This window comes from Macaca nemestrina, chromosome 3 (assembly GCF_043159975.1).
Source record: "Macaca nemestrina isolate mMacNem1 chromosome 3, mMacNem.hap1, whole genome shotgun sequence".
In the NCBI taxonomy this organism is placed as follows: domain Eukaryota; kingdom Metazoa; phylum Chordata; class Mammalia; order Primates; family Cercopithecidae; genus Macaca; species Macaca nemestrina.
Window position 1 is genome coordinate 147,084,996 of NC_092127.1, and position 288,358 is coordinate 147,373,353.

Below are 288,358 nucleotides of genomic sequence, written 5' to 3' on the forward strand. Positions count from 1 at the left end.
TGATATGGTTTGGCTCTGTCCCCACCCAAATCTCATCTTGAACTCCTGCATGTGGGAGGGACTTGCTGGGAGATCATTGAATCATGGGGGCAAGTCTTTCCCATGCTGTTCTCTTGATAATGAATAAGTTTCATGAGATATGATGGTTTTAAAAACAGGAGTTCCCCTGTACAAACTCTCTCTCTTTGCCTGTTGCCATCCATGAAAGATGTGACTTGGTCTTCCTTGCCTTCTACTATGATTGTGGGGCTTCCCCAGCCACGTGGAACTGTAAGACCAATTAAACCTCTTTCTTTTGTAAATTGCCCAGTCTTGGGTATCCCTTTATCAGCAGCATAAAAACAGACTAATACAACCTTTCAGGATTGAACTAGAAAGAAATAGAAATCTTGAGCAGACCAATAATGAGAAACAAAATTGAATCAGTTAAAAAAGTCTTTCAACCCAGGACTAGACAAATACACAGCCAAATCTTAGCAGACATACAAAAAGAGCTGGTACCAATCTAAATGAAACTATTACAAAAGATTGACCAGGAGGGATTTCTCCCTAACTCATTGTATGAAACCAGTATTACCCTGATATAAAAATCAGGCAGGAACACAACAACAACAAAAAATGAAAACTGCAGGCTAATACCCCTAATGAATATAGATGTGAAACTCCTGAACAAAATACTAGCAAACTAATCCAATTGCACATTAAAAAGACAGTCCATCATGAGAAGTAGGTCTGCAAGAATGTAAGGATAGGTCAACATTTGCAAAAAATGGGATTGATCACTGTTTTAGTAGGTTATCATGCTGTTAATACAGACACACCTGAAACTGGATACAATATAAAGCAAAGAGGCTTAATTGACTTGCAGTTCAGCATGGCTGGGGAGGCCTCAGGAAATTTACAATCATGGCAGAAAGGGAAGCAAACACTTTTTTCTTCACATGGTGGCAGCAAAAAGAAGTGCAGAGCAAATGGAGAGAAAAGCCCTTTATAAAACCATCAGATATCATGAGAACCCACTCACTATCATGAGAACAGCATAGTGGTAACTGTCACCATGATTCAATTTCCTCCTACTGGGTCCCTCCCATGGCACGTGGGGATTGCCAGAACTACAATTCAAGATGAGATTTGGGTGGGGACACAGCCAAACCATATCAATCACATTAACAGAATTAAAAACAAAAAACACAAGCTTATCACAATAGATACAAAAAAACATTTGATAAAATCTGACATTTCTTCATGATAAAAACCCTCAACAAACTAGGTATTGAATGAACATACCTCAAGATAATAAAAGCCATATATGACAAACCCACAGTCAACATTACACTGAATAGGAAGGAGTTGAAAGTATTCCCTCTAAGAACTGGAAAAACAAGGATTTTACTCTCACCACTCCTATTCAACACAGTACTAGAAGTCCTAGTTAAAGTAATCATGCATGAGAAAGACATAAAAGGCATCCAAATTAAAAAAAAGAAGTAAAATTAGCTCTGTTCATTGATGATTGAAAACCCTAAACACTCCTCCAAAAGACTTCTAGACTTGATAAATGACTTCAGTAAAATTTCAAGATACAAAATTAATGTACAAAAATCAGTAGCATATCTATAAACCAATAATGCCCAAGCTGAGAACCAAATCAAAAACTCAATTTTATTTACAATAGCTACAAAAAGAAAAAGTTACCTAGGAACACAGTTAACCAAAGAAGTAAACGACCTCTACAAGGAGAACTACAAAACACTGATGAAAATTCATAGATAACAGAAACAATTTTTTTAAAATCCCATGTTTATGGATAAGAAGTGTCCATATTATTAAAATGACCATACTACCCAAATCAATCTACAGATTCAACGCAATTCCTATCAAATTACCATCATTCACCACAGAATTAGAGAAAACAATTCTAAATTTCATATGAAACAAAAAAGAACCCAAATATCCAAAGCAATCCCAAGCAAAAAGAACAAAGCCAGAGGTATCACATTATCTGACTTCAAATTATATTACAAGCCTATAGTAACTAAGACAACATGGTACTAGTACAAAAATGACACATAGATCAGTGGAACAGAATAGAGAATCCAAAAATCAAGCCACATACCTACAACCAACTGATGATCTTTGACAAATTTGAGAAAAATAAACAATGGGAAAAGGACACTCTATTTAATAAATGATTTTGGGAAAATTGGCTAGACAGATGAAGAAAAATGAAACCTGACTCCTGTCTCTCACCATATGCAAAAATTAATTCAAAATGGATTAAAGACTTTAATGTAAGACCTGAAACTATAAAAATCATAGAAGAAAACCTAGAAAAAAACCTCTTTTGGACATAGGTCTTAGCAAATAATTTATGACTGAGACCTCAAAAGCAAATGCAATACAAACATCAAAAATAGACAAATGAGACTTAATTAAACAAGCTACTGCATAGCAAAAGAAACAATCAATAGAGTAAACAGACAACCTACAGAATGGGAGAAAATGTTTGCCAATTATACCTCTGACAAAGGACTAATATCCAGAATCTACCATGAATTCAAACAACTCAACAAGGAAAAGAAACAATCCCATTAAAAAGTGGGTAAAGGACATGAACAGACATTTCTTAAAAGAACACATACAAGTGACCAACAAACAAAAAAAGTCTCAGTATCACTAATCATCAGAGTTATGCAAAGTAAAGCCACAAGGAGATATTATCTTACACCAGTTAGAATGGCTATTACTAAAAAGTCAAAAACCAACAGATGCTGGCATGGATGTGATAAAAAGAGAACCCTTATATATGGTTGGTGAAAATGTAAAGTAGTACAACCTCTATGGAAAACACAGGAGGAGATTTCTCAAAGAACTAAAAATGGAACTACTACTCAACCCAGAAATCCCACTACTAGGCATGTACCCAAAGGAAAAGAAATCATTATATTAAAAAGAAACCTGCATTGATGTGTTTATTGCAGCACTATTCACAATAGCAAAGTCATGGAATCAACCTAAGTTTCCATCAAGGCTTGATTCAATAAAGGGAATTTTGTATATACACATCATGAAATCACTATGCAGCCAAAAAACAAAAACAAAAGCAAAATGAAATCATGTCCTTTGTAGCAACATGGATGGAACTGGAGTCCTTTATAAGTGATATAACTCATAAACAGAAAATCAAATACCAAATATTCTCTCCCATTATAAGTGAGAGCTAAATAATGGGTACATATGGGCATAAAAATGGAAAATATATATACTGGGCACCCCAAAATGGGGGAGGATGGGAGAGCAGTGAGGGTTTTAAAAATTACCTATTGGGTAAAATGTTCACTATTTGAATGATGGATATACTAGAAGCCCAAACCTCAACATTATGTGACATATCCATGTAACAAACCTGGATGTGGCCCCCCTGAATCTAAATTTTTTAAGTCTTCCTGTCTTCTTTCTCCTCTACACTTTCTCTTGAAATTACATTTTTGTGCTTTGTGATTATTTATTTTTACTATTATGTGCCTTTTAAAAATCATTTCTAATTATCAGGCTCATACTAAAATGTCCTAGGACTATTAAAAGGTGTGTAGCCAAGAACAGAAAACCAAACACCACATGTTCTCACTCATAAGCAGGAGTTGAACAATGAGAACACATGGACACAGGGAGGAGAACATCACACACCAGGGCCCCTTGTGGGGCAGGGGACTAGGGGAGGGAGAGCATTAGGAGAAATACCTAATGTAGATGACAGGTTGATGGGTGCAGCAAACCACCGTGGCACAAGTATACCTATGTGACAAACCTGCACGTTCTGCACATGTATCCCAGAACTTAAAGTATAATAAAAACAAAAAATAAAAGGTGTATCGCCAGTGTTTTACCCAGACAAGCTCTCAATAAAACCATGAGCTGCTTTCAAATCCAAATTGTCCTTTTCTCAGTCAGTTGGAAGAGGTAGGTTATTAATAATTCTAAATTAAATCAAGAACTCAAATACAGTGAAAATTGGTGTTGAAAATAGATACATTTTCTCAAACAACCAGATTCAAGATAATCACCTTAACATATCTTCTCCATATTCAAGTGGCTCTATGAAATGTTTTATTCACTGGTAGACTTGATTGAAGATCCATCTCCTCATTTGTATCAGAGATTATTTTGGGAAGGAGATTTTGCATAGGTGTGTTTGAGAGGGTCTCAGAAGGCACAGAAATGTGAAACAGTCATAAATCCAGGGAAGCTGTAGATGTCTCCATTGATAGAGGAAAAAATGCCAGACTGTTGTGGGGAACACCACCAGCCACAGAGATCTTTGAAAGAGAACAGAACCAGGATGGGAGTAGCTTGGGTCTTGTTAGGAAAATAAGAAATCAAGTAGGAAATAATCGCATCAGTGAAACTTTATAACCTTAAATGAACTTACAATGTTATTATCACTCCATAAGGACCAGCAAACTCTCCTCACAACTGCTATCAATATCTCCTACACTCTGATCTTAATCATATGTTTTTCTGAATTATTCCTTAATTTGACTCCTGGTTTGTTTACTAGACATTTGTTGATAGCTCACCATGTGCCAGGAACCATCCTAAGCACTTGAGATACAATGATGAGCACCATAAAACACAATGCTACCCAAAGAGAGCTCAGAGTTTGTTAGGAGACAAAGGCTATATAGCTCAAACAAACAGTCAATCACGTAGCAAAACCCAAAGCTGTGATATGTGACATGACTGAGAAGGAAATGGTATTCTGAGAGCATATAACAGGGTTTTGGCAGATCAGTGAAGACTTCTCAGGGGAAATAAGCCTTGAACTTAAAAATGAAGGAAGAATGGATGTTAAGTGGGTGAAAATGGGGGCAGGGAGCAGGTGACCTTATGTACTAAAGGAACAGGATGTGCAAATGCTCTGTGGCAGGGGAGATTACATGGAGTACCAGGAACTAAAAGAAGGCCAGGTTCACCAGAGTCAAGAGAGAAACAAGGAATGGTGTGTGTGATGAGGCAAAAGAGATGTGTAGGGAGGGACCAGACTGTTCAGGGCCCTGTGAGTCTTGTTAAGGAATTTTTACTCTATTCTAAGAGCTATGGGAAGACTTTGAAGGGTGATATTGTATTATACCTCCACTACATGATTTTACCAGTATTCCAGCTGCCACCCCATGCACTTAATGCAATGTAAAATTGGACTAACTGTGAGAAACATAGTAGAAAAGCAACTAGGGAGATCTGAACAAATTGCAGTTGGAGATTAACAAGTGAGATTCCCGTAGACAATAAGAAAGCATGGGAATGAACCTGAAGCTTAAGGCAAAACTCTGTGAGTCAAAACAACCTGGATGTTATCCCTGAATAAAATTCATAGAGTTCCCATAAATTGCACCTCCAGACTTCCCTCCTCTCCGTCCTTCAGCCATCTGAGGATTTCCTAATGTTCTGGCCCTTCGAATGTCCATCACAATTGCAAAGGTAAAATGAATGGTAATAAGAAATTGATTTAAGGTCTGCCCTAGGGTAAAATAATGATTCATTGACGTTTGCAGCATTTTATTGTAAGTGTGGTGGAAATGAGTATTACCTTTAATGGTTAACTGAGTAATTGATTATTGATAAATGAGTACTCTATTCAAGCCAGGATCCATCTTACATCACCTGGAAAAGGATGATGTTCCTACTCTTTTAATGACCATTAAGTGGTAAATAAGGAAGTGGAAATGTTTCATAACTTACATATTAAGTATCTTTGGTCATTTAACCACCTCTACAATGAGAGCAATAAGGCAGCTGGGGGTAGGTAACCGACATAAGGAAAGATCAATGACTGTTTTTCAGAGTTTTATTGAAAGTGCATTATAGATTGTCTTGCTTTTAACATTATTACTTCATTGAATAACGATATATGAGTAGGCTAAGGGGAAAAATTAGAATCTAGCTATGCAAGGCTATCTGTGTGATAGGATGGGAATTACATAGTAAAATGGCCTCCAGAGAACATTTCAATCTCACTCCCACTCCCTCTATACAGTGCAAATAGATTGGAAGTTGGAAAAACAAAATGAACGAAGTTTGTCTTTGTGCCCCACTTATCTCCTTTTTATTGCACCCCTGTCTACCTTCTGATGTCCCTTCATAGTTATTCACTGAACCCCTGTGCTGCTCTCCTACTATCCAAAGTCCACTCCCACTCACAACTGCTGCATGTCACTGAGATGCATAATTCACATAAATTTTCCCAAGTGCCATAAATATGTCTCCTGCAATCACATAACTCCCATTTCTTCAGTATTTTGATCTCAGTCAAGCCTTAGAAAGAAAGCAACCTAATTTAACCAATTTATACTATGTCCCATTAACCTGCATTGAGGTGAATTCATTTTAGTAAAGAATGCCAATTATATATTTAATACATTTCTAATGAGAGGACTTTCAAGTGGCTTAACAAAGTGCCATGCAGTTTTACAGAACTCTTGTGTTGAGGCAAGTGATACCTTTGCCAAGGGTGGCTGTCAGAGGCAGGGTAAATGGTTAGAAAGGGCACAGACTCTACAACAAAATTGAGTTCAAATCCTGGCTCTCCTTCTGTTAGATAGACTAACCCCTGAGAATCAAATTCATCTGTAAAGTGGACGCTACTGTCTCATGAGATTAGAGTAAGGATTAGATAAAAATAATACATGCCTGGTGCCTAGTACAGCAGCAGGCACATAGATAGTAAAAACAATCCAATTGTCATTATTATACTTATAGGGGCAAGTGAGTGGTTAAGACATTCTAACCAAGAACCAATGGGAACCACTGAAAATCATCTTTTTTTTTTTTTTCCTGATACTTTCAAGGAAGAAATGACTGGGCTGATCAAGAACTTAGGAAGAAAGGAAAGAGGGGAGCATCTGAGCATCATGGTCCACAGAATAATGATCCCTGACTCCAGGTTTAATTTGAAACTTACTTTGAGAACCATAAACTTTTAAAAGGCATTCCCTTTGCTTTGGCCTTAGCTTCTAAAGCACAGCTTTAATACTAGCCTATTAACAACTTCAATATAATTTGAGAGGTCATTCATGTCTTCTCATGGATATTGATGTCCACCATAGAATTGTTTTAGGTGAAGTAGCATAGTTTCACTTTTCACAGGTCATGATGGTTACAATCACCAAGAGAGCAGTTTCTTTTAAATATTTTATCTTATATCATATTCTGCATATTTCTGCCTATCGCTGTCTTCTAATACTTTTAAAGATTGACAATATTTTCTAACCATGTACCTAGGCCCTGTAAAGTTAAAAATTTTACCTCCTCCTGTCCTTTCTTTCCCTGGATCCTAAACAGAGTACCAGTGGTTATAGCTTTGGTCTATTCTTTACCCTAAGTCCTCCCTTCAATCACTCCTGAGGCCATGGCAAATAATAAGAATAGTTTGATTGAGTTTGGAAAATATCAATCTAGTATATCTTCTCTAAAACCATTTCTGGAAGAAAACTATTTATAATTTAATGTTTCAAATATACCATCTCTTTTTAAAGTAAGAGGAGGCAGAATCTAGCCGTAAATTCATTACTTGTAACCCTTGACCCCAGAGCTTCAAGCCATCTATATATCATACAGTAGAGAGTCAAAGTTCAGAGTCCCTGTAAATCATACAAAGCAGTTACTCCTCTAACAGTCTATTGAAAAGAGCCACCAATCTAGTTTGAATGAAAAAGAAAGAAGTCTTTACTTACCACAGCCCCATGGCCATGCAGACTTCTGCACTGAAGGCATAGTGAGAGGCAGTGGGAGAAATATGGAGTTAGTGAGAATGTTGTCAGTTGCAGGGAGAGCAGATAAGGGCATTGCATTAAGGTAATTGTATAATATTCCACTTCCTCCATAGTATTTACTCAAGGCAGTGGTATTCCAATTTTATCCTATCTAGCCTAAGGATTCTGTAGAGTGCCTAGCACAAGGTTCAGGAAAAGACTAAGCAGGTATAGTGAGGGATATCCTACAACCAGGACAGTTCTATATACATCACCTGGCATCCATCTATACACGTATATATACGATCATACTAGAAAAAAATAGTAAGAGTTATAGTTCTAAAAAATTTTTGAAACTCATTGATATAAGGTTCTGGAGGACTAGTTACATGCCTCAGTAGCCAAAAGATAAAGAGAGAGAAAATATATAATGGTCTCTGAGGCATCTTTAAAAATTACTGTTCTTTGGCCCCTGTCAAACTGGAAATGATAAACACCATGTAAGAATAGCTGACATGTATCAAGTGCATATCATGATCCCTGTACTTTGTTAAGGGTTTTGCATTGATACATCTCATCATATCACAGAGACAGGTTACGTTACAAACCCCATTTTCAAGTAGGAAAACAGAGGTTCAGGTGGCTAAACTGTATCCAAAGTTTCACAGCTAGAAGAAGACAGAAGTTTGTCTTATTCACATATCAATTCAATGAAGCTGTTTAGTAGATGGTCTGCCACTAGTTAATTCATGAACACAGTTTTTGTTTTTTTTTTTTTTAATTCTGCAGCTCTTTTCCTAGAGCTTCAGAGGCCTTGACTGGATTTCTGCATCTGATGATAAGGTTCCGGACAGCAGAAAGATAGGAGATAGTAGAGGATTGCATAGGAGGTTTTTAAGCACCAGACCTGGAATGAGATGCATATGCATCATTGCTGCCCACGTTTCATTGGCCAGAACTCAGTCATGTGGATGTGTCCAACTCTAAAAACGTTTGGGAAATGTATTCTAGCTATGTGCCCAGGAAGAAAGGGAAAATGGTTATTTGCCAGTCTCTACTGCAATAGAGGATTCAAACTCAAGGAACTTTAAATCCTCCAGAGGCCACCACACTGCAGAATTAGCTTCTCTTCAGAAATAAAAGAAACATTAAGAACTGTCATCTCTAGGATCACCATTGCAAATTCTGAAGAATCCCTAAGAACATGGCAGATGTAGATTCATTCATTTATTCATGCAATATTTATTGAACATCTACTATAAGCCATGCATTTATTCAGCATTTACTGAGCACTCACTGTGTGCCAGGCCTATAATGGGAGCTGCAGCAATAAACAAGACAGAAACAGTCCCTGCCAACATGGAACTCACATCTCACAAACTGGAATTATATTTTCTCACACAAGGCACTTTACTACTATCTACAAAGTCATGTACCACTTTGGCTCTTTCAGCTTCTGTTATTTAGCTTGAATATATATGGAAATGTAGGAAAACACACATTTTCTATACTGAGTTCCTTTTAAAAGGAAAAGCTCTTACAATGTTTGTCTTTGTGTCTTCAGTACCTAACATAGTATCTGGAATATGCACAAATTCTCATGTCATGGAAAAAGGACTAGACTAGGAATCACACAGTTTTTATTTTGTTCTTATTACGTCATTCAGTTCCCATACAATTCAAGCATGTTTCCTCACTGCAAAGTAAAACATTCTGAATAAGCCAATTTTGCAGATATTTCCATCTTTAAAACATAAACTTAACATTTTGAATGCAATTAGTCTAGCAGAAACAACATTGAATCAGGGTCAGCAGATGTGGACTATTGCCTTAATTCTCCAGTTCCTTGAGGAAATCACCAAAAATCTTTATTTTTTTTATTTTTTTCACCCAAAATCTTTAATCCTCAGTCTATTCACTGGCAAACAAAAAAAAATTGAGCATTAAAAGTATCCCTTGAATATCTAATATTCTATTAGTATTTATGATACTAATATTGGGTACCAAAAGATCAGATGCCTGCCATAGAGTTTAATTTCCTACAGCCAAATCCTAAAAAAGGACCCCTGAAAATCTGAGAGAGGCAGAACACCTTCTGTGTGTAGCAGGAGTAATTTTCTGTCTCTACCTGATCATTTTCAATATTTTTTCTTTTCTCCAAAATTCACAACCATTCTTGCTTTATCTAGGTGGGTTGGTATTGAATAACTTCGTATTTCAGCACAGTTTGCTCTGTTAATTCATTACTTACTAGTGTATTAAATACTGGGGTCTACTTGAGGACAGAGGGTGGGAAAAGGGAGAGGATCAGAAAGTATAACTATCATGTACTAGGCTTAGTACCTGGGGGATGAAATAATCTGTGCTACAAACCCCCATGACACGAGTTTAGCTATCTAACAATCCTGCACATGTACCCCGAGCCTATAATATAAGCTTAAAAAAAAAGTTGTATTACTCTGGATTCTCGTCTTTCCTTCCCCCAAATTAGAAACTGTGTCAGAGCAAGGTGACTCATAACAGCCTAAACAATGAGGCTGTCTCTCCCTGTCTTTAAATATATATATATATATAGACAGCAGTTTATTAACTACATATTATCACAATCCAGGGGGAAGGGAGACTGTTTCTCAGAATATTTCCATTTATCATCATGTTATATTTATTTAAGATCTTAATTAAAATGATAAGAAATATGGTCTTCATCACAAGGGAAAAAATTTACTATCTCTGGAAATCAAGAGATTATGAAATATTAAGATTCATAAAATGTCTAGCTCTGTACTGAAAGTTAACAAAAACAGTTGTTAGCGAGACTAGTTCTATTTGTAATGTTGGTTAATTAAATAATATTTGTAGTGCATATGAGGGCCTTGAAAGAAATGTTTTAGTTGACATAAGATATGACTGTTGTTATTATACCAATACAGAGAAGATGTAAGCATTTGTCTGAAAATGTCCACAATTAGGACAACAAAAATCACCAAACGAGGGTTCAGTGTTTCTAACCCTGTGTAGAGAGGATTCCTTTTTAAAATACAATTAAGCCTAAGTCAGAGTTAGACTGCTTGCAGAGTCTATCCATTGGCATCACTAGAACATGGATTTTGATTTGGGTTGGGGAAGGGGGCTAGAAACATTCTTCAGTAAGGAATGAAGAATTAAAAGTCTCAGAGCCAAAGGTTTGTGATACCTTCACTCATTAGTTAAAAACAAATCTCTTGGAAATGAAAGGCTGCAATTCAAGCATTATTTGGTGCCATCCTAATATTCTCCAGGTCCACTTTGCTGGCTACGTGGGAGCCTGAATGATGTTAGTATTCTCTGCCCAGCAGCGGCTGCGTTGGCCCCGAGGTCCTGAGAGAAATGGGTAAGTCAACAGTAGTAAGCACACTCCACATGTGTAGTTTTTTCTGTAAATACATAAATCCTGCAGAAACCAGTACCTACTCTTGCACCTTCAAAACCATACTGAAAAGAGCCTTATTCTATAAAACCTGATAGGAAGACTTGGATAACTCGTTTCTAAACCACTGGTTTCCAAAGTGTGAGAACACGAAATGATTGACTAGGCTACAGAAAGAAGATGCTTAAGTGAGAGCTAGATATTGAGTTCACATGGACACAAAGAAGGGAACAACAGAAACTGGGACTTGCTTGAGGGTGGCAGGTGGGATGAGGAAAAGAATCAAACAACTCTCTGTCAGGTACAATATTTATTACCTGGGTGATGAAATAATCTGCACAACAAATCTCCATGACATGCAATTTACCTATATAATGAACCTGCACGTGTACCCCTGAACCTAAAACATACTTTTAAAAAGGACAAAAATAAACTTCATCCCCTCCAAAAAAGAAGAAAAATTGAGTTTTACTAGTATCCCACATGGGGATGGCAACTAGAACATATATATATATATATATATATATAATGTATATATCTAATATAATGCTATAGATATATCTAAATTATGCATGTATTGGAGGGATATCAGTCAGGTTCTCAGCAACAAAAAGAAGGTATCTTCAGATTGAATAAACCAAGGCAAGTTTAATATAGGAACAATTGACAAAAGTTTGGAGCACCAAAATATAGTAAAAACAACAAGAGACAGGGCATACAGGATAAGTAACAGCAGGGAGGGGCATAAGGAGGGAGTGGACACCCAAACCAAAGACAGAGTTACAGAGAGGGCCATCTAACAGGACCTGTGGCCTTTGGTAAGAGACCCAGATAAGCCAGGGAAAAAAGTACCCCGGCCTCACTCTCTCCTATCCTCCAGTTTCCTGCCAAACCCAACTGGAATTCAGAGGACATAAGAGCCCCACTGATGCAGTCCATGTGGGTCAGTCTCCACATGTAGCATACAGGGGTACACAGAGCTATCCATCAAAGATGTGCCCCCCCAGTTATTGTTCCTAATAAAGTTACTCCTTATTATAATTTTACGATGCTAAGATACCACTGTCCTAAATAACTTCACAAGATATTATGACTGTGCTAGTAAAAAGCTAAGTTCAAAGGCTTAGACTGCCTAGATCTAGACTCAGTGGCCTATTCCAATTAGGCCTTTTCTAATGGGAAAAGTCTGTTCTCCATACAGAAAGAAAGAGTATACCACTTGGGTCATATGTTTGCTATTTCTGCTTTGAATTATAAGGCTAATGTTCACTCACTGGATTTTATTTATTCATTTACGCTTTCATTCATGTTTTTATTCGTTATGTCAGGCTATGTATAGGTGCTGAGAATAAAAAGATGAATTAGATATAATCTCTGACCTCAAGATTCTATAATTTGTGAAAGGAGACAGATATAATCAATATGTGCAGTTGTATTGTAATTATGCTGAGAGATTAGAGCTGGATACACTAGGTTTACAAAGAAAAAAATGGTCAGTTATACTGAAGATTGAGAGATGGTAAAGAATCATTTTATGTAAACAAAATAAATAAGTCTAGAGATCTGCTGTACAACATTTTACCTATAGTCGACAATACTGTATTGTACATTTAGAAGTTTAAGATAATATATCTTATGCAATTGTCTTACCACAATAAAGCAAAATTAATAATAATAAAAGGAATTGTTTCATATAGGCATTGGTTTGGGAACCCTGAAGGATAAGACAGACAAAATATTCTAGGCAAAGAGAATGTATACAGCAAAATGACTTGATAAATTTGGAGAACTAGAAGTATTTTGGCACAGTAAAAATGGGGGAAAGAACATAATCAAATTGAAAAGGTAACCAGGCCAAGATTGTAGAAAAGCCTTATTAACTAATCTAAAAGTAGAACTTTTATCTATACTTCTCTATTGGATCCTAAGCTTGGGTAACTGTAACTCATTTTACTTGAATCTGGTACTTCTGCTGGGAAATAAGAACTACTAATCATATGCCATCACATAGAATAGTGGAAAAACTCATTCTGAACCACAGTATTAACAGCTATCCCTATTTTATGCTGAAGGAACCAATATTAAACAGCACTTTTCCTAAGGTCCGTTTTGGATGCTGTGGAATGGCATGTTTTTTCAAGGATTTCTAGGCTACTTCAGGTAACTATGTGACTAAAATAATGTGGTTTTATCATCAGAATTAAAATTAATATATCAACTAGCCATGCCACAGATTATCAAATAAAGCCTAATTATGACATGGCATCAAATATCTCTTTCCTTATGTGTTTCCTAGTTACTGAAATGCACTCCTACCAAAAAGCTCTCAGTCCCACCACAAAAAGAGCAGAGCCTGGAAATTTTCATGGACATCCGTTATTTTCATAGTAGTACAGTCCTGATGATTCAACAATTCCCCGGTTAGCTGACCTATACAGGTATGGGAACATTGGCTTTAGCAAGTTTTATTTCTGAAAATGCCATAGGCTAATTAATTTGCCTTATATGTACCAACCTTGATTTTCATCCTGCCCCAATCGAAAAAATATCTATTAATTGTATAGAGCAGTTTAGAGAGTGCACTGGCTATTTGACAACTCAAATGCATAAAGAAATTCAATAAGGATGGTTTGCAAGGAACAATGGAGTGAAGAATAAATTCTGAGAGCACTGCAAGTCAAAGTTGACCTCTTAAAGGAGTACATCAAATGAATGAACAATAAATTTTCCATAAGGCAAACCAAAGCATATTTTATAAAGCAAGAATTGTCTCTCCTGAATACTCAACAAGGCCCCTAATGGGCCCAATTCTTCGCCAATATAACTCTCACAGATGGGATTTGCTCTTTCTGCAACACATTCCCTGGCACTAATATTTCATTAGGCTATTCCCGATCAATATTCCTGCCATGATTGTCTAAAGGCACCACTAAGAAGGAAGTATCTGGAAGCCTTTTCAGCAGTTGCATCCTTCTGAGGACAAAGTGAAGTGTTATATTGCCACTTAAGAATTCAAAGGTAAATAAAGCAAGATACTTTCTACCTCTAGTTACTCTCTTTGTGACAAACCAGAGGAACTTGTCATTACAGACAAAATTCTTAACCACAAATTTCTGAGGGGTTTTCATAATGTCATATTCTGACCCTTTCAAGCTAGAGTTGCTTCTAAAGGTCAAAATAATTATGTCCAGTCCCCAGCCCAAGTATCAGTGGTTAGAGTTGCTGGACCGCTCTGAGCCAACAGGAATACAGTGGGAGGTGTGGCAAATAGGTAAGGAACAGCTTCTGTCAATGAGATCAAATCTGTCTTCTCAAGAAACAAGGAAGAGCCAGGAAGAGCCGGTGTCATAGTAGGCCTCCTAAAATTGTTACTGCCTTCTCTCAACTTCATCCAGGCTCCATCACAAAGAGAGGTGCATGTAAAATCAGACCGTCAGAGTCTCTCCATGGCCTTCTGATTCTTTGCTCTCAGCTTATTGTTGGTTGTAATCTATGAAATCAGTGAAACTGAAGAAGTTGCAGATGAATTGCTTGTGAACTGATTTATGATCTTTATTGCACCAGAGAAGTAATTGTATGCATACAACTTCCTTTTACAATTACCTCCACATGATTTCAAAGCAATTCACTGCTTATGGGAGGAGGCCATCAATAAGTGACACTTGCATATTCATTCATTTCAACATGAGATTTTTTTTTTAAGGCTTAGGGGAATAGTTCAGTGCTATTGAAAATTACTTTTCTTCCATCAGGATTTTTCCAATTGTTTTTGTTTTTGTTTTCTTAGAGAGAAAAAAACATGGTGCTATCAAAATCTGGTTTTATTTAACTTTATTTTTACTCTTATTTTATTTTAAATAGATTATATTTAAGAGGGTTAAAATGAGAGGCTGCATTTATGAGATGCCAACTACATGCCAAAAACAGTGCCAACCTGTAAATCTATGTTAATCCTTGTATTCTTGCCAATACCATAATTACTTTGCCTTTATTTAGTTAGTTATTTAGTTATCTATTTCAACAGGTTTTTGGGGAACAGGTGGTGTTTGGTTACATGAATAAGTTCTTTAGTGGAGATTTCTGAGATTTAGGTTCAGCCATCACCCAAGCAGTGTGCACTGTATCAAGTGTGTAGTCTTTTATCCCTCACTCCCCTCCCACCCTTTCCCCTGAATCCTCAAAGTTCATTGTATCATTCTTATGCCTTTGTGTCCTCATAGTTTAGCTTCCACTTACGAGTGAGAATATACGATGTCTGGTTTTCCACTCCTGAGTTACTTCACTTAGAATAATGGTCTTCATTTCCATCCAGGTTGCTGCAAACATTTAACTAGTGAAGAAACTCAAAGAAGCATAAGTATTTGCCCAAGGTCAAGGAGCAAATAAGTGACAGACAATGTAGTGTTTGAACTCACATCTAACTACAAAATCCATCCTCTTTCCATGACTTCACCCTGCACTGCACTCAGTTTCTTAGGATAAAATTCCATCTGTTTTATATTTCTCAGACTGTGGAAAGGTTTTTCAACTTTCTTGAAATTACCTGAGACTGTTTACTATACCCCAAAAGTCTTGTGTAGCATTTATTCTCTAAGCTTTTCTTTTCTTTTTCTTTTTTTTTTTTAACATGACTTACATGGGGAACCCCTAGTGCCCATCAGAATGGGTAGACCATGTATTCACGATCTTGCTTGACCCTAACAATTCTCTCAAGTCAGTTCTACTTCAGGGGAGGAGGCAATAAAATCAGTAAACTTCGTCACAAGATATTGTGTTGACCAGTTTTTTTTTTCCAAACTTCAGTGATTGCATAACATCTACATCATTTTTGCTATATCCGAATGGTACTATACACTATTTTTTACTTAATATGTTTTAATCAATTTTAACCTGACTTCATTTTTCACTTAGTATTGTTCTAAACAATAAAACACGAGTTTAGTGTTTTTACCAACATTTTTCTTATGCATGTTAAAATACATGAATAACTAATAAAATAAAAAATGATTGTCCATGCACCTTCGAAAGTCACACTTTGGGAAGCACTAATGTCAAATAATTGGCTGTGCTTTTCCACTTGTATCCATTTGTGTATGTGTCATTTGTTCATGGTCTCAGTTCACATATTCACTCATTCATTCATTCAAAAAACATTTATTGAGTGCCAACTCTTGTGTTAGACACTGTTCTGGACACTGACAGCATGTGGAGAATGGTTTAGGCCAGGGAGAGAAGAAAAACGTGGAGCCCACGCAAGGGCTGCTGGATTATTAAAGTAATGCAGGAAGAGAGGAAAGGGACTGAATGCACTCAGTAATAATAAGAAGAAAAGGATTCATTTAAGAGACATTTCAGAAGTAGAATCAATAGAACTCCATGTTAACTTCAATTCACAATGTGGTTTAGGAAAAAGGAGGTAGAAAAATGGCTGTAAGGCCATTCAAATATTTTAACTGCATTAAGTTATAATACTTTCTGACTTCTTCAATAATCCTGAACGCAACTGTAAATGCATAAGTAATGGAGAAACATAAGGAGGGGTAATCTTACTTAAAGCCAGATATAGTATTTAATATATTTAGCATTTATGTGGTATTGGCCACAGAACAATTGGAATAGATACGAGAAGGTCCTGCCGGCCTCTGGCTGAGCTAGGAGCAGTGGAGGTTTGGAAAAGGGTTAGGAGTAGGAGGCTCAGGGTCTAGCTATTTATTCAGCAGTATGGAAACATTTCAATATTCTACCAATGGTTGCAAACCTCTGGATTATTAGCCTTGCTTAAGTCCATTCATGGCCCTCATCTCTCTCAGAACGTGGTCCAAAACTTGTCCTCGTGCCCAAGGTCTAGACTGTGTACCACACCTGCCTCATCCCAGCTCCCAACCCTCATCTTACCACTGCTTCCTTCCACCTGAAATTCCAAGCCCTTAAATATATCCTGCCTTCCACTGCAAGGCCTTCACACAAGTGTGTCTGTCCTAAAGTCTGGCACATTTTCCGGACCCTTCTTCTGGCACACTCCTAGTCATCCTTCTGGCTCCATCTTGGATGTGGTATCCTCATGGAGGTTTCTCCTGACCTTCAATATTGAGACAGGTTTCCTCTTTACATGTGGTCACAGTACGCTGTCATTACTTGTTTCATGTCGGTTTTCTGTAACAGGCTCACTAAGCTCCATGAGGGCAGGAACTAGGCCAGCCTTGCTCACCATCCCTCCCCAAAGCTTCACCTACAACTTGCCGTATCAAAGGAACTGAAAAGTACCTATCCAAAAAGTTTTTCCTCTGCAGGAAGAGAGAGAACAGTGCTTACTCATTTATTATTGTTGATTAGGGGGAGCTTGGGAGCATTTAGATGAAAATAGAAGTAATATTATACGCCAGATACTGACCTCAGAACTTATTTTTATCCTATTTAAGCTTTACTATAACTCTGAAGAGTAGGCATTATTATTCCTAATGTTTTAGATGAGGATGCTGAGGCTTGAAGAAGTAAAGAAACTGGCTCAAAATGACTCAGCAACTAAGCAGCTCAGTGAGGATAAAAAGTTCTGCCCCATTACTGCTTCCCAAGCCTGGTTATTAAACTCTCCCTGGCACATGACAGCACCACAATTGCCAGCAGATCGCAGATAACAAGACAGCTGAGGAATTTTGCTAGATGCCCTTACAGTAAGAAGGGACAGCCAGTACCATGGCATGAAATGAGAATACCCAAATCAGCCAGTCAGGGACAAGGCTACTACAGTAACAGATGCCCAATAAATAGTGATCCTGACCCAACAAAAAAGATTCATTTATCTTTGAGAAACTCTGTTTAATAAGCAAGTATGTGTATATTTTAGAAGATTTTCATTAAAATCAGCTAACTTTTTAACAGTGCTTCAGCTATCTGGCCAATTTGTCTCTTCTGAGCACTTTCTTCTCTATCCAGATCAATAAGGCATTTCAGTGCTTCAGACTAGACTGCAGTTTGGCTAAAAATGTTTAGTCTCCTTCCAAAGCTAAAGGAGACAAAGATTCAGCAAGATAGAATCCATTGATAACCAATCTGATTAGGATGCCTTTTTTTTTTTTTTTTTTTTTTTTTTTTTTGGTGAAACTGATGGGTATTGATTCATTTACAACCAATTAGAAGCCTTTTGCCTGGGAAAAATCACCCTTATTCTGGCAGAAATGAACCTCATAAAACAGGTGGAAACAAATGTTGTAAATTGTGTGACTGGTCTCCACAATAATTAAGAAAATGCCTCATGATTCTAATTTCTGCCCTGGCATTTCTTGTTTTTTGCAGCTATACCTTCACTCACTTAGTAGTTTTTCCTAAGCCCCATATTTCTGGTGAGCACCTTGTCTCATGAACAAAAAATGTTGCTTTTACAATACAGCTATATCATAAACTTCAAACAATCATCATTGTCTTCTAATTGTCTGTGAGAATACGTTAAGAAAAGTTTTATGGCCAAATGCGGTGGCTCACACCTGAAAGCCTGGCACTTTGGGAGGTCAAGGTGAGTGGATCACCTGAGATCAGCTGTTCAAGACAAGCCTGGCCAACATGGTGGAACCCTGTCTCTACTAGAAATGCAAAAATTAGCTGGGTATGGTAGTGCACCCCTGTAATCCCAGCTACTTGGGAGACTGAGACACGAGAATTGCTTGAACCTGGGAGGCGGAGGTTGCAGTGAGCTGAGATTGCGCCACTGCACTCCAGCCTGGGCAACAGAGCAAGATGGTCTCAAAAAAATAAAAAGAAAAGAAAAGAAAAGTTGTATGATGTATTATTAAAATGTCTGCTATTATAATAAGGTGAATGTGTCCAGTGACCAATAGTTGTAAGGTCAGGATTTATACAGAATATAAAAATGATTTATCTATTATCACCCATCCCATGCTCTCATCTGCAGATACAGCCTGGCGAATGTGTGCCCTCTCAAAGCTTCATATATGATCTTCTCAAAACAGGGGAAAAATCACCTTATTTAGGTATCTCTTTACAGTATCTCAGATAGAAGGAATTATTTCAATTACTTTTTTTTGAAGAACTGATTATTTTTATAAAGAAATCGCTTTACCTCATAACTACTTCAATCAATGCTAGTTCATAGAAGATATCTAACTGAATTAATAAGAAACTTTTAAAAAAAAATTAAAATTTTAGCACAATTTGTCACTGTTCTTGGGGGATGACCTCCTGACTGCAAGCGTTGGATGTTGCTGCAAATAAGCCTTTTTAAAAACTGCTAAACACACACACACACATACACACACACACACACACACACAGAGTGAATGACTTCGTTGCATGCAGAGATCATGTTTATGAAACTGTGGCTTAGTATAGAATTTCCAGGGGGAGCATATAATATACATGCACTTCAAAAAATACGTAAATCAAACAATGCAGATGAGAGAAAAAATTACATGCTCTGGCAAACTGTGATAACAACTATTAAAGTGGCTCTCATGATGGCAAAGACACCAATGGCAAATATGTTTATAAAAAGCATGACCAATATTGTTTTATGAAATGTGAAAGTGAACAAAATATTATTTCCACATTAGCATTGTTTATATGATGCACTGCAAATGTTATCATAAATACATAAATACCATGAATAGACAACTGGCTTTCTTCTCTATTAGCCCAAAAGTTTATATATATATTCAATTTACTTCCCATACTGGTATCTTTTCATTGGTAAAATGAATGATCATCTTTTTTTTTTTTTTTGAGAGCAGTGTATTTATCATTTTTCTTTAACTATTGTATTTCCACTGTGTAATGGACTGCCTGGAAGATAACAATTGCTTAAAAAATATTTAATTAATATACAAAATAATGAGACACCATTAGTACATAAAAAGCAGGGGTACTAGACATATCCCCAAATCCACAAACATGTTAAGTTAAAACATCCTTGTTAACAAATCCACTTTGAGATTCCTGAAACTAGTAAAATATATAGACTATTTTGAACCAATATTAGAGGTCATCTAATCCAATCTCTTCATTTTACAGATGAGGAAATCACAGTTAGAACAATTAAATGCATTTCTTCAAGACAGCTGGGATTAGAACCTTGAGCTTTCCATTAGATAGTATTATTGAGTTGCTTTATTTGTGAGGTTCATCCCAGCCTCTGATTTACACTTCACGATGAAAGCAAGCAGCGTCTCTTGCCTGAGAACAGTTTCTGTTAAGCAAGGTAAACACACATTAATTGAGCCTGAATAGCTGATGGACTGAGAGAGAAATGCAGAGTTTGTGATACAAAATCCAAGCAGATGCCCTTTCTGAGTTTTCGTTATTTGTTAAAGAAGTTGGGCACCTAATCCCATAGAAATGTATTTACCGTTTTGATTTTGATAAGCTCTCAATCATCATGGGTCTTGGTTCAGCTGACAGCCCTAGACACTGTGAGGCAGAAAAACACTCCAGAGGTGCAGCAATGCTGTTTTAGACCTTCACACAGCAAACCATGCATTTGTACCCGAGAAAAAATCAGTATAAGGGTCTCTCTTTCCTTGCATGATGTATTCTTTTATTAAAATAATCACTGCGTATCTCCAATAGAGATTCATGAACAGAAATCTTTATGTCACACTAACAATCCAAGAAGAAAAATCCTAATGGTTGAGTTTTTTTTTTTAATCCATTTGAATGCTGCTAACTTATTATTAAAATACACAAAAATTTTCCCCATTCTTGCTGCTTTTCATTTTGTCTGTTATTTTCCTCACTCATACTAAAATCCTCAGTGTAACTTAAACCCTCCTAGATTAATTAACTGTGTTAAATTTTCAAACAGTCCTCAGGGTAGATCATGTATAAGTACCTAGGCTACCATATACACGAAGCACACACATACCTTTACAATCCTTTAAGGAAGGATTCCATGATTTCTAATACACTACCAATAACTTACATGCTTCACTTACTAAGTACCAGATATTCTTCCAAACACTTATATCAACTTTTATAATCTTCCTAACAACCTGGTACTATTATCATTTCCTTTGTGCAGATAAGGAAATTGGAGCTCAGAGATATTAACTTACTAAGAATCAAATACAACAAGTAAGTGGTGGAGCTAAGATTTAAACACAGGTAGTCTGGCTCCAGAGTTTGTGCTGTTAAATATTTTGCTATCCTTCTATAGTTTGGTTTTAAATTGCTGTTTTTACTCATATTGTGGACTGTTCATCCTTTGCTCTTTCTTTCCTTAACAAAGCATTTTCTCAGTATTCTAATCTTGTAATTAAGGTGATTGTTTATATTTTATGTAAGTTATTTCTATTATTAAGTAAAATAATCTGTGTGCTATAGAAAACATCAAGATTCAGATTGAATTCCCATCCAAGGGGCTCATGATATAGACAAATGAGGAATTTCTTTAGATCCCCATGGAGTTTGTGGCATGATGAGTTTGTGGACTGTTTGAACACCAAAGGCTTTTTCTTTTTTCAAGTATCAAGGATGAATTAAATAATAAAAGATGACCTGGCATGAATTACAGTATCTGAATTCATTTCTCTAACTCGTGTGTTTGTGGGCCCAAGGTTGAAAGCAATTAGGTGTGAATTATTACACCATCTTCCATGCCCTGACGGTTTTATGATGAATATAAAATTTTATTATTAATGGTTCACTGTTTTTGGAGGAGTTGTTAATTTAAACGTATATATTTATATTGTTAATTAATGAATAGGACAAAAATAGTTGGGTAAAATCTTTCCGAAGAGCAGAAGCTATCTAAGAGTGGAGAAGACCTCACTGACAGCAGGGGCTGTGGCTGAATCCTGACCCCAGGGAGAGGCAGCATGCTGCAGTTCCACCAGGGATACCCGGGTTATTAGAGTGGTGTGATGCCTTACAGACTACCTTGTTCAATTTCTTTGTCTTAAATGTCAGAAAAAATAAGTGACTTGCCTGGGATCACACCATAAGTTAATAGCAGAGCCAAGTTGGCTCAGTCAAAGACACTTGGATCCTGACTCTCAGTGTGCAATGCTTCTCATTTTAAACAATTTAGAAAGATGTCATTGAATACTTAGGAAGAAATAAATAAAATTGTTAGAAACAGGAAGACAAAAATCATAAAAAGGAAAACAATAGTTACTATTTAATTGGGCTACTCTAAATGTCAAAATATGGCTTGATTGTGAAATACTTTCCTAAGAATGCATTTTCTAGTGCGTTCTTGTGTTGGAACCACATTCATGTGTTGGAACCACAACTAGACAAGCCAGCTGATTCCAGACACCATGTGTGTAATGACTAGCAGGAGCTCAGGTAATAGCCACACATAATTTCCACCTGTGGGCCTCCTCTTGCCATGATTTTCAACTCCTCTCCATCCCTCATCCCCAAATTCTCTCTTCCTCTTGCTCACTGAAGGGTAAAGATATTTTCTTGGACAACTTCAGTCAAAAAGGAGTAATTGAAAACCAATTGAATTTTTCCCTGGGTTAGGCAAGAGAGAGGAAGTGTAGTGCTTGGTAACTAAGTTTGTTATCAAATAAATTGGTGCTGGAAGCAACCATGTAGAACTGCTGGTACATTGAGCAGAAGTCTATCTTTCTAACTAGTAAAGCTGAGTCTCATCTCTGTTGGGATTCTCCAGGGGGTCGTAAGCAAGTGGCCAAAATGAATTTTACTTTGAGAACATAGGTGTATGAGTGTCTATTTTTTCCTTCTCTTAAGGACTCTAAATGTGTGCCAGGTGAAGCCATGCCAACAGTCATGATCAGTTTGACCTAACTGAGCAGTGATTGACAGTACCCTCCAATTCAGCTTTTACTTGTTTCTGATTGAGTTATTGCTGGAGCTCCTGGAAGCCTAACCTGAATCTTCTCAGCTTACTATTACAGTCTCTTAATCAGAGACAGAAACAGCTCATAAGAGAATAAAAGCATTTTCTAAAAATGAACATACTTTACTTCAAGTTCTGCATTGTACTCTGTTGCTATTGGAAATAAGTTCACTCACTTGGACAATGGCATCATCCAAATCCCTTCTTTCTAGAAGGCCAAGGGCTCTCTCTAGCCCATCTAAATCCAGTGTAATATTATTTCTGTAACATTAGATTGCTTTATGTGGGTTCTATAAATACCATGGATAATTACAAAACTGAGCAAATCACTCTATTAGGCAATGCCCTCCCTCAAATAATTCTATAAAAGAAGCAATGTTTTGTGATGTCTCTCTTTCTTCTCTCTAGCACCCATTCCTATGCTGAGTTGGGGGAATGACTATTGAATTATGACTGAGTTTCAAAACCTGAAACTCTTGTATCATGTCAAATATTCCAAAGATGTCTCTACTCACTCCATCAAATAAAACTCCAATACTTCATATTCCCAATACACAAAATTGCCAATAATCGGTGGCTGGCAAGATGGCCAAATAGGAACAGCTCCAGTCTGCAGTTTCCAGCAAGGTCAATGCAGGGGGTGGGTGATTTCTGCATTTCCAACTGAGGTACCCGGCTCATCTCACTGGGACTGGTTAGACAGTGGGTGCAGCCCATGGAGTCTGAGTCAAAGCAGGGTGGGGTGTCACTTCACCCAGGAAGTGCAAGGGGTCAGGGAATGCCCTCACCGAGCCAAGGGAAGCCATGAGGGGCTGTGCTGTAAGGAATGGTGCACTCCAGCCCAGACACTACACTTCCTCCATGGTCTTCACAACCCATGGACCAAGATATTACCTCTGGTGCCTATGCCACTAGGGCCCTGGGTTTCAAACACAAAACTGGGTGGCTATTTGGGCAGACACTGAGCTAGCTGCAGGAGTTGTTTTTTCATATCCCAGTGTCACCTGAAACGCCGGCAAGACAGAACCGTTCATTCCTCTGGAAAGGGGCTGAAGCCAGGGAGCCTACTGGTTTAGCTCAGCAGATCCCACCCCCATGGAGCCCAGCAAGCTAAGATCCACTGGCTTGAAATTCTCACTGCCAGCACAGCAGTCTGAAGTTGACCTGGGATGCTGGATCTTGGTGGGAGGAGGGGTGTCTACCATTACTGAGGCCTGATTATGTGGTTTTCTCTTAACAGTGTAAACAAAGCCACCAGGAAGTTCAAAGTAGGTGGAGCCAATGGCAGCTGGCAAAGACGCTGTAGACAGACTGCCTCTCTAAATTCCTCCTCTCTGGGCAGGGCATCTCTGAAGGAAAGTCAGCAGCTCCAGTCAGGGGGTTATAGGTAAAACTCCCATCTCCCTGGGACAGAGCACCTGGGGGAAGAGGCAACTGTGAGCACAGCTTCAGCAGACTTCAACATTCCTGTCTGCTAGTTCTGAAGAGAGCAGTGGACCTCCCAGGACAGTGCTCGAGTTCTGCTAGATGACAGATTGCCTCCTCAAGTGGACCCCTGACCCCTGTGCCTCCTGACTGGGAAACACCTCCTAGGAGCAGTTAATGGACACCTCATACAGGAGAGCTCTGGCTGGCATCTGGCAGGTGGCCCCCTGGGATGAAGCTTCCAGAGGAAGGAACAGGCAGCAATCTTTGCTGTTCTGCAGCCTCCACTGGTGATACCCAGGCAAATGGGGTCTGGAGTGGACCTCCAGAAAACTCCAGCAGACCTGCAGCAGAGGGTCCTGACTGTCAGAAGGAAAACTAACAAACAGAAAGGAATAGCATCAACATCAAGAAAAAGGATGTCCCCACAAAAACCCCATCCAAAGGTCACCAGTATCAAAGACCAAAGGTAGATAAATCCATGAAGATGAGGAAAAGCCAGTGCAAAAAGGCTAAAAATTCCAAAAACCAGAATGCTTCCTCTCCTCCAAAAAATCACAGCTACTCACCAGCAATGAAACAAAACTAGATGGATAATGAGTCTGATGAATTGACAGGCTTTAGAAGGTGGATAATAAAAACTTCTCTGAGCTAAAGGAGCATGTTCTACCCCAATGTAAGGAAGCTGAGAACCTGGAAAAAATGTTAAAGGAATTGCTAACTAGAATAACCAGTTTAGAGAAGAACATAAATGACCTGATGGAGCTGAAAAACACAGCACAAGAACTTCGTAGAGCATACACAAGTATCGATAGCCAAATTAATCAAGCAGAAGAAAAGATGTCAGAGATTGAAGGTCAACTTAATGAAATAAAGTGTGAAGACAAGATTAGAGAAATAAGAATGAAAAGGAATGAACAAAGCCTCCAAGAAATATGGGACCACGTGAAAAGGCCACACCTATGTTTGATTGGTGCACCTGAAAGTGACAGAAAGAATGGAACCAAGTTGGAAAACACTCTTCAGGATATTATCTGGGAGAGCTTCCCCAACCTAGGTGGACAGACCAACATTCAAATTCAGGAAACACAGAGAACACCACAAAGATATTCCTCAGGAAGAGCTACCCAAAGACACATAATTGTCAGATTCTCCAAGGTTGAAATGAAGGAAAAAATATTAAGGGCAGCTGGAGAGAAAGGTTGGGTTACCCAGGAAGGGAAGTCCATCAGACTAACAATGGATCTCTCTGCAGAAACCCTACAAGCCAGAAGAGAGTAGAAGTCAATATTTGACACTCTTAAGAAAAAGAATTTTCAACCCAGAATTCCATATCCACCCAAACTAAGCTTCATAAGCAAAGGAGAAATAAAATCCTTTACAGACAAGCAAATGCTGAGAGATTATGTCATCACCAGGCCTGCCTTACAAGAGCTCCTAAAGGAAGCCCTAAATATGGAAAGGGAAAACTGGTACCAGCCACTGAAAAAAACATACTAAATTATAAAGACCATCAACACTGTGAAGAAACTGCATCAACTAACAGGCAAAATAACCAGCTAGCATTATAATGACAGGATCAAATTCATACATCATAATATTAACCTTAAATGTAAATGGGCTAAATACCCCAGTTAAAAGACACGGATTGGCAGATTGGATAAAGAATGAAGACCCATCAGTGTGCTGTATTCAGGAGACCAATCTCAAGTGCAAAGACACACATAGGCTCAAAATAAAGGAATGGAGGAATGTTCATCAAGCAAATGTAAAGCAAAAAAAAAAAAAAAAAAAAAGGCAGGGATTGTAAACCTAGTCTCTGATAAGACTTTAAAGCAACAAAGATCAAAAAAGACAAAGAAGAGCATGACATAATGGTAAAGGGATCAATGCAAAAAGAAGAGCTAACTATCCTAAATATATATGCACCCAATACAGGAGCACTCAGATTCATAAAGCAATTTCTTAGAGAGCTAAAAAGAGACTTAGACTCCCATACAATAATAGTGGGAGACTTTAACATCCCACTTTCAATATTAGACAAATCAATGGACAGAAAATTAACAAGGATATTCAGGACTTGAACTCAGCTCTGGACCAAGTGGACCTCATAAAATAGGTGGAAACAAAAGTTTTAAATTGTGTGACTGGTCTCCATGATAATTAATAAAATGCCTCATGGTTCTAATTTCTGCCCTGGCATTTATTTCTTGTTTTGTCCAGCTACAAATTCACTCACTTAGAAGCTTCTCCTAAACCCCAGATTTCTGGTGAGCACCTTGTCTCATGAATAAAAAAATGTTGCTTTTACAATACTGATATATTATAAACTTCAAACAATCATCATTGTCTTCTAATTGTGAGAATACAGCATTAAGAAAAGTTGCAGGCTGGGCGCGGTGGCTCAAGCCTGTAATCCCAGCACTTTGGGAGGCCGAGATGGGCGGATCACGAGGTCAGGAGATCGAGACCATCCTGGTGAACACGGTGAAACCCCGTCTCTACTAAAAAGTACAAAAAAAACTAGCTGGGCGAGGTGGCGGGCGCCTGTAGTCCCAGCTACTCGGGAGGCTGAGGCAGGAGAATGGCGTAAACCCGGGAGGCAGAGCTTGCAGTGAGCTGAGATCCAGCCACTGCACTCCCGCCTGGGCGACAGAGTGAGACTCCGTCTCAAAAAAAAAAAAAAAAGAAAAGAAAAGTTGCATGGCCAGGTGCGGTGGCTCATGCCTGTAATCTGGGCACTTTGGGAGGTCAGTGCGGGTGGACTGCCTGAGGTCAGGATTCAAGACCAGCCTGGCCAACATGGTGAAATCCTATCTCTACTGAAAATACAAAAATTATCTGCGTGTGGTAGTGAACACCTGTAATCAGGAGGCTGAGACACGAGAATTGCTAATGAACATCTACAGAACTCTCCACCCCAAATCAACAGAATATACATTCTTCTCAGCAACACATCACACTTATTCTAAATTTGACCACATAATTGGAAGTAAAACACTACTCAGCAAATGCAAAAGAACAGAAATCATAATAAACAGTCCCTCAGACCACAGTGCAATCAAATTAGAACTCAGGATTAAGAAACTCACTCAATACTGCACAACTACATGGAAACTGAACAACCTGCTCCTGAATGACTATTACTGGGCATATAAAGAAATAAAGGCAGAAATAAATGAGTTCTTTGAAAACAATGAGAAAACAGACACAATGTACCAGAATCTGTGTGACACAGCTAAAGCAGTGTTTAGAGGCAAATTTATAGCACTAAAATGTCCACAGGAGAAAGTGGGAAAGATCTAAAATCAACACCCTAACATCACAATTAAAAGAACTAGAGAAGCAAGAGAAAACAAATTCAAAAGCTAGCAAAAGACAAGAAATAACTAAGATCAGAGCAGAACTGAAGGAGATAGAGACACGAAAAACCTTTTGAAAAATCAGTGAATCCAGGAGCTGGTTTTTTTGAAAAGATTAGCAAAATAGATAGACTGCTAGGCAGACTAATAAAGAAGAAAAGAGAGAAGAATCAAATAGACACAATAAAAAATGATAAAGAGGATATCACCACTGATCCCACAGAAATACAAACTACCATCAGAGAATACGATAAACACCTCTACACAAACAAACTAGAAAATCTAGGAGAGATGGATAAATTCCTGTACACATAAACTTTCCCAAGACTAAACCAGGAAGAAGTTGAATCCCTGAATAGACCCATACAAGTTCTGAAATTGAGGCAGTAATTAACAACCTGTCAATGAAGAAAAGCCCGGGACCAGGTGGATTCACAGCCTAATTCTACAAGAAGTACAAAGAGGAGCTGGTACCATTCCTTCTGAAAGTATTCCAAACAATAGAAAAAGAGGGACTCCTCCCTAACTCATTTTATGAGGCCAGCATCATCCTGACACCAACACCTGGCAGAGACACAACCAAAAAAGAAAATTTCAGGCCAATTCCCCTGATGAACACCGATGCAAAAATCCTAAATAAAATACTGGCTAACAAATTCCAGCAGCACATCAAAAAGCTTATCCACCACAACCAAGTTGGCTTCATCCCTGGGATGCAAGACTGGTTCATCACAGGCAAATCAATAAATGTAATCCATCACATAAACAGAACCAATGACAAAAATCACACGATTATCTCAACAGATGCAGAAAAGGCCTTTGATAAAATTCACCATCCATTCATGCTAAAAAATCTCAATAAACTAGGTATTGATGGAACACATCTCAAAATAATAAGAGCTATTTATGACAAACCCGCAGCCAATATAGTGAATGGGCAAAAGCTGGAAGCATTCCCTTTGAAAACTGGCACAGGACAAGGATGCCCTCTCTCACCACTCCTGTTCAACACAGCATTGGAAGTTCTGGCCAGGGCAATCAAGCAAGAGAAAGAAATAAAGTGTATTCAAATAGGAAGAGAGGAAGTCGAATTGTCTCTGTTTACAGATGACATGATTCTAAATTTAGAAAACACCATCATCTCAGCCCAAAATCTCCTTAAGCTGATAAGCAAATTCAGCAAAGTCTCAGGGTACAACATCAATGTGTAAAAATCACAAGCATTCCTATACACCAATAATAGATGAACAGAGAGCCAAATCATGAGTGAAGTCCCATTCACAATTGCTACAAAGAGAATAAAATTCCTAGGAGTACAGGTTACAAGGGATGCAAAGGAACTCTTCAAGGAGAACTACAAACCAATGCTCAAGGAAATAAGAGAGGACACAAACAAATGGCAAAACAGTCATGCTCATGGATAGGAAGAATCAATATCATGAAAATGGCCATACTGCCCAAAGTAATTTATAGATTCAATGCTACCCCTATCAAGCTACTGTTGACTTCCTTTACAGAATTAGAAAAAACTACTTTAAATTTCATATGAAACCAGAAAAAAAAAAAAGCATATAATCAAGACAATCCTAAGCAAAAAGAACAAAGCTGGAGGCATCATGCTACCTGACTTCAAACCATACTACAAGGCTACAGTAACCAAAACAGCATGGTACTGCTACCAAAACAGATATATAGACCAATGGAACAGAATAGAGGCCTCAGAAATAACACCACACATCTACAACCATCTGATCTTTGAAAAACCTTACAAAAGCAAGCAACAGAGAATGGATTCCCTATTTAATAAATGGTGTTGGGAAAACTGGCTAGCCATATGCAGAAAACTGAAACTGGACCCCTTCCTTACAACTTATACAAAAACTAACTCAAGATGGATTAAAGACTTAAATGGAAGGCCTAAAACCATAAAAAACCTGAAGAAAACCTAGGCAATACCATTCAGGAAATAGGCATGGGCAAAGACTTCACGACTAAAACACCAAAAGCAATGACAACAAAAGCTAAAATTGACAAATGGGATCTAATTAAACTAAAGAGCTTCTGCACAGCAAAAGAAACTACCATCATAGTGAACAGGGAACCTGTTGGGAGAAAATTTTTTCAATCTATCCGTCTGACAAAGGGTTAGTATCCAGAATCTACAAAGAACTTAAACAAATTTAGAAGAAAAAAACAGATAACCCTATCAAAAAGTGGGCAAAAGATATGAACAGAAACTTCTCAGAAGAAGAGATTTATGCAGCCAAGAAACATATGAACAAAAGCTCATCATCACTGGTCATTAGAGTAATGCAAATCAAAAACACAAAGAGATACCATCTCACCCCAGTTAGAATGGTGATCATTAAAAAGTCAGGAAACAACAAATGCTGGAAAGGATGTGGAGAAATAGGAACACTTTTACACTGTTGGTGGGGGTGTAAATTAGTTCAACCATTGTGGAAGACAGTGTGGCAATTCCACAAGGGTCTAGAACCAGAAATGCCATTTGACCCAGCAATCCCATTACTGGGTATATACCCAAAAGAGTATAAATCATTCTGTTAAAAAGACACATGCACATGTATGTTTATTGCAGCACTATTCACAATAGCAAAGATGGGAATCAACCCAAATGCCCATCGATGATAGACTAGATAAAGAAAATGTGGCACATATACACCATGGAATACCATGCAGACATAAAAAATAATGAGATCTTGTCCTTTGCAGGGACATGTATAAACCTGGAAGTCATCATCCTCAGCAAGCTAACACAGGAACAGAAAACCAAACACTACATGTTCTCACTCATAAGTGGGAGTTGAACAATGAGAACACATGGACACAGGGAGGGGAACATCACACACAGGGACCTGTCAGGGGACGGTGGACTGGGGGAGGTATAGCATTAGGAGAAATAACCTAATGTAGATGAGAGGTTGACGGGTGCAACAAACCACCATGGCACGTGTATACCTATGTAACAAACCTGCACGTTCTGCACATGTATCCTAGAACTTAAAGTATAATACAAAACAAAGTATAAAAGTTAAAACTGGAAAAAAAATAGCCAATAATCCAGTAACCTTAGTTTTCTGTGTTTTATGTTAGTGTTGTCTTTCATTTTTAATAACAAAGGCTGAAACCATCTCCCAATGGAACAAAACTAGATTCATCCTACTAAAGAAGTCTTTTTCTCTGAATTCTAATCACTGGAGCTTAATGCTGCTAGCTGTTTTCCATTTGTGCCTTGACCTAGAATAACCTCCTTACCTCTGTCCTCAGTCTATTTGTTGAACTTAGATGTTGTAAAAGCATACTTCAAACAAAAGATAAAATTTACTACAGGGTGAAATGTAAATACCATAGTTAGAAATGAATTATTCCATAAAGTGGAAAATACTACAGGCAATGCAGAAATGTAATTGTATTAGAGAGTTATATATAAAATATGCTATACATTAGTATAAATCCTTAGGAAAAAGGCACAGTCAGTACAACAGGGGAAGGCCTGTGAGCCTGTGTTAACTGCCACCACCTGAAAATTTGCACATTGCCTATCTCCTCTCCACTTGAAGTTCCAATTCTTGAAAAATGTTTTGTTTAAACTTTTCCCCAAAATATAAATGATCATTTCCCAAAAATCCTTTCCGTAAACAATCTGACCTAATCCCCAAACCAAATTTTCCATATACAGATGTTTGTTTTTATATGAAGCTTCAGGAAAAAAGTGTTAAGACAGCATGTTCTATTTCATTAATGATAATACCCAACCTAAATCTGACTTGAAAGTTGCTAAATACTATTGAGTTTTTTTGTGTTTTTTTGTTTTGTTTTGTTTTGTTTTTGAGACAGAGTCTCACTCTATCATTCAGGCTGGAGTGTAGTGGCCGGATCTCAGCTCACTGCAACCTCCGCTCCCAGGTTCAAGCGAATCTCCTGCCTCAGCCTCCCAAGTAGCTGGGATCACAGGCAGGCATCACCACGCCCGGCTAACTTTTGTACTTTTTAGTAGAGACAGGACTTCACCATGTTGGCCAGGCTGGTCTCAAACTCCTGACCTCAAGTGATCTGCCCGCCTCAGCCTTGCAAAGTGCTAAGATTGCAGGCGTGAGCCACCGCACCTGTCCCTGAATTAAATGTGCTGTTGAGGCATTTGACATTATCCAGTAACTGTTAGTGAATTATATAAGGTTGTTATATACATTATAGATTTTTAAAAATGGTATGAAGAGGCATTTTCCCCCATATTACAGATGAGAAATCTAGAACTTACAGATGTTAAGTAACTTGCCCCAATTCACAAAGCTGCTAGTGACAGGGATTCAAAGATTACCTGATCCTGGAGTTGGTGTTCCTAACCACTCCATTGAGTTGCCATTGCAGCAGTCCTAAACTGGATGTAACTGTAGTCAGGATGCCAAAAACATTGCTTGCCCTCTTCATTTCTTGACTCCAGACCACTACTGAAAGCAAAGGAAAATAAAAAATTTTATCCTGAAAGATAATTGTGGCAAAAACATTAAGATTAATATTGGCGTTCTGGTAAAATTACCAGCTAACCAACCAAGCAACCTTGTGATTTTAGAAAATCATTTTGCCTCTGGGAAACTCAATGATACCTCTCATCTAGGATTGTGATGACTAAAAAAAAAACCAGGCATACTAAAAGCACTCTGTAAATTGTTCTGTAGTATAAAAATGTATATCATGATTATTGTTAGTAAGAGTTAGTAGTGTTTCTTTAAAGGAAAGTATGCCTTTCCTCTTTTCTGGAAAAATCTACAACTTTTTGGCTGAAGGAGGACCTGATGCTTATTAATAACTCTCTTCACCTAAAGGTAAAAGGTCCAATAAAGCTGAGTGTATTTTGGTTCCATGCTATAAAATTAATCTTTACACATCACAATAAGCTGAACAAAATAACTAATATCATATATTTGTACTATGAAGTTTCAGGCCAGCTCAGCATGCAGGGATGGCAGTGTTGTGTGGATAAAGACAGGAATTCAAGTTAAATCAAGCTGCTGTTAATTCAGATTTGGAAATGAAATCCATAAATCTCTTAGGATTCACCATAATAAACAAACATTTCTAGTGATTACAGAAGTTCCAGGGACTAGGGCTCCATGAATCATTAAAACCTCATATTGAGATCAAGATTTCTTGAGTGTTTTTCAACATTCTTATCTTCTTTTTTATCGCCTAAGAATGTGTACTTTCAAAGAGAAAAAGAGCATTGTATTCACTTTGTAAGTCTTTGCTGACATTACCCTTTTGGCTGAGAAACTTTACTTTGGTTTTCTTTTTCCAAGGAAAAGAAGAGTATACTTGGTTTGTCCTACCTAAATCTCAGCTTGCCCTTCCACTCATTCAGAATCTATTGGCTTACTAGGGCTGCCATACAAAGTACCATAGGCTGGGTGGCTTAAGCAACAGAAATTTATTTTCTCAGCATTTTAGAGGCTAGAAATCTAAGATTAAATTGTTGACAGGGTTAATTTCCTCTGAGGCCTCTCTCTTTGGCTTGTAAATGGCTGTCTTGTCCCTGTGCCTTCAACACTGTCTTCCCTCTGTGTGTGTCTGTGTTCTAACCTCCTCTCCTTATAAAGATCCAGCTAAATTGGATTAAGGCCCATCCTGATGACCTCATTTTTACTTAATTGCTACTTTAGAGCCTTATCTCTAAATATAGTCACATTCTGAGGTATTGGAAATTAGGACTTCAACTTCATGAATTTGCAGGGGACACTCTTCAGCCCATAACAAAGCAGAACAGAAACTACCTTTACTTACATTCAGTAACCTGCTTTTTAAAAATTGTGCTTGAGAATTTCTACCTGGTGTACTCATTGGAAAGCTCAAGGGTTTGGAGGCAAAGAGCAAAGACAGTGCAACTCAGAGAAGTCATATAGTAACATTTGAATGAGGAGGGGCTAGGGAGCAAAATGTCATCTAAATTTTTTTAAATTTCAATAGCGTTTAGAGTACAAGCGTTTTTTTGTTACATGGATAAATTATAAAATGGTGAATTCTGAGATTTTAGTGCACACGCCACCTGAGGAGTATACATTGCACCTTACATGTAGTTTTTTTATCCCTAGCCCCACCTCTCATCCTCCCTCTTCTGAATTTCTGAAGTCCATTATGTCACTCTGTACACCTTTGCATACTACAGCTAAGCTCCTACTTATAAGTGACAACATACAGTTTTTGCTTTTCTATTCCTGTGTTCCTTCACTTAAAATAATGACCGCTAGCTCCATCTAAGTTGCTGCCAAATACACTATTTCATTCCTTTTAATGGCTGAATAGTACTCCATGGTGTATATACATCACATTTTCTTTATCCACTCATTGTTGATGGGTACTTACTTTGGTTCCACATCTTTGTAAATATGAATTTTGCTGCTATAAACATATGTGTGCAAGTGTCTTTTTCATATAATGACTTGTTTTCCTTTGGATAGATACCCAGTAGTGGGATTGCTTGATCAAATGGCAGATCTGCTTTTAGTTCTTTAGGCGATCTTCCACGGAGGTTGTACTAATTTACATTCCTACCAGCAGCATGCACGTGTTCCCTTTTCCCCACATCCAAGACAATATCTATTGTTTTTTGATTTTAATAATGGCCATTCTTGCAGGAATAAGATGGTATCTCATTGTAATTTTAATTTGCCTTTCCCTGATGATTAGTGATGCTGAGCAGTTTTTCATGTTTGCTGACCATTTGTATATTTTCTTTTGGAAAGGTCTATTCATATCCTTTGCCTACTTTTTGATGGTGTTAGAAAATGTCATTTTGAGGCAAAACATTCAGGATAAAGGTATTCTTAAACTCTGAACAATTACATGGCACTGTAAGAAAAGAAGGAAGTTTCAAAAACTTTGATGGAAAAAGAACAAACTCTTGCTAGAGTTTGTACTGACCTAATATATTAATAATGCCATTTATCGAGTTGTGGCTCTCCCTTAAACATAATGCAAAATTAGTTATTTAAAGTAACCCAGGTTACAAAAGAAATACAATACATTTTAATGCTAAAGAAGAGGAATATAGATGTTGAAACATGTAAGATTTTAAGAGATCCAGAGAATGTGAAATAGCCAGACCAGGAAAAAAATCATTTATTCAGTATCAACAGAACATTTTGAAGAGAATGAAAGAAATTTAACTCAGAAATTATGAAAAATTATCAAACTATGATATCTTTTGATTAATGATTATATTTCACATCCATAAAAATTATCAAATATTTGATAAGAGAAAAAGTTGTTATAGACTAAAAGTAATATTTACCACCTACTAAATTAAGATTATCTAAATTCTATTACCTTTTTTTTTTTTTTTTGAGACACAGTCTCACTCTTTCACCCAAGGTGGAGTGCAGTGGCGCAATCTCAGCTCACTGCAAGCTCCGCCTCCTGGGTTCACACCATTCTCCTGCCTCAGCCTCCCAAGTAGCTGGGACTACAGGTGCCTGCCACCATGCCTGGCTAATTTTTTGTATTTTTAGTAGAGACAGGATTTCACAGTGTTAGCCAGGATGGTCTCGATCTCCTGACCATGTTATCCGCCCACCTTGGCCACCCAAAGTGCTGGGATTACAGGCATGAGCCACCATGCCCGGCCTAAATTCTATTACCTTATGCTGGTAATAGTGCAATGAGATGGACCCTTTCCTTCACTTCTACCGGTTCACATCAATGGGAGTTTAAATTGGTTCTACCTTCTCAAATGTATGAGAGGTTTAAAGTATTGACATACTTTGAGAGAAAACACATAAATAAGGAAGATGAAGGACTCAAATGTTGCCACTACATAAAACCATTAAACCACAATGATAAACAATATAAAAGAAAGAAAGAAAGGCTATACAAAAGAACTAAAAATAAAATAGCAAAATGATAGGACAAGTCCTCATATATCAATAATAGTCTTTAATGTAAATGGATTAAACTATTCACTTAAAATATATAGACTTGTTCAATGGATTTTTTTAAAGAATCCAACTGTATGCTGCCTACAAGAAATTAACCTGTAAATATGCACATGAACTGAAAAATAAAGAGCTGGAAAAAATATTCCATGCAAACAGAAACCAAAATTGAATAGGAGTAGCTATACTTATATCAGGCAAAACAGACTTTAAATAAAAAACAGTAAAAAGAGACAAAGAAGCTCATTATAGAATGACAAAGGGATCAATTCAGCAAGAAGACATCATAATTCTAAGCATATATTAACCCAACACTGGAGCACCCAGATATACAAAGTAAATATTATTAGATCAAAAGGGAAAGATTGACTCCAATATGACCATAGCTGGGGTCCTCAACACCCCACTCTCACTATTAGGCAGATTGTCCAGACAGAAATTATCAAGGAAATGTTGGGTTTAAGCTGCAATTAATAGCAAATGAACCTAAGAGACAGTTACAGAACATTTCATCCAACAGCTACAGAATGCACACTCTTCTTATCACCACATGGAACATTCTTCAGGATAGACCATATGTTACGACACAAAACCAGTCTCAACAAATGTTTTAATTGAATCAAGTGTTTTCTCAAACCAAAATGGAATCAATCTAGAAATCAATAACAAGAAAAACTTTAGAAACTGTAAAAATACATGGAAATTAAATAAGACATTCCTGAATGACCATTGGGTCAAGGAAGAAATTAAGGAGAAAAGTTAAAAAAAAAATGTCTTGGAGCAAATAAACAACAAAATGCAGCATATTAAAACATATTGGACATAGCAAATGCAGTGCTAAGAGAGAAGTATATAGCAATAAACACTTCCATCAAAAAGTAGAAAGATTTCAAATAATCTAATGATGCACTTTAAAAAACTAGAAAAGCAAGAACAAACTAAATCTAAATTAGTGGAAGGAAAGAAATAATAAAGATCACAGCAGAGCTAAACCAAATATAAACTAAAAAGAATACAAGAGATCAACAAAATAAGTTGGTTTTTTAAAAGGTAAACGAAATTGGTAAACCACTAGATAGACTAACCAAGAAAAAGAGAAGCTGCAAATACACAAAATCAGAAATGAAAAAAGAATATATTACAACTGATACCACAGAAATGCAAAAGATCATCAGAAACTATTAGGAACAACTATACATTAACAAACTGGAAAATCGAGAGGAATTGGATAAATTCCTGGATACATACAACCTACCAAGATTGAAACAAGAAGAAACAGAAAAACTGAAAAGACCAATAAGAAGTAATAAGATTGAATCTGTAATTAAATGTCTCCCAAAAAGAAAAGCTTAGGACCAGATGACTTTACTACAGAATTCTACCAAACTTACAAAGAAGAACTAACACCACTTCCTCTCAAAATATTTTTTTAAATTGAGGAGAAAATAATTCTCCCTAACTCATTATAAGAGGTTAGCATCATCCTCAACCCAAAACCAAATAAGGACACACACACACAAAAGAAAATTATACATCAGTATGCCTGATGAACATAGATGCAAAAATTCTTACCAAAATACTAGCAAACTGAATTCAACAGCACATTTTTAAAAAAAAACATGATTAAATAGGATTTATTCCAGGGATGGAAAAATGGTTCAACATATGCAAATCAATAAATGTGACACACTGCATCAACAGAATGAAGTACAAAAACCATATGATCATCTCAACAGATGCAGAAAAAGCATTTGACAAAATTCAGTATCTCCTCATGATAAAAACTCTCAACAAACTAGGCATAGAAGAAACATAACTAGACATAATAAAGACCATATAAAACAAACTCAAAGCTAACATCATACTAAATGGGGAAAAGCCAAAAGCCTTTCCTCTAAGAGCTACAACAAGACAAGGATGCCCAGTTTCAGCATTTCTATTCAACATAGTACTGGAAGTTTTAGCTAGAGCAATCAGGCAAGAAAAAGAAAGGCATTCAAATTCGAAAAGAGAAAGTCAAATTATCCCTCTTTGAAGATGATGTGACCTTATATATAGGAAAACCTAAAGACGCCATTAAAAACTCTAAGATCTCATAAATAAATTCAATAAAAAGTTGCTGAATACAAAATCAATATACAAAACTCAGTAGAGATTTGTACATCAGTAACGAACTAGCTGAGAAAGAAATCAAGAAGGCAACCCCATTTACAATAGCTACAGACAAATAAAATAAAATACCTAGGAATAAATTTAGCCAAGGATGTGAAAGACCTCTACAAGGAAAACTAAGCAACACTGATGAAAGAAATTAAAGAGGACACAAACAAAGGGAAAGACATTAACTACTAATGCATTGGAAGAATTAATATTGTCAAAATGACTATTCTATCCAAAGTGATCTACAGATTCAACACAATCCCTATCAAAATACCAGTGTCATTTTTCACAGAAATTTTAAAAATCCTGAAGTTTGTATGCAGCCATAAGAGTCTGAATATCCAAAGCAATCCTAAGGAAAAAGAATAAAGCTGGAAGCATCACACTACCTGACTCCACAATATATTACAAGGCTATAGTAACCAAAGAGCATGGTATCTGTATAAAAAAGACACATGGAAGAATGGAACAGAATAAAAAGCCCAGAAGGAAACCCATATCCATGTATCTATAGCTAACTGATTTTTGACAAAGACACCAGGAACATACATCAGGGAAAAGATGCTCTCTTAATAAATGGTGCTAGGAAAATTATCTATATACAGAAAAATGAAACTGGACCCCTACCTTAGCACATACAAAAATTAATTCATGATGGATTAAAGACTTAAATGTTAGACACAAAATTATAAAACTACTAGAAGAAAACGTAGGGAAAACACTTCAGGACATTGGTCTAGTCAAAGACATTGTGACTAAAACCTCAAAAGCATAGGCATTAAAAACAAAAATAGACAAATTGAACTATATTACATTAAAAAGTTTATGCACAGCAAGGGAAACAACCAATAGAGTGAAGGACATGTTGAATGGAAGAAAATATTTGCAAACTATTCATACAAGAAGAGATGAATATCCAAAATATACAAAGAACTCAACTCAACAGCAAAATAAAATACAATAATTTCATTAAAAAATGGTCAAAGGACATGAACATATCTCAAAGGAATACATACAAATGTTAAACAGATATATGAAAAATGCTTAACATCACAAAGCATCAGAAAAATGCAAATCAAAACAATAATGAAATATCATCTTACCCCAGTGAGAATGTATATCATAAAAAAAAAAAAATAAGTGCTGGTAAAGTTGGAATAAAAAGGGAAATCTTATACAATGTTGATGGGAATGTAAATTAGCACAGCCACTATGGAACACAGCATGGAAATTTCTCAAAAAAATTAAACTAGAACTACCATATGATCTAGCAATAACATTACTGGGTATTTATCCAAAGGAAAAGAAATCAGTACATCAAAGTAATACTTGCACTCTTGTGTTTATTGCAGCACTATTCACAATAGCAAAGATATGAGATAAATTTGTATCCATTAATGAATACATGAATGAAATGAAGTATATATATACAAGAAAAGAATACTATTTGGCCATAAAAATGAATGAAATCATGTCATTTGTAGCAACATTGATGGAACTGTAAGCCATTATATTAAATAAAATAAACCAGACATGGAAAGACAAATAGCACATGTTCTCACTCATATGTGGGAGCTGAGAAAGTGGATCTCATGAAAGTAGAGAATAGAATTACAGATACTAGAAGATGGGAATGGCATGTAAGTTGGAAAGCGGGGGGGATGAAGAGAGGTGGATTAATAGATACAAATGTACAGTTAGAGTAAGCTCTAATGTGCAGCAGCAGAGTAGGGTAACTATATTTAGCAAAGATGTATTGCATATTTCAAAATAACTAGAAGAAAGGAACTGAAATGTTCTCAATACACAGAAATGATAAATACTCGAGGTTATGGATACCCTAAAAATCCTTACTTGATCATTACACATTGTATAATGTAACAAAATATTTCATGGATTTCATAATAAATACATACAAATATTGTACACAAATATCAATATAAATAAAATGTTCACATAGTTTGATCTAGTAACTCAATTTCTATAAATATATCCTAAGGAACTAATCACAAATCCTATCAAATATTTGAATAGGAAAATATTTCATTGTGAAAATATAAGATTAAACAAAAAATAGTAATTATGAATTTTATAGGGTGTTAATTATATCTCAGTAAAGCTGTTAATTAAAAAGTAGGAATCAAAATTATCTGTTCAGTAGGATAGCAACTATGTAAAATGCCATGGAAAGGGGTCAGAGTAACTGCTAACAATGTGGATAGTGGTTATCTCTGAGCTATTGGCTTACAATTGACTGTTGAATTCTTACTATCAGCTGCCTAGATGTAAATTTCTTTTTACTTATCTTGCTTGGACTTTGCTGGATCACTTGAATTTATGGACAAACAACAAGCATAATTTTTGAAAAATTACTGGATATTTTGGTCCATATAGTGCTTTGATATCACACTACATTCCTTCTGGAATGCCAACGAAATATTAGAGTTTCTCCTAGTGTCCTCTATGATGTTTACTTTTTCCTCTGTTTATCCTTCTGCCTTTCCATGCTTCATTGTGTATATTTTCTTCTAGGTACACTAATTCTTTTATTGGAATTGATTAATCTGCTATTAAACCAATCCACTGAGATCATAATTTAGGTTGCTTGTCAATTTTAGAATTTCCATTTGGTTCTTTTTCTAAACTGTTATAAGTTTGTTTTTATTGTTTATAGTTCACTGTGAAATTTTCAGTTATGTCATTTATCTATTTGAGCTTAGTAAGCACAAGTTATTTTAAAGTCAGTGTCTGATAATTCCAGTATCTGAACTATCTCTATGTCTGATTGTTTTTTTTCTAAGGATTCTTGCTTTATTTACTTATCTCCTTTTTTGCCTGATTATCCTTGATTGTGGGCTGGTCATTGCATTTTTAAAATTGCTTATACAAATACTTTGAGGTTTAGGATAATGCTAACTTTTTTCAGAGAGGATTTTCATTTGTTCCTGTAATGTATATGTGGACATTAGCCATCTCAGTTCATATAAATGCAATTTCAGGCACAGATATTTTTCTAGGCCAATAGGATAATTTGATCTGAGTCAACATCCATGTGAATGTTGATTTCCTTCCAGTTCACCCTTTGAGTTCTAACCCAAGGATAGAGTTTACCTAGACCCTTCCTTCTTAGCCATGTATTCCATCTTATGTGGTCTTAATCCCACAAGGCTGTCAAAAACACTTTCAGTCTCTTAGCCAATTTTATTAGATTGACAATCACCCTTAGGGGAAAGATACCCCAAAACTGAGCTCACTTTTGTAGACATTGGTCTCTTCCTATATATGAGATCAATAATCCTTCACTACTATGTCAGCTCTGCAATGCCTTTCAGTAAGATTTTTATCCAACTTGTCTATATATCCCCATTGGAAGAGTTTGTGCATCTGACCGGGGTCACCATTACAGTTACAATTTAAAGTTTTTTCTTATTTCTAAAATTCCAACCACGAACATGAATTGCTTGTATCATCAGGCCATGAAAAGTTTGTTCATTCATTTGTTGTTTTCAAGTAGTATGTGAGCCTTTATATGATAGTAAATTAAAAATATTTTCTGTGCTTTTATAGGTGAGAGACCATGCTTTTATACTGAGTAACACGCAGTTGAGAAAAAAGTATGCAGTGGGCTCTTGTTGCAAGAAAAATGTAATCTGTGACTCGTCTCTATATTCACTCCTCTAGAGTAATTCAGCTGTATGAAATGCTGAGTTATTGATCATTAAAGAACTACTCACTGTCTACTCCATTTTATTCTCTGTTCTTCAGCCAGAGTAAATATTCTAAAATTAAAATCTAGGCCAGGCGCAGTGGCTCACGCCTGTAATCCCAACACTTTGGGAGGCTGAGGTGGGCAGATCACAGGGTCAAGAGTTTGAGACTAGTCTGGCCAACATGGTAAAACACTGTCTCTACTAAAAATACAAAAATTAGCCTGGTGTGGTGGTGCACACCTGTAGTCCCAGGTACTCAGAAGACTGAGGCGGGAGAATTGCTTGAACCCGGGGGGCGGAAGTTGCAGTGTGCCAAGATTGCACTACTGCACTCCAGCCTGGGCAACAGAATGAGGCTCCATCTCGAAGAGGGGGGAAAATATATATATATATATACACACACACACACACATATATATAAAATGTATGTGTGTATGTATATATTTATGTGTGTACACACACACACACAGAGTAACTGGGCGTGGTGGCACACACCTGTAATCCCATCTACTCTGGAGGCTGAGGCACAAGAAGCGCTTGAACCTGGGGGTGTGGAGGTTGCAGTGAGCCAAGATCATGCCACTGCACGCCAACCTGGGTGACAGGGTAAGACTCTGTCTCAAAAAAATAAAAAATAAATAAAAATAAAGTTAAAATTTAAATCTAATTGGGTTGTTGTCCTGCCTGAAACCTTACAAAGTTTTCCTGTCACTCTCAGTGAAAAAATGCAAATTTCTGAGTGCAGCATATATGGCCCCTCTGCTCTTGCTCTACTCTCACTCTGTGTCAGTTCTCTTCACTGAGGAACTACAAGTCTCCCCAACTTGTTACTCTCTCTTGTCTCTAGTCCTTTCCCCACTCCTGCTGGCAGGAAGATGGCTGCAATAGGAGCAGCCCTCTTGGACCTGGAGGTGTAAGGCACTTGATGAGAAAGCTGCATCCCCCTAAGCCTCTTGCCTTAAAATTTTCATGGCGGTAAATCCACTTCTAGCTAGTTTAAACCACTGTATTTGTGGTCTCTTTGTTACAAATCTAAGCCTAAATCCTAACTAATTCCAATTTTTTCCATACCTTCTCCTTCCTCAAGTCCCCAGTGAAATGGTCTTTTTCCAATGAGTCTGTCTCTGTCTCCTCATAACAGGCTTAGGTGCCCCTCCTCAGTAACTTCATCCCAAGCCATAGCACTGTATTGATATTACCTGCTTCCTTGTCCATCTCCAACACTAACCTGAAATCTCTGAGGTCAGAGATTGTGCCTTATTCATCTTTGCATCCCAGTGCCAATCACTGGGTCTGGCACATAGCTGACATTCAACAAATGTTTTGAATTACTGTATGAACAAGAAAGGATTGCAATGCCTAACTTCACATTATAAGGAGTCTATGAAAAGTGATTATAGGATAAGCACTTTTCATAATAGGAAAATTCCTATTTTTATTTGTAAACAAATGTAGATGGAGTTTTGGGGTGAATTATACTTCCTTGATCACAGTTTAAAACTAGATACATGTATCATAAACAACACAGTTTCACATACAATATGACAGTTTCTCCATTCTTCCTTCATCACACACCCAAATATCTCAGCCCCTGGAACAAACTGAGATTTACTACCATTAGATTCATTTATTTGAGCTAAGTAAGATAGGGTTTCTCTGAAAAGATTGCCAAAACCCAAATATGCAAAAAGGCAGCAAACTTCTGGCACACATATGCACTTCCATAGGGATTAAATTATTAGAATGAATAGAAGATACAAGGAATATAAGGAAATGAGACCAAGAACTGAGCAAAGTTGATAGGAAGAAGAGATTAAGAAAAGTGACATTGAAGCGGGGTCTGCACCACATCTGCACTAAGGTCTGCACTAAAAGTTAAAAGAGGGCACAGAGCATCAGGTAACATCATCAACTAAAACGAACAATAAAATACCTAGAAGAGGCCGGGCGCAGTGGCTCACGCCTGTAATCCCAGCACTTTGGGAGGCCGAGGCGGGTGGATCACAAGGTCAGGAGATCGAGACCATCCTGGTTAACTCGGTGAAACCCCGTCTCTACTAAAAATACAAAACATTAGCCGGGCGTGGTGCCGGGCGTGGTGCCGGGCGCCTGTAGTCCCAGCTACTCAGGAGGCTGAGGCAGGAGAATGGTATGAACCCAGGAGGCAGAGCTTGCAGTGAGCCGAGATCGCGCCACTGCACTCCAGCCCGGGCGACAGAGCGAGACTCCCATCTCAAAAAAATAAAATAAAATAAAATAAAATAAAAGTACCTAGAAGAGAGGCTGGAAGCTAATAAACCAATTTGGTATGTTGTATTATTTGCTCTGATAGAGAATATAATGCATGTAGGTTTCTGCTGTTGCTTTCCTTGGGTGGAGTTACCCAAGAGGCAGTGGTTGGTTTATATTCACACAGCCAGTCTTTCATGCTTCTTAGAAAAGTAGTTTGTCTTGAAAGAGAATCTTTATTTTCATGTCCAAGTAGGTATAATCTACTGGCCTCTTGGGATCAAATGGAGAAATCACTCAAGTCCTTAGTTAAGGAGAGCAACCCAGGTGCATGTTATGATATATTCTAAGGAATCCTCTGAGGACATCTCCTGATTCTGCTTTCCCATGAATGTGCTTTCAACAAGAACAGAAACTCACGCCAAACTTAATGCATTTTTATGACCAGAATTGAAAGAAGAGTGCCAAAAGTCCCTCATTCTTTTACGCTGGGTCATGACTGTAATCTCATGGTCTGCTCAGATGTCAACCTATTGACTGGAGGGACAGGTAGACGATACAAGAGTTCATTCTTGTTCCATCTCCAATTTGTTCACCACAAAGTGAAGAGGGGTGTCTCCATCATAAAACAAGGCATGCACCTTTCATTTTGCATTTGACTGCTAGTGTGTGCAGTCAGATAGACAAGGTCAAGCTCCCCACATTTTAATCTCTTTGTCAAGTTATTTCCAGAGCTTTGGGTTCTGTGGTGTGGATGCATACATGCAAACACACATACACACGTGCATGCATGCACACACACACGCACACACACACACTAACAACAACCACAAGCATATTCAGACATTAGGTATGCTTTTTGTCAGATGCAAGTCTCCAGAGACTTAAAGCAAACAGCATTTCCACAGCCTCGCTTATTCTGAACAGTTCGCTAAGAAGAAATTTACCTAAATAAATTTGTTATTGATGCCAGACATCACATGTCAGATTTTACTTTTCTGAGAACAAAAGATTATGTAAGTCTACAGAATTGATTAATATTTTCTTATTTCATGTACACTGACACAGATGTATTATACTTATTTGGGGTAAATGGCTACAGCACCAGTGTTCTTAACTTTTCACTGTCTCAAAACCACTTTAGATCCATGGATAGCTTCTCTGAAAAATATACACATACCCAAATAATGTTTTATATTATATCAGGGACTTTATTGACTCCAATAATCTCTATTCTACTAATAATCATGTATTTTCTAAAGATTGTAATATCACTCTAGCTCAAATTCTGTTAACAATGACTTTCCAGTTCAGTTTGAGTTACTTCTTTTATCTGAGATTTTACTGTTCTGGATATTGTTTGAAATAATTCAGAAATGACCATTTTCTTGATATAAAAATGCTTAGCATATAATTGTGAATAGATGAATAGAACAATGAATGAAAGAATAAATAAGGGATCTTAATCTGTTTTATCATTTGTTGCTAGATCACTGTCTGAATATAAATGTAACTATAAGGAGAATAATCACTTTTTTCAAGTATGTTTTTGTGTTCTGAGTCAATGAGTTTCTTAGAGTGCTCAGGAAACTGCTAGTATCTTTTCCTGAAAGGTTCTGATCCATTTCATTAGAAACATTTCAGATTCCTGGGCTATAGTCCAAGGACCTGCTATCACACGACTCATGTCCTTTTCCGGGAACACAGCATGAAGAGAGACTACCCCATTGCTAAACCCAGGGTCCCAAGCTTTCCATTACTCAGACATGCAAGTCTCACCTCATATCAAGAAACAGAAGACAAAAATACATGATGTCACATCATGAGCAAAATGTCATATGCCCTCAAGAGCGTTGAAAACAAAAAGGTTACCTAACCAAGATCTCTGGGCCTTCTTCCTTATTAACTGCACCAAGATTTACAGAGCACCTCTTCAGCTTTTGGTCCTAAACTAGAGTCTTTATGCCATGTACACTTCTGCAGATCCAAGCAGAATTCCCTGGTGAGCTCAATCTGGTTGACATCAGATGGAAATTACAGCCAAGTGAATTCTCCATATTGTAACCCTATTATCTCTCTCTCCCTTCATCTATCTCTCCTGTGCTGTGTGTGGTTGGGCCTTATGGAAAGTTATCATTTGGATGCAAAACAATTATCCTAAAACAGTTAGCCAGAGTGGTCTGGACACACAGATTTATCTTCCCTCTTCTTCAGTGAAGAACATCTATCTTCCATGACCTCTTGATTACTGAAGCCTTCAGAATATATTCTTTGGTCTGTGACACTGCGCACAGTGCCGGGCTGAGCATTAAATATCACCCTCTATGATTAATTGGAAGTTAATTAAATCTATCACTGAAACAATGGGAAGGCAATGAGCTATGTAATCATTGCAATAGTAAATGAAATGATGTACAGGTCTCTCCATCTCGCTTATTGACAATGATGGAGGGGTGGCCGGCCTCGGATGCCTGGCGAGGCTTGCTGCCTGACCTCACAGGCCAGCTCTAACTGTCCACAGAGCCCAGGGACAACGCAACTAGAAGTGTATTCTGATCATTTCTGTTGACAGAGGGAGCCTCTCTTCCAGAGGCCTCTGGAGTGTGCTTTTCAAGGTTTTTCTGTCTTGAATAATCAGTAGATTAAGGTATGGGAATGGCTGAATGAACCATGAAAATGCTGGTTGCTACCATTTCTAAGCAGCTCCAGTGAAGGCCTGGCTTCAAATGTCAGGAGCCCTCTAAACTCGATGAATAGAATGCATGTCTATGAATACTTAATATTTTTGCCTTTATTTAAAACTTCAATATTTTCAAAGTTTTTACTTAGATCTAATGACATTTGGCCCTCATAAACCCTCATTCAATGGGAGAACTGAGAGAGAGGCTAAGTAGCCTGACTGAATTTACATAGCTTATTAGTGACAGAGGTAAGTAAAGCTAATTAGAAACTAAAATGGCTAAGCAGACATAGCTAAATCCTTGGTTCCTGTTTCCAAACGTTATTTAATTTGGAGATGTGAGTACACAGAAACCCATGAGATTTGGAATGGTAATCCTAAATTGCCAGATTGCCAAGAACCCCCAGGATCCAGATTAGAGTACTCCAACATTGGGTGTAAATATTAATTTGGATCACAGGGTAGCTATCTAGGTATTAATTTGTCTTAGTCTTCTAAGGCTACAGCAACAGTATTTCACAGATTGGCTGGCTTAAACGACAGAAATTTATTTTCTCACAGTTCTGGAGACTGAAAGTCCAAGATCAGGGTTCTAGCATGGTTGGGTTTTTGTAAGGGCTCTCTTCCTGGCTTGCAGACAGCCACTTTCTCACTGTGTCCTCACATTGTTCAGCATTCTCTTTTCATAAATCCATAGACCTATCGGACTAGGGTCCCATCCTTATGACTTCATTTAAACTTAGTTACTTCCTAAAGACTCTATCTCCAGATATAGTCATATTGCAGGTCAGGGCTATAACATATGAATTTGGTGGAAGTGGGGGATATAATTCAGTGCATAGAATAATTCAAAAGCAGATCCTTAAAAATTGTCACTCAATAAGAGTTAGAAATTAGGGTAAAAATTTTAAACTGTAGTCACCCAGTATTTTTAATTTCCTTTTTTTTTTTTTCTAGATGTCACTCAGAAGAAGAGCATTTTCAGATCTAAGAATTGACTTAAGATCCATCTTCTATTTCCTCCCCTTTCTGAGGGGATAAGCCCAAGTTCTGATGGCATGTCTCTTCTGTTTGAAGAGGCTTGGCCCTGATGAGAAGCCTTTTCTTACCTTCGCAGATATTCACTGGACAAATGCGTGTACTGAGTGTTGGGGAGAGAAGGTAGCTATCAATGTGTCATGGCTGCTCGTGGTCCCAAGGGAGCTTTAAAAAATCTAACGCACTCTGTGGGGATCAGTTGTAAACAAATTAATTGAATAAACATTCCTTGTCACAATCTTGAAGTTTAATACTGTTTAGAGACAAGACATTCAGGTGAACTTCTTATTTCTGGTGGCCAGAGGAGATATTCATTCCCCCTAGGCATTTTTCTTTCTCTTCCTCTCTCTCCTGCTGACACACAATCAGGCCCATCTGCCCAACATCACGAACTAAATATCAAGGGCTTTAGGAAATATCACAGTGGATCTGACTTCAAAATTTGGTCCTGCTCCAGTTCCTCTCAGGAGACTGCTGGATCATATACAGTGCAGTGACTATGAAGTATACAAACGCCCAGCTCAGGGGCTGTTCAAAAAGCAGTTCTGGAGAAGCAATGGATGAATGCACTCTGCCTCAGGGTCTTTGCACTTGTTCGCTCTGCATGGAGCACTCTTCCCTTAAATACCTGTAAATCTAGTGTCCCTACCTCCTCAGGTCTTCAAGTTAGGTTTCCTCTGATGTAGAGAAATCTTTCTCTCAGTCTGTCACTTTCTAACATCTTACTCTATTTTTTCTTCAGAATACTTACTAGTCAGTACTTAACACATTCATTTATTTTTCATTCTCCTTGTCTAGAATGTCAATTCCATGAAGTCAGGGGGGTTGTCTGCTCTCATCTATATTCCTAAACTTTGCATACTACATAGCACTTAATAGGTGCTTTGATGAATGAATGAATGAATGAACAGATTTAAGGGGCAGCACCAAGACTAAGCCAGCCATGGAAGCAGAGAACGTGACAGAAGTATCTGAGTTTCTTTAGCAAGATGTATACCTCAGAATACGAAACCTCCCTGGACCACAGTTTATTTATCTATATAAGATGCAGTTTGAAATACCTGTTTGCTTCCAGCTTTAACATTCTGTGAGATATGCTTTGAATACTTTGAATTTAAAGATAATGATACAACATGCTGCCAATTTCAGGAGTCCGGATCCTGAGTCAGCCAGAAGGGGCAAGGTAGGGAGAGATGGAATAGCTATATCATGACTTTATTTTGAGTTCCAGAGTTCTTAAAGTTTAAGGACTAACTTCAAGCTACCCCAATTCCCTCAGTACAATGGTAACTAAAATTTGATGTTACTATCTTTCTTCTGAGCCTAATCCTGGGTTTTCCCCCTATTCACTGTCTTAGTCTTTTATAAAAATAACAACAACAAAAATTATTGTATCATAAATTAAGCAAATAAGTTCAATCTAAAATTATATTTGTGAAAAATGAACAGGATTAAAGAGAGAAAATAAATCTGAATAAAGAACTTCCCTGGAAATACTTTACATGGTAAAAAGGGCATTAAAGAGATAAATATGGGTGGCAGATTTTTAGCTCAAAGAATACCTTGGGCTAATATAAAAGTATAATTATGCTGCTGATGTCACTTCTTGTCATAATGACTTGAAGTATAGCCAAGAGAATGTTATTAAAATGATTGGAAAAGTTTTTATTTACTTATTTAAGCTTACTGACTTAAAGACTCTGGGCAAATGTACAAAATACTCATTTGAATTGCAAATTGAATCCATCAGCTAAAATTACGTATTTTTAAAGTCAAATTTGAACTCCCAAGCCATTAATTCATAGTCTTCTGTAGAGTATATGAATTAGCCTATCACAAAGATAATAATATAACATTATTGAACAACATAAAATAACTTCCTTTTATTTTCCCATAATGTCTGAGTTCCAGGTTTCCTGGCTCTCTCATAATGCCTGATGGTGCCAGAGGGCAAATACGTGTGAATTGCAGTTGCAATATGAAAAGTGACTCTGGAAAAGGCGTGTTGGGACTTTCAAGCTGCTTCCTGTCGGTAGCCTCTATATCAAACCGCCTCGGAGTTTAGATCAAGCAATGCTTTTCACAGATGCTGGCACTGTCAGGTCAACACAAGATCTAAACACTGAGATGCATGTACTCTGTCTCTTAAATCAGCCCCAATAACAATAATCCTCCAAGGCAGGGTGGTGGTGAGGGGGGAACTGATCTGATTTTGCTTCATCATAAGTGTGTAGGATCCTGACTGCCTTTTACAGCAGAGAAGTGAAATACATGAGGATTGATTCTATGACCATCCTAGCTACATAGAAAGTTACCATTTCCAGTCTGCCCAACCTTTTGGTTCTATGATAAGAGTCAAATGAGTTTGAGCTGACAAACACTGGTGAAGTAGTTATTATGTAAGAAAGCATGACTACTTCAAAGATAACTAGAAGGAAAATAAAGCTGTTTGCCTATTTCCAAGAGAAATCTTGCAGCCCTGAGAGGTGAAGCTGACTTTAGTAGTCTCTATACTCAGTTCAGCTGAAACAAAATTGTCAAGGTATTTGACACTGTGCAGCCTCTGACTTAAATAAAGGGAGATGGATTATGATTCTCACATTCAGTAGCGTAAGTAAGCATGGTATATTCAGAGTAGAAATCCAGAACAGTTTCCATTATCAGTTTTATAGTGTATTTGTTTTGTGATCTCGATTCTTTGTCTAGGATTGAGTCCTTTATGCCAGAATAACCAATTGAAAAGCTGAAATTTGAGTTAATCAACATTTTTTTCTGTTTGATGCCAAACAATTAATGTGACTGGATATTTGACTGAATTGACACAGGCATTTACTGTCATATTGACATAGTCATTATCCCCTATTCTGATTTATCTATTAGGAAAATAAAGATAACAAATGATGTCCAAGCTTTTGCTCAGCTACGTAACATCTATGATTAACATCCATCCCTTTCACAGGCATTAATTTTCTCAGAGATTGAAAGACAACAGAAAGTGGTTGAGGGAAAGGGCCATGAAGTCAGCCAGACCTGAATTCAGATACTGGCTCTGCTACTAATTACATATAGTGAGCAAGCTACTTACCCTATTGAAGCCTCAGTTTTCTCATTTCTATTATGGTATGATACTATAGCTGCATCATAGGATTGTGGTGAGAAATAAATAAAATAATGAACAGAAGGCACTTAGTATGGTACTAGGAACATAATGAAGGTTAACTATTTTAATTAAACAAAAGTTATTTAAAAATCACAAAATTGGCTGAGCACAGCGGCTCATGCCTGTAATCCCAGCACTTTGAGAGGCTGAGACCTCTCTGAGACCTGAGGGTGGATCACCTTGGGTCAGGAGTTCAAGGGAAGCCTGGCCGAACCCAGTCTCTATTGAAAATACAAAACTTAGCTGGACATGGTGGCGGTTGCCTGTAATCCCAGTTGCTCAGGAAGCTGAGACAGGAGAATCACTTGAACCCAGGAGGCAGAGGTTGCCCGAGATGCACCACTGCACTGCCAGCCTGGATGACAGAGCAGGACTCCGTCTCAAAAAAAAAAAAAAATCACAAAATCAAAGTAAAAAATATCATCTTCAAGTATTAGTTCATAAGTTTACATTTTAATAAAAAAATTCAAAGAAACTTACACTGAATATATAAGTAGACTCTCATGGAATGTTAATATTTTCATGAAATGAAAGACTGAAGATCTATAAAATTTGCCTTCTGTGAAAACATCAGAAAGTTTCCCCAGCCTGTCACTCTTCAATCTCAGGAAAAAAATTTAAATTCTCAACTATGGCAAGTACTGAAGGGGTAAATATTCTTATTCCCTGGGAAGCTAAGACCGTTAAAATTACTTCATTCAGGACTCTCCTCCCAAGGGCTAACTGAGCAGCACTTCTAGGTCCTGCCAACAGAATGATGCCAAGCTGACGTCGCAACACAATAACTCTAGGTACATGAAGTGGGTAGTCGTAGTTTTCTGCTGTTTTGTTTTCTTAGATTGTTTTGCTTTCCAGTGTGATGAGAAAATGTGGATCAAATATGATCCTGCTGGGAACTGTTAAAGTTCTCCACTGTCCAAGTTAGGAAGGCTCCTGGAATATGCTGCCTCCCGCCAAGCCCACCAGCTTTTAACCCATTTGTGTCAGAAGTTACAGGTTGGTGGTGCTCCAGGCAGGCTCAGTGAGCAAGAGGGAGAGCTGGGTCACAGCTGAGAGCACTCATAGGGGCTCTCTTCCTGTGGCTGTTTCCTGCAATGTTTGGAGTCAAAAAAGAGAATGCTTGAGTCGACAAACCCCTGACTTTATGGGGCATATAGAAAAATTCTAACCCTCTCACTTTGCTTCTTAAACAAAGCAGTCAATTGTGATACGACTCTCCATACACTGTGGTGAGTCACAAGGTTAGAGTCAGAAGACCTAGGTTCAAATCCTGACTCTGGCCACTCTCCAGCTATAAACACTAGGCATATGATTTACCGCTCTCTCTGAGCCTCAGTTTCCTGAGATAACACATATAAGTGTTTAACATAGTATACAGTTATAGCAAACATTATTTGTTTCTGTTACCATTACTATTACTACTATTCCATCTAAGAAGAAAAAAAGAATATTTTTTTCTGGCCCATTCACAAAGGTAGTGCCAAGCAAGCTTTCATGAGGCTCATTTTTTTTTCAGGTCCGTCTTAATTAAAAAGGTTCTCATCATGGAGATAGTACTCAGAGACTGGCATAAGGAAGAACCACAGAGATTTACTCTCAAATACATCTTTATAGCTTCATCACCGTAATACCTAGGCATTCATGTGGACAACATCATTTCATCATAAATGAGAAGGTCGTCCTATTGAACTGTAATCCATTCATTGATTTATCGTCCCAAGTTCCTCCAAGGATTTTCACAAATGCCTGTGACGATTCCTAGTGCTGGACTTTGCATTTGGATCTGTGATTTAGATGACAGATGTGTGAAATCATATGTAGCCAGACAAATCCCTGGTGATAACACATTTGAGGAGGCTCAAGCAGTGATGGATTAAGGCCCAATCAACCAGATCAGCTAATCTGAGCCCTCTTCAGTGACATTGGCCTTGATGGTTTAAAGGGGCACCCCAAACAAATTACTTTCCAGAAATAATACTTTCTGTTCTGCATCTCACCCTATCATAACTTCCTTTTCCACAATAAACCCAGATACCATTAAAGAAGCCCTGTCTAATTCTAGAGAATATATTGTTATGTCTGGGATTAACATTTGCCACAGTTGACTGGTTAACATTACTTTTAAAATCTCATATTCCAAGTAGTAATTGGATTATTAATATGGTCCATTTGACTGGCAGTAACCATTTAGAAAGTCTGACAATGTAGAATTTACAAGGCCAAAGACTTGATAACAGCTTCTTAGATGCTAAAGAGTTCATTTCAAAGAAGCTCAGCAGCACACAGTCAGAAGATACCAAAAATCAAGTCTTCTTCCAGGAAGAAAGTAGAGTAACATAAGAACTAGACTCTGAAGCCTTACCTAAGGGTAAACCTTTTGATGCCATATATAGCATTACTTTCAGAATAGATTATCTCACATACATTTTTATGGAAACAAGAAGGAAGTAAGAAAAATCATACTTTAGCATAGGTGTAAAGGAATACAACACAAGCCAAAGAGCTATAATAAAAGAAAAAGCAAAGAATGTTCTGAACTTCTCTACAAAGATCTCTTTAATGCTTTGCAACTCCTGTACCACCTCATGGTACTCTCATTTAATTTCTTCAAAGGAAGGTTTGAATGCTTTACTATTCTGTCCTTTCTCTGAGCCTCTCTTTATTTTATTTTATTTTATTTTACTTTCATACAATATTGTTAATAATTTTTTCCTTCTTATAATTGCAACTTTTATTTTAGATTAGAGGGTACATGTACATGTTTGTTACATGGGTATATTATGTGACATTGAGGTTTGGAGTACAAAAGATTCTATCATCCAGACAGTAAGCATACTTCGTAGGTAGTTTTAGCCTTTGTCCTCCTCCCTCTCTCCTCACTCTGGTAGTCCCTAATGTCTATCAATCCCATCTTTATGTCCAAGTGTACCCAATGCTTAGTTTCCACTTATAAATAAGAGCATGTGGTATTTGATTTTCCATTCCTGTATTAATTCACTTAGGATAATGGCCTCCAGCTGCATCCATGTTGCTGCAAAGGACAAAATTTTGTTCTTTTTTATGGCTGCATAGTATTCCATGGCGTATATGTAATACATTTCTTCTTTATGCAATCCACTGCTGATGGGCAATTAGGTTGATTCCATGTCTTTGCTATTGTGAATACTGTTGCAATGAATCAATGAGTGCATGTATCTTTTTGGTAGAATGATTTATATTCCTTTGGGTATATACCCAGTAATGAGATTGCTGTGTTGAATGGTAGTTCTGCTTTAAGTTTTTTGATAAATCTCCAAACTGCTTTCCACAGTGGTTGAACTAATTTGCATTCCCACTGACAGTGTATAAGTGTTCCCTTTTTTCCACAGCCTTTTTACTAATAGCCATTCTGACTAGTGTGAGATGATATCTCACTGTGGTTTTGATTTGCATTTCTCTGACAATTAGTGATGTTGAGCATTTTTTCATATTTTTGTTGACCTCTTGTATGTCTTTTTTTTAAGAAGTGTCTGTTCATGTCTTTTGCCCACTTTTCAATGAAGTTATTTGGTTTTTGTTTGTTGAATTGTTTAAGTTCCTTACAGATGCTGGATGTTAGACCTTTGTTGGATGCGTAGTTTATGAATATTTTCTTTCTTTCTATAGGTTGTCTGTTTACTCTGTTGATAGCTTCTTTTGCTGCACAGAAGCTCTTTAGTTTAAGTAGGTCCCACTTGTCAATTTTTATTTTGTTGCAATTGCTTTTGAGGACTTAGTCATAAATTCTTTCCTAGGTCAATGTCCAGAATGGTGTTTCCTAGGTTTTCTTCTAGGATTCTTAGAATTTGAGGTCTTGCATTTAAATATTTAATCCATCTTGAGTTTAATCCACTTGCACACCCAATACTTTTATAAACTTTGAATAATTTCATAATAAAACTCACCTACCTGTTTTATATGGCAAAAATGTGTCTGTGTGTGTATGTGTTTTTGTATATGGTGAAAAGTAGGAGTTCAATTTCATTCTTCTGCATATGGTTAATTAGTTATCCCAGCATAATTTATTGAATAGAGAGTCCTTTCCCCATTTCTTACTTTTGTCAAATATCAGATGACTGTAGGTGTGTGTGAGCCTCTTTTTAAAGTCTTGCTTTCAGCATCAACTTTAAACAAGTTTTTTTTTTCCTTTTCCATTGTTGAAGTGCTATTGAAAACAGCTTCTGGCACTTACCAATGTATGCCAGAGGTGGGCCTCTAAGCATGCTTTGGATAATTGAGAACTTATTTGTAATAAGGATCTGTTTACCAATTGAACCTCCTTTAAAAACAGTCCTGCCTTATAGAGAATTATTTTTTCTGCAGAATAGCATTAAAACAAGCTTTTAGCATGATGTTTCCAACAGCAGAACCTAACTTCAATAGCTGCATGGTACCCCTCTTTCGTCATCCCATTCCTGATACCAAAAATAAAAAACAGCCAATAGTGCAGCTATGAAACTGAATGCTGGCCCACATACCCAAAAGCAGTCAGAATGAACTATACAGAAATCAGGCAGTGGCAAGGAGAATATAATGCACTCTCACTCCTCTTTGTCCTTTTGCAAGAACCTCTCTGGGCTTCTTCAAGTTTGTAGGAAGGCAATAGATATCTGTATTCTAATGACAAGACAATATAAAAAACAAAAAAGCATTGACTGGAAGCAAGAGTAGAAATGTGAAGGAAAAAAAGTAAAATTTACAAATCAAGTAGCATTGTCTCAGATTAATTTTTTTAATAGCATGACCTAATCCAGGGGTCTGCAAACTACAGCCCAAAGGCCAAATCCAGTCTGCCACCTCTTCAGCGACCATTGGTTTACTTATTGTCTACAGCTGCTTTTGTCCTACAGTTGCAGAATTGAGAAGTTATGACAGACACAATATGGCACAGAAAGCCGGAAGTACTTACTATCTGGCCCTTTATAGAAAGATTCTGTCAACCTCTTATCTAATCTTCAGAAGAGAACTCAGAGTATTTAGAAATTAACTTACACTTGCACACCCAATACTTTTATAACCTTTGAATAATTTCATAATGAAACTCACCTACCTATGTTTTATATGGAAAAAATGTGTCTATGTGTATGTGTGTGTATGTGTGTTGTGTATATGAACACAAATTTGAGGGATACCTTAAAATAGAATATAAAAGACACTTGCTATGAGACCTTCCTGAATAATTGGAGGTTTGGCATATGCAGAGTCAGCTGTAGTATAATAATTGAAAGATTCAACTCAAAACCAAGAGATTAAAAAAAAAAAAATAGAGATGTGACCCAGTTAGACCACCATGGACAAGTCATTTAGCTCCCATTTCCTTACCTCTAAGATGGGAACCCTGATGCCTCCCGTTCAAACTTGTGTAAATCAAGTGAATTATCTATGTGCAAATCCTTTGTTAAGCCATAAATTACACAAATATATGTTGTGGTTATTATGCAGCACCCTGAATGCTTTCCATAAAAATGGCATTCTAAGCAAGAATATCAGAGTCAGCTGAGGCATTTGGTTGCCATCCTCCCTACTCCATGTGAGCTCTCCATGTTGCATCAAACTACTGTTGCAAAGATAGCATCATTTAGAATTAAGAAGTCTGAGACCAAGAGTCAGCACATAAAATGCTCTGGTTCAGGTCTACATCTGGAGTAATTCCAACATAATCATCATAGAAGTTTGCCATTTTCTCCTACCTATCATTTGTGGTTCATCTGATGGCATTTCTATACCTCACATTTCCTCCCCTAGCTGTTTGCAGCTTCGTTTGTACCTGTCTTCCTTGACTCCTCTCTCTCTCTCTCTCTCTCTACTGTCCCCTTTCATCTGCATCCCAGGCCCCTTTAATCCTTTTCTCATTTCTAATTCTGAAGGCCCTTTGAGAAAGGGGGAGGGGAGGAAAACAAAAGGTTAATTTTCTCCAGCCTGCCCAGGCCGACTTAATGTAACAGAAGGCAGCAAATTGTATTGATTTAGTGACATGCAACTGTCCAGAAAGAGCTATTTATACATTATTCAGGACAAACACTGTCATAATGGACAAACAGCAGCAGCATCTGGGATGTTAATGTCTACAAATAAGATTATTCTTTGAAAGGATTAGGATGAAGCATTTTGTGTAATTAGATTTCTCCGTTTCAGGAATGAATTGCCTTTTAGCAGTAAAAGCTGTCACTGAGGGAGCCATTAGCTCCTTATAACTGAATTAAATGCATAATTAGTGACATGATCACATTAGGATTTGTTTCATTTTTAACTAATCGGGATGGGAGGAGGGGCCGAGGGAGAGTTGGGGAGCAGAGGCGGTGCCATTTCCAGGTCACTGCGGCCTTCCTCAGCTGGGATAGGCCTCAGCTGGCGTGCTGAAGTTGGTAAAAGTCAGGCGTGTGTGAATCAGAGCCCGGGCCTCGCCACGGCGACGGCCAGGCTATTCATCACTGGGTGGTGGGTGACAGTGACTGATGGGCTAGGCCCGGGCCTGGCACTTCACCAGTGCAAGAATCATACGAGCCAGGGAGCAGAATGACAGCTGGAGCGCTGTGTCAAGTGGTGGAGAGACCAGAGCTATTAATAATGTGTGCCACATGATCTCAGCCACGAGAAAACAATGATTTAGACATTGGTGAGAATAAAGATTTTACATTTAGTCCGGGAGTGACTCTTCTCCTTGGCACTTGTAGAATAAATCGCTATGCAATCAGCATGGATGAAAATCAAGCAATGCATATATTAGAGCCTAGCTCATGAGGAAGGGGAGCATGGGTGGGGATTTTTAAATCCTTGCATTGACTATATGTGCTGTTCATCCTATCCTCCTGACATTTCTGCAAATGCCTTGAGGTAGAAGGAAAGAATAAGAAAACAATGAGGAGGGCTTTTGCATTCATTCACACACTTGATCATTCAGCACTTACTTATTCAAGATCCACTCCCCTTCTTGGGTGCCAAAAGGTAAATGAAGAGGTGTAGAGCACTGTCTTTACCCTCAAGTAGCTTATCAGAACTGAAAGGCAGCTAGGACACCAACTGTGTGTTGTTGAATCCACTGACATTTGCTTTACTTTGAGGGGCCTTTAATTTTGTTTCGTGGCCTGAAATTTAGACTAAGAAACAGGACCTTATGAAACAGGAGCATGTCCCAAAGAAAGCCAGGCAGGGATGCTTCCATTTGAATTACTCCAAGTTAAGCAAGACCTATACCAGCAGAGGCAGCACTAGTGAATGGTAACCTGGGAGGCGACTGGGTAATTGAGCTTTTTGGAAAAGGAGTTTCCTCCTGGGTTGGCCTGAGCATTCTGTTACTATGGAAACTAGCAGGTTTTGGAGATTAGGTTCTAGATGGTTTGCAGTTTCCAGCAATAGTGATGGGGACTTCTCTACAAAACAGAGGAATGAAGAGCAATTAAAATATTCCACTCCCTGAAAGCCTCATCCCTTCTTCTCCACCATAGGATCCTACAGAATAAAATAATTTAGAGATTCATGTTGATCAGGGCTTACTGGCCCAGGATCATATTTTCATACAGTGTAGCTTAAAGTCAGGAAAAAAATTAGAACCTAATGATTAGATGAATACCCTTGCAAACTTAAAATCTTAGGACTCTGTGATTAAGATGTGTTGTTACAGAAAGAAAGATTGTCATGATTGACAAAGATAGTCAAGAGAAAATGTCACTGGTAGCCATGATGACTTGGGAAGATATTCTTTGTGCTCTCCTAAGGGATGGCTTGAGTTCTATTAAACTCCTGTTAACCTTTGCTGTACCACAATCAGACCATATCAAATTCTCTTAACTAATGGCTCAGCAAAAATCAACAATAGAGAAGACAGTAGAAATTCTTATTCCTTAAAGCTGCTATTTGTATGGAACTTAAACTTTTAAAATAGACTTTTGTGCATTGCTTGAGAAAATACAGCACTTTCATAATGTTATGCCAGGAAAATGTATGTAAAAATTCACATATAACCTTTATATATTGGTGAGCATTAAGATTTCCTATTCTTTGAGGCAAATATTGACCTTGACTTCACCTCGGTCAATATTTACCTCTCAGGTCAATAGATCTTGATGTTCACCTCAACAGAAGTCAATATCTACTTATTATCTCATTTCTATCTGTCAGGTACCAGTGTGTAATCAGTAATGTGAATTTTCTTCCCTTATGCATTTCCTGAGGTTAAGATGAGATTAATTTTGGACCTTATACTTTCCGTTTGTTAAATACCTTCTCCCCACAGGAGTTAAAGATAGTTTCATACAGAATGTTAATTATGTATTATCATCTTATTCCATTCCTTCCACTCATCCCAAATTAAGCTAACACATGGGTAACATAAAGTATTTTAAAATGAAAACTTCATTTATTTATTCAACAAATATTTATTGTTCAGCATATATCTGGCACCAGGCTTCATGCTGCGGATGCAGTAGAGATATAGGTAGACATGGTCCCTGCCCTCATGAAACTTGCCGTCAGGCACAGCACTTCCTGAATGACAAGATGGTTGCAATTGCATCACTAGAAGAGTGTTTGGGTTTTTTGTGGGGGAGGGGTTGGGGTGGAGGGTATAATTTTTATAAAGAGCACCCAAATACTCAATGGTTAGCTGCTGAATAGGCTCTTGGGGAAGGTAAGCCCTAATTTGTTGCATTTGCTGACTTCTATGGTGTATTTATGCCCAGCATGGCCAATTTTAAGCTGCCAATGTGAAGTCACTGACAAGGAGTTGGGAAGAGATGCAGAAAATAATGACTCAATTCATGCCAGCTGTAGCCCAGCACTGCTACCCTTTACCTAGGTTTACCTACTGTTGGCATTTTATCCTATTTGATTTATTACTTGTGCTTCATTCCCCTTCACTTTTCTTCCTTTTCATTTTTTCTTCTCTTTTCCTCTCTTTTTTCTGCATGGCTTTTTAGGGGGAGGGGTTTTTTAAACATACAGATTCCAAGACCCCAGATTAGTGATCTACAGTGAGATTCAGGATGTGTTAAAAATTTTACAAGTGCTATTAATGCATCACCAACCTAAGGAACACTGGTCTAGTCTTGTAGACCTCATATGGCATTACCAAGACTTTGAAATTCAGAACCTCATAGACTCCACCTTGATCTTTATCTAAGGAAGAACCAGATGACCTCCCCTGGAATCTTTCATCAGTGCCATGGCATTCCGCCTTCTAATCCACCTGGTTTTAATGTTTCATTTGCATGACCTATTCTTCACCTAGCCATTTTCTGTTAAATCTGATTTGCACTTTTTCCTCTTCATTTTGGGCAGGTAGAAAGATTACTTCAAGAGGTTTTGTCTACATTTGGTGTAATAGGAATCTAACCATAAACTGCAAGTGGTACATAAGGAAATAAAATATATTATGCCATTTAAATGATCAACAAATGCCTTTCAGGCCATTGATAAAAACTTTAGATGAACTGACATGTTTAATGCATGATAAGTTGCTCCCAGGACTGTTTTTGTAGCTTATGGATAAATTTAACTATTAAGCTCTGTCTTAGTTTATACAGTTTCAGTGACAGATCTATTTACAAGACAACTTAAACTATAACTTTTGGTAAAAAAAAATCAATTGTAGACATTGTCCATGAGAGCACTCAACCCTATCCTAGTGATGTATATACTGCTATGATGAAGCCCCTGGAACGTGGAGCAATGATGATCTGTAAGCATTGTTACCCTGCTAGGTAGACACATCCTTCAAATGCCAGAACTAGACCATAATGGGTACTTAAACTGCCTTGCAGGTATACCTAGGAGAAGCACAGTTTTGAGAAAGAGCAGAGCTTTATTACTACAAAAGACTGGTTTGGGAATCTACTTAGAAGTTGTGTCACCTCAAACAAGTTAATTAACATATTTAAATTCCTATTTCTTCATCAGCAACATGGGAATAATAATATACACCTTATGTTTTTGTTGTAAAGTGACACATAATAAATAAATCACTTACCAAGAGTCTGATGTATAAAAGGAACATGATAGATCTTATTTCCCTACTACAATCACCATAAGTTGATCACAGTGATGGCAGTATTTTGTACATATTTTAATGTGTCACACATATATTCACACACACAGATATACACATATACACAAATATCTTCTATGAAGTAGGGACTCAAAAATTAGATGTGATGAAGAAATGATGGCGATGATGATGATTATAAAGAAGGAGGAGAAAGAAGAGCATGAATAGAAAGGGAGTCACTGCACCAAAATGTCATAATTTGTAGTTGGCAGAATAGTTTCACCTCTTGGATAAAATGTGTTGAAAAGTTGTCACAGTGGCTTATAATTGGAAAACTATAGAAAATAGAACTCAAAGTCTTAAGAAAAGTAATGAGTTCAATTTTTTCACTTTCAAAAACCAGGGAGATATATACTTTCCCTGGATAAAGATCGGTTTTAAGAACATTTAAATCTCTAGGAAACAACCCCAAAAATTTTCTCAAGTGGCTAGACAAAGAATAATCAGTTTTGAAAACCAATTGATTGAAGAGATATCAAGTCTTTTTCACTCTGGCACTTCCCAAGAGGAAGGACTAACATAAAAATGCACTACCTATCAATGAAATTTAGGTTCATTTTGAAACACTATAACATTACTTACACTTTCCAGAAGTGGTCTAATATGCATATGTATTCACTGTCATATTTGTTTAATGTTCAATATTAAACTCCAAGCCAAATTCTGCGAAGAACCTCTCAAAAACCCACAACTCTCAGAGATATCTCTCCCATGCCCTGAGAAAGTTCTTTCTACAAACCCTCAACAACTGGATCAGCTGATGTGTTTACCAAAATTGTTTCAGCTCCATAGACTGACCTGATCATGACTTAGGTGAATTGTCTCCACTCAGGGAAGACTCAGGTTTTGTAGGCACTTCGGCAAATGAACTGTTTTTCCTTCCTGGCCTGCATCATTTACCTGTAGGGGTAAATAACACCTGCCATAGAATTTCCCAGCTGCTTTTCACTGTCTTATTACTTTATTTTCCACCTAAGATGTACAATATAAAATTCAGTCAAAAGAAAAACAGCTTCCAGTGGCTACGATACTCATTTCCAATAGATCTGTTCAGTCTGACACGTTAAAATGGTGATCATTTCAGTTTTAAACTGACTGTGACAAAAATCAATAGATCTCTTTCACCTCTGAAAAACTGGGTTCAGATCTGAATTTGCTCTCAAGTGAAATCAATTTTGTGGCCTCTTAACCCAGTGTCTGAGAACCACTGGTCCCCATCACACAATCACCCTGTTGCTTTTATTCAGCCTGGTTGCTTTTATTCCCGAGAGTCGAGGGATCATAGGTGACAGAAAAGCCAAGATGGGGTTGAGAATGAAAGTTGACTTAGGGGAAATCTGACAACCACCACAGGTGACAGTATTTCTTGGGGGTTTTGATGGGAAGAGGAAGAAGGACAATAGTGTCCATAAATTGATGTCAGGATTCATATCTTTATAGGCAGCTTTTCCAGTTCACTGCTAACTCCGGGTATGTTGCCCATTCCATTTCTCTTTTGAAATTGAAATGAAATTTACACTTAAAATTCACAAAAAAAGTAAAACTAGGTATTGAAAAGTAAAAATTTTCAAGATCTATCTATATTATTTGAAACGTTAACTCTTAGAGAACTAAAAAATTAAAACATACCCCAAATCCAAATTTCAGCCAGGTTTTTGTGTGATAAAAATGTTCTGACTTGGTTCCTTTATTGCTGATGAGCAATTTTTCAGAAAAGATGGAAAAATATGTATATGTATACATATACATATTATATATGAAAGAGAGAGCAAGTCAGATAATTCCTTTCTTTTAACAAAGTTATCAGCCACTATCATCAATGATAGCTTACCTAGCCAATACCTATTTTTTCTTTAGTCTTCTAAGTGTATAATTCAATGATGTTTAGCAAATTTAGGCAACTTACTAAATTGTGTAATCATCACAAAAATCCAGCTTTAAAACATTCTGATCATCCCCAAAAGATCCCTCATACCAGTATGCAGTCAATACCCATTCTCCCTCCCAGCACCACGTAATCAATAATCTACTTGTCTGTCATTGCCTTTTCTAAATATTTCATACAAATAGAATCATATAATATGTGCTTTTTCGTGTCTGACTTCTTCCTCAGAGCATAGTATTTTTGAAATGTATCTGTGTCATAGCATATATCAATATTTGGTTCCTTTTTATTACTAAATATCTACTTATGTACCACTTTTGCTCATGCATTCACCAGTTGTTGAACATTTGGATTGCTTCCAAATGGGCTATTATAAATAATGCTGCTATGAATATTCATGTAAAAGTCTTTATGTGGATATATGTTTTCAAAAATTTCTCTTGGGTAGATACCTAAGAGTAGAATTGTGGATCATATGATAAATTTATGTTTAAATTTTCAAGAAACCATCCAACTGTTTTACAAAGTGGCTGTGCCATTATAAATTCCCACCAGCAATGCAGAAAGCTTCCAATTTCTCCACATCCTCACCAACACTTGTTATTATCTCTCTTTTTAATTATAGTCATTCTAGTGGATGTGAAGTAGTATCTCATTATAGTTTTAATTTCCATTTCTATAATGACTACAGATCTTAAGCATCTTTTCATATGCTTATTGGCATTTGTATACTTTTTTAGTGAAATAGCTATTCTAATATTTTGCTTCTTTTTTGTCTTCTGATTATTGTTGTAAGAGTAATTTGTGTGCTCTAGATATGAATGTCCTTTATCAAATTAATGCTTTGCAAAAATTTTTTCCTAGTTTGTGTTGTCTTTGCATTTTCTTAGTGGTTCCTTTTTGAAGCACAAAAGATTTTGATGAAACCAAATTTGATGATGAAATCCAATGTATCAACTTTTATCTTTTATAAATTACACTTTGGTGCTGTATCTAAGAACTCTTTGCCCAACCCAAGATCACGAGGATTTTCTCCTATGTCTTCATTATAAGTTTTATAGTTTTATTTCATACATTTAAGTTTATGATCCAGTTTGAGTTGATTTTATTTTGTATGGTACATTGAACTTATGATTCCAAATTCATCTTTTTGCATGTAGATATCCAATTATTTCACAGTCATTTGTTGAAAGACTATCCTTTCCTCCACTAACTTGGCCTGACTCCTTTGTCACAAATCAATTTGCCATTAATATAAGCATTTATTTCTGGACTGTCAAATCTGTTCCATAGATCTAGAGGTCTATACTCATGCCAATACCACACTATGTTGGTTACTATATAGTAAACTTTGAAATTGGGAAGTGTAAAATCTTCCACCTTTTTTTTTTCCAAATTATTTTGGCTTTTCTGGGTCTTTGTACTTCAAATAAATTTTAGAATCAACTTGCCACTTTCTGTAAAAAGACCTGATAAGATTTTGATAGCTACTGCACTGAATTTATAGATCAATGAAAGAAGAATTACCTTATTAACAATATTGAGTTTTCCTATCCATAAACATAGAATAACTGATCATTTATTTGGATCTTTTTAAATTTGTTCAAACAATATTTTCTAGTTTTCAGGGTGCACATCTTGCACTTTTTATATTTCATTTATCTTTATTTTGTTCTTTTTAATATTATTTTTAATAGAATTGTTTTCTTAATTTCATTTTTGGAGGGTTCATTGCTACTACATAAAAATACAATTGATTTTTCTATATTGACATTATATCCAGCAGTCTTCCTGAACTCATTTATTAGTTGTAGTAGTTTCTGAGGAGTCTGATTTCAGGCCAAAATCCTACGTGTGATTCCTCAAGCCTGACTATAAGCAATTAGAATACTGCCTGGCAGACATCATGAAGGGAAGCTTCCCTTCCCATTCCAGACTTGGTGCACAGCCAGTGCATTGCAGTTTTCTAAATCTTACAGTCAAGGACTCAATTCCCCTAATGTGGACCATCCATGCTCATATGCATATCTGAATTCCTAGCCAAGTCATCTCAATTCAAAGTCTTTCTTATCAGGTGCCTTGGAGAAAAACGGAGCACTGGGAGACAGTGCCTTTTTTTGCCTCTTGCTTGCTCTGTCACCATTGTTACTGTTTGTCACATTGTCCTAATTGATCACCTCCACCTGGTTGCTAGGTTCTTTGAGGATTTCACAGGATTTTCAAACTATAGGATCATTCATTTCTGAATAAAGACAGCTTTACTTCTTTCTTTCCAATTGAGGTGCTTTTGGTAGTTTTTTTCTTGTCTGATTTAGCTATACAATTTTGAGTAGAAGTGGTGAGATCAGACATGCTGATCTTGTTTCTGATCTTAGGGGGAAAGCATTTAGCCTTTCATCATTAAGTATGATGTTAACTGTAGGGTTTTCATGAATGCTCTTTATCAGATTGAGGAAGTTCCCTTCTATTCCTAGTTTCTTGAAAATTTTTATCATGAATGTGTGCTTATTTTTTCAAATTATTTTTGGGTACTTATTTAGATAATTGTGTCTCTTTTGTCCATTATTCTATTAATATGGTATATTACACAAGTTGATTTTTATTATTTATTTATTTATTTATTTATTTATTTATTTATTTATTTTTGAGACCAATTCTTGTTCTGTTGCCAAGGCTGGAGTGCAATGGCATGATATTGGCTCACTGCAACATTTGCCTCCTGGGTTCAAGCAATTCTCATGCCTCAGTCACCCGAGTAGCTGGGATTATAGGCCTGTGTCACCATACTCAGCTAATTTTGGTACTTTTAATAGAGATGGGGTTTGGCCGTGTTGGCCAGGCTGGTCTTGAACTCCTGACCTCAAATGATTCACCTACCTAGGCCTTCCAAAGTGCTGGAATTACAGGCGTGAGACACTGTGTTCAGCCACAAGTTGATTTTAGATGTGAAAACAGCATTGTATTCCTGGAATAAATTCCATTTGTCACTGTGCATAGTTGTTTATATCTGTAGTTGTATTCACTTTGCTATTATGTTGAGAATTTTTGTGCCTACATTCATGAAGGATAATGATCTATAGGTTTTTTTTTTTTTTAATAATTTTTTATCTGGCTTTGATGTCAGAGAATGAATTAAGAAGTGTTCCCTCTCCTTCTATTTTCTTGAAGAGTTTGTGAAGAATTGGTATTATTTATTCTTTCTACATTCAATAAAATGTAACTGTGAGGCCAACTGGGCCTGAAGTTTCCTCTGTGGGAATAGTTTTAATTTAATTTAATTCCTTTATTTTTTATAGGTCTTTTTAAAGTTTCTATTTTTTCTTTAGTCAGTTTTGGACATTTGCATTTATCTGCAAATTGGTTAATTTCATCTGAGTTTTCTAATATATTGATATAAAGTTGTTCATATGATTCCCTTCTAATCTTTTTCATTTCTGTAACAATAGTAGTAATGCCCCCTCTTTTATTCCTAACTTCCTGATCTTTTCTTTTTTTTTTTTCTTGCTGAATCTAGCTAAAAGTTTGCCAATTTTTAAAATGTTTTCAAGAATCAACTCTTGGTTTCATTGGTTCCTTTCATTGTTTTTCTGTTTTCTATTTTATTGATATCTATTATATTTCCTTCTTTTAACTTGTGTTGGGCTTAGTTGGCTTTTCTATATCTACTTCCTTAAGGTTGAAACTCAGGTTATCTTTTTTTTAATTTTATTTTATTTTACTATCTATTTTATTTTATTTTACTAATATAGGTGTTTAAAGCCATAAATATCCCCCTGCACAATGTTTTAGCTTATCTAGTAAATTTTAATATATTAATTTTCCATTTTTATTTAATTCAAATTATTTTCTAATTTTCCTTGTGATTTCTCCTTTGACCAATAATTTAGATGTTAAATTTTGATAGATTTGTAGACTTCAATATTTCTTTCTGTTGTCAATTTCTAACAACACCATTGTGATCAAGAAACATACATTGCATGATTTCAATCCTTCAATCCTTACAATCCTTTTAAATATACTAATATTTGTTTTGTGGCTCAGTGTATTAGGCCATTATTGCATTGCTATAAAGAAATACCTGAGACTGGGTAATTTATAAACAGAAGAGGTTTCATTGACTCAGGGTTCTGCAGGCTGTACAGGCATGTGACCTTATTTCTGGGCTTTCCATTCTGTTCCATTGGTCCATGTGTCTGTTTTTGTACCAGTAATATGCTCTTTTAGTTACTGTAGCCCTGTAGTGTAGTTTGAAGTTGGGTTATGTTATGCCTCAAGCTTTGTTCTTTTTGCTTAGGCTTCCTGTAGTCATTCAGGCTTTTTTCTTGGTCCCATACAAATTTTAGAATAGTTTCGTTTTAATTCTGTGAAAAATGATCTTTCTTGTTTCATGGAAATAGCATTAAAACTGTAAATTGCGATAGTTTGCTAAGAATGATGGTTTCCAGCTGCATCCATGTCCCTACAAAGGACACAAACTCATCCTTTTTGATGGCTGCATAGTATTCCATGGTGTATATGTGCCACATTTTCTTAATCCAATCTGTCACTGATGGACAACCAAACACCGCATGTTCTCACTCATAGGTGGGAACTGAACAATGAGATCACTTGGACTCAGGAAGGGGAACATCACACACCGGGGCCTATCATGGGGAGGGGGGAGGGATTGCATTGGGAGTTATACCTGATGTAAATGACGAGTTGATGGATGTAGCACACCAACATGGCACAAGTATACATATGTAACAAACCTGCACGTTATGCACATGTACCCTACAACTTAAAGTATAATAATAATAAATAAATTAAAAAAATAAAATAAAACCAATAATAGCCAAAAAAATTACAATGCAAAAAAAAAAAATCAAAAAACTGTAAATTGCTTTGTGCAGTGTGGCCATTTTAACAATATTGAGTCTTCCTATCCATGAGCATGGAATGTTTTTCTATTTGTTTCCATTGTCTCATATCTTTCAGCAGTGTTTTGTAATTCTTGTAGTAGAGATCTTTCAACTTCCTGGTTAGTTGTATTCCTGGGTATTTTACTCTTTTTGTGGCTGTTGTGAATGGAATTGTGTTCTTGATTCAGCTCTCAGTTTGGATGTCATTGGTGTATAGAAATGCCTTGGATTTCTGTACATTGATTTTGTAGCCTGAAATTTTACTAAAATTGTTTATTAGTTCCAGAAGCCCTTGGGCAGAGACTATGGGGTTTTCTAAGTGTAAACATTATGTCATCAGTGAACAGAGATAATTTTACTTCTTCTTTTTCAATTTGATGCATTTTATTTCCTTCTCTTTCTTGATTGCTCTGGCTAGGAGTTCCAGTATTATGTCGAATGGGAGTGGTGAGAGTAGACATCCTTGTCTTGTTTCAATTCTCAGGGGGAATGCTTCCAGCTTTTGCCCACTCAGGATGATGTTGGCTATGAGTGTGTGATAGATAGTTCTTACTATTTTGAGGTATGCTCCTTTGATGCCTAGTTTGTTGACGGTTTTTTATCATAAAGAGATGTTGAATTTTATAGAAGACTTTTTTCTGGGACTATGCAGATGATCACATAGTTTTTGTCTTAATTCCGCTTTTGTGGTGAATCACATTTATTGATTTGTGTATGTTGATCAAACCTTGCCTCCCAGGAATTAAGCCTACTTGATTGTCATGAATTAACTTATTGATGTGCTGCTGCATTCAGTTTGCTAGTATTTTGAGGATTTTTGCATCTATGTTCATCAGGGATGTTGGTCAGAGGTTTTCTTTTTTGTTGTGTCTCTGCAATATTTGGTATCAGAATGATGCTGGCTTTATAGAATGAGTAGGGAGGAGTCCCTTCTCCTCAGTTTTTTGGAATAATTTCAGCAGGATTGATACCAGCTCTTCTTTGTATGTCTGGTAGAATTTGGCTATGAATCCATCTGGTCCAGGCCTTTTTCTGGGTGGTAGGATTTTTATTACTAATTCAGTTTTTGAACTCGTTACTGGCCTGCTCCGGATTTCATTTTTCCATGGTTCAATCTTAGAAGGTTGTATGTTTCTAGGAACTTATCCATTTCTTCCAGGATTTCTAGTTTGTGTGCATAGAGATGTTCATAATGTCTCTGAGGAATTTTTGTATTTCTGTGTGGTCAGTGGTAATGCCATCTTTGTCATTTCTGATTATGTGTATTTGGATGGTCTCTCTTTTTATCATGATTAATTTAGCTAGCAGTCTATCAATCTTATTTATTATTTGAAAAAAAACACAACTCCTGGTTTTATTAATCTGGTTTCATTAATCTGGTTTCATTGAATTTTTGCATCTCAATTTCATTCAGTTCTGCTCTGATTTTTGTTATTTCTTTTATTCTTCTAGCTTTGGGGTCAGTTTACTCTTGTTTTTCTGGTTCCTCTAGGTGTGATATCAGGTTGTTAATTTGAGATCTTTCTAATTTCTTGATGTAGGTGTTTAGTGCTATAAACTTTTCCCTAAATACTGCTTTAGCTGTGTCCCAGACATTCTGGTAAATTGTATCTTTGATTTTATTCGTTTCAAAGAATTTTTTTTTATTTCTGCCTGCATTTTTTATTCTTTACTCAGCAGGCATTCAAGAGTAGGTTGTTTAGTTTTCATGTGATTGTATAGTTTTAAGAGATCTTCTTGGTATTTATCTTTTTATTATGCTATAGTCTGAGAGTGTGGTTGGTATAATTTTGGTTTTTTTGAATTTGTCAATAATTGCTTTATGGCCAAGTATGTGGTAGATCTTACAGTATGTGCCATGTGGATATGAGAAGAATGTATATTTTCTCATTGTTGGGTGGGTTATTCTTTAGATGTCTGTTAGGTCCATTTGATCAAGTGTCGAGCTCAGGTTCCAAATATCTTTGTTAGTTTTCTGCTTCAATGATCTAACATTGTCAGTGGGGTGTTGGAGTCTCCCACCATTATTGTGCTGTTATCTAAGTCTCTTTGTAGGTTTCTAAGAACTTGTTTTAAGAATCTGGGTGATCCAGTGTTACATACATATATACTTACAATAGTTAAGTCTTCTTGTTGAATTTAACCCTTTATCATTACGTAATGCCCTTCTTTGTCCTTTTTGATCATTGTAGGTTTAAAGATGGTTTTATCTGAAAAAAAGAATAGCACTTCTTCTTCTTTTTTGGTTTTCATTTGCTTGATAGATCTTTCTCTATCCCTTTACTTTGAGCCTATGGTTGTCATTGCATGTGAGATGGGTCTCTTAATGACAGCATATAGTTGGGTCTTGCTTCTTTATCCAACTTGACACTTTGTGTCCTTAAGTGGGGCATTTAGCCTATTTACATTCAAGGTTAATATATGAGGATCTGATTCTGTCCTGTTGTTAGCTGGTTGTTATGTAGACTTGCTTATAATTGCTTTAGTGCCTGTGGGCTATGTACTTAAGTGTGTTAACATTGGGTCAGATAAGGAGCCTTTCATTTCTATGTTTAGTGCTCCCTGAAGGACCTTTTGTAAGGCAGATTTGATGGTAACAAATTCTCTTAGCATTTGCTTGTCTGGAAAGGATTTTATTTCTCCTTCACTTATGAAGCTTAGTTTGACTGGATTTGAAATTCTTGGTTGGAATTTATTTTCTATAGGGATGCTGAATATAGGCCTCCAATCTCTTCCGGCTTATAAGGTTTCTGTTGAAGGGCCCACTGTTAACCTGATGGAATTCCTTTTGGACATGACCTGACCCTCCTCTCTAGCTGCCTTGAAGGTTTTTTTGGTTGCTATGACTTTGGAAAAACTGATGACTATGTGTCTTTCAGATGGTCATCTTGTCTAGTATCTCACAGGGGTTTTCCAAATTTCCTGCATTTGTGTGTTAACCTTTTTAATGAGGTAAGGAAAATTTTTGTGGACCATATCCACAAATATGTTTTCCAAGTTGCTTGCTCTCTCTACATCTCTTTCAGAAGTGCCAATGAGTCATATGTTTGGTCGCTTTACTTAATTCCATATATTTGGAGGGTTTGTTCATTTTTACATTTTTTTTCTGCTTGCATTAATTTGAATGAACAGTCTCTGAGCTCTGAGAGTCTTTCCTCAACTTGGTCTATTCTGTTATTAATGTTTCCAGTTGCATTCTGAAATTCCTGTAGTGAATTTTTCATTTCCAGAAGTGCAGTTTGTGTTTTCCTTAAAATGGCTATGCTGTCTTTCAACTCTTAGACCATTTTACTGTTTCCCTTTGATTGGATTTCAACCTTTTCCTATATCTCAGTGAGCTTCCTTGACATTCAGATTTTAAATTCTATGCCTGTTATTTCAGCCATTTTAGTCTGGTTAACAATCATTGCTGGGGAGTTAGTGTGATCACTTGAAGGCAAGAAGACACTCTGGCTTTTAGAGTTGCCAGAGTTCTTGGTTTTTCTCATCTGTGTGGCCTGATGTTCCTTTAATCTTTGAAGTTCCTGTTTTTTAGATAGGGATTTTTACTTTTATATTCTTTGATGCCCTTGAGGGTTTGAGTGTGGTATAAATTGGGTTTAGTCAAGTGGCTCCATTTCTGGATGCTTCAAGGAAACCAAGACTCAGCTCCACACTCATGGGTTGCATGCTCTAACCCTGGGGGGTTGGGACCAGGCCTGTGTCTTTGTTCTCTGACCCTTCAAGATTAAGTACCTGCTGCAATGGAGAAGCTAAGATGTTCCCAGTCTATTGGTAGCAACACTCTGATGAAGGCTTCTGGCAGCCACACCCAGCAGGGCAGCAGTGGGCCTCCGCATGCATGTGCACCAGCAGGGCAGCAGGGGTCCCTCCATGCATGCATGCTGGTAGGGTGGTGGCAGGTCTGTGCACACATGCATGCTGGTGGGGTGGTGGAAGGGGAGGCTTTGGGCAAGTGCATGCAGGCAGGGAAGTCTATAGGCAGGTGCATGCTGGTAAGGGGAGGCTGCAAGCAGGTGAATGCTGCTGAGGGTTCATCTGCAAAAACATTCTGAGGGGTAGGCAGGGTCTACTGGCAAAAGAGCTGTGACAGTGGCCACTAGTAAGCTGAAGCTACACTGCAAGTGGGTGCAGCCAGGCAGGAGCCCTGGAAGAGGCTGGCAGATAAGGGGTACTCAGATAAGTGGGGACTCATCCCACAGAGAAGCAAGAAAGTCCTTCTCTGTCCAGGTCCAGAAGCTATCAAAGGCTGAAGCAGCCTAGAGAAGTATGGTAAGTCGTGGGAGATGGGTGGCCCTGGCTGTAGTCCACTGCAGCCATTCCTGGGCCAAAACTTCTGGGCTTCAGAGGCTGGAGTTTTGTCTCTGCCAACTCTCTGAGTAGTTTTCCCTGCTAGCTGAGATGTCCACGAGGCTCATGAGGTCTCCTGGAGCTAGGATCCCTGATGTCTGTGGTGAGTGGGCCACTCTATACCTACTTCACTCACTCTTTCCCTAGGAGCAGCTCAGAGCCAGAAACAAGTCGTGTTACTCAGTAACCTTGTACAGGTTTCCCAACTTCTTCCCCTTTCAGCCTGGGGTCCATGTCCTCCCCCTGTCCACTCTCAATGTTTTCTTTCTGAGGGAAGATCTGTTTAGTGTGTCAGTCTACTTGATGATCCAGAGTCTCTGTCAATGAGCAAACCTCTTCCTGGCTGCATCTAGTCAGCCATTTTGATTCTGCTGTTTGTTTTCAATATTGCACATCTTTTTTGTTCTCCTGTTCCTCTTTTACAGCTTCTTTTGTGTTAAATAGATACATTTAGTGTACCATTTTAATTCCTTTAAACTATATTTTTTTAGTTATTGTCTTAATGGTTCCCACAGGGATTGCAATATCACAATCTACCTCAGATTAGCAGTAACTTAAATCCCATAAAATATAAAAAATTTGATCCCTTATAGCTCCATTTCCCCCCTCATTTGTACTATTATTGTAATATCAATTATATCTTCACACATATCTTCTGCTTTATGCAATTATGTTTTAAAGCGGATAAGAGGAGAAAAAAGAAAATATGTGTTTATACTGTCTTTTGCATTTACCTACTGAATTATTTTTACTACCGCTCTTTATTTCTTCATGTAGATTCAAATTTCTGGATATAGAATCTTGGTTCTGAAAGGACACAAAGATACAAAAATGCGTACCCTCCCTTCCTCCCCCCAATATTGCTAAACTCTTTGTTCTGCTTTCTAATCTCTGCACGTACCAGAGGTTTCGTAAGTTCTGTAAGTACATGTCTTTCTTTCTGAGGCCAGGTCACAAGGAATGTTTAAGTAAGATAGCCAGGTCACAAGGTGTGTTTAAGCAAGATAGCCATAAACTGGTTGTGCAACCTGACGCAATATAATTAACTGCCTTTGTGTAAAACTGCTCTTCCGCCTCAAGGGTTGTACTGAAATATCAGAAATGGCGGGAACCAATCATAGTTTGCCAAATCGCTTTGTTCAAACTCCAGCCAATCATACCTCTAATTTGTATAATGATTCTATGCCTACTTTCCTTAGACTATATAACATTGTTCGGAGCTCAGTGGGGGAGCTCTCCTGCCCGTCTCGTTTCACGAGCAAGTGAGAGCTCCAGGTTCGAACCTGTAATAAAGATCCTTGCTGTTTAGCTTTGACTCTGGACTCTGGTGGTCTTCTTCGGGGAATAAACGGTCTGGGCATAACAAATGGGGGCTCGTCCGGGATTTCCCCCAAGCCCACCAGACCCCCAAGTCAACGGATCTTAATCTGTAGGTAAGCCGGCTTTGTCACTGTCTCTGTCTTTGTCTCTGTCTGTCTCCCTGAAATTTCACGAAATCCGTAATCTGTAATCTGTATTGGTCTGTTCTGTAAGTGGCACGGTCTTGGCGGACGCGCTAGAAGACAGCCACTCGGGACTGGTGGGAGACGTTCCCCAGTGCCCATCTGGGGGCCTCCATCCTTGGTTGCCCCGTCTGACTCAGGTCGGAAGTCCGACACGCGCTCGCGAATGCTCATCGTTATCACTGTCTGTCCGTTATTGTTAAGTGTTAAGTGTAAGCCCAAAACGAAACATAAAACCTTTTCTTCCCCTTCCAGGACCGGACCTGTCGGATACTCCCCTCTGCTTCACACTCATTTTCGTCCCCCCTTCTCTTTGTAGGAGCAGTCCAAAGATGGGCAACAACCAGAGTACGCCGCTCTCACTCCTTGTTACCAATTTTAAGGATGTGAAGGCTCGGGGGCATAACTTAAGTGTAGAGCTAAAGAAAGGAAAGCTAGTTACTTTCTGCCGTTCGGAATGGCCCTCTTTCGGCGTAGGGTGGCCCTCCGAAGGAACTTTCTGTCTCTCTATTATTACTAAGGTAAAAACTAAGATTTTCCTGCCAGGGCAGTCAGGACATCCTGATCAAATTCCTTATATTCTAGTGTGGCAAAATCTTGTGGAAGACCCACCGCCCTGGATAACTCCATTCATCCTTGAGCCTTGCAAGGTCCTAGTAACACGACCTACAAGACAAAGGACTCCCTCTGCTTCCTCGGCCCCTGTGCTGCCAGACAGCCAGGACCCCCTAACGTTAGAACCCACATTTCCCCCACCATATCCGCACCTTATCCCGCAGGACCCAGTCCCCCAGGGTGGTGCTTCCGTAGAGGGAAACCGAGAAGCGGAAGCAGCCGAGAGCAAAAGTAACCTGGGGGGGGCTGGACGGCCGAACACGAGGCCGCGTACAGCGGGACCAAGCTTCCCGACTCCCTGACTCCACTGTAGCCCTGCCTCTCAGAGAAATAGGATCGCTCAATGATACCGGGCTCTCCCGTCTCATGTATTGGCCTTTTTCCACCAGTGATTTATACAATTGGAAGTCCCAAAATGCTCGGTTCTCAGATAATCCCAAAGATCTAACCTCGTTGTTAGACAGTGTCATGTTTACTCACCAGCCGACCTGGGATGACTGTCAACAGCTCCTCCGAATCCTGTTCACAATGGAGGAGCGGGAAAGAATCCAAGTTGAGGCCAGAAAGCTGGTTCCAGGAGATGACGGCCAGCCAACTGCAAATCCTGACCTCATTAACACGGCTTTTCCTTTGACCCGGCCCAGATGGGACTACAACACGGCAGAAGGTAGGGGACGACTGCTCATTTATCGCCAGACTCTAATGGCAGGTCTCCGGGCTGCAGCTCGCAAGCCCACCAATTTGGCTAAAGTATATTCTGTGTTACAAGGTAAGACAGAAAGCCCCGCTGTGTATTTAGAGAAATTAATGGAAGCCTTCAGACAGTTTACCCCTATGGACCCGGAAGCACCGGAAAATCAGGCAGCGGTAGTAATGTCCTTTGTAAACCAGGCAACACCAGATATTAAAAGAAAACTCCAGAAATTAGAAGGTTTAGAGGGAAAGCAGATTCAGGACCTCCTTCAGATGGCCCAGTGAGTTTATAATAATAGGGATACTCCAGAAGAAAAACAGTTCAAGGCAACCAAAGAAATGACCAAAGTCTTAGTAGCAGCTTTCCCCCAGGCAGGAAATGGCCAAAACAGAAAGCAGAAAAAGCAAGGCCCTAGGCAAGGATTAGAAAAAGATCAATGTGCTTATTGCAAGGAACGTGGCCACTGGATTAAAGATTGCCCAAAGAAATGGAGACCAGCTAACCCTACCTCCGTACTCGTTACCCAGGACACTGACTAGGGAGGATGGTGTTCGTACCCCCTCCCCGAACCCAGGGTAACTTTGCAAGTGGAGGGGTCCCCAGTTCGCTTTTTGGTCGATACTGGGGCGGAACGCTCAGTCCTAACCAAACCAATTGGAAAAATGTCTAAGAAAACATCCTGGGTGCACGGGGCCACAGGCATTAAAAAATACCCCTGGACAACCCAGAGGACTCTAGACTTAGGAATGGGAAAAGTCTCCCATTCCTTCCTAGTCATCCCAGAGAGCCCCTGCCCTCTACTAGGGAGGGACTTGCTGACAAAGATGGGGGCCCAAATCCACTTTGAGCCAGAAGGGCCCAAGATAACTGATTCCCAAAACAGGCCAATATCTATCCTGACTGTCACCTTAGAAGATGAGTACCGACTCCATCAAGAGCAAAAGCCCCCCGATCAGGAAATTGACTCTTGGCTCCAGCGTTTCCCTGAAGCGTGGGCAGAAACTGGGGGCTTGGGGCTAGCTAAACATCCACCTGCCATATTTGTGGAAGTTAAGCCAGGGACGGACCCGGTTCGGGTTCGGCAATATCCTATGCCCCTGGAGGCAAGAGAAGGAATTACGCCCCATATCCGCTGACTCCTAGACCAGGGAGTCCTACGGGCTTGCCACTCATCCTGGAATACTCCACTGTTACCTGTTCGTAAACCCAACAGTACGGACTACAGGCCAGTACAGGATTTAAGAGAAGTTAATAAAAGGGTCATGGACATACATCCCACTGTGCCCAATCCATACACCCTTCTGAGTGCCTTACATCCCGAAAAACAGTGGTATACCGTTCTTGATCTAAAAGACGCTTTCTTCAGCCTTCCTCTGGCTCCCAAAAGTCAAGAACTCTTTGCATTTCAATGGACGGATCCTGAGAGGGGCATCAACGGTCAGCTAACATGGACCAGACTGCCACAAGGGTTCAAGAACTCGCCAACCCTGTTCGATGAAGCCCTTCATGAAGATCTGGGTGAGTACCGGCAGCAACACCCTGAAATAACTCTTTTGCAATATGTTGATGATCTCTTAATAGCGGCCAGGTCCCCGGAAACTTGTGTTCAAGGGACTGAGGACCTCCTGAAGACTCTGGGGGAGCTAGGCTACCGAGCCTCAACAACAAAGGCTCAGATCTGCAAGTCGGAGGTAACTTATCTGGGGTACCTATTAAAAGGGGGGCAACGCTGGCTAACCAAAGCCCGAAAGGAAACAGTCCTACGCATCCCTAGACCCCAGTCAACACGGCAAGTGAGAGAATTCCTGGGGTCGGCAGGGTTCTGTAGGTTATGGATACCCGGATTTGCTGAGTTAGCCAAGCCCCTATACCAGGCAACAAAGGAACGGCAGCCCTTCAATTGGACGGAAGAGGCTGAGCTGGCCTTTCAGCAAATCAAAACTGCCTTGTTATCAGCCCCCGCGCTGGGGCTCCCTGATGTCTCCAAGCCCTTCCACTTATACGTGGATGAAAGTAAGGGTGTTGCAAAAGCCGTATTAACACAGTACCTAGGCCCCTGGCAGAGGCCAGTTGCCTATTTGTCAAAAAAATTAGATTCAGTGGCTGCTGGCTGGCCACCCTGCCTCCGGATAATCGCAGCGACCGCCCTAATGGTCCGAGACGCTGATAAACTTATCATGGGGCAAGAGTTGCGCGTTATAACCCCGCATGCCATTGAAGGCGTCCTCCGGCAGCCGCCGGACTGATGGATGAGTAACGCCCGGCTCACCCACTATCAAGGACTGCTGTTAAACCCCCTCAGAATAACTTTTCTGCCCCCAACCTCTTTAAACCCTGCTTCACTGCTGCCAAATCCAGACTTGGACGCCCCGTCCCATGAGTGCACTGAGATACTGGCTCAGGTGCATGGGGTGCGGAAGGACCTGCAAGATCGTCCGCTCCCCGACACAGAACTCATCTGGTTCACTGATGGCAGCAGCTACGTCCACCAAGGCCAGCGGTATGCAGGAGCAGCTGTAACGTCAGAGACTGAGGTAATCTGGGCGGAACCCTTGCCTCCAGGGACATCGGCCCAAAGGGCCGAGTTGATAGCACTCACACAGGCCCTCACCCTAGGGGCAGAGAAAAAACTAACAGTATACACGGATAGCCGCTATGCTTTCGCTACTGCGCACATACATGGGGCCATCTACAGAGAGAGGGGACTATTAACAGCTGAAGGCAAAGAAATAAAAAACAAGCAAGAGATCCTAGCTCTATTAACTGCTTTGTGGAAACCAAAGAAATTGGCTATTGTACATTGCCCTGGGCATCAGAAACCAACTACGCCAATTGCTCTAGGCAACTTCTTAGCCGACCAAACTGCAAAGAGCATAGCAAAAGCTCCCAGTCAGCTCCTCATGCTCCAGCTCCCTGATCCTGGCCCGTGAAATTTGCCATGTTTTCCCGACTATACCGAACAGGATCGCGAATGGATGGACACGCTTCCCCTAAAACAGGTTCAAAATGGATGGTGGACTGATATAAATGACCAAACCATCCTACCAGAAAAATTAGGACGGCAGGTGTTGGAACATATCCACCGGACAACCCACCTGGGTGCCTGGCGAATGATATATTTAATCAGGCACTCCAAGTTCAGAATCAGACGCATAGCTGAACTGGCCAGTGATGTCACAACAAATTGCAAAGCCTGCCAACTGAACAACGCTTGCCCCCAAACCCAGACCACTGCAGGAATCAGGTGTTGAGGAACTAGGACTGGTATCTATTGGGAAATAGACTTTACTGAGATAAAGCCTGGAAAATATGGGTATCAGTACTTACTTGTCTTTGTAGATACTTTTTCAGGATGGACAGAAGCGTTCCCAACTAAGAGAGAAACTGCTCAGGTTGTAGCAAAGAAAATTTTGGAAGAAATCCTCCCCAGGTATGGCTTTCCCATCCAAATAGGGTCAGACAATGGACCAGCCTTCGTTGCTAAGGTAAGTCAGGATTTGGCTTCCATTCTTGGGGCAAATTGGAAATTACATTGTGCTTATAGGCCCCAAAGCTCAGGACAGGTAGAAAGGATGAATCGGACTCTAAAGGAGACCTTAACTAAATTGACCATGGAGACTGGCGCTAATTGGGTAGTACTTCTCCCCTACACTCTGTTCCAGGCCCGAAATACCCCTTACAGACTGGGCCTCACACCATATGAAATCATGTATAGCAGACCCCCACCCCTGGTCCCCAGTCTAAAAGATGACTTACTCAAACCTGAAACTGAAAATGTCTCTGAGCTCTTGTTCTCCTTACAAGCCTTACAGAAAATTCACCAGGAAATTTGGCCCAGACTACGAAACTGTACGAGGCAGGACCTCCGCCGACGCCTCATCCGTTCCAGCCGGGAGACTGGGTCCTAGTCAAGCGCCACCGGCAAGAAACTCTTCAACCCAGGTGGAAAGGACCACTGCAAGTACTCCTGACTACTCCCACCGCTCTCAAGGTAGAAGGCATCGCTTCGTGGATCCACTACACACACGTCAAACCAGTGGACCCAGCATCCGACCTTCTCGGGCCGTCTGGAGCACCGGTTACATGGACTGTAGACAAAGCTAAGAACAATCCCTTAAAGCTAACCCTGCGCCGTCATCCCCATAACCGTAACCATGTCTAGCTTACCTATGCTTTTATGCCTTATGCATCTGACTCTTCTCACTGCTGCGCCGTCTAATCCCTATGTCTGGAGGTTCTGGCTCTATAAGAACAAAACTCACCCCGGGAAAACCCCCCAAGCGGGTAAACTGCTAGCTAGCGCAGACTGCCCCCCCTCAGGGTGTAATACTATAGTTTACCTCAATTTCACTAGGTTCCAGATTGCCCAACCAGCAATACCCATGATCTGTTTTGAATATGATCAAACTGAATATAATTGTAAAAATTATTGGTGGCACCAGAGTGCAGGTTGCCCATATAGCTACTGTAAGACGCACTCTGTCCGATACTGGAGAGAACAACAAGGGTGGTATTTTTACAAAACTGAGTCTCCCATCACTTACACTTGGATAATTAGAGACCCATGGGACTCTCGGTGGACAACCCCACAACATGGGGGAGTATATTACTCATCAACTAGTACCTGGCCCAGTAGCCATTTATATCTGTGGAGAAGTCTAGTCCAGATTCAACCCTTAATCCATACACAAATCCACAGGCAAGAAACCAAGCTATCACAAGACTTGCAGCCCTTCTCCTGGCTAACCCTACTACAGGAAGGGCTAGCATTCGCCAACCTCACCAGTTTAGGTGACCTGTCCTCTTGCTTTATGTGTGCAACCCTAGGAAGACCACCATTAACGGCTGTTCCTCTATCCTCCCCTCCCACAAACTATACAGGTTTTAACTCATCAATAGTCACCATACCCGATGTGGCCCTGTACCGTGACCCATACCAAGAGAAATACCCCTATTGTTATTCGGCATTTAGCAACAGCCTCTGTAACCAATCGGCTACATACCCTAATAGTACCATATATGCTCCCCCTGGTGTGTTCTTCTGGTGTAATATGACTCTGTTAAAAACTCTGTCCAAAAGCATCTCTGACGGACAGTTGTGTATCCCTGTTACCCTAGTTCCCCGACTGACACTGCTAACCCCGGCAGAGTTCATAGGCTGGGCAGGGACCGCCCCAACTAAAACTGCGCAACATAGACGAGCAGTTTTTCTACCACTAATTGCCGGAATATCCTTAACCACCTCTGTCGTCGCAGCGGGGTTAGCAGGAGGGGCCCTACAACACTCCATGATAGAAAACGACAAGCTGTTACAACAATTCTCTGTTGCTATGGAAGACTCCGCCTATTCCCTAGCCTCCCTTCAGCGGCAGCTCACCTCCCTAGCACAGGTCACCCTTCAAAACCGCAGAGCCTTAGACTTACTCACAGCTGAGAAAGGAGGTACCTGTATGTTCCTCAAAGAAGAATGCTGTTTCTATATAAATGAGTCAGGGTTAGTTGAGGAAAGGGTCCAACACCTACACAAACTAAGCTTAGAAATGAAAAAGCAACAATTCACTACAGCCGCTAACAATTGGTGGAGCTCTTCAATGTTTTCCCTTCTGGCACCCCTTTTAGGCCCCCTAATGTCTTTACTACTTCTATTCACTATAGGCCCCTGTGTGGTAAATAAAATTTTACAATTTGTCAGAGAAAGGTTTGATACCATCCAACTAATGGTCCTCCGTAGCCATCACCAGCCTCTCCTGCACCCAGAAAGTGAGGCTACATTATAAGACTCTGGAAATCCAAGATTGGACATCCAGTTACTTATGGGAGGGGGAAATGAAAGGACACAAAGATACAAAAATGCGTACCCTCCCTTCCTCCCCCCAATATTGCTAAACTCTTTGTTCTGCTTTCTGATCTCTGCACGTACCAGAGGTTTCGTAAGTTCTGTAAGTACATGTCTTTCTTTCTGAGGCCAGGTCACAAGGAATGTTTAAGTAAGATAGCCAGGTCACAAGGTGTGTTTAAGCAAGATAGCCATAAACTGGTTGTGCAACCTGACGCAATATAATTAACTGCCTTTGTGTAAAACTGCTCTTCCGCCTCAAGGGTTGTACTGAAATATCAGAAATGGCGGGAACCAATCATAGTTTGCCAAATCGCTTTGTTCAAACTCCAGCCAATCATACCTCTAATTTGTATAATGATTCTATGCCTACTTTCCTTAGACTATATAACATTGTTCGGAGCTCAGTGGGGGAGCTCTCCTGCCCGTCTCGTTTCACGAGCAAGTGAGAGCTCCAGGTTCGAACCTGTAATAAAGATCCTTGCTGTTTAGCTTTGACTCTGGACTCTGGTGGTCTTCTTCGGGGAATAAACGGTCTGGGCACAACAGTTCAAAATTTTTTTCTTTTTCTTTCAGCACTCTGAATATGTCATCCCACTGCCTTGTGACCTGCATTGTTTCATATAAGTCAGTTGTTAGTTTTATTATGGTTTCTGTATATGTGATGGGTTGTTTTTTCTAGTTGCTTTCAATATTTTTTTCTTTGGCTTCCAACAGTTCAACTCTGTTGTGTCTGGGTAGGCCTCTTTGTATTAATCTCACAGTTTATTGAGGTTCTTCATGGTGTAAATTAATGTTTTATTCAAATTTTTATCAAATTTTTCCCCTTTTCTCTCTCCTCCCCTCTGGCATTCTTACTGTGTGTGTGTTGGTGTATTTGATGGTATTACATGGGCCTTTGAAGCTCTGTTCACTTTTCTTTATATTCATTTATCCCTTATAGTTTTTATTGATTTATCTTCAAGTTTTCTGATTCTGTCTTCCAGCTTTAAATTTTTCAGTTGATCCTTTTTATAATTTCTATCTTTTTTGATATTCTTCATTTAATGAGTTATTGTTGTCATGCTTTCCTTTAATTCTTTAAACATTAATTTTCTTTACTTCTTTAAGTATATTTACATTTTTACAATACCTGTTTTGAGGCCTTTCTTTACTCAATCCAATACCTGGGACCTCTCAGAGACAGTTTCTATTCACTGCTTTTTTTTCTCCCTGTGTAAGTTAGACTTTGCTGTTCTTATACATATTTTATCGTTTTTTATTAAAAACTAGTCATTTTAGATGATGTAGCAACTTTAGATTTTGATCTCCTTCTCTCCCCAGGAAGTTATTGTTTATTTGGTGTTTGACAGACTATAGAATCTTCCCCCCTTACAGTGCTTAGCTGCTGATGTTTATGCTGAGTTTGTTGTTTTTAAATTATTGTTCTCATAGTTAAGCCTGTCTTCCTAAGAGTTGTCTGTCGCTTAGCATAGCTTAGTCATCAGTGAAAGACTGGTGAAAAGTTGTGCTTAATCATCTTTAGCCAATAGAGTTTGAACACATTCAAAATTCAAAGCAAGGCCAAGATGACTGACTAGAAACAGCTGCAGTTGGAGGTTCCCACCGGTAACTGATGTATCCAAGTTCTATCATCAGGACTGACTAGATGGTTGCCATGACCCAAGGAGACCAAGGAAAAGCAGGGTGGTGTGTTAGCCCACCTGAGAGCCGCATGGGGCAAGGAGAACCCCCAGGTCCCAGCCAAAAGAGGTGGTGAGTGAGCATGTTACTCAGCCTAGTAAACCATGCTTTTTTCCACAGACCTCTGCAACTTGTAGATCAGGAGATCCCACTCGTGAGCCCACGCCACCAGGACCTTGGGTCCTAACAACAGAGCTGTGCAGATTCTCAAAAGCCACTTTGCTAAAGTTGCCTAAGACTAGCAGATTCCCAGGGGGAGGGGTGTCCATCATCACTGTGGCTGCCTAAGAAAACTCAGCCCCCTGTGGGAGGGGATGGCAGCCATCAATGCAGCTGCCAGCTGCCTAAAATGCTGAACTCCCAGAGGAGAAGGGCAGCAGCCATCACTACTGCTCCAGGCAGCCTTTTTTCCCCTGCTGGTACAAGGGAGACTGGACAGCGTGGACTCAAGCACTATTCCCCACAGTGCAGCACACTGGCTGTGGCAAATTGTGGCCAGACTGCCTCTTTAGGCCAAACCCTGACCCATCGCTCCTCACTAGGTGGGGCCTCCCTACAGGAACTTCAGCAACTCTAGCCAAGTGCTTAGGGACAGAACTCTGATCTCCCTGGGCCTGAACCCCTAGGGGAAGGGGTGATCATGGTCTCCATTGACCAGCACATTTAGTCCTTCCCCCTGCTAGCTCTGCAAAATCTGGGCAGACCAGACAAGTGGGTTTCCCCACAGCGCAGCACACCCCCTCCACCAACGGACAGCCAGAATGCTTCATTAAGTGGATCCCAGATCCCATGCCCCCCAGCTGAGTGAGACCACCCGCAATGGGGGTTGCTAGACACCTTGTACAGGAGCATTCCTACTAGCATCAGGTTGGTGCCCCTGGGGGACAGAGATCTCAGAGGAACGAGCAGGCACCCATCTCTGCTGTTCTTCAGTTTCCTTGGGTGACGTCTCCAAGTGGAGGAGGGACCCAGGTGAAGAGGGCCTAAAGTGAAACCCCAGAAAACTTCAGCAGCCCTACAGAAGAGAGGTCTGACTGTTAAAAGAAAAACAAACAGGAAACAACAATAGCAGCAACAACAGAAAAGTCCCCAGAAAACCCATCCAAAGGTCAGCAGCCTCAAAGATTGAAACTAAGCAAACTCATAAAGATGAGAAAGAATCAATGAAAAAACACTGGAAACTTGAAAGGCCAGAGTGGCTTTTCTCCTCCAAATGATGGCAACACCTCTCCAACAAGGGCACAGAATGGAGCAGAGACTGAGATGGATGAATTGACAAAAGCCGGCTTCAGAAGGTGGGTAATAACAATAGTCACTGAGCTAAAAGCACATATTCTAACCCAAAGCAAAGAAGCGGATAAAAGTTTGCAGCAGCTGCTAACTAGAATAGCCAGTTTTGAGAGGAACATGAATGACCCAATAAAACTGAAAAACATAGCACAAGAACTTCCTGATGCAAACACAAGTATCAATAGCCGAATCAATCAAGTGGAATAAAGATATCAGAGCTTGAAGACTCTCTTGCTGAAATAAGGCAGGCAGACAAGACTGGAGAAAAAAGAATGAAAAGGAACAAACAAAACCTCTGAGGACTATGGAACTATGTAAAAAGACTGAATCTACGACTGATTGGAATACCTTAAAGAGACAGGGAGAATGGAACCAAGTTGGAAAACATTGTAGAATATCATCCAGGAGAACTTCCTCAACCTAGCAAGACAGGCCAACATTCAAAATCAGGAAATTCAGAGAACCCCAGTAAGATATTCCATGAGAAGATCAGCCCCAAGACACATAATCATCAGATTTTCTAAGGTCAAAATGAAGGAAAAAATGTTAAGGGTAGCCAGAGAGGAAGTCCAGGTCATCTTCAAAGGGGAGCCCATCAGACTAACAGTGAACCTCTCAGCAGAAACCCTACAATCCAGAAGAGAGTGGGGGCCAATATTCAACATTCTTAAAGAAAATAATTTCCATCCCAGAATTTCACATCGAACTAAGCTAAGCTTCATAAATGAAGAAGAAATACGATCCTTTTCAGATAAGCAAATACTGAGGGAATTTGTCACCACCAGGCCTGCCTTACAAGAGCTCCTGAAGGAAGCACTAAAAATGAGAAGGAAAAATTGGTACCAGCCACTGAAAAAACACACTAAAGTAAAAGAACAATGACATTATGAAGAAACTGCATCAACTACTCTGCAAAATAGTCACATGTAACATTAACCTTAAATGTAAATGGGCTAAATGCCCCAATTAAAAGACACAGACTGGCAAATTGAATAAAGAGTCAAGCAAATTGGTGTGCTGTATTCAAGAGACATATCTCACATGCAAAGGCACATATACGCTCAAAACAAAGGGATGGAGGAAAACTTACCAAGCAAAGTAAAGCAGAAAAAAGCAGAGGTTGCAATCCTAGTTTCTGACAAAACAAACTTTAAACCAACAAAGATCAAAAAAGACAAAGAAGGGCATTACATAATGGTAAAGGGATCAATTCAACAAGAAGATCTAACAATCCTAAATACAAATGCATCCAATAAAGGAGTACTCAGATTCATAAAACAAGTTGTTAGAGACCTACAAAGAGACTTAGACTCCCACACAATAATAGTGGGAGACTTTAACACCCCACCGTCAATATTAGACAGGTCATTAAGACAGAAAATTAACAAGGATATTCAGGACTTGAACTCAGCTCTGGATCAGGTGGACCTGAGAGATATCTACCCAATTCTCCACCCCAAACCCACAGAATATGCATTCTTCTCAGTGCCACATGGCACTTACTCTAAAATTGATCACATAGTTGGAAGTAAAACACTCCTTAGCAAATACAAAAGAAGAGAAATCATAACAAACAGTCTCTCAGATAACAGTGCAATCAAATTAGAACTGAAGATTAAGAAACTCACTCAAGGCCGGGCACGGTGGCGCATGCCTGTAATCCCAGCACTTTGGGAGGCTGAGGCGGGTGGATCATGAGGTCAGGAGATCAAGATCATCCTGGCTAACATGGTGAAATTCCATCTCTACTAAAAATACAAAAAAATTAGCCAAGCGTGGTGGCGGGCGCCTGTAGTCCCAGCTACCCGAGAGGCTGAGGCAGGAGAATGGCATGATCCCGGGAGGCAGAGCTTGCAGTGAGCCGAGATTGCACCACTGCACTCCAGCCTGGGCAACTGAGCAAGACCCTGTCTCAAAAAAAAAAGAAAGAAAGAAAGAAAGAAACTCACTCAAAATCACACAAGTACATGGAAATTGAACAACCTGCTCCTGAAAGACTCCTGGGTAAATAATAAAATTATGGCAAAAATCAAGAAGTTCTCTAAAACCAATGAGAACACAGAGACAATTTACCAGAATCTCTGGGATGCAGCTAAAGCAGTGTACAGAGGAAAATTTACAGCACTAAATGCCCACATCAGAAATCCAGAAAGATCTAAAATCGACACCCTAACATCACAACTAGAGAACTAGAGGAGCAAGAGCAACAAATCCAAAAGCTAGCAGAAGACAATAAATAACAATGAGAATGAGACTGAAGAACACAAAGACATGAAAAATCCTTGAAAAAAATCAATGAATCCAGGAGGTGTTTTTTTGAAAAAATAAAAATAAAACAGACCACTAGCTGGACTAATAAAGAAGAAAAGAGAGAAGAATCAAATAGACACAATAAAAACTGATAAAGGTGATATCACCACTGACCTGCAGAAATACAAACAACTATCAGAGAATACTATAAACACTTCTATGCAAATAAACTAGAAAATCTAGAAGAAATGGATAAATTCCTGGACACACACACCCTCCCAAGGCTAAACCAGAAAGAAGTAGAATCCTTGAATAGACCAATAACAAGTTCAGAAATTGAGGCAGCAATAAATAGCCTACCAATAACAACAAAAAAAGCCCAGGACCAGATGGATTTACAGCCAAATTCCACCAGAGGTACAAAGAGGAGCTGGTACCATTCCTTCTGAAACTATTCCAGACAATTGAAAAGGAAGGACTTCTCCCTAACTCATTTTATGAGGCCAGCATCATTGTGATACCAAAACTTGGCAGAGATACAACAATAACAACAAAAAAACTTCAGGTCAATATTCCTGATGAACATTGATGCAAAAATCTTCAATAAAATATTGGCAAACTGATTCCATCAGCACACCAAAAAGCTTATGCACCACAATCAAGTCGGCTTCATCCCTGGGATGCAAGGCTGGTTCAACATATGCAAATCAATAAACATAATTCATCACATAAACAGAACCAGTGACAAAAACCACATCATTATCTCAATAGACACAGAAAAGGCCTTCGATAAAATTTAACACCCTTCATGTTAAAAACTCTCAATAAACTAGGTATTGATAGAACATATCTCAAAATAATAAGAGCCGTTTATAACAAACCCACAGCCAATATCACACTGAATAGGCAAAAGCCAGAAGCATTCCCTTTGAAAACTGGCACAGGACAAGGATGCCCTCTCTCACCACTCCTATTCAAAGTAGCATTTGAAGTTTTGGCCATCAGGCAAGAGAAAGAAATAAAGGGTATTCAAACAGGAAGAGAGGAAGTCAAATTGTCTCTGCAGACGACATGATCCTGTGTATAGAAAACTCCAGTCTCAGTGCAAAAGCTGATAAGCAACTTCAGCAAAGTCTCAGGATACAAAATCAATGTGCAAAAATCACAAGCATTCCTATACACAAACAATAGACAAGCAGAATGCAAAGTCATGAATGTATTCCCATTCACAGTTGCTAAAAAGAAAATAAAATACCTATGAATACAGCTAACAAGGGATGTGAAGGACCTTTTCAAGGAGAACTATAAAAACTGCCCAAGGTAATATGAGAGGACACAAACAACTGGAAAAACATTGCATGCTCATGAATAGGAAGAGTCAGTATAATGAAAATGGCCGTATTGCCCAAAGTAATTTATAGATTCAATGATATTCCGATTAAACTACCATTGACATTCTTCACAGAATTAGAAAAAAACTACCTTAAAATTCATATAGAACCAAAAAAGAGCCCAGATAGCAAACACAATCCTAAGCAAAAAGAACAAAGCTAGATGCACCATGCTACCTGATTTCAAACTATACTACAAGGCTACAGTAACCAAAACAGCATGGTTCGGGTACCAAGACAGACACATAGAGTAGTGAAACAGAATAGAGATCTCAGAAATAAGACCACACATCTACAACCACCTGATCTTTGACGAACCTGACAAAAACAAGCAATGGGGAAAGGATTCTCTATTTAATAAATGGTTCTGGGAAAACTGGCTAGCCATATGCAGAAAATTGAAACTGGACCCCTTCCTTATACCTTATACAAAAATTGTCAAGATAGATTAAAAGCTTAAATGTAAAACCCAAAATGATAAAAATCCTAAAAGAAAATCTGGGCAATACCATTCAGCACATAGGCAAAGAAAAAGATTTCATGGTCAAAACATCAAAAGCAATTGCAACAAAAGCAAAAATTGATAAATGTGACCTAATTCAACTAAGGAGCTTCTGCACAGTAAATGAAACTATCATCAGAGTAAACAGACAACCTACGGAATGGGAGAAAATTTTTGTAATGTATCCATCTGACAAACGTCTACTATCGAGAATGTACAAGGAACTTAAACAAATTTACAAGAAAAAAACAACCCTATCATGTCAAAGGACATGAACAAATACTTCTCAAAAGAAGACATTTATGTGGCCAACAATATATGAAAAAATAGCTCAACATCACTGATCATTAGAGAAATGCAAATCAAAGCCACAATGAGATACCATCTCATGCCAGTCAGAATTGCAATTATTACAAAGTCAAGAAACAACAGATGCTGGTGAGGATATGGAGAAATAGGAATTCTTTTATACAGTTGATGGGAATGTAAGTTAGTTCAACCATTGTGGAAGACAGCATAGTGATTCCACAAGGATCTAGAACCAGAAATATCATTTGACCCAGCAATCCCACTTACTGGGTATATACCCAAAAGAATGTAAATCATTCTGTTATAAAGACACGTGCACATGTATGCTTATTGCAGCACTATTTACAATAGCAATGACATGGAATCAACCCAAATGCCCACTGATGGTAGACTGGATAAAGAAAATGCAGCACATATACACCATGGAATACAATGCAGCCATAAAAAAGAATGAGATCTTGTCCTTTGCAGGGACATGGATAAACCTGGAAGCCATCACCCTCAGCAAACTAATACAGGAACAGAAAACCAAACACCACATGTCTTCATTCATAAGTTCAGGCATCTTAAAATGCTGTTCTACTTCTGGTTTTTGCTAGGTCTTTTCATGTTGTCTTGAACCATGTTTAGAGAGGAGGGTGACTCGATTTAAAGCAGTTGCCTCACACTCATCCAGAGAGTGGTAGATAGCTATGACCTCTCCAGTCTCTCTTGAGCATGTGTATAACCTTTTACAGGTGTGCATCCTTCCAAACCACCATGAGCATGTGGGAGCTTATTCAGACTCACTATGGCCACCTCATTTTCTTTGTTAAATTTCTAGTCTAATCTACTAGAAACTAGCTAGTCTACTAGTCTGTTGCTTACCCCAACCTAATGGCAACCTCAAGCTAGCTGTGAAGCTGGCCTTTTCTGATTGTTTGCCACTGAGATTGCTACTGTTTGCAATGCCACTGACTTGCACTTGCTCTAAATCAAAACATTCCCCTCAAGTAGCTCCTATAGCTTGCCCTACCCTGATAGAATTTCCACACCAATAGAGCTGAAGAGCTAAAATGCCACAGACTCCCACTTTTACTTGAATTTCAGTTGTTTTACTTGAATAAATACTTCTAAATTTGTTGTATGCCTTTGATCAATTTCTAGAGTACTTACATGGTTCTTTTTGATAGCTCTATCTAGCTCTATCATTGATTTTTGAGGAGAGAAAAATAACTACCTTCTTAGTCTGCTATTCCAGAAGTTTCCTTCTGAACCTACCAGTTTTATTTTTTATCCAACACTACTTCCTTTGGGTATCCTTTAGATATCACTTCCTAACCCTAAATTAAATTCCTCTATGATGCCTTGACATAGGACCCTGTACTGATTTCAAATAATTTTTTACATTTCCTGTAACTCTTTGCTTACTTGTCTGACTCCCTCACTAGACTATAAGCTCACAGAGAACAAAGTCTTTGTCTCCTCTGTTCACTGATGTATCTTATGCAGCTAGAGCAGCATTTGACACATGGTAGACACTCAATGAAAACAGTGAATTTACTTGAATTAATTGAATGGAATTTAAATGCAGAGTCATGTATCCAGAGTAGCAATTGTGGTTGCCAATATAAAGACAGAACTGAGGTCACTGGACAATTTTTAACCATAGTCTTTTGCTCAAGTCAAGTACACAAAATGTCAGGCGTATGTCAACGAATGACGTTATTTTAAAAAAAATTCTATTTCTCAAAGCTTAACAGCCAACAAAACATTACAAGACATTGCTTTTTCCAATAGAAGGGTCTTCTGGATTATAAGCCACAGGGAAAGAGAAATTGTAGTTATCAACACTTGATTCATGAAATTTGGTAACAATAATTTATTTGGACTAACACGTTTCAACACACCTTTTAACATTAGGAAGCCAAGATGTAGTTGTGGTAAATTTCAATACAAACACAAAAACATTGTCCTAAAATATGCAAATATCTAGTTCAGCATATTTCATAATAATGCAAAGATCTATCAAAGATTTTTAATCTTTTATTTAGTTTTTAGGTAAGTAAGCAAGACAGATGCCAGTGACATCCTTATTTTACGGCCTTTCAAAGACATGCCTTCTATTTATTATCAGAAGGAGACTGGGCAGGGGAAAGAAATAACAGAACTTTATCAGATACTATGTGATTGTACATAGGGAGGGCACAGTGAATGCCGCTTGGACAACATTTATTGAACACTTCATGTTTTATGACATCAATTTTCAAACTGTACTTCATGAATCCCCATAGAAGTGCCTTGGTAATATATTTAAGGACTGGGAAGACCAAGTGAACAGGTTTTTTACCCCTTCTATCTTTTCAACCCTGCTTTCATATGTTTTATATATTGGGTTTGGTCATAATTTTTTAATGAATCGATTACCCCCCAAAAAAGATTTGGAAATGACTGTGCTAATACTATGTAAGGTAAACACAGTTGCTTGATCTATTTTTAAAAATATGTTTCTCACTAGATTATTGTGAGTGCTAAATGAAGTGATGTATATGAAAATACCCTGCTGTCTTAATCTATTCAAGCTTCTATAACAATATCATACACTGGATAGTTAAAAAGAACAGAAATTTATTTCTCACAGTTCTGGAGATTGAGAAGTCCAAGATCAAGGTACCTGCAGATTTAGTGTCTGGTTACAGACCGCTTTCTGGTCCAATAATGGTGCCTTCTCACTGTGTCCCACATGGTGGAAAGGACTAGCTAGTTTTCTGGAGTCTCTTTTATAAGAGCATTGATCCCAAACATGAGAGTTCCCCTTAATGATAGAGTCACCTCCTGTCTTAGCCCATTTTCTATTGCCATAACAGAACACCACAGACTGGATAATTTATAAGAAAAGTATGTTTATTTAAATCATGGTTCTCAAGACTAGGAAGTCCAAGAGCATGGAACTGGCATCTGGGGAAGGCCTTCTTGGTGAGTCATAGCATGGAGAGGGCATCACATGGTGAGAGGCCAAGAACATGCCAAGTTCTCTCAAGTCTCTCTTCTTCTTCTTATAAAGCCACCAGCTTTCATGGTTGGCCCATGCTGATGATCGTATCTAAGTCTAATTACCTCCTGAAGGCTCCACCTCCAAATGCCATCAATGTATGAATTTGGGGATTAAGTTTCCAACACATGAAATTTGGGGAACACGTTCAAACCATTATACTTCCCAAAGGTCCTACCTCCTAATCTCCTCACCTAGAGAGATAGGATTTCAACATATGAACTAGGGGGAGAAGAGAACATAAGCACTTGGTCCATTGCATTTGCAAACTGTAAAATGCTTATCAAATGGAATATTATATACTGTTGCTGCCCTTCAGAAACCTGTGGCCAGATAGGCTACCAAAAGCAACACATTCATATCACACATACATTTCAAGCTCTTTGCCATTTATCTAAATTTTTATTTTTACAAAACTGTTTTTTCTTTTACAAACGTTCACTGAATCCACTGAAGTTGGTCCATGATTGATACTAATCAGCTTCCTCTCCTAAATGTCTTGGTTTCCCGGAAAAACAGACTCCAGGAACAGAGTTCTATAACCTAAGATGTTATCACAAAATAATCCCCCTATAAACAAAATGGAAGAGGTTGAAATTTTTAAATTAAAATGTTATGATTTCATTCTGTTTTTCAGGCTGCAATGGCACGAGTTATGGAGGGGCAATGCCCTGTTTAAATCTGGTTTTATCTCACTCCCCAGTGCCTTAAGAGAAGAAAAACAAGCATCTCTGGTCTTCATTATTCTGATTGTAAAGAATGTTCTCTTAATCTCCTATTGTTATGTACAAGATTTAGTGCTTACCCTTTAATTTCAGTGTCAGAATGTGAACTGTAATTAATTTTCATAAAATGAAAAGCAATAAAGTCAGATATATTAAATGCTGGCTGTAGAGGTTGAAATTGTATAATTTACAATTAGGGATGGTGGGGGAAGAAACAGCCTACACATTAAATGAGTGATAACTCATTTTGGCTTCAGCTTCAGAGATCATGAAAGTGGTCAACAAAACTGCTCAAACCAAAGCCCCCACTCTATGGGGTATTGGAACCTTCTCAAGAAGGTCTATCAAATTTGGTGTCATCTCTCCCTATTCCAACATTTGGATTGTTTTTATTACCATTAATTAACAATAATAATATGCAAGAACCTAAATTACCACCTAATGAATCACCTAAAACCTTTCCTAGGCATTATTTGTAACAAACTATAGATAGTAGACCATAGTTCTATATCAACCATTTAAAAATGCAGACTGCCAACTGATTTAAAATGCAGGTTCCCTTTATCTTGCCATCAGAATTTCCATAAAGGAAGTATGTTTAAAATTGGGGAATATTTGTGTGGTGGTTATTTATAAATTTTAAGCTATATTCTAAACCAAAGGAAGCTATATACAAAATTATGTATAAACTTCACTATATGAAAGAAGTGTTTTCATGTTGGAGGCATTAAAATGAGTACGTGTTCTATACCCTGTCTCATTTGGTTCAGGACATGCTTCTTAAGAAATTATAGTCTGGAAGTGATCATCAAAAGAACAGATAGAAGTGGTGATTTCTCAAGTAAATGGAAGCTTGTCCTAGAAATGAGTGGTACAAGCTTTACAATTTACAAAGCTCCTTCACACACATTATCTCAATGTAATTTCACATTGCCCCTATGCGGAGAACAGAGCAACCTCTGATATCTTGTGTTTCAAGGAAGGCACTAAGAAGTGAAGTGGTCTGTCCAAGTTTACACCATCAGTAAATGACTGACCCAGAAATTGAATCTATGTTTAGGACCCTCTAAATTTAGTCCTTGGGTCAACATAGGTAAGAATAGCTAAGAAATTCAAAAAATAGTTCATTAATTGGTATGGAGCATACTCACAAGAACTGGCCTGAAGTGTGGTTACAAATATAGAGAGAAAGAAGGCAGGGTACCCAGGCCTTAAAAGGGGGACAAATACAGCAACCTCAGGCATCATTTGAAAATAAGGAAGAACATTTAGGGAAGGGAAGAGTAACTGAACTGCAATCATTTCCAACCTATTAGATTTTACACCACAGCTTAGAAGCTGTTAGGTTCATGCATAATGACACAAGAACTAAAGGGATCTTAGCTTTAGGTTCAGTTAGATACCCACATTTTATCTACCCCATACAAAGGAATGCATGCTCAGTGCCCTCCAGACCCCACTGCTGGGAGATAGAACGTATGTAATTAGTTAACTGACAGTTACCATGGAGATAGGAAAGAGCCCCACCTTGGAGCAGTGAAAGATTACAAACTAATAAGTGATTATTTTTATATCCACATAGAAAAATTATTGTATGCTTGAGAAAAAATCTAGAAGAAAATTATATCATATGTAAATTTCAAGTTTACTCTGAGAGATGGACTTACAGGAAATAGTCATCATTTTACCTTAAGGAAAATAGTCATATTTATTTACTAAAAATTACTCAGTTATTTTATAATGAACAGGTATTACCTTTACAAAGAGCAACTAAACATGAACATTGTATTTTGTAAAAAACCTAAATTGTAGTCTGTATACCTTACTGCATGAAATGGATCAGTCGAGTTGAGGACATTGCTTAGATTTGCTGTCAATCATGGCCTATGTTCCAGTCTCAGATGAAATAGCTCTTCCTCCAGGAGGTCTTGCCTGATGTACACAGCCCATTACCACCCCCTTTAAACTGGGATCTTGTACGTACTCCCTCCTAGCCCTCAGCCCTCTGTTTTCTTCCTTCATGACACTTATCATGGCTTGTAACTATACAAGTATGTGTAAGATTATTGGCAACCTGACCTAAATCCAGGCAAGAAGGGTTTTGTCCTGGGTCTCTTGCTTTAGAGAACCACACATATCACGAACATTAAAATGCACATAATTTTTTTTCAGTCTCAAAAGAAAGACTTTTGACAGTTCAGTTTATTTTTTAGTGAATTATGCAAGAGGGATGCACTGAGCAAATCAAATCATGCAGGCCAGAGCATGGCGGGCTGAGAACAAGAGAGCAGATGTCAGGGAGAAGACAAGCTCAGCCTCTGCCCTAAGAAATGAGACAGTGAGAGGCCATTTAAAGTTGTCTGCCCCAGAATACCCAAAGCAGACAGGATTTCCCAGTAAGTTGTACACCATCCCTTTCATCCCTTCTAGTGGAGAGATATTAATACTTAGAACCACCTAACAAAAGGGTGTGAGACAGTGATATATGAGGGATGCGACCTCCCTATTCCAGTTCCCTGGACACTTGAACAATGCGTTCCTAGGCCAGTTTCGGGTGAGTTTAGTCCCAAGGACTGAACCTCCAGCCCACCTTCTCCCTTGCCTTGTGCCAGCAGCTCCTGTTGCCACTCAGGGTCAAGATGGCAAGACTGACCTTGGGGAGACAGGTCTCCTTTAACCTCCAGATCACAGGGGTAATCCCTGGGCTGTGAGCATCAAGGCTCTGAACAGGAGCATGAACTGAAACATAGCGTAACTTAATTGATCACTTTAAAATCTTTAAATATTTGATATGTGGCTTCCATTGTTACTGTGGACCCGGGCCCCACAAACATTAAAGTCAGACCTGATTATTAGTGTAATAATTGTCTTCCTTGCTAACGACATATTCCATAAAGTGTAAGATTGTATTTATTTTATTTAAAATACTAGTCCCCCACTAGTACAGAGCCTGACATATGTTAGGCATACTGTATTTGTAGAATTAATAAATGACTAAAAACAAAGTGCTGCTACACAATATAGGCCTGTGCTTACCCCTAAAAGCACTTGTGATGAAAGCAAATCTGAGAGGAAGATACCATTTTGTATCAGGCAAGCACCTAGTGCTGACAGCCTTTGACAATAGAAGTCAGTGTACCATGGCATAAAACCATTGATTCCCACTTACCATTAACACAGTCCAAAGAGTTTTCCATTAACAAGTCACACCAATAATTTCTGATGAATGGTAAAGAGTTAAAGAATATGGTACAAAAATAAAAATAAAAATACAAGCCCAAGCCCTCCACTTCAACCAAGAATCCCCAACCTCCACCTCCACACCAAAGTTTGGTTCATTGTCATTTTATTCTATGTAGATTTAATTTTTCAAAGTTTATGTTCTTTTTAAGCAAGAAAAAAATGGAGATACAAAATGAAATAAAATTATCTTTGAAAAAACTATACTGTTTTTACAATGACTTTAAGGTTTAAGTGAAAGGGCACAGTTACAGGTTTAAAAGCAGGTAGATTACAATGTGCATTGAACCTATAATTGCAACAAGTAATTCCTACATTCTAGGTCAGGGATTACATTTATTATATGTTCTCATCAGAATCTACCATTCTGTAGGCCCTCAATAACTGTAAAATGATCATTTCAACTCTGTCAACAGCTGACCTAAGGTTAAGTCATTTTCTTATGTGTGGCTATCAATGGGCAAATGAATGCCTCATAAGAGTTCAGCAGGTTTTTATTAATAAGCATTTCCTTTCCATAAATATCTAATTTCAAAATGGTACCATTTTTTATGTTAAGGGGCTTGTGGATGTAAGAAAGAAGGAGAAAAACATTAGCAATATGTAGTAAGGGAAAGACGTGACTCTCTTGGAAAGAAAATATGCTAAGGGCACCACCTACTTTTACCATCTTCAATTTCTGTCTTAAGGCTTTGAAAAACTAATTAAGCAGCATCAAAACAAATATTGACAGAACACAGGAAAATATGGGAAAATGTTAGGAATAGTCTGACTCAGACTAACTTATCTACTCTATACTATTTTGTGGTTTACGAAAAGCTTTCACACCATGGTGTCATATAACCTCACATATACTCTCTGAGGTAATATACTGCCCCATTTAATAGTAAAAAAGTCAAATTGGACTTTAACTAGAATCTCGGTTGCCTCTCTAATATCTATCGCTTCTTTCTTCCTTCCCAAAAGAACCCTGAGCTGTCCACACTTCTATTCTTGTCCATATTGTCTTACATGCTGCTGAAGATTGGCCCTAACTTCAGCCCAGCGAATGGTTTTGATTAAGCTATGCCAACCATGGTGATCCTTTTCCCCTGGTCAGTGGCTGGCTTACACAGTGTCATGTTATGCAATTATAGCCAATGAACATGAGGATAAGTATGATAAAGTTTGTTCTCTCTTAGAGACAAAGCAAAGATGACTCTTTTCTGCTTATAGTATTCTGGATGGATACAAGAAACTGCCATAGCCATCTTACAAACTGCCAGTGACTCCAGTTCCAACCCATCCATTATACTTCAGTTCTGTATATCCAGTTACCTGCTTGATAGTTCTATTTGGATACTGAATTGGTAAGTCAAACTTTGAATAAGGACTACTTACTTCCCTACCTTTTACTAGTCTTCCGCATCTCATTAAATGGCACCAACACTCATGCAAAATCCAAATCTATTAATAAGTTCTGTCAACTCTCACTCCAAAGAATACCCCATGTTTGTTCATTTATATGTATTTCCACTGTTACCATCACTTCAATGAAGTCCAATGCCTCTTGCCTGCATTACTGCAACTGCCTGTTTCTGCTCTAGCCCTTTTCAAAATATAGTCTCCACACAGCAGCCATAGCCAACTTTAAAATGGGTAGATCAGTTAATATCACTCTCTGCTGAAAACCCTCAATTGTCTTCTCACTGTATTCAGAATAAAACCCAAACTCCTTAGAATATATGGAGCCATTAGCCTATATGGGCCTGTAAGACCTTAACCTCCAAGTGGGAGGTCTTGGTCCTTGAACATACCAAGCTCATTGCTACTTGGAGTCTTTGCACCACAGCTTCCTCTGCATGGTACACCCTCTCACCAGATCTTAGAGTGGCCAGCTTCATCCTGACAGTGTCAGTTCAAATGTCATCTTTTCAAAAGAGTTTACCAATCTAAAATATCTCCCACTATAATCTCCATCACATCATCCAGTTGTATTTTCTTCATAGTTGTATCATTATCAGAAATGGTCTCATTCATTGATAATGTGTTTAATTATGTCTCCCTCACCTATAATACAAACTCTATGAAAACACAAACTTTTTTTTCTTGTTTTTCAGTTTTAGCAGGACCTAAAACAATGGCTAACATAAAGTTGGCACTCAATAAATATCTGTTAAATAAATTAACATAGCCAACAACTTTGCTGAATGGTAGAAATATAATAGTAAACATATCTTATTTCTTCTATGAGCTCTACGTTCAGTAACTCATTTGAGATTTTTGCTAGAGGTATTGCACACAGAAGCTAGAGAGGGAAATAAGAGATCTACTTAACAAAGAAAACCTCCATTAAATTATTGTGTGAGTTAAAAATCCACTAAAATTTGGGGGTTGTTTATAATCACTCATAATACACTACACAAGAAATGTAAGAAATTTGGAGGGCTTTTTGTAGCAGTTGGATCTATCCTGCCTAAGAGAGAAGAGGAATAAGCAAAGGGAAGGTAGAGAAGCTTAAAGTAAGGGCTTAAGGTAATAGGAACTGGCAAGATTTGGGAATGGGTGATTGTTGACCAGAGAAACAAGAAATAATATGATTGAGTAGAGGTGACTAGACTTCCACAATTAATAGGTGGCTTAAAATCATAACTTGAGCAAGTTTATGACATTCGCACATGTATTTATCAGGCCCCTTCATCTGGACTTCTCTATAAATACAGATTAATGTTGCATGAGCATGTTTTTGCAACTAGGTAAACTTGTCTTCTTCACATAAACTATTGCCAGGCAAAGTTTACCTCAATATTATATTTAATTAGCATACTTTTCCAGAACATTAAGTATGTAAATACTTCTACTGATGCCTGCACATTATCTTCTTGATGCTTTCAGTCCAACATTCTGATCTAAAGAAAAGGTTTCGAATCTACCTAATCTATCAGCTAGCTTACCCAATTTGGGGAGCACCTACAAATTTGCCAAGCTTCTGTATTTAACTTTAATCTATTGATTAAAAAATTAGGCATAGCCATTGAAAAACTATATTAGAATCGGTCTCTTTATCATTTGTTGTAAATGTTCGATCGGATGTAAGTTCACCTGACAATATTCTCACTTATCCCACATGTCTCTTTCATGTCCACAAGGATATTATAAAAACTATCAGTTTACTAAGTATAGGATATCTGATGCCTAGAGCAGCTTTCCCCAAAGTTTGTTCCACGTAACACTAATCCTGGTTAAATATTGCGGGAAGAAACAACAATGCCTAAGTCATGAAGCACATTATTCTAAACTATAGTGGTTCTAAATTGTTTCTTTTTTTAATCTTATAATTAAAAAACTCACTGATATGATTTGGCTGTGTCCCCACTCAAATCTCACCTTGAATTGTAATAATCCCCACGTGTCATGGATGAGTCCAGGTGGAGATAATTGAATCATGGGGGCAGTTTCTCCCATACTATTCTCATGATAATGAACAAATCTCACGAGATCTGATGGTTTTATAAATGGGAGTTCCCATGCACAAGCTCTCTCTTGCCTGCCCCCATGTAAGACGTGACTTTGCTCCTCATTCGCCTTCCACCATGATTGTGAGGCCTTCCCAGCCATATGGAACTGTGAGTCAATTAAACCTCTTTCCTTTATAAATTACTATCTCAAGTATGTCTTTATTAGCATGAGAACAGACTAATACACTCATCAATTTTTTTTAAATATAATCGACCATGGGATTCTTTTATTTTTCTCCATTCTAAGCTTATTATTGCCTTCCCATGAAATTGCTGTGATTTGAAGGTAATATAGATACAGTTGCTAATGGATTGAATGTTGGGTGTGGACAGAGTCAAAAACTTCAAATTTTTGAGCCTAAGAAACTAGCAAATATGGTTGTCATTCACTGAGATGTGTCAGACTGAAGACAGGTAGTTTGGGAAAGAAACAATGGAAATGCTGATTTGGTATTGGACTTGTTAGTTTTGAGATGCATATTAGACATGCAAGTAGCAATCTCTAGTTAAGGATCAGTTCTCTTTGTAACAGACATCCTCTACCACTTAAGCATTCAAATTATTAGCAAAATGAGTCCATATTTACTCTCATGCTCACCTTTTAGCAGAATAATTCACCCATCCTTATTGTATTTTGCCTGTGTCAAGAATGCATAATCTAAGTCACCTGTGACTAGGCAGTTTCTAGTAACTTCCAACAACAAAAGCAATTCTCTTTATTTCTTTTTGTCTTCTCACAGGTGTTCTTCACACTTCAAGTTTATAGCTCTCTCTATTTTTCTACTCAATTGCATATTTCTTCCCAGTTACCTATTGCTATATGTGATCAACTACCCCAAAGTTTAGTGGCTTAAAACAGCAGCCTTGTTATTGTTGGTGTTGGTGGCGGTGTTGGTGGTGTCATCATTGTCATTTTTCAGTTTCTCACAGTTTAATAGGTTGGGGATTCTGGAGTCATCTGGGAGTTTCTTTTGTTTCACATTGCATTTACTGAGGATGCTTGGTGGTACCCAGCTAGCAGATGGACTAGACTGAATGGCTAGACAAGATGGTTTCACTCACATGTCTGGTGTCTTAGTGGGGGTGGCTGGAAGGCTGGGGCACGGCTGGGATCTCACCTGGAGCACTTATGAGAAGCCTCTCAAGCATGCCAGTCTCAGGGCAGTCTGACTTTTTATACAGTAGCTCAGGTATCCTAACGAGAAAAGAAGTAAAAGCAGCCAATCTTTAAATCCTGAGCCCCAAATTGTCACAATATCACCTCTTCTACATTCAATTAATCTAAGAGGTTATAAGGATAGGGTTAGGATTAGGGGACCCAAATTCCAGGGGAAAGGGGCATAGATCCCACCTCTAGATATGAGGAATGTCAAAGAATTTGTGAACTCCTTTAACCTGTCACACAATATCATAATGGTCAAGAACTCCTGCTCTGAAACTGGATTCCAAAACTTACTCCCCACCACTCGCTGGTCATATATCTAAGCTAACTATTCAACCTTTCTCTGCCTTAGTTTCCTTGTCTGTAAAATGAGGATAATAAATGTATTCATTCAACAAATATACATTGAGCATTTGGTAAGGAGCAGATGGCTGGGACCAGAAACAGAAATAAGCTGGCCTGGGCTTTCAAGTTGCATACAGTCTAGAATAATGGGGGAAAAGATATGTATTCATTTATTCTTTCAGTAAATATTTAATAAGTACTTACAAAGCACCAATAGAAGCATTTGTGCTAATCCCTGCTGTGGAACAGAAGAGAGTTAAAGTTATAGTGGTAAGGTCTTTCTCAAGCTGGATTTTTATTAAATGGGATCTTAAAATCATGTATTTCCAAATTTTAGTTGGTGAATGAAGAGACTTGACAGCATTTTTCTTTCAACTGGCGTTTAGACAAGAACACCAGTTTCTTTTTTGTGCCCCCTCATCTTTGTCATGTTGAAGAACTATAAAATCACGATCCACACAACCATTTAACAGAGAGTAGAAGACTCCATTGCTGTTTTCTTTTCTTTTCTTTTTTTTTTTTTTTTAAGATGGAGTTTCGCTCTTGTCTCCCAGGCTGGAGTGCAGTGGCACAATCTCGGCTCACTGCAACCTCTACCTCCCAGGTCCAAGCAATTCTCCTACCTCAGTCTCCCGAGTAGCTGGGATTACAAGCACTAAACACCACGTCTGGCTAATTTTTTTGTATTTTTACCAAAGACGGGGTTTCACCATGTTGGCCAGACTGGTCTCAAATTCCTGACCTCAGGTGATCCGCCCATCCCGACCTCCCAAAGTACTGGGATTACAGGCGTGAGCCACCACGCCCAGCCCATTCCTGTTTTCTTTATGAAAATTTAAAGTAATTTTTTCATGCAAGTTGAATTGTTTATACTGAATCTGGATGTTGGATGAGGTGAAGGAACATAGAGAGGCCACTGATCGAGGAGCTTAGCAGGAATGACATGCGTGCACTATGTGAAATTTCCCATCTATACTGAAAGTCACTTTCTTGTTACAGAGTCAACTTAGTGTTTCATGACACAGCCTACCTAGAAGATTTCAGTGTTAGTTTAGTTTGGGCATTTCAACTACTAATAATCTTTACTCTAAACCTTTTTAAGTGAACTTTAAAAGAATAATCAAAGAATAATACGTTTTTGAGTCGCTGCTTTGTTGATTAAGAAGATAGTAAAAAAACACATTTTCAACTTGCTGAAATAATTTGGTGAAATTCGGCTGGGCACGGTGGTTCACCTCTGTAATCCCAGCACTTCGTTAGACTGAGGTGGGTGAATCACCTGAGGTCAGGATTTCGAGACCAGCCTGGCCAACATGGTGAAACCCTGTCTCCACTAAAAATACAAAAAATTAGGCAGGCATGGTGGCAGGTGCCTATAACCCCAGCTAATTAGGAGGCTGAGGCAGGAGAATCATTTGAACCCAGGAGGCAGAGGTTGCAGTGAACCAAGATCATGCCATTGCACTCCAGCCTGGGTGACAAGAGCGAAACTCTGTCTCAAAAAATAAATAAATAAATAAATAAATAAATAAATAAATAAATAAAATAGAATAAACAACAACAATAATAAAAATAATTTGGTGAAATTCTTCAACAGACTTGGCTAACTGAAACTGGTATATGAAGTTACCAATATTTATGTCTGTAACCATCTGCAGTTTATACACTTGACAAGACATATAAAGATTTGGTCACATTGTATATTTCACCATAGGCCCTTCCTAAGATTTATTTCTTAATTGGAACCTTGCCTGTGGTTATATATGCGTTGTTTTTTTTAATCACATAGTAGATATCCAACAAATAAGTATTAAACAAACAAATACATTCTTATTTGTAGGCCAGGCAGAACAAATCGGCATAGTAAAATGGTTGCAAATATGGCTTTGAAGTCTAACAGGACTGAGTTTAAATCCGAACTCTGCCAACTATTAAAATAATAGAAGTTTCTTAGTCTCTCTAAGCTCAGACTCCATGTATAAAATGGCGAAAATAAGAGTAGAAACTGCAGAGAGTAGGTGGAAGAATTGAATCATCATTGAAAGCATCTGATCATTTAAAGATAAATGATCATTTGGCACAGTGCTTTGACATTGTATGTTCCCGATAAATGACAGGTGTAATTTTGTTGTCACCACCACTGTTGTTATTTAGAAATGGACTTCAGGGATGCACAAAATATTGCAGCAAAATGTCTCAATATTCTTGTTCTTTGGGCGTACTCCCAACCCTCACTGGTTTTTGTGACATCAGATCTGAACAACAGCAAAGGAAGAGGTTAAAGAATGAAGTATCTCTCAAGATAGACTCAAAGATCCTTGACAGTACAGCTCTGTCCTGTGACTATTTAGCCCAGTTTTTTTGCACATGGAGGGACTCACTACACGTTTTTGATAACAAGAATATTGAGGTTCTTAATTATGTAAAAAAGTATTCAACATATTTAAAAGCTACTAAATGGTAAACTAATAACTTTTTGCAAAAGGAAACTAATACTTTGTTGAAAATCCTTATGAAACAAGTTGTATTTCACTAGATTGCACAGAAGCAAAATATTAAACTCCATTATTAACATGACAAATTTCTTATTTCCTTTACAATTTCTTATCTGATGACTATCCTCCCCAGTCTTTTCAAAGTACGACTGGCCCTTGACCTACTGGCCAAGCCCTGCCTCCTGGAGCCCTGTGACCTGAGCTGTTTGAGTTATGCTTCTGACCCTGGAGAACCATATGTCAGAGTGAGGCAAATACTGGTCCACACGATAAGGCCTTTGTTAAGTTAGGCATAAAGTAGTTGTAAATGGCTAGGAAAGGCCAGGCACAGTGGCCCACACCTGTAACCCCAGAACCTTAGGAGGCCAAGGTGGGAGGATCACTGAGGCCAGGATTTTAGACAAGCCTGGGCAACAAAGCGAGATCCTAACTCTATGAAAACTTTAAAAATTAGCTGGATGTGGTGGCACAAGCTTGTAGTCCCAGCTACTCGGGGGGCTGAGGTGGTGGCACAAGCTTGTAGTCCCAGCTACTCAGGGGAGGAGGGCTTGAGCCCAGGAGTTGAAGGCTGCAGTGAGGTGTGATTGCCCTGCACTACAGCGTGGGCAATGCTGGTATATAAAACACTTCTTCATGAGAATTATCTGGTAGAAAGGGATAAGGACATCTGTAGGGGGCTGTGTTTTCCTTTTATACACCTCACATCTCACAAACAAAAGGGCAGAAAATCTCCATCACCCACACAACCCAAGTTATTCATTTTGCCCTTTAACATGTCCTAGCGACTCTTCGTGGTAAAATACAATTCAGACTGGAAACCGAGTCCTGGTTCCTCATCTGGCAATTCTTTTGGTTGCTATTACATATATGTGTTGTGGTGAAGGAGAAACATCTCCTCTATACAAAGAAAAACAAACACCCACTCCCCACCCACACACTTTTCTTCTGCAGGTGTTTTTTTTCATTTCTGAAAAAGCACATTCACCTTCTTGAGACTGTGGAAGAGCAAGGTTGTTAATGCCGGAAGAGTGAATTCACAGACACCCCAGCCATGGCTCCAAGTACTAGACAGTACAAGAAACCAAGCCAAGAACTTCTAGGGGTAGCAGCCACATCTCAAGAGCTCCAGAATCTGTTGGACAATGCAAAGCCCTCTCTATTACATGTAAAATTCCAGAAAGCCCGCTTGATGAAAATAAGATTGCATTTCACTGTTAAGGCCGTTTCATTGCCCTGTGTGTTTAAAACGTATTTGGAAGTACAATGTGTGGTTTGAGAATGCAGGCTGTGGTATGTTCCCATCCCTCGTTCATCCTTTACTTGATGGACAGCCCTTCAACAGATTTTTTGGCTCCCAGGGCTGATGAGAGAGAGGTGAGGGAGTGAGCAGCAAGGGGGTGGGGGAGAGCTGGCACTTCAGGAAGCAACTTCTAGTTGCTTTCTTTCTTCAGAAATTCAGAAACCACTCTCATGAGCCCAGTCCTCCCCAATAAAACCAGTCGCCTCTCACATCCTGGCTGCTCCATATTAAATTGGCACAGAAGCACTTAACCTGCTAGATCGCCTTTCTCCAGACACCTGCCCAAGCAGCAGACTAAACAAACAGGGATTCTCCACTGCGCAAAAGTTGGCTTCTTTCACTAGGTCTCCCATCTGTTAAAAAGCCATTGTCTGAGAAAGTGTTCAGCTAGCTGGGGAGCGAGAGCGATTGCATACTGAACTGCCCCCTTTTCCCCATAAAAAGTCCTCTTTAGCATTTTCTTTTCTCCCCGGTTTTCATGGCCTGATTTATTCATTGGTTTCACCTCTTCTCCCCTCCCCCTTGGTTCGGGAGGAGAGCCTCCTTGTCTTCGGTTTCTCAGGGGTCATGTCTTTTCAGTCACTAGGACAATACCCGCTGCTGGCATCTGCTTCCAGATCCAATCAGCCATATTGTGAACACATCCTGCCAGAGAATTGTTCCTCCTTTTGCTCGGCTTTGTTGCCAATTTCATGCCATGTATTGCTCCATGTTTTGTGCTTCATGAAGCTGTCACGGGTATAAAAGTGGTCTGACCAGGGTCGTAGTAAAAGGGGTGGGAATGAAACATCCACCAAAATGTTGAGCAGGCCACCCACAGTCCACACATACACACACACACCACATGCTCACACACCCACACCCATATGCAGCCCACACACACACTCATACACAATCCACACTCACCCAGTCCTCACACTCACACCCACCACACATACACACACAGTACACACACTCCCAGAATCCACACACAAACACACATACTCCGCACATCCACAAAGTATACACAATCCACATACACTCACAATTCACACACACAATACACAGTCCCTCCCAGCTCACACACACAATTTGCACAAACTTATAACATATACACAAATTCACACACATTTGGGGCCTTCACCCATTTTCTTTTCTTTCCCCCAAGATTTCATTGGTACCCTTGTGAGATACTTTATGTTCCCCAAGGGGAATAAACAGTTTTACAAGGAGTCAAAGAGTTTGGCTCCCTTAATAATGATAAGGAATATATTAAGTTGAGGGAAGAGGTGTCTTGAAAGTTAAAGAAAGAGTTCAGAGGTTTTTTTTTTTTTTTTCTCAGAGATGTTTCTCATTACATGTAAAATAGTAATAATCCCTTAGTGCACAATCTTAAAAACATACCACAAAATACTTTAAAAGGCAAAATAAATTACTCCAGATTTAAAGAACATGATAAAAATCATATTCATCAATCCTCCTTTTGGGGACATTAACCTCTCTCATAAAGAACAACAGTATACAATTATAGGAAAACATGTCAACAAAAATGTGAAAACTATCCTCTTGGATTTGGGAGAAGGTGCTTATGACTCTCCTCCTCTCCAAGTTGTGATTCCTGGGTACAGGAGCATCACAATTTATCAAGAGGCTCTTTGTAAACTCTGGATTCCCTTGCCAGAGCACAGAAGACTAAACTCCCTTGCAAAGCATTTCTGAAACACAGGTTTCAGGAAGAAGGGGAGCTGGGGTTACTGGTCCCATCACCCAGAGTCTGCTGACTGAATTGGGTCTGACTGCTGGCTGCCAGCCAGCCTGAAGGGAAGTTGCATTTTTCCTTCATGTCATAAGTTAAGGGGAAAAAGGGAGGGAAAATGGATATCAAAAACTCAGAATCCTCACAGTGGCTATTTCATGGACATTTTCTCATTTTATTTCCATGGCGAGTATTTGCTTATTTGTTCCAAAAAGTTCTAGAGATTCTGAATGTAGCTTCTGTATAGCATATTATATCTCTACTTATATTTTTCCATGTTTCTATCCCAGCACCATGAGTAGGTCCTCTTGCCTGTTTTTAGAAGAGCAATTTTGGTTGTTATTGAATGTCAAAGAGAAGGGTCGTGTAAGCACACAGACAGGGTAATGGCAACCTCCTCATGCAAGAAGTCTTGGAATGAAATCTAACTTGGTGACACATTTGTCTTGAACTTCCAGACTCCGGAACTGTGAGAAATAAATTTCTGTTGTTTAAGCCACCCTGTCTGTAGTATTTTGTCATGGCAGCCCGAGGTGACTAATACACACCCCAAGATGTGGTAAATGACTGAAAGATTTGAGAGAGAAAGAGTAAAACAAGCACTGTGTACCACTGTCAAAAATGGGGTGCTACAATTTGGGGGGCCGAGGCAGGAAGATCATATAAGGCCAGGAGTTCGAGACCAGCCTCGTCAATATGGTGAAACCCCATCTCTACTAAAAATACAAAAATTAGCTGGGCGTGGTGGTACACATCTGTAATCCCAGCTACTCAGGAGGCTGAGGCATGAGAATCGCTTGAATGCAGGAGGTGGAAGTTGCAGTGAGCCGAGATCACACCACTACATTCCAGCCTGGGCAACAGAGGGAGACTCTGTCTTCACAAACGGCCAGGGATAGAACTGATCGACGTTGAGACTTATCTCCAACCCAACCCACCATGCTCTTTACCAACTTCTTGTCCCTTTTAATCCCTTTACTTCTGAAAAGTAATTCATCAGGGTTTCCGAGAAAATAGAGCATGTCACTGCCAAAAAGTAATGTATAAAACCAAGACACAGGAAGCCTCACTCAAAGGAACTACTGGAAGTGTGCATTCACCCACCTACCCTGGCAGGCTTGATCTTCTCTCGGTCGACCTTGATGTCCACTATACATTGGTTGAGCATCTACTTTATGTTAGCTACTATTTTGACCCTGATACAATGATGAGTAAGTCACAGCCTCAGCACTCAAAGAGCTTTGAATCTGGTAAGGGAGACAGGCACTTACATCAAAACTCACAATGCGATATGACATAAAAATTGTTCTACAAAAATAGAAAGTGAGTAGGAAAAGTATTTTCCTTCTGCAAAAGTCAAAAAGATCAAGGGAGCTGGCATGTAGACTGAAGAAGGTGGATGAACAATGGAGTCAAAATATAAGATACACAGTACTTAAAATAAATGGGAGCATTAGAGAGATGTCAAGGTATAAAACAGATGAGAGACCGCATTAAGAAATCGCTTTCCATGGCACACAGGACTGAAGACTGACGGGAGGAGACACAATAATGCTTTGGTGATATCAGTTCAGAGGGAAAAGAAGATGACCTCAAATACCCAATTTCCTAACATAACCCCCAAACACATCAGTTCTTTGCTTTTCTCATGACTTCATTATTTCTAACTTTTTCAAGAGCCTTTTGAAATTCTAAATGCATCCAATGTAACCACAGTCCAAAATGTGCCCTCTTTTTGGTTGTTTCATGAATTTTTCTTTCTTTCCTAGCCCTATAGTTTTTATTTATGTTTAATAAGGACATTGAGCCAGCAAGACTCATAAGGGGGCCAGAGCCAGCTTTGTGCTCTGTGTGAGCGTGTATGTGTGTGTTAAACAATTTCATGGACATCTGTCATGCACAGTTAACTTTGCATTGCTGCATTTTAAGTGGTGGGCCCAGGCTTGGCCGGCAGTGATAAAGTAGCTGGCAGTTTTCAAAAAGCCACAGGATAACTGAGCATGAATCATAAAACACACTACTGTGTAGCAATATCCAAGTTCATTCAATGCAATGAAACCATGCAGAGGCCCTTTATCCCCAGCTAATTATGTGGAAACGTCTAAGACAATAAAGCATCTGGTGGTCTTTCTTCCCCATTTCAATTTTTCTCAATATTGTGACAGGGGAAAGTATTGTGCCTTTCCCAGGGTAGTTGCAGTGAAGAGGAGTAAAAGCAAGGGTCAGGGAAGAGCAAATAGATGAATTTATAACTTTCTTTTTATTTATTCCTTCCCCATTGTTTCTCTGGAAGTCTTCCTAAAGGGCTGTATTTTGGGATCACTATTCTCATTGCACCCTGCTTGAATCCTCTTTTCTCCCCCTTTAAAAAAATACCACCCAAACTGCTAGACCTTCTATGATTCCCTGTTGCTGGTGAGGCTTTCTCCTCCATGGGCATCCAGGAGTACAAGTCTAAGATTTATAATTATTCTCCAGACTCAGGTGAAAGGAAGGGTTCACACTTCCAGAATGAAAGCTAATATGTGATTTCCTTTCTAGAAAAAGGTGATGAGAATGGTCACTATGATTAAAGTTTTCCCAGAGAGGATTCCCCATAATTGCCTTGCACATGGTTCTTTCTGCCATTCTCTTGAAAACACACACAAATGCCATGCGCTGTACTCCTGGGGGTTTTGATGAAAGCCCCTTTATAGCTATGTACTGCGCAATGAGACCCAAGCCAGAGTCTGATGAGGTGACTAATTGGTACCACTGGCTTAAAAAGCTAATAAGTTAATTAGATTAACTTTGTTCGTGTTTGCACAGGGCTTTGAAGAGGAAAACACCACAGGAGCCTTAAGCTTCACTGAATCAAGATCCGATACAGCTCCATGCTGGATAAAAGCTTTCCTTTGTAGCAGCATGAGCCTATTGTGGTTATATTCTATTTTGTTTTGCTCTGGTATTTAATTCCTCAGCCATCTCCCCATTATTCTCAAAAGCCAAATTAAAGTGACATAATATGCCTTTAGTATCTTCCAGTGCAACACTTTTAGTCATAAATCTAAATTCCATTTAAAACTATTATAGAGTGTTTTAATTTCCCCACTATATCTGGGCATTACTGTGTCATAACATCCAAGTCATTTTTATGCTAACTTAAGAATCCAGCCAGATTTTTTTTTTCTATCCCAAAATAGAAATAATGGCAGGAAAATTACCTGAGTGCTATGAGCACTCTCTTTGGTTTGTTTAATTTTCCCACACCTTAAAAATGCAGTGAAGCCCAGAGTCGCAGTATTATAATTATTCTGAAATTTTAGCATTAAGTACATTTTTAATGCATTGTTGGTGCCCCCTTTATCAATCAATCAATCGACTGATCTACCTACCTATCCATCCATCTATCCATCAATCTATCTCGTGTATTAGGCAAACATTGAGCAATACACTTAAGTAATGCCCAGAAGATACAAAGATGATGGAGACAAGAGTACAGCCCTCAACGAACCTTTAATCTAGAACACATAATATCTCTTCTGGGTTAAGTACCTAAGAGCAGAGCCAGGAAAGAGACGACTGAGCTAGAGGACCCAGGGGAGGTTTCAATGACAAGGTGGATTTTGAGCTGAACCTTAAAGAGTTTTGACTAGTGGAGATGCAGGAAAGGGCATTCCCTGGGTGAAAGAGCATAAACAAAGGTTCTGACAAAGGAGAGAGCACATGGCATATCCAGTCAGCCAAAAATTACCCAGTATGGCTGGGGGTACACTCACAGTGGGAAGTGAGGGATGGGGTGGAAAAAGCAGGATGGAATCAGATCACAGATTATCTTTCTCAGGTTTTTGTTTTTGTTTGTTTGAGCAGGGAAGTAACATGAAACAGTCAAGGAGAGACAATGGAAAGATCAATAAAGGCATTTTTAAGTTGTCCTATAAAAAGCAATAAAGATCCACACCAATGTGGTGGCAAAGGCTAACGAAAGAGAAAGAGAAGAAAAAATATACATCAAATAGTCATGAGCTTTTTAAGTAAAAAAGTGAAAATAAAATGTAGATAACAATCAAAATGAATAGAAAAATTGGATAAAATTATATTTTTTATTTGCAAAATTTTGTTATCTCTGTTGGTATTTAAAATGTGTTGGGTTAGGACTTTCATTACTTACTTATTTTTCTCAATAATAGATATACATCATTAGTAAAATAAAATATTTTAAATTTTGTCAACCGGTGTTAAGACAATAGTATCCCTAAGGTCTAAACTCAAAAAGTAATTCAGATAGAGTGGTTGCTTTGCTGAAACAAAAAAAGTATTAAGACTCAGGATGGTACAGTAGAAGAGTATGCATAGGAGTTAAAGGTGAGACAACTTGAGTTTTTATTTCAGCTTCACAATATAACTAAGCATAATTTTAGGCAAGTTACTTAACTTCTCCAACCCTCGATTTTCTCATATATAAAATGAGGCAATAGTAGTACTCACCTTACAGAGTTCTTGTTAGGACTAAATGAGATGACTTGTATAAAGTACCTAAGAAGTGATAGAAACATGATTACTAAACGTAATGTGGTATTCTGGATTGGATGGTAGCCTGGAACAGAAAAAAGACACTAATGGAAAATTTTAAAAATATAAATAAACTATAGGTGTTAGTTAAAAATAATGTATCAATATTGGTTCATTAATCATAGCAAATATATCCTAATGAAAGATAACAATAGGGGAAGCTGTGTGGAGTGTATGAGAACTCTCTGAACTATCTTTTCAATTTTTTTGTAAATCTAAAATTGTTTTTGAAAATAAAGCTTATTTTAAAATATATTACTGAAAAAATTCAACTGGGCTCATTCCCATTAAGCAATGGTATAAATTTAAAAGAAGCTAATGAGAGTAGGGATTTTTTTTTTGATGGGGGGAGGGGGCTGTTTAATCTATTAATGTAATCTTAGAGCTTATCATAGCATACAGATGGAACTCCATAAATATTTGCTCAATGAATTAAAACAAAAATAATCAAAAACTTTTTAAGGAACATAAAGGGACTCAAGGTTTCTGCTATTCTCTGCCTTTCTATTTTCTCCATTTGTTTGTTCTACTTGTTTTGTTTTTTGTTTGTTTGTTTTGGATGCTTTCCATTGGAGAAACAAATTTCCTTGAGTAAGATGCTATTGGGCATTTTGAACCCTTCTCGGTGCTTCAACCAGTTTATTAATTAATGACTCCATGTGCAGAACGTTGTGTGTGTGTGTAGGCACATCTCTTTTCCACCCAACGCTCTTACAGACATTAGGATAGAATTAATGACTCCATGTGCAGAACGTTGTGTGTGTGTGTAGGCACATCTCTTTTCCACCCAACGCTCTTACAGACATTAGGATAGAATTCACACTAGAAGTACTTCAGGTCCGTGCTAACTAAGACTTTCCAAGGAACAAGTCACCTAGATTCACGCAACTCTACATAATGTCAAAAAGCTGATGGTTCAGTAGGACTTCCAGATATTCACAAATCACTAGAGGTATCTGATTACAATGTTTAAATCTTTCTATTTGTGGTAGTCTCCTTAGTGATTGATAATTTTCTGTTTAAAAGATCAGTTGCTTTGTTAGTATGTTTAGAGATGAATAAAACCTTATATTCTAATTTGTAACCCAATTTTTTTTTTTTTTTTTTTTTGAGACGGAATCTCGCTCTGTCTCCCAGGCTGGAGTGCAGTGGCCGGATCTCAGCTCACTGCAAGCTCCGCCTCCAGAGTTCACGCCATTCTCCTACCTCAGCCCCCGGAGCAGCTGGGACTACAGGCGCCCGCCACCTCGCCCGGCTAGTTTTTTGTATTTTTTAGTAGAGACAGGGTTTCACCGTGTTCGCCAGGATGGTCTCGATCTCCTGACCTCGTGATCCGCCCGCCTCGGCCTCCCAAAGTGCTGGAATTACAGGCTTGAGCCACCGCGCCCGACCTGTAACCCAATTTTTTAAAACTTAAGGTTAAAGGGTATACTTTCAAGGTTCAATTCTTCCAGCTGAATAAACTCATCCTTTTGACTGAGACTCTGAGGAAGTTTAAATCTAAGCAATTGAAAAAGAAAGAAAAGAAGGCAAACTGTTGAAATGAAGAAAATCTAGAAGATGAGACTCTGAGATATTTTCTTTTTTAAAAAATAATTTTGACTTTTAGATTTGGGGGGTACAAGTGCAGGTTTGTTACATGGGTATATTGTGTGATGCTGAGGTTTGAGGTATATAGATGATCCTGTCACCCAAGTAATGAGCATAGTACCCAATAAGTAGTTTTTCGACCCTTACTCGTCTCCCATCCTCCACCCTCCACTAGACCCCAGTGTTTTTAACTTTATGTCTATGAGTACTCAATGTTTATCTCCCATTCAAAAGTGAGAATATGCAGTATTTGGTTTTCTATTTCTAAGTTAGTTCAGTTAGGATAATGGCTTCCAGCTGCATCCATGTTGCTGCAAAGGGAATGATTTCATTCTTTTTTATGGCTGCGTAGTATGCCATGGTGTATAGATATCACATTTTCTTTATCCAGTTCACCACTGAGGGGCACCTAAGTTTTTTCTGTGTTTTTGCTGTTGTGAATAGCACTGCAATGAACACACACGTGCATATACAACGTGAGATGTCTGAATTACTGGGCTAAAGTGGTGTTAAAAATCGTTTCCCATGTCATGAAGGAGGAAATATTTAAGAGTGATCATTAGCTGTCTAACTTTGGTGATTTCTATGAGTTAAAAGAAGATCAGAGCATCCTAAAATGTTAGATGGGACTTAATCATTTAGTTCTTGGAAGATAAGGAACTAGTCCAGATACAATAAATAACTTGCCCAAATAGTTTGTTAGCAACAGTGTAAACAGGTACCCCAGTAAGAACTACTATGAATCTGCTGTATGCACTTCTCATGTTGTCACAAGCTACAGTCTACTAAATTAAGTATTACTTATTAAGCATAGTCTATAACTGCAAGGAATATATTCTCTTTTCAGATCTGCTTTTCTATCTTTTGCTAAATTAATCTTTTTTTAAGGATAACCTCAACATTGTGCATTATCGAATACTAGGAACACACATGAATATGTGTATGTATATAAACATAAATATGTCTACATCAGTATAGGAAATGTCTGCACTTCCTGCTTCGACTTTTCTACTTTTCTCATTTTTTTCAATAATCCTCTGAGTTTTGCTTCCACCTCTACCATTCTGCATTCTCTGAGGTCATTACTAGCTTCCTAGGTAACAAATCTCTAGGCTTTTCTCCATCTACATTCCTTCCAGCTCTTCTCATTCGTCACTGTTGATCGTTTCTTCCTTTTTGAAATGCCTAGTTTCTGGTCATAATACTAAACTCTCTAGAATTTTTTTCTGCTTTATCTCTACTCTTTCTCACTCTCCACAACTGCTTCTCTTCCTCAGTTCTTTAAATGTTAGTGTTCCATTTTTAGTCCTTCCCAGATTCATTTTTCCACAACAGGATCTTTACCTATTAAACCCTCTTAACAGCAACCCCTTCAAACATACAAACAGCATGTAGTGGCTTTCTTTCTTCCTTCACTAAAACTCTACTTTTTTCTCAAGACTCAGATAAAACACTATGAAACTGTCTCTTTTATTGATATTACAAACCCTGCTTTGTACTCCAATAGCATGAACTCTTGTTATGTGCTAATGAAACACAGAGAAGGCTGTCTACAGTAGTGGATGAGTAAGGGATCGGGAGTCAGACTGCCTACTTTTAAATCTTGCTCTTCCATGATTGTGTCTCAGCTTCCTCATCTGTGAAATAGGGATAACAACAGTATTGATCTCCTATATTTAGTGAGGATTAAATGAATTAATATACCTAAGAAATATAGAACAATGCCTGGGACATACTTAGTTCTCAATAAATGTTAACAAGAGTTATTGTAGCATGTTATCATAATAAATTAAAATTATTTATGTGTCTAACTTTGTTACTAACATACGATAACTTTGAGGACAGAAGCAAGTCTCAATCAACATTCTATACCCAACTCTTACCACAGAGCAAATAACAGGTGTGTAAACTGTTTGTTGATTGAGTATAGCACTTACCTGAGAATAAATGGAGAATGAAATAAAAGTGATATTGATCTGGAAGTATACTGCAGTTCTCCTATCCAGGCAGAAAGTATACAATGCTTCTACAATAAGGATTGCAAAGCTACCAAAAAGGAAAAATGAAAACGTCATAAGAGACTTCAGCTACCTGAAGAGCTGCCGGAGAATACACATGCTGAGAGCAGGGTATCAGACAGGAAGTGCCTTGCCTGAAACACAGAGGAGAAAGAAAGAAATGAGAACTACAAGTGTAATTTAGACTGACAAGAAAGAACCATTTGGAAATATAAAATAACCAGAATTTGAGATGAATTAAAATTGGCAAAGATATATTTTGCAACTATCACGAACTCCCAAATACTGTATTTTCCTCTCTTTTGTCACCTATCTCTTTCTACTTTTCTTTGTAATTAAATTACCTTCTAATTTTTTTACTTTTACTTTCTACTTTTCCTTTTAATTAATTATAATTTGTAACTAATAAATGAAACTTCTTTTGAATTGTTACTATTTAAAGGGAAATACCATACCTCCCACATCTTCCCTTCTCTCACAGCCTGTAAGCCAGTACCTTTCACCCAGGAATCAGTTAACTTTTACTGACTGACTAAATAAGAGGAAATAGATGGTGAAATACACATGGAAAAGAAGGGGGCATGTGAGTGTCAATTTGCTGGTGAAATCTGAAGAATCTGATGATTTTTTTAGATATACTATGGTAAAGAGGAGAAAATAATTTTAAAAGACCAAGAATTCTGGTCTTGGTGATTAGGAGAATCGGGCACTTTTTATAGGAATCAGATGTCATTTCAAGGCATTGGTTTCAGAAGCAAGGAGATAAATGTGGCTCACTCTTGCTGATTGTGGGTGTTTGGTGAAATATACAACAGGAAAAATCCAGGCCATGGCTGACTGGATGATTCTAAAGCCCAGAGAAAGATTGCAACTAGATCTTCGAGAAGAAGCAGCTAGAGATGAAGGAAGAGTTGGTATTGTGAGTATCACATAGGGAGTCAGGGAGAGACAGAAATATCTTGAAGTACAAGGTCAACCAGGTCAAATGCACCAGCCTCAGAGGAAGCTGAGAAAAGATGAAAAAAAGTCATTCACTCATAGAGAGAAAGTTCAGGACCTTCAAAGAAGCATTGTACCATTAAGAAAGGCTAAGGCACTCAGAAGCCTTAAGAAGATAAAGACGGTTGGTATGGACTACTTTAAAAAACAGGAACTGAAGAGAAAGGACCTAACACCTGTTTGTGGTATGAATGGATGAAAAAGGGAAGTGATAAAATGAATGGCTCCACTCAGGTGTGGATTAGAGCCACAAAACAGAAAAGACTCAGATGAACTATCAAATAGTCTACCTAGCAGGGACCTTCTAGACAGCATCAAGTTCAACTCTCCAACATTAGGTAGGAGGAAACCCTGAATAGTTAAGTAGCTAGTTCAAGGTCATCCAGCAAGTTAGTGTCAGGATCAAGATTCAAATGAAGGTCTCCAATCTCCTAGCTGGGTAATCTCTCCACTATACTGCCTTTGCAACATGAACAGGATGGCTTGAAAATAAGAAACAGAAATAAAAGAAACACTTTATAATTTCTCTTGTTCCTTCCAGTTACTTCTTTTTAGCCAATCTCTAAGCCCTCGTGCAGATACAATGCTCTTCTTTTCCCAACTGGTCTGTAGTGAACTATTGCTTTTCAAGGGAAAATGACTTTCCAATGTTTCCCAGGTTCTTGAATGTAGATCTGACATTTTTCCCTATCAAATTGACATAAACCTTGTCACGAATACACAAGGCCCCAAGGGGCCAAGTTTACATTTTAAGAGAAAAGTTAGCAGTAACAGCATTAGTAGAGAAACAGCTTTTCCTTTTAGTTGCACACAGGCAGAATCTGCACAGCTAAAGTGGCCTAAAAGGAAAAACGGAGTGATAATCTGGCAAACCCAGGCAGTGTAAATACCCAATCCAGCAATTTAGGCCTTGGGGCAAAGAAAACCATTTTCCCTGTGCCTGCCAAGCTCTCTTCTTATGTTTGAAAACTGCTCTCGGACCTAGCCTGAGGGACTCAAGTATCTCAGACAGTGGCATTGCCAAGTTGGCATGGAATTAAGTGAGGCCTCTGTCCAATAGCATATTGGGCTCCATTCTCCCCCCGCCTTAGTCCTCCATGGTACTAAAAGGGTATTTAGGAAGAAATGCTCCCTCTGTGCAGACACTATGGTACGATTCAGTACACTACATTACTACTGCAGTGTCTGGAGTCTAGTTAAGGTAGATTCACTGGCAAAGGGTCTAGATGCTATGACGATAGGTGATTTAGCAAGGCATGGTTAACTACAATGCCGTATTTATTACTTCATGTGTTGGCTTTGTTTACTGACTAGCTCCAACCATCTCTAGTGGTAGAAGATATTTCTTATCAGTAAGTCGTTTTATGCTTTCCTTGGTTTGCCTCTTCTAAGAATCTGAGTTCAGACTTTTAAATTAAAATGAATTCAGTTTTTCCTCCATATAAAAAAGAACCTGGAGTATTATGCATTGTGGTCTCTTTTCTCCATGTCTAAGCCATTGGGTAGATAACTGACAATTTAACTGCTTCAGGCCAGGAGGAAACTTGAAAATTCAGAATCACCTATTTAAAATACGTACCTTCTTGAGTTTCTTTGGCCTTCCTCCACCCAGCTACACCTGCTTCAGCTGGGAGCATGGAAATTCTGTCAGAGATACACTCATTCAATCTACTCCCGCAGAAATGACGTCTAAAGGGGCTGCTAATACATACCCAGCAGCAAGAGCCGATTATACCCAAGTATTTATTCTTGTCCTCCTTTTTACCCTGTCCATCTCACCCTGCAAAATAATAATAATAATAATAATAATAATAATAACAATATTAGAGGCAATCTAGGAACTTCTGCCTCTTTGCAAGGCTGACTCAAACCATGTTGGAATAATAATGTATTCAGCAGCCACCTAGTCAGCAATGCAAAATGGTCCCTGGGTTCAAGGCTATGATACATTAGAATATAATTTGGCTGGAGTTTCTCTCTCTATTATGGAGAACAAATGCATTTTTGAATGACTTGAAGAACAGGTCGTGCCATTACTTATGATGGGTAAACTCAAAAAGGGTCACAGAAGAAACATAGTTCAGATAAGCCCCTGGAAACTATAGATGCTCTTTCAAATCTAATCTCATTTTTTAGGTCTCTCTCTTCACTTTCAGGGCAGGAAACTTGGCTGGCACTAGGGCTCTATTTTCAACTTGTTGTGAGATTTCAGACAACTGCTGAAACTCTTGTCCCCCTAGTTACTCCATCTATGGCATATGGCAAATGCTACCTACCTCAGGCTGTAGGGTACAGTGAAAAGTTGTTGTGATGGTGGTTATTTCTCAAAAGACTGGGATCTGGCCAATTTCCAGGAGCTTTGAAATAGGTGGGCAACAATGGGTTTTCTTCCTAAGCATCCAGTGTTATTCTGATTCCTGTGTGCTTAAACCATTGTCATCTTTTCAGTCCCTCTCCTGTCTGTTTTATATACAGGCTCTTGTCAACAAGAGAACCAATTCAGGTTCTTCACTGAGGATCTCAAGTTCCCACTTCTCACAACCAATTAAGCAGTATATTTAGAGAGAAGACAAATATGAGTTAGATATTCTTAACCAAATCCTACAAAGGAAATTACTGAGCACACATTCTATTTGCCATCTACCCTTTCCTAATTAAACTGGGTAAAAGGATTGGAAAATTTGTATAATTACATGGAAAATCAATCTCACCTATTTTGACAGGCTTTGAGTACATTGTGAAAAATCATGACTGAAAGTCAACTTTTTGTGTGTGTTCACATGTTTTTGTACATGTGCTATAGGCTGAGACAGCTTCCAAGTCCAGGTCACGGCAATCCTTGCTGGCATTTATTGGCAGAGACCTGGCAATACTACATGAGGGCCACACTCAGCCCTCTCCATGAACAGCCTCATAGTCCTCAGAGCAAGTCTTGGCTGTACACCCTTCAGCCTGCACCAAGTTTCTTTTACTTGAGAAATAGTCACAGTCCATGTGCTGTGCAAATACACAAATATAAAACCATCACCCGTTTCATTAGGAATTAGTCCCCACCAGGATACAGCAGCCCTTTCACCTTTGAGATGAGGAATGAATGTTGTAATTGTAGATGAAGGCCCTGAATGAAGGCTTTCCTGGGCAACAAATGGAGTCTGCTTTGGTTCCAGGAAGCCATAGGTGCCTCAGCAAGTTCTGTACCCAATGCCAACATGACAAATGCCAGTTCTTAGCCTACTGTCTGTTACACCGTCAGCTACCTGTCTTTTGTAGCATTGGGTGCTCACATTCGGGAAAGAGAACTAAAGATGAGAGTGGATGTCAGATCACTAATCACTTCCAAATACTCAGCACATCTGTACCAGTCCCCAGCAACTAAACTGTCCCTCTGCGTATTTATTCCTCATGGCTAATGTTTTCACATTTAGTTTGTAAACTATAAACTTCCTCAACCTGACTTTGCAGAATTTTGCATTGTTCCTAATTTTTAAATAATGATCCAGTATTACTTCTATAACTAGGGGGGAAAAATAGAATGTTCTGACATTTGACATGACTTTCCTCCAGGCTTCGACATAACAGAAGGGATTGAAGAACAAAATTTAAAACCTGAGTCTGACATATATACATAGATATCTCTAAAGAATAGAGATTGTCTCCGGGAAGACAATTGGAGACAGAGATGTCTTTAAAATGTCCACCACTGATGGTAGAGGAAGACGAGGAGGAAAAGGAGTCAGGTACTGTCATTTTCAGAGAGATACCCACTGTGCTTTACATGGAAAACAAAGGCGCACCTCTAATCCCAGACATAGGCAAAACTTCCCTATTTGCACTTTAAAAAAATCAATTTCCACTGTGAGGGCTATTGGGAAAGGTACATTCTAATAGCCTAGAATGCAGATTTTTAAATGTGTCATCCACCTAGTTTATTTTCTCCTTCTCTGACATCGTCTTTAACAGCCTTCTCCTCTGTTGGACACATCCATAGAAAAGACAGAAGGTCACACACTTAACATTGTTTATTATCTAAATGGGATTTGTTCTTTCACCCCTGTCACTCCTCATTTAAGTATGTATTCTCTTTCATAACTTTCTCTATCCTTCTGAGGGTTTTCACTCATGTAATGTATCTATGTTTCCTTTCTTCTCTAATAACATTTATTGAATACTAACTATGTTCTCTCTTTTTTTCATTTATTCTTTATTAGATGCCAGGCAGCAAACCCTTCATGTGCAGTATTTTATGTAGTCTTCAGAACAACCTTATAAAGTGCCATTATTATCTTCATTTTGCAAATAAGAAAGCCAAATATTAAACAGGTAAAGTAACTTGCCCAACATCATACAGCTGACCCAGATCTAACCACGAAGAACCCCAAGGTTCAGGATATAAAAGTGATATTCTTACTCGCTCCTTAATTTTTTTATACCCTTGCATTTTTTCTTCAAATTCTGTTTACTATCTAATGCCCTCATATTATTTACCTCTTTTTCTTTTCATCAGTTTTCCATTGTTTTCCCCTGTCCCTGTGGTGCCACCTTTAGTTTTCTTTGCTCAGGTTCAAGGTACAAGTAAAGAATTAATTTTAGGGCCTTCTTTCCTACTACTTAGAGCCATCCTGAATAACCATGGACTACGTAATTGGAAGAGAGTTGATTTCCTACTGATTTCCAATTGTATGTACTTGAAAATGGTGCTTATCCCAAAGACCAGGAAACTGTTATCCAGTATCTTCACAAGGTAGTGGGAAGATAGAAAATGTATTAAGCTACATGTTAATGTCTAGCTAGTGTTAGTGAGTTAGTAGAATGCATACTTTTTTCCACAAAATGTAACTTTTATACTTGAGGGACATGCAAACAAGATCCTTTTGTGAAGAGATGTTTTTATTTTTAGCTCCGAAATACCAATTTTGCAAAAATGTTAAGCATGAAACAGCATTCCATTATTGAGTTGCTTTGGTTATACTTACATCACTATATTTTTGAGAGAGTTGTTACTGTTATCAACATCATCATCATTAAATAACAGATGAAGAAGAAGGAGAACTTGAAGGAAGAAAATCAAGGTTCCAAAATTCAAATCTATATGTAAGCCTTGCCCTAACTCTCACACCTCATGAAGTAAGAAAGAAAACAGGTAGCCCCAGAACAAAAGAAAAGCATACGTAGCTAGAATTCACATTTGAAAGGCTAAAGGGAGGATAAATATTTCTGTGTCTAGATAAATAAATATGCATGTGGACACACACACACATACACACACACACACACACGCATACCTCCTTTGCGTCAGAAGCCTTGCCCAGCAGAGCCTATGGTAGTGACTTAATTGCATGACATCACTGCGTCTCAGATAATATGTGGTAATGAATTCATCGCATAGGATCTATGACCAGAAATTCATCCCCGGCCCTTCCCCTGCCCACCCTGTTCGCAACAGCAAGCCAAGTTTGTGTGGCTCTGTGCTGCTCAGCCTGTGTGCTTAACGCATTCATTAAACACGGAGACTGGTGATGGTTTCCTATGTTTCTCATTATTTAAAAGAACAAGTTAATCTCCCCTTTGGGGGGCAGCAGGGGAACTGAAAACCACACGATCCTCTTAAATAGTTCCTTGCCCAGCCCTCCCTTGTTGACAGGTCTGCTTTCATAATTTTATTGTCATGGCTTTGGAGCAAATTTTAGAGAGGTAGAGTTAGTTGATGGAAGGGTGGAAATGAGAAGGAAGATGAGGCTGGGAAAATCCTAGGGGGGTGAGGGAAAGAAATCAAGCCATCTGATGGATGGCAAGTCTTTTATCAGATATATCTCCTTGCCTTTTCGAGTGCCTATCATATCACACAAACTGCTCCTGAAGAGCCCTCCATTTACCCTCTCCCCTAATTAAATGTGCACTTCATTAATGTAAATTGGGGGTTTAATGCTCTTGTTGAAATTCTGAAGAAAGTGCTATGGCCTTGCGAAATGCTTAAGCATCATTGCAAATTAGATTAGGGACCAAGAAAGGCAGTAAAATTAGAATGATAATGGCTGATGTGGCTTCCTGACAGGCATGACTATTCAGGGATCAATGGAATGGAGAACAGTTTCCCGAGCCCAAAGTGAAAGGCAGGGACAAACGTCAGCCTACAGATGTGGCTTTTGGAAGCACTTTCAATTAGTTTAATTTGGTAAATGGTGGGGATTTAGAGGCTCTCAGCCAGTCATACAAGACAAGAATACATTGAAATGTTTTTCACTTTTTAACATAAAATAGGATTGGCTTTAGATTTGCATTTCTCGAACAAGAAGATGGAGTGTGGTGGGGGGAATGGGGGTGCAGGGAAAGTTTCCAAAGTGTTTTACCAACTCTGCTTTTGAAAATGGAAATGACTTTTATAAGCTTGGACTGAAACCTTCCAAAGAGTGGGAAAGGAGAGAGTAAATGTACTCCTTCTGGTTCTCAGGGAGGCCTTAAATCCTGAACACATCAAGAGCCCAATGTGTGCTAAAACATGTTGTCAAGACTCGGGAGAGGGGGTGAAGGGGCAGAGGCGAGGGTGGTGGGAGAGGGAGGAGCAGGCAGTGAAATATACTCAAACTTATCCATCATTTCTTACGATAAACTTGTTTTTCATGGTTAAAAAAATAAATGTTATTTCTCAGCTAGAGCAAAAAAAAATTAATTACAATTTTAAATGTGTCACACAAAAGAAATATTCATAGCCTGATCGCACAAATATTCCCCCAAGCACATGTGCTCGGGGTTCTACTTAGGAGACATCAGCACACGCACATCAGCAGACACTCAGTGGACGTTCATTTGGCCGTTACTTCAGAGCAGGGCTCTCATTTGGTTAGTGCTAAGTACGCCTTTTCCTTTTTGTTCCCCCCTGCAAACTCCACCCCACCCCCAGACCCCTGGTGTCTTCACTGGAAAATAAATTGGCACTAATCTGGTGACTGGGGACATTTACAGGCAGGACAGCTTCTGTGCACAAAGGCCTCCTTCAGATTTGTACATTTTGACTACAGGTCCCTCCTTGTGTTCAGAACGCTTGTGTTCAGAACGCTGTCAAGCTCGACTGGGACCTCCTCCCTGAAGGCGTCTGCATCTTTCATGAGTGAAGAGGAAGGAGATGATGCGTCAGAAACTGCAGTAAATATTACCAAATCCCCAGTGGCTCCCAAAGCCCGTTCAACCTCATGAACCAGAGTGGTGATTCACCCCCTAAATCCTTTTACCAATTCACCAAAAGTGTGCTAATAGGCTCACCTCTCACTCTTGTTAAGTTAATATCACAAGTCGGCAACAAAGCATGGAAATACACAAAACTCATTCTGAAAGGAGAGAGACACGTGCCTAGAAGGGAGAAGAATGATCTCAGGCAGTGAAAACAAACCAGGGCAAAAGTAAGCTCAGAACATAGTTTGCCCTGTTAATAATTTGGTGGCTAGGAGTTCTCAGTGTCATCATGAGGATGGCAACAGGTCATTGGTGTCACCGGCAATTCCACCATTGATGGGCTTCATAATGCCTCTTCATAAGGGCAACTTGTCTCCCACAAAACACCCGGATGAGAAGTAGAAAAAAAATCCAAGTAAATTATTCCAATTAAATTAACAGTAATAAGGTCTAATATTTGTGTATTACTTTGATGGTTTCTAAAAACAGGTACATATCCAATAACTCATTTGATCTCTAGCAAAATCTTCAGAGATAGAAAAGAAATGAATACTTATTTTATACATGAGGAAAATAAAGTTCAGAGGTGTCCAGTTACTTCCCCAAAGACACAAAAGTTAACAAGTGGCGGTGGAGGAATTAAAACAAGAGTTCTTCTTTTTCTAGTAGCTAGTGTTGTTGTAAAATTTATAGATGATTAGTGTGAAAAAATTTCAAGTAACACAGCAATGTACAAAGAATAAAGTCAAGTGCATAACAATGATTACTGGAAATATTTTGTGAACATTCCTTCATATATCTTTCTGTGCATGTAGATAATATTAATAGTCTGTGCATTTACTCCTCGGAACAACCCTCTGAGTTAGATACAGCTTACAAATGAGGAAAGTGAGGCTTGAAGAAGTTAATTATTGATAATTTGTCCAAATTCACACAACTATGCATATACCTTACAAAAATATGATCATAGTGCTCTTGTTAGTAGGTAACTTGCTTTTTCACACAGCAATATATCACAAATATCTTTTCATGTATCTTCCACATCATGTTTAGTGCTTTTAATTTTTTTTCCTAAACAATGCTATGATGAAAATTCTGAGCATACTTTCTTTCAGATTTAGCTGGTGATCTCCTCAGGGTTAATTCTAGACAGGAGATACAGAGCAAAACTCTCTAGGCACTCAGAGAATTGCCTGTAGCTGTAGCCCAGGTCCCCCAGCGGTAATGACATGCAGGGACTATGAGATGAGACAGAACTAGTCCTTTCCTTCCTTCCCATCACTCTGCAAACATCTGATTGGATACTATGAATAAAAAGCCCAATAAGATAGATTCTGGGTCCCCAAGAAGCACGCAGACATGCGAGAGACACAGAAAAGTAGAGGCCATTCAGGACATAGGCATGGGCAAAGACTTCATGTCTAAAACACCAAAAGCAACGGCAGCAAAAGCCAAAATTGACAAATGGGATCTAATTAAACTAAAGAGCTTCTGCACAGCAAAAGAAACTACCATCAGAGTGAACAGGCAACCTACAGAATGGGAGAAAATTTTTGCAATCTACTCATCTGACAAAGGGATAATATCCAGAACCTACAAAGAACTCAAACAAATTTACAAGAAAAAAACAAACAACCCCATCAAAAAGTGGGCAAAGGATATGAACAGACATCTCTCAAAAGAAGACATTCACACAGCCAACAGACACATGAAAAAATGCTCATCATCACTGGCCATCAGAGAAATGCAAATCAAAACCACAATGAGATACCATCTCACACCAGTTAGAATGGCGATCATTAAAAAGTCAGGAAACAACAGGTGCTGGAGAGGATGTGGAGAAATAGGAACACTTTTACACTGTTGGTGGGATTGTAAACTAGTTCAACCATTATGGAAAACAGTATGGCGATTCCTCAAGGATCTAGAACTAGATGTACCATATGACCCAGCCATCCCATTACTGGGTATATACCCAAAGGATTATAAATTATGCTGCTATAAAGACACATGCACACGTATGTTTATTGCAGCACTATTCACAATAGCAAAGACTTGGAATCAACCCAAATGTCCATCAGTGACAGATTGGATTAAGAAAATGTGGCACATATACACCATGGAATACTATGCAGCCATAAAAAAGGATGAGTTTGTGTCCTTTGTAGGGACATGGATGCAGCTGGAAACCATCATTCTTAGCAAACTATCACAAGAACAGAAAACCAAACACCGCATGTTCTCACTCATAGGTGGGAACTGAACAATGAAATCACTTGGACTCAGGAAGGGGAACATCACACACCGGGGCCTATCATGGGGAGGGGGGAGGGGGGAGGGGGGAGGGATTGCATTGGGAGTTATACCTGATGTAAATGACGAGTTGATGGGTGCAGCACACCAACAAGGCACAAGTATACATATGTAACAAACCTGCACGTTATGCACATGTACCCTACAACTTAAAGTATAATAATAATAAATAAATTTAAAAAAAAAAAAAAGAAAAGTAGAGGCAATTATTATATAAAACAGTGTGATTTGTGCTAGGATAGGAAGATTCACATATTTCTTATATTGACAACTAAACTCTGCACTCAGCCCAGACTGGTGAGCTCAGGGAAGGCTCTCCCAGCAGAGAAGATACCTGGAGGAATCCTAAAGGAGGAACTAAGGTTGTTCAGGCAAAGGAGGATGGGTGGATGCTGGATGTTGCAATCTTCAGTTCTCATCAGGGAGCCCTCCTTATGTAGCTGCTTTCTCCAGAGCCTCCTATACCTCTTCTCCCCCTTGTCCCTTCAAGTCAAAGAGTGGGTGATAATGGTTTCCCATTTACTAACTTCAAGATACTAGACTATCCCCATTTTATTTTTGAAAACGCTGTGTAGCCATTTGTAAATAGCCCATTATTAAACTCTCTCCAGATTACCCAGCTTGAGTGTGAGACCTGTTTCCTGCGAGGACCTTGACTGACTCAACACATATACAGAAGAGATTGAGCACAGTTCTACAGATCTCACAGCCCTCCCTGCCTTACCCCTATCCCAAAGCACACTGAGAAGCAGAAATAAGGCTCCTAGCTACAGAAGAAATGTGTAGCACTTGAGATTGGCCCCATTCCCTTGTTGGCACAATGATCTCCACGGAACATCTCTTTTCTGGCTCCAGTTAGAAATGTTCAATTCCATTTCACTTTAATTTGCAATAAATGTGCCTAATTTTATTTTTAATTTCCTAAATAGATTGATTTGGCAAAGCTACTTCACCAGCTCAAAGGTTAAATTCCTGATTGAAAATGCTAATGTCGAATTCATTTTCTCAAACGCTGATTCTCTAATTTTGTGAAATGACTCTTTTTCAGATAAGAATCAGAGAACTGTAGGGATGGAAGATTTGGTAGACATCAACCCAATAGGTACAACAAGGCTAAAGGTCTTGCCCAGCAAGACACAGCTTGCTAATAACATCTTTTCACTCCACTAGAACCTGCAGTTCCTGAATGGAGGCAGCTGTTGTTTGTCCTGGAAAAGTATTGTCTGCCACAGAATGCTGGGAAGAATAGAGAGTGATTCTTCCCAGTTTGTGAGACTCTCCCTCCTTTAGCATTTAAACACTTTTAGATATGGTCTCAGTTTTACTTACTACATCCTGGAAGGCTGTTTCAAAAATAAATAAATAAAAAAGGGTAACACAAGAAACCAGTAACAGTAGTTGTTTCCTGAACGAAAAATGAGGGACGGGGAGAAGGGGCGGGAAGAAGAATTACTTTTTATGAGTTAATTTGTAACTTGTGACATTTCTAACATTTGAATGTATTACCTATTTTAAAAATAAATTAGCTTATTTGGAAGGCAGGAAGAAAAAGTATTGTTTGAATTCTGTTTAACAAACAGATATTGCTTGCCTTCCACACAATCTGGAACATCCTAGGCACTGGAGGGGATATCAAGGCACAGTTCCAGACTTCAAAGGATTTGCTATCTTCTAAAGGAGACAAAAATGTACAGAAACAATGATAATCCATCAAGGAATGTGTGAAGCCACAGAATAAAGGGTAATCGCAGAAGAGAGATGGAAAGATAGTCATTTCAACTGGGTGTATGTGAGTTGCATATTCACAGATGGTTAGAACTGGGGAAGGATGAGCCAAGTGGAAGGAATTGTGTCAGCAAAGGCTTGATGGGAAAAATTAAGGGGGATGTGAACAGCTTGCTTCTGCTCACTCTACAGCAAGTGGGGATAAGCAATAACCCTATGTCCCTTCCTATGTCTAGTCATAAGGATACCCTCCATCTTTCATGGAAGTCCTATTTGTAATAAGTATGTCTTACATAAGTATTACATTTTAGTATTTTTAAATTTTATTTTAGTTTACTTTAAGTTCCAGGATACATGTGCAGGACATGTAGGTTTGCTACATAGGTAAACATGCATAATGGTGGTTTGCTGCACCTATCAACCCATCACTGAGGTATTAAGTCCTGCATGCATTAGGTATTCATCCTGATGCTCTCCCTCCTGCAGGGCCCCCTGCCCTGTGTGTTGTTCCCCTCCCTGTGTCCATGTGTTCTCATTGTTCAGCCCCCACTTATAAATGAGAACATGCGGTGTCTGGTTATCTGTTCCTGCGTTAGTTTGCTAGGGGTAAAACGTCTTTTTAAAGAAACTCCTTAAACTTCACAGTAACATACCTCTACTACATAGTTGAAGAAACCAGCTGAGAGAGGCCAGCAGAGTTGGATGGGATTTTAAAGGTAACCGGTCATTTTACTAATAAGGAAATGGAGGCTAATGGAGGCGATGTGACATTTAGTTAGGAACCGACCCAGAAACTTCTGAGACGTGTTTGCCTCACAGATAGAGGGAACAAAACCAAATGTGCCCTCTACTAAGTGTTGACCCCATTGGAATGGAATAATTTGGAGGGCACAATAAATTGGCATTTGGCTTGTATTAACTTATTTTCTGCCTAATGCAGAAATGAAGTCTGTACAATTCAAATGTCCTTATGCTAGCCACCACCCGAAAATGTGTTAGGAAAAAAAAAGATGCTTTTATGACTACCACTACCATGACCAAGTTGGTCTTTCGTCCTACATCTACTGTTATTCACTCAGAAACTCCACGCCTCTGGTGTGACTGTGTCCCTAAGTACAGATGTAGACTGGAAAGGAGAAGGGCATCCTCACAAGCAGGAAGTCAGAGGTTTGTCTTGTTACTGTGTTGTCTACCACTGATTCAGAGGATACTGTGATTGAAGGGCTATGAAATATTCATAGGTATTGTTTTTTAAAAGAGAAAAATTAAATACATATTAGAAGATAATTGATTATATAAGGTCCAGGTCTAGGGCAGTCTTCGCTGCCATATATAGCCAGCAGCATGTAAAACATATGAAAAGAAAAAAGCCCCATGGACATTTAGTCTTGAGTTTCCTGTATAAAAGTGATCTCACCTTTTACCCCTCATTAAATGTGTGCCCATCTCCCCTCTTCAAACACATACTATCTGCCTCTTTTGCCTTTTTGAGATGCTCCCCTGTGTCCCAGCTGGACCTGAATGATTAGGTGTGGCCCTATAGCTCACTCTCACTTATTCAGCTGTTAAAGCAGCTTAAACCCTCATAAGAACATTAACATTTGGGTGCCAATAACAGATTGACCTTTATTCATAAAGTGCAAATAGTTGGAAGTTGAACAGATTGGTTGCCAGCGATTGCCTTTTATGTGCAGTTTAAGGCTTTGATTTCTCTTCCCTTTCTTCCTTTAATCTGACATCACTGGCTTGAATAGGGTTTGCACTCTAAGTAAACAGGGCCAGGGGAGGCCTTTGCTTTTGTAGCACAGTTTGCTTGGAAAGGGAAGGAGACAGGAGGGTGACATTAAAAGATTTGCCTTTGGAATTAAACAATTTAAGAATGGATTGGAAACCCCAAAACTGAGTGGAGCTGCTGGTAGGCTCCAAACTGAACTCACACAAGAGCCTTTTGCATATGGGACTATTTATCCACAATCATTCATGTAGATGGTGAATGAGAATGTAAGGATTTATATTAACTCTCTTGAAAGTTTACTCTATGTCATACACAAAAGGGAAACTCAGAAACCCACAGAGCCTATGGATTTGAAATGAGACCACACTGCACTGCTTTGTTACCCACTTCTAGCCAGCTGTGAGCATTTTGATGCTTAAGATTGCAGAGGGTGGCTGAAGCCCTTTAAACAACTAGTATTTCTTTAAAGCATTCCAAGGGAATACCTCTTAAGCATAGGCTTTTAAAGATACTCTCCAACAGAGCATTTGGTTCTGAGGGATTTTCCCTGATTTATCTTGGCAGTACCTTACTTTCAACAGCACAGTCTACACTTTGTACTCAATGGTGAATCTTTACAGCATTTTCATAGATAGCATGAGCACATGCAAGGCTTCCTCGCAATCCATTGTGCCCATTTAGAAATAATAAAGTGAGTCAACAGAACACACACAGGAAATGGAAGATATGAAGCTCTCATTATTGGCCACAAGTAAAAGGCAATTTTATGTGAATATTTGTTCTGCCAGAGCTTTTGATTCTGTTTTTAAAAAATCTTAAATGCCTGTATTTTAGGACTATAGGGATATTTCTTTTTGATCTAGATAATTTACATCGCATTGTCTATTAACAACTTTGGCTTTAGAATGAGGCAGACCCAGATTTGTGTCCCAGCCCTTACTAGAAGCTTGTTAACTGTGTAACTCGGACATAGAACTGGTCTTAAAGCCTCATTTCCTCTGCAATCTGTGAGTCACTGTAGTGCCAATCTCAGAGGGATGAGCATCTCTATGAAGCTCTTAATGCAGCTCCTAGCCCTTAGTAAGTACTCAGTAAAAGTTATTTTTTTATCAAAATTCAGTTTTATATCACATTGCTCTCCTAGGTCTGTATGGAGAATACAACAAAAACAATAGAGAGTGCTTAGCAATGGACCCATCTCACAACTAACTTCGATAAATAGAAACTGCTATTATTACTGTCATTTTAGTCTATACTGTCTTGTAACAGATTGTTTCACTAACTCAAACTACAGTATGGCTGTCTTGTGGCAGAAAACAGGGCTTTCATTTTTTTGTGTGCCCCCTGATGCCTGAGCACAACATTAATGTAGAGTGAACACTTAATAAATTACTTATTAGTTAACTCTTCTTCTCCTTGATTGGGAACTGCTTTCTCCAAAGTTAAAAACAGAAGCATCATCTTTCACTCCTTCTCCTTCAGTCCCTCCATCTAATCTAATACTGAGGCCAATCATTTCTGGCTTTAAAAATTAGCTCTCCTGTTTTCCATTCATGTTGTCACTAAGCTAATCCAGGTTTGCAACAGCCTTCTAAAGGAGAACTCACAAGACAGGCGCTGTGTCCTCACCACCACTCTCCACTGCTTTCAGTCATTCTGCAAACTGACACCAGCAAATATTCTCCAAGATTCTTTATGTCCCTACCCAGCTCTTCATGCCACACCTCCCCTCTCTTCCAGACTTTCCTTAATAGTGGCATGGGAAGTGCACGGATGAGAAGAATTTAAGAAAGAAATAAGAATATTATCCACAGTGCTTTGATTTGGTGGCTTTTCCTGAACTCATAACATTATAAGGAGGACAAGGCCTCACCACATTTGATAACTAGTTAACTGTCTTGCCAGCATGGATCTGTCTTCAAACCATAAAAGGGATCATCTTAGAGACCATGGATGGATCAGAGATACTACTGAGGGAAAGGCAAAAACCCTTCAAAACTTGCTATCACCTTGTAAGTAGAAAAAGAGTCTTTTCTCCAAAATTTCAGACTCCCAATGTCAAACTTTAGAACAATAACAGTAACTTTAAAACTTTGTTTTGGAATCTCAAAACTAAAGGCAGAAAACAAAGGAAAAGTTAAAAATTACACACAGGTGTACAAACACGCATAAACACAGTCACAAAGATGGGTAAAAAGAGAAAATGAGGAAGAGCAAATTGAGACGTTAAATTTCAGATTCCCCAGACCAGTTCCTACTCTTCCAAGTCCTTGGAATTACTCCAAGAAGGACACAAGAGCCAGGGGCAAGAATACCCATCCTTTCTCCGGGTCTCATGCCCTCCCTCCCCAAGTTCAATACTCACCCAAGGCAGGGCAAAGTGTTTATTCTCAGTGGCAACCCCTTTCTATGTCATTGTTTTTTCTCACAGCTTTTTCTCCTATCCTCAGAGACTGAAATGCTAGCTAGGTCTCAAGCCAAGGCATTTTAATGAGGGAAAGATTTCAAAAAGATTATGGATGGGATTTTAAATGTCTACTGAAATACACACAGAAAAGTCTTCATTGTAAAGGAGAAAATGCTTTTAAAAGTATATTTAAATAAATCCTCAATAACAGAGACTTGGCAGACCCAGGGCTGCTCCCCGGCCATCCCTGGGAAAGTGGGCTTTTTATGGATTCCGATCTAAGTGTGAGGGCTGACAGGAGCTCCTAATCTATAGTATTGTTCGGTGCTTGTGAGAGTCTCATTAATTAGTAGCTGATGAGCTACAAAAGGAGTAAATTTTGTTTCAATTTGATGATGACCTTCATCTTAATTCCATTTCCTCTGTGAAAACCTGGAAATTATATGACAATTCCCAAACAGAAGAGTTTTTAAATTCTCCTCTAGTCAGGCAAATTGTGTCAATTTCTTGCCTCCTTACTAAATGCAGAGCTACAGTAAACATAATGTACTTCTAGAAAAAGAACTGACAGAAGAAAATTTAGGTTTTTGGATGGTTGGGGAAATTTTGGCTGGAGATAGGAAAAACGAGAGGTTTCGGTTTGCATCTATGACAAAAACAAATCACAAAAAAACTCTGAAGATGACAAAAATAAACTGTTATGTCATCCAAACTAAAAGAATTTAATGCTCCTAGGAGACCTTAAGTTACCTAGAGATCAATGCCTGTCAGAGTATATGCTTAGTAAATTTTGGTTGAATCAATGAGTGAATGAATGAATTCTCTTGAGATCATCTTGTGTTCAGTAAATGCTGATATTGTCAGCGTAACTTTTGTAAATTCAGTAAAACAGTGGATTCAGTACACTGCTGCTGCTAAAAAAAATGTAGAACAACTAGTTGTGAAAACAGCCCTTGACCACCCAGCAAGAAATAAGCTCTCAGTTGCACTTAGTGAATAAGTCAGAAGACGCAAAGGCAAGTTGAATCGGCACCTGCCTGCTTCTCCACCACTATGGCTTCTCAGATGGCAGACCCCAGCATCAGGGCTTCTCCAGCAACAGGCTACAGGGTGGGGGAGGGGGCGACCCAAGGATGCTTCTGGAAGCAGTGGGAGCAGGGGACATTTCCATCCGGCTTTTTAGACACAGTCATTTTAATAAAGGAAAGGGAGTAGCGGTATTTTCTTTTCATTCTTCCTCTTTTTATTATCAAATAATCTTTGTAAGAGACACTATTCAGCATCACATCATTCTTGACCCTATCTTCAGAGATGGCATGAGACCTGGGGATGTGTTCTGACTCAAACATTATTAGCAGTTTTCCAGAACTGAAAGTTAAATGACTTGAGGGCCAAGCCAAAGCATGCTGTTTTCCACAGTGACCCCTCTACTATCCTTGTCCACACACATGTGCACACCTACCAGACTACTTATGGAATGACTGAATGAGTGTTTGCTATATTGAATGGTAATCAGGGATGGAATGCATATAACGACTAGACTTAGTATCCACCTAAGCCAGTATTTCTAGAGTCAGATGGTGGGTCATGGGAGAAGGCAGCTGAATAGAACAAGATATGATTTGATTCCTAAATTCTTTTTTTTTTTTTTTTTCAGATGGAGCCACACTCTTGGTGCCCAGGCTGGAGTGCAGTGGCACAATCCCAGCTCACTGCAACCTCTGTCTCCCAGATTCTCTTGCCTCAGCCTCCCAAGTAGCTGGGACTATAAGTGTGTGTGCCACCACGCCCAGCTATTTTTTTTTTTTTTTTGGATCTTTAGTAGAGACGGGACTTCACCATGTTGGCCAGGCTGGTCTCGAACTCCTGACCTCAGGTGATCCACAGTCTCAGCCTCCCAAAGTGCTGGGATTACAGGCGTGAGCCACCATACCAGGCCTGATTCCTAAATTCTCTTGAAGATTTTACATCTAAATCTCAGAGGCACCAACCTGCCCAACTCCCCAGCTGAGAGAATCAAAGGTGCTCACAACCCAGATGGGTTAAACATTCAGGCTACTTTGGGGCTATCCTGTCCCCTCTTCACTGTAGGAGAGAGGAACAGATGGGGGTGGCCATGGTTACACTGAAGCAGAACCAACTTAACATCATCCCCCTCTGGGGACTGGAAGCCACAACTCCTATTACTTCTCATTCCAATGCCATTTCTCATCTCTCTTAATAATGGATCCAGAATTATTCCAAGGTGTTTCAGGGCAGATGACTCTTCTGCCCAATTTCAGTTCTACGAACCCTAAATTATTCTACTCATGTTCCCATTTTCTCTTGAAGGATCTGTCTTGCAAACAGAAATAAATAGGAACAAAGAGCCTCACCGTGTGATTTAAGAAAAAGAGTCTTTTCCTACTGCCTGGCTCAGTTCAGAAGTAAGAGACTCATTTGCATTAACAAGTAAGCATCACTGGGAAGAGTGAGATAGGTCTATCAATCATTCACACTCTAGTGCAAATTACTAAAATTCAATTGCTTTCCTCTCTTATATCTATCTGAAACTTCTGGGGGAAGTTTCTCATGGGTGAGCTCTGGATGCATACCTGTGTAGCTATTCTCACTAAGCAGCATCTGTGTATAGAGATTATGTATGTGGTGCAGAGCCCATACAAAATAAGTTTGGCAGAAACTCTGTTTGCTAAACCTATGGGAAACTGTAATTAATAACATAAGCACATAAAATACTCTTACAGCTTCTTCTCTTGTATCACTTTGGTTAACATTCACATAACTCTATGAGATTGTATTATCACCATGCCATTTTATAGATGAGAGAAAGAAATTAAACATCTTGCCTAAGAAGAAGGAGATCCTAAGTTTGAAACCAGAGAGAAAGATCCCAAACCTGGGTGTCGTTTTACTATGGGAAGGGCATTTCCTTTGGAGTGTTTTGAGGCATCTGCTACCACCACATTACAAAATTTAGAAAATAGCAGAGGTATTGGCAATGGCAGGAGTCCAAAAGCAAGAAATAAAACTAGAAGAGAAGAGTGGTTTCAAATGTCAGCACATCCTCTCACCTTCCTTTTCGTACTTTCCTTTAAGTCTTCCATGGTAAGTGCAATCTGGCTTCATGCCTCTTCCTTCATCTAGGTCATTTTAACAGCTCTTTTACTTTAGTCCGGGGTGAAATTCTGTCTCAAAGCTATCTTGGATTAGCCTAAGTGGGGCAACTTGCCCTGATTTGATAAAGCTTTTAAATGGTCATGAATTAGCTGAGCATGGTGGCTCATGCCTATAGTCCTAGCTACTTGGGAGGCTGAGGCAGGAGGATCACTTGAATCCAGAAGTTTGAGACCAGCCTGGACAACACTGTGGGAGGCATTGTGAGATTCCCCCATCTCAAAAGACAAACAAACAAACAAAAACCTCGTGAACTAGTAGGCAGCAGACCGAAGGGTAAAGCAGTGCCGGGTGGCTGATAGCAGGGGAGTGCACACATGCAGGGTGTCCAGCTGTGTTCTGTGCCCCTCTTCATGAGACAGGGCCCACCTCGAGCATTCCTTAGGGGGTTAGGGAGGGGCAGGAACTCACATCAGGTACCCTAAAAAGTAGTCATAGAGCTGACAATTAAGGCCTCACAAATTCTTCCACAGCTCTATAAGGTAGTGCATTCACCAATATTCCCATTTTCAGGTTTGAAAAATGAGACACGAAGAGGGTAAGTAATTTTGCTGAGATCACTCACTGCTAAATGACAGAGCAGGGATTTTCACCTAAGCATCCTGATCCCAGAGCCTGAGTCCTTAGAAGAAAACTGTAATACATGTGGTTTTCACAGAAAAATACCCCCACCTTTGCAATGTGCTCGAGGTGGACCCTGTCTCAGGAAAAGGGGCACAGAATAGAGCTTGACACCCTTCAGGTGTGCACTCCCCCATGCTATGCTACCTGGCACTGCAGCTTACTGGTTCATGAGATTACACCTGGATGTGTTTATTCTGGGTAATCTAAGACATGGAGGTATATGGCAGCCTCATGCATAAAACAGGAATCACACAGATGGGAAAGTGGATGCAGAACTAGGGTCAAAGAGTAGAAGTTACAAGCAGATTTCAAGTGAATATGACTTTCAACTTTCTAAACACATATGTCTGCATTGGTTGGATGCTTTTAGTTTCAGCAATAAAAAAAAATTCAAAAATGTCTTAATCAAAAAGGAAAAAAACTTTCCATGTAACTGGAAATTGTGAGGGTTAGTAGGCATGGCAAGATCCAGGTATTAAGATGATGTCATCAGAAATCTGTCCTTTTTTCTTCATCTCTTGACTCAACTTTCCTACCTGTTCTATTGTTTTCAGGCAGAATCTCCACTGTTGAGCAGAAATGTCACCAGCAGTTCTAGGTTTATCTCATCCTCACAGTTTCAATCCCTTTGGAAACGCACAGAAGTTGGCAGTTAGTTCTGCCTGTGGCCATGGGGTGAGGAAATCTGGGTGGACTTTACAGAGGAGGTGACATGTACTTGGATCTTAATCATGTGTAGGAGTTTCCCAGGCAAAGGAGGATGGGAAAGGATGGGCTTTCCTATATTTGAGGGACAGTTCAAGCATCCTGGAACATGCAAAACAGCACAGAGAGATGAGAACAGCTGCCCAATTCACTGAAAGCCATTTTACCAAATGACCAATATGAAAGGTAACCAATTCGTTGAAAAAAAATCAATTTGTCAAATGTTCAATTCATAAGTTATCAAGTTTACTGATCAAAAAAATAACCTTTTTGACTATTTATTTAAAGTTTACAGCAATCTGTGCTGGATCTGTGGCCTTGGTTGACCAACTTTGATTCTGTCTCTAGAACAGTATTTTAAGGGATATTCAGTTTATTAAGACCTAATATTATAGGGCAATTTAGTCTGCTTAGGTCTATATTTAATATTTTTTAAAGTATTATTTTAATCAGTGACCAAATGTCAATGCTTCATGTGGGAGTTTTTCAGTTTCTACTGATATCTTTCGACCCTTTCTCATATTCCTGAACATTTCACCATGTCTTGCCAAATCTTATTAAAGACCTTTCTCTCTGGAGAAAGTTTTTACTTCTCTGCTTAGACCTCATAGTTCTAACACTTTAGACCTTGCCGTTTAATGTGATAGCCAATATCCAAATTTAAATTAACTGACATCAAATAAAATTAAAATTTTATTTCCTCAGTGGCACTGGCCACATTTTGAGAGATCCCAGCCACAGGTTGACAGTCAGTGGCTACCATAATGGACAGCACACGGAGAACATTTTCATCATCACAGAAAGTTCTACTAGGTAGCATTGTTTTAAATCAGCCTGGTAAGTTCTGAGCCCACCGTTTCCCTAGGATTCTGTCTTTGATTCCCTCAGCTCCAAGTCCCACAGCAGCTAAGGAGCCAGACTCCATTCCTGCCTCTTGTCTCACCTCCCCAGGGCCTTATTTGCCCCAGGGAATTTAGAAAGCAAGTTCATGGTTGATCATCATTTCCTTTTTGTTTATTTTCTAGTCTAGCCTAGGAATAGGGTGAGTTGTTCAAATATTTTAAGGGCTCCTGTGCAAAATTTCCTAGGGAATGGGCTACTTTAATTAAATACAAATAAATGCTGTTCTATTCTCCAATAGTTTTGTTCCTGAAACTCCACTGCCTCCAGAGAGGAAGAGGGAGGGTGGGAAGAAGAGAAGGAGGGAGGAAGGAAGGAAGGAAGAGAGAGAGGGAGGTGTTGGGAGAGAGAGAGAGATCCTCTTGTCAGCAAACTCCTTACTAAAAATATTAATTCCACTAAAAGCATCGAAAGGACCTTTTTTTCCTTAGAATGAAAAAAAAAATACAGCTGCATAGCAAAATGGAAGGCTTGAATGAACATTTCAAGTCCTACCTGTCACAAGCCATTAGTTGAATTGCCTAAAGAAATCCCTTGACAAGTATAAGTGCTGTTTTTATGTTAGAGCGCTTCATAATGTTGCCCACAAGAAGAAATTTCTCCACAAAAGCTCCTTCTGTTTAATAAAGTGATTTGTTCCAGTAACAGTGATAATAAAATTGCTGAACTGAAATAGGATTGTTCAATGAAGACCTGAATCCAATTTGCTGGACTAGTATGATTACGCTTTTATCTCTATGTTTACTCATTTGTAGAATTGCTACCAGTCTTTTGATACACAATTAATAGGATTAATGGTTTTCAGGACCAGAAGGCAGTAACAGGGAAGAAAACCCATTTTTATGTGGCACAGTATCTATGTGTTGACCCATTAAGGCCTGTGCACCTTGTCGACTGTGCTACAGAACGATAGGTTGATTGCCTTTCCCTGTCTTTTAAAATGGGATTTCTTTTTCCAAAGAAAGTTATTTTGAATAATTATCTCTATGTTAATTTAGGTACCTCCTCTCTGTGAGCTCTGCAGGCAGACGGTGGAGCCTCATGGACCAGGAAAAAGAAGTAAGGACAGCAACAATTCCCTAAAATTTAATTTTTGGAGTGATCTATCTTCTCTATCTGGTCTCATACAAATAATTCTTATTATCATTATTAGTGGCTTTAATAGCAGAATGAAACATTTTGACAAACCATTTCATTCATTACCTGGAAATCTTTGGAGGCTCAGATGTACTCATATTTAAGTTATTTTTATGATAGCTTATATGTGCTTATACTTTCTCTAATCAACATTGCCTTTGGGATAGTGCCATCTTAAACCCTCAAAAGGGATTAGCATTAACCATATGGCATACAAAGTAGGATTTATTAAATAAATATTGCATTTTTTGTGTGGAGGTATTTGTTTTGTCTGTTGGGTTTTAGGGGGTTTTTTATAACAGATTAAGAAACTAGTAAAAATATAACTAGTAATGACATAAGCCAGTGTCCTTATAGGCTACCAGAGTGTTTTAAAACTAGCCCTTGATTATGTTTAGCAGACACTGATATCTTTGCTTGGGTTCCTAGAAAAAAGGGCATAAGGCAAATCTCAATGTCAATGCTTTATTGAGGGAATCCTAGGAAAGCAAGCATAGGAGGTGAATCTAGGCAGGGAAAGAGGGAAAGCAGACACAAGGTCATATGTTCCCAAGTTGACACCGCATCCCTGGTAGCTTAGTCATGCTGGATATTTCCAGCGAGGCTAAAGAAAACCACTGCGTCTTAGAATAGCCTGTCAGAGAGAAGAAGGGCAAGCAAGTGTCCCCTGGCTCCTTTCTGTCTCTGTCTTTTATTGGTCAGAGTTCCTTGCTGGGGTGTTAGCTCCCCTATGTTTACCAGTCATGTGTTCTAGTCCCCCCAGGGCAGCCACTGGGGAAGTCAGAGCCCCACACACAAGTTAGGTCAGAAATTGGCACCTTCACAGCTGCATTTCCCCACAGGCTCAATGAAGACCATGCTGGAGCCTGGCCCTCATCCACAGGAGAGGCTAGAACAGCCACAAGCATTAGAAAATGAGACTGGGGCAATGGGGGCTTTACAATCACAGGAACAGTGTGAGCTGTCCCTGGAGTGGATCTGTCAGGGAAGCAGGGAAATGGACAGGGGCTGAGGGAAGGAGACAGGCAGATGGGGCAAGGCAGATCTGGAGTGATGTATAAAATGGGTCTAATACAACTGGCAAGCTGAATCTATTCTGACGAACTCTCTCCACAAATAAAGAGGAACATTTTCCCCAGGATTTAGTCATATGCAAAAATTATCAAAGTCTTTGTTGAATCTTCCAAAATGGCATCTCCTAAACAACTCTCTGCATTAAGTGAAGAATTTATGTAATTGTAGCTGGGGTTTGCCTGCTATTATTTCAAATATATGATCCATGTGATCAAGACACCCTCACAAGAAAAAAAAGAGATAACCGAGTTATTCAGCTATGACCTCGGGGCTTTGAATGTGGTAGAAACTATTGGTAGAAATTATTGGTTGAATGAATGACAGTGACTAGTCAGCCAATTAGCCCAAGGCATCTATTTCATCAGCCATACCCTCATCCCAGCTCTGCCTGGCTTTACTGAATATGATGAAGACATTATGGAGATAACTTCATCCTGAAAAGAATATTCCACAGTTTAACAGTGGCATTTCTAGTCTCACACTGTAGGGCAGATAGAGTCCGATATTTCCAGTGGGACTCAGGTTACCTCCCTAGTCCCTTGGCAAAGTTGTTTTTTTAATTGCCACATCTTGAATAGTAATTGTGGCATCAGAATACTAGTAGGGAAACATTTTTTATATATAGGCTAAGTAGTCTTTACCTGAAGTGCTCGGGACCAGAAGTGTTTCAAATTTTGGACTTTTTGGATGTTGGAATATTTGTATATACTTAATGAGACATCTTAGGGAAGGGACCCAAGTCTAAACATAGAATTCATTTATGTCTCATTATATACCTAATACACATAGCCAGAAGGCAATTTTATACAGTATTTTTAGTGATTGCATGCATGAAGCAAAGTTTTGGATTTATTTTGACTATGACCTGTTATAAGTGGTCAGGTATAGAATTTTCTACTTGTGGCATCATATTGGCACTCAAAAAGTTTCAGATTTTAAGCATTTCAGATTTCAGATATTTTGATTAGGGATGCTCAACCTGCATTATACACCTTTCTATAGAGTCTCTACAGTGCCATGTAATCGACTTTCATCAACCACTGAACAATTTCAAAACTTTTTTTTTCAGGATATTTTCTCAGTGTCTTTTCTGGTTTGTGAAGTCTTTTACTACAGCTTGGCATAGGAAATGAAGCGTAAATATTGATCGTAGTTTCCAATTTAAAGTGATAGTATCTGAAAATATTAATTATATGGGCACCGTTTTTATCTTTTTTGTTTGTTTGTTTACCATTTCCTGTTTCTTTTTTAAAAAACAGACTAAAAGTTGGCATAGTTACTTGGCAAAGGATAATTAATTCTAATACTTAATTAGAGATGAGGCATTCCAGTAGGTAACCTCTTCCTCATATTATATTCCCTGGTATGTCTCTCTGTTTTTTGTTTTTTATTATTATTATTATACTTTCAGTCCTAGCATACATGTGCACAACATGCAGGTTTGTTACATAGGTATACATGTGCCATGTTGGTTTGCTGAACCCATCCACTTGTCATTTACAATAGGTATTTCTCCTAATTCTATCCCTCCCCTAGACCTCCACCCCCTGACAGGCCCCAGTGTCTGATGTTCCCCACCCTGTGTCCAAGTGTTCTCATTGTTCAACTCCCACCTATGAGTGAGAACATGTGGTGTTTGGTTTTCTGCCCTTGTGATACTTTGCTTAGAATGATGGTTTCCAGCTTCGTCCATGTCCCTGCAAAGGACATGAACTCATCCTTTTTTATGACTGCATAGTATTCCATGGTATATAGGTATGGGCACCTTTTTTAATATGCCAGCAGTCCTCACTTTGTATGGTAGTTTGAGACCACAAAAAAAGATCTTACAAGCTCAAATCATGCAAAGCAATCTTAATAATGAAGAAGAAAAAATATGATGGTCCCATGACACATGAAAATTTCTGTCAAAATGTTAAAAACTCCCTTACTGTAAGCCATAAATGTATAATAAAGTGAAAAATAGTAAAACTAATATTTACCTCGTATACCATAATGAAAAACATTAGAAATATTAACGTGTTTTATTCCTTTGTAAAAATCTCATTATGATATAACAGTACTTGCCTTCTTCTCACATACACATAAGCATCTTTTCTATGGCTTGATAAATTACCCCGCCTAAGTATAGAGCAGCTTCCAACATTTCTAAATGATAGCTTCCTATCTCTTGAGATGCCGATGTTGTGAAGTACCTCTGAAAGTTCTTTTAATGTAAAATTTTTTCTAATGTCACTTTGTGGGGACATGCTTATCCTTTTCATCACAACCACTTCCCTCATTGATGTCAATGAGTTTGCTTTCACTAAGTTCCCCTGGCTGCATACTTAAAGTCTCTTGAACAGTAACAGTGTCAACAGTCTCTCAGTCAGTTATTTATTCTATAACTCCACTTAAGTTCGATTTGAATTTCATGTCCAAGATGACCACTTTTCATTTCTCTGCTGCAATTTTATCTTTGTTGGCTGATTCCCTCTTTTCATTATCTATTTTTGTAAAATGTCACATGGGTTCATCAGTCTCCCAAACCATGCATCTGCCCCTCTGAGAGTGTCTTGTTCACGTCTTTATGTCTGGCACCCAGCATGGTGAGTATACAATAAATACTTGGTGAGGGAAAAGAAAAAAGACAAGGAGGCGATGCAACTACACACTTTACTGTCTGCGCATGAGCTGAATAACAGATCCTCTAAGACAAATCACGGACAGATTTTGAAAGAAATGATATGATTGGTCACTGATCATAATGCATACCTGTTATTTACATAGTGATTGGTGGACTAAAAAGCCGGCCTCAAAGCTTATACTTTACGAGATTATTGACAGTTAATATGCCATAGTGAATGAAATTTGAACTATATTTTTGGGAGGCTGCTGTTGATTAAGTAAGCCACAGTAACTGAAACTTAATAGAATCTTGCAAAGTAGGGACTGCCTATATTTGATATCCAGTGGTTTCTGGACTTGGTATGAGAACCTAGCTAACCAATATAAGATGAAAGGAATCTGTGACCATCTTGGCCAAGGGATACCCGAATGAGAACATATGTGATTTCTTATACATATAATGTGTATATCCACCTCCTAGGGACTATGCCTAAACTCATGGATTACAACGGTTAAGTGTATATCTTTTGAAATCTGATTGAACTGAGTTCAAATGTTATTTAATCTCTCACAAACTCAATTTCCTCACATGTAAAAGCCTATCTCAAATAATTGTTGTGAGTACTGAGAGATAATATAAGTAATAATACAAGTGTAATATTATTAGCACTGTGCCTGGCTCACAGTAGAGTCATTAAATGGTGTTTATAGTAGTAGAAGTGCTGGTGGTAGTCATGCCATGGTGATGCAGTGTTGGATACCCAAACGAGGAATGGACTACTGAACTTCAAAAAATAATAGAACTGGAGTAATAATTGAAATCCTTGAGTTTCCCAGAAAGTTATTATAGCACAGATTTATAATAAACTCATAGAACATTGACTCTGAAAATCTAGAACTTTAAATAGGTTTAAATGCCTCTAGTTCAGGGAAAAATGAGCAAATAAGCTTTGATATCTATCCATGCCAAGTCATGGTGCCAAAAAGCATTTACGTCTCCATTGTGAGCTTTATCCAACATCCATTTACTAATTCCTGGTTTGCAAATCCAATTGCTCTAGAATAGCAATTTGAACATCAAAATTGGCAATATTTTACGCTTGATACATTAGAGCTGCCAGCATGATAGCACAATTGTAGGAAAGAGTTCAGCTTGCCCATTGCAAAAGCTTGCTGTGAATTTACGTTTGAGCAGTTTGACTTTTGTTAACCATCTCGATGCCATATACATTTGGGAAATTTGAAGGGACAATATCCTAATTAGGGACAGGTTAAATTTACTTACAGTGAATTACAAAAAAGACTAGTGTTAATCAAAACAACTGAAAAGTATTTTCTTACCTTTACAAGTGTATTTCCTAAATTGTGTTCTGTGGAGCATCAGTACTCCTTGTGATAGTAATATATATTCCACACAAAAAAAGAGGGGAAGGAGTTTCATCATCATGAATCTAGAGATTCAAAATGTTCATTAGCAAGCTAAAGACAGCATTTCTGCAGTAAAAAAAAAAAAAAAAAAAAAAAAAAATTCAAATTTGGCTAATTACATTTTCCAAGTATATTGAGCCTGAAGTACTAAAGCCAAAACAAAACAAAAACTATTACTTTCTCACAGAATACAGTATTGCTTGTAACAGTTTTGAAAAGCCTCAGAAAAAGTATAAATGAAATAGGGGTTCACATCATTACCAAATTCACGTCTTGAGACATAGAGGATATTTTAATATTATTTCTGCACTATGTCCTTAACCATCTACACATTTTGGAAATTATGTTCAGGTAGCTTTCAGCAGCACTCACAAAATTATTCACAAATTTGCCTAAAATGGCTTATTCTGACACAAATTCTCAGTCCCTCCATTCCACTGCATTCCCCACACTAGACCATGCTATTTTCCTAGAGAACCACTTTTCTCATTGGATAGAGTTCCTTGCTCAGTCATCTCAACTGGTCCCCTAATTCAGTTTGTCAAGAACAACAACAACAATGGCAAAACGCTTTTCAATTCTTCTGATAAACTCCTAGTTCTGTGTTGAGAGGAATGCAAATGATACATAAGCTCTGGTACTTGGCCTCAACGGCCTTACAGTTTAGCAGAAGCAGCAAAATTGACAAATGTAAAGCAGTTAAAAATAACTCCAGAAGTTTTCAAACAGGGGAAAAAGTCAACATGGACTGGGATAACTGGAGAAGCCCTGGTGGAGAAGATGGACTTGAGCATATGAATAGGATTTTAAAAAGTGTGGAGGAAGAGGGGAGATTTCAAAGAAGTAAACACCAGCAAAGTCAAATGGCAGGAAGAAGTGTTTGGATTTGGGAGGATATAGAGGGAAAAAAAGGTATACAAATCTGACTGGAGTGGAACATTGATGGTGCGTGTGGAAAGAAATAAGATAGGCTAAATACAATGGGCTCTCCACAGTGGACGATCCTGACTGTCACATTAAGGGGTTGGATTTGTTTTGTTAAGTAGGAGGACATGGTGATTAAGGATGAGATACAAATTTGAGCCTGGTCATACAATACTCAAATGAATCTTCTAGAAAGATTAGTCTTGAATCTCACATAGAGAGGTTGAAGACAGACAGAAAGATGCCAAAGGCCAGGATGGAAGTTACAATGCTTCTGAGGTACTCCATGTGTTAAGGCTCTTGACTGGGAGGAATAAACAGGAATAAAGAAGGAAATGTAAATCCAAAAATTTGAACGCACACATGAGAAGATTTTGTGCAAGAAAAAGGTAGAGTTGGACACAACCCCAAAGTTTTTAGTCTAAGACATGAGTGATTCTAAGAACCAAGTTTTGGGAGAAGAAAATAAACGTATTAAATAGTGAATAAAAATGATTTTTTCCATGGCTTTCTAGTCTATTCATCCATAATTTACTTCCAATCTACATATCCTACGTTATTTTCCACTACCTATTTATTAATTCAACAATGACTTCATAAATTGTATGCCAAGCAATATTCTAGGCACTGGAGAAATAAAAACGTGTAGTACAGTTTGAGGCAAAAATTGGAGATGCATAATGGGTATGTAAATGAACAGTTACAAAATTTGAAATTTCTCTGTATGTTTCCTACATTCCTATTTTCAGATTAGAGGGGATAGATGCTAATATGAATTGAGCTCTTACTATACACCAGGACTTTGTAAAGTCATCTAATTTAATTTCTATACTAACACAAGGAAGTAGATATTGTTATTCTCATTTTTCTTCATCAAAATCACCACCTATTAGCTTCCCACTGTACAGAACCCCTGAGGATGCCCACAATGTCAAAGAATCCAAACCCCTGAAAAATATTGCTTTCTATCTTGACGTAACTACCAAGGCTCCTGGACTGATGGCAGGGGCCCTTCACTGTGAAAAAAACAAGACTTGTCAAGCCCTTTAAAGCTTCAAAGATTCTATCCCAGTTCCAAGACCGACTGACCAGATTTTATGGATTTTAACACTATATATATATATATATATATATATATATATATATATATATATATATATATATCTCAACATCTTGAAACTGGAATGCATCTTAGAGTCAAAAAGATATCCTATTCCTCTGGCAAAGAAGGTGCCTTTCATCCATCCAGGTGCCACTGGTATCTGTGTCTAGAGAAAAAGCAATGTCTTGCATCATGGAAACTGTTAATTTTGTGCTAAGCTTTTTGTGCTGTTTTCCCATCATGGAGGTTGCTATCTGTACCCAAAATGAGTCGTTTCATAAATTATTTTTTAAAATCACCTATAAAACAACACTGGAGGATTTCATTTCCAATCCACATTTTATTATCGTCTTTAATTTATTAAGTGCAAGCAAGAAAATTATTTCCTTAACAAGTGAGAATTATTCTGCAAATATTAAATATTACTTTTGGAAAAGTATTATAATTATTGTGTCATTCTTTTTTTGTTACTTTTATAGTGTATTTCTTTACCATGATTTGCTCATAAAGTTAATGAAAAGGTAGACATCTGTAATTAGATCTTCTCTCCAGATATAAAATAAAATCAGTACATTGTGACCAAAACCAATTTAACCCCAAAAGTTTCATTTCAAACAAAGTGAGAAATAAATATTAGCAATTCTTGACTCTGGGAAGTGTCAGACTATAATGAGCCTAAGACTGGAGTAGCAGCTTGACACATGTACATTTTACAACAGGTAGCCAACTCAGCTCTTTAGGTTTTGTCATGCTGCCAGTGCTTTTGCTTGGCATGACTTCAAGGGCCTTATGTGTCCAACCCAAGGCAGCCCCCTTCAGGATACATGAGCCAAGCTAACTGCATGCAAACCAGGCTGGGTCCTGGAATCAGTTTACATGGGCACGTTGTCAGAGAAAGATGTTTATGTGTTTGAGAGTCTTAAAGGGCTGAATAGAAAGATCAGAAGCAAGGTTAAGCAGAATGGGGCTGGGAAGAATTCCACATGTCCTTAGAGGACAGGCAGAGGATAAAAGAAGGTACAGTAGGGAGGCAAAAACAGAAGTGCATTCTTCACAGTCTGGCTGGCAAGCCCCGCAACAGTGCCATTCTTCAAACAAAACCTCCCTTGGCCTCAGATTCTCCACTGGTCATGCCAGCTCTATTGATTTACACAAAGCCTTCAAGGCTTTGATCAGCTACCAAATTGCAAACATTTTAAGCGATGCTCCAAACATGTAAAAGTTTAAAACAGTCCATTAACAATCTCATGTAGAAATGTGTATACATATATGATCATCCATGCATGGTTCTATGCACAAGAATATTTTTACACAGTCTATTAACAATGTCACATATTTATCACACATACTCACTTCAAGTCCAAGGAAACGTCATTTCCAAATGTAAAGTCAAAACTACAAAACTAAAGTCTTCTCTCATTGAACCTCACACGCACCCCCACCCAGAGAGTGAAAAAAGAAATTATACTCTACCCACCCATCAGACATGAAAAGGGTGATTTATAGTTGTGTTTATTCAGACCATAAATTATTTCACAAAGTAGGATTTTAGGATGTGAATTAATCACATAATTTTAGAGGCTGCAAACATTCAAATGATCATTTCCAACTTTTTACTTCTTGTTGACTGTTCTATACTTTTAGAGGCCTCAAACATTCAAATGACATTTCAAAATTTTTTACTTTTGTTGACTGTCCCAGTGCTTGTCAATCTGATAAATGCCTGGTATATTATAATAATCAAATGGCCTATAAAAATAATGCCCCATTATACACATCAAATGCCAACCTCTGCGGACCTCTGGCTGCACACTGAGAGTCTCCTGAACAGTAACAGTGTGAACAGTCTCTCAGTCAGTTATTTCTTCTAAAACTCCACTTAAGTTTGATTTGACTTTTATGTCTCAGATGACCACTTTTCATTTCTCTGCTCAATTTTATCTTTGTTGGCTGAGTCCCTTTTTTCATTATCTATTTTTGTAAAATGCCACGTGGGTGGACTCTGAGATCTTGCTCAGCCTGAAACATTGACTCAATATGCTAGCTTTAGAGAGCATCTGGCAAGATTTCTACCTATGAAATAGGCAGTCAGGAGGTTTAACGGTATGGCTCCTGTACTTTAAAGAATTACTAAATAATATTTGTCTGTCTGAGTCATTTGGATTCTATTTCTGGATTTTGTGAGTATGAAGAGATCCATTTTATAAAAATATGCACTTCATCCATTCTAATAGAATAAGAATTCTGGCTCCAAACTACTACTTTAGAAAACAAACAAACAAACCAAAACCATTAACTCACAGGTCTAGAGATAAGTTTCCCTTAACAAAGTCATTATGAATATACAAGCTATCACAGGTTACAATCGTGACCAAAAGTGGTCACCTGACTTTCAGCTAAAACTTCTTCTAGCTAGAAAGTCAGGCAGCAGGACAGCAACTTCCTAAGTTACAGTGGTACACGAGCCTGAGGAGACAGCAGAACTGCCTGAGGCAAGAGGCAGCAGAATTTCAGTTCTTTAGTCCCCAAAAGAATTCCAAACACTGTTCTATCTCAGTAATTTCTAGCCTTTAAATTCTGATTGATCCTGAGCCCAGTGTTTTCTACACTGAAGTTCAAGGCTGTAGAGGTGCTAAGAAATTTTAAAACACATAACATCTCTGGGCTACAAATAAAGCAGGCCTTTCCCAACTCTACTGAATAAAATCCTTCTAGAATAAGTCAAGCCCTTTCTGAAACCCACATGAAAGAGAAGTATCCTCCAGATTCATAAACACTAAAGGTTCAACCATGGTCTCCCCTTTGTGGGTTCAAATTCCCCTAGCCTGATTGGCCAAACAAGGCTCCCCACTCACTCTCTTCCTCCCATCTCAGCAAACTTCTTCAAAGCTACCTTCCTTTTATTTGGTATCTTCTTATGCTATTACCAATGTTGAGGAGAAAAGTAAAGTTCACAATGTGTGCCACCCCAGCCCCCACCGCCCACTTCATTTTACAAAGCCTTCCCATACTAAGTTTAAATGAAGTATAACGAAGTACTGTGTTCCTCTATTTAATCAACAATTTATCCAAGCCCTCTTAAAAATATATGAACAGAGAGAGCCATGGAGAAAGGCAGTGCTATATAGGGGCTGAAGATGCCAGTCCTGGAGTCAGGAAAATCTGGGTTAACTGCAGTTTGGCTCCTACCAGCTGTGGGGGCTCTAGGCAAGCACTGTCTGCTCAAGCTCCTGTGTTTTCATCTACAAAATGTGCAGGAAGTAACTTGCAGAATTGGGGCAGAGTAAATGAAACGCAGTGTGTAAAGAAGGAGTCTAGCCCATGTCCCTTCTCATGATTGTGGAACACAGAAACTTTGAAATTGCCTCAAGTAGATGAATATGTGTAAGATGTGAGGTTACCCACAGTTGTTTAGTTAAGTTGCCTGGGTTTGAATCACAACTCTGTCACTTATAATCTGGAAGACCTCTATATTCCTCAACTTCTTCATCTTCCTCGTCTCCAAAATGTAGCTGGTCATAGTACCCACCTTATAAAGTGGTTCAGAGAATGGAATGAGAGAGTGCTGGGAAAATGCTTAAACAAGTACTACCACATTGTTGTGGTCATCGGTCCATGTAAATAGGGTGACTTTAAAAATATTAACTGAATTTCTTTATTGCAGAAAGGCTGGAAGTTACTGAGACAGAAGCGTGTTTGGAATTCTTTTGCGGACTAAACAACTGAAGACTAAAAGCATGAACACAGAGCACAACTGGTCACTAAGGTATTTACGGCCTAATGAAAAGGTGTTGGAGCAGGGGAAACAGCACTATCAGCCTCAGGTACCAAGAGTTGCAAGTGAAGTGTTCATTGGGCAATCTCCCTTAGGTTAATAAGTTAATGTCTGTCTATGTGTATAGGGTGACTTTAAAAATACTAACTGAATTTCTTTCTGTTTTCTCCAATGGAGATTCACTCTTGTCACTTATTCTTCCCAGAAGATATTTAAAATAATCTTAAATGAGAATGTAATTCATCTCTACATTTTTTAAAAGTACATCTGAGTCCTACACTGACTACAGCTTGATGCAGTCAGGGACTGGACACCATTGGAGCTATGGAAAAGAATCCTGTCCAGCTGATTTGCCAAGTCCTCTGCCATCACCAGCCTTACTTATTTGGCCACAGCAGTTACAGTTCCGAAACATAGCTGATTCCTGTGCCCAAATTCTTGTAATTTTAATAACCTTAACAACTAATCTTATTACAATGTCGGGTATGACACAAAAGATAGCATGCAAATTTTGAAGTTTTAAAACTGTCCCCAGTCACTGTGGCTGGCTCCTGTAATCCCAGCACTTTGGGAGGCCAACATGGGAGGATTACTTAAGGCCAGGAGTTCAAGACCAGCCTGGGCAATATAGCAAGACCCTATCTCTACAAAAAATTTAAAAATCTGCTGAGTGTGTTGGTGCATGTCTGTAGTCCCAGCTACTCAGTTTGATGAGGCAGGATGATCACTTGAGCCCAGGAGTTCAAGGTTGCAGTGAGCTGTGATTGCACCACTACACTCCAGCTTGGGCAACAGAGCAAAACGTTGTCTCAATAAATAGATAAGTAAAATAAAACTCTCCCAAAAATATGCAAAATGAGTTTATATCTAATCCCATTTCTAATCTGCAGCAAATACTGTGACCTTATTCAAGTCTTTCCATCTCTGATCATTACTTTTCTCTTACAAGAAATGAATGAGTAGACTTTTAGACCTAAGCTTTGAAATACTATTGTGCACAATTCCATTCTCCCTAATCCCAGAAACCAAGAAAGAAGGCACACATTTCTGATTTGGATTTGACCTCCTTGTGTCCTGCTTAGTCTTGAAAAGGCAGTACAGGCACACCTCAAAGATATCACGGGTTTGGTTCCAGACCACCACAATAAAACGAATATCGCAATAAAACAAGTCACACAATTTTTTTGGTTTCCCAGTGTCTGTAAAGTTATGTTGACAATATACTATAGTCTGTTAAGTGTGAAATATCATGATGTCTAAAAAACAAAGTGCATACCTTCATTTTAAAATACTTTATTGCTAAATTTGTAAAAAGCACCACAACTGTGAAGCATGATAAAGTGAAGTTCAATAAAACAAGTTATGCCTGTATAGCACAGTGTGTGGCACATCGCTCTCGTGCTAGGCTGCCCAGGTTTGAGTCTGAGTTCTGCTCCTGCTCTCTCCACCTGCAAGCTCAGCAGGATCCAGCAGTCAGACAGAGAAGCCAGGTGCTAGAGATGGGAAGTGGTAAGGGTAGTGGGGGTAAGAAGGGTGAGTGCAGAGGGCAGAGGATTGGACACACAGAGTCGTGCTACATACCTCGTGGGGTTGGTGTGAGAATAAAATAAGTCAATATACAAAGGGGATAGAGTAGTGCCTGGCACAAACTGAGGGCTACTTAAGTTTTAGTTATTATTATTGTGACATATCACAGGCACTCAATAAATGTTCACTGTGCTGAAATGAACATCACCTATGAGCCAGGGACTTAACATGTGTTGTGCATTTAATTCTCACAACCCTGAGAAGAAGAAATTATTCCCATTTTATACATACTAAATCAGAAAATAGACTCAGGGAAGTATAATAATAGATTGAAGAGGAAGAATAAACTGGCATTGAATGCTAAGATGCATGCTAAAATGCAGCATTGTCTGATAATAAAATACATATTAAATACTTTTTCTATATAATAAACAATATAGAGAAAATAAATCCTTTCACATTCACTTTCACTCTAATATGGGGCATCACTTCAGGAAACTGTGAATAAAGTTGGTTTACCTATTTTTATGTGAACCTTGAAGTCTCCAAGAATATCCTCATGAATCTACTGGGAATAGGAATCTAGGCTAATATGATCACTTTAATTAAGTCTTATTCCATCATAGAATTAAATCAACATTATTATCTTGTGATCAAAGTTCCTTGGGTTAAAGTAATAGAAACACCAAAGTTGCTCAAGCGAAAAAGGAGGATTTATTATAAGAAAACAGAGTCAGAGAGCCCCAGGGAGAGAATGTGGCCAGGTCTCAGAGGACTAGACGCAGAGCCTGGAATGCTGGTAAGAAGGCGGCTACCACTCTCAGGCTCTCTCTCCTATAGGGCATTACGGTCTCCACCCCTGCTTCTCTCTGCTTCATCCGTCTTTACTGACCAACTTTCTCTGCACCTCCATGCTCCTTCTATCTTCATCCACAGCTCCTTACTCAGAGCATTCATACAACTGACCCAGGCTGAGATTAGCATCTGTCAGTCCCAATTCAGAGTTCTCAAAGTAACTATATAGAGTAGGCATACCAAGATCTCCCTTTCTCTCTCTCTCTATCTCTCTCTCTCTCTCTATCTCTCTATCTCTCTCTCTCTCTCTCTCTCTCTCACACACACACACACACACACACACAGACACACACACAGACAACCTAGACAGCATCCTCAGCCTCTAGCAAAATGAATTGCTGCTATTTTGTTACAGCTCTACCCATTCTGTCATCAGAATACTCAGGAAAGTCTGAGCGTACTTGAAGGACAGTCCAGTTCTCAGGCATGTACAGCCAATAGAGAAATTGGGGGGAGATTTTGAAATTGGACGCATTTGAGCTGCCAGAAAATTGCCTAGAAGCAGCAGCTGAGCAGCGGCTGAGAGTGGGCCTTGATGTGATGCTTAATCAGATGATGATGAGGGAGGGGCCCTGCCAGCCAACAAACCAGCCGCCTGCCAGGAGCCCCGGGAATAGGGAGCAGTCTGCTGTAGAATTCTCTCACAATGGCCTGGCAGAAATGGATGGTCCACCCAGGGAAGGATCAATTGTAAAAAGTGGAATTAGTCATTCTAAATCATGCAGCTGTGGTCGAAGGGAGCTCTTCTAAAAATCATTAAACAATCATGTATTCCTATTGATTTATTCAAAATATCTTGAGGGAAAGCAGATTAAACACAAGGTAAAAGTAAGCTAATGCAGATTAAATGGATGAAGGATGGGCCGAGAGTTCCCTAGGTAGTTTTTGTACTAATGAGAGGAAAATTATATGTACACTATTACCAGGATAAAAGGGTCTATTAGAGGTCTTTTGCTTGACATATTTATGTATTTCAAATACTAAGTAGCATAGTGAATTAGGTTTACTCTGGACATTTGTTATTTTTATTGCATCTCCAAAGTGATAAACAGAGTTCTCTGTTGAGGCAGCATGCTGCCTCACTCCAGGAAGCCCTGCCTGAATAGACAAATCCTGATGCCAGAGCTGTTCCCTGGATGTCATTTATTAACAAATCCAGTGCAATTGGACTGCAAAGACCAGGCCTTTAAAGTCCAAGAGCAACACGCATAACCCAGAGGTAGGAAGAAGCCGCAGTGCTTATGGTGTCTTTTCCCAAGGCCACATTTACAGACAGCCTTTCTTCTTCTAGTGGAGTCTATCCAAATACCTATCACATAAGGAAACCAGAAATGTGATGACTATGTTATCCACATATTCTGGCATGTGTGGTAATTACAGCAAGTGTTATGATCCTCAGAGAAAGAGATGGAAGCAGAGAAATCATAAGTGAGGAGCCCAAGGGCACACAACTAGTGAGAATTGGAATCAACACCACAAACATTTCTGTTCCCTTGTTCAGGGGCTTCCTGCTACACTGTTTACTAGTGAAATTTGCATTCGTGGGCTACTATCTTACAAAAAGTCCTATTGTCACTCAATTCCTTGGATGTTCAAAACCGGACTCATTGCTCTCCCCAGACCAATTCCATCCTCCACACTCCTCACTCCCACTACCATCCCCACTTCAGTCAACTGGGAAATTACATCATTCTCCCATCATCCCTCTAGACCAAAGCAATAAAATTCCAGCTGATGTTCTGACTCTCATTCTTAGCTCCCTGATAGCCATTCTGCACCCAAATTCCAGCCTAGTCTTTCTAAAATATTGCTTTCATCATACTAATCCTTATCCATAAAATCTACAGAAGTAAGGTGGCAAGCATCCACGTTTCTCTTTTACCTGGTTTGGAAAGGTGTCATGGAAGGCTGAGATTTGAGCTGGTTTTAAGAGAGATTACTTATAAAGGAGGCACTTCTGGTTGATAGAGCCTGCAATGGCCTCAATTATCAGTGAGTGGATTAAAAGGAATGCCAAGAAGGTTGCAAGCTTAGAGCAGAAACTGGAAGCTCAGGAGGAAAGGCAGATTAACCAGATGGTATGCAAGCTGAAAAGAATGTAAGAGTGAAGACCTCAGTGTTAATGAAGACTCATGCAATGTGGGTGACATTGGCAAAATCCAGCTACAACCAACAGAAACATTAACCTCACTGCATTCCACAGTAATGACTTTAGTCAGTAACTATAAAGACACAGCCATGGCTCTCAATTGTACAAATACTCAAACCTCTACATCAAAAATCTCCAGGAGAGGGATCCATGGATGTGTAGTTTTATAAAGTGCCACACATTTTGATGTGTAACCAGATTGAAAGCATCTATATACTGCATTAAACCTCATCTATTAGCCATCTATATTTGGAAGGATTGCTTTACTATTTGACAAAACTCAATATTCCAGCTAAATCTTATAACTCCTTATGGACCCTCTATATGTCTTCAAGTGGCTGTTCTTATCTACAGAACAGATATCATAATCATATGCCTGTGCACAGTCTGACCAGAAAACTAGAGAAATTGTCTGTCTATTCTTGCTGCAGGGATAAATTTAATCATTTCTTGCCACCTGATTATGTTCTTTACATCTTCTACATGTTAGAGCTAAAAAGAAAAAAAAAAAAAAGACCTGCAATCTAAAACGTGAATGACATCTTCCATTTTCATAGTACTTAAATTCCACAAATACACTCATTCATTTGGTCACATTTGGTCATCACTTCAGCCTATGGGAGAGGCAAGGGGTTATAATCATTTCCAATTTGCTAGGGGAAACAGATTCTGCAATACTGAAAGACTTACTTAAAGTCATGTAAGTAGGTGGTACCAGAACCTAGACTAGTACCCTTTCTTTGGAATTTTGTCATCTGATGTTATTTTGCATTACAACATTGTCACTCTTTAACAAGCTGGACACAAGTCTGGAGGAAAAGACCCTAAACAATGATAAATGTTTTTAAGTATCCACATCCAGACTTCATCAAAAATGTAACACATTTTTGTTACAGATTAACAGAAATAGGATTTGCCCTTCAATATAATAGTTTGGTAAAGTATTAAAAAGGGTTAAAATCACAGGGTGCATGTATGTAGTAAGAACTGGTGATATTATCCCTTTACTCATTTCCATCTCTGCTCTGTGCTTTTCAGATATCAGCAGCACTCACAGGCACGTGCACAAACACACATGCACACATGCACAATGGCCATTGTGCTAAAATTATCCTGGACAAATCCAAATAGCACAAGCAAAGGTCTAAGAAATGTCTGTTTTGTTAGAACTGCTTAAATACCACAGAACTCACAGGAAGAAAGCAGAAATACTGTCCACATGTATATCATCAATGCTGGAAAATATAAATTGTAGTCCATTCTGGTCTGTTTCAGATAACATCCTATTGTCAAAATTACTAGATCATAATCTATCTGCAGTCTAATCAAAAGAACAAATATGACTTTCTTTACCATTGTGCATTTGGGGATGAGCTTCCAAATGGCCCACTTTAAGAAGAGGCATCAAAGACCAAGATTCTTTGCTCAGGAAGCCCTCTCCAGTGTCTTTTGTCCTCCTTTTGGGGGCCGTGGAGTGGGGGAAGTATCATTATGGTCATGTAGGTCCAGGACAGGAAAAGTCTTTCTGCTTATTGAAAATGAGTCCTATTCACAACTGTGCTTTTCCAGAGTTTGGCTGTTCCCATTTTCTTGGACGCTGTTAGAGTTATAAAATAAACACTTCCAAGATTGTTTTCTTAAAAGTCAGTCCAACATAAAATAAAATGAAAGAACTTTTCTGAGTCTTCAGTTCAACATGGGTGCATTTAACCAGGAACATACCTTTTTCTTCCTCTCTTTGAACTTCTTCAGACTGATCTTTGTTTTTCAAAGTCTCAACACTGGCTCATTCCACTAGAGACCTCTGTTTGATGACTGGCTCCCTCCTAAACTCTGGGGCCACATTTGGATATCAGTTATTTATTTAAGATCTGAATTCAGGCAAATACCGAGACAGGTGTTTAGGAACTTGAGCAGTAGTTGAGTAATTACAGAGCTTAAACCTAGAAGGACCAGGGGCATATGATCTAATCAGCAACTTTCAAGCAGATAATGTACTATTGTCCCACTTTACAACTGAGGCACCTGAGGTGTAGAAGAATTCAGTCATTTGCTAATGGATACACAGTTAAATAAGAGGAGAGAAAGGAGAATGAGGTGAAGGAGAAGTGGATCCCAAATTGCCTACTGCTTTTCTGTTGCACATAGAACAACTCGGGTCACCAACTGCTGGTTTAATCAGTTTATAGCAAAGTGGTTAACAACTTGAATTCTAATGTAATCGTATGGGCCTAAGTTTGAACCCTGTTTCTTCTCTCTACTGGGCTTGAGAAAATTACTTTTTAGAAATAGAAAAGAATTAAGTAGGATGCTACATATACAGTGCTTATCCCAGAGTCTAACATATGGTAAATGCTTTACAATATTAGCTATTGTTTTAAATCAATCATTATAATCTGCCTGCCAAGGCTCCCTTTATAGTGATACTTGAAATCTTTTGATAATTTCAAGACAAGAAAAACAGACTGCCTTTAAACAGTCAAAAAGCAAAGGGAAAGAATATATTTTTTTATACAAGTGAGCATGAGCCCCCAATAAAATGAACCCACAGAGGTCCTGGCAGAGGGTCCAACAAGGTTTTGCTTGATTTAAGGAGTGGCATGACCATAGGTGGATTTAACATGCAACTCATAAAGTTTATTTGCAGAGTCTCTCAATAGCATGGGCTTCTTCCAAAGCCTTGCCAGGGCCCCTACCAATATGTTCAAGGGATACTTTGAAATTTTCTTTTAAAGAATACCCACTGAATTATATAAGGTTTAGGCCCCCTAAAGTTTGAATTTGCTCCTGCAAATGCTGATGTTTGCAACTCCTTGAAAACCAAACAAAGCCAAAGATGATGTAATTGTGAGAAATATCTTATTCATTTGGCTTCTCTGTTTTCAGGTGCCTTAACACCAGCCCTTAAGTCCAGGAGAAAAGGGCCAAGTTACTGGTTAACACTACCATAAACTAGATGGTTCCTTCCAAGAGTATTAAAACCCATAGACTAGGCACAGGTCCAGAGGACCCTTCTGAGTTGTAGATGAGGTACCTCAAACAATGATCTGAAGAATACAAATTTCAAAATCCACCCAGAGACTTGAGGATGTGCCACTGGTTCACTTAGTGACTCCTATTGAGAAACTAAAATGGGACATCATGTGGAGCTTGATCACAAAAGATGCTCCTTCTTGAATGCAAAGTGATTTTAGATTCCTCAAAAGAAAGCAACCTCATGGCACTGAATACACAAGGCTTATCCGGGTGGAACTACACCCAGACTTCTTGTTTCATCTTATATTCCTTCTTGTTGCCCAACTCCCTGACATCGTGGCTTGATCATCATTTTCCAAGAAAGAACATAGAGGAGAAAGGGAAGAACTAAATATTTTTCCGAATTTTTCCAATGTGAGCAAGTATTATGGTAGCACTTAATATATCATGTCATTTCATCATCACAATAACCCTCTGAAATACTTCTGCATTTCACAGACGAAGAAACAGAAGCTAAGAGAAACAGGAAAAGACAATGAGTGATGGAACCCAATCAGGTCTGCCACTGTGAGGTGGAGGAAGGCAAGAAGGTAAGAAAAAGGGGGAAGAGGAATAAAATAAGAAAAGAAAGGAAAGAAGAAGAAGATAGGATGTGATGAAATTTCAAGAACGGTTTGCACCTCACTAGATCAGTGGAATCCTGAGATCTAGAACTAATTTAGTAAGCTACTAAATTTCACTCAAAAAGTGTGGTGGATTCTCTAAATTGGTTAGACCTGAATACAAACTCTGGTTCCACCTGCATAGTCTTGGGCAAGTTACCTCTCTAAGCTTCAACTCTCTTATATGTAAATGGTATTAAAATAGTGCCTATGCATACAGTTGTTGAAGGATTAAATGTGTTCATACATATAAAACAGTGCTTGTAACATAGTAAATATTAAGCGTTAGCAATTATAATATTATAGAGAAATTCACATCTTCACCGTCTTTCCTTTTATCAATAATATTGCATATAAAAACTGATATAGGCTGGGCACGGTGACTCACGCCTATAATCCCGGTGCTTTGGGAGGCTGAAGCGGAAGGATCAGTTGAGGCCAGGAATTCAAGACCAGCCTGCCTAACGTTGTCAAACCCCGTCCCTACTAAAAATACAAAAATTAGCAAGGCATGGAGGCGCATACCTGTAATACCAGCTGCTCACCGGTTGAGGCACAAGAATCACTTAAACCTGGGAGGCAGAGGCTGCAATGAGCTGAGATTGTGCTACTACACTCCAGCCGTTATTACAGAGTAAGACTCTGTCTCAAAAAAAAAAAAAAAAAATGAGTACTCTCTTTTTTTCTTTTTTCTCTCTGCTTGCATATAATGCAAGTATTCCTGCATTAATTCAGTCATCCTACAAATTTTCATAAGCACATGCTAAGTGCTGGGAAGACAGCATGAAGAGGGCAGACTCAGTCCGTCCCTGCCTCCTCAGAACTCACAGTCTAAAGCAGTCTTTATTCCATCTAAAATGCAAAAAAAAAAATAGACTAACTCTATTTTCTTTTTTTTAGTGTCATTCCAAATGGACTTCTTATGACTTTAATTGCTTGTAAAGCACCTAGTAGATCTCTGCCCACTTCAAAAGGATCCTTGATAAGTATGCATAAGATAGCTCAGCAGGGTGCAAGCTGCATGCAATTATTTCTGAGTTAATCCCTTTACAGATGAGTCTACTTGTGAAGTGTCAGGATAGAGTACCTAACATGGGGGAAGAAAAGCCTCCATTCTTATTGGTTCATGTGTTTCATATTGCCTGGTGAGCCTCTGCTCTTCATTTTCAGGAAAGTGTCATTGAACAGACATCTTTGTGTCATCTAACATGTGTTTAGTGATTACTTTATCTGTAAGTGGTGAAGATCATACTAAAAGATTGCTCCCTCTGTCTAGTTAAAGCTGACAGTGTTGTCACTACTTCAGTGATGGATTCAATACCCCAGCTTCTTTTCATGAGTGTGTCTTATTCTATAGCCAAGAAATACAGATGGTTTGAGAATGGACAAAGCCCTCCATAGCCAATGGATTCAATATCATCTTCTTAGAGTTAATATCAGACAAGGAAGGTTTATTTAAAGTTTGTTTTTCCTCTATCCTATACCCCAGACCTTATTCTCTGCTTTCAATGTTGAAATGGTTAGTTGGGTCAACTACTTAATGCTAATTTTTTGAAGTTGTTTTCATGGAAGACGATTTGTCTTTCTCTCCTCCCTAATTCTTCTACCCTTTCCTGACAACACATGTATATTCCAGTAATGGCATCTAGGGTAAATATTCCTACCTTAATGTGTAAGAATGATTCTAATGGTGGGAATTTCTAGCCAGGATAGATAGGAAATCTAATCATCAAGGAAATTATTTGGATAAATGGAGACTAAAAGAATTTCTTAAGTAACTAGGTGTATAGCCAGAGCTACTGATGATAACAGCAAAGGAAATGCTTAAAAATATTTGAAAGAGATATTGTTTTTATTCTATACACCCCCTTTTGTCTGGAATTATTCGGAATCAAAGTGTTCTTCCTCAAAGACATTTTAATGGCCCATACTATTTGAAGGTAAGGACAATGCTCAATTTCTGATATAAGCTAGCCTATCACACAGTCACACAGTTCCTTTTGGTTACTGAAAGGGCAATTCTTGACACTAGCATTCATTGATTTTGATTTTTCTGCTAAGCTTTCATTCCATCATTTAGTTCCCATCTTGAAAAAAAAAATCCTGAACTACAGTAAGATGAACAAGATCTTGGCAAATAAACGTGCTAGAAAAAAGCCAGGACCTTAGTAGAATTATGTACCTGGTACTAAGAGGGAAGGAGACACGGAGGTTGCTGAAGCAGTTGGAATAGAGAATAGGAATGGTCAGTCAACCAATCAGCAATGAACAATGAAAAGGTCAGGCTACTTTTGAACATTACCATGTCTTTCACAGGCTAAAGTGAGCATTAAAATTCTGAAGTCTTTCTTGCTTCCCAAAGTTTAGCAAGAAAAGAAAATGGCACACCAAGACTGTACAATATTTAGAAATGGTTTGAACATCTGGTGGCAAATATGAGGTCACCTTTGGAGCACTGCCGTCAACCTGGTCACGCTCGCCATTCCCACCCCACCCTAGTCCTTGCGTCTCACTTCATGCATATCCATGGGGCAGCTGCCTGATTGGCAAATCAGACAGAATTCTTCAAAAGGCACCAGGGGTGCTGACAATCACAATAAATATTACAAGTTTGTCCTCACACAGACCTTTCTTCGGGAGGCCTTCCAGGCTAGCCAGTTTAATTGTTATGGCCACTCTTTTTTCTCTCATGTGGGATTGATGAAGCGCAGTGGCTTCCCTGAGGTCACCCAGCAGGATGGGTTCACTACCAGAAGTTCCTATACTGCTTAGAGAATCAATGATGTTGCATAATAGAGTTCTGTAGTAGCCAACAAAAATATGTCAGTGAGTTTTACAAAGGACTTTTTAATAAAACAGTGAAATCTACTTCTGTTGCAGGTCATTTCAGTGGGCTGTGCTATGTTATTTCAGTGGACTTCCCCAACACCAAAGTCAACCACATGGGAGCTAAATTTTGTAGTATTTGGTAGTATGAATAATCCCAAGTGGAGATTTAAATACATCAAATTTTCTACATTTTAAAGACCGATTTTTTCAAACAAGATCCACTGTACCATTTATGTTCTTTTTGAGTCAATAACAATCAATCTATATTTTCCTAACATAGTGGTTCTAAATGGGGGTCAATTTTGCCTGCCAAGAGGCATTGGACAATGTCTAGAGACATTCGTACTTGTCAAAACTTGTGCGGAGGTTGCTACTGAATCTAGGCCACAACTGTGCTAAACATTCTACAGTGCACAGGAAGGTACCCTACAACAAAGAATTATCTGGTCCAGTATGTCAACAGTGCCAGAACTGAGATACCAAAAGCCTGGAAGCAGAGGTGAGAATTGGAACCGAAAAGTCGTGTATGCAGTTTTTGGACCTTGATTCCCCAAATGTAGACATCAGGCAACTACTCCACTGCGACTCCCACCTTTGTAGTGAACCCTCCAATTTCTATTATTATACCTCTATTTGTATTTCTAAACAGTAGGTACATATATTTTTTGTTTTTAACCATGATAGAAAGGGAATCGTGCTATATGTAATCTTTGGGGGTTTGCTTTTTGCTGCAAATTATATTGGTAAAATTTACATATTTTTTGTGTGCAGCTTTATTTAGTTTATTCATTTTTGCTGCTGTATAACATTCCATTGTATGAAAGAACTACATTTTACCTTGACAGTTATTCAAGTTGCCTGCAGGTGCTTGCTAATCATGAATCATCCTACAAACATCTTGCATAAAACCCAAAGTGTACATACATAGTTTTCTTTTTTCATATGTATAAAAATACAAAATATATGTAATATAATAGAATTATGTACACCTAGACATTATTATAATGATTAGCTCTATGTTGTAGGATTACTAATTTTTTTCTTCTTTGTATTTTCTATTTTTTCTACAATAAATATATATCTTTTTTGCAATAAGAAAAAAATGCTTTCTATAAAGCTGGGAAATTGGCATCATTGTTTTAAAATATAAGAGCATCCAAACATGCATAAATATCGGTAAATTTGTATGAGATGCTATTGTAAATTGCCTCATTAAAGTTTAATTTACTCCAATCTACAGACTATTCATAATTTTTTTGTTTCACTTAGCTTAAAACTAGACTTTACTTGGGCACATCTAGATAAACCCAATTTATGAATTTGCTCACACAATACTCAAAGTCAAAAGTAGACCTAAACTACATACAAACTAAAACCTAACAAATGGTGAATAATACCAAAATAGGTGTCCAAAAGCCAAAGAAGAATAGCTGTCTGCTCATTGAAGTCTTTATATATAATGAAAACTTAATTTTTAGCAACATAAAGCATTTAGGAAAACTTGCTTATTAACTGGAAACCTTACAATTTATACCATAATGTATTCTAGGTGAATTAGACATTAACTATAAAAATAAAATTATAAAGCCTAGAAAGAAATGTAATTCTTATTTTCACTCCTTCCCCCGAAAAAATCCACCAGAAACACTGTATAATTCTCAATTTGCAGCCTGACCATTCACAATTAAATCTGTTGATTATAAATTATAATCTATTGCCAGCCTATGTCAACAAAACCAAAAACATCACCGGTGAACAACAAAACGTCACCTGTGAACAGGTGATGGGCCGAGGGGTAATGCAGTCACCATTTTTTAGTTGTAATGTAGAGGAAATCCCTTCTTTTGCCTTGTTGCTGCTTCCTATCCACAGACGAAGCAACAACTGACCTCAAAAGTAGAAACCTGGGAATGGAGGCTGTGTCCTCAAATATTAACCAAGAGAGACAATACAGAAAAGGTTCCAGCTATTCAAGTCCGTCTCCTCACTCCCATAAAAAGAAATATCACTGTTTTCTAAGTTTGTCCAAAAACATACTGGTGGAAACCTGAATTAACTGTATTTTTTTCCTTTAATTTTCTGCATCATTTTTCCTGAGCAGAGATAATTTGAAAGCTTACCTTTCAATGCCAAAGGACATTTTCTTTTCTTTCTATGCTACAGAGCAAGCATCTCCTCCTGTGAACAGCAGTTGGAATTGTGTGATCTGAAAGTTGAATAAGAAATGTCATAGAATGAAATATTTTTTTAAAAAAAAGAGGTATGCGGGGATGCAGAAAGGAAGAGAGGAGAATAGCAATGCAACAAACAATGGCAACAATTAATCTCTTAACCCAAGAAGTTCTCCTTCAAAGAAAATGCCAGTCCCACTGGACACCAGAAACTAGAGTGTAAGCTACTGTCAGTGTGCCTTTTTTATTTTTTTAATTTTAATTTTTTTGTGTGTGTCACTGGAGAGAAAAACAGGCAGGTGGCAGGGTTCCTGCCCATGCTTCTGCATGACGTGGCCCCACTGCGCACACAGTCACATGCACAAAGGCAGACTCACAGCCTGAAGAGATACTGTGGGGCAGGGCAGCTCATGCTGTTTGCCAGAGGTCTTAAGGGGATCTTCTATTTCATTCCCTAGTAATGCCCTTTTTGTTGACAAAAGTAAATTGATGATAGTCAAGAGGGAAGCATTTGGTGGAAAAAATTCTGTTGACCCTTCTCAGATTGAATTTGACCACAGAACAGGATACCAGCAGTTGCAGAAATGATGGATTATTGTAATGACTGCCAGAATGGCCTTTTGGCATGTTTAAATGGCAATAAATTTCACCAGGAAGAAGGCAATTTGACTACTTTAGAGCAGAAAGGAAACACGGTGTTTAAGGTGTAAATAAATCGTGGGTCCTTAACAGCAAGCGTATTCTGTCCATGGTGCAATTCTCAATCAGTGGCTATTCATATTTAATTTAATTATGTGAATTTACTTAGCCAATTATGCTTTTTTGTTCCAGGTCACAGACTTCTCAGGCTGACAATTTTGCTCTCTTCCTGTCTCCCTTATGTCTATAAACACAGTCCTAGTTTTTCCCTCGTTTTTCCTTCCACAGGTACATAAATACCATCGGGGAAGTGCAGTGATACTAGCTCACTGAATAGCCTACTGAGATTATTAAATTAGAGACTGATGTGCTATGTGGTCTTTGTCTTGGCTTCAAAATCCCCTCTGTCCCTCGCTCATTAATCTGGCTCAGTCCTTCACTGAACTCTGCCATTAAAGGAGGAGGCGGGAGAAAGAGGTGTGCAATGAAGTTTGACATTTTCTCAAAAATGATTGTATTAAAACCCACTTACATTTATAGCTCCATCTCATTTGAGAATGTTAATCAGTTGCAGTTTCATCAAGGTAAAGGTATTGGGATCTAATCAAGTCAAAGACTTGCTCACATTGGTATGGATCGCACTTCCGAGGCATCACTTCAAAAGGTCATTTTTAAATACACTAAAGGTGATAATTAGCAAAGTTCCTTCATAATAACAATCTGCTTATGGACAGTTTAAAACATCTGGGCTCCATCTACTGTACTAGTTTCAGGCCAAAGGCAACTCACTTCAAGCTTGTGTTAGCTCTGACCAGAGTTACAAAATTCAGGAGACATACTCCAAATCAGGCAGGTCAATAATGCTTTCCAGAACCCAATTAGTGCTGAACTTGGGTTGGCCAAACAAGCACAATCTCTCCAAAAGCCTAAATCTCATTTTATACTAAGCAAAGTATGGAATGTCCTTCCCTAGTCTCACTGAAAGGATAGTCTGAGTGATTAGTCCCAAGCCTCACTTAAGGGCAGGCACGTATATTTCTTTCTGTTTGCTTCATGTTTCCTGGAATGTTTTTCCTAAGACCATACTGAAAAGCTTTTCTGTTTCTATAATTCTGTAAAGTGCCGGGAACACACCAGTAGCCCCAACCAACTTTAGGCCAAAAACATCATCTTGTTTATCTCAGATCAACCCTAGGAACTAATGAAACTCTGGGGGGCTAGTGGAAGGCACACAAGATATGGGGGGCGCTCACACATTGAATTATCACCTATTTCAGAGTTCGTGTGCTTGGCATCCCAGATGGAGATAGGAGAGGCAATACAGAAAGATACTAAATAAAGACAACCACCAGAGGAAGTAGCAAAATTTGAGGAATTACGTTGAATATTTAAGGCATTTATAGCAAGAGAAAAGAATCACTCATGTAAGAGTTGGACGATTTCAGCAAATGATCTATTGACTGTCTCATTTTACAGATGAACAAGTAGAAACACCAAAAATCTGAGTGAATTTCTCCAGGTTGACAGAATTTGTTGACAAACTAGGACTAGAACAAAGTCTTCTGACTCCTAATTCTGCTACTCCAACAAGCAGCATTCCAGGACGGACAAGCCACTGAGAGTGGAAAGCCAAACTGCTGGAGCACTCTGCAGACCTGAGGAGCAGCTACCATTTGGGGCAGCAGAAACCTGAGAAAACCTGCAAGTGTCCTCACCTCACCCCTTCTCACTAAGGTCCTGGGCTGTGGTCACAATTCTTGAAAACAAACGTTCAGTGTGTTTGGGTTCCAAGGGTGGGAATGCCCAGTTTTCCAAGTCTACACATCGTTTTCAAGGCCCAGGCTCATCTTTGTCATGACAGCCAGAGAGATAAAAAGAATACTGGGAAGGGCAGGGTATTTTTGGACTACAGGGCAAGGTTATCTGGCTCTGGCTGAGATAAATGGGAAGGGTCAGAACCTTGCCAGTTTTCACTGCAGTCAATCAAGTTGACCACATGTGAGGAAGATAGAATTTTTATAGAAGCTATGGACATTTAAAAGCACATGGTCACACGTAGTGATAAGTCAAGGCTCCTGTGTTTTTAATGGGCTTGCCTACCAGCCTTACTTTTCCAAATGGTGATAGCTTTATCTCTTAGTGTATAGTTAACTCTCCAGCTAGATCTATTCACAGTCAGGCAGACCAACAGAAAGTGTGTCCCTGGGCTCCTTCTGTGTTTACCATCTCCTGCTGAGTTAATTCTAGATGAGCAAAAATGTCCCTGCACTGGGGGTAATCATGATGACAGGGAAGGTAATGTTGGTGACATGATGATGATGCTGATGCCAGCATATGAGGGTAGAGGTGAGCAGCTTTCTCTATCTACTAATGAAAGCCAAACTCTTAAAGCAAATAGCCACAGATAGGATATAAATGAAGGAACTTGGGTCAATAAATGACTGTTTACTTCACATCGTGAGTAAATATGGTGGCCTTCTGACCAAAAAAAAAAAATCATTTTCTTTCTGTTTGATTTCTACTTGGTTGGCTTTATGATTTGCTTATTTTGTCAGGTTGATCAGGCACAATTAGCATGTCTTTCTAACAAAGATTAATAACTCTTGAGCTCAAAAAAGGGCAATTAGATGTGGGCTATATTACCCCACTACAGTGTGAAGGGAACTTATTTATTTGTTCTTGTGCTGTTAGTCATATGCTTGGTGTCACAGATACCCACCTACACTACAGCAGAGAGGGGAAGAAAACAGTTCATAAAAGTGTAGGGAAGAGATCCTTCAGTTTAGCACCAATGCCCTTTTATACAATGTTTCGGCAAAATGGTTGTTTGGAATCATCTCTGATAACGTAACGTTTTCTGAGCAATTAATACATGCTAGACCCTATGCCAAGTATTTTATGTGCAATTTTATTTTAATCCTTATATGAAACCTATGAAATGGGTATGGAAGGAATTATTTCTTGCTCACCCACAATAGCCATTCTCCCTTTTTTCCTCAGTATTAGAACCCTAAGTTTATTTATGATGGCAATATTGCTAACTTTAAAGGACTACATTGCTCAGCTTCCTTCACAAGTGGGAATGGCCATATAAAAAATTTCTAACCAATGAGATTTATGCAGAAGTATTGTTTGGAATTTCAGAGATCGTTCCTTAAAGAAAGTTACCATTGCTTTTGCCCTTCCCCACCTCCTCCTTCCGTCTGAAGAGTAGATATGATGGCTGAAGTTCCAGCAGCCATCTTGGACCTGGCATTAGGATGATAAAAGAGAAAGACAGAAGGAGCCTAAAATGTTCTGATGACACTTCTTACAGACAGAAAATGTAAGGTTACACATTTCTTAAGCTACTGATCTTTTAGATTTTTTATTATATGTAACCCAACCTAATCCTACTAAAATAGTCAATATTTTTATCTTCCCCATTATAAAGATTGGGAAATTAAGGCTAATAAATGGCAGAGATGCAATTTGAACTCAGGTTGTCTGATTCTAGAGCCTGTATTGTTAATGCTATGTTGCTTGTAAGAGCCATCGCAATGACACCCTCCACTATTATCCTTCATACTCTTCAGTACGGTACAGCCATTGAGGATTAATTTTAAATTTTCAAACCAACCTGGCTTTGCTCTATCTATCTTATCTCAGACAATCATGTGTGTCGTTTCCTTTTACTGGAATGCACTTCTTTCTGTTCTTTGAATAGCACCTACTTAGATTTCAACTTCATTTAGGCATAATTTCCTCTGAAAAAATTTATCTGATCTTTCTAATATAGTTAAGTTTCCTTCCAATATACTCCCATAGTTCTGTTATCACTCAGCATTAATTAACTTCCAATAGACTATGAGGGAAGATACTGTGTCTATCTTGTTTACTATTAGAGGGAACAGTAGCCAGTGTCCACACAGTGCCAGGAATAGGGTTTGTCTTCACCAGCCAGAACAGAAAACCTAAAAATTCCTGCATTGGGTAGAGTACTCAGAAGCATCGTTAGCCCCAGACTAGGCATGGCTCTGTTCCTCCTAACAAATCATGAAAACAAGACTCAAAAAGATCTAAACTGTGTCTCAGAATAAAGTTTAACAATGTGTTTATATCTGTCATCCAACCAAAGATAACCAGGCCTACAAAGAAGCAGAAAAACATGACTTATAATGAAGAGAAAAATTAATCAATTGAAACAAACTCAGAACTGACACAGATCTTAGAATTTACAGGTGAGGGAATTAAAACAATTTTTATAATTATATTTCATATATCCAAAATCTAAGTAGACACAAATGAGATATTTTTTAAAGACCCAAGTTCAGCTTCTAGAGATTAAAACTACAATGTATGAGATAAAAATATCATAGATGGAATTAACAGTAGATTAGATATTACCAAAGAAAATATTGGTGAATTTAAAGACATAGCAACATTGATTACTCAGAAAGAAATACAAAGAGAAAAAGAATTCTTAAAAATGAAAGACTGTCAGTGAACTGTGAAATAACTTCAAGCAGTTTAACATATGTGTTATTCAAGGCCCCAGAAGAGGAGAAAGAGAACAAAAACTAATTTAAATAAATAATGGCTTAATTTTTCCAAATTTGGTGAAATCTGTAAACCCAGAGATACAAGAAGCTCAATGAACTCCCTAGCACATGAAACATGAAGAAAATACCAACTCATGTCATAGTTAAGTTACACAAAACTTGTCACAAAGAGTCTTAAAGGCATCCAGAGGAAAATATGTCACCTTACATTCACAGGAACACAGATAAGGGTAACAGTGATTTTTTTCCAGAAGCAATACAATGAAGAAGACAGCAATATCTGTACAGCACTGAAAGGAGAAAAAAGAAAAGCTTTTAATCTAGAATTCTATTCCCAGCAAAAAATATATATATTTCAAAAATGAAGGTGAAACATGTTTCATACATACAAACGCTGAAAAAAAAACATCATTAGCAAAGTCACACTAAAGGAGATGTTAAGCAAAGTCCTTCAGATAGAAAGAAAATGATTCAGTTAGAAATATGGATCTACACAAAGGAATAAAGTACACCAGAAATTTTAACTACATGTGTAGATATGTAAAACTTTTTTCTTATTATATAAATCTCTTTAAAAGACTGTTGTTTAAACAAACATAATAGCAATGTGTTATGGGGTTATGAGTAAAAGGTCTAGCAACAATAGCATAAACAAGGGGAGAAATGGAAGTACTATCATAAGATTCTTATACTATATGTGAAGTGGTATAATATAAAGGTGGACTGTGATAAAAGAAAGGCATATACCACAAATCCTGAAGCAACCATTAATATAACAAAACAAAGAATTACACCTAATAAACCAATAAAGGAGATAAAATGGAATCATTTAAAAAACTCAATCCAAAAGTAGTTCAAAAGAAGAACAAAAAGGAGCAAAGAGCAGAATACAAAAAACACAGTGAGATGATAGACTCAAACCTAATTATGTCAATAATCGCATTAAATGTAAATGTTTAAAGACTGTAGACATTATCAAATTGAACTTCTTTTAAAAAGGGCAACACCCAATTATATCCCACCTATAAGAAACAAACTTTAAAAATACAAATAGTTTAAAAGAAAAAAATACCATGCTTATACTAATCAAAAGAAGTTGTATTGGCTATATTAATATCAGACAAACTAGATTTCAGACAAAAATAATATTAGCAGAAATAAAGAAGTCTATATCATAATAAAGAGGTCATCAAGAGGACATAACAATCCTAAATGTTTATGCACCTAATAACATAGCTTCAAAATGCATGAAGCAAAAACTGATAGAACTATAAAAATAAATAAACAAATCCACAATTATACTTGAAGATATCAATACCCCTCTGCCAATAATTGATCAATCTAGTGGACAGAAAATAAGTGAGAATACAGACCACCAAACAACATTATCAACCAACTTGACCTAACTGACAATTATAAAACAATCCACTCAGCAATAGCCAAGTAACATAATGCACTCAGGTCTTTTCAAGTACTCACAGAACAGTTGCCAATTTATATGGTACAGGGATGGTAGAATTTAAAAGGGCACAAGGAAACTTCTGGTTGTGATGAATATATAACCCTATGTTCACTATCTGGATCATGATGATGGTTTCATGAGTGAATATATATGTCAACACCAATTAAGTTGTACATTTTAAATATGTGCAGCTTATTGTTGCTTATTATAGCTCAATAAATCTTTATATATACTACTTTTTTATTAACACTTCCCATATAATATTGCTATAGAATTTATCTTACAAATCTCACACAGAAATTAGCTTTATAATTTTTTTGCCCTAAAAATGGCAAAAGCTGTAATAACTTTAAAAACTAATATCATGTATAATTCTATATATGCACATATATGTATGTATGTGTGTGTGTATAAAATTATCTGCCCTACTTCTTTCTCTATGCCCCTTGAGAGCTGGGACAGGGTCTTATTTCTTCTCTGTATCCCATCATCTAAGATAGTGCTTGACACAAAGAAGGTGCTCAATAAATAATTACCAAATTTAATTGAATTGACTATTTTTTGCTGCTGTTACTTTTATGTTCTTAGCGAAATCAGATATTAGAAAGTGGAACACTAAATATCCATGAATTTTGACACCGCTCTTCAGTGAGCTATAAGTAATAGGTATAATTTTGAAATCTGAATGAATAATTATCAGAAATCCTAAGTGAAAGGAGAAGTATATCCAGCAGAAATAAATTATTGCTCCAACTTCAAAATTTAAAAAAATATATATATTTTTCCTTTCTTTCCAAAAATTTACTTAAAATTCTAAACTTAAATAATCCATTAATTATATCAAACTTTATCCCATCCCCCTCATTTCTCACACCACCCTAACTCCAATATTCTATTGTTTTTAAGAAAGAAAGAAAACAGCCTCATACCAGTCAGAGACAGCATCCTGTTGATGACCTGTTGGAGTGTCTCATCAGCTAGAGTATCTCCTTTCTTTTTCTGAAGGGTACGGTGCGCACCTAGAGACAATAGATTCATGTTTAACCCCTACACACCCTTCCCTGAACTGAATCCTACACTTCTCAGTGGTAGGGGGTTAAAAGCACTGATTCTGGAGCTGGGTTGCCTAGGTGTGAATTCTAGACCTACCATATAATAGCTGCGTAGGCTTGGACAAGTTACTTAACCTCTCTATTTCTGTTTCTTTGTAATAATGGTACTTGCCTTATAAGGTTGTTGAGAACATTAAATTGATCTAATACATGTAAAGCACACAGAAACTGTCCAGTGCACAGTAAGTAGCCAATGGGTGTTAAATATTATAATAGGCACTCAATAAACATGCCTTAAATAAATGGGTGACAGCTTTCCAATAAGAGAAACAACAAGTTTTCTAAAACTATAGTTTAAGTAAGTCCTATATGATTGACTAGAGGGAGTCAGTAGATTTTCCTGCCCAACCAAAAAATATTTCACAACTCCCAAAATTCCACCATTAAAAATCATTATTTTTAATAAGGTCGTTTAACCATTAGGTCTTGTTCAACTATTAGGAGTAACATATCATCATCACCATCATTTTTAAAATCATTATTGCTACATTATATCAATTAACCCTCAAAACCATTCTTTGAGTTCAGGCCTCTTATTATTCCCTTTTTATACATAAGGCAAATAGGGCACCAGAGGAAACTTTGCACAAGGACACAACACAACAAAATGGTAGCACTAGGATTTGAACCCAGGTAATATGACCCCTGAACCTACAATCAGAGGAATCATGTCTACCATTCATTAATCATGAAATAAATAAATATTTATTGAGTACCTTCCATGTACCAGAATCCATGCCAGGCTCTAAACATGAGATCAGTGAGCACCCATGCTGGAGGCAGAGTTCACCCTAAAAAAAAAAAGCATGGAAGCCTGTAATCCCAGCACTTTGGGAGGCCGAGGCGGGTGGATCACGAGGTCAGGAGATCGAGACCATCCTGGCTAACATGATGAAACCCCGTCTCTACTAAAAATACAAAAAACTAGCCGGGAGTGGTGGCGGGCGCCTGTAGTCCCAGCTACTCGGAGGCTGAGGCGGGAGAATGGCGTGAACCCGGGAGGTGGAGCTTGCAGTGAGCCGATATCGCGCCACTGCACTCCAGCCTGGGCGACAGAGCGAGACTCCGTCTCAAAAAAAAAAAAAAAAAAAAAAAAAAAAAAAAAAAAAGCATGGGAAAAAGCAGAAGAGGGAGGTGGTTAGGATGTGTGGAATAAAAGAAATGAAAGAATAGAATTCTATCTTTACTTACCATATGTTTACTAGTCACAAAACTTGTAACTCCCCACAGGATTTGGTTTCTGCTTTAACCACCAGTCTTACTTCTTTCAGGATAGCCTCTGAGCATGGGTTCGGGAGACTATTCACCCAACTAAAGGCTGACTCCATCAGTTATGACCTGGAGCAATTATCCATTAGTCTCCCAGAGTTTCACTGCTGAAACAGGGATGTTAACTCTTACAGGCTGCCTCATCAAACTGGTAGTTAAGTTTGATGAGTACAGTAAATTAAGTAAATGAGTACTAGGTAGAGTACCAGAAATTTTCTTTTTTCTCCAAACAGCTTCTTCTAGAAAATTTGATTCTGACAGTCCATTCGGTTAATGATCTGGAAGCCTTCACCCAATCAGGCTGCTTCCAAGACTGAAAAAGAAAAAGAAAAAAAAATCCCTCCTACTATATCCTTGAGAAAAAGGAATAATGTGCAGTTCCTAAAAGACTTCTTAAAAGACAGATAAAAATGTTTGAGCAGCGGATGATATTTTACAAAGTGGAAACATCTGGACATCTCATGCCCCTGGTCTAAACCCGTCCTCATGCCAGATTTCTTCCCTAGGTAGCTATTTGGAATTACAGTAATAGTTATCTTTGGTTGACTGAACCAAGCAGCTAGGAGCCATAGCACATTCATTTAAAATTAAAAGGAAATTAAAAAAAAAAAAACTAAAATCTGAACTACTGGCTCTGAAAGACTTCTTAAACTCAAAATCAAAGTCAATTAAATTTCATATCAAGTTCCTTTCCATCTGAGCCTTAAACTTATGCTTTATTCATTTATTATTAATATCAATAATTATTTTTATATTCGCTATTTTTATTTCTATTTATTGTTTATTTATAGCTCACTCATCATGTAATATTAACCAGGCAATAACAGAGGCCCTGATGGAAAGGTGGACTCCTTTTTCATTTATCTTTATAAATATTTCAAAATGGTAACCAAAATGCACAATTCCTCCATTTTTATATAAGCTCTTTGATGTGCTAGGCTATGAATTACTACAAATTCTTCACCATGAGTCTCAAAGGAAGTGTTTATTAGAACTTCCCCAAACTTCTCTGCATTTAACAAGATGCTCAAACATAGAAATGATATGTCATTGATTATACTGCAACAAAGAACAGGCTTCCCCAAGTTATGTGGAGGGCATATATATACATAGGGCATATATAGAGAAAAAGAGAAAACCACAGAGTCACAGACCAAATAGAGAAAGTGACAGCCATGTTTATTTAGAAAATTGGTTTATATCTATTTCTGTACTGACTCTAAATCAGGTTTACATAAGATCATCTCAATAGATGCAGAGAAAACATTTGCATCCATTCATGATAAAAACCAATTCAGCATCCATTCATGATAAAAACCCTCAACAAACTAGGCATTGAAGGAACGTACCTCAAAATTGTAATAGCCATATAGGACAAACCCACAGCCAACATCATACTGAATGGGGAAAAGTTGAAAGCATTCTCCCCAAAAACTGGAATGAGACAAAGATGTCCACTTCCACCCCTTCTGTTCAACATGGTACTTACTGGAAGTTCTAGCCAGGGCAGCAAGGCAAAGAAAGAAATAAAAGACATCTAAATTGGAAAAGAGGAGGTCAAATTATCTCTGTTCACTGATGATATGTTCTTATACCTAGAAAACGCAGAAGTCTACTCCAAAAGACTCCAAGATTTGATAAATAACTTCAGTAAAGTTTCAGGATACAAAATCATTGCACAAAAATCAGTAGCAGTTCTACATACCAATAACACCCAAGCTGTGAACCAAATGAAGACCTCAATCCCATTTACAATAGCTACAAAAAGAAAAAAATACCTACGAATACATTTAATCAAGTAAGTGAAAGACCTCTACAACAAGAATTGCAAAACACTGATGAAATAAATAGTAGATGACACAAACGAATGGGAAAACATCCCATGTTCGTTGATTGAGTAAGTCAATATTATTAAAATGATCATACTGTCCAAAGCAATCTATAGATTCAATGCAATTCCTGTCAAATTACCAATGTCATTCTTCACCAAACTAGAGGAAATAATCCTAAAATTTATATAGAACCAAAAAAGAACCCAAATAGCCAAAGTAATCCTAAGCAGAAAGAACAAAGAGGCATCAATGTTATCTAACTTCAAATTATAATTCAAAGCTATAGTAGCCAAAACAACATGGCATTGGTATAAAACTAGACATATGATAAAATGGAATTTGGGGAGTCGGGGGAAAGGGTGGGAGGGGGTGAGGGATAAAACACTATACATTGGGTACAGTGTACACTGCTTGGTGATGGGTGCACCAAAATCTCAGAAATTGCCACTAAAGAACTTATTCAGGTAACCAAATATCACCTGTTCCACAAAACCATATTAAAATTTTAAAAAATGTGAAAAGCATAGAGCAATGGAACAGAATAGAGAACCCAAAAATAAAGCCAAATACTTACAACCAACTCATCTTCAACAAAGACAACAAAGATATATACTGGGAAAAGGACACTATTCAATAAATGGTGCTGGAGTAATGGGAGAACCACATGCAAAAGAGTGAAACTGGATTTATATTTCTTATCATATACAAAAATTAGCTCGAAGTGAATTAAAGATTTAAATATACGATCTGAAACTATTAAAATCCTAGAAGAAAACCTAAGAAAAACTCTTCAGGACATTGGACTAGGCAAAGAATTGATGGCTTTTGCAGCAATGTGGATGGAACTAGAGGCCATTATCTTAAACAAAATAACTCAGAAACAGAAAGTCAAACACCACATGCTCTCACTTATAAGTAGGAGCTGAATAACGTCTACACACAGACATACATGTGGAATAGTGGACGTTGGAGACTCCTAAGTGTAGGAGGGATGAGAAATTACTTAATGAATGCAATGTATTCTGTTTGGAAAGTGGGTACACTAAAAGCCCAGACTTAACCACTACACAATATATCCATGTGACAAAACTGTACTTTACCTCCTAAATCTATTTTTTTAATTTAAATAAATAAGTAAATCTATTTTAACATTGTACTCAATCCAAGCCACTATACAGTACCACTATAGAGACAGTAAATACCATTCATTTCAGAAACAAAGGATTATTTAATATTATATTATATTATACTTCATAATTGCATGAAAACTGTGCATTTGTCTCCATTCCTGGAATGTGAGGTTCCTTAACACGTAGAATATGCATGGCTTTCTGAATGAATGAGTTTAGTAGCTAACCAAAGACCCAGTCACTAACAGCAGAGTTGTATGTGTGAAAAAATATCTTGAGGGTGGATTGGAACTATACAAAGATTTATTCTACTCAAAACTATAGAACCTATCTATCCTTCAATTACAATTGCCTTAAGACCCTACACTTGATCATTCTGTAATAACAGTATCAAAGCTAATTTGATGACAACTTAGGATGGACAAGGCCTATTGCCAAGTACAATGCATGTTCAGAAATATGTTGCCATTAAAACATCACAAGATCCCTGTGAAGTAGATTTTCCCCATTTTTTCACATAAGGAAACCACATCTTGCTTTCCAAATGTTACTTTTCTTTCTAAAATATTTTTGTTTTTAATAAATAAGCAGTATAAAAGACATCTTAAGATTACAAGTAATTCATGTAAGTTATATATATTATTTACCTTGTTCCCTGGAGAAATTACAAAATAGTATTTGCATTTGGGGGTCTAAATCTGTTAAAGGCAAGATTTTCACAACGCATTGTGTTTTTGGTCTGCATAGAGTGAGACTTATTCTTCCTATAAGCACTCTCTCCTTCTTTCTCTGTAATAGATCTCTTGTTTAACTATCTCCTTTTCACCCAACTTTTGACCCTCTTTGACTTTTTCATTGGAGAACAACAGGTAAATAGGGAAAAATCTAGCCCCATAATTATCCTTTTCAGATATTTTTCACTGAGTTTCACATTAGTCTCATACTCTTGTTGAACTGTTTGGAACACACCTGGCTCATTTTGACACCAAAAAAGTCTACGCTAGCTGGCATATTCAGTAACTAGAACTGTGTCATGTACTATCCTAAAAATAATTCTGTTTGTTTAAAGCCACCTGTATGCAATTTAGCCAGAAATTTAGAAAGGAAGCTTTAATAATAACTATGAATTGATTATTATCCTGGATAACCAGTACCTGGCACAGTACCTGACAGATAAGCACTTGGTAAATGTTTTTGAATGAATGAATATTCTATTACCTGTGATTCTAAATATTCCTTGCCAAGGCAGTCTTCTCTTATACTGCTAATCAGGACAAATTCCAATCACAGTACTATTACATGGCACTTGAATTAGCGAGTGTGTGTAAACAAACAGAAAGTATGTCATTGCTTAAAGGATAAAAGGGGCTGGTCAACAAGGCACATCACATGAGCCATAGTAGGGTGAGTGTTCACAGGATCACAAATAGCTTACCCTTTTGGATGAGAATAGAGAAAAGAGGTTAGGAAATGTATCCCCATTTCATGGGTATGTGATCCAGTAATTTTTTGCCACAAATCCCTGAGGACAAGCATTAATTAAAAAGGTCATTGCAGAAAAGCTTTCCAGAAAGAACATTAAAAGTAGCTACAGGGAGCAAGCATTTCCAAGCCTTTTGTATTATTTGACCCAAAATGAATATTCCTCTTATTGTAACATTAAACGTACCAAAAAGCCAAAGGATGGTGCTAAGGACAAGATGGTGTATAAAATTTTATTCTGTATTTATCTTTAACAATGTCTCTTAAAATTAATACTTCAAATTACTGGTATTTAAAGAAATTATAGCATGATGTCTTTCCTTCAAGCTGTAACTTCTTAATAATTGGCCTTCCTTATTGATAGCCAGATATGAAGGAGAATAGCAGGCATGATATTATTTGCAAAGCACCCAACTATGATATGCTTAGTCACAATCAAAACATTTCAAAGAGAAGATTCCATTTCTAAGTTAAGAAAAAAAAAAAAACATCTACACCTATAAATACTGATTCATTCTCTTCTCTCTGATGACAAAAACTAGTCTAAAAATTATGAGTATTGCATTTGTAGAGTACCCCCATATTCTAACTACTCCACCTCCTTAATCAATTTGCCATTCCAAAGTGGAAAATGATTTAGGAAAAGCTGTCAAACAGAAGAGAAAGAAAATCTAATCTGGGCAAGTTATCAAGAAATCTGCTTCTTTGAATCTTTAAAATTTAAACTGTCCGTATAGATTTAGAAATGAGGTGAGGGCAGGGTGGGGTGGAGGCTTGGGGCACAGGGTGCGGGCTGCAAAGAGAGACTAACTGCATCCCCTAGAGCACCGGAGTACCGTCTAGCTTGGAAGAAAAATGGGAAGTTATACGTTGAGAGATAGAGAAAGAAACAGAGACAGGTGGCAAAAAGAACAAGTATGAGACAGGCATGAATACAGGTGGAAGACAAAGAAGAACATGAAAAGTGGAGGAAAAGACAATGAGAAGTAGAGAAGGGGTCATGAGAGGAGAGAGGGGGAACCGAGGGAGCCCGCGGGAAAGAATGAAAAGAAGGGAAACTGAGAGAAAAAAGAACAGCTCCTCCATCATCGGTGCTGCCTTCTTCATCTTCGTCTCTTTTTTTTCAGATGGCACACTGACAGAAGATTAATTCAAGTCAGCTGCTGAAAATAATTATTGCATTATGGGAGCAGTAATCATTATTTAGAACATGATTAAATATGTCTGCACCTATTGACTCTGCCTATGATTTATGTATTTGTTTAGTCAATAGTCTAATGTAAATGATGTAATTAATTATAGATGGTGGTGTCAGGTCATTGGTGAAAACAATCTGAGGAGAACAAGGGCTCTGTTTTTTTCATGACAGATGCAGGGGGGGTGGGGGGCTGAGTTGAGGGAATTCCAGGGGAACTTTTTCACGTGTGAATGGCGGCTGGGATCTCAATTTGCATGTTGTCTTTCTCTTGTTCAGCCTTCGTTTAGAAATTGAAATAACTTGTTAAGCAAAGGGGAAGGGAGCACATGGTTGCCAGGAGGACACCTGGGACTTGGGCGGGTGAGTAGGTAAAGAACCAGCTGCTCCCTAACACAGGGGAGCGTGGCACCATCATTTACCGCTTCATAAAATTAAATGTTTTCCAAATTAAATCAGTAGGCAGTGTGCAGGAGGCCTACTATCTCTAATAACAATTTTTCAATCAATATGAGGGGCCTTGCCGATGTGAAATCTGAGCTGAGGAAGTTAGGATGGGCTGGGGAGGGAGTGTTGGAGGATGGCACAGGCGAGGAGGTGGAAACAGGGTTTGAGTACCGAAGCTTTCAATCAAACCAAAGGTTTAAAAAATATAGATATATATGCATGGTGGATTCGCCATCACTGTGAGTCTATTCCCTGTAGATTTTTCTCTTAACTGATAATTCGGTCAGTCACATTCCTCAGAGGGGGGTCATAGGTCACCCCAGCCCCTGTCAGGCCTCAGAGAAACCATTTCCATTTTAATGCCACAGCTATAATCTATCAAAGATGTGATGTACAAGATACAATGAATTTAAGTGGTCTTCATATATCACTGAGCTTTCATGCCTTCACCTGGGTAATAGTCTGAATTACTCTCCCTACCTCACAATCTGTCACCCCCAGTAAAATAACTGCCACGCCAGTGTTAATGACAGATTTGTCCAAATTGGGGCCACAGTAGCCAAAGTCATTCTACATCATAAACTTTAGCATTCAGTGCTTAGCCTGGAAAGGGCCCATAGCTTAAAATACTTCTGTAAATAATTCTGTGGAGAGGCTCTACTCATGTTTTTATTTATAAGAGCTAAAATAAATCTAGCTGGGGCTGCACACAACCTGCCTTCTCCATTTCTCTGTATCTAGACCTCTCTCTCAAAGCCATCTAATCCAGCCTGTCACATTCCCCTGAAAGGAGTCTAATAGACACAGGTCTCTTCCTTAGACAATAAACATAGCAGAGTTCAGAAGACTCAGCTTATAGTTAGTGACCTTCTCTGCAACTCAACTATTAACGCTTCTTATTTTACCAGTAAGTAGTAAAAGTCCTATATTGCCAACACATATATCTCCACCTAAACTATCTCTGGCTGTAAGACAAGTGCACTGCAGAAACCTCCAGGAATATAGGTCTCCATGCCCCACTTTATTCAGTAGGTTCATACATCCGTCTCTGTTTCCAGTCCTTTCCCCAGTTCCAACATCCAATCTGTTTTATTTACAACCTTTGAATCAAGAGGTAAAAATGAGTAATTAATTAAAAATACGAGATGAAGGGGTAGAAGGCTAGGTTTGGACCCAAGGTCTGAGATTTGGCAAAAGCATTATACAGGAATGATATTTGTTCCGATCCGGGCAACATTTGCCATGCTACCAGTGGATCCATCTAATAGAAAAGATTGCATACTGATTGATCATTCAGGTACTAAAACCCCTTGGATGAGACCAAGAAAGATTCAGACAGCAGATTGGTGCCCACAAGCATTCATTGCACTGAAGTTCCTGCATAAACATCTTATATTGGTGTATTGCCTATGTCTAAGAAACTCAAAGTACTCAGACAATATTGAGAGAGGACCTTGGTTTTTGTGCATCAGGCTAATATGACAGGGATATGGATTCTAAAGAAATCTCGTAATACATTCTCTCAAGGAAAGAGCAGTCTTATTTTGTTCATAGGTCACCTAGTACTAAAGTCACCCAATGCTTATAATTAATAATCACAGATAAACATATAAAGAGTGTTAGTTTCTCAGAAAACTCTCTGCTTTGAAGTAGTTTATAACTTCTCTGTACCTCATCCTTTATATATGAACATTGGGGGCCATTAGGACTTACAGACATTTTGACTCTCAAGGCTATGATAAGGATTAATGAAGTAAGGTTTATAAAATATCTTGAACCACTCGCTCTTTCCACAGCCTATGGATTTTTAGAAATGGAGGAAAAGCTGTCTAGAAAGTTGATGGCTTGGTTAAAAGGCCAAAAAAGTCAATAGAATTGAAATTATTTAGGAAAGCTTCAGACAGAACATGCAGCAGCAAATATTCCTTTAGGTTTCAGACCACTTCTGTTTAACAATAACAAGAGTCTAGTCCTCCTCTCTCTGATAATGCTTTCATTAAGGTAAACAGTATATTATTAATGCTGAGGGTTTCTCCAGCAGGCTCTGTTTGCTTCCACTTTATCTGCTGCTTTGCAGTGAATTATAAACTCAGGAGATGTAAGTTAGAAATATGCTCCCAGACAGTCAAAATCAATGAAAACCCTTAACTTCAGCTGGAAAGAGACTACAGTAAAATGAAGTTGAAAGAAAGAGTGTTCTTTCTATCTATGCTCTTGGGCTCACAATGGATCAGACTTTACCAGACCCTCCAATATGTTAATGCAGTGTGTTTTTAAGCACGTACATATAGCATGTATGGTGAAAAGATGCTCTCACTCCTACAGACACACTTCAGCAGCCCCTTGAAAATAAAGCACATCCCATGGCCATAGATATCTCAGGGTATCACTTTTTCATAATTCTGCATGTCTTCTGGCCTGAAAGAGACTTTGCACTGTTACAGTATAAAAATGATTCAACCTGATTCTCCTCTAAAAGACACTAGAACTTGTGCAAAGAATTCCAAAAAGCTTTACTTTCAAAGGGGTAGTCTAAATTTACCAAGTAGTTATCTTTGCTTTCCTAAAGTGTGTAGAACTGAACAAAGAGATAGCAAATTGTGTAGTCCAATATTTAGAAATCCATTATAGATTCCCAAAAATGAATGAAAAGGTTCATCTAGGACATGCTTGTTTGTCCCCTTCCTTCAGCATCCCCCTAAAAGAACAAGCTTTAAAACGGTAACGGTGTGTGTGCAGATAACACTCAGATTTCCTGAAGTTGTTTTTCCTTTGGGAAAACACTTACCTTGTAAAACAGGGTGGATTTCTTTGCCCATGTTTGCAACCTTAGTAATTTACAAAGCTCTTTTCAGTCATTCAGAGTCAGGGCAGCAAAAATACTGCCACCTCTCATCTCCTAAAAAGTTTTAGCTAGGGCCAGAGTTTTGCACTGGCTCAGAGTGCTTGACTATATCCCTTAAGTCAGTGTTTCTTAAACTTCAACATGTATAAAATAGACTGTCAGATAAAAGACAGAATGCTCAGTTCGATTTGAATTTCAGGTAAACAACAAATGGTTTTTTAGTATAAGTATGTTCGAATATTGCATAGGATATACTTATACTTTTAAAATGTTGTTTACTTGAAATTCAAATTTAACTGAGTGTCCTGGGGTTTTGTTTGTTTGCTTGTCTTTTTACGTGTTTTGTTTTGTTTGCTAAATCTGGAAACCCTAGATCAGAAGTACCTAGGATGTTTGCAATGTAGATTTTCAGTTCCCAAACCTCATAGGTTTGGATTTCATAATCCTATTGATGAATCAGAAAACTTTTTTATTTTTTAAATAAGCACCTTGGATGGCTCCAGTGCACAGACTTGAAACCACTTTGAGAAACACTTCTTAAGTGATAGAATGTCGACGGATGTACCTTCACATATCAGCAGCAAAATGTTTTAAATTTAAAGCTGCTGGTTATTATACCTTTGCCATGGGAAGTCTAATATGTTTGCCCCCACTTACAAAATCCCAAAGATAGATAGAGTCCTTGATCACCCAGAGGGGATAGGCACAAACAATATGAATTTCTGTCAAGGGATAAATGGAACCTATTACCTTTTACTTGTAATTTTCCCTTTTTTCACATATAGAATACACTGATTTCTGTTGCTGTATTCCTTTTGCAACTTGGGTATTATTTACAATAAATTGAATCCTTTCCATATTTGACATATTACACTGATCTATGGCTTTGCTTTCATTTTGTCCTGTTAACTAGAAACCCACTTCATCATGAAATATGTTCCTCACACTTTTCCCCATAGTGAGTAAAAACATTGATAAAGCATCATAAATTGTAGGTCATTTCTCAACTTCTTCCTGCTACAGTGAGGATTGGGAGAAGGAAAAGTCAGAACTGATCAATGGCCACTTGATAAAATTTATGCTGAATGTATAGACAAAAAAGCACTGGATGTGTTAGAAGCCACACATATAAGATGCTAAGATGCTTGCCACACATCCAGACTTTGTTCATTACTCTGTCACACCAAAGGCAGTTCGGCTTTTCTCTCTCTAGCAAATCAGTTCCACCCCCAAAATAAATTAATTAAGATAAACTTTTAACGTGATTTTGCCTAAGTCATCCAGATAATTGAAACAGAATATACCGAAACCATTAAGATATATATGCCCACAGCAGGGAATAAAGTACTCTAAGCCATGTATAATTAAGGCATATTGGCAAGTGCTTATTTTCATAGCTGAATTTACTTATAAAGAACATTTTAATTTTACTAAGGCATGGCTTCCAGAGAAGAAAGGCTGATAAACCAATCAGTTTAATATAACTAAGCCATCAGAATTAATATCTAGTCCTCTGCTTTATTCTGTGTAAATCTTGGGTACATAGAGTTGCTGAAAGCCCATTTTGGACCAGAGATGTCAACAAACAACAACAAAAACATTGATCGTAACATATACAATATCACCAATTTATTTAGATATGCTGATTTACTGTGTACCAACAAATCTACCAGGCATTTTGCAAGTGCCATCTCGGGGAGGACATCACAGCAACATTTCACAAATTAGGAATTAATAATTTGACTCATTAATTCGACTCAGACCACAAGGTAAGCGATGAGCGAGTAAGAAGCAGGGAAAGAAAGAGGGGAGGTGAGAAAAAGGGAGACAGAGAAGTGTGATATCCTTTAAAACCTATTTGTCAGACCATCTCCCAGTATTCTTTCTCAAAAACAGGCTGTATAGTATTAAATATCTGAGATCATTAAATATTCCAGATAAGTAATGCCTTTCTTTGTCATAGCGTAATATTCACTTTATCAGCCTTTCATAACAACTGTGCCTTAGTAAAATTAAAATGTTCTTTATAAGTAAATTCAGCTATGAAAATAAACACTCACCAATACACCCTAGTAATACATGACTTGGGGTACTCTAATCCCAGCTGCAGTGTTTAGAATTGCAGGGGCCTCAAGGCAAGATGTGAAATATCCCTCTGCCAAGTCTTCTCAACCACATATTGAGGAAAATGAACCTGCCTCTCAGGATTGGTATGAAGAATAGCTTATAAAAATGAGTGCGAAACCCTTTGCAAATACCAAATGCTGTATGAATGTTAAGTAATAATAAAGATCTGTATAAATGCAGCGAAGCTGCCCAACCTCCAGGTGCTTTTTCAAACTGGACACCAACCATTTAAGATTCATCCATCATTCACTTTCGGGCATCCTTTCCTTTATGAAAAAATAAAATAGGCTGTCTGCATTGCAAGGAAATGGAAAAATTGAATTTCAAAGCATATAAACCCCTATACCTTGATCATTCAAAGTAATGGGTTCTGTTAGTGACTTAATGAAGATAATGCTCATGAAGTAATGAAGGGGTAAAAATATCAATTACCATTATGGCTTTGTTTTCTTCTCAGAAAGCACAAGATTCTAGCTGCAAGTAGATTTTGAAGACATGAAGACATGTGGTACACAGCCGATATCACAGGGCAGACATATTCACTGTGTCTATCCCTAACTCCTCCAAGAACTCACTTGTCAGTAATCCCCAAGCATTGTCTGTCTCTATGTTGGAGAACCAGGAGAGGGTGAAATACAGTGTTCATGAGCAACATGACAATGATGATTGTCATCCTGCAGCCCCTTGCAGCAAGAAGGATAGAAACAGAAAGAGAGAAAGAAAAAAAACTCTTCTCCAGCAAACCATTTCCTCCAAAGACATGATTCACTAACATTTGATTTGACAAGGTGTAGGCACTCCTAACATTATTTTTTTCCCCTTTGCTGTTCATTTGGGGAGCAAAGATTTATTGCCTCTCCTGAAAAGGACAGGGGATGCACTAGAAATAAGAATCAATAAGGTTTTTCTTTTTTTCATTGCCCATCTTTATAGAAGAGAATCACTTCTTGACTAGGTTCTTAATTCTTTTTTATTCCAAAATACAGTGAATCTTTTTCTATAATACTAAATAAAATTTGAAAATAGAAGGAAACAGTAGTCATGTTGTGGGGCAATGAGAGGTGATCCATTTGAAAGTCAAATGCTCTTCCCATGTGAAGTTTCCTGGCCACACAGAGTCAATAGCCCCTGTCACTGGACTGCCCTCCTCTTTAAATGTAGTGCACATAAATCTGCCACACATATGAGCCGTATTGTATATGGGTTTGCCCTGAATGTATACTTATAAAAACTATGCAAGATTTCATTCATAAAATGCCAAGCAATTATTGTTCAATAAAACAAAGATAAAAAGATCTGGGTCCTAGTCCATGCAGATTTTGCTGGGTATCTAATGAAGTGCTTCATGAAACAAAATAAGCCAGGAGAGCTGGCACTGGGCTGCATCGAGTTTTACTCCGGGGTGCAAAAAAAGAGCACAGTATTTGTTTCCTCTCTGGTGGTAAGTGGATCTAAAGAGAAAACCAAAGAGGAACAAGTCAAGTTTATTCAATGTACAATATGTGAAACTAAGTTTTATGAGTGCTATCATGTTTTATCACCCTTAACATAGGTATAATCTCCTGATATATGCATATCACATGCATATACACCCTTTCAAAGCAGTCTTAGCTCTAGCTGTTAAAATGGCAGACAGCCTCTCAGCATTTCAATTATAAAACCTGATTTTCAGGGATTTATAACTAAACTGAAGATTTCCTTCAGAGTGAGGCAAGAATCACCAGGTCTCAGCTCAGAGCACAATTTTGCTTTCAGTTTTCTGGGAAGTTTGACTTGGTCATTATCAAGTTATGGAAATGCAAAAATCAGTAAATCAAAGTTTATAGGGATCTGGTTTTTCCCGTCTATTTTTTTAACCCCTAGGAAAGCTTTCAAATAGCTTGGTTATCTGAAAAGATACTTAGTACGAAATATGGATTTCTTTCTTAAAATGGCTGCAACTTTGACATTTAAAGATCGGTTATTACACATGCATAGAAGCTGCTTCCCCAAAAGCTACTCGGCAGTATTGTGCAATATGGTATGTATCACGCATACTTAATGCCCACTTGCCAAATGATCCTCTCCTATTGCTGGACTGAGGAAATGGCTTTTAACAGGAATGACAAATATATTACCAATTCAATTATTGCTTTATTATATTGCACTCATTAAAGATTGCTTGAAGAGTAGCATAGATTGTGCAAAAACTACTTAATTTCATGCATCATTCTAAAAGTAATTATTTACTTCCAAATTAATATTGGCTGAAAGACCTTAAATCCCTTGCCACCGAAGACTTCTAGAAAACATTATGGTGATTCTTTACAGGGTCCAGAGACATAAAAGAAAATAATTAACAACAGGATAATTCTTAATTAGCATTCACAGAATGCACCATTATAGTTTCAGACAAAGATGCAATAATATTCCACATGCTCCAAAATGTATTTCCAAATACACAGATTTCAATCAAGTCTAAATAGGTTCATTGAAAAAAATAAAGTTCAATTCATTGTGACTCTTAGCTGCATAGTATTTCTTTCCCTTGATGAAAATTCTTATGTAATATACTTGTAAAAAGACATATTTACAAGATATAAATACAAGGTGTGATCACAAAGCTTTTGCACAGCTACTTGAATGTCATCATTATAACAAATCCACATTCTTTTGGGAGCAAACTTATTTGAAACAAACAAAGACGTTACCAGACGAAACTTGTGAGTGAGGTTGACATATGAATTTTGGTTTGAATATAGACTGATGAGACTGGGGTGTTTGTGTTTCTCTCTCTCTCTCTCTCTCTCTCTCTCTCTCTCTCCCCCCACCCCATCTCTCTCTTTTTCTTATGACCCTGAAGCCTAAGCTGAAAGCATCATAAATGAGGAGGATAGAAAAATGTTTGGTGCAATGGAAGCATGATTGAAATGTATGACAGTTTTTGGTTCATGCAACAAATATAAATATTCATTACCTGCCTACTGCAGAACAAACACTGAGCTAGGAACTGTGATCACAAAGATACCAGCTATGTTCTCAAACTTCTTATGGTCTAAAATGAACAAATTTTGATGTTTTAAAATTAGTATTCAGCCTTAATCATATGTATTGCTAGCTAGTAAAATACACTCATAAAACTATAAAAGTAAAAGCCAAATAAAAGACTTTTCAGTTCTTGTCTCAACAGAAAACTGAGTAAGTCTTTGGGAGAGTGGGGACACAGGAAAAAAGTGCCTGTAGTCATCAGTCAAATATCAGTCAAGACGTCTCGTGTTGTTTTCAGCTCTCTGAACTCCTTAGAAAAAAAAACACACCTTTCAAGAATCTTTTCAACTGCTTGACCACAACGTAATTGGTAAAATCGATATATAATTCTGAGTAATTTTCTGGTTTCAGTGAATTTTCCCATACATTTCCCCATTTAATCTTCATAATAAGTCTGAAATAGGCAAGGTATGTGTGTCTATTCTTAGTTTTTAGATAAATAAATTAAAATTTTGGAAAGGTTAACCACACAGTAAGAAAGTGACATTTTCAAGACCAATCAGGAGGATAAAAACAATAAGAAATAATAACAATGAGGCTTTATATGCAAATATTTCTAAAGTTTAGGTTGTCAATAAATCTTTTACAAATTCCAACAAATCTATATTTTTGTTTCTTCCCTTAGATGGCTGACGCTATTGTTTACCTGCCACAATTACCTCAGCCAAAACATGCTACAGTCAATATTTCTGGTGATTTTAGATAGTAGAAGAGTAGTAATCAGTTTAACTTCAGGCATTACAACAAAAAACACAGATCAGCTTTGCTACCATCTAACTTTTTCTGCCACCAAAGTAAATTAAGACCAAGATATTTGCTGTTGAGGAAGAAGAAGTGTTTGAGTGCTTGCATCATGCAGAAAGGCTATCTATCCAGGAATAAAAGATGCTGTTGATAATGTGTCAAATCTCCATTTTACTCTGCCTGTGTACATCATCACTAAATTGTGCAGCACAATATAATTGACACAATGAGTAGGCACAATGAATTAAAATAATGAAAATGATCCATTTAGCCCTGACTTTTCTTGGTTTTGCTCTCTGATCTGTAAGAATAAAGGCATAGCAGTTATCTCTCTAGGAATGACACTTGACTGTCTTAAGCATTTAACATACAGAAACGGAATGTGCATACATATACCAAGAGTGTGGTTTATAGTAGAGAATGTAGAGCGTTGAAGAGAACATACCACTTACAGGCAAATCCTGGACTCTAGTCTTCCTTCCACCACTTGCCGTATGACCTTGATCAAATCCCCCTATGGGGGGAAACAAAATGTGAATAATAATAACAAAACTCTCTCTCACAAGCATAACCAAAGTGAAAGCACTTTGTAAACTATACAAAGGACTGTACATATGTGAAGTATCATTTTAAAGATATTATTATTATTTTCATGACCACAGGGAATTTTTTTTTTATTTTAAATGTAGGTTTTTAAATGCCTGAGAAAATGGGGCAGTCATAGAACCATGACTTTAAACAAACTTTATTTGGGCGCATGACTGACTGGCAATTGTGTGCAATCATTTTAGCTGTCACAGGCCCAGAGAAATGTGGGAGAGCTCTTCCATGAAATGTTTATATTTCATAAACAAAATGATGTGCTTAACAGAGTGATGGGAGGGTTCCGGCTAATGCATTTTCCAATGTGTGAGGCAGATTATTAATGCGCTCCAGTAGCTGTTAATTTCAGTTTGCCGGAATGATTTATGGGGAGGTAAAGGAGAGAGACATAATCTAATTGAGATCAGAATCACTGTTCTAGCAGCAAAGCACCAACATGGACCCTAGGCACAGCAGAATAATTAATGTCTAATAAGCAAATAATCCGTTAAATTATTATAAACATTACTTTTGACAACTCTTTTCTTGGCAAATGGAAGAGGGAAGAAAAGAAAAAAGAAACAAAAGATGTAAAAATCACTCCTTTCTCTAATAATATTGTAAAGGTAGATTTTGTCAGAGCCAGGGTGATGAATATCACAAAGGGCTTGAGTATTATGATGAATTCTGAGTACACTATGACGCCATTTTTCCCATAATATAAATGACAATTGAATGCCTGGAGGAATATCACTATCCAAACACAAAATTAAATAACGCCCATTCTCAAAGTATCTCTCGCTGTACCTTACCATTACCCTGCTAGTAAGTAGACTAGTCCTTGCCACTATGAAGGTAATCAGATGTAGAGCCTAAAAGGGAGAGAGAGACAAATAGCCCCTTTATACAAGCTCCTTTTAGTTTTTTCTGTTTTTAAAATTTTTTAATATGATAATATACACATAAATTACCATTGTAGCTCTTCTTAAGCGTACAATGCTGTGGTGTTAAGTATTCCCATTGTTGTGTAACCATCACCACCATCCACCTCCAAAACTTTTTATCTACCCAAACTGAAACTCTGTACCATTAAACAACAACTCCCCATACCCCACCCCCTAACCCCAGGTACCCGTCTTCTATTTTCTGTCTCTGTGAATTTCACTCCTCTAAGTAACTCATGTAAGTGGAATCATAGAGTATTTATCCTCTTTTGACTGGCTTATTTTATTTAATATGTTTTCAAGTCTCATCCATGTTGTTGCAGCTGTCAGAATTTATTTTCTTTTTGAGGCTTAATAATGTTCCATTGTATACTACAATGTTTATCCATGCATCTGTTAGTGGATGACTGGGTTGCTTTCTCCTTTTGGCTATTGTGAGGAAGGCTGATATGAAGTTGGGTAAATACAAATATCCATTCAAATTCCTGCTTTCGACTTTTTTGAGTATACACCCAGAAGCGGAATTGCTGGATCATATGGCAATTTCCATGTTTAATTGTTTAAGGAACCACTATACCTTTTTCCACAGTGGCTGCACCATTTTACACTCCCACCAGCAGTGCACAAGGGTTCCAATTTCTCCACATCCTCACCAACACTTGTTATTTTCTTTTAGCTCTCTTTTTATAATAACAGGCATTCTAATTGGTGCCAAGTTTTTTTCTTAAATAGAGTTATTTAACGTGGCTATCTTACCTCCAAAGGACCCAATAAATGTTATTTTAGCTTTGGACCCTCTCAGAGACTTTTATCTTGTCTGTAGTTCAACATGAATTTGGCATCTATGTCAGAACAAGCCTAGAGTTAGGTGGGTATGCATCAACCAGCTGAGGAAGCAAAACCACACTGGAATAAATACATAACAGGTAAAGTGGCCACCAGACAGTTCAGAAGGGTGTATATGCATTTGAAGGGTGCATGCAAACAGAGAACCTCTTTCACTATCACCCAGAAATTCCAAACATACTATGTAAGAAGACCTCATGCCCCCGCTCAGGCCTTACTTCACCTTCCTCTACTTCTTTTTTTAACCATCCTTTCTGGACCTCCATTTCTCCAAGACTAAACATGATTGCTTGAAACAGGATGCCATTGCTTACTCCACTTCCTGCCCCTCACAGCTCCTCTCTCTGTCTATCCTTCTCAATGCTGTTTTTAAAATTATTATTATTATTCCAATAAATCTCTGCAAGAATTTGTTCCCATGTTTTTTTTTTCTCTCTTACTGAACAAAAGACACCAAATCTACGATGCCAAAGAATTAATTCCTTACTGTGTGAGTGTAAAATATCTGAAGTCTGGTAGGAGTGACTCAGTCACCCAGGCTGATGGTTCTAACCAGAGTTAAGCTCTGGTTGCCCTAACTTCTTGTTCCCACTCTATTATTACATTCTTTGGGGACATGGACGAAGTCATATACTTTCTCTTTGCCTCAATTTCTTCTTCCATTAAATGGGAGCAACAGAATTGCCACTGATTTTGTTAAGACCTAATCTGGAGACTGCAGTCTGCTTTGAGACTTTACGATGCCTCTAATTAATGTTATAATTAGCATTAAAGCTAATTTTAGTTATTTAATAATGTATTAGCTTAGGGGAAACATTAATAGATATAGGGTAATGGATGATCAACAAAGAATGGGCAACTAAATATTTGGGACATGGTTTTATACATAATGCAAGAATCCTTTGCCAATCATCATAAAATGTCTAGACTGGTAATACTACCACAAGAGTATATGGAATTATTTACTATCAATTTGATTTATCTTCAAGAAATTTATTAAGTTTTGAAATTGGCAATGCAAGGATCCCTCTAAGAATTTCTAAAGTCTTACTCTAATATACCCTTTAGAGATAACAAGATGTGCCTCTTTGAAGAATGCTAGAAGACAGTGTATCTTTTTTGCACTCAAATTCCACAGTACACATATAAAAAAAGGCTTCTGAATTATTTCAAAGAGTTTTGTTTGAAGAAATTTGTTCAAAACTCTCTAGATGTGCATCTAAGTTAGGAGGCTAACCAAAAAGATAGGCAAACTTCCAGGCAATCCCTCTGTTTCCACTTAGTATGTCTAACTCTCATTCCTCAGGATCCTTTCATAGTACAGGCAGATGTCCCCTTCTCACTATCAATTACTAAAGGATTGAAGTTAGAAATAATATTTGGAAATCCTCAGTCGCAACCTTGGTATTACACTTCTCAATTCTTGTTAAGAACACCCTATCTAAAGATCATGAACTGGCTGCCATAAAATTCTAATGGTATCTACTTTGCAAAAGTTACCCCAGAAACTATTTTGCAGATGCAGAAAATAGAGCTCAGAGAGGTCATAATGCTTATTAGTGATGGAGTCGAGACTAAAAATGAGATCTCCTGAGTCTTTATCTCCAAGTCTTTCCACTCCTCCACATCACTTCCTCATCAAGTCTAGCTAAGTATCATTTATTATTGCTTTTACTTGCTCATTTGGCAAATTTCACTGATGAAATAAAACACATTTGAACTCATTCATGGATTCAATCATTGAGCACTTACTATGTGCCACACACTTTACTAAGCATTAGGGACAGTGCATGAGTAAGACAGACAAGTTCCTGCCCTCATGAGTTTACACTCCAGTAGAGGAGAAAAGAATTAGGCAATTAAAGAAAACTTTAGGATATGCATACAAAGGAAATAGGGTTGTATGAAGGAAACAAGGTGATGCAATAGTCACTAGGGGAGGTCAATTTACATTGAGTGGTCAGAGAAAACTTCTCTGAGTAGGCATCATTGAGCTAAAAGTGAAGCATGAGGATACACTAGCACACAAAGAGCTGCGGGAGTGCATTGCAGGCTGAGAGAATAAGCCTTGTGGCACAAAAGGGCCTGGTGGGTCAAAGGGCCAGCACAGAGGTCAGTGTGGCCAGGGTGCTGTGAGAAAGGCAGAAGGAAGTATCAAGTGAGATTACAGAGGGATACTGGAGCCAGATCATCTGGGACCTAGAAGCCAACGTACAGGGTTTAGTTTTATTCAAAGAACAATAAGAAGTCATTGAAGGTTTTAAGCAGGAGGATGATGTGGTCTGCTTTAGGTTTTTAAAAGACCACTCATGACAACAGCTGTGTACAGAAGGGATTGTAAAGGATTGAGTATGAAATTAGGAAGACAAAACAGAGGCTGTGGCAATGTCCAGGTGAGACAGGATGGAGTTTTGAACTAAGGTGATGGCAGTGGGGTAGAAATAAGTAGGTGGCTTCCATGTATGTTTTGGAAGTAGAGCCAATATAAGTTGGTGATTCACAATATAAGAAATATGCGGGAAATTAAGAGACTAAGTGTAACGCTTAGTTACTGCCATGAGATAACGGCACTGCTGTCTAGCAAGGTGATGAATTTTGCTGTCGTTTCATGTCACCTCACAGTAAAGCCTACAAGGATATACAGCTTTGTAAAGCCAAGGGCATAACTAGAAATTAGAAATATCTATGATACCTCCAGGAGAACCAACTAAATAGGTTCATCCATCTCTCCATGTACTAAGCATGATCCCCCATCAATACTAAATAGAATAGAGAAACATGTCCCTGCATTAATTACAAAACATTGATTACAATCGGCTTACGTTGGTGACTCCACACCCCTTCACTACAGGGCTCTCCATAATGCCTGCAAAATAGCTAGTGATTCACTTGCTAAGACCTTCAGGGAGCCTACAATCTTGTATAGACCCACTAGAAGGAATAAGTGAGAGAATTCTGGACAGACTGTGCACTTTTGAAAATCATTGTATAACACACTGTCAACCTTTCAACCCTGAACAAAATATTCATACTTTACTGCCTATTTCACAGTTGCATATCTAAATGACAATTTGCTCTTTTCCTCCATGTAATCCAGATATACTTCACCTCCAGAAAGTATTCTATGGTACTTCTGAGAGCAACACAGGCTGAAATACAAGAAATATTGAGATGTTTACTTCTTTGAAAAATTGGGGAAATAAACACCATGGAATCTATAACAAAAACAACAGAAAAGATTAAATGTAAGTGAAGAAGATTATTATGCAGCTCCTAGAATGCCAGCAAAACTGGGGAAAACAGGGAGGAAAGTGAAGTTCTCTTCTTTGTTCAGGCCAACTATAGCTGCATAGTGTCTATTGTCAGGTCTTGGGTCCTTCCACAATTTGAGTACAGATGGAAGAGAAAACATAATTAACAACTATGCCTTGACTTCTATTCCTGAGCAATATCCCAGGTCCTAAAACCAGTTTGTATGGCAGAACACCAATCTCCAAGTCTCACTGGGACACTGAATGGCCTGATTTTCCCCTTTAAGACAATCAAATATGCCTAAATTACTGGAAGTAAACATCCGAAGAAGGAAACAGCCTATCTCCCACCACAGAAGTGACCCAATCTCCAAGATGAAGGACTAAGGAGGGAGTGGTTACATTTTAGCTTTTGCCTCTTATTTCTCTACGCAAATGTTTTACGTCAATGCTCATCCAAAAAAGGAGCCATAAATTTTGGAAATAAGAATAGCAGTCCTAGTTTCAAACTGGCGGTGTTATCTTCACCATTTATGCAACTGCTGAGGAACTCACCAGAATGAATTTTTGGCACTGTGATTAGGAAATCATAAGACATTAGAGCTTGTAGACAGTCCTTGACTGGTGAAGTACAAAGTGTTTGTGATCATGAGGTTCCTCCTCCCCAAACTACCAATAGTTTATTCCACCTTCCACACTCCTAGAGTCCACTTTTTTGTCATGTAAAAATTTTTTTTGCAGAAATATAGAAATAGAATTCCTCTAAATCTTTCATGCTCCTATGTAGTTCATTTTCCAAAGACAATTTAAATTTGTCTGCTAAACGCACTCATGCATCACCTGATAGCTAGGCCCTAAAGACATGGAGGCAAACAATTACCCTCCTAGAACTTACTATCCAGACCAAGTTAAAGATCAAAATGTAAAAAGTACAGGCATAAAAACACTCAAATAAAATGAGTGAACTTTTTTTTATAATCTCAGGCTGAGGAAAACCTTTTTTACACATTGTATGAAAACTAAAAATAAAAGGCTGATATATTTATCATGAAAATGAAAAAAGACTGACAGATTTATAAAGACAGTAAACTTTTAAAATTGAGAGCAAAATAACAACGATGATGACAAAATAAAGTAAAAGTTAAACAAATAGGAAATATATATATTTAATACATATGTCAATGAGTAAACTTTCTACTACACAAATCGGTTATTATAAAACAACAAAAATAGGTAAAACAAAATGGAAAAAATGGACAAAGAGAATGACCAGGAAATCACTGAAGGAGAACTACAAATAGTCAATTAACCTGGCTGAAACTTATCTAAAATACAAATTAAAGCAAATAATAGAATTTTTATTTTAAACATTTCAAAAGATTTTAAAGCCTAAATATGTCCAAGAATGTGAGAAATGTTTACATGTTATAAGAAGTACACATCTTTACATTTAAGAAAGAAATTTGATAAATTCTATTAAAATTTTAAATGTCCTAACCCTTTGGCCCAGTGATTTTACTACTTTTTTTTTTTTTTTTTTTTTTTGAGATGGATTCTCGCTCTGTCACCCAGGCTGGAGTGTAGTGGCATGATCTTAGCTCACTGCAAGCTCCACCTCCCGGGTTCATGCTATTCTCCTGCCTCAGCCTCCCAAGTAGCTGGGACTACAGGTGACCGCCACCACGCCCAGCTAATGTTTTGTGTTTTTTTAGTAGAGACTGGGTTTCACCATGTTAGCCAGGATGGTCTTGATCTCCTGACCATGTGATCCGCCCATCTCGGCCTCCCAAAGTGCTGGGATTCCATGTATGAACCACCACGCCTGGCCTGATTTTACTTCTAATAGTTGACCATATAGATATACTTGAAAGATGTGCAAACATAAAAATATATGTAACAAAATGTAGTGCAGCATAATTCATAATAAAATGCGTAAAAAAATAGGAAATTAATTACACATAACAGAATACTCTGTAGTTGTTAGAAATAATGATGTAGTTGCTTGTGCACTGAAAAGATGTTCAAAATATATTTCTCAAATGTTTATGTAAATCAGTTGTTAATGTATTTTATATATACTAACAAATACATTAATATTACCTATTAGCATATTGCATGTATTATTAATATAACTATTATTCACAATTTGATATATTCACAGTTTGATACATTGTGAGCAATAGTTATTTCTGAATGTGAAATTTTAAAATTTTGAAGGTCATTTACTTTTTTAAAACATTTCTAAATTGTCTGAATTATTTGTAGCACATATTTTTGCCTTTGCAACTGGATAAAGAAGAAAGCCAAAAGGCTTAATAGTTACTATATTTGTCTATCAGGTATTTATTATTAAGAGGCACTTTTTATCCTTTGGAAGTCTTGATGTCGCATTGCCAACATAGACAATCTACGCATATACACCTGGATGATTGAATATTATGCTCAACCAAATGCAGAAGAAGTGTTATTTGAGTCTCTTAATGAGGGGAAATACAGCAAGAATGGAATATTTCAGGACTTAACAGTTGTCTCCCACTGCAGTGGGCTGAGGAGATATGTCAGACTCAAAGGACAATCAAAATATATACATGTTGTTACTAGCGAGAGCATTGGACCAGAGCTTTTGGGCCTCCTACTGTGATGAACTGGGCTGGGCCATGTAGAAGTCTGAAGGATTCATTCTACCACTTCAACTTAAGACTTATACTAGAAGCAGAACAAAGAACCATCCAATTTCACCCACATCTACATATCTGACTTTGGCCAAACAGATGCAACACTGGGGGAAGATGAGCTCCATTCCTTCTGCGCAAGGCATTGTGTGAAGAACGCCTAAGTTTCTTCTCAAGATTTCTCTCTCTCTGCTCTCTGCCCCGCACCCTGACCTCGCTTAGCCTTCCAAAAATGGAGGCATCCCCCAAGTGGAAGATACTTAGAAGCTCTATTTTAACCCATAAGTTTCATGCATCTTGGAGAAAAGACAGCACAAAAAAGACCTGAGGAGAGTGCACATCCTGCCTTTTATTTCATTTATGATACTTTTATCCTTCCTACTAAAAATTGTAGCCAATTGTGTACATTTTGACATGGCTGTATGTGTGTGTGTGTGTGTGTGTGTGTGTGTGTGTAAAAATGTTGGGAATATGGAGCGCCTCCTAGTGGTAAGAATTCATGGCCAACAGGTTTAAAACTAAAGTCCCAAGTTTGCTGTTTTCACTTGTTAATTTAGAAATATTTGAAAGGCAATAAATTTGAGGGCTAAAGAAGCAATATCAAAAAAGAAATGGGAGAATTACTGAAGGAGGAAATGGTTATTCTCTCTTTTTGCAGGAAGAACTGGGAACGTCAGTCAGGCCAGTGAAAACTGTATTAAGTGGATAATTTTGAAAAATCAACATGTAAAGCTGAAAAGGCTTCCTTCCAAATTATCGAATATGATCATCCTAGCAGTGAGTAAAGATCATATCTATGTTTTTCCCAGGAATTGAGAAAAATATTGATAATTATAGGCACTTAATAAATATGCCATTTGTTGAATTTATTGAATAAGGGGGCCTAGAGAATCAAACCCTCCACATATATTAGCTCTGATTCATAAGATCTTTATTTATTTTCTGTTTTATTTAGAGCTCTCTTGTCTCACTGACTGTCAGGAGTTATCCATGGGCAACATACTTATGAGGAAAACAATTGACTTTTGAGCTACTTTAGAAAACAATAGTAAATAATGGTTAAAAAGTTAAAAAGTAGTTAAAAAGAATAAATAAGACCTAGTATTTGCTAGCACAACAGGGTGACTATAGTAAAAAAATGATTTAATTGTACATTGTAAAATAACTTAAAGAGTGCAATTGAATTGTTTGTAACACAAAGGATAAATGCTTGAGGAGATGGATACCCTGTTTAGCCTGCATATTATGCATTGCATGCCCTTATCAAAATATCCCATGTGCCTCATAAATATATATACCTACTATGTATCCACAAACATTAAAAATAAAAATTAAAAACAATAGTATTAAACATTTTACATATGTATACATATATGAAATCTGTAGCCTGAAGCCTCCAAGGAGTGGCAAAGCCCATAGAGCCCATGAAAATGTAATATGATTTGGGAAATATTATAAAGCTAAATACAAATATTTGTATTTATCCTTCACAAGACTATCCTGTCTAACATTTCTTTGGATTCATTGCTAACGGCCTTTCAGAATCATTCGCATTTCTCTCACATATTAATCTTTGACCAATTCATATTAAGTAAAACATAGTATTATTTGAAGAGGAGTGTAGTTTAATTTTGACAAACGTCTATTATTCTAAACACTGTAAATTAACGTACATTGTTTCAACAAATGGTACACTACTACTCTCTTTTAGAGACGAACTACAAATGTAGGTCAAATGTTTTCCATATCTTTATAAAACAAAGTAAATAAATGAAAAACAGGTGTATTAAATAAAATTTGCTCTGGCATTAGTCATTTTAATATTTGTGGTTTTGACTAATTTTTTAGTCAAAGGCTAAGACATGTAATGATTTAAAACTTTGCTAAAGGAAGCAATTAAATCAAACTATGTCAAGGCTATAAGGTGGCAGCAATTCACTTAGCTTGTGAAGGCCAGGAGACCCACCAGGGACTTCCTTTTTTCTCTACTTGTTTTCACATTTATAGAATCTCTCATTTCAGAACTGACACTCCTTAAGGGATCACTTAATAAAAAGAGGGAAATATAATCGAAAGTTCAAAGGGTCCAAAAGTCTTCAGATATGTCACTTACAATTATCAAATTTCATAGCATAATGTCAGTTTCTTTGGTTTGGGGGTTGGGGGGAGTTGTTTGTTTTTTGAGATAGGATCTCACTCTGTTGCCCAGGCTGTAGTGCAGTGGCACAATCACTACTCACAGTTGCCTGAACCGTCTGGGCTTAAGTTAGCCTCCCACCTCAGCCTCCTGAGTAGCTGGGACCGTGGGCATGCACCAGCATGCCTAGATAATTTTTTTTTTTTTTTTTTTTTTTACTTTTTGTAGAGATGGAACCTTTCTATGCTGCTCAGGCTAGTCTCCAACACCTGGGCTCTAGTGATCCTGCTGCCTCATCTTCCCAAAGTTCTGGGATTACAGGTGTGAGCCACCATGCCCAGCATAACCTTACTTTTAAGTTAGATACTATCCTAAGTTTCCTATAAACGGATTCAACCTTTGGACTCACAAGCTGCCAATAATGGAATGAAAATGAGTGTGTATATTTGTATGTAAGGGAGCATTAAATAGGTCAATTCCTGTACTCATAAGATTGTATCTGAAGCTGCAAAGCTACAAACAATAGGCAAAATAAGTGCCTTTCCAATCTCAACGAGGATATAATCACATCAAGACCAGCCTTACTAAAGGCTGCTCCAGCACTATCAACACTTTTCCCCAGAACGACCTACTTTCACTAGCCGGATGGATGTTTATATGGCTACAAAATTTGGGGGCCCAGGGCTGCCACAGGGCCATGTGGAAAAGTTCTAAGGAGAAATCAGCATGTCTCCTAGAGTTTGGGGGATTATGAATATCGAGATTAGTATCTGCCTCTAGCCTGGTGAATGTGCAAGGCAGAAAGCAATCTGTGTTTGCCAACTATGTCAAGGAAAGAGGAAAAAAGCAGCATTTGGGCACACCACACTCTTGGAGTTTTACATGGCAAAGATAGTAGGTTTCCCATGAGCCAAGTAGATGCCATGAAAGGTAGCTGGGTCGGCCGGGCGCGGTGGCTCAAGCCTGTAATCCCAGCACTTTGGGAGGCCAAGACGGGCGGATCACGAGGTCAGGAGATCGAGATGATCCTGGCTAACACAGTGAAACCTCGTCTCTACTTAAAAAATACAAAAAACTAGCCGGGCGAGGTGGCGGGCGCCTGTAGTCTCAGCTACTTGGGAGGCTGAGGCAGGAGAATGGGGTAAAACCAGGAGGCGGAGCTTGCAGTGAGCTGAGATCCGGCCACTGCACTCCAGGCTGGGCGACAGAGCGAGACTCCATCTCAACAACAACAACAAAAAAAAAAGAAAAAAAGGTAGCTGGGTCAAGCATGGCCTCCCAGATGAGCAGATCCCAGAAATAAGAAGCTGCTGGATTTGAACTTGGAAGCAGGAGTTGAAGGGAAGGTTACAAGAGGTATGCCTAAAAGCACACGATTTAGATCAGAGAAATGGGCAGATCCCCACAAAGAAGTTTCAAAAATCCCATAAATGCACCTCTTGAGAGATCCAGCATGTGGGCACCTGAAACTCTAACGGCACCTTGGCAGAATTATACCACTAGACGCTTAGCTACGTTTGTGCTCCTTTTATCATTTGTCCCTCCTCCCCATTCAACTGTTTGTAAAAACAGTTGTTTGAGCTGTTTGTAAAAGAGAAATAAATGCCATAATTATTTGAAAATGGAAAGGAAAGAAGCAAAATTATTGCTATTCACAAATAGCAACAGTATGAATACTTATAAAACCAAAGAAAATAAACTGAAAAATGATATATTAGTATGGGAGTTTAGTAAAGTATCTAGATAACATCACACACACACACACACACACACACACACACCCCCAAATTAGTATTGTCTACACATCAGTAAAAGTAGCTGAAAATATAATGCAAAAAAAGACAACATACACAGCAACCTAAAGTAAAAAAAAACCTAGGAATAACACTAACAAAATGTGCTGGACCTCTATATGAATTTATTGATACAATATTTAGAGAGTATCAAGTTGTTTTAGTGGTGGCAATTTTGTGTGCCATGTAATCTGGAAACAACAGACAATGTCGGTACAAGATGCGTGACATATGCTAACTCATGATCCAATCAATGGGAATGCATAAAACATGCTACTTCAAACACAGAGGTACCTGCTGTTTGGAGTTCTACTACAGTTCATGCCTGCGTAACACAGGAATTCTGAGAAATTCCATTTTGCACAGTTTTTACCAAAAAAGAGAAAAGATCATGGTGAGTTTATAATTGTAAGCTTTTTATTATTGGATATATTTCTGGTTAGAGACAACATCCAGTTTTATTAGGCATTGATGAAAACCAAATTACCCACTTAAAACTTTTTGTGACTGATGATTTGGGAGTATTTCCCATCGGCTGTTTTGTAGCCCTGTACATTTCCGTCTTTCTTTCTCCTCTACTACTCACGTATTTCCAGAGGTAGGTGCTACAGGCCGTGTTCATACTGACATATAACCTCTGGCCTTACACCTTCCCATCACAAACTACATCACTGCAATAGGCAGTAAGAATATGCCTGGAAGACTTTCCTACATTGAATCTGCGAGGAATAACTTCACTATACATGAAATTTATTCCCAATCTTGACATATATCCTACTAAACTGTAACTAAATGATTCCCCAAGTCAACTTCCCCTTAGACAATCATCAAAAATGTCTGAGAGCAAGTATAATGGCAAGGAGGTCAAAGTGGAATGAGAAAGGGGATGTAACATTTAAAACTGATGGAAGTTAAAATACCTTACTTTTGCCTATCATAATTCTTTCTGGATGTGTAAAACCAGAATTTTCCTTTTTACATGCATCCACCTTCTTTCACCGATTCCTTCTACACTTGGAAGACCAGGAAAGAGAATTGTGGTATTTTTCTTGGCCCACTCTGTCGTTGCTAAGCCAGGCTGTTGTTATGCTCCTAGTTACAGCTATTTTTAGCTGTAGTGTGGATCACTCCATTGTCAGTGATTTTCCCACCTACTCAATGAAAATACTTTGTCTCTAAAACGTAGTACAATTTTCAAAGCTCTGATCTTTTGTTACCTTAATGTGGCACCCTCCAATCCAACAACAAGAAACAGAATACCATTTAAATTGTCTTCACTATAACTATCACTCTTTTCCAAAAACAAAATCAGAACAGACATACACACAACTCCAACTTGAGAGACTGGACCTTCAGCCTCCCACGAGTAGTTTCTCTTGTAAATAATCTTCAAAGCCAAAATGGAGAAAAGGAAGGGTGGAACCACAGAATATACCTGTTTGGCAGTAATTCAGTGCAGTGAAATCCCCAGTTTTATGATGTTATATGCTCTTCTTGCTACCAGGAAATCTGATCAGTCTGTACCCACATCTCCAGCCTTACTCACACCTCCTAGGTCCCCTTCTCTCCTCCCATCTGTAGAATCGTCTATGGTTTCTACCCTGTGCATGAACTTCTTCCACAGCACCCATCACCCTGTAATCACTGACTTTACTTGTCTGCTCACTATTATATCCTAGCACAGTACTTAGCTTGGAATAAACTGTCCAGTGAATGTTTGTTGAACAAATGGGTAAAATTCAAAGGTTCTTTTTAATAAACGTTATAGGTTTCCCTTTTTAAATTGGAGACATTCAAACTTCAGGAAATGTGTTTATTCAAATGTAGCAAAAGAAGATACAGGTAATTCAAAACTTAAATTTTACATCTTAGTAACTTAGTAACTTATTGTCTTTCTTAAGAGTGTTTTGGGAATATTCAAGGAGAGATGCTTCCAGAAGAATTTTGATCTTAGAATCCAGGCCTTTCCATTAGGACAAATACCTAATGTATGCGGGGCTTAAAACCCAGATGATGGGTTGAGAGGTGCAGCAAACCACCATGGCACACGTGTACCTATGGAACAAATCTGTCTGTTCTGCACATGTAGCCCAGAACTTAAAATAAAATTAAAAATAAATAAATAAATAAAATTTAAAAATTGAAAGAATCCAGACCTCTCTGCAGAGGCAGTTTCTTTATGGAAAAGAACATGAACTTCTAAATCCAGGAAGCTGCTCCCAGAATATCCTTGACCTCAAGATACATGGAGGCATTTCAAGCTTCTGTTTGCATGTCATCTGCTAACATCCCATTGAGCAAAGGTAAGTCACATGATCAAGACCAGAGCCGAGAAGCAGGGAAGTACACTTAATTTCTACTGGGAAGTGCTCAAAAGTCACATGGCAAAGACTGTGGATGCATGGAGAGGTGATGAAATGGGAATAGTTATTCAATCTCCTGCAAGTGTACAATTTTTTTTAAGTTTCAACATGACCAAAGCAGCCTTCGTGTCTTCACATGGAAAATGAACTTAACCATCTGAAAAGTCTAACATAATCCATAGCAAAATGTCCACAGAAAAAGAAATTATTTAGTTGGAGGGAACTGAAGTAGTGACTGACTATGAATTCTTATCTAGTAAAGAAAGGGAAATCAGAAAAATACAATGTACCAAAACAAAAATATATATATATTAGGGAAATTTGGAAGTTTCAATTAACAAAAGTTGACTCTGTCAATCTGATTTTGCTGACTGAAGGAAACTATCTTATATAACTCATTTCCCATACCATACTTTTTGAAGCGACTTTAATTTTTTATTTTGAAATAATTTCAAGCTTACAGAAAATGCTCAAGAATAGTAGAGAGCTTCCATACACACTTCACCCATAATCACCAATTGTTAGTATATTATAACATTTGCTTTACCATTCTTTCTCTCTGTGTGTGTCCGTGTGTGTGTGTGTGTGTGTGTGTGAGAGAGAGAGAGAGAGAGAAGTAGAGAGAAAGAGAATGAAATTTCTTCTGAACCATTAGATAGTAAGTCGCAGACATAACGCCTTTTTGCCACTAAATGTATCAGTATATGTTTCTCAAGATCAAAGACATTTTCTACCATAATCAGTTATCAAAATGCAGAAAGTAACATTGGTGCAATACTATTATCTAACCTGCAGAACCTATTCACATTTCCCCATATTTGTCAATTATACAGATAATGCTCTTTCTAGGAAAATAGCCTCTGACCTTTATCATATGTTGCATTTAGCTGCCACATCTCTTGAATCTTACTTAATCTGATTCTGTTCCTCAGTTTATATTTTTCTTTCATTATCTTGACTATTTTTAAGAGACACATCAAACTATTTTGAAGAAGGCTCCTCTGATGTTTCCTTACTATCAAATTTGGTTTTGTCTGGTGTTTCCTTACTATCAGATTAAGGCTATGCATTTTTGGCAGTATTGACACAGATGTGGTGCTATATCCACCTCAGTGCATCATATTAAGAAATATATGATGTTGGTCTGCACTCACTACTATGACATTAACTTTAATCACTTGTTTCTCCAATGTCATATTCCTATTTCTTATTTGTTTAATATGCGTTTCTTAGAAAGATGCTTTGGAACTATGTAAATGTCCTGTTCTTGATAAACTTTTACCCATTAGTGTTAACATTTATTGATGATCTTTTCATAAATCCATACTACCAAGACGTTTGCTAAAAGGTAATTTTCTAACTCCATTATTTCTCCTCTATGTATTAGTTGGCATTCTACTGTAATTGTTTTTCCTTTTTTCCTATTTATTTATATCACTGTAGTATTATAAATTCCTGTTTTATTCAATGTTTTGAAAGCCATTGCTATCATTCTGATGCTCACATTGTCCCAGTTGAAGCCATATTGTACTTTTATACAATAAAATACCCCCAAAAATGGTACAATGAGTGAGCCCTCTTTAAATGTCCTATCCAGTCCTGGCTTTGAAAGAACTTACCATGGGGCTGCATCTCTGGTATTTTTTCTTATGTGTGTCATGGGTAAGCATTCATAAAAATTATTTAAAATGTGATACAAATTTACCAAGAATTCACTATGTGCCAAGCTTATTGTTAAGCACTTTACCTACATCACCTCGTTTAATCTTTTTAAAAACCTATAAGGCAGATTTTTATTGTTATAATGCCTGTCTTATAACTGAGTAAACTAAGCCTGAGAGAAGTTAAATAAAAGCCAGGAAATGGGAAAACTGGTGTTTTAACCCGGGTCATCTGACTCCAGAGCTTTTTATCCTCTGAGCTATGCTTAGGTCTTAAGATTCCTAAAGGGTGGAGAAAGACTGTGCTTGGTAAACACCCATGTCCCTACTTCCTTATGTGCAAGGCTCTGCATTCAGAAGATCAGCCTGGTGTGATGTTTTGATGTTTCAGAGCACAGATACTAGAGTGAGGTTGCCTAGATTCTAATTTGTGCGCTCCCATCCATGAGCTGTTCCACCTTGTCTTCCAGGAGTTTCAGTTTCCTCCCATCCAAAACAGAGGTGAGAATAAGAACACTCCACAGAATTGTTTTAAAAATTGACAGGGAGTATGCAGGTAGAGCACTTGGCATGGTGGCTTGGCACGTAATAGACACACAATAAAGATTAAACAAAAAATACTAAGATGGCCACAGAACAAAATCTCTGCTTATTATTTTTAAGTTGAGCCATACCTATGCTATAATCATCTCTTTGAGGTAGCTTAAAGTATTTCTTCCAAGAAGCAAAAAATATTACTGCCCAACAACTGCTATCTTCTGATTTCTGACTCGCTGAAATTCTGAAAGCTTCTCTAAGAGTATCTTAAGATATTTTGTGCCCAGTCCAAATTTGGCTTTCATTAGCCATTAAAATCAAGGAAAACTTTAAATCAGGGCATAAAAGAGACTTTTCCTATGCTTAGCCTCACATTAGCATGTGAGAGACTCTGCATCAGCAAAAATCTTTTTTTTTAATCAACCTAAACCTCTGACTAAATTAATACGAGTTGAGTTTGACCTTTAAAATGCTAAAAAATACAGTTCCCAGTATAATTCTTGTTCATCTCTGGACCACACCATTCTCATAGTAAATTATGGCACTAACAGCTGGCTGCCAATGAAGTCAACTATTAATTGTATGTTCACTGCACTGCCTGATATAAATCAATATGAGCAACGAGCAATTGTCCTCAGTCTCTAGATACAAAGATCTTACATTGCAAAATAATTTAAGGTTGGCTGTCAGCCTTCTTAGACTAGATGTCATTTGGTCTTCCCTTTGCTAAAGATATGATAAAAATGAACACACATTGAAAACACACCCAATCTACTGTCTCTGCAGCAAACTTCTAGTCATCTCTATGAAAATGATAGTAGAAATGGTTTTTGATTGTGTATTCCAAACTAGCAACATCCACATTTTTACAAATCCCAGTGAAATCTGAAGAATGGGGCTCACAGAGTCACTACAATCTCAAACTCTCAAAATTTCTTCTCTGTTCACCCCCTTTTACCCTTCACTTCCTCCTTTCTACCAACTTGCTCTCCATCTTCAAAAAGGCCACCAACTACCCTGTTTTCCTAGTGCCCATTTTTATTCCAACTTCTCTCATCTCTCTGCCCAGTTTCAGTCTCATGGACACTAAGAGCTACCGACATTCTCACTTTACAGCCAAGCATTCCTACCTTGGGAACTCCTTACCCTAAACCATCCCACAGTTCCCCCTTTTTAACTCCTGGGTGACAGAGTATTGCTGGGGATATGAGGAAATGACACTGACAGGACCTGTTACAAATACACCTCGTCTAACTTTGGTGGGCCCTCTATACAACTCAACAATATTTAAATGCATGCTTTGCAAAGTTGCTTCTGTAAGACATTCTCAGTACGTTGATGTGAGTGAAGGATCCCATGGTTCCAGACTAGTTTGGAAAACACTGGTTTAAATTCAGTTAAACAAGTTCTTTTCTGCAGAACTTAGTGGAGCCTGGTAGGCATTGTGGGTTTCCAGATGGAGATTACATATGCACCATTTCTCAAAAGTTTTATCTAAAGAGTCACTTTTTCACAGAAAAACCGCATCTAGTATTCTGTGAAACAAGTTGGGGAAATACAATATTAACTCATTTTGTGTTCATTCCTAACACACTTGTTCTGAATCATGTTTACCCTAAAAACCCTAGACACATTCTAGCCTGCTCAGCTGTAGCAAATGACTGAATTTACATAGAAACTAGAGACCTTTTCACATAATCTCTTCAGCTTCCTTCCTTTCCCCCTTCCATTTCTTTCCCTCTTCCCTACTAAGCTGAGGAAGTGGAGAGGGAGCACCCTGACAAGTCTACTTCTTTTCCTATCTCAAGACCCTGTTCCCTCACTCCATCTACAGAAATCTCCTCCATCAGCCACTCTCACTCCTTACGTTTGAAACTCCTCTTGATATCTTCCCTGTATCTACAAGATGTCAGCACTTACATAGCATAAAAACTTTCTCAATCAGCTATCAAACCGTCTTCCACTTCTCACTGTCCCTCTCCCTCTACTCTGGCCAAGACAAAACTACTCCTTGAATATGTCCTGTACTTTCTTACTGCAGGCCTTTGGTCATGCTGTTAAGCCTAACTATGATTATTCTTCCCCATCCCATGCATACCCCACAGCATTCCATGATCCAGCCAAACAAACAAGATCTCTTCTGCCTCTATTCTTTTAATACCTACCATGTTCTATTTTGTTTATATTTTTAGAGGCTCTATAAAAGTGTTTAAATCATCTTTATTGAGCTATAATTGACAAAATGTACCCATTTTAAGGGTACAGTTTAATGAGTTTCAGCAATGCGTATATTCATTTAACCATCATCATAATATAACATTTTCCATGACTCCAAAATTTTCCCTTAAGTCTACCCACGGTGAGCCTAGACAACCACTGATCTGCTTTTTGTCACCACAATTTTGCCTATATCGTAAATGGAATCTATATTTGCCTATCCCATAAGTGGGTATAATATTCAATAAATATCAATTATGTTAGTTGATATTGTTGGTTAATAGTATTGTCTAATTCCTCTCTAACGTCACTGATTTTCTGTCTACCTCCGTCAACTGTAATATGGATGATGGATGACCTATTTCGCCTTTTAGTTCTGTACTTAGATGAATATTTGCTATGTCTTCTTGATGAACTGGCCCTTTTATCATTGTAAAATACCTTTCTTTGTTTCAGATAATAGTCTTTGTCCTGATGTCTTCTTTATCTGTTGTTAGCATAGTCCTCTCAGCTTTTTGATGACTAGTATTGGGTTGTATCCTTTTTTTTTGAGTCTTTATATTTAATAAACTTTATTATATGTAGATACCATATAAATTGAATCTTGATTTTTTTTCCAACCTGGTAACCTCTACCATTCAACTGAAATATTTCAACCATTTACATTTAAGTTGATTATCAATAGCTGGGTTTAAGTCAACTCTCTTACTATTTTTATTCTATCTATCCCATCTTTTCTTCCTTCTTCTTGTTTTATTGTGGATAAATTGAATATTTTGGGGGATTTTATTTTATCTCAACCATTGGCTTGTTAGTTTTATCATCTTAGTCATTTCTCTATAACTTACAATATGCGTCAATAACTTATCATCATTGTCTTTCAAATAATTTTACACTTTATATGTAATGAAAGAATCTTACAATTCCTCTACCCCATCCTTTATTCTGCTGTTGAGATTTTAATTGGATGTTGTGAATTCCACAATAAGTGATTACTTTTTTTGCTTTAGACAGATAATTATTAATGATTTCCACTTCTGGAATGGATTATCATAGCAAACTTCCAGCTATTACCAGAAAAAAATCTTCATAAATAATACCTATAAATTATGAAGAAAGTAATTTTAAAAACAATTACCTCAAGGCACTGAAGAGTGAACAAAAACAAGCAAGAACAGGAAGGAAGTCTATTGGAAGAAGGGAAGGGCACCGGATAAATTTCCCATTTTGGGTTTTTTGTTTTTTTGTTTGTTTGTTTTGGTGATTTAAGGGGTGAATGTGCTTGTTTGTTATGTGGATATTAATGCATAATGGTGGGGGTTGGGCTTCTAGTGTACCCATCACCCAAATATTGGACATTATATCTAGTAGGTAGTTTTTTCACCCCTTACTCCTCTCCCACTCCCACTTTGGAGTCCCCAGAGTCTATTTTCTCCATCTTTAACTCCACATGTACCATTTGTTTAGCTTCCACCTATAAGTGAGAACATGCAATATTTGATTTTCTGCTTCTGTACTACTATTTTTTATTGTTTTTAGCTTGAGGGACAGCCCAGTCTTCACTAAACAGAACTTTCAAAACTCTAATGAAAAACCCCCAGTCATACTGGCCTGAGGAAGCAGACTATGTAAATTATAATAATCAACAGCTACTGGAAATTGATGGCAGAAATCCCAGATATATTAGAGGTAATAATGGGGACCCCAGAATTCAAATTCTGGTATAAACATTGCCAAAACTCTGACTAACACTTGAGCCATGCATGTCTTAGACAGATCCCAACAGCCCAGTGAAGACTAGGAAAATTTAATGAAAACTAAGCTGCCATCCACCAGAGGGAAAACACAAATAGAAGTCTAAGTTCAGCCAAGTAAAATGCCTGAAGAAAACTAAATACTTTCTGGAAGAGTACAACAAAATCCAGAGTTTCTACAACACATTATTTACAATGTTTAGAATACAGCCTAACCGGGTGCGGTGGCTCAAGCCTATAATCCCAGCACTTTGGGAGGCCGAGACGGGCGGATCACGAGGTCAGGAGATGGAGACAATCCTGGCAAACACGGTGAAACCCCGTCTCTACTAAAAAATACAAAAAACTAGCCAGGCAAGGTGGCGAGCGCCTGTACTCCCAGCTACTCGGGAGGCTGAGGCAGGAGAATGGCATAAACCCAGGAGGCAGAGCTTGCAGTGAGCTGAGATCCGGCCACTGCACTCCAGCCTGGGCGACAGAGCGAGACTCAGTCTCAAAAAAAAAAAAAAAGAATACAGCCTAAAATTACTCAGCATACAAAAAAAAAAATGATGAATTCTTAAGAGAAAGTGCAATTAGAGAAAACTAATCATAGTTTCCCAGATGTTGGAATTAGCAGAGGTTTTAAAGCAGTTTTATAAGTATGCACAAAGATGTAAAGGAAAATATGTTCACACTGAATTAAAACAGAATATCTCAGCAAAGAAACAGCAACTATAAAAAACACATGGAAATTCTGTCATTGGAAAATACAATATCTGAAATAAGAAATTCATTGGTGCATATTAATAGTACAATGTAGATAATAGAAGAATCATCATACTTAAAGATAAATAAATAGAAATCATACAATCTGAATTGCAGAGAGAACAAAGATTGAAAAAGCTTTAACATAGTTACAGGGGTCTGTAGTATGCAATAAGTTTATTGCGTATGTATCTGGAATCTCAGAAAGAGATAAGAGAAAGAATGGGGTGAAAATATATATATATATATATATATATATATATATATATATATATATATATATATATGAATAATGCCTGAAAAAGCTCACCAAAACCTAAGTAGCATTAATACAAAGAAAACCACACTGAGACATATTTTTTCTCTTTATATTTTTAATACATATGATGGTTTAAAGCAAAAATTATAATACTGTATTATGGGTTTTATAATGTGATATATAAGACATAATACAACTGTAATATGAAAATGAAGGAGTATTTGGACCTCTACTGCTAAAAACCTTTTATGTTTTATAAGAACTAGTACAGTAACAATTCTAACTGGACTGAAAGGATAAGGATGTATCATAAAATCCCTAGAAAACCTACTAAAAAATAATGAAAAGATGTATAGTTAATAAGCCAATAGGTAAATTTAAATAAAACTCTAAAAAGTATTTTAATTATTTTTTGTTCAAAAAGAAGACAGAAAACATGGAATGGAGAAACACACACACACAAAGAGGATATTCTGTGGTCATAGAGTTGAAGTAAGAAAAAAATAAGAAAGTATTTGTTTAAATGAGGATAAAAAGAAGTCACATAAAATGGTAAGTGTAAATCCAGTCATATCAATAGTGACATTAAAGTTAATGCACTAAACATTCCAGTTAAAAAGCAAATATTTTCAGAATGGATCTTCAAAAAGCAAGGTCTAACTATATGCTATCTACAAGAAACTTAAGTACAAAGACATAGATAAGATTGAAAGCAAAGGGATAGAAAATAAACTGAGCGCAGTGGCTCATGCCTGTAATCCTAACACTTTGGGAGGCCAAGGCAGGCAGATCACTTGAGGTCAGGAGTTCGAAACCAGCCTGGCCAACATGATGAAATCCCATCTTTACTAAAAATACAAAAAATAGCCAGGTGTGGTGACACATGCCTGTAATCCCAGCTACTCAGGAGGCTAAGGCAGGAAAACTCCTTAAACTTAGGAGGTGGAAGTTGCAGTGAGCCGAGATTGTGCCACTGTACTCCAGCCTAGGCAACAAAACAAGACTCTGACAAAAAAAAAAAAAGGAAGAAAAGAAAATATATATACCATGCAAGTATAAAGAGCCTGGAATATCAATATCAGCTAAAGTAGACTTCAAAACAAAAAGTATCAATAGAGATACGAAAGATCATTTCATAATGATAAAATGGTTAGTTCATCAGAAAGCAGAGGGCCAGGCATGATGTCTCATGCCTGTAATTCCAGCACTTTGGGAGGCTGGGCAGGTGGATCACCTGAGGTCGAGGGTTCGAGACCAGCCTGACCAATATGGAGAAACCCTGCCTCTACTAAAAATACAAACTTAGCCAAGTGTGGTGGTGCATGCCTGTAATCCCAGCTACTCAGGAGGCTGAGGCAGGAGAATCACTTGAACCCTGGAGGCAGAGGTTGCAGTGAGCCAAGATCACTCCATTGCACTCCAGCCTGGGCCACAAGAGTGAAACTCTGTTTAGAAAAAAAATAAAAAATAAAAAGCAGAGAGTCACTGCCCAGGAGATGTATCTCACTGTGAGCCTTTCTCAGGGTGTTGCTTCAATCAAGAGTAGAAAAATATTAAACATCATGCCAAGGGGCATGGAAAATAAAATTAGGAAGCAGGGTGTTACTTTTATACCAAATAATAAATTATGCACAAAATTCTTATTCCCACAACACAAAGAAAGAGTCCTAGAGGCAGATTAGTTCAATAATAGCGAACGGGATGGTTGATGTTGTAGTCTTTGAGGTTAACTTTTTTAAGTGAGACTGTTTTGTTTTAGTGACAAAGGGTGAAGGGGATACAATCAAAGTTATTATCATTTTAAATGGAATGGACAGCTTGAACATGGACTCATTAATCACACCCAGAACACCAGAGAACCAATTGAAGTTGGAAAGAGTTTTTAATAGAGCAAAAGAAGGAAAAAAGCTAAGGTGGAAATTCTTACTTTCAAAAAATAAAACAGGCTGAGGGAAAAAATTTGTGTAGAATTGGTAATTTCAATACAATATTAATTTAATGAAATGTACCTGCTATTGTATCCAGAACAGTACTAGATATGAGAGAAATGTTTAAAATATGGACCTTCTCTTCAGGGTATATAATCTCTCTCAGAGAAATGTGTATACATGGACCACCATTCAAACTAAGCCGCTAAGACAACAGAGAGTTGCACTGGAGGCGTACATAATTCTACCCTTTGAAACTTTCTTGGTGGCATTGTTAAAGATGAAAGTCTAATGAGTAGACTATGTTTGGCCCTATTATTGTGTTCTTTATGTTACCATATTCTCAATGAAAACAATAAAGAATGTAAACTATAATTTTCTGTTTACCTATGACTCTACATTTCATTAGTGGAAAAAAATAGCATATATAGGAAAACAGGAAATATTAACAAAAATGCAACTTAATGTTATAAGGACATACATAGCCCTAAAGGGACATGCAGCAGAGCATAAAGGTGTATGTACTGGAAGGCCAGCATAGCAGCATTGGTTTGAGAAGGCAGTTAGCTTAGTGACGAAGAATATGGATCCTGGAGTCAGGCTACCAGGGTTTGGAGCTTGGTTTTGGCATAGAAAAGTTGTTTAGCTTTGATAACTCTCAGATTCATCGTCTACACAATAAGGATAAATGTAGCATCAACCTTACAAACTGGTCATGCAGATTAAATCATATAATCCATGTAAAGTCCACAAAATGCCAGGCACACAACAAACACTCCTTAAAATACTGCTGTCTAGGGCTAAGTGGTATAACATAAAGAGAAGAGTCCCAGCTTTTCCATTCATAGCTGGGTGAGTTTGTGGAGTCCCTTATCTCTAGAATAGAGGTATTGTTTTGCATGCTTGTAAAAAGAGAATAATTAATATTTGCCTCACAGTGAAAATGTTACTGGGAAAGAGAATAAGAACATGTAGGCAAAAATATTTTGTAATAAGTAAAGTGTTAAACATACATGGGTTATTATTGCACTTAACAATTCCCTTATTCCCCTTTAAAGAGATTTGGCTGCCTACATTTTTGACTGCTGTATTTGCAAATATATTCTCAGCACTTAAACCAACGATTGACACATTGTAGTACTCAATAAATATTGTTGAATGAACATGTGAATACCACAGTTCTGTAATTCTGAAGTTCATTTCGTTAGGCTTTTATCTTCTTGAAATTAGTGTAGATGAAGAATCTGAAGAGAATTGTCACCTGTACTGCATTAGTGTTCTATTGCTGTGCAACAAAATTACCACAAACATAGTGACTCAAAACAACACCATTGTAGGTGTGAAGTCTGGCACAGTATTTGAAGTCTCCCAGAATGAAAGGAAGGTGTTGGCTGGGCTGTATTTTCCTCTGGAAGTTCCTTCCAAGTTCAAGTTGTTGGCATATTTTAGTTCATTATGACTGAGTGTAGAACTCATGCTCCCACGTCCTTACTGGTTATCAACCATACTGCTCTCAACTCCTATAGGCTACCCATATCCCTTCGGATGGGGCTCCCTCTATAAGCAGTTCGTAATAGAGGGGCAGCAGAATTTCCCTCATATCAAATCCCCCTCATGCTTCCAATCTCTCTGACTTCTTCTGCTCATCAGCGAGAGAAAAACTCTCTATGTTTAAAGAACAAGTGGATAATCTTCCTTTTGATATACAACCAAGGGAATGATCTCTCATCCTGTGCAGAGGTTCCACCCACGCTTAAAGGGAAGGGAATTATACAAGAACAAGTATCACTGGGGTCATTCTTAGAATTCTGCCTGCCTCATACACTATATTGTAGCAACAAAGAAAGTCATAATACATTGGTGAAATTTTTTAAAGCTGGTAATAGAACACGTGTCCAAGATGGTCCTTTATTTTTTTTTAATTGATGTGTTTAAACATGCAAGAGGAAGGTCTGGCAGGCTATAGACACTAGCCAGTTCCCAGTGGTTATCCCTGGGGAGTGAGAATAAGTCTGTCACAATAAATATACTCTCCTTACAATTAAAACTAATAATAAGAGGGAAAAGTGTTCCTTTCACTCTGTTTTTCATCTTCCTAAAATGTAAATTCTAAATACATCTTTCTCCTCCATTTTAATTTGGCTCACAAATAATGCAACAGAGTAAAGTTAAATAATTTCTTCCCCTTTAAAGCATCTTTCTCCAAGAGTTTAGCAGATATTTCCTTATTAATCATCCTGAGTTCACACACCATGCTTCCCTAGATTCTTCCCTTAAGGTTCAGAAGGCACTGTTTTGCTGGTCCCAGTGGCAACAAAAACTTCTCAGCTCTGCAAACCTTACTCTTCCACACCATGGTCTCAACACTGTTATTTTTATCAAGTAGGATAGATCTTGTCTACTTTTTTGTGCCCAAGGAAGGAAAATAAAAACTCAGAAAACCCTTCAATTTAAAGAAAACTACTGTGCTGTACCCCAGCATAACTGCGCAAAGCATGTTTGCAGCAGTAGATTGGATTAGCTGTCTATTGTACAATAAATGAGTTAGAAATCCAAGCAGTAAGTGTGCTGACATTTTGTTGTAAAATTCATGTGTCAAGAAGTCTTTGACAAGCAGTATTTCCATACTTAAATTGAGCAATGGATTGAAGCCTGAAAAAAAGCAAAGAGAATGTATTCTGCAGTTGTCTCTTAAATTGTGTTACCTATTGATAGTTTTCTACCATGGAAAAAGCAATCCCTCCAATATAAAGAGATTGCAAGCCCAGAAAACAGACTCTAATTAAATCAGTTATGTTGCATTATATCATGTGAACAATGCGTGTCTATGGCAATCTTTCTATGGATAAATTAAATTAAACTTATTTATAATTCAAATGTATATAAACATGGGCTACTTCATACATTGCCTGTCGTCTGTTCAAAACAGCTCTGAACTCTAAATATAATGGATTTATGTGTGGGGTACCGAAGAAATTTTATAACATATTTAAACTTCATTTTGATTTCTACATGGTAAGCCTCTCAAATAAGCTAGAAATAGGCCAGAATTGGCTGTTTTATGTGCTTCAATACCAACCCTTACACTGACTATCTACTCTTGTACTTTCAATAATAATTTTCTTATTTGCCTGGGTATCCCATCTTTAACTACCCACACAAAGTTTGATGGCTTCACACTTTTTGAAAATACCACAGCAATATAACACATAAATCAAAAGCAATACCAGCTAAGCAGAGTCAGTCACCTTGAGTAACTTTCCTTAACTGCCTACTAAGGTTAGGAGTAAGATAGATCTTTCAGTGTGTTAGCAGTGTGTGATTTTATTTTTGTCACTATGATAACAGATTTTTCATTTAAAAATACATGTTTCTTCTTTACAAAAATATATGTAAATTTTTCAAAGCACTGAGCAAACATGCATTTGACCATGCATACTTTGAAAAACCAAAAGTGCTGCATAAGCTTTAAAAATTATCAATATTCCCAGTGTTTAACTTCTAAAAATATGTTGGGTGGTAAGTGAAGCTGACTTTTCTAGTTTTTTGTTTTGGTTAACTAAAAGATGGGCTCTAGTGTTCTATCTAGTACTACTGGTTGGACATATCCAAAGTCATTTCCCTGAATGCTTAATTTATGGTGAGGAATTAAAGACATAGGTTTCTTTAATTACATAATGTCCCTTTAGGGCATGTAATTAGTAAAAATGGAGCAAAAAGATGTTAAAAGACAGAGCTAAGGAGCCGGGCGCAGTGGCTCACGCCTGTAATCCCAGCACTTTGGGAGGCCAAGGTGGACGGATCACCTGAAGTCAGGAGTTCGAGACCAGCCTGACCAGCATGGAGAAACCCTATCTCTACTAAAAATATGTTTAAAAATTAGCCAGGCGTGGTGGTGCATACCTGTAATCCCAACTACTCGGGAGGCTGAGGCAGGAGAATCGCTTGAACCTGGGAGGCAGAGGTTGTGGTGAGCTGAGATCGAGCCATTGCACTCCAGCCTGGGCAACAAGAGCGAAACTCCATCTCAAAAAAAATAAAAAACACAGGGCTAAAGAAAAAGAATATAGCAAACAACAGAAATAACCATATGTTTGATCCTCAGAGTTCCATTTTTCATGTCAAATAAAACTTTAAATAATAAGTATCAAGTTTTTTAAACAGCACAAAATCTGGATAATGGAGATACGATTTAATTAATTAAGACAATGCCAGCTACTTTCCCAGATAAAATCTGAAGCCTCAGTGCATTATCACAAAGGACGCTTATTTCTCATTTAAAGTTCAGGGAGGAATGAAGAACAGGAACCCCACACAGTCATTCAGGGACCCAGGTTGATGAAGGCTCTGCAGTCTTTGACAGCGGACTGCCGAAGTTACCCTGAGAGTCAACATCCAGCCAGCAGATGGAGCAAGGGGAGGAGTGGCACATCACAAATAGTTCACGGGTCAGGTCCTAGGCCTTCTAAAGTGATACTGTGCTATCCACTTCTGTCCACACCCTGTTGGCTTGAACTCAGTACTATAGTAGTATAAATCTAAAGGCAAAGGAGTCTGGAAAATGTGATCTAGCTACGTGCCAAAGAGGAAAGGAACCTGGCTTAGGAAACTGCTAGCCAGTTTCAGCCAAACTACACATGCCCTCTTAACCTTCCATTCAAAAAAGGAAAAGAAACTACAGCAACACAAAAGAAATGTTCTCTTGGCCGGGCGCGGTGGCTCAAGCCTGTAATCCCAGCACTTTGGGAGGCCGAGACGGGCGGATCACGAGGTCAGGAGATCGAGACCATCCTGGCTAAAACGGTGAAACCCCGTCTCTACTAAAAAATGCAAAAAACTAGCCGGGTGAGGCGGCAGGCGCCTGTAGTTCCAGCTACTCAGGAGGCTGAAGCAGGAGAATGGCCTGAACCCGGGAGGCGGAGCTTGCAGTGAGCTGAGATCCGGCCACTGTACTCCAGCCTGGGCAACAGAGCAAGACTCCGTCTCAAAAAAAAAAAAAAAAAAAAAAAAGAAATGTTCTCTTCTAGTAGGACAATTTAGTCTGACTTTTCCAGAGCTTCCATTTCTCCAAGCCATTCAAACCCCATTCTTACTCTTATATTGAACGGTATGTCCATTCACATGACATTAGATAAGAAAAAGAATCATAAAATATGGAAATAAAAGGCAGACCAGAAACTTATGCAATTTAGTGCTCAAAAGTTTGTGGGCCAACTTGATTTGCTAATCTACAGTCTGTGCTTCTGGAGAGGAGAAGAAGGGGGAGTTCACAATCCACAAACCAATTTGTGTTGTTTCTGCAACACTGCAAAAGTGCGACTCATGAATATGCTAATGAAATTGCAATGAGAGTTTTGGCACTATTTCATCACCTCAACTAGATTAGAGAGTAATAACACTATGGGTTTACACATCTTCAGAAACTGCTGTGGTAGTAGAAAAAAATGAACCTGTGATATTTATAATGCGACAAAAATTACAACCATGCTACAAAAAAATAATGATAATGATTTTATATGTAAGTAATAGTCTGCAGCACACACACACGTACATGCAATAGTTCACTATTAAGGTCTTTCGCTGCTTTCCATGGTTTTTGTTTCTTTGGTGTTAATGTGAGTCTCTATTTGTGAATGGGCTCACAACTCTGTGCCTCCTTCCACAGATAGAAAACACATTTTAACAAATGAAAATACTGGGGGGAAAATTTACTGGCGAGGCAGAAATCTTCTTTAGAAGCACTTAGCTTTTTTCTTTGATCCCTAAGATATCACCTTAGGGTTCTAGGAACTGAGGACTTCAGTCGTCAAGTTATGTTCATGGACTCTGAGCCTGTCCCATGAATTCAAGCCTATTTAAGAGTTCATGCATGCACTGTTTGAAGGGAGTAGCCTCTTCAACAGGTAGGAAACTGCAATAGAGGCCAAAAGATTAAAGATTAACTGAAAAAGTCTTTAACAGTTTCATTAAGCAGACCCAAGCCACAATGAGCAGTCTGATCACTTTTTCCAAATGGCGTCCAGAGTACCTAATGTGATGCCTCAGCTGTGCAAATCCTCCTGTAATTCAAAAACTGCTCTGCCTCCTACTTGCAAGCAGTTCTCACTAGGACTTATACAAGGCATAAGAACATATGGGGAATAATAATCCATAGGTTCAACAATTTAGAATCCTATCTGATCCCTAAGGGATGAGGATGCTGTTGGTTACATAAACTGAGAGAAGGCCGCTGATATTCTCACTATGTTTTACAAGCATCTCATAAGAAAAGATATGTGGGTTTCTTTTACATTTGTTTAATCAAAAGAGAAGAACTATTTCTTCAGATAAGTGAGTAATAATAACCTTACATTTAAAAAAAAAAAACCCTAATGCTTTTTATAAACATCTCAAGTAATATGAGACTAGGCAACCACTCTTTTAGTATGTTAAATATTAATAATGTATAAGAGTATTAATATATTAATATTAACAATATGTTAATATATAATAAATAATAACAAATATTAACTAGTAATTAAAATTAATTGAAAATGATGTAATAATTAACTAAAATAATAAATAATAATAATAACAACCTTATGTGTTTTTTTAAAGCCCCTAAATGCTTTTCATAAACATTATCTCAAGTAATGTGAGGCTAGGCACCCACTCACTTAGTATGTTAAATATTCAAATATGGTGAAATGATAAGGCTATTTATATAGAGCTCCCATTTTTCTGATGTGTCCATTCAGTTTGTAATTTTCAATACAACAAAAAATATTTTTACTAACTCCAGTGACACTTTCAGAGTATCCCTTACCCAGAATGCCTTCATTCTGAGGGTGATTAGGCACAGCTAAACTGAGAAGATTTCGCTCATAGAGAAGTTTGTTGAGATCTAGAAAAGTAAATAATTCATTCTGTTTATAAATAGCACTGTACATTTTCTGACTTGTACCTTCTACATACTTATATTTGTGAGTGCACGTATGTGTATATGTGAGTAGATAGATGATTGATTGATTGATAGATAGATAGATAGATAGATAGATAGACAGACACAATCATAGGAGAGAAATGAAACAGTCGAACTAGATATTACCTTTGAGTTAGTACACATTGTGAGTTTTGTGCTTACTTTGATCACAAACACACACCCAAATGCCTTAGGTAATATAGTGTCATAAATTAGCTCTAAGTTGGGATTTAGGAGATTTAACTTCTAACTCAAAGTCTTTTTTTTTTTTTTTTTTAGTTTGGTAAGATATGATGCAGTAATACCAAAGTTCCCTTCCAGTTATAAAACTCTGAGTTCTGCCTTTGCTTTGCCAATGGAGAGCTGGCCTCTGTGATCCTAAACACATCTCTACATTTCTTTGGATCTCATTTTGTAAAGCTGTAAAACTGTCTTATACGCGTGCTACCTATCTCACAGAGATAATGTAAGTGTTCCGGCTGCATTTGTCAATCAGAAATATTTGGATTGTAATGAGATTAATTCAGACAGCATATAATCTAGATGAAAGATATTAGGAAGAGAAAAACAGCACCAAAAAGGATCATTTATATAGATTTATTTTTCTTTATTCCTTTTTTGTCTCTCTTCAGACACACTTTATTTGACCAAGACCTTCAGTGGCTTGGTGTCAAAAATGACTTCAAAAAATAAAGATTGAAAATTAAAACTCCAAAAACTGCTGAAGGCAAAATACTAGCGTGGGAAGGAAAAGCAATGTAGAATTCTCAGGTACATAAAAGAGAAGAATTTCTTTTAATTTGTGTATCTATCAAAAAGTCAAGAACTTTTAGTTCTAGCTGGATCATAAAATAAGCGGCATATTTTTACTCTGGAAAAGTAATATGCTCTGAAAAGCAGAAAATGTAAATGTTATTTCATTTAATATGACCATTTAGTCTATTCTGTTCTATATTCTGGTTCTTAGACTCTTCTGTTAGTAAACCTCTTTGAGAACCTAACGAAAGCTATAGACTCTCTCTAGAAAAATACACATGCATGCGATTTTGCACACAAATTCAGAACCCCACTGGGCTTTGGACCACAAGTTAATACTCCAGATTTACAATGTTACCACCCTGTTTAGAAACTACCAGAGCTCTTGGATGAGGAGAGTCTGAATTTGTAGGGTTATTTACATAAATTTGCATATGCTAGTCAATCTGCTCTACCTCTATGTTTATAAGATAAATTATTTAGTCTGACCTACTCCAATAGTATTCAAATTCAATCTCAGTGACATGATATACGTAAAATCCTTTAGCAGGTTTTTAAGCCAATCAATTTAATCACATCTCACAACCAAGGCATAGCTAGAAACACCCCGGCCAAAATGAAGATCTTTACCCCACGAGCTTTCATACAGTGAAGGTGGGCACACCCTGGCTTGGCCTTACCACAAAAAATGTCCCAGCCCCTTCCTAATGTCCTCTGCACCCTGTGCAGCTCTAGAATGTAATGAAACTGCCCTTGGTAGTTTATTTACTAACCATCAAAGCTATTCTTTCATTACCTTCAGAATGTAATGGTTATTTTATGAAGGCTCATTAAATTTAATGAGATACAGCCATGTTTATTGCCATCCTATAAAAGGAGTGGGGGGAGACCCATCTTCAAACTGACTCTTGCTTCTGTGGAGTACCAAAAATAAAATGTCAGCCATTTCACTGTACTCAGAGCAAGGCACTTAACAAACCAAAAGTTGTTCCCAAGAGTCAAAGTTGATTAGGATCAAGAATACCATTGTTGTTATGATTACTACAATATAGCATTATTAACAATAAGAGCAATAGTCTAGTAATCATAACGTCAATAATAATAACAGCAACTGATTATTGTGCACTTACTGCCTGCCAGGCATTAGCATATTACGTATTCTCTCATTTAATTTAGTTACGTTATGTCGTTAAATATAAAGCCAGAGGGTGCTACATTTTCATGTGTAATCTGAAGCCTCAGTACAATCTAAAGACTGTAAGGGAAGTGGCACCTTGTAAGAGCCCTACTGGAAAAGCAAAGGAGTAGACCTAGACCTCTAGGTCCCAAAGTCAAATCAGAAGAAAACCTAGGCAGGAAATCCAGCTTCCCTCTTAGGGAAAAGTTCCACCCTGTAATTTTGTAATCAGATCTCCCAGGTGGAACATCTTGCCTTAGTGCTCACCTAAAGCAGGGGCATCCAGTCTGCCAATAGTGACAAAGAGCTGAAAAGAAACTGGCCAAGAACTGCTTATACGGAGTCTGAACACATGGAACTTGGAAACAGGAATTGTTGCCTCCATGGTCAGTCAAGTAGGAGTTGAAATTTTTAGCGGTCAACAGTGACTGGGAGACAATAACATTTTGTTGTTGTTGTTTTGCTTTGTTTTGTTTGGCTAGAGTGCAATGGCACTATCACAGCCCACTGCAACCTCCGCCTCTCAGGTTCAAGCGATTCTCCGGTCTCAGCCTCCCGAGTAGCTGGGATTACAGGCGCACACTGCCACATCTGGCTAAGTTTTTGTATTTTAGTAGAGACGGGGTTTCACTGTGTTACCCAGGCTGGTCTCAAACTCCTGAGCTCAGGCAATCCACCCGCCTCGGCCTCCCAAAGTGCTAGTATTACAGGCGTGAGCCACTGCGCCTGGCCGACAATAACTTTTATATGGCACCTTGTAGAATGAATTCTAGGTTTCTAAGTTTTATATTTAGTATATGAGAATTAAATTTTATGTTGAAAACCATAATTCCAGAATCTAAATGATGGGAATATTCATTATATTAATTTTGTCACTCAAAAAGAAAAAAAGAAAATGCTACGCAGGCCCTGACGTTAAGTTACTTATCAATTGACCTTGCTTGTCTCCTCTTAAATGTTCTGTCTGTAACCCTGTCCCAAAGGGTGTTCAGCCTCACAGGAACCCAAAGAAGGACAGTCTGTTTTGGAAGGCAGGACAGAGAATATCCATTCCCCTCTGAGCCCAGATTCATTCCACTGAAGAATCTTCCACAGTATATAATTAATATTGTGCATATTGAAAGTAGAAATAGGCGTATGAGAAGATTTCCCTGAAATTTGTGACCTGCAGGAGTCTCAGAAAGTTGCAGTTCAGAGGCCAACCAGAAAAATAATCTAGATAAAGAAAGACTCCAGCAGAATATGTATTTTTTTCTTCAAAAGATTTACTTCAGCCTACACAGAGTAAACAAGTTAACAACCAGATGAAACAAATAGATAACAGTATAGTGCTGAGGTATGGAGTCTGAATAACAAATCCTCCCAGTCACCAGGAAAAAATAACTCTAAAGGAGGATGCTTATCTGACAATTTCTAACAATTCCGAAATTGCACTCAAAGCTACCTTACCAGGATTTTGTTTGCAAGCACCCACATGAGCTCATATGATGTCGTTACAATCTACTGGTCAATTTACTAGGAAAGAAGTTTCTCTCTAGGAATGACAGAGTCCCATAAGAAACTGTCCCTTAGAGAATACAAATTGTTTTCTTCAGGAACCAAAAGAAACTGTTTAGTAAGTTACTTTTCCCAAGCACAAATATGCAACCTGTGATCTGTTCTTACATCTCACCTAATCGCCAAAAAGAGAACTTCCTAATTGTGGAGATCAGGCATGCCATTTACATTCAGTTGTGTTTACTGTCATACACACTATGGGATAGTTTTATTTTAAAAACACTGATTTATCATCATACTCAATACTTGTTTATTGAAGAGTGGTGTGAGGTAAGTACAAAATGTCATTGTTCTTAGAACCAGAATAGCTATATACATTTCTTAGGCCCCCTGATTCTATCATGTTAAACTATATAAAAGGCAACAGATGCAAGTTAAGGTAAAAAAGAATTTGTAGTTTTAAAATGGTGCATAATATGATTTATGGAGAAGCATGGTGCAACAGCTTAGAGCCTGAGTTTGCATCCAGATTAATACCTCTGTTAATCTCGGTCCTCTCTTTGAGCCTCAATAGCCTCATCTCTAAAATGAGGATCATAATAATAACTACTTCATAGGGTTATTGAGAGGATGATATGAGATGATGAAAAATATGTTACATAGTGGCCTGGTACAAAGTAAGCTCCCAACAAATGACAAATATTATTGAAATTGGTAAAGGATAATTTAAAAATTATATTTATAAAAAGTTATTTTTGCCATTCTAAGAAATGAGCTAGAATCTCTAAGGAAACTTTGAAAGGTAAGGTAAGCTTGTCTATGCTTATTTAGATGAGGTTGAGTAAAAGTCTATTCCTGTTTTAATGCAGTGATCTAATTAACCTTTTGCCAGGACTAAAATGACCTTGAATTGGTCTTATGACCTCAAATGCTTAATGTTGTTGACTTTAAACAGGCTTTTTGGGATGGTCAGAAATAACATCTGGTGAAATGAGCTAAAGGTCAAAATAATTTACTTTGTAATAAATAACAAATATGCTTTGCACTAGCTGCTTACAAATAGAAAGAAATGCATAAAATTCATTTGTCAAAGCAAGAAGGTAAGGTATTGCATAAGGAATATAGAATCAATCAAAAAATTCCAAAAAGGATCCAGCATTGATTTTTAGTCTCACATCACTTATTTTATACCAGGAAGTGATTAAATTATTCATTTTTATAAACTAAAGAAATACATTTCCAACTAACATTAAAATGAAGTAAAGATGAATCTAATTAAACAACACTGATTTATCATCATAAACATTCCTGTCTCAGACAGAGAAATCACTGAGCTATAGTGAAATGGAAAAGATAAATGTGGCTTGTGAAAATGTCAGAACTGAGAACTATATGATTTCTAAAACTCTTTCTTGTTTTACAAATATTTATGCTTCAAAAACCAAAACTCTAATGGGCATCTTTCACATTATCCACAAACTTTAGGGTGAATGACTCAGCCTGTTTTATCAATAGAACCATGTTTAGAAGATCGGTTTCAAAAGAGAATCCCAACTAAGAATAGCATTACATTGTTTCAGCCATAACCAATAAATACAACTACATCTGATTTTTGTGCCTCTTATTGAAATCTTGTTGACTTTTTTCAGACGATTAATTTAGCAGATTTCTTTCTATTCATATAACTGTAAGTTGAGTTTCATTGCTATGTAAGAATTATTACTTGTGATACAGCACAAGTAGCCATCGCTTTTTATTTACAAATTCTGTTCATCAACTTTCACATTCATTTCTGTTTGAAAGGGACAGCAAAAGGAAAGCATGAAAGCATTGAAATATACTGATATGTGTGCAGTCTGGAGTCTTTATTCAAAATGAAATCAAGTTCAAATGGCTGCCTGCCCAGCATTGTTAAGGAAGATTTATAAGGCACCTCCTTATTGAAAATATATCCAGCATCTCCCTCTCCCCTGTAATAATTGTTGAGCTATTTAGTCAATATTTGGCTTCTGTGCATAGTTACCCACATTATGCAGAGCCACTTTATGCCTCTAGTGATCATGTAGGGCCATCACTCCTCCTTATATTCCTCTAAGTTCAAATGTTTACCTCTGTAGCGGGCTCATTCAGTTATCATTTATATCAGTTATTGGTTAGAAGCTGATCATTCCAATCACTCCAATTTTTTATTGCCCCACATCATGGCCAATCCTTCAAGTGGTGTTTCAGAGCCTACACCGTTTCTTCTGGAAAAAAAAAAAATCAAGCTATACGTGCCAAAAATTTGTAGTGCATTATCATTTGTAATGTCCTAATTATTTTACATAATCAATAACATCAAGGCGCTTTTCTTGGGGACTTTCTGTTTATTTACATTTTATTCCACACACGTCAGCTTCCATCAAGAGCAAAACCGATTTTCTTGTCCTGCATCTGCTCTCAAGACAACCTTAATTCACCATAAATCTATTTGTGTTCACTACATAGTTAGACCCAGTTGGTTATGTTGATATAATCCTAGGGCCAAACATGTCTTGATCTACAAAACGAGACTTAAATATAACTTGGTATGCTACCCTGATGATGACCATGGTGACCGGAGGTAGTGTTTCATTTCATTGTTGTTATTTTTGCAGAGGTCTCTGTTTATGATGTGATGCATTTGGGCCTAAGCACATTAGCTGCATTATTCATTGGGTACATTTGTCAGAACATGCATGTGTATAAAGAACTAATGATCCATATTAAATTAATGGCGCTATAAAAAAGAAAAATACTCCATACAAGCAGCTATGTCAGAAACTACAGACTTTGATAAACCATAGAAAGGACCTAATCAGATGAAGCATTGGACTGTTCTGTCTCCAAAATTACATTTCTAGAAATGTACTTGTACACAATGTTGGTTTTATTAAAACAAATTAATTCAGTCATTAAGGAATCATAAGGCAAGTGTCTCATAAGTCAGGACCTCCAGTGTAACAAATTGATTAAATGACTGTGTAATAGTCTCTTTAAACAAATCTAGTGTAACAAGTTAATAGATCTGCTCAATTACCATCCTGGGGTGATGAGGATGTGGACGACTCTCTCATTAAATCTGGGAGATTGTTCTTAGGAGTTTTTTCCACTTTTCTCTCTCTTTTTCTGTCTAGGCTGTATTATGTTCTGGATTTGAGGCTCATTTTCCAGCCTCTGAAAATTGATTGTTCTAATGGCAATTAAAAATAAAAAACGGAATTTGATGCTGCTGACTTCTCCAGTGGATTTGTCAGCTGCTGTTGCAAACCAGTTTGCTCATGCGTGGTCTCTCTCTCCCTCTCTCTCTCTCTGTCTGTCTCTCTTCCTCATTCTATCTCAAGCCTAGGCGTCTGCTGAAGGGCTGCAGGGCACCACCCATCGGCCACCACTCTGTCTTCAGTAACTAAAATAGCAAAATCTCTCTCAGATCAGGCTAGAGCTCTCCCCGGTTTGGCAAAATTTGTAGCAATGCATTCTAACCTGGGAAACTTGGGCGGCCCCAAGTGCCAATGCCAGGTGAGGGGTGCGGGCAGAGGGCATTTAAGTTTCTTCTGAGTCGAGAGCTAAAATCGTTCTTTTTTTAGCTACGGATTGATTTCAATGGGAAGTTTTTACACCGGTTTCCACATATGAGAGGGAAATTTGCCTACACATCCACGGGCCTTCTCAACCTCTCAACCTTCCTGCAGAGGCAGGGAGGGAAGAGGGATCCCAGAAAGTACTAGAGGTGGGTGGGGCTCCCAGTGAGGCAAGTATGGAATGAGAGTGGCCAAGATGAGGAAGGAGGTGGGGGAGTGGAGAGGAGAGAGGGAGGAGCGTTTGGGCCATAAACCCTACATCGAAATCTCTCAAGCGATTCTTGCTTTAAGAAAAGCAGAGCCCCTTTCTCTGGGGTATGCTGAAATCCTTTTATAGAAAGATGGTAGCCGAATGTGGAGGAGCTCAGGAATCTTCCCCTCTCCTAACTCCAGAGATGCCAGTCCAGGCTGGTTCTGGGTTTGAGACAGTTCAGAGTAACTTCGAGGCTCTACCTTTCCTTGCAGAGTAACTTCCAGGCTCTGCCTTTCCTTCGGTGTTGATGCCCATGACATCCTTTCGCCAAAGGCCTTGGGAGAAAAATCTATTACCCCACTGCCATTTTGTTAAGTGTTTGCTCCTGCGATGTGACCCTGCCACTTTATCTGTTGGTTTTTATTTTCTGAGTGCATGTTGCCCATATGTTACTCTAATAGTTGCTATAATTCTTGAGCAATGGGGCTCGTATTTTACGGGGCTGAATTAAAAAGAATCCACTTTAATAAAAACCTGAGCAATACACTAATGGCCTGACATTGATGTATTTGCATAGAGATGAATTATACGGGCCTACTTGACACGACTTTTAATAAATGATTGAGGAGGTTATTATAAGGATGCACTTTGGTGTGTGTTAACAGGTTATTTTAGTGCATCTATAGCCAAAATTGGGAGCAATGCAGTCCCGCGTACAGTCGCAAGATACTTTTTTGTCTTATGTCTTGTGACATTTATTGGGACAGCTCCGTCCCGATATTACAGTCACAAGCTACATTTTATTAACCATCAGTAACGTTAACTGTGAATGGAATCGAGAAATGAAAAGAAAAATGAGCGCCCCCCCCCCCCATATACCTCCACCCACATTAGATCTCAAGGTAGTCAATAACCAGTGTTTGATACCAGGAGCCCCTCACTTCAGAAGTCACAGAGAGCTGGTTACACTCGCATAGAACCGGGCAGGGAAGGCCGCCGTTCTCGCCAGAAACCGCAGGGCTAACTACTGAGGAGGTGCGATGAGAAACCACCAAGTTAGAAATTGTCAGCGATGCGGCTGATTCAGGAAACTGTCTGTCTGGGTCCGGGAGTACGAAGATCTATAAGAACCTCTCTGCACACAGAAATCCAAGAGCTCACACGCTACTTAGATGAATTAAGCACCCAAGAGGATATATTTGAATACCAGCTTGCATGTGCACTCTTTTGTCCTGCTTGAATTTCTTTTCTCCATGTGCATGTACTACCTAGCAAAACGTAAACAATACAAAATTATGTGTAACTGAAGGCGGCTCTGCCTCCCCTCTCTCTGTCTTGGGGAGATTGTTCAAACGCCCTCGCTTGTGGGGTTTCGGAGACAGAGACTCGAGCCCCGCGCGTCGGCGCCTCCGCGCCTCCGCGCCCCGGGCGCCGCACCCTTCCACCTGCTCCCGGCAGGCGCGCTGCGGGACAACAGCGCAGATGCAAACCGCTTTCTCGCAAGGAAAAAGGGAGTGGAGGAGAAAGTTTCCTCCCCGAGCCGGGGGAGCAGCAACAGATCAAAGGTCGGGGGCGGGTGGAGTGGGGGTGGGGGGAACCGCGGGACGCCCTTGCTGTGTGCGTTTCGGGCGGCCTCACAGTGCCATTCTGCAAGAGTACCTGCTCTCTCGAAAAGCTTTTGCCACCGCCGACTCAAGCGGGAGGGGGCAAGGGGCTCTTTCTGAGGCGGCTCCGGATTTGTGCATCCCCGCAGTGCGGCACCCGCAGTCTTGACTTCCCGGTCTCTGCCTGAACAGATGTTTTTGTCCCTCGCGGAGACTTGTAACTGATGTTGGGGACAGCTAGTGGACAGTGCTAGCAACCTGTATCTGTTCTAGAACATACCTGGTGGGAGCTGCGGGGTAGGGTGGAGAGGCAGGAACGCAGGGAGACTGGGGCAGGGGACAAATCAAGGTGTGTGGGTAAATGTGAACATACGAACACACGTGTGTACACAAGTCTCTAAATGTGTCATTCATTACGTTTTTTAAATGGTCAAGTCCGGCCGGGCGCGCTGGCTCACGCCTGTAATCCCAGCACTTTGGGAGACTGAGGTGGGCGGATCACCTGAGGTCAGGAGTTCGAGACCAGTCTGCCCAACAAGGCGAAACCCCGTCTCTACTAAAAACAAAAAAAAAACAAACAAAAATAGCCGGGCGTGGTGGCGGGCGCCTGTAACCCTAGCTACTCAGGAGGCTGAGGCAAGAGAATCACTTGAACCCGGGAGGCAGAGGTTGCAGTGAGCCGAGATCGCGCCACTGCACTCCAGCCTGGGCAATAAGAGCGAAACTCCGTCAAAAGAAAAAGAAAAAGAAAACAAACAAACAAAAAAACAGCATAGATGTGGTTGCCTTTTCGGTTTCAAAGTAATAACCAAGCAAGGAAGAGAGAAGACTGAAAACTACCCCCCGGAAACTAGCACAGTGTGCCCAATGTCTTTATCCCAGGAGCTCGGGGAAGAGGGCCCGCACCGGTATGCGAATTGCAAGGCCCAGCCTTCCCCAGCGACGCTCTGGCATCCGCTGTCCGCGCGCTGTACCTCCGCGATCCAGGGGACGCCCAGTGCACCAGGCCCTTCCCCTGGGTCAGCGGAGGCGCAGGGCTTTGGCCACATCAGAGGTGCAAATTTACCCCGGGCCCAGGGGAGAATGGCAACAGCGTCCGGTACTCCACCCGGGGTGCGCGTCAGCGTTGGAGAGCCTGCCCGGCCTGCAGAGGGCGCAACAGGCACCGCTGGGGAGAGCCGGGCACCACTGCTTCCAGGATCCAGAGCGCAGAGCTGCAGGCCAGACCCACTGGGGGCGTGCCCGGCGTGGGAAGCTCAGGCTGGGTCTCCGAAGCTTGTCCTGAAAACATCGGAGGTAGGGAAAGTAGGGAGAGCGTGCTGTGCTGGGCTCCACCCTGGACACCCCAGTTTCGTTCTCTGCAAAACCACGCCTCTGGCAATGCTCTTGGAACGGCGATACCCAGGGATGATGGTACCACCGGTCTCGGCGGGACCTCCCGGGAACTTGTCCTGCGGGAGGGAGTCCAGCTGGCCGCCCACTGGTAGCAGCAGTGGGTGGAGCGTACAGACTCCGAGACCCGCGTGTGTCCAGCACCCCAGGCTGAGGCTGCAGGGCCCCCGGGGCCCGGAGCCTGCCCCCAGCACGAGGGAACTGGGCCAGGTGTGGCGACCAACGTCCTAAACCCAAACAGACTTCGGTCGGGCTCAGTAAAGAATTTGCCTAAAGGTAGAAACTGGACCAGAGAAGGAAACACAGTGCCGGACACATCCAAGCTCACTTGAATTTCCTGGGCCTTGACATCCCCGAAAGTAGACGCAAGATGTATTATCAAGAACCTGGTGGCGGGTGGAGACTAGGTCCCCGAGATGCGCCATGACTGGATTTCAGCTCAGTCCAAACTGTGGGAGGGTCGCAGAGGAGAGAACACGCAAGGAAGGGTGTGTAAAGGAAGGGACAGGTGGACAACTGAAGGCAGCGACAGCTGGACAACCGAAGTCAGCGGCCACAGATGCCATTTCCTGCCCTTGGGGGGGAGGGTGGAGCTTCTGGGAAGATCCGGGGCCTGCAGCGCCCTTTCCACGAGAGTCGGCGCTTTAACAGATTGTGCGATGGATACAGATGTCTTGTCGCAGACGTGGTGCCGTCTGGGCTTAAAGCCGTCGATAAGCAAACTACAGAAGCCAGCTAATCCCGAGCGTTCTAATTGCCTTAGTCCTGGGATCACCCACTCAGCAAGTTCAGCCATGAAACCCGCCCTCATAGACACGCGCTTGCCCTCTCGTCCCCCTTGCACCCATTGGACTCGATGCCCCAGCGTGTGCAAAGAGGGCCAGCCTGAGCTTCTGTATGGGATTCTCCTGCGGGGTTGGGAGAGACTTGTTCCGGAGCAGATGAGAACAACACAGACAAAACCGCATTTTTTGACTCCTCATTTAATCAAGACTAATTCCGATTTGTCTCATTTTGACCTTTGTCGTGATTGAAAGGGAATAGTAACCCCTACAACTTCTGCATGTTTTCTTTCCAGGCCCTTTTAAAACCAGAGTCGTTCCTGGGAGCTCCAGCCTTTAGGTCCTTCAGGTCTCTCCTCACCTAAAGGGGAAGTTCTGGGAGGCCCAGGCCCAGCACAGCCTCTTCAGGCATTCGGAGAGATTCTATAGCTCCTTCCTGTAGGTGGGACCACAGAGCACATTCCAAACTCTTCCCATAGGAACAGTGGTCCCAGTCCAGGAAGTCTTTCCCTCCACATAAGGACCTTTTCCCCCGGGAAAAGCAGATTTCCCTCATTCTCTGCTTTTATACCCACCCTGCTCTTCAGAGAGCCTGGTTTGTGCCCGCATTGAGCGAGAAACGCAGGGTATGGGAAACGGTGAGTTTTCTGTCCAGCTGGATAGGAGCAGATAAAATAAGACAGCCGGGAGTTCAGCTGTGTGACTGAGCCCGGAGGACCACCACACCATTCCCCATTCCTATCCAATTCCCAGTCATGGGGTAGAGGACACCAGATTCTGAGAGGCACAGGACTACACCTAAGGCTTTTCCTAGCCTCTCCTAGACAGCGGGGTGTCTGTTGCTGTAAGTCAGCATGATAGAAAAAGCACTGAAGAAAAGGAACTGAACGATGAGGCCATTAAGGTAGAATACATACCCTTTTTAGGGCACAGGGGCTCCTAAATACCCTGTTCTTCTGGGGGAAAGGGAAAAGAGTGGACTAAAAGAAACAGCCTAATTGTAACATTGGCCAACAGGGTAGGAGGAAGTCGACTTCATCCCCCACACCACCAGTGAAGCCACTGCCACCTGCAGAAGGTTCTGCTGCAGGCCTCTCAAACCTTACTTAGCCTCCAAGGATCAGTTCACCAAGAAGAGTCTCTGAAGATGCAAAAGTCTCCACCCTGCATCCGGAGTTTTCAGGCACTGAGAATAGAATGAGGCAGACATGGAAGGTGACCGAGAAATGCTTCCAAGTCTTAATTAGAGAGAATCCTGTAACACTAGGAAACTCCAGTTAAAACATTTAGGAGTTAGTTGTATTTATTTATCCCAAATTTTTGTCTCAAAGAAACTACTGTTGGAAATCTAAGTTTGGTATTGCAGCTCCTCTGATGGAGTCTGTGAGAGACATGAAATTCATCCATTTGCTCCTTAAGCTGTGCATGCTTCTTTTTCTAGCAGTTTGTCAAACTATTACATGATAATCAGATGTAGAAGGGTGCAGTGGCTCACGCCTGTCAACCCAGCACTTTGGGAGGCCGAGACAGGCGGATCACCTAAGGTCGGGAGTTTAAGACCAGCCTGACCAACATGGAGAAACCCCATCTCTACTAAAAATATAAAATTAGCCAGGCGTGGTGGTGCATGCCTGTAATCCCAGCTACTCAGGAGGCTGAGGCAGGAGAATCGCTTGAACCTGGGCAGTGGAGGTTGCATTGAGCGGAGATCGTGCCACTGCACTCCAGCCTAGGCAAAAAAGAAGACTACGACGACGACAAAGAAGGCAAAAAAGAAGATCGACGACGATCTTCTGATGGCCTGAAGATCATTTCTCTCCGGAGTAAAATAAGGAGAGAGTTGCATTAAAGGTCTATCATTTTCTTTAAAACCATCAAGAGAATACAAAGTTTCCTATCACTTCTTATGGGGTGTGTGTGTGTGTGTGTGTGTGTGTGTGTGTACCTGAGCATGCACAATATCCCGAGGATACAACAGGAAACAAGCAGTATATGACCTTATGCCCTCAAAGTCTGACTATTCCAGGTCTAAAAGTTTTCCAAGAGGTAGTACTGCCATAGCTCTGTCCAAATTGTCACCCACTTTGGCCTATCAAGTCTCTCTGAGGCACTTTCTTCTCCTGGGCAAAACAACACAGCACTATACTACAGATGATTGATAGATAGATAGATAGATAGATAGATAGATAGATAGATAGATAGATACTATTCACTTGGAAACCATCATGGCCCTTGCAGGTAGAGCATGGGTCCCTGGCTGACACAGTCACCTTAAGTGTGCTGACAGCAAGGGCTCTTGGATTCATCCATTTGTCCCTTACTTTCTGTCTAATGGAAGTTAATGACAACGTGCTGATTTCATATTGGCCTTTGCAGTCCCTTTTTTCTCTTTGAATTCTGTTTATCAAGAAGACCTAGACAGGCAGTGAGATTGCTTTTTATATCAGAGGTACTGAAGCCCAAGTTTTCAACTGTATTTGCTGTTTGTACTGTTTCCCTGGTCCCCTGGCTTCACTCTGCTTCTGGTAGTGTTGGGAGAGGTGTGCAAAAGTGGAGTAGATGGTCAAAGAGGAAGAACCTTCTGCCCATCAACTTCAGTTGGCAAGTAAGGCCCAAATTCACACTGCAAAAAGCAAGGTCTACGGGAGCTTTCCCTCTTAATCAAGAGCTGGTTCCCCTGACTCTTAGGGGTCTTGCTCTATTCTTTTAAGGGCTTGCTACCTCCCTCCCTTTCTTATGCTCCAGGAAATCAACTGCAGCTTTAGCACCTCTCACCCACTCCCCCATCTCCTGCCTTCTTGCAACCTTGATTCTCTCAAAAGAAAGTCATATCCCTAGTTTTCAAAGGAAAGGTAAAAGGGGCAAATTCCAAATGCTCAGTCCTAACTTGAAATTCGGTGTCCCTTCTTTTCTTTGTGTCTCTTTTCTTTCCCTGAGGTTTTTGTTTGTTTCTGGGTTTTTTATTTGTTTGTTGTTTGTTTGTTTTTTATATTTCCCATCATCCAAGCAGGCAGAATAATGTTGGAAGTGTGTCTCTGGCCGCGTCTTGTGGAGAGAAGATAAGTAGTACTGGCTTGTGAATCAGATCCAGGTTCTGTCCATGTCTGAGATTTCTTCATGGGAAGCACCAGTTATGACATATTTAGCCAAACTACACAGCAATATTACAGGATATAATCATCAGCTCTTACATTTGTATGTCACTTTATAAAGACTTTTTGCTTTTGAGTTTCACAACAACTTTGTGAAAGTTTAATTGACATAATTGTATAGAGGAAGAAATGTCTGGGATCAAGTTACTGGCAAAAAATAGAAACCAGCACTAGGGCTCAAGTCTTCTCTCCCTAATGAAGTTAACGGTGGTGCTTCCTTTCATACCACATAGTGTCAGTCTGGTGGCATTTTCAAATGACTTTAAGTAATCATGAAAGATGCCTTCTTCAAGAATCTTTACTTTCAATAGACTACTGTTTATCCAGAGAACAAAGATAGGTCTATTAGATATGGTATTGATTATCTGTGCTATGTAACAAATTGTCCCAAAATTTAATGGCTTAAAACAATAAACATGATCTGACACAGTTTCTAAGGGTCAGGAATCCTGGTGGGTTCAGCTGGGCGATTCTGCCTCAGGGCCTAGCATAAGCCTGCAGTCAAGATGTTGACCTGGAGCTGCCATCCTGTAAAGGCTTGCCTGGGACTGCAGGATCTGCTTCCAGGTTTCACCTACACTTCTTACAAGTTGGGACTGATTTTTCAGATGCCTCAGTTCCTTACCACATGGGGGCAACAATGTAGCTGGCTTCCTCCAGATCAAGTGATCCAAGAGAAAGAACAAGGAGAGTAACCTACACTGTATTCACCAGAAGCAAGACCCTGAATTTAACCTACACCCAGGAACACAGGAATTAGGATCCATCTTTTAAAGGAAGAAATAAAAATAATTTTTAAAATATTCAAAAACCACTTCAGGTAGTCAGGCTTTAAGGTTCACATAGAAGAAAACCTCCTTTGCTGTCATAACTTCTGTTTCCACTTTCACTTTTCATAATCTTTCCTTGGTTGCACAAGATAGCAGGGCTAGAGTTAAAGGCAATCTGAGATGGGGCCTTTCTTGATGGTGCTACTACTGCTGCTGTTGCTGCTGGTATGATGGTGATGGTAATGACAACAATGATGGCTACAACTTTCATAGCTTACTAGGAGCCAGGTACTATTCATATATTCTCCAATTCATATATTCATTTCATTATCCAATAATTCTATGAAGTAGGTGCAATTATCATCCCTAATCTACCTGTGGAGACCTGCTCTCAATCACTATATGATCTCTTGATCATTGTGATCTTGTGGCAAGGATGAAAGATTCCTTATACACTCTCATTCACTTGAGACCATTTGGTTTTGAGAATAAAAACTGACAAATCCTTGCAGACCAAGTAAAGAGTACAGACAAGGAAGAAAAATCTAGGGTAAAAGGAAAAAATTTCCAAAATTATTTTCAAGAGCTGAGCCACAGCATAAAATGCAAGGGCCAAAGCTGGCAAATTATAAATAGAGAAATTACTATAAACCGTGGACTCCTGTATGGAGTTCAGATTAAAGACATGAAAATTTGTTGAATGTCTTTGTTTGAAGATGATTAGACCATGTGGTAATAACTAAGTCAATGGATTTTCAGCAATCTTAACTTTCTGTGGTCTATGCACATAGATTTGTCCCAAACAATTTATTGATGATGGACAGTGTTTTCATAATGTATCCACTCAACCCCCCAAAAATAAAATTATATGTTACAGAGATAAAAGAAATTTATAGACCAGCTTACTTCCTGATTTTGATATATCTGTCCCTTATAATAAGTAAATACATAGGATAATTATGCCTCATAATTTCTTTTGGCTTTCCTGAGGTAGACATAGGCAAAATGTTTTACCAGAAGGGTGGTTAGGCCCCTCTGAAAAAATAATTTGCACTTATTTAAATTACATAGTGAAAACTCTTTCCTGACAATGAGGAAGCAATCCATTTTCAAACATATCTTCAACCAAACTAGCCCTTATTCAAAGTATACTAAAATAGAAACTCTGAATGAAACTTCTACTTCAGAATTCTGGTCACCCACCAGTAGATAGCAAACACCACACAGACATTATGCTCTACTCTTTAAAGTCTTCAAGTATGTTAGTCAATAGAAGTGGCTGCTTTGGAGCATCAGAACAAATGATGCACATCTAAACTTTTCATCTTTGGGTGACCAATGTTGGATCAAAGGGGAAGACTAGAGAGTGAATCCACTCTCAGATAAACTTTCAGTTTGTGGAACAACTCTAAGCCAATCTCTGGAACACTGAAGGCTCAATTTCAGGAAAATATCCTATTCCTTAGTCATCCTGCTCAAACCATCATTACTCCCCATTCAAACTTTCCATTAATAGGCTGGGAGAGAGGGTTATAGTGCTGTGTTTTCTACAGATCTTAAAAGGGGCTACATTAGGGAGAATATGCTTCTCCCTGAAACTCACAGTCTAAATGCTATAGAAGAAAAAAATGCACACTTTCCTGTCAAAAGAAAAAAAAGGAATAAAATAATTGCCCTGAATAACTGTAAAAAAAAAAAAAGTCACAAGAGGAGGAAAGACCACTTTTTGCATGTATCTGTGTGTATGGCAAGAAGGAAGAAATTTAGTGCAGAGAAACTTGTTCGAATTAACAAAAAATAGAGTTTACAGAAGAAATCTACCATTTACCTTTGTTGTTACTACAAGATCCTATTGTCAGTGATTAACAAAGGAACCACTGTGTCTTTAAACTATTCAGTGCTAGGAGTTCCCTAGTGGAATTTCACCTCGTGTGTGTGTGTGTGTGTGTGTGTGTGTGTGTGTGTGTGTCCCTGCTGATCATCAACTTAAAGGACAGGGCAGTGTGGGCAAGTTGATGCTGGTATAATAACATACTCATCTATTAATACACAATATTAGGCTCCAAAAGGCTGCAAATGCACCCTGGTCTCTGTTACCTAGTAAAGCATTTCCAAGAAAAGTCGGTTTGCAGTCCAAATTGCTTACCCACTGAGCAATGAGGAAATTTCTGGAAGAGAATCAGTGGTTTTCAGTTCCCCCTCTTCCCACTGTCTCCGAAACAGGGAAAGGAATAGTGGATTAAACTGCTCACAAGCTTGGAAAGCCGCTCAACACACCACAACTTCTGGGAAGAAAGGTATGGAGCTTGAAGTTACAGAATCCTGAATGTGAACCAAAGAGAAAATTATTCATCAAGTGGAAGAATTGAGCCTGGACTTTGGGGCCCAGAAAGAGAATTGAGTAGAAGCAGCGAATGCTGCTGGGACATGTGAGACACAGGTCCAGGGCCCTTCTCTTCCACTCTTTATCTCCCACGCAGCTCCATTGCCTTTTCCTTTTTAGGAAAAGAAACACATACCAACAAAAATGAAAAAGCAGTTTTACCCTTTCTTTCAACACACACACACACACACACACACACACACACACACACACACCCTTGTTTTTGTCTGTTTTCCATAAGCCTTTTTAAATGCAGTGGTCCATCAGGCCACGTGCTGTGACTTTTTTATTTTTAAAGCATGACCCCGTTAGCTGTAATGGTTGGTTGGCAGACTTAATCAGACGCTTTATGGTTGTTAATGCCATAAAATTTTTGAACCAAAATGAAAAATGATTCTTACTCTCCATTACTTGAGCTGTAGAGTGTCTCCTCAGTTTCCCCGCCACACTAACCTTTGTGAAAAACTGTTCTTGTTGCATATAAATGGAAATAAATCAAACCAACCAAGAATAAGAGAATTAGGGGTAAGGTGCCCCCTTCTCTCTCATTCCCAGTTTTACGGGGCCAGTTGCAACTGGGGGCTAGCTGGAGTCCTGCGTGGAAGTAAATTAACTGGAAATCTCAAGCCACTGCTGCAGTCAAGTAGAAAAGAGGAACAAATGCCAGTGTAGCCTGGCCCCAGAGCACAACTCTGGCTGCCACCCACACACCTCAGAGCACATCAGTACTCTGGGTGGCAAGCGCAAAGACCCGTCCGCCCTCTGCAGATTTGCCTGTGGAGTGGAGTCCAGGCATCAGCTTTCACCCTTCTCAGATGCTCAGAATGGAAAGGTGAAGAGCACAGAGGAACACTTACTAAGGGATTTGTGAGAGTTTTCTTCCCACACCTCTAACTTGGAATAAACGCTATCAACCTGTTTACTTTTTGAGAAAAAGCTTCAATCTTAGTTCCAAGTTTTCTGTGACTAGTACTACTATATTACTGCCACTGCTACTGTTACTACTATTATTATATTCTGGAAATAACATTCTAATTGTATTGTGAGTTTTTGTGTTTTTTTAGAAAGATAAATAAATAAAAAGTTACTTGGCTTTTCAAGGCAGAAGAGGGGTGAGTAAAGGCTAAAAGAAATAAAGTAGAAAAAATGTTCTCATTTTCAAAAATTAAATGATAAAGTACAGTTGCAGGACAATAGGTGATGTGTCCTCCCTACCCACCCACCGCTGTCTTTTTATAAAAAGGGAAAGAAATATAGAGGGAGAGAGAAAGGAAAAAAGGAAGAAGAAGGCAGGAAGGAAGGAGGGAAGGAAGGAAGGAGGGGGGAAGGGAAGGGAAGAAAGGATAAGGGGAGGAAAGAAAAAAGGAAGGAAAACAAAAGAAGAAAAAAGAAAGAAAAGAAGGTATTATTCACAGCTAAAATAGAAATTATCCCAGCACAGCAAAGCCTCCTTCAAAATAGCTGCTCCTCTGAAGGACACATCCCTTAGTCATACTAAGAAGATGGAAATTCAGAAGAGTTTGAAACTCCCTGAGAACTTCACAAACTAGAAAAAACAAAAAAGAGGACAGATTTTCAGCCCTTCTGTTAAACCGTGCTATTAGCATTGCATTCTACAATAATTTCTCTTTAGACAATTTCATTTTGTGGAATTTGTGAAAATTTTAGTTTTCAACTATTTTTTACTTTCAAGGGAACAAAACAGACCTATACTTTCTTTAGCCTGAAGAATCTACTGAACTCTATTGATTTTTTTTCTCTTTGAACACAAGCTCATTAACCTGAAACACTAAGGAGGTAATGATATTTCACTGAGCCTGAAACCAAGTGTCTAAAAACAAAAAGATCCCAAAACAGTGATACCGCCCAGGCCTTCCCACCCCCCCACTTTTTTTTTCAAATTCAGCTGGAGAAACTATGACATTGCTTTCTTAACCCTAAAAGATTTTTACACCAGTTAAAGGAAGTTTTATTTAAATTCATCCTGCTACAGTAATGTTTAGTAAAATCACGGCTTCTGTCTTTCCACAATTTCTGCAGTCTTACAGCTACAGGAGGAGAAATATTAGCATCAAATAGCAGTGCTACTCAACCAGCCAGCTCTGCTGCCTCCTCTAAGCTAATCGAATAGGGGCTGACTGAGGAGCTATCTTGGATATATGGAAATGAGCTCTTCCCAACTGCCCCCCAACCCCAGGGACTTCCTGGAAAAGGGAAAAGCGATCACGAAGAAATTAGACAACACAGACATCAGAAGCAGCTAGTTAGCTAGACTAGTCTCTTCAAGAATCGCCATGAGTGGGACTGCATTTCTTTTATTTTCCTATCCAGGAGAATGAGAAATGTGACATCACTCATCCAAAGGAAAAAAAAAATTAAGTAACAGCTATTTCACCCAAGAAACCGATATACCATTTCTTTGTGGTCTTGACTTTTATTATTTGAGATCTCTGATGAGATCAGATGATCTGTACCCTTTCATTCAAGGCAACAGACGTCTTCAAACTGTTTTTTTTAATTTGATTTATCCTTTGAAACAGAAAGTGCATTACATTTAACTGGTCTTGCAAAGGGGATTTTCTTCTCTTTACAAACCGAATTCCTTATATAAATTAATAAATGTTAAAGATGCTAATATATCACCATTATTAGCTTAAAAAAGAAAACAATTTACATATTCTATAGTATTCTTATGATACAAAACACTTCAAATTCAATTACAGCAACTAAATGGATTTTTATGTTTCAGACCCAGAGCGGTTGTAACAATTCCCACCATCTACTTTAACACGCATTTTTATCAGAAAGGAGTTAAATACAAGCTATTGTAGCCCCTCCCTCCCCAATACTTTCTTTAAATCACTAATAAATAGCAACAAACGACTGTGCAATTTCAGAGGAACAAGGAGGCAGGTGAGAGGCCTTCCCTGGTTCCCACGTCTTCCACTTCAAGTCCGGAGGATGCGGGAGCGCAGTGCAGATCCAAGGGGTGGACAGGGCAGGGCAGGGAGAGAAGAGGTGAAGGGGAAAGGTGAGATTCTGCAAATCCAAACGGGAAAGAGGAACGAGAGGAGGGGACGGAGAAGGTGATGACATTCTATTCTACGCTTCTCAAATGAAGTTCAAAATAAAAGGGAAGGTGTGGCTTGAGTCGCTCTTCAAAGGGGAGGAGAAGAAGGAAGAAGGTCCATCTTTTTATACGAAATTCAAAAAAGCATTTTACATTTTAAATATTCACAATAAAGTAACTTCTAGTCAGTGTAACTCACGATTTATTTACAAAGAGCCTTCAACAGGTTACTTTAGTCGCACAGCAGTGTGTGGGGGGGAGAAACCTCCCTCTTCCCATCTGTGGCAGCGCCCGCCCGCTTGGCTCCGAGGTCCCGTGCGCGATGGGCGTGAACCCTTCCACAGCACCTCTCGGCGCCCCCTACCCCGCCGCCCGCGGGGGCAAAAGCTGGGGGCCAGGGGGACCCGGGCGCTGAGGCCGCTGCCCGCCGATGGGGATAGGACTGGGACCGTGGCCCGGCTGCGGGTTTCAGTAGCGTCATTTACGCAGTGCATTTGGTGCTCTTCCTTGCCTTGTCAACCCCGGAGTCTCTCTCCCCCACATCCCCTCCCACAACTTCCAGGTTAAAAAAATAGATATGTACATCTCAAAAATAGCAAAGGGTCCCCTCAGGCAGGGCCGGGTCCTCCGGGCCCAGAGGGGCGGCCAGGCGCGGCGTGCGCGCGGTCCCCGCGCCCCTCGCGGCCCCAGAAGTGGAGGCCAGAGCCGGGAAGGTGCGGCGGGCGGCGGTGTTCAGGATGAGCTCTCCGGCTCGGACGCGTGCAGTAGGAGGCCGCCGCCGCCGCTGCTGGACTTGTGCTTCTTCAGCAGCTGCGTGATCTTCTCGTCGTCCGAGTTGGGATCCAGAGGCTTGTTGTAGTCGTCGTCCTCTTCATCGTTCTCCGAGGCCCCCTTGAGGCGCTCGGTCTCCGAGTCCTGCTTCTTCTTGGCCGTGGCCATCTCGGCCGCGTGCTTCTTCCTCCACTTGGTCCGGCGGTTCTGGAACCAGACCTGAAGGCGGAGAAAAGGGAGGAGAGGGGAGACAAGGGAGAGGAATTGAACTAGCAGAGCCAGGCCGTGCTACCACCCCTGCATCTCGATGACCCTCCCGCGGCCCCCCGAAGGCCTGCTGCCCTCCCTTGCAACTCTCGCAGCCCGCCCTTGTCTCGGCCGTCAGTCTCCTTCGCCCCAAGTCGTCCCCCCCACCACTCCCCCGTAACTGGCACCAACAAACTGACCCCCGTTGCCATAGCGATGGTAACACAAGATTATTGAGGTTGTCAGCGAGCGAGTTCTCAAAAGTAAAAACAAAACTTGGAAAGTTAAAAATGAGTGTCCCTAAAAGCGGGTTTACTTTCCTGCCTTCTAGTTTGAAGTTGAAAACTTTTCCCCCTTCATAAAGTTGCCCCACAGTGGCTGTGATTTTATTCCTTATTTACTTTCTTAAATTAAGAAATTTCGAACAACCTGACATGTACTTGCTTTTCGATGTAGATTGTCGGGGGAACGCACAGCATTTGCTCCAATTACTTCTGTTCTCCTTTTCACTTTTGAACATTTGTTTGTTTCACTTAATCTCAGATCTGAATGTGTACAAACATGGTAGATAAAAAATAGCCTCCCTGTTTTTACTTTCAATGTATGGTGCACTTAAAAAAAATACAAACTTCAAATACAAACTTCAAATCACCTTTAATGTTTTTCATAAGCCCAAAGTAAAGCAGAGGCTAGAATTATCATTGGTTATTTTTAAAACGTGAAATATTGTCAATTACATTATTGTCCACAATTGGCATGTCTATTCTTTCAAGTGTTATTTTAACTGTGTTCCTGCCCAAGACATTTAACACAAATATTTTTAAGCTTATTCGTGGTGCTTGACATATATTTTACCTAAAGCATCAGCAAGAAGCAACCTATTTTCCAGAGATACTGAATTATCCTCCCTTTATTCTGTCTTCCATTATGTATTTTATCTAGAGAATCAGAATTGTTAAGAAAGTGATCTTTATTTTCTTTATACAGCTATAATAATTCACTTCTAGCCATATAGACATATTTACCGTGAAAAAGGAAGACCTCCAGATTATCGCAGTAGGCTCTGTACCAACCTACTGCAAAAATAATTTTAACTGTGATGGTATCCTAATGGCCACATACAGAATCACTCCTGAAATGCATTTTATGATGGCTGTCCAGGGGGAAATACACTAGCCAGCAGACATGGCTAATGTTATTCCTATTTAATTTAAGGAGCAACAATAGAACTAATGAAAACAGACTCACACCCCAAAGAAACAAACATAACAAACTGAAAAAGAAGGACAAAAGAGACTATTGGAAATACAGGAAACCATCAGATTGAATTTACCCAGCTTGTTCAATCCCTTTATTTTTTAGGAAAAAATTTCTGAAATTTGTTTCCCTGGAAATATACTGTACAACTCAATTATAAGGAAAGTGATATTTTAATTATAAATTGTTGTCATGAATAGTACAAATCTTAAATCTGTTGATAAACTTATTTTAAACCAAATTCAAGCCTATAATTTAGTAATAATCTTGTCAATTCATTTGTAAAATTACTATTCCAAAGCGATTGCCTTAAGCTAAGATAAAAAACAGGTTCATCTATGGTAAGTAGTTAGATCCTGTGGATTTATTTATTTATTTTTACTTGCAAATTAATAGACTAGCCCTGTAATACTGATCTACATTAGGAAATTATATAACTAGTGGAGCCTGAATTGACTAACAAAAACTTGGATATCTCTACAGATAGGATATATAGAAGCTGTCTGACTGACCTGATCTATTCTCTGGGCTGATATTTCATTAATGCTTTTATTCTCTAATAATGGTGAGTCCCCCAGCACATGCTGTTATCTAGATTAACCTAATTTCAAAGGCGGGGGCTTGATTCCTTTTGTTCATCAAGAGTTTGCCCGCCTGCAAGACCCCAGCGTAGTCCCCACCCTCCTTCACTACTCTCAACTTCTCCCCAGGCTCCTCCGACTCGCACCTCCCAGGCGACTGTTTGTCAGTTTGGGGTGTGTGTGTGTGTGTGTGTGTGTGTGTGTGTGTGTGTGCCCATGTGTGCGCGCGCGCGCGCTCGCGACAGGCGCGGTACCTATCCCTCTAGGTGTGCAAGGTCCACTCACCTTGACCTGACTCTCCGTCATCCCCAACGAATAGGCCAAACGAGCCCTCTCGGGCCCCGCCAAGTATTTTGTTTGTTCGAAAGTCTTCTCCAGGGCGAAGATCTGCTGTCCGGAAAAAGTGGGTCTCGTGTGTTTTCTCTTTCCGTCTTTGTCCAACAAAATGGATCCTTGATCTGTGAGAACCAATAAACAACGAGAGAGCGGGGGAAACAATCGGTTACAAGCGGCTGCACTAGGGGAAAAAACGAACTCGAAAAACAATGTTTTGTGGGAAAAGAAAGCTCAGTCTGTGGCGTACACCAGAAGTGTAGTGGCGCTTCCAGCCTAACGGCGCGTCTCCCTTTGCCTTTTTACATCCACCTGTTTTTTAAAAGCCTAGTGTTTGGCGCAGCAGTAAATACCCTCTGCTCAACACCGACGTCAAACAGCTAGGGAGCCTATTGCTAAAGTTTGCCAGAGCCTAATCGCAAGGCCCTATTAAATTGTGCCGGAAAAAGGCCACTCTCGCCTCCTAATCCAGTCGGTGCTCGTTCGGCCCTGGAGCCTTTGCATGAGGATAACTAGATTTTTTTTTTCCTTCAACGCTTCCTTAACCTGTGTCCAGGCAACAAAGGGGTCCTTGTTTTTGCACACAAGAGAGCTAAGTCGCCCCCAAGTCTAACGTCGCTGCAGCCGAGGGGGAGAGGGGAGGGGGGGAAAGGAACAGCCTTTGTTGGAGGCCCCTAATACGGCCATCAAAACCGATACAATAGCGTCTCCCTGGCACCCCCGCCAGGCCCGGTTGCCACCGTCCCCCGGCTTCCCAAGAGAACCTCCACTCGGCTTTCCCAACTTCCAGCAGTTACCGCTGCTCAGCCGCACTAAGGAGGTCCGGAGACTTGGAAGAAACTTCGGAGACTCGCTCAAAAGCGAAGAACCGAGCGAGAAAAGAACCCCAGGCTGGGCCCTGAAGTACACCTGGAAGGCTGGAAACCTCCGCAGCGCTGCGGCCGACTGCCCTGAAGACTAGCGCGATCTTGGGGCAACTCAGTATGCCTCAAGCAAGGTCTTTGCGGGATGGCACATTTTCCCCAGGCCGTGTCCCTTCACCTCGCTCTTCCCCTGGCTTTTTCTTGTGTTAAGGTGTTGAGCTCCACGATGTCCCCAAATGTGCCTGGACGCAACGTGTGCCAGCCCCTAGAGTGGAGGCAGGTGGGAAAGCGCTGGCCCAGCGCTGGGGAGCGGCTGGAAGCCCTCGCCCTGTCCCGGGGACGCTGGCCTGTCTTCAGTGGGCTCACCCAGGCCGAGTGTACTTGGGCGGCGAGGGCGAAGAGGTCTCCTCCGGAGGAGACTTGCATGCAAATACACGCACTTCCCGGGCGGTGGAGGGCTCACCGCTGCCGGGCCTCACTGCTTCGAAGAGAGGCAGCGGGTTAGGCTGGCAAAGGCGGAATGGGGCCCTGGACGGCAGGCAGGAGGCGGGAAAGCAGGGATGCAGTGGCCTCTCCTCCCCATCTCTCTAACCCAGGCCAGGCCTGCGGTCCTGGCAGGCCGTTTCAGGAACAGCCAGGGTCTGGGACAAGACACACGTCCCGCACCGCGTTGTGGTCCACACGAACACACACACACCAGCTCAGCTCAGGCGTACTCAAGACTTAGAGAGACGGAGGCGCTCGGATGCAGCCACACGAGCTCAGGAAAGCGAGAATCCCTTTCTGGAAGCCCTAGCCCAACCTAACTGGTGTGATTCCGGCGCTGCCAAACTACTGGGGCTGGCCACAGGATGGACCGAGCGGCATGCACACCAGGGGCCGCGACCCGGGAGTAGGCAGAACAGGCACGGCAGGCGGGCATCGGGGCGCGGGTGGTCGTACTCACGAGGGGTACAGGCCAGGCGTGCGTCCCTCCAGGGTGGGCTCTGCATCACTCCGGGCCAGAAGATGGGCGTCCGGCCGGGCAGCTCAGCCAGCGGCTTGGGGTACCGGCCCACGGCGGCCACCGCCGCGGCGCTGGGGCTGAAGTAGAGCCCGGGCGGCGGCGGCGGCGGACTCAGGCTGCTAAAGCGGGGCAGTCCGGCCAGCAGCCCCGCCGGGGATGAGGCGGCGGCTGCGGCCGCGGCAGCAGCTGCGGCGGCGGCAGAGGCGGAGGAGGCAGAGGCGGACGAGGAAGAGGAGGAGGAGGAACCGGAGGGCGAGGCGGAGGGCAGGGCGGCCCCCGAGGCCACCGGCATGGAGGGCCGGCTCAGGATGTCGTTGATACCATGTGGGGTGGCGGCCGAGAGCTGCTGCGGGGGGCTGCCAAGGGATGAGAGCCCCCCCGTGGCCGGGGGCTTCAGGCCGCCTGGGTTGTGGGTTCCCAGAGGCGGGGAGGGCGACGAGGAGGACGACGACGAGGACGAGGAAGAGGGGGGGCCGGTAGGCAGCGGGGGATAAGCGGCAGGGTACAGCGGGGTCTTCATCTCGGCCATGCTGTGCAGGGCGGCCAGGGGCGGGCTGCTGAGCAGGAATGCGCTCTGCCGGGTGCCCTCCATTGCCCCCACCGCTAACATCCCACGGCCAGGCCGGAGCCCGTAGCCTTGCAGCGAGGGCGATGGCTGGTGCCCCCGGCGGGGCTCTGAGGAGCCGGAAGCGCCGAGGGCGCGAGCGGAGAGGCACTCGGCGCGCCCGGAGGCGAGCTGCCAACTGGGCCAAGAATGCCGCCGCCGGGAGTTGCTCCTCTAGCTGCGCAGCAGAGATGTCCAAACCTTCCACGCAGGAGGCGGCAGCTCGCCGAGAAAAGCAGGCGTCCCGGCGGGCTAGGCAGTCCTTTCGTTCCGCGAGTCCTAGATTCGATCCCCGGCTCTTCTCTCTTCTTCACTTTCCCTAGTTGTTCAAAGTGCGCTACTTGTCATCTTCTGCCCCCGAGAAATAAGCAAAACAAAACCCAGGCTGGCTCCGGAGAGTTTGTAGCAAAGTTAGTTGCCTAATCTCCACTTTGAAGTTGGAGGGTGGGGGTGGCTTGCTTTCTTTGGGGAGGTTCAAAGGACGCCGTGTGCAGCCGGTGGAGCTCCTCTGATCTTACTGGGATGCGCTGCTCTTTCGGCCGGGCGGCTGATTCGCATTCGGCGCTCACCGTGCCCAGGGAGAAAGCGCATCCAGCCCGCGGGAGATCTAGCCTCTGGGCCGGCTTCCTCCGCCCGCGCTGCCCCGGGCTGCTGAGCCAGAAAGGGCAGTGCCACCGATCCCCGCGGCTCCCAGATCCTCACCTCCACCCGCCTTGCCCTCTGGGCCACGGGGCACTGGTGTTGCAATATTGAAAAGAAAAAGGGGGAGGAAAAAGCACAGAAAAACAAAAGACTAAGTGTGAAAAGTCTGACGGCTGGGTTTCGGCGCCGCTCGTCAGTCCACCTCTGTAAACGGGCCTGGCGACCCCCGCCCCACCCCCGCGCCCTCTCTCTCCCTCTCACTCTCCGCCTTTGACTCTCCTCTCTGGCATTTTCTTCGCGGCTTCCCAGGCTTCGCTCTTCTAAGTCCTGTCCTCTGGCCAAACTGACCCTCTTCGCGGCTCCTCCGCTCTTTCTCTCCTTTCCTCTCTCCCTCTGGGCCTGACAGTTCGGATGAAGCTCTCAAAGGTAATAAAACATTTGCATCACTCCCTACCCCTCTTTAGCTGGGGGACGAAAGGGAGGGGTAAGTGGGGGACCAAAATGAGAACTTTGAGGGACGTCACTCCGAGGCGGCCGGGGCCGGGGAGCCGGGCGCAGACCGGGGGCGTAACCACCGTGTCCAATAGCGCGCCGCCTCGACCCTCGCACCGCCCCTGGGGCACGCCCACTCGGGGGCGCCGCGCCCTCTGATTGGCTGAGGCGGGCGAGGCCTAGGGCCGCGCCCGCCTAGTCCCCTCCCGCTCCCTACTTCATTCTTTTGTGGGCGGGGCCAGGAGGGGCGGGAGCTGGCGAGTGGTGCGGTTCCGCGGTGGGGCCAGTGGCCGCCTCAATTAATTGTGTTAAATAAAATGAGAAAGGGGAGGGGGAAGCAGAGACGAAGAGGGTATTACTTTTTAAAGAGAGGAATAATGAAAACTCAGCCCTTTTATGGAAAAGCAGTTCATATTCTTCCCTTGCTTCCCCACTAGCCCGCTCGCGTCATCCTATCCCCTTCCCCCACTAGCTGTGGAGGGCGCCTCACCTCGAACCAAGTCTGGTCCCTTGTAAAATGGAGCTAATGGAGCAGGCAGCCGGCGCAGCCCTGGCCTGGCTCCTTCTTTTGAAGGGATTAATTAAAAGCCATCTGGGCTCTCCCAGAATTGTGTAAATTAATTTGTTGCTCCTTAAGCCTATAGATGTCCTTAATCCGCTTGTAGGCCGAAGGATCGTCCTCTTCCATCTTTCCACCTCCTGCTTTCCTTTTCTGTTCTTTCTCCTCCACTTTATTTTTTCTCATTCCCGAGTTCCCCCCTCCCATCGCTTCCCACCGCGTTCATTATCATTTATGGGTTACTCAATTCCCTGAAAACTGAATCCGTTTAATAGGAATATGTATCTGTCAGGTGATGTTTAGACCTGAGAACAGTGAGGGAGTTTTTTTCCTTAACTTTTCTCGCTTTGATTGTTGTTGTTATTTCTTTTGGGTTTACATGGGGGTAGAATCATCAAAATTCAGGCGGAAACTTTAGTTACAGAAGTAGCTAGGTACGTCCTGGGAACTGTAAGCTTTTGAAAACCCTCTCCAAAACTCTGGCCCCTACTCTCAATTCTAGAGTTGCTACGGGAGATGGAGATGTCCCAGCTCCTGGGCAGTGGTGGTAGGATGTCTATCTAGAGTTTAGGAGTTGAAGGGTGGTTTCCTTTACTCTCTCATCTCTTCCATCTCTGACTGGTCTCTACGTTCCCGACAGGGTTGAACCGCGGACTGGAGAAGGAAAACCCTTTGACAATTTTGGAAATTCAGCATGTTAAAGTAATACACCATTGGAAGGTGGTTGCTACAGCAAATTTGGATGAGATCATTAATTACAATTTTAATGCGCAGAAAATAGAAATAAACGCAACAAATGGCTCAGGAATAAAACTTGATTAGCACCACCGACGGATGGAGTTTAGCCATCGGTGTCAAAGCGTTCATTTGTGTCCAAGCGCGAAAAGCCAGGAGGGCGTACTCTGCTTCCATAACCTTCGCTTACTAAGCACTAGTTTTTAAGGGTCAGCTTGAGCTTGAGTTTGAAACTGGGGGAAGGAAGGGTTATACTTGCCAGTTTTATTTCCTTCTAACATAGAAGCAATGTTATTTGGTCCTCCTCTTCCTTTATCTTTCTTCATTAACTTCACGACTGGTTTAAATCTATTATTTCATGGACTTTAGAATCTGACCTGGGGGAAGGTGAAGTCCTTCGTCAGCATGAATAATGCTAAGGAGTCAAGCCAAGACTCTTGCTTCAGAAGAGAGCTGATGTGCGGACCATCTGCATTTCCCAGCGGGGATCCAGTGCTTGGGTCTAAACCCCAGCGCCCTGCCACCTCGGCCAGGAGGCTGCAGGAGGATGATGGCAGGCATAGCCGGTCCTAGCCTTGAAACTGGGGCGCCTGTATCTCTGGCTTCGTTACAAACGAAACCTTTCTCGCCTTCGGACGCTCCACCCTGGCGGTGGCACCCAATCTTCAGTCTCCACTCTGCGCCTGGCCCTCCAGCGACCTCCCCATATCCTCCAGGACACTGCATTCTGAAGGACTAGGTAGGAATTGGGAGGAAAAGAGGTTAGTCATTCCCAAATATTCCAATGTTAAAGAGTGATCCCCTTTTTATCTCATGTAAATATTATGAGTCGGAAGAGAGTTGAACAATTCCCTACTGAGAATATTAGTATCTACTATTGGGGGCGCGGTTGCCAAAGAGAGACAAGGGGGAGAGATTGAGACTGAGATTCAACTCAATTCAACTCCGGGTGAACTGTCTTGAGTAAATAGTGGCAACGCTTGGTGTAAGGATGTCTCCATCGTTCACTTTTATGTATCATTTGCATTGCCAAATTAAAATGTCAACATTGTTCTTAATTATTACAATAAAAAAAAAACCGGATCCCTGTACCTTGATTCCTGGTAGTGAGGGGGTGAGCCCTGGGTGCTCGATCCCGCGTGGGGCAGCGTGTATTGCAGATGCGCACTCTGGGCAGCGCTGGAAGATAGGCCGGTGCCTCCTGCCAGGTACTCGTTGTAGTGGATCTGCTGCGTGTCTACAGCTGGGAGCGGTGAGAACGACGGAGCATCCTCGGAGAGGTTGGGCTGTCCCCTATCACTCCCAGGGGAAGATCGCCCTGCCCTCCGCTCTAACTGTGGGGTTGAAACCTGTTTCGGGACCCGAGTCCTGGAGAAGCTAACACTGTCGCGGGAGGCCTGTTTCTGGTGGGGCAGTCTAACGCACTGCGTTCAGATTCCTTTGAGAGTCAGGACTTGCTCTTTCGTTGGGATCCTCGGAAACCAGCATGCCTTCCCGCCCACGACCTAATAAAGTGGGACTTTTTTAAGTACCCCTCGGGAGCGGAACGTGTAACACATGGTCGCAAGGATCCCGGCGCATCTCTACACAGTATATGTAATGGGTAAGGGGGGCTCTGTTTGGAAGCAAATGATTTGCATTTTAATTGAAAAATAAATGAAAGCGGTTTGGCAAATTCTGAGGTTGCAAAAAGGGCTAAAAGGGTAGCGGTGAGGAAGGTTCTGTGCTCCTCGACTTTGAGGCTGGAAACAACAGCGTTTGTTTTCTGGTTACTGTTTTTAGCCTGCTGGCACTCTTAACTAGCCTGTGCTGTCCACTTGACCTCCCTACCCACAGTCTAATCCTTGACTCAGAAATGCCAACTGCGTTTTGATACTTGTTTTAAGTTAAAAGAACAGCCACCAAATTCAAGGTAACTAACGGAATGAATGCAAATGAACTCTCAGCTAAAGGTTCTAACGTTCTGAAGGGAGGGATGATAACGCCTCTGCCCCAAATACAGTAAGGTCAAATGTCGGGATACTCAAGTGTGGCCGCAGAAAGTCAATTTCTATTCTGCAAAAAAAGGGGATGGGGTGAGGGATGGGGAGAGGAATGAAGGGAATTATGTGTGTGTTTCAGTCCAAAAATCTCTCTAAAATGCAGTTGCTTGAAGTGTCTGGATGCCTTCTTTAATAACTCCATTTCACCCGACGAATAGGGCCTGTTTGTACTGAACCCGCAGGACAGATGGGTTTAACTAAACGTTATAAAAGGATTGAGCTGATTGCTGGGTAGAAATACAAGAAACAAAGAAGAATGTCACTAAGCTTGAACCAACCTACTCTTGAGGAAAGATAGCAGGGCGACCGGGAGAACGTGTCGGTCTGTCTTTCTTTGCTTCCTGTAAACGCTGTAGAGTGGGAACTGCACCTTTGCCTCAATTTCTGCTGCCCAGGGCTTAAGGTGGAGATTTGGGAAGGATTGAAGCAGACAGCGTGGAAAAGCGCCATAGGATCTTGCGTCTGGCGCTCTCTCAGTGGAGGCCAACACCAAACAAGTGGGGAAGCGACCAGTGTAGACAGCTCCATCCGTTCTACCACCAAAAATATCTCGAAGTCCAGGACCTCCCTCAGCGAGATAGTCAGTGAGAGAGAACATTATACCTCTCCATACAGTCGCAGAATACGTACCCGGGAGTTAAGTGCGCTCCAAGAAGATGGAAAATACTAAAGTCCAGCAACATCTGCAATACCAAAACCCGAGTCCTGGAATGAGTGTAAATGCAAGAAAACACCAATGAACTACTAGAGACAAAACTGGCCTTGAACATTTAGCAAAGCACACACCACCAAACATTTTATATATATACACACATATACAAATGAAAATATCTTTTCGTTTGAAAATTAAAATTTCCCCCGGCCCCGCGTGCGGAAGCATTTTCTTTGCAGGGAACCATTTCCTTTTAGGAAATCCACTTGGATTGAAGTACATTCATATTTTAGCGTGGAATCAAGGTGCTTATAGGAAGGTCTGTTGGTTTCCAGAATTTTCTTACAGAATAAAGTGCTAATCCAGTTTGGTGCACCAGATTAAAAAGTATCTGATGTGAACAGCCATGAAAAACTTAGGTCGGTATAAATAACGTTTTTTGAACATAAATTTTTAAACGACTCTGTAAACTAGTTCATCTTTATATTCCGCTGCAAATTGTTGCTTCTGACTTGAGTGTGCCTCAGTGTGTTCGCGGTGGTCCTTCCGGCTGCCGCCTCGCGTGTGCACCTCCTTATTCTTCGGTGAGAAAAAAAGTTATTTTGTTTGCATCGCGGCTTGGCTTACAGTGCGGCCATAGGCCCGTCTGATGAAACTCTGAACAGTTATCGCCCTCTTGTGGAAAAAACTTCTTAGCGTTTCACACTGTCTAGGGAAGACAAGGCTGCCGGGTTCTGTTGACTACTATACCTCATTTCCTCGCTGGGGCAGTCTGCCTTTGTGCAACTGCAATTATATTTGATTAATATCTGCTTAATTTTTATCTGGAATGCCAAATTCACAAACTATGGACATGGCAGCTCTTGCTTAAAGTAGAAAACCCCTTCTAAAATGAAGATTTATATTTTAAATCTTTCTCTCCTACTTGTCTTTGACTCCATTATTTGACTCCGGTATGACAGAACAAATCTCAACTGTTACTGACATTATTCTGGTTTTCTGCTTTTCCTCTCTGATTATCAAAACAGCATATTTGCTCAATTCGGAACATTTGGAAAGTAGAGAGAATTATAAAAAAGCACAAAGAGTAACCTACAATTCCACCGTCAGTGGCAAATACTCTGATATTTTGGCATATTTGCTTATTATCTGTTTTCTAGTCTTTATTCTATACTTTGTTTTAATGATTGAGATCATATGGAGCATATAATATTGCACCGTTAGGCCCATTTTTATAACCTGCTTTATTCACTTAATTGAAGCAAGAACAGATCTGTCTTTGGAATGTCCTGAATTTAGCCTCCTGTGAGGTGAAAAAGGCCCTTCCCTGAAGGGCTTGTGAATACCTCACTCTAACAAACAGTAATCTTGTTTAGAGATTACTTCAATGCCAAGATTGATGCCAAGATTGCTGCCCTGATTCTTCTACTTGCAATTTGACCCCTCCAGATCCTCAAATACTTTGCCATTGGTTCTCAGAATGTTATGATACAAGTAGAATAAAAATACCCAACACTGAGTGTTTAGTGTTCCAAGTATTTTACAGTATTAATCCAACAACTCTATTAATTAGGTACTATAATTGTCACCATTATAAGGAATAAAATTAAAGCACAGAGAAGTTAAGTAACTTGCTCAAGATCACACAGCTACTAAGTGAGGAAACTGGGATTTAACCTTCAGGTAGTCTGACTGCAGAGTCCATTCTTTTAATGACTAGATTCTATCACCCCTCTGATAACTAAAAAAAAAAATTAATGCATGTGAAAGCTGTCAGAATATTACAAATTGATAAATAAATATAAAGTGAATCCCTGCACATTCCATTCCAGAAAAGAAACTACAATTCACATTTTCACAAATAATAAAAATATTTAAAAGATTTTAGAGTTTATTGAATTCTTTTTAAAATTATTCAAATAAGAATTTAATTCCTGAAAATAATATTATGCCCTGGTTTAGACACAAGTTAAATATTTAAGTTTCAAGATAATTTTAATATTATTTTTTAAATAAATATACTTTATTATTGAAACCAGTTTTCAGTATTTAAATTATTTTTTGACTGGGCATGGTGACTCACACATGTGAGCCCAGCTTTTTGGGAAGCAACAGCAGGAGGATCACTGAGGCCAGGAGTTCAAGACCAGCCTGGGAAAAATGATGAGACCCTATCTTTACAAATAATTTTAAAAATTAGTTGGGCTAGTGTGGTGCACACCTGTAATCCCAGCTACTCGGGAGTCTGAGGTGGGAGGATCACTTGAGCCCAGGAGTTTGAGGCTGTGATGAACTATGATCACACTACTGCACTCCAACCTGGGCAGCAGAGCAAGACCCTGTGTCAAAAAAAAAATTAAAAATTTTTTAAATAAATAAATGGAAAAATAGCAAATTACTTTTTAACTTTACTTTTTAGTTTTAACATACAATGCACACACTTCAGCTTTATATCCTTGTTCCCTGAACCTAGCAGGGTGGTCAGTCATAGATTTCTTTCAGAGGTGGTCTAGAATGAAGCTCTAAAATGCTGTGCAAAGGCCAGGTAGCCTTCAGAATAAACCAGTCAACCTGACCCTTTTACCCTGCAAATTGCTTAGCATATAGGTTATCCCAATTGCCACCAAGAAAATCCCAGTTACTTAGTGTACTTCAGGTGTCACGGAGCAGTGAACAAATGGGAGCGATACTAAAGTCATTTGACAATCAGTATGACACTAGTGTCAACCAATCAGAAGTGATGTTCTATTAGAATGCATGTGCTGTTTATCCCCCCACCAAGATTCACCAAATCCAGCTCTTATTCATGCTGTACCCTTTCCTAACTGTGTCCTTGGGCAGGTTTATTACTCTTTCTTTAAAACTGGCTTTTGTCATGCTTACAAGTCACTCTCTTGAAAAGATGCTGAATTTAGTGCATTACCTTTCCATAGAGCTGTCTCGTAGAGGCAATCTCGTAGTGGTTGTAGGCCTCTGTGTATACAAGGGTGAAGTTTACTCAGAGAAAATGGACCTTCCTGATATTAATTATCAATGGAAGATCAGGTCCTTGAGAAGGAAGGAGGCATTTGAAAAGAAGGTCTTACACAATTTAAAATGAGGAAATGTTTATCCCACTTCCAGTCTCCTTATTTTGGACTTCAAGCTCCCTTTGGTACTTTGAATGTAAGGTAAGCACCATTGCATGGAGACAAAAACTTGTTGTAGGAAGAAGGAATTCCTGCCAAGAACCCCTAGTTGAGGATGAGAACATTGCATATGCTAGTTTATCTAGTTTCATGACACTCATTTTATCACTTTGATTTTCCCTGTGCTATTAGTAAGACTTTGTTTAAATGTTCTAGTGGGATCTAGAAATTGTTCTTGGAAAGTAAGAAGAAAATCTGCCCACGTTTGGACCAGAATAATAAAGGGAGATTTGTGCCCCTTCTAGGCTGTCTAGGTGGCTGTGAGGGCCAGTTACTTATGCTCTTCACCACAGAAATGTTGTCCCACCTTAGGAACGATTGCACTAATGAACAAGGAGTGCCGATTTGTATTTTTCACAGAAATGGGCGTTCATCTGATAAAGTTAAGAGATTATAACATAGTGATAAGAAGGAATGCTTTGTTTTTAGAATAGTGGTTCTAACCCTCTCAGAATTAGTGCTACCTTTTCAAAACAATAGTTAGCAATGGCCCGTTTACTACCTTAAATGATATTCATAGGTTATAGAATGTAGCTACACATATAATTTTAAAAAATCAATATAGAGTGTTAACTATGACATAAAGAAGTAAAAAGAAAAAAATTTATAATATAACACGTACAGTACTTCTATATGTAAATACATAGACTGCATACACTGAAGACATAATGATATAATCAGACATACCTATATATAGAGTCATGGTAAATGCAATAACCACAAATACAGGCTGATTAGGGAGATTCAAATTTTATGAGTGGCCCTGACTCTTGATTGTTGATTTTCAAAAATAATGAGTAACTCTTAAATGAAACAAAGTGTGTTCTTCCCTTAATCTACACTCCTGGATAATTCAGAATTTATTGAAACTGCATAAAATACTTTGTGTTTATATATAAAACAGGGCAAATTCTGGGCTCAACAATAGTAAGTAGGCTTGTCACTTCTATAAATGCCCATTGTGAGATTTGGAAATTTTACTTTAGTGGGAATGTCCCATGCACTGCAGGACATTTAGCATCTTTGGACCCTATTATGTCAATTAATTTCCAGTGTCATTCTTAACCAATCTGACCAGGGGAAAGCACCCACAGATTTGTCAAATGCCCCCACTCAGAGTATCTCCTTTAGAACTATAGAGTTTAGGAAGTGTTTTTACATACATTAAATTCACAAAACATTTTCACATACAGTATCTTATTTAATCCTCCCCCAAACCTGTGAGGAGGACATTATTACTGTCATTTTAAGAATGAAAAAACTAGGGTTTTAAAGACGATGTGAGAAAACTCAAAGTCATTCACCATAGCACATCTTTTTCTCCCAGACCCACCAGTCTGGAGCATAGGCAACCCAGGTAGAATGAATGATTTCATTCAGCACATAACCCAGAAAACTCCATTACATTTAGCTTGGCTATCTAGTCCAGGACTGTGCATTATAATTGCCACTAGTCACACGTGACTATATAAATTTAAAGTAATTAAAAATAAAATGACAATGAAAATACAGTTTCTCAGTCACACTGGACACATTTCAAATGCTCAATAGTTACATGTCACTAGTGGCTACCACATTGGATAGCACAGATATAGAACATTTCTCTTATTGCTGAAAATTCTATTAGACAGCACTGATGGTCCATTTCAATTTTTTGTTGAACTTTCAATTGCCTTCGTATGGCCCATTCTTTGCTTCCTCTAAACTGCTATCAATTTTACACACACACGTGCACACACACTCAGCCCCTTCTTTGCACTTTTGTTTGTGCTGTTCTAGATCCAGAATGCCCTATTTCTTCAACAGTGAACTTATTTGCTTACACATTTGTCTCCCTTGCCCGACTATAACATTCTTGGGAGCAGAAGCATACCTTAATTCGTCTTTGCATCCCCAGTTCTCAGCTCAGTACCTGGCACACTGCCAATGCCTAACATCTACCAATCCACACCACCCCACATGCGTTTTCTTTTGGATCCTGATCTTGCATGGGTGACTGATAATGACAGTATGTGTGCTGCATATAAAGCAGATGTAGTTACAATTAAACTTTAACTCCAGATTATAAATTAGGTTTAAATGAAAGTGTTTGGCACTTACTAACTCCATTCCATGTGCCCAGTACAATTGTGGAAATTTCAGATATAGAAAGCACAGTTCTTGACCATGAGCAGTTCTATTGCCATTGGAGAAACTAGGTGCAATATATGAGATGTCAGGATATCATTAGGGATCATCTAGAAGAGTTTGTGATTGAAAAGCATAAACAAAATGTTACAAATTCCGAATTGTACAGTGTTGTTAAAGGTTAGGACTTGGAAGAGAAAACTTTGCTGGAAAAGTTGGCTCACTTACAGTGGGTCTTAAAAAAGAAGGAGGATCTGCATAAAGATAGAAAGACAATTCTGGCTCTAGTGAGGAGCATTGTAGGTAGAAAGAAAGCAGTTAATCAAGAAATAAATTAATGTGATATTGGCAAGAGAAGGGATGATACGAAAATACATTTTAGCATTTGCTGAGTGCCTAATCTGTGCTCTTGACATAGATGGAGAGGTGAGGAAAGGGCCTTGCTTCATAGAGATGGAAACTATGAGTTCTGCTTGAAAATATTCACTTTCCTCAAATTTCCCTCTAGTTGTGCCAACTATTTGAGTTCTTTCCATAGGAGTTAGAGCACTATTTCCTGGATCCAATTTTGTAGTACTTGACCACCCACACCTCAATCAGATGGAGGGAAAATAAAAGAGAATGCAGGCATAATGGAGGCAGATGCCACAGGATCCGGCTAAGGGAGAAGCCAGAAGCATCCCTCCCAGCACCATGGGAGAGTGAGATCTCAGACACATGGAATTAATGTGTCAAAATTGGCAGAATAGGACAGTAACCCCCACAAGGGTAAGAACAGAGAGTTTTGGAGTTCCCTAAGCCACACTTGAGAGTCCCACCTCAGGAGTCTAAGCCAAAGACAAACAAAATTGTTCAGATTGCTTAGAAAGCAAATGTCATATCTTGCAATCAGCCACAGTTCTCAGGTTTTTTGCCTCTCTTGGGGTAAGATTACCATGTGTTAGGGCTAAGGAGTCCTAGAATTATGTGGACTTGGGCCTGCAGGTTATTCAACTGTGACGGACCTAATTTTTCCCATCAAAATACTAATGAGTGAAAGAGGAAGTTTATTTAGGTCATTCTTATGGTGCATAAAAAGAGGTAATTTAAAGGCAGATATGAGCCAAACTATGGGGCTAGAATGAGGAAACCACTGAGGAAGACCTGCAGACTCTGAAGAAAGGCACAGATGAAAATAGTGGTAACCAGCTGCTGTGGTTGGACTTCCAGAGGACTTGCTCTCTTGAAAGTTGCTACCTGAGAGCTGCACACTGTTTCTGTACTTGGAGTAGTGCAGAATGAGTGGAATTGCCGCTCATTTAGGCACTCAATTTTAATTTCACATCGTTTACATTATGTTGATTTATTACAGCCAAGTCATTCACACAGCATTCATTTGCTCAGCATTCTAAGGCCCATGACAAGGGGGGGCTCATTCCATAAGAACTCTCTACAGAATTCCTTCATAATTATTTATTATTTTAAAAAATTATATTAAAGTCACCAGGTTGTAGAGACCTGCTAAAAGGATGGCAACGCTGTCTATCTGCAATTTGAGTTATGAAGAGATATATGAGTAAATATAAAAGTGTTTAAAATATCTGGAGAAAAAAATCAAAATATGTTCCCACATATTGGATGCAAATCAAGTCCAGAAACAGAAACAATGAGTGACACTAGATTTTTAAAAATAACTTGTATTTCTAAAATTTTTGAACTATAGTGAGTAGAAAGAGTGCCATATTAGGAGTTGGAAAGCCTAGATTCTAGCACTCATAGTCTGATTTTCCTCATCCTTATATAGATGAAAACATATGTCTATATAAAAACTTTTACATTAATGTTGATAGCAGCATTATTTATAATAGCAAAAATTAGAAGCAATCCAAAGGCTCATCAGCTGATGAATAAATAAAATGTGGTCTATCCACACAATGGAATATTGTTCATCAATAAAAAGGAATAATTACTCATCCATGCTACAACATGCATGAACCTTGAAAACAATACTCTAAGTGAGGAAGCCAGTCACAAAAGGCTGTATATTATTTCATTTATGTGAAATGTCCAAAATAACTAAATCCATAGAGATAGAACATAGATTAGTGGCTGCCTGGGGATGGGACAGGGCCAGAGTGGTGTGGGAGCAGAAATGGGGAGCAACTGCTAATGAGAATGGGGATTCTTTGGGGGAGATTGAAAATGTTCTAAAATCAGGTTGTGGTGATGGTTGTACAACTCTGAATATGCTAAAAACCCCTGAACTGAGTACTTTGAATGGGTGATATTTTTGGCATATGAAATATGGCTCAATAAAACTATTTTTTAAAAATACCAAGAATATGAGTGTAAGCACCCCATAAAGTGTGAAATGTTCTATATGGTAGAAGGAGTCACTATTGTCTTCACCTAAGGAAACTTGCTGGGAGAGGAAGTGGCAAATTGCCAGTAACTAGATCCCGGTTACTGGGATCCCAGAGGATAAGGACTAGATCCCAGAGGAGAAGGACATAGGAATGACTGCTCTACAAAAGTAAAAATAAATTAAAACATAATAATAAGGCAATGTGAAAAAATGACAGTACTTTAATTATTTTTCCTTCTAGGTTTACCTTGTTTGTCGTACTGTAAACAATATGTAATTGGCTTGTAGAAAATAACAATTTGCATTTTAGATACTTTTTTTTTGTTTCAGAGTCACCAAGTCCATAAACCATTCCTTAAGTGTCTTAAAGACAAAAGATATGCAGAGGATTCAAGCCAAAAAATGTTGATGTCCTACTAGGTATTAATTCTTCCTCTTAATCAAGATCTGATTATCAAAAAGAACAACAGAACATTAAAATGCTATAAAGATTTGAAATGGTTCGGTCTTCTCCAGAATTCACACCGTAAATGTCCTCATTATGACATTCACCAGAGCAACAAAATTGAGATGTTGCTGCAAGATTCTGTAGAGCAGAATCTTTGCAAATTATGATGAATTATCCAAGTCCATATGCTTGCTCTATAAAGCTTTGTAATATCAAGATACTCCAATTCTGCTTCTGCTTCCTCAAAAACATACTATTTTAAAGAACAGTAAAAGGTAATTAAAAATAGTTTATAGGTTAATCATACTTGGTCTTATATTTGTCTAATGCAGACAGTAGTGTGCTGGTGTTATAGCTGTTAGACATTATTGTGAGCCAAAAAAATGAATCAGATATTTAATGGAAATTTTCTTATAAAATTACAAAAATGCAAGCCAATAATACTAAACTATAATAAAATTCTGAGCAGTGATACTACTGTGGGTTTTTTTCCCCTGAAGGAGTAGGTATTCTATAAAAGAATGCTTAATTACTATGGTCATTCTGTTATAAATAAATATATTTCACAGGCTGTTCTATATAGCTGATAAATGAATTTGCTCTGTTTCATCATTTCTGTACATTAACGGCATGGAACAAGAAGCAAAACCCTAGTTATTACTAACCAGTTCTGTCTATAACAAAATTTAAAATTCCTTACAGCAGAAAAGTCAGAAACTTAAAAGCCTAAAGAGTCAAAAGCAGTAGTTTCCATTCTATGTAGCACTATGGTGCTTTACAGATTATTTCTCCTTAAAAGTAAGGCTTTGTCTTTTGTTAAAACGGAAAGTCCCTGGAAAGACTGAGTAATATGCCTTATCAATTATGTGAGCCAAGGTGTAATGAGTTTAGCAGCTCCTTACCTGAGTGAGAGCAGGTTCCAATGATGCTAGCAGGGTACAGGAGCACCCTAGGACTGCATGACTACACTGAACTTCTGAGGGCTGAGAGAAGGGACCATGATGGGGCAAGGGGGTCTTCACAAAAGGTGGAGTAAGAGTAACAGAGTTGTTTTGATAACCTTTTACCTCAGGTTAATAGAAGGGAGAACAGAATCCCAGAGCCTTCAGAGGTTACTTCGGCTCAGGGAGTTGGGAGGTGTATATAAGGAACTAGAAATAGAAAACCTTTGTCATGTTTCCCAAAGTTACTAACAGAAGCATGCTCATTTTTTGTTTTCCCTCAAAGCATAGTAGTTTTATATGCTTATATTTAGGAACAGCAAAAAGGGGTGATACCTGCGAGACTTCCTACCACTTGAGCCAGTCTTGGGGAGAGCTTATCTCCAAGCAGAGCCTATCACCTGGTATGTGTGTCTGTGTGTCTGTGTCTGTGTGTCTGTATCTCCCTGTGTCTGTACTGAAGGAAGCAGGAACACAGTACAGGGAGGCTACTTGGCCTGAGCTTCCACACACAAAGGGCCTCAAATTTACACTTTAGAAGTTGTCTCCAAGAAAGAATATGCACATAATCACATATAATCACATACACTGACCAGTGGAAAGAAAAAGACTATCACCATTTGATTTTAATCCCATGTCCCATGATCCAACCACATAGCCTTTGTAAGATCTACATTAGTATTTTTAATAAATCCTGTAATTATCACATGAATAATCACAACGCATATGTTAAAAGTGCTAAATTGCTAAATAATTCTTATAATCTTATTTTGAAATTCATTTATCCATTAATATACCAAGAGCTTTCAAAAAATGGAAGTAGCTTAGGTCCATCCCAAGCTTTGAGGGGCTCTGATACTGAGAAATTGGATGGATAGTGGCCACTGCTAAGAAGAGAGGAAAATAAACTTAACTCCTTTGGGCCTGCAGTTATGGAAAAAGGGGAACAAAGAACTGCCCTGGTATGAGAAGGGACCTGGGAATCTTCAGTAGAAAGCTCCTTATGAGGTTCTCTGGCATTATTGTTTAGCCACTACATCACAAATCTACTTCTGTTTAATTATTCTAATATTATTAATGCAACTTTTTTTTTTATTTGCTATGTCCACATAATCCAGAACATCAATATAGTCTTGATCTCAAATCAGCTAGGTACTGAGAGTTATAACAAAAATCATTAGGTCCCTTCTTGAAGGAGCCTACCAATAGCTTGATTCTCATGGGTAAGAAGATAACTAGCAATGCAAGGCAATGCTTAACTCGTAAGCACCGTGCTGGTGGCCTAGTCAACAAGAACTGTGGATGGGAGTTCATTCAGAAGAAAACTTCTGATCAGAGAAAAAGCTGTGGATGAGACAGAATTTCATTTAAGTTGGGCCTCTTTACTTTTGACTGGGCATTTGTGTGTTTTCCTCTAGACCAGATATTCTTGTGCGTTTTTGTAGAAAACCAAAAGGAAGAAAATAAAGACAAAAACAGTGACGATGCTGAAGAAAGAGAGGATGATTGAATATCCAGGGAGATGAGAATAGGTGGCAAGGTAAGCCTTTCCTTGGAGTTGAAGGAATGGAGGCAAGGTATAGAGAAAAACAGATGCTTAGGGTAGGAAAGCAGAGGGGATGAGGACACTTCATCAGGTAAACGGGAAACATGCATTCAATGGAAAGATTCAGGAAAGAGTTTGTAACATGAAAAGGGAGAAAAATTCAAGAAAGTTGTTAAGATAAATATGTGACTAGATTAAGAAAAGGTGAATAAAAGAAGTACTTAGCAGCAGTGTGGAGCTACCCAATTGCCTGTACAAACTTTCACACGATTGGATGGTTGTAACTCCAGCAGTGTCCCTGGCATCACTTTTCCTGAGCTGGAACCTGGACTCTCGTGTGATTTACGGATGGTGAAGAATGTGGCCAATGCTGTGAAAGCAAAGAGGTTGATCTTTGAATTCTTTTTCTTATTGGCCTACTTCCTGGTTCCTATCCTTTTAGGGTGGAGACAGGGGCTTGCTAAAGAAAGACTCTCTACATCAGCCTATCTCAGGCTTTGCAGAAAATGTGTTGATGTTAGTCTGCCCTTATGGTAGATTTTTTTTTAAGTGGCTTATGGCTATAACCATCTCTTCTACCAGTTAAAATACAGTTTCTATTTCTTACTTTTATTATATCCATACAGATTACAAAGTAAAGCTGTTTCCTAAATTCAGAATTGGTGACAAAGGAGTTATATTTAAACCTATCACTCAGCAAAAGCACCTATTGGTTTTACCTAAAGAGCTTAGTAGTATAATAATGACTTAGGGGCCAGGCGCGGTGGCTCACATCTGTAATCCCAGCACTTTGGGAAGCCGAGGCAGGTGGATCACCTGAGGTCAGGAGTTCGAGACCAGCCTGGCTAACATGGTGAAACCTCTTTCTACTAAAATACAAAAAATTAGCTGGGCTTGGTGGCACACACTTGTAATCTGAGCTACATTGGGAGGCTGAGGCAAGAGAATCGCTTGAACCTGGAAGGCGGAGGTTGCAGTGAGCCAAGATCGCACCATTGCACTCCAGCCTGGGCAACAAGAGCAAAACTCAGTCTCAAACACAAAACAAAAAATTAGTGACTTAGGATAGAGATTCCTAATATCCTTTCATGTGCAAACTCTGATTCTTAGCTGAGATTCAATTAACAGAAAAGAAGATGCTACATAAAATTAAAACTCTATAATGGACTTGCATTGCTTTAATCTCCATACTTAATTGACACTAAATAGTTTGCTTGCAGAAGAGAGATTCTGAGTACTATGTTTATACAGTACACTGATAGTGATGCATAGAATTTTTTTGTAAGAAAAAGGAACAGATTAATCCATTCTGTTGACTGTAGCAGCCTACTACGAACGGCCCATTTATATCACTTTGTCCTGACCTTTGCTTCAGAAGCCTGACTGGCAAAGCAGTGCAATGGGTGCCCCTTTCTATAGTTAAGAAAAACTGCCAGTTATATATAAAGATCTATTTTCCTGCCAGTTGATTCAAATGCATAAAAAATACAGTCACCCAGATGACTACAGATGCCAAGTCACAAATTTGATTAAATTCTGAACAAAGCGAAGCATCATTCAGGCGTAAACAATACACAGCCAAGACCAGTCCTACCTCTTCTGTCAATAAGTAAAGAACTCTCACTGGAAATTTTACCTGGAGCACTTACCAGACTTGCCAAGCAGAGAGTGAAGTGATTTATACTTTTATCCCTGACTAATGCCACAATTACTTGAAATATAGTATGCTTCCACGCATATTTTTCTAACTAGTTTTTTCCTTTAACAAAGATAAGATATAGTTCATATCATGTTACTTTAATGTCATAAAGTTAGGCTTAGAATAAATTAGTACTACAAATGGAATTTTAAGTAAGAGTAAAAGCATTGTAGGAAAAAAGAAGCACAAGGTTCCTGAACCCATGGAATAAAATTTAATAAAGGCTAGTGTACATAACATGCAGGAAAAGAAAAGCAGGCAGGACAAACGTAATAGCATGGATCAGGAAGGCCCGGACACAGCCAAAATGAACCTGCAGACATGAACCACCAAGAAAACTCTGGGGCCTGCCTTGTAGCCACAGAGCTGAGGGATCTTGAGCAGAGGGAACAAGGTGGAGTCACTCAGATGCATCTTCCCCATGTATAAGTGGGAGGGAAACCCACTTTGAATCTTCCTTTGAACTTTCGCTTTATCCCAACTCCACATTCTCAGCTTTAGGAATTTTAACGAAGACATTTTACCTTGCAACCCAGCATACACACAGACATAGTATAGCGCTGGTGTATTCTAGTGTTTTCTATTCTATTATATCTTATTTCATCCTTCTAAAATTCTGGTTAAGTCACATGCTATGGGTTAAATTGTGTCCCCACCCAAATCTTATAGGTTGAAGTCCTAACACCGTATACATTAGAAGGTAGCATTATTTGGAGATTGTCTTTTTTCAGAATTAATCAAGTTAGAATGAAGTCATTAGGGTGGGCCCTAATCCAGTATGACTGGTGTCCTTATAAATAGGTGAAATTTGAACACAGTGGTGTGCAAGAAGGATGATGCTGTGAAGAGACATAGGAGAAGACAGCCATCTGCAAGCCAAGGAGATAAGTCTAGAATGGATCTTTCCTTCACAGCCCTCAGAAAGAGGCAACCTTGCAGACACCTTGAGTTCAGACTTCTAACCTCCCGAACTGTGAGAGATAATACACGTCTGTTGTTTAAGCCACCCAGTTTGTGACTAGCAAAGTAAGACCTAACAAACTAATATAGAACACTAATTTGATTTCATGACTCATTAATGGGCCTTGAAGAGCAGTTTGGGAAAAAATGAATCTAGTCCCACTTTTCTTCTCCAACATCCTTTGCTCTTTGAGCATGTGCTTGAACACATGCAGTGACAGATAACTTACTACCTCCCGAGGCAGGGGATTTCATCTCTGGGGACCTCCGGTACAGCTAAAATCTGATGCCTATAACTTTGTCCCACTTCTCAGCTTCCACCCCTAGGAGTCATATACAGAAGTCAAACTCCCCCTCCTCATGGTGACAGTCATTCAGCCTGGCATTTTGTATTCCAGTGCTACCATATGTGTCCTCACTGTCTACCATAAGTGCTCTACTGTTCCCATTGTTTTCCATTCATCCCTTGAACAGGTACAGACCCATTTCTTCACACTCATGGTGACCTCTCCTCCAAAGTGAGATCACCTGCCTCTCCTGCCAGCTAAATCCCAGCCCACCCTCACTCCTCACCTTCAAAAATTTTTTTTTTTTTTTTTTTTTTTTTTGAGACACAGTCTTGCTCTGTCACCCAGGCTGCTGGAGTGCAATGGTGCGATCTCAGCTCACTGCAACCTCCACCCACCAGATCCAGATGATTCTCCTGCCTCAGCCTCCTGAGTATCCGGGATTACAGGCGCGCTCCAATACACCCCGCTAATTTTTGTATTTTTGGTAGAGATGGGGCTTCACCAGGTCAGCCAGGCTGGTCTCCAACTCCTAACCTTAGGTGATCCACCCGCCTCAGCCTCCCAAAGTGTTGGGATTATAGGCATGAGCCACCGCGCCTGGCCCACGAATCATTTTCTGATCCTGCCAACTCAGAGCAATGTCTTCCTGTGTGAACATCTAAAGCGCCATGCTAAATAATAATTTGAAACTGGTTCATATTTATTAGCATTTAGGAAAACTGACTTTCTACAATATTTACTAAATTTTTAATTTAATATGGGGAGCTCGATGAAGCAGCAGCTTCAAGTGGTAAATTCTTGGTTGACATGTTGGAGTTAGTGTCTTTGTAACTACCTTCTAACCTTTTTCTTTTATTCAAACCAGATTTTTCCCAAAGTATTTTTCTGACCTGCCTTCTCCGACCAGAGGTAAGTAAAAGCTCTGAATCAACAACTGGGGAAATAATTATGGACTCTTGTAAATCTGAAAGTAGCCCACTAAAAGAATTTTGTAGCCCCCTAATGCCTTTCGTCCCATCTGTTCTTTCCCCTCCCCTCTCTTTATCCTTATTCTAGCCACTACCTGGCATGAGCGCTGCTACTTTTATGGTTTTAACCACCAATGACATTGTGATGATGCTCTCATATTCTTCTCCAGCCCAGACCTCTTTTTTGAGCTCCACCCTCCACCTCTCTGGTACCTGAGCTCACAGACCCCTAAAACTCTACATGTCCAAAATGGAACCTATCATCTTCCTGCCTTCCCCAGTAGCTCCCACCTTAGGGAATGACCTCATCATCTGCCCATTTGCCCAAGCTGGAGACATGGATATAACTCTAACACCTCTCTCACAGTCAATCACAAACTACCATGGGTTTCACCTTCTTTCTATTTCTCAGATTCACTTACTTCATTTTGAACCCTGGACACTGCCTAATTCAAGCTCTTATTACTCCTTGCTTAAGTTAGTGCATCACCTCCAGCTGGTCTCTCTGCTTCTATCTTCCTCCACGCGATCCATTTCCCCTGCAATTTGAGTGATCTTTCCCAAATGTTAATTGATTATATCATTTTTGTATCAGTCAGGAATCATCCAGGAAACAAATGACTCTGAAAAGCAAATGGAACTAAATACTGAAAATTGATTACACAGGTGATGGAAGAGCTTGGAAGTGAAAGAGAGGATGCAGAGGCAGCCCAGGGAATAACAACAGCAGTGGAGCCTCTACCAGCCCAAGGGTAGAGGAACAAAGGGAAGTGGGATTATTACTGAAGGCTTGAGTCTGGGATCACCCAGCAGAAGTGGGAATGACATCTGACCTATCAAGAGATGGGGCCCCAGGAGAGACATAGTTGCAACTGGTATTGCTGCCTGACATGGAAAATCGGGGTGGGGTGGTTGGGGGCAACCCTTGATTTCTGCCTTCCCATCACCATGCAACTTCCCAGTGATATCCCCCTTTGGCCAAACCCAGCCAGAAGCCAGTAGATACCAGAACCTGGGAAATGCAGCCTTCAGAAACCAAACAGAGCAGTACAGGGGAAGAGCTACAAAAGGATCTGGGGCACAAAGGCCCAGACCTAGGTGACCTCTCCTCTAGAAATTTTACAGTGTTCCCCTAAAGACTTTGGCACAAAGTCCAACTGCTTGCTATGGAGGACAAGACTCTACACTCTTGCTGTGGCTCCTGCTTGTCTGTAGGGTCACCTTTTACCTGGCATACTGACCCTGCACCATCCTCACACTAAGCTCATGCTCCCAGCTGGCTCTCTACCAGCAGTTACATGCCAACTCTCTCTCACTGCTGCGCCTTGACACATGCTACTCTCTAAACTAGAATCCACTCCCCACCTTTCCTCAGCTTCACACACACACAGCTCCTACCCCAACGCCAGTCATGCCACAGTGCACTTGTCAGCTGTGGGGAAGGCTTCTGGAACCTCTCACTCCATGTGCTCCCTGGTCTGAATGGGTGCCCTTCTATGGGTTTCCACAGCACACTGTGCTCATCTTCCACATTGTATTATCCTCTTGTTACTGAAATCATCAGCTTCCTGGTCCTCCTCATTAGAATGTAAACTCCTTAAAGGTAGGAAGAGTATCTTATTCGCCTTCTCACTTACAATGCTAAGCATAGTGCTTAGTGTATTTAGTAAACACTTGCTGAATAAATGCATAAATTTGGTTTTAAGGAGAGTTAAACTTCACTCAGGATGGCAGGGCCGGTTCTACTTAAGACTTACAACTTTGTTTTTTAACCACAGCTTATTTTTAAAATTTACTCAAAATATTTTTGGTGTGTGTTTGTTTGTTTGTTTGTTGTTTTCCTTTCTGGAAACCAGAGAGTCCCTACCATAGATTTTTGAGCTATGATTTTAAGACTGAAAACCACCTAAAAATAGGAGATGTGAAAGCTAAGAGGTAAGCAGCATTTTAATGCCCTCCAAACTATTTAAGGGTAACAATTTTTTTAACAATATTTAATTTAACAAATAATAATTTTTAATTCTCATGCATGTTCCAATTCATAATAAAGCAATGGTTTTCAAAAAGTGGTCCATGGAAACTTGGGAGTCCCAAGGTCAAAACTATTTTTACAATAATGCTAGGACATTTTTTTCCTTTTTCACTGTCCTGACATATACATTTATGGCACAAAAGCAATGGTAGTGCTATTATCTTAAAGTGAACTTAGGTAACGGCAGTAACTGTACTAGTAGTCATTGTGTCCTTCACCACCACATACTTGTAGAAAAAAAAAAGATAAAAGTTTTACTTTAAAATGTCCTTTATAAAGCAGTAAAAATTATTACTCTTATTAAATACTGACTCTTGTGTAAATATCTTTTTAGTATTTGGTATGATGAAATTGGAAGTATACATATTATAAAACAAAACACTTCTGTTACATACTAAAGTGTGATGGTTGCCTTTAATAAAGCTTATTTGTGGTTGAGTTGCAAGTGAACTGGCCACTTATTCCAAAAAATATCATTTTTACTTGGAAGAACAAATAACAAACAGACTTGGGTATTAAGCAGGTATATTCTTAAATATAAACAAAGTAAGCCTCTCACTTTAAAAAGCACCTGACAATATTTGTTGCTAATGGTGACACGTAAGGTTTCAAGCAAAATTTTTGAATACTCATATTTGCCATCATGAACTTGACCACTTCCCAATATTTAAGAACTTTTCTAATGAGATTGGTAGTCAGAAAAGTTGTTTCTCTGAATGAATTACCCCATACTTCACGGCTTAAAACAACACAAATTATTTATCTCTTAGTTGTATAAGTTAGAAGTATGAAACAGGTCCCACTGGTCTAAAATCAAGGTGTCAGCAGGGCTGTGTGCCTCCTGGCCAGGAAGAATCAGTGCTAAGAGAAACTCTGTTTCCTTGCCTTTTCTAGATGCTGGAGGCCATTTGCATTCCTTGGCTCATGGCCTCTTCCTCCATCTTCAAAGTGAGCAACATAGCATCTCTCAGAACCCTGCTTCTGACATCACATCTTCCTCTTCTGAGCCTTTCTTTCAACTCCTTCTTCCACTTTTAAAGATCCTTGTAATTACATGGTGCCACCCTAGATAATGCAGGATAATCTTCTTAATTCAAAGTCAGCTCTTAGCAAACTTAATTCCATCTGCAACCTTAATTCCTCTTTGTCATGGAACCTAACATATTCGCATACTCTGTGGATTATGATATGTATATCCTTGGGGGAACCATTAGCCTGCCTATAACAGGTGAGGCTATTAACAAATGTGATTTGTAGAAATATTTCACAATGAAATGTGTCAACATTTGGAACATCTGCATAACTTAATAAGCCAACATTTTCAAAATGACCAATGTTTGATGTTCAAAATCACAGGTGGGTAGAAGATTCATTTAAAATGCAAGACAGGTGGGTTTAATGTAACAGAGCACAGAAGTTTCATAAATATGGCTTCAGATTCCAAATTGTAACTAACCTTTTAGAAATGAATGCTTATTGAGTTTTGATGTAGCATCAAGGAAGAATATACACAATTATCTGAAAAGGCTATAAAAATATTCTTCCTTTTCCAATTACATAACTGTGTAAATCTAGATTTTCTTAATGTGATTCAACTAAAATAGCAATATATTGCAACAGATTGAATGCAAAAGCAGATATAAGAATTTAACTGTCTTTTATAAAACCAGATGTTAAAGATATTTAAAAAACATCAACAATACCACTCACTATATTTTTAAAAAACATAGTTATTCTTCATAAAAATATGCTTTCCTTGTTAACATGTAATAGGTTTTTTACTGCTACTTTTAAACGAATCAATACTTTTAAAAAAAATTTTAAGCTCTCGGTTTTAATTTCTAGTGTATATACTGATAGATATAACTCACATAACAAAAGCTTTTTGGGATCATCAATAATTGTTAAGAATGAAAAGATATCCTGAGACCAAAATATTTGAGAGCTGCTTAATTCTTCCAGAGAGAGAGAGAGAGAGAGATGAATATGAGCTCGTTAAATTCATATTCCACTTACTGCAGATCTTACTCATTCCTCAGCCTATATTGGCCCTTATAATGATCATGACTTATTTCTACAAGGGTCATACTGGGTTGCCAAGAGGCAAGTCTACCAGCTGGAAAAAAAGGAAACTCTACCGTTTGATTAAAGCAGCAGAGGTATAAAATAGAGCAGTTCTGTCCACAAAGGATAGTAAGGGAATGAGAAGGAGCAGGAAGGAGTTTGTGTGACCTCCCACCTGCCCACAAGGCAGTAGGTGCAGGAACCCAGAAGAGGTCACACCTACTGCCTTGCCTTCTTCCAACTTTTTTGGAAGCAAAAGTAGAGCATTAAATGTGCAATTAGATCATGGCTGGAGCTCTGCTAAGGGAATGTTTCCCTAAATGAAAAGTTTATGGTGTATGCAATGTGTTGTGCTCATAAAGATCAGGAGAAGGTTGGTTTAAGTCACCTGGCTTTTAATTGAATGCCATTCAGTACAGAGAATCTGACAGGTACTTTCACATTTATCTTGGTATTTTAGTAATGCATTCTCACATCGAAGAACATTGATGTCCTCTATTGCAAATGTCTTTCTTATTGTCTGTGGAACCAAGTAGCTATACAGCCTGGGACAGCTCCTTAACCTCTCCAAGCTCCAGATTCCCATCTGTCACCTGTGAATAGTAATGCCTACCCATGAAGATTGTTATGAGGCTCAAGAAATAATAATAATAATGTATATGGAAAAGCTTTTTTTATAAACTCAGTTGTTTTGTAGAAATGACACAGCCAAGGAGGAACTCGGTAAGGTGACTTTATTTCTCTCTCCCATTTTAATCATTCCCACCCTCAATTCAGCCCAGATACAACCAAAGTAAAATCATAGTTCTTGCTATAAAAATGAAGACTTAATATGGGGTTTCTTACACCTCTTCCAACCAAACTGTTACTACCAAGCCCCTTCTACATATAAAAATTCTATACCTTTCTCTTTTATGTTTTATTTATTACTACTTGGCAATATGATATTTATACAAGAAGAATTTGAAGTGTTCAGTGACTAAGTTGTGCAATCAATTACTCATTCAATAAAGATTTACATATCCACTAAGTGTCAGGCTCTGAACTAGGCAGTGGGGATACAGCAAAAGAAAAATAAAAAAGAAAAGAAAAGAAAACAAAACAACAAAAAACATACAAACAAAAATCCCTGCCTACATCGAACTTGTATTTTAATGGATGGGTAGGGAAATAGGGAGTGAGATGATAAACATTATGTCAAAAGGTGAGATTACTATAGGGAAAAAAGCAGGAAGGAGAGATAGGGTGCTGGACATTGATGACAGCATGAAGGGGGCGATTTTAAATGATGTAGTGAAGGCAAGGGTTTACTACTACAGTGTCATTCAAGTGAGGGCCTCACGCAATTATTATGGAGAAGACGGCTCAAGGCAGAGAAGACATCAGGTGCAAAGGTCCTGGTGTGTCTGGTGTATTCACAGGCTAACGAAGAAGCCCGGTTACCTGGGAAGGGTAAGGAGGGGCAGAGAGGTAGGAAATGAGTAGGGAGGGATGGTGTGGAGAGGTGGTGGGCAGGAGTCAGGGACTTCCCATCTCACCAGGGGGAGGTTGTGAGCAGAGGACTGAATTGTGTGAATTAAATGTTAAAAGAACCACTTTGGCTGTTGTATGGAGAATAGACTGCTGAGCAGCAAACACAAGGAAAGACCAGGCTGGGCGCCGTGGCTCATGCCTGTAATCCCAACACTCTGGGAGGCCGAGGTGAGTGGATCACCTGAGGTCAGGAGTTCAAGACCAGCCTGGCCAACATGGTGAAACCCTGTCTCAACTGAAACTACAAAAAACAAATTAGCTGGGTGTGGTGGTAGGTGACTGTAATCCTAGCTACTTTAGGAGACTGAGGCAAGAGACTCGCTTGAACCCGGGAGGCAGAGGTTGCAGTGAGTTGAGATCACGCCATTGCACTCCAGCCTTGGTGACAAGAGCAAAACTCTGTCTCGAAAAAAAAAAAGGAAAGAAAGAAAGAAAGAAAAAAGAAAAGAAAAGGAAAAGAAAGGAAAGAAAGAAAGAAAGAAAGAAAGAAAGAAAGAAAGAAAGAAAGAAAGAAAGAAAGAAAGAAGAAAGAAAGAAAGAAAGAAAGAAAAGAAAGAAAGAAAAGAAAGAAAGAAAAAAGGCCAACTGGGAGGCTTTTGAAACAATACAGTAGAGAAAGTAGGGTGATCACAATGGAGACAGAAACAGCGTCTAGATATATTTTGATGGTAAAAACAACAGGATTTGTGCAAAGGTTGAATGTGGGTTATAAAAAGGAGGGAGGATGACTTTAAGGATTTGGCCTAACCAACAGGAATTTTGCAGCAGCCATTCACTTAGATGAGGCGGACTGCAGGGAGGCCAACCAGGTTTGGGGTGGTTAGGAAGAATAATAATTCAATTTTAGACATGTTAATTTTGAGATGCCTTTTTGACATCCAAAAGCCATGGAGGTCATTGCATATAAGAGCCTGAAATTCACAGGAAGAGGTCTGGGCTGGGTATAAATTTGAGAACATCTACTTTCATATAATATTTAGAGTTGGGTTGAGATTAAATGGTATTAGCAAGATACTGAGCATAGATAGGGAAAAGAAGGATTTCAAAGACTGAAACCTGAGCCTTAAATCAGGAATATAAGGAAGAATCAGCAAAAAACACTAGAAGGAGTTTCTAGTGAAGAAGAAGAAAAACCAGGAGACTGCTATGATCTGAGAGTGAACTGAAAAAGTGTATCAGAAAGCGTGGGATGATCAACCATGTCAAATGCTGCTGACCGGTCATGTCAGATGGATGAATTGACACGCGGATTTTGCAAAAAGAACATCGTTAACAACCTTGACAAGAACAGGGTAGTGGGGGTGGTGGTAAAAGCCCACATGGAGTCAAAGAAAGAATATGAGAAAGAATTCAAGAAATAATATGAGAAAAGGAACTGGAGACAGCCAGTAGAGACAACCCTCTTGAGGAATTTTGCTATCAAAAGAAAACAGAAAAATAAAGAGGGAAAAGGGGAATGTGAAGTCAAAAAGTATCATTTTTCTGGATTTTTCAAATGGAAACATTTTTAAGATGCTTACAGACATGGACTATATTAGTAATTCTCTATATGCAAATATACAAAGAACCAAAGGGGATATAGATGTATTTTGTCCTTAATTTATCTTTTCATGAAAGTAGTTAGCAACTGTACAATAAAAGAAAAAAAAAAAGAAACCAAGCCTTACAAAGAAACTGATGCCTCATCCCCGACATGCAGCTAAGAAGCAGATCTTACTTGGCTTCAGACTTCGAGCACAAATGAACCCAAATGGATTCAACTTTACTGAACTATGTATCGTTTATTCTGTTACTGAAATAAGAGTATCAAGCAACTGGAAATCAATGAATTGATTTAAATATTATGCAAAAGATGGAGCTATTACTATGGGTACATTTTTATGATTTAAAAATCACATTTCAGCATTTTCCCTATGTCAGAGGCTATGACAGGGCAGCATTGATTAACACATTCAGACCCAATCATCAAGAAAAAGACTTGGAACTGCAAATTTCTCTTGTAAAAGATGCCTTCTTAGGTCCATACCAAGTTCAAAGTTATTAAATAATGACAGTTGGGTTTGGGAGTTTTTTTGGCGTGTGATTTGTTTTTAACTTTTTATTATGAAAAATTTCAAACCTATGCAAAAGTAGAATAGAATATGACCTTACCCCCATATATATATACAGGACCCAGCTTCAACAATTACCCACTCATAGCTAAGCTTATTTCATCTCTCTCCCCAACCACTTCTCTCTCTCTAAGCACCAGACTATTTTGAAACAAATCACAGGCATCACACCATTTCATCTATAATTATTTCAGTGTGCATGCCTAAAAAAGAACTCTTTTTAAAAAATCATATTATCTTTTTCACACATAAAATTAGAATAGTCCATTAGTTCCATCAAATATTCTTCTAGGGTTCACATTTTCTTATCTATGTTCTATAAATATGTTTTTAAGTGCACTGTAGTTTTGTTTGAATCAGAATACTAACAAGTCCTACAAACAGACACGTCATTTCTGAAGGGGACAAATTAAAACTGTTTTAAATTTAAAACAGTTTTGGTTTTACAAGCAAATTACCAGAAGCACTTTAGTGTTATAACATACAGTATAAAACCAATTTTGAATGAAATGGGAATAGTGTATTTTAAAATATAATTTAATAGGTTTAAATGAGTCTTCCAAATACTAAAGTGCACTTTCTCTAACAAAAATAAAAAGGGAGGTAATTTGGGGCTGCCAATTACAAATACATTCACAACTGACATGAGTGTTTTCAGTTGAAAATATAAAATCTTCTTAAAATATATATTTCTTCTGTTGGTTGACTTGGTTTTGTGTTGTAAACTATGGTTCATCTGTTCTTCCAGTTGCGCTAACACCACCAGGCTAAACATTCTTCAGCTGAGTCCAGTCCTAAGCAATTATTCCCTTACCCCCTAAAAAAAAAGTACCAAACCAAAAAGCAATCAATTACATGTTTGTTAGAAATTTTTGCATACATAAATTATAACTCTGATTCTGGGTGTTAGGAAAACTTTGACTGAAGCAAACAAGGAACACCTAAAAGTTAAGCAAATAGCTACCTTAAACCAATTTACTGCTTTTTGCCGTCAGCATCACAGAGTGTCAGAACTAAAAAGAGGCTTTGCACTCCAAACCCCTCCTAACAGAGGTGAGCCAACAGAAGCTGAACGACTTGCCTGGCATCACACAGCAAGAAGGGAGGTTCCCGAACCCAGACTATCCTACGACCAGACTAGATGTTTTCCCCTACTATTACGTCATACCCAAATTGCTAGATTACATCTGATCCAAAGCTACTGCTTTTCTGTAAAAGCCTCCCATCCTCCTGGTAGAGCAAGATTTGGGAGAACTGCAGTCATCCCTCCATATACGTGGGGGATTGTTTCCAGGACCCCTGCATATACCAAAATCCTAGCACACGCAAGTCGCAAAATGGGCCCTGCGGAATTTGCGGAAAAAGTCAGCCCTCCATATGTGCAGGTTTCACATCCAGCAATTACTGTATTTTGAATCTGCCTTTGGTTGAAAAAAAATCTTTGTATCAGTGAACCCACACAATTTAAACCTGTGTTATTCAAAGGTCAACTGTGCTTTTACATTTCATTTCTCTTTATTTCACTTGCTACAGTCACTTCAGAAAATGTTGTCAACTATTTTAAATGGCTTGTTCTTGTTTCACTATTTAATGTGTTTAATAAACTTTATTCACTATATACCCCTACTGACTAGTTGTCTCTTACAATTTTTGTACAATCCTTTTGGCCAAGACAGAATGAGACTTCAGTGCAGTTTTCAAAATGTAGTAAGCATTTGTTCTCACCAGATTATGTTAATCTTTATCTTTTCAAACAGTCAACTTTGATATTTATAGTATGCATGAAAGTGTACCATAATACTTATCAATTTTCACTTCACAGCAAAGGTAGATTACGAATAAACTATGAAGTTTGTAAAAATGCTGTATATTGAAAAGGAGCACCACATAGTTTGTTATAATAGCTCCCCCTAGTGAGCATTCTCACTATTGTTTTCTGAACACCTTTTAAGGTTATTAATTTTAGTACTTGGTATTGTTACCTAGAAATTTTCTATCATGGCTGTAAACAAAACTTATGTCATCACATGGTAATTTCAGCCCCACATATACTCACAAGAATTAACCCTATCAGCAGAATGGTTTTCAACTAGAAAAGAATGGTGTTATTTTTTCATTTAACATGAAACGGAAAAAAATGAAAAAGAACAAAGAATTCGGCAAATACAATTGATAATAATAACTGTGACTCATTAAGCAGTTCATATGTGCTATATATTCTGCTTAGCAATTATATGGGTTGTTTAATGTGATCCTTGTATTACTTTAGGATATTAATACCATTATTAATTTCATTTTACAGATAAAGAAGTTAAGTCTGGCCTAAGGACATACAGCTAGCAAGTGACAGAGCTGAAATTTGGATTCAGGTTGTCTGACTCCAGAGTTCACACTCCAAGCCACTATTCTATTCTGTTGAGGAAGCCACAAAATTACTTAGGTCCCAAATCTGTTTTTTGTTTGTTTTTGTTTTTGTTTTTATAATAGCAAATCTGTTTGCCAGATTATTGCATTATTAATCCACTCTGCTTATATCACAGAAAGGCCCAAAGTCTTCCTGCCCTGGCATTGAAATTCCTCCTTTCTGCATACTCACCTCTGTCTCTAGCTGCCACCCAGTTAAGAAGTAGTGGTGACCAATTCCAAAGTTGAGGTAAGAGGGATACAAGATGCACCTAAAACAGCTTAAGTCAGAAAGTGAGAAAGTATTCAAAAAAAAAAAAAAAAAAAAAAAAAGGAGCAAGTCACAAAGACACAGGTGCCCAGACTGAAGAGACTTCTCATGGCCAAACCTATAACAATTTGAGCACAAGCATGATTAATTTTAAATGATTGAAAAATTAAGAACTCATAAGTTCATACTAACATTAGATAGATAGGTGAGAGAGAGAGAGAGAGACATAAGAAGAAGGGAGGGCTCTTGCTGACAGGGAGGGATCTTCCTGAGGGCAGACTGATAAGTGTGGAGGGAATGTAGGGATTTAAAAATAATCATTTTGCAATCATCATAGTGAGATTGGATAAGGCAAGAAACATTAATACATTCCAAATCTAGAGAGAAATTCTGATGAGGAATCGAGGAATCAGATATTTGCATGATCTTAAGATATCTTCCCACCTAGCACTTCTTAGTTGGAAGGGGGAAAATAAAATAGTAATTATACAGTGGAGAAGTAAGACAACACTTTGATCTGGTGGTCGCATGTAACATCAGTAACAAGAAACAGATGGGCATTGTGTGCCTGCAGATGTGAAGCCTCGAGATGAGCATGCCACACATGCACTGTTCTTCTCAAGAATGCATAATCTGACTGCAACCACAAGAAAACAGCAGAAAAACCCAAATATGAATATTCTACTTTGTTAAAGGAGGATGTACAATCTTTAAAACTGTCAAAATCATAAGACAAAGAAAAGCTATGGAAATAATGCAGATTAAAGGAGCTAAACAAACATGACAACTAAATGCATTATTTGTTTCCAGGCTTAATTACACACTGGAGGTATAAAAATGCTAGAAAGAGCTGTTAGGTCGACTGACAAAACTGAAATATGAAGAGTAGGTTATACAAAACTACTGCATCATTATAAATTCACTGAACTTGATCACTGTACTGGGGTTAAGATAATATCTCTATTCCTATAAAATATACACTGAAGGCCAGGAGTGGTGGCTCATCCCTATAATCCCAGCACTTCATGAGGCCAAGGTGGGAGGATCACTTGAAGCCAGGAGTTTAAGATCAGCCTGGGCAAAGCTGAGGCTGGAGGATCACATAAGCCCAGGAGTTTGAGGCTGCAGTGAGCTATGGTCATACCACTGCACTTCAGACTGGGCAACAGAGCAAGACCCTGTCTGAAAAAACATAAAATAAAATAGAAAATATGCACTGAAGTATCTAGGAGGATATCATCAGGTGATTTACTATCAATGGTTAAGAAAAAAATGTGTGTGTGTGTGTGTGTGTGTGTGTGTGTGTGTGTGTGTGTGTGTGTATAGTTTAAGGGTATGGAGTTTCAATTTTGCAAGATGCAAAGAGTTCTGTGGATAGGCAATGGTGGCACAACAATGTGAATGTACTTAATACTACTGAACTTAAAAGTAGTTCAGATGGTAACTGTGTTTTACCGCAATTTAAGAGAGAGAGAGTATGCAAATGATAAGATTCATGGGACATACTGCTAATAGGTGGATTTGGGTAAAGAACATTTGAGTGTTTTCTGTACTATTTTTATTTTTTCAATTTTTATGCAAATTTAAAATTGTTTCCAAATAAAGTTTTCTTTATAAATAAAGTAGTAATTCCTCCCATGGCAGAGCAGCTCCACCTGCCTCCCGGTGCAGCCGCCTAGGTGAGTGGCAGGAGAGGGGCCTGGAGGCAGCCACCCGCTCTCAACCCTCTCACTCCGCGTGACCTGTTCATTCGCCCTTTCCTTCAAATGCTTCGAGGCTTAGATGACCAAACTGACCTTCACTGGATTTATCCCCACATACTACATTCTTTTAATGAATTGACCGGCTCCCTGGGGTAGGATAAACTCAGGAAATGAGGGTGAGGTAAAGGGCACTGGATCGGGAGACAGAGTCTGCATGTCTCGTCCTGATTCTGCGGATTAGCTGTGTGGCTTGGGCAACTCATTACCTCTGGGGGTGAACACTCTGATCTAGAATTTTTCTTTTTGTTGTTGTTGTTTTATTGTTGTTGTTGTGAACATGCCACTGCACTCCAGTCTGGGTGCAGAGTGAGTCTGGGTGTAGGATGCAGAGAGACCCTGTCTCATTCTGCCACCCAGGCTGGAGTGCAGTGGCATGATCACAGCTCACTGCAGCCTTGACCTTCTGGACTCAATTGATCCTCCCACCTCAGCCTCCCAAGTAGCTGGGACTACAGCTGCATGCAACAAAACCCAGCTAATTTATTTTTTATAGAGACAGGGTCTCCCTATGTTGCCCAGACTGGTCTTGAACTCTTGGGCTCAAGTGATCCTCCCACTTTGGCCTCCTGAAGTGCTGAGATGACAGATGAGAGCCACTGCACTGGGCCTCAGAATTTTTTAAAGGTCCTTTGCAGTGTTATGATTTTATATCTTACTTCCACCACTCCTGAGAACACAGTCACCAATTAAGCACTAAGTAATATGACTAATGATACAGCTAACAATATTGAAACATTCCACATGTTAATTTTTCCTCCTGCTACTTAGCTTTTGGCGATATGTTGTTATGTTACATTCTAGGAATACTAGAGGTAAGGGTATGTATGTGTAGAGAAAAACAGAAAGAAGAGGAAGGAGGAAGAGAAAGAAAGGAAAACAGAATGGTATTCTATCAGAATGAACAGCACTTACAACCGATAGCATTTTAAAATCTATAGCATCGACTCACAACTTAAAGTAAAGCCTTCCATTTGTAAACTGCTTTGCAGTTTTAAAGTAATTTCATACCTGTTTTATCATTTTATCTTCCAAAGAACTCTGAGACAGTCAGGACAGACAATATTTTTATTTTAAAGATAAGAAAACTGATTTGAGGCCGGGCGCGGTGGCTCAAGCCTGTAATCCCAGCACTTTGGGAGGCCGAGACGGGCGGATCACGAGGTCAGGAGATCAAGACCATCCTGGATAACACGGTGAAACCCCGTCTCTACTAAAAATACAAAAAATTAGCCGGGCGTGGTGGCGGGCGCCTGTAGTCCCAGCTACTCGGAGGCTGAGGCGGGAGAATGGCGTGAACCCGGGAGGCGGAGCTTGCAGTGAGCCGAGATCGCGCCACTGCACTCCAGCCTGGGAGACACAGCAAGACTCCGTCTCAAAAAAAAAAAAAAAAAGAAAAAGAAAACTGATTTGATGAAGGCAAATGACCACCAGCTAATTTGTGGTGGTTCACCAATTAGAATCCCAGCTTTTTGACCCTGTGCTGATGCACTTCCCAATTTAAAAACCTATAAAATGTCTTTTCAACATCATACTGAATGGGCAAGAGCTGGAAGCATTCCTCCAGCACAAAACAAAGATGTCCTCTCTCACCACTCCTATTCAACATAGCATTGGAAGTCCTAGCTGGAGCAATCAGGCAAGAGAAAGAAATAAAAGGCACCCAAATAGAAAGAGAGGAAGTCAAACTATCCCTGTTTGCAGATGACATGATTCTAGAAAACCCCATAGTCTTGGCCAAATAACTCCTTCAGCTGATAAACAACTTCAGCAAAGTTTTGGGATACAAAACCAATATACAAAAATCACTAGCATTCCTATATACCAACAACAGCCAAGCTGAGAGCCAAATCAGAAAGGCAATCCCATTCACAACTGCCACAAAAGGAATAAAATACTTAGGAATACAGCTAACCAGGGAAATGAAAGATTGCTACAACAAGAATCACAAAACACTGCTCAAAGAAATCAGAGAAGATAAAAACAAATGGAAAAACATTCCATGCTCATGGATAGGAAGAATCAATATTATTACAATGGCCATACTGCTCAAAGTAATTTATAGATTCAATGCTATTCCTATTCAACTACCAATGACATTTTTCACAGAACTAGAAAAAAAACTATTTCATATGAATTCAAAAAAGAACCTGAGTAGCCAAGGCAATCCTAAGGAAAGAGAGCAAAGCTGGAGACATCATGTTACCTGACTTCAGACTATATTACAGGGCTACAGTAACCAAAACAGCATGGTACTGGTACAGAAACAGACACATAGACCCATGAAACATAATAGAGTACAGAAATAAGGCCGACCCATGACCATCTGATTTTCAAAAAAGCTGACAAAAACAAGCAATGAGGAAAAGGCTCCCTTTTAAATAAATGGTGCTGGGATAACTGGCTAGCCTTATGCAGAATATTGAAGTTGGGCCCCTTCCTTATGCCATATATAAAAATCAACTCAAGATGGATTAAAGATTTAAATGTGAAACCCAAAACTATAAAAAACCCTGGAAGACCCTGGAAGGCAATACCACTCTGGACATAGGAATGGGCAAAGATTTCATGACAAAGATGCCAAAAGCAATGACAACAAAAGCAAAAATTGACAAATGAGATCTAATTAAACTAAAGAGCTTCTGCACAACAAAAGAAACTATCAACAGAGTTAACAGACAACCTATAGAATGGAAGAAAATTTTTGCAGAATACGCATCTGACAAAGGTCTGATACCCGGCATCTGCAGGGAACTTAAACAAATTTGCAAAAGAAAAACAAGAAACCCCATTAAAAAGGGGGCAAGGGACATGAACAGACACTTTTAGAAAGGAGACATACATTCAGCCCACAAACATATGGAAAACAGACCAGTATCATTGATCATTAGAAAAATGCAAATTAAAACCACAATGAGATACCATCTCACATCAGTCAGAAGGCTATTAATTAAAAGTCAAGGCTGGGTGCAGTGGCTCACGCCTGTAATCCCAGCACTTTGGGAGGCCAAGGCAGGTGGATCACGAGGTTAGGAGTTCAAGACCAGTATGGCCAAGATGGTGAAACCCCATCTCTACTAAAAAAAAAAAAAAAAAAAAAAATAGCCAAGCATGGTGGCGGCACCTGTAATCCCAGCTACTCAGGAGACTGAGGCAGGAGAATCGCTTGAACCTGGGAGGCGGGGGTTGCAGTGAGCCACGATCGCACCACTGTACTTCAGGCTGGGCGACAGAGTGAGACTCCATCTCAAGAACAAAAAAAAAATGTCAAAAAGTAACAGGTGCTGATGAGGTTGCTCGTAGAAAAAAGGAAACACTTATTCACTGTTGGTGGGAGTGTAAATTAGTTCAACCATTGTGAAAAGCAGTATGGTGATTCCTCAAAGAGCTAAAAACAGCATTACCATTCAACCCAGCAATCCCATCACTGGGTATACATACAGAGGAATATAAATCATTCTACCATAAAGATACATGCACATGTATGTTCATTGCAGCATTATTCGCAATAACAAAGACATGAAATCAACCTAAATGCCCATCAATGACAGATTGGATAAAGAAAATGTGGTCTATATACACTGTGGAATACTATGCAGCCATAAAAAAGATGAGATCATGTCTTTTGCAGGAAGATGAATGGAGCTAGAGTCCATTATCCTTAGCAAACTAATGCAGGAACAGAAAACCAAATACCACATGTTCTCACTTATAAGTGGGAGCTAAATGATGAGAACTCATGAACATAGAGAAGGGAGCAACAAACACTGGGATCTACCTGACAGTGGAAGGTGGAGGGTGGGAGGAGAGAGAGAAGACAAAATAGTTATTGGGTACTAGGCTTAATACCTGAGTGATAAAAATAATCTGTACAACAAATCCGCATGACATGAGTTTACCTAAAACTTCACATGTACCCCCAAACCTAAAATAAAAGTTTAAAAAAAAGTCTTCTACAAAACAACAGGCTGCATGCTTCAAAAGTCACAGTCATGAAAAGCAAAGAAGAGCTGAGAAACTGTTCTAGAATAAAGAAAACTACAGAAGCACAAAAAGTAAATTGAGTATGTAATTGTAGCTTGGATTTTGGATTACAAAGAAACACATTGCTTTTGTAAAAGACATTTCTGGGACAATTGCCAAAATTTCAGTTTGGACTGTATTAGATAGTATTGTATCCATATTTGATTTTCTGAATTTGATAATTGCAACATGGTTATATAAGAAATTGCCCTTGTTCTCAGGAGACAGACACCGAAGTTGTTAGGGATAAAATGTTGTAGTATCTGTAACCTTCTTTCAGTTGGTTGAGGGGAAAAAAAAATGACAAACAGAATAAAAAACAAGCTCAGTGCAGTGGCTCACACTTGTAATCCCAGCCCTTTGGAAGGATAAGATGAGAGGATCGCTTGAGCCCAGGAGTTTGAGGCCAGCCTGCACAACATAGTGAGACCAAGTATCTACAAAAAAGATTAAAATTTTAAAAATTAGAAAAATATTAGCCAGGTGTGATTCACACCTGTAGTCCTAGTTACTCAGGAATCTGAGGTGGGAAGATTGCTTAAGCCCAGGAGGTCAAGGCTGCAGTGCGCTATGAGTGTTCAAATGCACTCCAGCCTGGGCAAGACAGTGAGACCCAGTTTCCAAAAACAAACAAACAGAAGAGTGAAAAACATTATAAGTATTAATATACTAGAACTATATATGATATAAAGAGAGAAAGAGATGTGGCAAATGTGGAAAAATCTAGGTGAAAGGTATTTACATGTTAATTGTTATATTCTTGTAATTTTTCTGAGGTCTGAAAGTTTTTCAAGATTAGAAGTTTAGGTTGTACGTGATGGCTCATGCCTGTAATCCCAGCACTCTGGGAGTCTGAGGCGGGCAGATTGCTTGAGCTCAGGAGTTCCAGACCAGCCTGGGCAAAATGGTGAAATTCCATCTCTACCAAAAATACAAAAAATTATTCAGGCATGGTGGCGTGTGCCTGTGGTTCTAGCTACTCAGGAAGCTGAGATGGGAGACTCTCTTGAGCCTGGGAGGCGGAGGTTGCAGTGAGCCAAGATTGCACCACTGCACTCCAGCCTGGGTGACAGGGTGAGACCTCATCTTGAAAAAAAAAAGTTTAATAAAATAAATAATTAAGAAAACATCTGAGATGAAAACTCTCTAAGGAGTGTCATATTGTGCTTTCTAGTATTTTTATTACTATAATAATAGTATGTCATGTTGCTGTTTGCATGATTTTTATGACTACAATATACTATCATCTCATATGTCATTACTGAGAAATAGGATAATTCACAGAAGTGAATTTTCTAAAACACAAACCAAAAAAAGATAAGTAGACCCTTCAACACTGAAATAAATTAAATTTTCAGACCAACTTTATGAGTATATTTAACATATTTCTGATATTTCAAACAAAATGTAGGGAACATAATCTATTTTTGAAGATCCTGGGTATTTTAAGGGTCAAATTCTCTAAACAACTTATGTGATCATAATTGTTTACCTTGAGGTTACTGAGATGTTTGAGGCTTTTTCATCTAATCTACAGGACCCTCTTACCACTGAGTCCTCCTGTAGGAGATACACAGCCATTCAGATTGCTGCCACTATCAATTCAAGGTCACTGCTGGGCTACTGACTATCCTATGACCGCATTTACTCCCTAATTCTTCTTTCCCTTTCACACTTTCCTGTCGAACCACCGAAATCCAGCTTCCACCTCAACCAATCTACCAAAAAAGCTTTTGCCACAGTCACCTATAACCTCTCTGTTGATAAATCCAATGTATACTTTTCTGTAATATGTATTACTTGATTTCTCAGACACATTTAATAGATAACCATCCTATTCTTTCTGAAACTATCTCTTCCCCATCTTTCAAAGGTCTAAATTTTACTGATACTTCTATTTCAACTTTATTCCTTCTTCATCTCCTTGGAAAAAAAATGGTCTTTTTCCCCTATGTTTTGGTTCTGCACTTAAAAAAAACTATAATATTTTAAAAAACTGTTTCGCTATTATTACAAATTCTCATGGATAGAGGTAGGGGAGAAAAGAAAGAAAAAACAGGAGTTAGGCATAGGCTAGAAGAAACTATTATAAACATTTTGTCTTAAAAAATGGTGTATTTTCACACTCACATTTCAGACTGGAAGGAAATATAAGGACAAGTACAGGACCAACTGTGACCAACTTTTTCATCTCTTGTCCCTAGTACCTACTTGTGTGCTCCAAAGACTGGTGCCTTGATTTGAAGCCAAGGTTGGAGGAAGCCTGTTTTGGCAGGATTATAGCCATACTACCTAGCACTTGGGGGAATCGAGATATATCTATATCTATATAGATATGATGATATACTGATATGGGATATATACATACCATATCCCTTTTCAGTTCTAATTGGACAAAACGAACTGTCAGGAAGTAGGACAGGAAATGCTTTAGCAGGAAGTTTTCAGACACTACCATCCCCATGTTTTTTCCCTACCCTCGCTACTTTCATCCAATACTCATAGATCGTGGTGGGAAGAATAGCTGGCTGGGAATACAAGGTCTCCTGCCCAAGGTTTAGCAGTCGTGATGGGAGTAGAGATTCCAGGAATCGTAAAAGGAAAACTGTCATTATTTAACAAGAATTTATTCAACGATCATTGCTGTGTGAGACGCTGGTGATTTCCAGACAGCATCTACTCTCCAGGAGTTCAGGGTTCAGTTGAGAGGTAAAGACCTAAAGAGATACAGTAATGTAACATATCATGTTAGGTATGTCCATGGGGCAGTGATGGGACAAGGTCCTGTTCTCTACAGTTGTCCAGTTAGCCTCTGTACTAAGATGAAAATTGAAGGATAAATGACTCATTCACCAAGTAGGAACTGAGGAGAATAATTAACTCCACACTCTGCACCTGAGACTTATAAGCAGCAAAAAATAAAATAAATAAACATGTAACTGTGCTTTATATATACCATCAGGTGTTACTTACCAACAGGGATACATTGTGAGAAATGCGTCGTTAGGTGATTTTGTCCTTATGCAAACAACACAGAGTGCACTTACATAAACCTAAATGGTAAGCCTGCCTACCACACACCTAGGCTGTATGGCATAGACTATCACTTCAAGCTACAAACCTCTATAGCATGTGACTGTACTGAACACTGGAAGAAACTGCGATGCAATGGTAAGTATTTATGTATTTAAACATAGAAAAGGTACCATAGAAGTATAGTATAAAAGATAAAAAGTAGTACATCTATACAGGACACTTATCATGAATGGAACTTATGGGACTGGAAGTTGCTCTGGGTGAGCCAGTGAGTGAGTGGTGAGTGAGTGTGAAGACCTAGGATGTAATTGTACACTACTGTAGATTTTATAAGCACTGTATGCTTAGGCTACAATAAATTTATTTTAAAAATCTTTCTGCTTCAATAATAAATTAGCCTTAGCTTATGTAACCTTTTTACTTTACAAACTTTAAATTTTTTTAACTTTTTGGCTCTTCTGTACTAGCACTTAGCTTATAACACAAATGCATTGTACAGCTGTACAAAAATATTTTCTTTCTTTATATGACTACTGTATAAGCTCTTTATTACTCAGATTTTTTTTTAACTTTTTTCAACATTTTTGTTAAAAACTGACACACGAACACAGACATTACCTAGGCCTACACAGCCTCAGGATCATCAATATCACGGTCTTCCATTTCCATATCTTGTCCCACTGGAAGGATTTCAGGGTAATAACATGCACGGAGCTGTCATCTTCTAGGATAACAATGCCCTTGTTTGGAATACTTCCTGAAAGACCTGCCTGAAGATGTTTTACAGTTAACATTTTTTTATAAGTAGAAAAAGCACATTCTGAAAAAACAATAAGGAGTATAGTAAATACATAAGCCAGTGGCACTCATTTATTATCCTTATCAAGTATTAAGATGTACTGTATAATTGTATGTGCTAGACTTTCGTATGACTGGAAGCTCAGTCGGTTTATCTGCACCAGCATCATCACAAACATGAGTAATGCATTGCACTACATTAGGAAGGCTACTATATCACTAGATGATAGGAATTTTCCAACTCCAGTATAATCTTATGGGACTACATTACTCATGCAGTTGGTTGTTGACCAACATGCTGTTCTTTTTTTTTTTTTTTCCTCTTGAGACAGAGTCTCACTCTGTCGCCCAGCTAATTTTTTTTCTTTTTTTTTTTTTTCTTTTTTGTATTTTTAGTAGAGACGAGGTTTCACTGTGTTAGCGAGGATGGTCTGGATCTCCTGACCTCATGACCCACCTACCACAGCCTCCCAAAGTGCTGGGATTACAGGCATGAGCCACCACGCCCGGCCCAAAACGTTGTTCTATGGTGCATGATTTTATGTATTAATGTATATATAGTATATATATGTGTGTGCGTATATACGTGTGTGTGTGTATATATATACATACATATATATATAGAGAGAGAGAGACAGAGAGAGCTTGCCACGTGGGAAGCTGGTAGCAGACCTGAAGAGTATGCCTAGCAAGGAAAAAGCTGATTCTGTGTTAGCCCTGTGAAGCAACAGGGCATTATTCTTCTCAAGGGCTCCTCTGGAGTGTGTGGGAGTATGCCAAGAAGTCAAGAAGTCATGGATAAAGTGGCACATCTTCAAGAACACTAATGCATTTTGATATTCAAAAATAGATATGTAATAATAGAGGCTGGGCATAGTGACTCACATCTGTAATTCTAACACTTTGGGAGGCCGAGGCGGGCAGATCACTTGAGGTCAGAAATTTGAGACCAGCCTGGCCATCATGACAAAATCTTGTCTCTACTAAAAAATACAAAACAGGTAGCACACGCCTGTAGTGCCAGCTACTGGGGAGGCTGAAGTATGAGAATCACTTGAACCTGGGAGGCAGAGGTTGCAGTGAGCCAAAATTATACCACTGCACTCCAGCCTGGGCAACAGAGCAAGACTCTGTCTTAAATAAATAAATAAATAAATAGGCCAGGCGCGGTGGCTCAAACCTGTAATCCCAGCACTATGGGAGGTGGATCACTTGAGGTCAGGAGTTTAAGACTAGCCTGGCCAACACAGTGAAACACTATCTCTACTAAAAATAAAAATGTTAGCCAGGCGTGGTGGCGGCCTATCCCAGCTACTCGGGAGGCTGAGGCATGAGAATCGCTCCACCGGGAGGTGGAGGTTACAGTGAGCTGAGATCATGCCACTGTACTCCAGCCTGGGAGACAGAGAGAGACTCTGTCATAAGTAAATAAATAAATAAATAAATAAATAAATAAATAAATAAATGTAACAGAATAGCAAATGCATGTGAAGTTTTTAAGAAAAACCACAAAGCTTAAAAAAATTCTCACTATTTTAAGTATTTCACTTTGTCTTCTACCACCCCTGGGAGTTTGCATCTCTCTTCCTTTGCCCTTAGAGGCAAGTCCCTAATCATTTGCATAGAGAAAGGAAGAACTGCAATCAGGTGAGCATTATTGGTACTTTGGTAATTTGTGTTTGCCTTTTTTTTTTCCTTTCACATTTTAAATCAACACAACATTTTATTTTATTTTTTTCCAGTGGAAAATAACTTTTATTGAGACCCCACAAGCTGCACAATGTGTTCCTGGCATTAAGCTCCTTCTTCTTTTGCAGTTTGATCTTTCTTGAGTGGTCCAATGAACGCTTTCTTCTCTCCTATGGTCTGGAAGCGGCCATGGCCAAACTTGGAGGTGGTGTCTATGAACTTAAGGTCAATCTTCTCCAGAGCCCGCCATTTGGTCTGCACCAGTGAAGACTTACAGAGGGTGAGTACTTGCTTCTTGGTTCCCACCACTCAGTCTTTCAGGTGTGACCTATTTATTCATGGTATATAGTTTATCATAAACCAAGACCTTTTATATTATATGGATTCTGTCTCTGGCCTATTTATTCAATGGAAATTTGGTTATAATTGCAGGAGACTTAAAATTAATTGAGTAAGGGCTGCAAGATGGACAAATAGAAACAACTCTGGTCTGCAGCTCCCGGCAAGATCAATGCAGAAGGCAAGTGATTTCTGCATTTCCAACTGAGGTATCTGGCTCATCTCTTTGGGACTCGTTAGATAGTGGGTGCAGCCCATGGAGGGCAAGCCGAAGCAGGGTGGGGTGTCACCTCACCCAGGAAGTGCAAGGAGTGAGGGAACTCCCTCCCCTAGCCAAGGGAAGCCATGAGGGACTATTCCATGAAGAATGGTGCATTCCAGCTCAGATACTACGCTTTTCCCATGGTCTTCACAACCCGCAAACCAGGAGATTCCCTCGGGTGCCTATGCCAGCAGGGCCCTGGGTTTCAAGCACAAAACTGGGTGGCCATTCAGGCAGACATTGAGCTAGCTGCAGGAGTTTTTTTTTCATATCCCAATGGCACCTGGAGCACCAGCGAGAGAGAACCATTCACTCCCCTGGAAAGATGGCTGAAGCCAGGGAGCCAGGTGGTCTAGCTCAGCAGATCCCACCCCCATGGAGCCCAGTAAGCTAATATCCACTGGCTTGAAATTCTTGCTGCCAGCATAGCAGTCTGAAGTAGACCTGGAACGCTAGAGTTTGGTGAAGGGAGGGGCGTCCGCCATTACTGAGGTTTGAGTAGGCAGTTTTCCCCTCACAGTGTAAACAAAGCCTCCAAGGGGTTTGAACTGGGAGGAGCCCACCACAGCTCAGCAAAACCACTGTGACCAGACTGCCACTCTATTTGCCTCCTCTCTGGGCAGGGCATCTCTGAAATAAAGGCAGCAGACCCAATCAGGGGCTCCTAGATAAAACTCCCATTTCCCTGGGACAGAGCACCTGGGGGATGGGATGGCTGTGGGCACAGCCTCAGCAGACTTAAATGTTTCTGCCTGGCCAGCTCTGAAGAGAGCAGGGGATCTCCCAGCACAGCACTCGAGCTCTGCTAAGGGACAGACTGCCTCCTCAAGTGGATCCCTGACTTCCATGCCTCCTGACTGGGAGACACCTCCCAGCAGGAGTCAACAGATATCTCATATAGGAGAGCTCCAGCTAGCATCTGGCAGGTGCCCCTCTGGGACAAAGCTTCCAGAGGAAGGAACAGGCAGCAATATTTGCTGTTCTGCAGCCTCCACTGGTGATTCCCAGGCAAACAGGGTGTGGAGTGGACCTCCAGCAAACTCCAGCAGACCTGCACCAGAGGGGCCTGACTGTTAGAAGGAAAACTAACAAACAGAAAGGAATAGTAACTACATCAACAAAAAAGATGTCCATACAGAAACCTCATCTGAAGGTGACCAACATCAAAGACCAAAGGAAGTTAAATCCATGAACATGAGGAAAACCCAGCACAAAAAGGCTGAAAATTCCAAAAACCAGAACACCTCTTCTCCTTCAAAAGATCACAACTCCTCACCAGCAAGGGCACAAAACTAGATGGAGAATGAGTTTGATGAACTGACAGAAGTAGGCTTCAGAAGGTGGGTGATAACAAACTTCTCCAAGCTAAAGGAGCATGTTCTAACCCAATGCTAGGAAGCTAAGAACCTTGGGAAAAGGTTAGAGGAATTGCTAACTAGAATAACCAGTTTAGAGAAGGACATAAATGACCTGATGGAGCTGAAAAACACAGCATGAGAACTTCGTGAAGCATACACCAGTATCAATAGCCAAATCCACCAAGTGGAAGAAAGGATATCAAAGACTGAAGATCAACTTAATGAAATAAAGCATGAAGACAAGATTAGAGAAAAAAGAATGAAAATGAACAAACAAAGCTTCCAAGAAATATGGGACTATGTGAAAAGACCAAATGTACAATTGATTGGTGTACCTGAAAGTGACAGGGAGAATGGAACCAAGTTGGAAACACTCTTCAAGATATTATCCAGGAGAACTTCCCCAACCTAGCAATACAGGCCAACATTCAAATTCAGGAAATACAGAGAAAACCACAAAGGTACTCCTCGAGAAGAGCAACCCAAAGACAAATAATCGTCAGATTCACCAATGTTAAAATGAAGGAAAAAATGTTAAGGGCAGCCAGAGAGAAAGGTCGGGTTACCCACAAAGGGAAGCCCATCAGACTAACAGTGGATCTCTCTGCAGAAACCCTACAAGCCAGAAGAGAGTAGGGGCCAATATTCAACATTCTAAAAGAAATAATTTTCAATCCATAATTTCACATCCCACCAAACTAAGCTTCATAAGCGAAGGAGAAATAAAATTATTTACAAGAGGGATTATTTATAGTTACCTCTCAAAGCTTGCACCAATATACTATTACATTATAAATCCAAAAAAGAGAGCAGAATTTCCCAAAAATGTTTGACCACAGGAGTTTTATTTTAGTACACAAACTCCAGAACCATATGGCCTCCTTTGTTTAAATGCTGTCTCTAGTAACTGGGGCATCTTGGACAAGTCACTTAATCGTTCTGTGTCTTAGTTGCTGCATCTGAAAAGTTGGAATAATAAAAGTACCTACTTTATTGGGTAGTTGTGAAGTTTCAATGGGTTAGCATGAGTGAAGCGTTTGTAGCAGTACCAGCCTCATAGTAAACACCACAAAGTTTTGCTATTGTTAAAGCATTAGTTTTGTGTTGCTGTTATTCCTTATTCCAGTGGTCAGTAATTTAGAGGACTACACATTAACATCTCAGTGATCTAGAACAAATGGGGCAACGTGAGAAACTGTGCTGTATCTTGGTCAGTAGTTACCCAACCTAGAGGGTCTGAAAACAACAGATTGCTGTCCCTCCCACCTGAGATTCTGATGCAGTTGGTCTGTGATGGAGACCAGAAATTCAAGACCTGTACTTCAAAACTCTAGGAAACTTTTTCCCCTCAGCATGTGAGAACTTTGAAGGTTTAATGAGAGATAAGAGAGGCTAGAATCCCACAATGGCTAGTGAGTTTATCCATGGCACCATCAATTGAACCAGTCTGTTAAACTACTCATTTGTTGCAGTGGTTTAAGGCAACTGCAAGGAAACACGAGCGACGCCTTCCAAAAGGGATATTAGTATCTCATGGTCCAGAGCAGTGTGAAGAAGGGCAAAAAAATGGATAAGAGGTATGGGAAGAGACAACAATAAAATAATTCGCACCAGAGATAAATGCATTTCACTGTTTTCTAGACATTGTCAGTGTCCCTGCCACACATGTTACACCATTTTGCAATCCCAGCAGCAACAAAAAATAGTGACTGTTTCTCCAAAGTCTGCCCTACAGAATGAACTATTGCACCTTTGGGTTTCTGCCTATCAGGGTGAAATATGATATGTTAGTATAATTTTAATTTGCATGGCCTTAATTTGCATATGTTCTTTAGATGTTTAGGGCTATTTGTATTTATTTTTTTGTAAACTATATGGCTTTGAATTCTCTTTGTCACAAGTGTAAGCTGTTCCATAACAGCTTATGCTATTATGGGCTATGTTCATAAACCACCCCTACAGAAAATAGAATGAAGTATAGTCATTTTCATGATCACTTGCCCTTCTTATTGCTAAAGGAACCAACAGAGCACCAAAGAGACCTTATATCTGTTCCTCAGCTGGAGTAGACCAGGCTATTCCCTGGTTCACTCTAGTACCAACAGCCAGCTTTCTTCCCCATGCAAACCAAAATATCATAAGTCTCTTTTTTGGAGACATAGGAGACTTACTCCACATGTTTAAAGGGTCTACATTATCTGTCATTTTCTTAATCTTGGAAGCAAACATAGATTGACTTCAAAATGTTATATTTTTTCATGTAGCAAAGAGAAATGTCATGATGAATCAAATGAATCAAAAGATCTATTTCACACAATTTTGGTATTTTGTAAACAGAATATGGGTACTTAACATATTGTGAAAATTAAATTGCTTGTGGTACTTAAGCATTGAATTAATTAAAACTCCTTTAATTCAAAAATTTTATCTGCTAAGCATAATATATTTATTTAAGGTCTGAAAAAAATAGCCCTTATTTTTAATTATGTTTTGTTATTGTGTTAATTACAATGGCCAACAAAATTAGAACTTAGTTATTACACTTGATGGAGAAGCTTATGTCATGCATAACTACAGTTGAACCCAACATGGGAAAAGCCACTGGTTTCAGCTGATGTGGAATTAATTTATACTCTGAAAAGCTTACTAACTAGAAGGTACTTGAAAGTTATTATATTGATTATAATATCATAAATATCTAAAATAATGGATTATTTTTCCTGAGCACACACATATTTTCTTTCTCTTTTATTCCTAATGCAGGGGTAAGCAGAAAGGACACTATTATCTAGCCATTCCACGTGGTCTCTCATCCAATAAAAGGGACACAGACACTAAAGAATGATCATACAAAACACTAAATATATCATTTCCCATTAGCACAGCACACATCTTATTCCTGGTAGTAGAAATTAGGCCATGCTAATGTGAGAGTCCAATAATGAGAGCATAAAAATTAATACACATCACTAAGATGAGTTTCAAGTTTCCAAGAATCAACCCAATTCTCTTTTTAATATGCAAACTGGTAGAAGATGCTAGGAGGCTTTTGGTGAAAGAAGAAGAAAGAGGAGAGTGATGATTAATTTTACCTGTCCACTTGGCTGAGCCACAGTACCCAGATATATGGTCAAACATTATTCTAAATGTTTCTGTAAAGATTTCTTTTAGATGAGTTTAACATTTGCAACAGTAGACTGAGCAAAGCAGGCTATCCTCCATAATGTGGGTGGGCCTCATCCAATCAGTTGAAGGCTTTACTAGAAGAAGACTGAACTTGGCTGGACACTCTGATTCATGCCTGTGATCCCAGAACTTTGGGAGGCCAAGGCGGGCAGATCACTTGAGGTCAGGACTTCGAGACCAGCATGGCCAACATGGTGAAACCTCATCTCTGCTAAAAATACAAAAAAATTAGCCAGGCAAGGTGGTACACACTTGTAATCCCAGCTACCCAGGAGGTTGAGGCATGATAATTGCTTGAACCCAGGAGGCAGAGGTTGCAGTGAGCTGAGATCACGCCACTGCACTCCAACCTGTGTGACAGAGCGAGACCCTGTCTCAAAAAAAAAAAAAAAACAAACAAAAAAAACAACAACAGCCATCAAAAAAAAAAACAAAAAACAAACAAAAAAAAAACAAGAAAGAACAAGACTGAACTCCCCCAAAGAAGGAATTCTGCCAGCAGACTGCTTTTTTACTCATACTGCAGCATCACCTCTTCCCTGAGTCTACAACCAGCCTGCCCACCCCACAGATTCCAGATTTGCCTGTCTCCTCCACAATTGTATGAGCTAAGCTAATTCCTTGAAATAAATCTCTCGAGTGGAGAATCCAAGATGGCCAATTAGAAGCAGCTGCGGTCGGCACTCATGGAAAGGAATGAAAAGCGGTGAGTAAATTCA

The 288,358-nt window shown here is 39.1% G+C and overlaps 1 protein-coding gene across 1 annotated transcript; it reads right to left on the minus strand.

Moving 5' to 3' along the window:
- Positions 1-234,842: 234,842 nt before the first annotated feature.
- On the minus strand, positions 234,843-242,238 carry LOC105496879 (NK6 homeobox 1). Its single transcript, XM_011767521.3, has 3 exons — positions 240,478-242,238; positions 238,621-238,793; positions 234,843-236,470 (listed from the first exon to the last, which is right to left on the minus strand). Exons 1-3 carry the CDS (start codon positions 241,145-241,147, stop codon positions 236,213-236,215), a joined length of 1,101 nt encoding a protein of 366 aa, XP_011765823.1. The 5' UTR covers positions 241,148-242,238; the 3' UTR covers positions 234,843-236,212.
- Between the last annotated feature and the right edge of the window lie 46,120 nt (positions 242,239-288,358).

Coding starts and splice junctions, on each gene's coding strand:
- LOC105496879 (XM_011767521.3), bottom strand. CDS start 241,147: ATGTTAGCGGTGGGGGCAATGGAGGGCACCCGGCAGAGCGCATTCCTG. Junction 238,794..240,477: donor ACGCCTGGCCTGTACCCCTC/GTGAGTACGACC, acceptor TGGTTCTCACAG/ATCAAGGATCCATTTTGTTG. Junction 236,471..238,620: donor TGACGGAGAGTCAGGTCAAG/GTGAGTGGACCT, acceptor CTCCGCCTTCAG/GTCTGGTTCCAGAACCGCCG.